At 44.6% G+C, this 288,358-nt stretch overlaps 1 protein-coding gene and 1 pseudogene across 2 annotated transcripts; one reads left to right on the plus strand and one right to left on the minus strand.

Annotated features, from left to right (window-relative positions):
* Window positions 1-533: 533 nt before the first annotated feature.
* CDYL2 (chromodomain Y like 2) lies at window positions 534-167,367 on the minus strand. Of its 2 annotated transcripts, none has more exons than XM_027977653.2 (7): window positions 167,276-167,367; window positions 59,090-59,678; window positions 26,986-27,203; window positions 17,650-17,822; window positions 11,621-11,831; window positions 9,723-9,866; window positions 534-7,160 (listed from the first exon to the last, which is right to left on the minus strand). In XM_027977653.2, the coding sequence occupies exons 1-7, from the start codon at window positions 167,297-167,299 to the stop codon at window positions 7,002-7,004; spliced, it is 1,518 nt and encodes a 505-aa protein (XP_027833454.1). In that variant the 5' UTR covers window positions 167,300-167,367; the 3' UTR covers window positions 534-7,001. The 2 variants fall into 2 exon arrangements, with proteins under 2 accessions (XP_027833454.1, XP_027833453.1); XM_027977652.3 differs by lacking the exon at window positions 167,276-167,367 and adding an exon at window positions 66,691-67,009.
* LOC121816355 (EEF1A lysine methyltransferase 2-like) lies at window positions 134,498-134,967 on the plus strand (annotated as a pseudogene).
* Window positions 167,368-288,358: the final 120,991 nt, after the last annotated feature.

Below are 288,358 nucleotides of genomic sequence, written 5' to 3' on the forward strand. Positions count from 1 at the left end.
TCTTTTCTGGGGCCTCCATGTCGTCTCCAGAGCCAGGGGTCCTCAGCAGCATGCTCCTCCTGGGAGCCACTACGTGACGACCAATGCGAAGAGGACAGACTTCGTGTAATTCCATAGCAACAAACATGCTCGTGAGCCACGTGTGCAGCTGGGACTGTGTAAAACCAAGCTCTGCAGGGGTTCATCTCCAGTGAGGAGGGATTGCTATGCAAAGAAACATGCTGGGTGGGCCAGGGAAGGGGTGGATGCTCCTACCAATTTCTGACAAATCCTACCTGCACCCCTCCCCATTTCCAGGTCCTCTGTTACCAACCCATTGCCCCCCCAGCGATCCACCAGCCTGAATTACTGAAGCTGGAGGTAAATGTGGGTGGGAGGTACTTTTGCTCCCTAGGAACCCAGACACAACCTAGAAGCTTCAGATGTTGCAACCCCCTGGAGACCTCAGAAACGTCTCTGTTTGGAAACCACAGAACTCATCTGTGAACTTCACCTGCCAGGCTGCCAAAGGGAGGACACGAGTGAACGCAGACCAAGTTTCAACCTTTTTATTCAAAGCAGCTTCTCACGATGTATAAATACTGCATATTAGCACACATGAAAAATACAACTTCTAAGGCACCCAGAAATGTGTTCATACACGTTACAGGACCATTCACAAAGAGAGTGTACAATTTGCTCTAGACAGTCAGCATTTGATAAATCAGAAGATTATTATCCCTCAGTACTGCACCCAGTCTCAGGTAATATTTACAGCATGGTGAGAAAGGGGCGGTGTACCTGCTTTATAAGTCTATGAAGTACTCATACTTACAGATATTCAGAACTAGTTAAAGACTTTCCCATGATCACCTGGCGAAAGAAAACGAGTAGCCTAATTTGCAAAGGTCTCCTTGGATTTCGGTGTGTGTGCTAGATCCAAGATCAAATCTGAACACTCCCAGGGTGGGCCGGAGACATTTTTTGGTAGCCTGCTTCATTATCAGAGGTTTGGTAATAAGCCTTACCACTAGAATCCCACTGCTTCAGTATCAGATCATTTCTCAGCCGGCTGACGGATGAATGGGTTCATTGAGGATGAGCGTGGAGCATCTACCTAGTATGAGAAGTGAAGAGATTTCTTCCAGGGCTAAACAGGAAGCGGAATGGGTTGATGGAGAACAAAAAGGAGGTGGAAATTTGGCAACTGTAGGATCTGGCTGCTCAGTGTAGACACGTCTGAAGAACACGCGCTGGAGGCGTCTACACAGATGGACAAATCCTGTACTGGTCAGGGACCCTGCAGAAGGCCAGACCTCCACTCTCTACGGTACTGACATGGACAAAGGCTGGGACCGCACAGCAGAAACACCCGCCTGGGACAGCGCGTTTCAATCTGAGAAACTCATCTTTCAGAGCCTTCGCAAGGGGACAACAAATCCCTCTGTAGGGCCAGCCAGGGGGAGCATGAGGCTGGTGGACGGGAGCAGCTTCTCTGCGCCATGAAGCATGCACACCTCTGCCTAAATGTGCCCACAATCTATGCAACTCGTGCTTTGCTGGAATAATGGAATTCTTTGGTCCTTGGTTTTATGAAAGGCAATATTTTCACAATCCTGTCAACATGGGCATCCGCAAATGACTTCAGGCTGGGACTAATGGCACAGGGACACATTAAATACTATATGGACAATTCCACACCCTCCAAACTGCCCAGTCACCTTAATGAGCTCCAGAGCGAGGCCAGGTGTTGGGCCAATGAGGGAGGGTCAACCCACAGAGAGGTCAGAGCAGAGGCTAAAAACTAGATGTCAGCTTTTCTGGTTGACACACACACACTGCAAATATCTGAAGCCAGTCTCCATCCTAGTGCGAGACAGGTTGGCTTTATGCACACATATTTTGAGATGAACCAAATAACTTGACCTTAGCCATTCTATGGCCCTGGTCTCAATATCATCTTTAAACCTTGATAAGGAGAACCAGGAGGTAACTACAGAAGCAGGGCCAATGAGAAAGAATCACTTTTTTAAGTTTAATTTTCAGAGTTCACTTGGTTTTATCAGACTCTGCCCGTCCAGTGAGCTCCACAACTTATGCACCGTTCAAACAGCCCAGAGTGGGCTGAGACCAGCTCAGCTGACGCGTACGTTGCACACCTAGGTTGCCTCTGCCCTGCTACACTCAGGTTCAGTATGGCTTAACACACCTACTTCACTGACAAGACATTCAGCTCATGTGGGAATGCAGATGATATAACTGAAATCGACTTCAGATTGTCTACACAGTAAGACTCACATGTAAACTTTGTTAACATCTCTCAAGGAGTGCTGACTGCAGCCAGACTGGACGTTCCCAGGTCACCTGCAAGGAACCTGGGGTCAACCACCAAGTTCAGCAGCAGGAAATGACATTGGTTCAGAGCAAGCGATGGACCAGCGGCCCTCCCTGTGGCCGTGTCTACACCGCGTGAACAGCACACAGGGGGCTCCAGAACGCCTGTCCAGGGCCCCTTCGTATGGCCAAAGACAATCACCACGGCATCTAACTGGTCCCTGCTGCCGCTGGCTCAACTGCACTCTCCATATTAGCCATGCTGTACAGACTGCACAGAGTCCATCCACATGGCTTACGCTGCTTAAAAAAAACAACCCGTATTACCTTTTTTTTTTTTTTTTTGCAACAAGCTTAAGGCTCTGTTCACAAACTCCATCAACTGCCACACAGTGAGAATTTATAGGGAGATCCTCAACTACATACATAGTTGCAAAGGTTGGAAATTTTTACTGATCCTAATGGTAAGGCTTATTCACAAATTCAATACATTTTTTCAAACTCAATTACTTTGAAAAAAAAAGAAAATTAACCGGCTCTCTAACAATTTAGGAGCACTCGATTCTAACGGAAAAAAAAAAAAAAATAGAAAACCATTGGCACCAAACCAGAATGCTATTTCTTGAAAGAACAAGTGATATTAATGGAAAAGATTGCCTAAAACGCAGATCCTAACTTACCACAGAAATATAAAAGTTTATATTCTGAAAATATATATACTGTATTAAAGTCTGTAAGCATTTCAACCAAAATTTGCAGAAATAACTAAGCAACACTTATCTACAACAAAAATATACATGCAAGACAACCCCCAAATGGTTTCCCTTAAATATCTACAAAAGCAAAGTGTAGATTGTTAAAGATCATACAAAACCATTTACAGAGAATAAAATAAAATACTTAAGAAATCTCATTTAGAGTCTTAAATACTGTGTATATTAGTGAGGATGTCTAAACTAATATATACAACAGATCTCAGTATCTGAATACAGAAACACAGAAGAGAAGCAATTCTGCATTTTAAATATTCACTTAGGAAGATCTGAAGGTGTTTCTATATTTTTCTTTGTTAAAAAAATTTCCACAGAAACTGGCTTGAAAAATTATATGAATGTGACTAAATTTCAAATTAAAAAAGTGTACAAAATTTTTTAAACCAACAGTTAATCATGGGAAATGCAATTCAGCATCCAGTGAAGGCTATTTTTCAACATGGATATCTGGAAATAGAGTTGCATTGGTCAAAGTCTAGTGTGATTATCATTTTTCCATCCTTATACTAAACTCCACATGGGAAAAACATATTTTCATGCTTCAGAGAGAACACTTCCCAGTTTACTTTATACCAAACAAGAGTAATATTTTAAATCAATTCTCTACTAGCTTCTTAGAGTTATCCAATTTCATTTCCTAGAGGGTCATTTTCTATGGTTTTCACCCACAGACATTATTTCAGAGCAGGAAGGGATATATGGGTATATCCGCCTTAGGCTGAGCCATTCCAAATGGTGAGGAGCTCTGACCATCTTTGCAAAGCTCTCCAAAAAGCCCTCCTGAACCACGCTGTTAACTCAGATGTTTCCACGGCAAGGCCCTGGATGCTAATCACCAGGGCCTGGAGGAGAGGGGAGTCCTTATGCATGCCTTACAGGATGGCACAGGGTGTACTGTCCAGAAGACTGCTTGACTAAAGAAGTACCCTCATCTTCCGCAAAGGCAACCCCAGGACGGGGCTGCCAAGACCAAGTACAATTCCTCTAAGAGCTGCCCAGGCTCTGGGTCATGACTGACTGGGTGGGGAGCGGGTGAGACAGAGTAGAGAGAGGGGAGAAAGAATCGTATGGATGGAGAGAAGGTTCTGGAGTAGAAGATAGGAAAGGAAAACCTGGGCCCCATCTCAAGAAGGCTATGGAGGACAAACTGTGACGGACACAGGTTTGGCGAAATTCAACCCATATCGGCCGTAAGTCGACAACCCATGTCCGTTGGCCGTAAGTTACCTGGATCTCATCTCTGCATTATCAACGTGACTATTCAGAAAGTGAAAAACTCAGTGGTTTGGTCTACCCTGTAGCCAACAGATTAAACTGGCTTTTGTCCAATTTGTGGAACATCCTTCTTGAACTGACTATACAGAAACAGCCGAAACACAGACTGTCGGGTAAAACATCTCCTCTTATACGTGGAACCTGCCCAGGCATTCCACCTGAGTGATGGTTTCACGTTCCTACCTTATCATCAGAGATACTGGAGGTATTTAGAAGTTTGGATTTGATGATCCAAAGCTATGTTTTAGTCCAAAGCTAAAACACTTCTGGTTTTTTCTGGCAGGGGACAAAGATAGGCACTGAGCCCAAGAAATTTCCAAACATTGTCTTCCATCTCCATCCAACAGGAATCCTAACTCTGCTTCTAGAGACGATGAAGTGGTTGTCCCTAGAAGGTGAACAGAAAGCACGGTGCTCTTTCTTTAGACAGCTTAGTGACGGGAGAGAGATTACCTGCCAAGTCCAGGGGCTTTGGCAGAGCACACGTTAGCTTTCTCAAGGGAGGAGACAAACCCAAATGGAGCTGTGACCACAGGCATCTGGGCAAAGGGAGGTGCTTCCCTATAGTAACAGTTCCTACAGGATCCCACGTGGACCACGGTGGTGGGCAGGGGGTGGGGCTGGTGTACACAGGACTTCAACCCATCTTCCTGTGGATGGATTCAGCCAAGGCAGCTGTCTCCCTGCCGAAGGAAGAAGCAAGTGAGACGTGTGCTCTTCCCTGACTCTCTTGAGGTCACAGGAAAAGGAGTGGGGCTTTCTGCAGAGGGAGCCAAGAGAACCCAGGTTCAAGTGCAGAGACTCCACCTGTCCTCTGAAACACAAAGCTCAGCACCATGAGTCCTCTCCACCTGCCCAGCCCAGGGTGTCCACCTGCCTCCAGAGGAGGGAAGAGGACCGGAGAGGGAGGGAGCTACAGCAATGGCCCTCCCTCAGCCGCGCTCCCCTCCCTCAGCTGAGCCCAGCTCTCGCCGCTCCCCTCCACTCTCCAAGCAGGGGCCAGGAGGGGCTGGGGACTGACAGAGGGCAGAGGAGAGGGGCAAGCGGCGGTCCTTGAGAACACTCGGGGGCTGGGGTGGAAATGGAAAGATCCTGCCACTCTAAGAACCAAACTTCCTCTGGTGTGACCCCCACGCAGAAGAACATGGCCCTGTAACCTCTCTGCTTGAACCCTGATGCTGACCTTCTCCTCTGCAACCAAAACCAAGGCCCCAAACCAAAACCTCTCCTCCCCTATGGCCAGTCTGGGGACTTCGGGCTGCCAGCCTGAACACAAACGCTGGGGCCCCTCTGTGGCCCACGGGCAGAGGCTTAATCCCTGCTACTGCTCCCTCATGGGAGGAAAGAGCCTGAAAACAGGACTTCTGGAGGCAGAAAGACTTAGCCCTGCTGCTGACATGCTCCAGGGCGGGGACTCTCCCCCACCTCTCTGGGAGGCCCCAACCAGATACCACTGCCCATGAGAAAGGGGCTCTGAAAGTCAAGCCCCCAAGGAAGAAGTGCCCCTCAGTAGTATGCAACCCCCAGGGGGCCCAGCCCCACCTGTTCCCGACATCCAGGGATTAGGGACTGGCTGTGTCTCAGGACCATTCAGGCGGGAGGCCCTTTTATCTCCTTAAGGGCAGCGGGGCAAAGAGAAGACCCTTCCATGATTTCTCCTAGAACAAGTGTTCAGTGACCACAGAGCTGTTTCATATGCAGAGAGTCTGATGCAGAGCCGTTCCTTCTAATCCTAGCAATCCCATTTCTATCTCTCTGAATTTTACATCTCCGTGGTTCATGGCTAGAATGCACCAAACAGCTCGAACCCTGTATGGGATTTGGTCTAGGGCAGTATGAAAATAGTATCTGTGTGAACAACAGATACCGTAACGTATAAACAAAAATAAATAAATTAAATAAGTCTGATTAAAGGGAAAAAAACCCACTTTCCTAGTAGTTTGTGTGTTTTGCAAAACTAGCTTTACATATAATATACATAAATTATCAGAATTTCCACTTACATTGTTTTAAAAAATATATATTTAACAAAACGCTCCTAAATGTACAATATCTGGGTTTTGTAAATCACTTGGTTGGGTTGTTAAGACCAAGCCCTAAAAGTCACACAGACATGCATCAGAGAGGAGACTGAGGCCGGCTCCACACAAGCGTTCTGCTCATTGCTCTGGAAAATCCCCTAAGACTGGCCGTCCCCCGGTCACTGGATCTGCCCTTAGCCACAGAGAGCCACGGCAGCTGAGTCTCCACGTCAGAGGCACTGTGCCAGACACAGCCTGAGTCAGAGGGACCGGTGGGGTGAGGGGACTGGTCTTCCTTCCTGGACAAGGATGGTGCATCTCAGCAAGTGGGGCAGGACAAGGGCGCCTGGCAAAGGCCTGGGAAGAGATAGCCCTCGATGGCCCCCCAGCCAGTTGGGGTTTGAGGTGTGGACACGGGGCAGGAGGCCAAGCACACTGCGTTTCCCATCATTACACAAAACCAAACCAATGAGGAGCAACCAAAGGACACAAGGAAATGGACACAACCCTAGGGACAGAGAGACACCTGGACAGACTCCTCGGCCGAGCATACACTGGGCTCCGATCTCTGAAACACAGGGGCGGAGCTGGAAGTCAGGGGCCCTGCAGTGCTGGGCCCTCAGACTTCATAAATTTTGTCCTGCAGGTAGCTGAAGAGGGAATCCAGGCCTTTGGAGGAGCTCCAGAGTTGCTTGAGCATGATGCATTCTTTCTCATTCACGTCTTCAAGCACCGACCTCAGGAAGCTCCGCACGAGGCATTTTGACTCCTCCAGCACCTGCAGGGAAATGCACGAGCCTCATCAGCCAGGCGCCAGGGACTCTGCTCCCAAGGGACGTACTTGGCCTGGGTAACCTTCTGATGTCCACAGCCAGAGGAGGCGCCTCCCGTGGTCCCAGGCTTCCCAGGCCGCCGCCCCTTGGCAACACCAGGAACAGGTTGCACATGTGCCCAGATGTCAAGCCCTCAGTCCCTGGGATGGATGAGTGGGACCTGTGTTAACCCCGACTGCAAGGACTTGGTCTTTCACCCACGGGTGACAGATACTCAGTATCACTTTCTATGGATGTCAGGAAAAAACTTGGGGAAATACTGCTTTAACCTCCGCGTGCTACCTAACTCAAGAATGGCTGGGATCACAGAGTAAGATAAGGAAATGAACTAACGGGTTGCCAGAGTACCCACAGGACCCACCTCGACAGCAATGTCCCTTGTTCAGGCTTAGCAGTAACAGCAGTGGTAATCAAAGTAGCGATCCTTGCAACAGCAAGTAATAACAATGGCAATAAATGGCAGCGACGAGCAATAATAGTGACAACAGTAATACTGTAGTATCATAGTTGTGATAACCGTAATGTTAGTGGTGGTAATAACGGTAACAGTAGTAACAGAACTATAGTATTACAGTAGCAATCATAGTATCGCCAGGGACAGTAATACAATAGTATTATACTGCAGCAGTATTAATGATTTGAATATTAGTAACACAGTAGCCAGCGTGGAAAAACTAGCGATAATAATCATGATCGTGAGTAAGAACCGTCGCAGCGATCACAGGACTGCAAAGCTGTCGGCTCTGTGACAGGCACTCTCCACGCAGTCATTCATTCCCACCTCAAGTTCACTCCACAGACAGGCAGTATGTTTATCTCCACACGACAGATGAAGGACCCGAGCTCAGGGAAGTGGACGTGCCCATGGCTGCCTGGTGGACATGCCCTGCAAACCCCTGGCTGATTCTGTAGTCCCCACGGCTGCCTCAGTCTGGCAGAGGCACGGCCGGCAGCAAAGAGTCCGAGCACCCTTCTACTCGCCTCCCCATTCTCTGCGGACGTGGGGACTTCAGTTCTCAGTCTCCCCAAGTGCTTTCAAACAGAAAACAGCAAGACAAGAGCTCCCTTGCTCAAGCAGGCTGGAAGTGGGCAGTGACCCTATCCTTCAGCTTGGGCTGGAGGCTCATGGGTGGTAAGGAGGGGCCGGCTGATGAAGGACACCTCTTCCCTCCCCCAAATTTCTCCAAAGACCACCATCTCCGGGGGCATGGGGGAGATTCCTATCTCAGGCGAATCACCCCGAAGCTCCTGAACTCCTGTCTGTGGACAGGAGAGTCTTCCTGGCAGGAATTCTTCAAAAGCCAGTTTTGTCTGAGCACCCCCAGAGGTCAGACTTCTCAGGGGAGCTTTGGGGTCTTTGTCCTCCTGCCTTTTCAGCCTCATGGCCGCCCAAAATGCTGTGCACCAGCTCACACCACCAGCAGCCACTGCCTGAACCCCCCGTGCCCTCACTCACACCGCTTACCCCACTGAGAGCATCTCCCCACCCCTGCAGGCAGCAGCCCCTATGGCACCAACCACCCCTGTCTGCCTGGGCTCATGCAGTTTCCTGGGACTTGAGATCTCTGGGGCTAAAACCACAGGAGAGAGTTCTGGGCAAAGAGCTGGCCGCCAGAGTCAACAGGAAGATTGAAAGAGAATCCACATAAAGAGCTGAGCAAAGGGCTTGGCCCATGACAAACGACCACCAAGATGGCAGGGCTGTCCCCACCCTGCCACCATCCCTGGGACCACAGGCTTCCTGCAGGCAGCGCTGACACAGTGGGTGTCTGTAAAGGCTGGCGGGGGCAATCAGGAGGTAAGTGACTGTGGGTGGGGACTCAGGGCAGATGGGGAGAAGGGGGAGGTGACCGCTCGGCCCCCACAGTCCAGCCCAGCTCCCCGTGACGCTAGAGCACAGAGAGCGTCCGGACCTTCTGCTCTGAGAGCGCCCTTTCTCCTGCCCTGCCCTTTTCCCCCCATCCCTGGGGTATTCCCACACAGCGCTCAGAGCGACTTTCATGAGACAAAACCGACAGTTAAAACCCGGTGCCTCCACGGAGGTGTTATTCACTTATCCAGTTTTCAAGGAGTCTTCAGAGTTGAACTGTAGACTTTAAATGCGCCGCGCGCTGGGCGGGCAGGAGAACTGAGGTTCCGGGGCGGCAGGAACTGTTGTTTCTCATCTCTCAGCTGGCTCGTACCCTGCCCTTATTCGCTCTTGCTTCCCCTTCTTTGAAAACCGTAGATGATTTGTGTGTCTGTGCAAGTTTGGGAGCTTTAAGGCACCACTTCTGCCCCAGGCTATAAATCTCTTCTGAGGTTTTCGCACTGCACCTGACATGGGAACACCTAATGGTGCTGACCGTCTCCCTCTGGATTTAAGCTCTCAGCACCGAGACTCGGTCTCTGTGAAATCACACAGGGCCTCCCATGTACTCCCTATGTGACCTCTGGCAAGTCGGATACTCCCTTCCGGTCTCGCTGCCCCCACCTTCGAGAATAGCGCGCAGAGACGCAGAACTCACCACCGCGCTACAGGAGGCCATCTCCTTGACCCGCAGCATGACCTCCTGGCTGAACGTGGTCGGCCAGAAGACCTGGGACACCAGGCCTCTGCTGCATGCCTCCTGGGCGGTGAGCTTCCGCCCACAGAAGAGCATCTCGTTGGCCTGAAAAAGCAAAGGCAGGAGAAAGCTGAGAGCCGGTATGCCTGTGAGCCTGTTAACAAGTCAGCATGCTGTGGATGATGGTCCCAGCTCTCAGAGGCGGCATCCTTAACTGGGGACCAAAGATGTGGTGGGACCTATTTGCCAACGCTTGTGTCTGTATGCATCTTTCTGAGCAGAGGGCCCCCAGCTTCCGTTAAATTCCCCAAAGAAGTCATGTACCTATAGGAGCTTCGTCTGCCCAATACCCCTCCCCATGTCTGGTGGCAGACCCCCAGGAGGGACTTGGGACAGTTCAGAGTTGACACCCCGTCCTTCATGGCTGATATGGGAATAAACAGAAGAGCCACCCCAGGCATTAAAGCTCTCTGTGAGGTCCCCAAGCTGGAGAGGATGGGGAAGAATCTTTCTCCTTCTCTGATGGCTTAAGCCACTCAGCCCAGGGCCACCCACTGTTGTGTCTGTCCCTGCTCCGTGGAGACGAGGAGCTGCAAAGACAGGACGGATGGAGAACAAGAGCCCTGCTGGTTCTGGGATGCTGGGGCCTGGCACCCCCAACAGGGACTCTGCTGCTGGGCCTGCCAGTTATGGGGACCGGTAAACTCTCTGTCCCCCCACACCATCCTTTAAGCCACCTCAGGGGTCTCCCTCACCGACTGCCCAAAAGGTCCTGAGTAACAACATGATCCCGACACAGAATGCATCCTTTCCAGGGGCCCAGGGCTGGCTGCAGGCGCTGCCCAGCAGCCAAGGGCAGAAACCCCTCCTGCCTTCCGCAGAGTCCTCTGCACTCTGCTCCCCAAAGAACTTCTCTCAGCTGTTATTCGTGTTCTGGGAGGAGCTACACGGATAAGGTCCTAAGCAAAGGCGGGGCACAGTGCAACCATCACTGACACCCACGAGTGGCTCTCCCACTGACAATCAGGGCAAAACGGCCATAGCCCCTCCCTCCTTCAGGACGAGTCCCTGCCTCCTTCCCACAGCGGACCATGCAAGCCCCTCCCTGACTGCTGTCGACCAGCCTCCCCTCCAGTCCCCTTCCTGTCATGCTTAGCTGCTCTTAGGCAGATGTTAAAATGCCAAGCTCTCCCAGCCTCTGGATTTGTGCGCCCACTTCCCCTCTGGGGGGGTCATGATGACCCAAAGGGCAATCTTTCATGCCCAAGGAGCGAAATTTGTCAGGTCAGTAACAGGCTAATGGATGCATCTGGTTGGAGATTTGAAGACAAACACACGCTGTATGTATTTAGAGACAAGAGACACCATCTCAGGAAGGAGAAATGCGAGGAAGAAACCCAGCGGAAGAAGCCAAATGGGACACAGTCAGTTGGCAAAAACAGGTCTCAATTGGGAACACTCTTGGAGTTTCAGAAATGATTGAAATGAAAGAGACAAGGCTCTGCAATGTTAATATGTTTGTGACCACCAAGGCCGGGAGGAATGGGGCAGAGCACGGAGACTGAGATCACAGGGGATGTGCCTGCCTCATCTGCCCGCCACTGCTGAGGCTGCGAGCCGCAAGAAAGTGGCCCCAGCTCCTGAGTCCAAACCACCTTGCAATCCCCCTGCTGGGCAGGCTGTGTGGACACCAGCGGGCGGCAACCCCAGGGAGGCAGAAGAAGCTGAGACAGCCTGCAGACTGCACGGGCGGGAGCAGCCCTGGGCCTCTGCCCACGTAAAGGGCTGCATCCTCAACACCAGGACAGAGGAGGGGTGCTCTGGCGCCCCAAATGTGCCACAGAGACGAGGAGGCTTACCAGGGCGACGCCCAGGATCTGGGGGAAGGTGTAGGAGGAGCAGCCGGCGGGCGTGAGGCGGATGGTGGCGTACGGGGTCTGGAACCAGGCCTTCTCGCTGGCCCACACGATGTCACAGAGGGGCAGAATGGAGGCGCCCAGGCCCAGAGCAGGCCCGTTGATCGCCACGACGATGGGCTTCTTGAACTGGATAAAGGCCTTCACAAAGTCCCTGGGGAAAAGAGAGGACCCTCTTTAGCAGGTGAATGGATTCGCCAAGACCCACAGACAAGCTTGATTCTGTCGAGGTGGGAATAAGCCTCCCCAGGTGCTGGGAAGCACCCACGGGTCATCAGGGGACCTCCCAGATGGCGAGCCCTGGAGCCACAGGCACAGGCATGGCACAGTGCTTGGCATCAGATTTTCAGGGGAAAACTCACGGGGTGACCACGGTTTGCCCAGAAGATCCCAGGTCGAGCCCATGGTCCCAGCACTGCACCTGGCTACCCTGCCCTCCCACCTCCAAGACGGGAATGAAGAGCAAACGTCCTTAAGGAAGACAGCCTGAATGTTAGCGTTCAGAACGGAGCTAAGAGGGTCTTATAAGGAGGGGTATTTGAACTCAAGGAGAGAAGGAATGTTCTAAGGGCAGGGGTGAGGTTGGAGTGGGCGCCTTTGGCGGCATGAACCTCTTGTTCCTGGAGGTACCCCAAGTCTGGCCTGATGATCACCCTGAGTGAGCTTTAGACCATGGGCACAGGTGGGGACTGATGACCTCTAAAGAGCTCTTTCAGTATCAAGACTATCTGATTCTGAATTACCTACAGGCATACCAGACTCACTGAATGTGGTTCTAAAATGTTGATGAAGGTCTGTATGTTTGAGTGGCTTTGGCCAAAATTGGGGAAAGATGCTGGGCTCCCCTGGGGGCATGAGGCATTGGTCTCCGTGGCTATGGATCAGGCAATGTCGCCTCCCTGTCCTGCACCGAGCAAGCTTACAACATGCATCTTGAATATTAAACACCTACAGGGCACCTGTAGGGGCACCTACAACGACCTTCAGTCCTCTGCCTTAGGACACTCTTCACCTTTCCCCTAGCTGCTTCATAAGGTCCATAAAACATTAATGTTCATCTGGACATGGAGGAAAAACCCAGGATGTCTAGTAAAGCCTGCAACCCTCATTATTTTCAGGTAGAAGATTGGAAACTAACAGGAACTTGCAAGAATAAAATCCAGACTCCAAACTGTGACCTTGGTCTGCCTCTGCTTCCCTCTCCAGACTCATCTCCTGTCTCTCTCACCTCTGCTCACTGTGCAGGGGCGGCCTGGGCCTTCTGAGAGTTCTTGGAAAACTCCGTGATCGGGATTTGCAATTATCCCAATTATCTGCTGCTTGCTTGAACATTCCTCCTCTTCCAGTTCCTTAAGGAAACTCACAGGTCTGCCTCATGCCCTGCTTGGTCTCCAAGCACATCGGGATGAACACTTGGTAAATCATCTCCCAGAAAGAGAGCAAGGCCGGTAGATGTGTGGTAGGAAGACACTGGCTGGTCATCAGACCTGCTTTCCCTTCCTTCCTCTTCCTGGGGTTACTGTTGGAACATGGTCTCCCTGGCAGCTGGCTATGCCCAAGTAACCAGGTGCCGGCCGACATGAGCAGAAACCAGATACACACTCTGGGCCTGGTACAAGAAAATCTCCCCCCACACAGCCCTCCCAGCTTGACAGGCTCAGCAATCTTGGAACACATTTGTTGAATCACAAAATGGCAGGTGTTCGGGTTCCTGACTCAGCCCTTGGGGGACAGCCACAGGTTGATCAGTAATATCTGCTCTGAGTTCACACACGCAAGAAGTAAATTTCTTTCACAGCTGAGCCATCATGTGTGTTGGGGGTTCATTTGTTACAGCAGCGAATACTTAACTTATACAAACATCAAGCTGATTTATCTCTTCTCAGCTGATACTATTCCCTCAAATTCATCTCAAAAAATCTGGGTATCACAGTGATATGCCAGGATTAGACTGAACCGTGAGGAGACAGCTTAACACTCCTGACGTGGGGGTTATCTTGGGACCTACATGTTGTCACAAAACATGCACCCAGGCTTGAGCCGTTGGATTTCCTGACTTCTGTGCGACTCTGTGAGTAGACTCTTTGGGACGCACCTCAGCCACTGTTGCCCAGCGCAGCTGACCCCAGAAGGACACTGCTGCACAGAGGGAGATGTGGCCCTATGGCCTTCTGAGTCCTGGGTCTCCAGTGGCCTGTTTCCTAGCTTGACTTCCTAACTTCATGGCCCCAGTCACTGGTTTTAACAGGAACTTTTTGCCAAATGCAATTTGGAATCTGCAGGGGGGGGGAGTGGGGCTTCTTTGCAGGGTCCTTGGAACCACAGGGTTTGGGTTTGGGATTTTCAACAGATGTCCCGTTCCTAAACCCCCTGGTACAACTCCAGGATCTTGGATCTCACAGTTGGGAAGGACGTTAAGAGAGAGGCAGGGAACCAGATCTTCCACTTGGCATAGAATCACCTCCTGAGGATGCATCACAGCCTCTGCTGCACACTCTCAGTAAAGGGGGCCCACCCCTATCGGGACACCCCCCCTGCTGCAGCCCCTCTGATACACCTATTCCCTCTGCTTCACCATCCACACGACAGTCCTTCCAGAAAGTCACTTGGGCACTCACAACTCTCCAGGAGCTTCCTCTTCCAGACCCCAGAAACTTTCATGCTGTTTTTTCCAACCTGAGCTCTGTGCACAGGCACCAAGGACCCCCGAGGAGGGCAGAGGGGCCCAAGCATGCTCAGCTCTGACCCTCTGACCCTTCGACCCACCCTCCCATTTCAGTCCAGCATGCTAAGTCCTGTTGCTTCGGTTGTGTCTGACTCTTTGCAAACCCACGGACTACAGTCCGCCAGGCTCCTCTGTCCATGGGACTTTCTAGGCAAGAGTTCTGAAATGGGTTGCCATTCCCGTCTCCATTCAATCCAGCAGACTTGCAAATTCATTTCCTTGATATAAAACATGGTGAGCAGACCACACTCCCCTTCCTTTTCTTCTCACCTCGAGCAGGAGATCTCTATCGCGAGGGCCTGCTGGACGTGGAAGCCAGACAGCATGCAGGATATTGCATTACAGACGCTACCGCTCAGATATCTGATGCTGGCCTGGCTGGCAGGGCAGCACTGGGGAGATGGCTGGTGTGTTCCCCCATGTCAGAGTCCCTCGGGCTCACACCAGCCTCCACTCAACCTGAGCCCACGCCGGGAGCTGCAGGCTGGGCTGATGTGGCAGGAGGATCAGGAACTTCGGGGGCTGGAGGACTTGGCCTCCAGCTTCAACACTGCCCCTAACGAGTGGGGAGACCTGGGACAAGTCGCCTAGTCTCTGGAGCCTCATTTGGCTTCTCATAAAACGGGAAAGCCAGAGACTTCAACGTGAGGGTCCACCCAGCACCAGCTCAGAGCCTGGCACATGCATCTCTGTCATCGCAGTCAGCACATCGGCCGGGGAGGGTGGACACAGCTTTCACGCTTTTCCCAGTGGTCCATGAGCTCCTCTCCTGGCCCACAGAAGACTCAGAGCGAACTCCTGCATCAGGGGTGTCCAGAGTCCACCCGGAGCACTTGGCAACTGTGACCCTGCTGCCCGTTCCCTATAATGGGAGCTGTGGGGTGCAGCCCCCCACTGCCAACCTGCAGAGCCAGGTCGGCCAAGACGGGGCCTGTGGGCACCAGGCACACACACAGTGACAGGCACCCTGGGCCCCCCACCAGAAGCCCGCTCCATCGTCAGATCCAGGCTTTTAGCTAGACCTCATGGCTGGAGGTAACGGGAAGAACAGTGAAAACTTTACACCAGTCCTAAGTACTCATTATGGGCCAGGAATGGACCGAGTACTGCATACAGGTAATCTGACTCCTTCTCGTCCCAGCATCCAGCCAGCAGGCCATGGTCTGCCCTGTGAGGGGTTCAGGTGAGGCCGGCCTCTCTGCCGGGATGGAGCACACAGCTTTGTTTGGGTCCTGGATAGAGGCTTCTGAGGAGTGAGTCATCCGAGCTCTTCCCACATCTGCTAGTTCATTCAGCGAACATCTGCAGAGGGCGGGCAGCTTCCCGGGCCAGGTGCAGGCGCGTTTTCTTTAGGAAACTATCAGGATGGGGAGGGACCATGGCTGGGGTACCACGGCCGGGTGTCTGGCCCGGATCCTGGGCTTAGCCCGGCCGACATCGTGCGTAAGAACTACAAGGGACGCCAGCAGCTTACGAGGTTCTGTGGCCAAAATACGTATCGGCCTTGGTAGATTCTGAATGAAGTTCTTTTACAAGAGACCTCTCAGACTATAAATTTCTTAACATGCCTGGAAAAGCCGCAGAAGAGGGGACAGACCTCATTTATCAGCAGGGTCCCTCATTCACGATGCTTCTCTGGAAAGCTGCAGAAAGTTTTCCGGGAAATGCTTGTCTAGAACACAGGTTCTAGAACTTCTGGTGCCTGTGTGTTAAGTCGCTTTCAGTCATGTCTGACTCTTTGTGACCCTATGGATTTATAGGCCACCAGGCTCCTCTGTCCATGGGATTCTCCAGGCAAGAATAATGGAGTGCGTTGCCATGCCCTCGTCCAGGGGATCTTCCCGATTGCTGGTGCACTCAGTCAATGTGGAGAAGCCTCTTGGTTGGCACGCGGCAGGGGTTCCTGATCTTGCTTTCATATTAGAATCACCAAAGAAATTTTGAAACCCAAGACATGCTGCCCCAGCACTCCCCTCACTCATTAAGCCCAAAGCTCCTAGAGATGCTGCCAAGCCGCTGGGTTTTGGAAAAGCTCCCTGGGCTGAGAACCAGTGGTCCAGGGGACGCGTGGTCCCCAGACAAGTCATGGTTCGGTGGTGTGGCCTGGTCCCTGGAGAAGGAGCGCTTAGGCCACGTAAGGTGTAGCCACGGGTGTGTGCCCTTCCCAGGGTGGAGGCGCCCTGAAGGGCAGCCTTGCTGGAAGTCACACTCACTTGCTTCTGACAAATCTGTAAAGAATGAGGTTGTAACCACATGTTGCTTTCCCAAAGGAGACACTGATCTATGGGAGTGGATGTCCTCCCCAGGATCCCAGCTTTTGCCCCAAAGACAACGCAAGAGGGGGAAATGCTCCCCACCCAAGGGTCTGCATACACAGAGCTGCCCACGTCCCTCCTCCTCCTCATGGCTGAGCCGTGTCAGCTCCATGAGGCTGGGATGCCCAGAAAAGCAAAGATTTCACCACCAGGCAGACGGTGGGATTAGTGTGTATAATTCTTGGGCATTACCAGAGGCTGGCTTTAACGTGAGGAGATAATATCTCTTTTTGATAAAAATAAATACATAAAGCGGGATATAACCTAGAGTGTAAAAGCATCTCTAATTTTGGCAGGAAAATATCGGATGTCCAATTAAACTCTGAATTTCAGATAAACATAAAACAATTTTCCAATAGTCATGTACAGATATGAGAATTGGACCATAGAGAAGGCTGAGCACCAAAGAACTGATGCTTTTGACTTGTGGTGCTGGAGAAGACTCTTAAGACACCCTTTGTACTGCTAGGAGATCGAGCCAGTCAATCCTAAAGGAGATCAATTCTGAATATTCATTGGAAGCACTGATGTTGAAGTGGAAGCTCCAATACTCTGGCCACCTGATGTGAAGAGCTGACTCAGTGGAAAAGACCTTGATGCTGGGAAAGATTGAAGACAAAAGGAGAAGAGGGTGGCAGAGGATGAGACAGTTGGAAGGCATCACTGACTCAGTGGACATGAGCTTGAGCAAACTCCAGGAGATAGAGGAGGACAGAGGAGGCTGGCGTGGTGTAGTCCATGGGGTCGCAAAGAATTGGACACGACTGAGCAACTGAACAATTTTTTAGTATAAGTGTATCCCAAGTGCTGCATAGGATGGGATATACTCATGCTTTAAAAAATATTTCCTTGTTTGAAATTCAAATTTAACTAAGCAGCCTGTATTTTCACATGCTAAACCTAGGCACGCCCCCCGGCGTGTGCAGACTCACCTGATGGCCTCTGCGATCCGGGTGCTCTCCTTCCTCCGGTCGCTGGACAACCTGCCAATCAGGTAGGAGTAATCCAGGCCGCTGCAGAACACGCTGCCCACAGCGCTGAGGAGAAGCAGTTTGCTGTCGTCCGTGGCTGCGTTGCAGAGCGCGCGCCGCACTTCCTTCATGATCTGCGGGCAGAGATGGGTTTGCAGGAATGCCGAGTGGTCCCTCTAAAAGCAGGGCGCCTCCAGGCCTGTGCAGAGCCCCGGGCGTAGAGGAGAGTGAACCTGCTCTGCCCATGCAGGGAGCCTCCCCTGCAGACACGCCACACCCAGACCAAAGAAAGAAACCCAAACCCAACTCCCTGTCCCGTCTCCGAAGCAGCACAGAGCACCAAGGAGGTGCCAGTGGGGTCAGCGGCTGCAGGCTCGGAAGCCGGGTGTGGAGCTGTCTAAGCCTGCTAAATCTCAGCACGTCCTCCGCCCGCATTGCTTATTTGGCCCTTTCCAAGGTGTGGGAAAATATTCCTGTGCACAGCGCAGGCAAGGTATGTCAGCTGTTGCCAGAAGTCCCAGTTTAACTATGCTCCTGCTTATCCTTTTTTTTCTTTTTCCATAGCAGCAGTCATTTATTTGAGTATATACATATATTGGGCTTCCCTTCTGGCTCAACTGGTAAAGAATCTGCCTGCAATGTGGGAGACCTAGGTTTGATCCCTGGGTTGGGAAGATCCCCTGGAGAAGGTAAAGGCTACCCACTCCAGTATTCTGGCCTGGAATATATAGTCCGTGGGGTAGCAAAGAGTCAGACACGACTGAGCGACTTTCAAATTCAAATTTCAAAAAAATACATATCAGTGCTGCTGAGGATACAAAGTGCTAATACCATAGCATATACCCCAAACCCACACGCATTTATGTAAACATTGCTACCTAGGATCAGGTTGCATCTTTTGGTCCCAAGATGCAATCCTGTCCATCACAGTTCTCTTTTCCAGTTTAATATGTATTGAATTGAGCAGTTCCATATATCCAGTAACAACAATGCTATCTTGTTTATCCTTAATTCCACTAAGATGCTCACATGGCTCAGAGGTCAAGTGGGAACTGGGCTTTGGCACCAGGCTGACCTGTAACATTTTCCAGGTGCCAAGGAAAATAACCATTAAACACAAGTTCTATATCCAGCTAAACCATCATTCAGAGGCAAGGGTAAAGATCAGGCATTTTCAAGCAGGGAAGGATGGGGAGAAAGGATGGTTAGGGAGTTTGGGATGGACATGTACACACTGCTGTATTTAAAATGGATAACGAACAAGGACCTACTACTGTATACCACGGGGGACTCTGCTCAATGTTATGTGGGAGCCTGGGTGGGAGAGGGGTCTGGGGGAGAATGGATACGTGTATATGTATGGCTGAGTCCCTTCACTGTTTACCTGAAACTATCACAACATTGTTAATTAGCTATGCTCCAATATAAACTAAAAAGGTTAAAAAAAAAAAAAAGATTAAGAATTTTCAGTAAAAGATTGCTTACTACCCTTAGGCCCTCACTGGAAGAACTAAAAAGGGATGCACTTCAAGAAAAAGAAAACTCTATTCACAAAGAAAAACTGACTTGCAAGGAAAAGCAGCCAGCACAGAACAGAGAAAATGTGTCAGTAAATCAATGTAAGAATTGACTATAAAATCATCATCAAACTGATAGAGGCCAACTGAAGGCTGGAGTTTGCACAAGGTAGAACCATAGCTTTAGGCAATAATACTGGGTGGGAAGGCCAGAGCTGGGGCATGCCGCGGCTCTGGAAATGGTGCAGAGGTCACTGTCACATTTAGGCTGATGCTTTTGAGCTGTGGTGTTGGAGAAGACTCTTCAGAGTCCCTTGGACTGCAAGGAGATGCAACCAGTCCACCCTAAAGGAGATCAGTCCTGGGTGTTCATTGGAAGGACTGATGCTGAAGCTGAAACTTCAATACTTTGTCCACCTCATGCGAAGAGTTGACACATTTGAAAAGACCCTGATGCTGGGAGGGATTGGGGGCAGGAGGAGAAGGGGATGGCAGAGGATGAGATGGCTGGATGGCATCACCAACTTGATGGACATGAGTTTGAGTGAACTCCTGGAGTTGGTGATGGACAGGGAGGCCTGGCGTGCTGCGATTCATGGGGTTGCAAAGAGTCGGACACGACTGAGCGACTGAACTGCACTGAACTGACGTGTACATAACGGGCTTCCCTGATAGCTCAGATGGTAAAGAATCTGCCTGCAATATAAGAGACCCAGGTTCAATCCCTGGGTTGGGAAGATCTCCTGGAGAAGGGAATGGCTACCCACTCTAGGGTTCTTGCCTGGAGAATTCCATGGATAAAGGAGCCTGGCGGGGTCACAAAGAGTCAGATATCACTGAGCAACTAACACTTTAACTTTTTCCCTTTCATGTGGATACAACTTAAGGAAAACGTCTCAAAAGTACATGAGTTACAAAGCATGGGTGGGGGAGGGTGTAAAATAAAAGAAGCTCACCCAATCCAACAGAAGTCAGGGAAGCAGGAAAAGTAAGTGCAGAAAGGGCATGAAAAGAGAAAACGAGGCGTGTGCTTGCCTGAGTGGAGCCGAGAGTCCAATAGGGGAGCCAGCAAAGGAACAGGCTTTTGAATGATTGTTATTAAACATTCAAAAGGCAGAATTGTAGGGTACAGTGGAGACACTTTACGAGACCACTGTTTTTTAGATTGTACTTTAAGTGACCATGCCCTTTTATTAAGCACAGAGGTGCCAGGATTGCATCCATGAATTTCCACATAATATTTGACCTGAAACGAAACTTCAGTGAGGGAGGGTGTGGTATCTCAATCTTGCAGATGAAGCAAGGAAGACTCAGAAAAACAAAGCCAAGGTCACCAGCAAGAGGCAGAACCAGGATACAAACCTCACCTCTCTTCTCTGCCCACTACCGCACACTGGAGGGTGACTTAAACAAATGGGTGAGTCTTTGTGGAGAAAAATAAAAACCACACACGCATGCTGAGACATCAGTCTGAATCAGAACTCTCGGGGCTTGAGCTTCATGAGAAGGGCGGGAGAAGTGCTTTCCATTCTAGCAGGGATAAGCCACAGACATTCATTTAAAACATCAGAAAAGCTAACAGGTCACTATCATGTGGGTCCTTTAACCCATCTGCCTCCAAAAATAGACAGGCTCTCACCTATACATGAGCTCTGCTTCTCCGAGAGGCAAAGGAAAGAAAAGCCTGCGCCGGGGACGTGAGTTGTAATTCTTCACGTGACTCCCCACCTGAGGGCCTGCGCGCTTGTCAACGAGCAGAACGGCCACCCACTCTGTGAGTTAAATGGAAAGCAGGTTCGTGTTTTGTTCATGTGATGAAAGAACAAACCAGTTTTAATTTTTAAAGTGTACATATCTTGGGGACTTCCCTGGTGGTCTACTGGTTAAGACTCTGCACTTTCAATGCAGGGGTGCGGGTTTGATCCCAGGGAAACTAAGCTCCCACCTGCCTTGAGGCGTGGCCAAAAAAATTAATGAAAATGTATGTATCTAGTTAGTGTACTTTTCCTTGGCCTTTCTCGTGTTGATAATCCAACTTGGATGGAAGGCTGAGGTTCCTGCTTCTTGAAGGACCCCCTACCGGTCATACACTGTAACTGAAGTGCGGTTCTAAAATTCCTACACACTCCTGTGTCTTCTAAAACAGAGCACTGCGCCTGTCACTGCCTCTCCGTGTCACGTGCTAGCCTGTGATGGAGCAGTCCCCTCAGAGGCTCCCGGGCGCACCTCTGCTAACAAACGGAGCCGGACCACTGTGCATGTGGAAACCCTGAGTCCCTTCTTGATGCCACTGCCCTGCTCTGCACTTGGTGGCCACCGCCTGCTCCTGTGTGAATGTCTGCTGGAAAAAACACACCCCTCCGCTGCTGCTTCTACCTTCTGAGCTGCCAAGGGCTGGAACCAGATAACCAAATCCATTAAAAGTGGGTATTAAAAGGGAGCAGACCAGGGTCCCTCTCTCTCCTTCATCTCTACTTGCTGAATCCAGTCACCCGGGGCCCATATCCACTGAGATCACCCTCATGAAGGCCTTCTCAAATATTCCCCATGAAATGCCACCTCCTTCTTCTCCTGACACCCCAAGAGCTTCTATCCCCTCCTATGACACTTCTACCAACTCCCTGGCAGAACGTGTGGGTCCTTACTTTATCCTGCCCTCTCCCTAAATTAAATCCCTGGGACAGGCAGCCTCTAAGGTAGCTGGTATTCACACCTGCGTGCAGTCTAGTGACTGCACTTCTAAGAAAATATGGTAAAGTCATGGGATGTTCCTTTCGAGAGGTGATTAAGACACAGGATGACTAAACTTGTCTCAGCTTTTCCCGGCCACAATCCAAGGCTTTCAGTATCTTAGTTCCCCAACCAGGGATCGAACCTGCGCCCTGGTAGTGAAAGCATCAAGTCCCTAAGCCAGGAAATCCCCTCAGTCGTCCTCTTTCGCTCTCTCTCTCTTCCTTGGAGCTCTCAGTCTGGGGGAAGCAAGCTGCCACACCGTAAGCAGCCCTATGGAGACGCTATGCCATAGTCCACGGTGGGAAGCCAATGGCAAGAAACGGATGCCTTTGGCCACCAGAGACCTAGGACCTGCCAACAGTCACTAGAAGGAGCGTGGAAGTGCAGCTTCCCCAACCGAGTCTCAGGTAAGACTGGAGGAGCCACTGATGTGTCTGAAGTATGTAAGGGTGTGTGAGGAGTGGCCTGATCATATTTGCTTTTCCAGCAGATCACTCTGCTTCTGACGAACAGCTAACGGGGCAGGAAACATGAATGTGGGCAGACTTGTTGGTGGGCTATGGCTGATACAATCGTGCAGACAAAACAGCTAGCAGTGTGGCCTCCCAGAGTTATGATGGAAATAGAAAGAAACATGACTGGCTTGAGGACGGTGTGGACACGGCAGATGCACCCCAGAGGGTGTGAAGATGCCTCCAGCGGGCCTGGGGGCCCCCATGGAAGGTGGTGGTCTGTGGACTGAGGCTGGGGGCTACAAAGAAAACCCCAGAAACACAGTGAGGGCCTGAGGTCCTCTCCTAAGGAGAAAGTGGATGAGTTTTTAATCCCCAAGACTTTGGACCATCTATTTTGCTGACTCTTTCCTGCAGGGGCATTTCCATTATTTCCCTGGCTCTTTGCTAGATTCCAGACAAGGAGAAATATGGCAACACTTGTGCTAGCCTCAGAATCCGGTTAATACGCCCAGTAATGTATGAATTTCTGCCCATGGGGCCGATCCCGCCAACGTCACATACACAGCTAGAAAAAGAATTCAGCTGTGATCCTGAAAGCGGCCTCCTTCCAGCCTCTCCCTGAACGAGCAGGGCTGGGCCTGCTAGCAGCCACTGTGACACCTCTGTTTCATCTTAACAACAATAGGAACAGTCACTGAATACTTCCTAGGTGTCAGGGGCTCTGAGAGCCTCTTTTGCAGACATTATCTCTAACCCCACAGGGAATACACTGTATGATTCCTATAAATGAGAACACTCAGAGAGGCAAGGTAATCCCAAGGTAGCAGAAGAGGAAAAGTGCTGGAGGCGGGATCTGATCCCAGTTCGGCCGGGAGGGGCAGGGCTCCCCTGCTAACTCTGTGCATGCTAAGTTGCTCAGCTGTGTCTGACTCACTGTGACCCCAGGGGCCGTAGCTCACCAGGCTCCTCTAACCATGGGATTCTCCAGGCAAGAATGCTGGAGGGGGTTGCCATGCCCTCCTCAGGGCACCTTCCCAACCCAGGAATCGAGCACACGGGTCTTCCGTTTCCTACGCTGGCAGGTGGGTTCCCCACCACTAGCGCCGCCTGGGGAGCTGTATTCCTTCACTAACATCACGTCACATACTGTCACAGCTACTCTTCCCAGTTAGCCAATTTATCCACGGCGTCAACCCCCTCTGGTTGCTGCAAGAGCTGAAGACACCAGATCAATAATTGTTTTTCCGTCTTCCTCCTGTTCTGTTACTGACAGACACCAATTAGGAGTAAACCTTGCTAACCAACCAAACCTGAGTCTCAGGAGGTGAGAACCCGGGCGCCTGAAATTAGTCAGATGCCACACGCTTCTGTGATGACAAGGCAAGAGTTAACACACAAAGCTGCTGCAAAGAGAGAGGAGGAACTGGCAGGCTCCACATCTATTCGGTTTATCAAAGGAAAATACCGTGCCTTTTTCAAGCACGCTTTTTAAAAGTAGTGAAGTAGAAAAAAATCTGAGAAGAATTGGTCTCTTGGGAATGTTTTGTGAGGAGCTTAAAATAACAAGGTTTCCAGGTGTATCAACATGTGAATGGTGGCCTTTGGGATAAACCACAGGCCCTGGGCTCTGAGATCCATGCAGAGGTCTACACAGCAGAGAACCTAGAGGTGGTTCCGCTGAAGGTGGAGGAGGGAGTGACCCCAACACCTGCACTTAGAAGAGGGGCGATGAGTCACCAGCAGGCCCCACGTCCACAGCCCTGGCCACCCTCTTCCCTCACAGGCTGACAAACATTCCTGCCCGTTACCCACACAGTCCCCAAAAAGAACCACAGTCTATGTAAATCATAGTGACAAGGGAAAAAAGGCAATAGAGAAAAAAAGATAAATTGGACTTCAAAGAATTTTGAATTGAATATCAAAGAGGGCTATCTAGAACAGAAAAAGACAACCCACAGAATGGCAGCATCTTCAAATGACAGCTCTGACAAGGATCCGGGACCCAGAGCATTGAGGGAATGCTGGTGATTATAATAAGCTCAAGGACGCAGCACTGCCCATCCCACCCACTTCCGGGCCCCCCGAGTCGCACTGGACACACCGGCAGTGCCAGGCCATCTGCACCGCCCCCGCTGGGTGGGTCACCAGTGAGCCGCCCCCTGACTGTGTCCCCCACCCCAAACCCATCCCGGGGTTCACCCTCCAGGTCTGCACTGCTGCTGTGGACCCGGAGTGCAGTACCACGGGAAAGGGAACGGGGGTCTGCACTGAACTGTCTGCACTGGCCAGGCGCTGGGCTGAGCGCCCTGCCCTCTGAAGCTGAGGGACCCCAGCCCTATTCCACTCTCTAGGCCCACGCTGTCTCATCTGGAAGACGTGAACTGTAATAACCCTACACCAGAAGGTGGGATGAAATGGGGTAAGAAGGATGTAGTGTGCAGAGCCCTGCGAGCTGCACCATGCTCGTCTTGGTCACTTACCACTCTATGCCCTGCCCGGGTTGGTCCAGCAGGAGAAGACTGCTCGGATGCAAGTCTTCTCACACTGGCACTACCAACAATCTCTTCGCTGCCATCTGCTAAGCACCCCCTCTTTTGAATGGTGTTGTCTATGTAAATGCATTATGTGTTCACTGCTTCCCTGTTCTGCTCATCTAGACATAAGCAGAATTAGCATTTTAAAAAGTGATAGAGATGGAATCCCCTGGCGGTCCAGGGCTGAGGGCTTGGTACTCTCACTGATGGGCCCTCAGGCTCAGTCCCTGCTTGGGGAACTAGGATCCCGCAAGCCACCATGAGCCACAGTCGAAAAGAAAAAAGAAAGTCAGAGAGAAAAAAGACAAACTGGAAGTCAAAAACATTTGAATTGAATGTCAAAGAATGCTATCTAGAAAGGAAAAAGACAACTCAGAATGGCAGTATTTTCAAATCATAGCTCTGACAAGGATGTGATATTCAGAACACACAGAGAATGCTTAAAACTCAACTATAAAAAAATCCCAATTTTAAAATTAGGCAAAGGATTTGGACAGACATCTCTCTGAAGAAGACAGACAAATGGCCAACAGGCACCAGAGGAGACGCCCAACATCATCCATCATTAGGAAAATGCAAACCAGAACCACAATGAGATAGCGCCTCACAGCCACTAAAACGGCTGTAATAAAAAAAGACAGACAATAACAAGTGCTGGCGAGGAAACAGAAAAATGGGGACCATCATACACCACAGTTGGGGATGCAAAATGGAGCAACCACCGGGGAAAATAGTTTGGCACTTCCTCATAAGGTCAAATATGCAGTTACCATTGTTACTGTCGCTCAGCCGCTCAGCTGTCTGACTCTTTGCAACCCCATGGCCTGCAGCACACCAGGCTCCCCTGTCCTTCACTGTCTCCCAGAATTTCCTCAAACTCATGTCCATTGAGTCGGTGATGCCATCCAACCATCTCACCCTCTGCCATCCCCTTCTCCTCCTGCCTTCAATCTTTCCCAGTAAGAGGGTCTGTTCCAATGAGTTGGCTCTTTATGACCCAGCAATTCCATAATTAGGAATATAACCAAGAAAACCTTATGTTCACACAAAAACACATACACAAATGTTCATAGCAGTATCATGCAAGATAGTCAAAAGTGGAAAGTGAAAGTGTTAGTCGATCAGTTGTGCCCAACTCTTTGCGACCCTGTGGGGTGTAGCCCCCCAGGCTCCTCCATCCATGGGATCCTCCAGCCAAGAATACTGGAGTGGGTTGCCATTTCCTGCTCCAGAGGATCTTCCCGACCCAGGGATTGAACCCAGGTCTCCTCCATTGCAGGCGGATTCTTTACCATGTGAGCCACCAGGGAAGTCTGCACCAAAAGAGGAGCCAACCCAAACGTCCCTCAGTGGAGAGCTAACAGGCAAAGTGTGGCCCACCCACACACGGAGGAGGGGCGAGGCACTGACCGCGCTGCCACGTGGACAGACCCCTCAAACACTGCCAGCCACGGAAGGCCACGCATTGCACGGTTCTGCATCTATGAGATGCCCAGAAGAGGCAAATCCGTAGAGACAGGAAGGCCGTTCGTGGTTGCCAGGGACGTGGGGAGGGAGAATGGGGGTGACTGCTAACGGGCACAGGGTTTCCTTTGGGGGTGATGGAAATGTCCCAGGATTAACGCTGATGGTCGCACAGCTTTGTGAATACACTAAATACCACCGAACTGTACATTTTAAAAGGATAAAGTTTATGGTATGTGAACTATATCTCAATCAATAAAACTGTAAGTGAGCTGAGTGAATATGATTCCATCTCTATTAGACATGCTAACTACCATTCAGTTTTGCTGGAGAAGCCCAAGATGTCATGTTTGGTTTCTGGGGTTAATACTGACTAATTCTGTGACCACGATCAGCTTATTGAATCTGTTTCCCAGGGTCTTCATTTTCAAAATGGGATACTGTAGTCATGGATCATAAAGATCAGACAGATGACGGATGTAGTGAGATCAGCAAATTGGGTCCCCAGGTCAAGTCTGCCTGGGTGTGGGTGGTCTCCACCGACTCCAGAGGGCTCAGAGAGCCAGCACCCACCCGCTGTCCCGTCCCTCTCACCTCGGGGGTCAGCGCGTTGTTGTCCGAGGTCTGGCTGGACAGCAGGATGTGCGTGAAGCCCTCTTCCTTCCGCACGACAATGTCCCGAAACCGACAGTTGCTTTCATTCTGGCGGACGCTGTACCTGAGCCTTTTGTCGAAGACGTAGTCCTTCTCAGCTTCCAGCTTCCTCTTCACCGGGCTGTGCAGGTTGAGGCCCCCGTTGGTCAGAGCAGAGCCTTCCAAAATCAGAACACAGAGTGAGAAGCTGACTGCAGAACAGCCACACAGGAGCGCGGCGGGAGAACACTCAGATTGTCGTGGGAAGGGTCGGGTGTGGCTGGGACCTCCGGGCAGCCTCTGTGCTGGGTGGTGAAAGGCTACATCTCCAAACATGGAAGAGCACAGATAGGACTCTCTGTGAAGGACCCCGCACGATCCTTGATTCCCTCTCCCACACATCCACCCGTGAGCGCCCAGGTTCTGCTTGGATGCCTTCAGCAACGACGGATCCAGGAACGGTCCCTAAATAAACCGCAAACCAAAAACACTGCAGCTCTACTCATAATCAAAAATTGGAAGCAGCCAATATGCCCTTGGGCTTTCCTGCGGCTCAGCTGGTAAAGAATCTGCCCGCAATGCAGGAGACCTTTTGATCCCTGGGTTGGGAAGATCCCCTGGAGAAGGAAAAGGCTACCCACTCCAGTATTCTGGCCTGGAGAATTCCATGGACTATATATGGGGTCACAAAAGGTCGGACACAACTGAGCGACTTTCATTTTCAACTCTGGTTAATGCACACAGTAGAATATTATTTTGCATAAAAAGGAGTCCACTATCAAGCCACAAGAACACAGAATGACTCTTCAATGCATATCACCAAGTGAAAGAAGCCCGTCTGAAAAAGCAACACATACCGCGTGATTCCAATCATACGACATCTCAGGAAAGGCGAAAGTGCAGGAAAAGTAAAGAGATCATTGGTGGCCAGGGGTTCAGGTGAAGTAAGAGGAGGGCAGAACTGGTGAAATGTAGGGGACTTTTCTAGGGCCGTGAAGCTACCCTGCAAGATATCACGATGGCGAATACGAGACACTGAACATTTGCCGAAACCTGAGGAACTTTACAGCGTGGATGCCTTTGTTGCCGTCGTTCGGTCGTTAAGTCATGTCTGACTCTTTGCAACCCCGTGAACTGCAGCATGCCAGGCTTCCCTGTCCTTCACTATCTCCCGGAGTTTGCTCAGATTCGTGTCCACCCAAGGATGGAACGCAGAATGTGATAAAAAGAATCTAACTGTATGACAAGCATATGAAACCATCTCCCTGAAGGAGGACGGGGAAAGGTCCTGACTGAAGCAACTTTAGGAATGAGCGGAGTCTGTAAAACTGAAAATAACCTGCATGGAAGCGCTGGAGTCCAGCTGATAAAGTTGACTCCTACAGGGGTAAGCTGTTGTTTAGGCACTAGGTCACGGCTGACTCTTTGCCACCCCATGGCCTGTAGCCCACAGCCTCCTCTGTCCACAGAACTTCCCAGGCAAGAATACTGGACTGGGTTGTCACTGCCTTCTCCAGGGGATCTTCCTGACCCAGGGATCGAACCCGCAACCTTCTGCACCGCAGGCAGATTCTTTACCACTAACCCACCTGGGCGTCCCTGGTGGCTCAGATGGTAAAGAATCTGCCTGCAATGGAGGAGACCTGGGTTTGACCCCTGAGTTGGGAAGATCCCCTGAGAAGGGAATGGCAATCCACTCCAGTATTCTAGCCTGAAGAATCCCATGGACAGAGGAGCCTGGTGGACTACAGTCCATGGGGTAGCAAAAAGCTGGACACAACTGACCCACTTTCACTTTCACCTTGGAAGTAAGTGGAGGTAAGTAGGAGTTAAGAATTTCAGCCCATGGAGGTAAGTGGAGGTAAGCAGGAGTTAAGAATTCTGACATCATACATGAATGCTGGAGTTGAACAATTATGTAAATATATAGCAAGTGGGAGCGGAAGGTTTCTCTGTTTGAGTGGGAGTTTATAGAGAAATAAAGGGAGGGAGCTAGAAGGATCCACGTGTTGATGGATGAACACTGAAGACATCAGTATGAACTTAACACAGGTACAGATGGTTACATACAGAAATATTTCTAGATAAGCGTGTCTATGCAGGTTCATATACACAGTGCATTTCCTCGCTCTGTCGGCTGAGAAGGCCCAGAGTCTGGCATCCCAATAGCAGTGGGCACCCCAAGAGACCAGGTCTTGTTTTCTGATAACCATTCTCAACAAAAGGAACAGGGGCTCTCTGGAGAAATAGGTGATTCCAGGCCTGGGGCAGGAAACAGGCGAGATAAGCTTGTAGAGACTGAAAGGGAGGGAGTAGCGAAACCAAAGCCAAAACAAATAACAACCTTCACAATGACAGCACATGTCAAAGGACACAGGCGGCGGCTGAAAGAGCGCTCAACGGCCAAAGACGCGAGAATTTGAGCAAGTAAAGTATTAAAAGTACATACTGTGTTATAATTGAAAGTAAAAAATAGATATCCGTGAGTCTAGACTGATATCATCAAATGACTGGACAATCGGGAGATAAGAGACACGAATCTGAGCAAACGCCAGGAGATAGTGAAGGACAGGGAAGCCTGCCGTGCTGCAGACCATGAGGTCGCAAAGAGTCGGACATGACTTAGTGACTCAACAACAAGAGACAAAGCTTCCGTGGACAAGAATCCCAAACAGTTCATGTAGACGCTCTGTTCTCAAAGAGGTAGAACATAGCTTCTTTAAGGGTGTGCTTCATACCCTCCAAACGGTGTAGAAAGTGGGGGAGGGGGCTTAGTGGGGGAAGAGGAACAGTGGAGAAACCTGACTGGGGCAGATGGAGAAGCCAAAGCCCCGTGATCAAGACCACCACCGACAGGGATGAGTCATGGCGTGGTGTGCTCTCCTGATACAGTGTGAGGGAGAAGGCGCTGGACCTCTGGGGTCTTCCTCTCAGAAACCTACAAGCCAAGTCTAATCATGAGAAACACACAGACAAATCCCAGTTGAGGGGCATTCTACAAAATACCTAATCACTGTACTGCAAGAATGTCAAGGTCATCAAAACACAGGAAAATCAGAGAAATTGTCTCAGGGCAGAGGATCCTAAGGAGACATGACAACGAAATCTGGTGTGGGATCCTGGATAAGATCGTAGGATAGATGGTAGGATAAGGTATGGACTTTAGTGATAGTACTGTATGGATTAGCAGTTCATTGATTGCAACACATGGACCCTGCTAGTTTAAGATGTCATAAAAACAGGAGAGGCTGACTACAGGGTACACACAGGAACTCTCTGTATTTTCTTTCCAAACCCTGGAACTCTAAAACTATTTAGAAAATAAAGTTAACTTTGAAAAAAAGAAAACTACACCCCAATTGATTCTGACATGCACGAGGGTTTGAGTCCCTAGACCAGTGGTTCTTACACTTGAGCAGACACCTAGATCACCTGGAGAAGGTTCAACCAGCCAGCTGGGTGCACCCCAGGCTGTTGCCCCTGCTCCAGGGACCGGACTGTGAGAACCAGGCTCAGGACAACTGTCAAGGTGACTCAGATTCTTAATGAGCATGGGGGTGGGGGTGGGCCTTGGAATCGCAAGAAGCAAGCCAAAGGTAGAGACCAGAAATGCTGCTCTGGAGCCCTCTCCTACCCCACCAAGATAAGCGCCCAGCCCCAAAAGGGCACAGAAACACCAGCCTCTGTGTCATCAGACAGCCTCTAAGAAGCCTCCTCATTTTGTCCCTTTCCATTACCCAAAGCGACAGGGCTTTGTCAAACACCACAATGCAGGTAAACGATTCAATGAACTCCGGAAAGCAAGCATGAGCATTTAATTAAAAGGCTCATGGAAAGGGAGCTATTTCTTCAGGGTCAAGCTCAAAACCTCCAGCTCCTGAGAAAGCCTTCCTAATTGGAGCCAGCAGATGCATGCTGGGGACCTCCTGGCAGAGGTTAGCTCATCACGGGAGCTGCTCTCAGCGGCGGCCACCCGGCTCACCCGTGAGAAGTCAAAAGCTCAGGGCTCCAGAACAGCAGTGTTTTCCCTGGGGCTGGGAGAGGTCTGACTTCACCTCTCCTGCCCTGCAACCAAGTCAAGGTGCTGGTTTACTTTTACATCAAGAAGGAGGACCTGAGGGTTACCTTTTCTGAGCAGCTCTGTAAGCTGCCTGTAAATTGCTCAACAGTCCTACAAAACTGCCCTTCTTGGTCCATTTTACAGATAGGAAAAGTGAGGCACTTGCGGGGAGCCAGAAAGGTTTTAAATGGCAGAGGCAGGATTAAAGGCAACTGCCCCTCCTCTTCATTCATTCAAAATCTAATGAGTTATCACCTCCTCTGGGTCAGCCATCACACTAGATGTTGGAGGTCCAACAAAAATCAGAGAAATAAGGCCCATGCCCTCCTGGAGCTTGCTTCATGCCCTCTCAGAGGGTGGGAGACAGAAAGAAAACAAATAAACTAATCATTAAAATAATGATAAATGGGAAAAGATAGGGTGACGTGATGAAGAATACTAGGGATTCTCGGTGAAGGAGCCCGTGGTCCTTCTGTTAAAGCATAAGAGGAAGCGGTCCCTAAGGGACCATCTGACCAAGTAATCCGTATGCCTATTATTTACCAGGACACAGGGCTCACGTCATGAGTGCTCACTTGGAGGACACGCCATCTCTGGGCCAAGGAAGGCAGGAAGCCCCCGTGAGGGCCTGGATTCACTCACATACAGTAGCGTTAAGTCACCTTGAGCCCCACTCCGCTCTCCCACAGAGCTGCTCTCAAAGCTGCTACCCTTCTGGGGCACCATGCCTCCAGAGAGACAGGGGAGGCTGGTGGGGAAGGCACCATGGGGAACAGAATACGCCGGAAGCAGGGAAGTTCAGGGCTTCATGGCCAGACAGCATGCGAATCCCAGCACTATGTCAGCTCATCGGGAGAAGCTGGAAGCCCACGAGCTCTCCAGCAGCATCTCCTTCGTTACAAGCTGGGGTCCGTGGTATGTGTTTTTGAGGGTTGTTCCATGTTAATTGAATTAAGGAACCGACATGGGATTAGCAAGGGCGTGGCTCGTTCTAGGCACTTTCAGAAATGTTAGCTGAAGGACACCAGGTCACTCCAAAGCTGAGGAATCAGTTGGTAAGTCTGTGTAGCCCCAGCTCTCTTGCTCCAAGCCCAGGACACGGGTCCAGGGGAGATGGGGTGCTCCAGGGGAAGAAGAACTGACCGCCTGATGAGGCAGAAGGCCAGAGTGAAACCCAGGGACGGACCAGCCTTCAAAGCCCACACCCCTCCTCTCAGGCTGGGGGCTCCCTACTCTCTCTGCACCCCCACTTTCCACACATGGAATGGGAGATGCCATCCCTGCCTCCCAGGATGATCAGGCTGGTTTCTTTCCTTCCACTCCCTTCAAGCCTTCTCATGTTTCTTCCTTCCAAGTACAAAGGAGTACTTCCCACTAAGAAGGCCCCACAGACTCTCACTCTCACACAGCCCCTCTGCTCCAGACATGCAGAAGTGAAGGACACAACGCCAGGCTCACAGACAAGATACGCATCTCTGTGTGACACAGGCAGAGCAGCAACACAAAGCTCGCCGTGGGGGTGGGCACCGGGAGCGGGGGCAGGAAGGGGGCGTGGGGGCAGCCGGACGCACATCTCCCACGTGAGGTGGGAGGGCGGGGCCGGGGGTGGAAACCAGGGGACGGCGTGATGTCCTCCACCAAGACAGGACAGCGACAACAAAGCCACATGCTGCCCACCGCCAAGGCGTTACTGGGACCTCTGGGCCGGCTAGAGGGAGAGAGAGGAAGCATAGAAAGACAAAGGCAACTTCCCTCTTGAAATGAGCCTGTCCGCCAAAATTCCAAAACAGGAAGATATCTAATGCTTAGGATTCTAGCTGATAAAATCAACGCTGGTGACATGGATGGCTCCAAATCAAATCAAATAAATATTATGAGACAGTATGACATGGACTTTAAAATAGGAATGCTTAGAATGCTCCAAGCAATAGATGTGAGGGAAACAGTCATTTAAAATAAATAAATTCTCAGACAAAAGCAGACAGAAAGGAAAAGAGCACAGGGGTAAGGTAAAGAACTAATTAAAAAGCAAATGACAAAAAGGAAAAAAAATTGCATGCCATGGATAAAAGATCCCCAGACTAAAGAAAAATTTAAACACTGAGGACGAAAAGACCAAAATTCCTCCAGGGGGAGAAAAACAGACTGAAGATATGGACAGATAATCCACAAATATCACATAAACACAGCTCTTATGTGTAAGAAGAGAATTCAACTTCATTTAAAAGAATAATAGAAACTAAAATTCAGAATGAAAGAAATGAACATTGAAACTACACTGAGAAACCATTTCTTACCCATTCACTCGGCAAAAGTTTAGAATCTTGACAATATACTCTTCTAGAGAATATGTGTGGAGAAGGCGATGGCACCCCACTCCAGTGTTCTTGCCTGGAAAATCCCATGGGCAGAAGAGCCTGGTGGGCTGCAGTCCATGGGGTTGCTAAGAGTCGGACACGATTGAGCGACTTCCCTTTCACTTTTCACTTTCACACATTGGAGAAGGAAATGGCAACCCACTCCAGTATTCTTGCCTGGAAAATCCCATGGATGGAGGAGCCTGGTGGGCTGCAGTCCATGGGGTCGCTATGAGTCGGACACGATTGAGCGACTTCCCTTTCACTTTTCACTTTCACACATCGGAGAAGGAAATGGCAACCCACTCCAGTGTTCTTGCCTGGAGAATCACAGGGATGGGGGAGCCTGGTGGGCTCCAGGCTTCAGTCTACGGGGTCGCACAGAGTCAGACATGACTGAAGCGACTTAGCAGCAGCAGCAGCAGCAGAGAAGATGTGGGGAGTCAGGCACTCCTTATTGGTGGGTGGAATGCAAACAGTAGAAGTGCTTTGGAAGAGAATTTGGCAATCTGTGAGAAAACTGTTCATGCACTTACTCTCAACACAGCAATCCCACTTCTGGAAATATAACATAAAATATACACCTATAAACATACATATACATGTATGTATAAGATGATTCCTTATAGCATTATTCACGATTGCAAAACACCACAGCTATCCAAACATCCAAGCACAGACTGGGGAGATTGAACTCTGGTGCATCCACACAATGGGATACTAACGCAACTGTGAAAAGAATGAAAACTATTTCTAGGAACTAATGAGTGATTTCCAAAGTGAAGACAGGCAAGGTATGAAAGTATTTTACCTCTAGTGTAAGAAAAAGGGGGAAATAGATAAACTTGCTTATTTTGCAAGAAGAGACAGAGGAAGGGAAAATCAGAAAATGATTAAACTGGTTGCCCACAATGGCTGGCAAAGAGAACAGAGCAGAAGGGATGGAGAAGGAGTATAGTCAAATACCTGAATCACTTTGCTGCACACCTAAACCTAAGACAACATTGTAAATTAACTATACTTCATTAAAAACAAACAAAACCCACAGAAAATATTACTGGGTAAAGAGGCATGCAATCTACACTTAAATGGTTCAGAAAAAGAAAAATAATTAGTATATAATCCGTATAATCATTTGTACATAAGTTCTAAGTGTGTATATATGTGTCAGTCTATGTAATTACCTATACATGTACATACACACAGATATATACACAAAGAGAGAGCAAGCATGGTAAAATGTTCAGTTCAGTTCAGTTGCTCAGTCGTGTCCGACCCTTTGCAACCCCATGAACTGCAGCACGCCAGGACTCCCTGTCCATCACCAACTCCCAGAGTTCACCCAAACCCATGTCCATTGAAAACTAAAAGTTATATATGCTAAATATATATATATATATGCGTGTGTGTGTGTGTGTATATATATATATAGCTATGTGTGTGTGTATATATATACACACACACACACACATATATACATTCTGAAAATAAGAATCAAATTAAAATTCCATACAAGGAATACCTCTAGGGAAGAAATATTTAAAGAAAAAATGGTTGAATGTTTTTAAGAACTTGAGAAAAAAGGCAAATTCTTAGTTTGAAAGAGCACTCTGAGTATGAAATAGGATAGTTCAGTTCAGTTCAGTTCAGTCGCTCAGTCGTGTCCGACTCTTTGCGATCCCATGAATCACAGCATGCCAGGCCTCCCTGTCCATCACCAACTCCCGGAGTTCACTCAGACTTGCGTCCATCGAGTCAGTGATGCCATCCAGCCATCTCATCCTCAGTTGTCCCCTTCTTCTCCTGCCCTCAATCCTTCCCAGCATCAAAGTCTTTTCCAAACAGACAAATAATAATGAAACTGCAGAATGTCTCAAAGAACAAATCTTAAAATATAGCATGGAGAGAAAAAAACACATTCTCAAAAAGGAATATCCGATTGATAGCAGAAGCAGTAACAGAGGCCTGAAAAAAAAAAGTTCCATCAAAATGCTGACAGAGAATAACTCTCAGCCAAGAATTTTATACCCAGCTAAAACCGCATTTAAAGGACCAGTTAAATGGGCATTTTTAGATATCCCAAAACTAAAAGAGTTTATCACAGACTCTAAAATAATTATAAATAGAAACTTCAGCAAATCAAAAAGTTAATTTGTAGGAAGACAAGAGACACGAGAAACACAGCTGCTGGGTTTTAATTTAGTAAATGTAATTCCTGGCTGCAAAAATAACAAAAGCAATTTTTGCTGTTTAACAACACCAAGTGAGTGAACAAAACAAAAACATGAGGCTCCTTGAGAAGTCAAGACCAAGTAAGGTCCTCCTTGCTGCACAATAGGAAGACAGCACATCTGTTAGAAAAAATGTGTAGTTGAATATGCATGCTAAAATTTAAGAGCACAAGTATGGCCTACGGCTAGCATCCAAATCAGCCCAGAGAGGAAATGCATACAATGTATCAGCTCAATTAGAAAGTACAAAAGGGGCCGTGGATGGTGATGAGAGAGGGAGCAGAGAGACAGAGTTACAAAGTGAAAATGCCAAATAAATTAGAAGAAAAGAGACAAATGATGTTAATAGTCACATTAATTTGTGAGCAGGTTAGGCTCATATATTAGAAGACAGAGATGATCTGACTGGAGAAAAGAATCCAAAATCCAGATGTGAGGAAGACTCCCTAAGGACAGACTCTTAAAGACAGAAAAAAAGCATCTTAACTCAGCTAGTGGGAGAAGGAAACCTGTCCAGTCAACTGAGAAATAGTGGAGATACTCAAAAAGTGTCAAGAAATGGTGCATAGTTGTCACTGTGCGGCAGGAAGAGATGTGTCAGGAAATGCACTGCCACTTGTAAGATACACAAAGGCAAATGGAAAGCTGGCGTGTGAAAGGTAAGGGAACAGCAGCCCTGGGACGAGTGAGGGGTAAGTTTTCAGGGAGGACGGAGGGTAAAGGTCTAGGGGAAGCCACAGAGGACTGAATGGATGAGGACAGACCGCAGGACATGACTGTGTGCAGCATCAGCCACTCTGGGCAGGGCTCGGCATCCATGTCCACGTTCTCCACCAGGAACATGGCAAACCCCAGCCCTGGAGAGCACCAAGCTCCCTCCAGAGAGCAAGAAGGGAAGGAGCTCAGATAGGACACCAGAGGATGCCATCCCCAGGTGAGGGGTGCGTCTTCTGTGCTGGCTTCACACTTATCTCTTACTTAGGGTCTAGGGCAGCTCTAGAGAGTCCCTTGACAGCAAGAAGATCAAACCTGTCAATCCTAAAGAAGATCAACCCTGAATATTCATTGGAAGGACTGATGCTGAAGCTGAAGCTCCAATACTGGCCCACCTGATGCGAAGAGTCGACTCACTGGAAAAGACCCTGATGCTGGGAAAGACTGAAGGTAGGAAGAGAAGGGGATGACAGAGGACAAGATGGTCGAATGGCATCCAACTCAATGGACATGAGTTTGAGCAAACTCTGAGAGACAGAAAAGGACAGGGAAGTCACATCCCTCCCTGTAGTCCAGGGATCACAGAGTCAGACACGACTTGGTGACTGAACAGCAACAATAAGGGCGGTCCTTTGATTATCATGGGCAACTGGGCTCAGAGCCACCTACATCTGCCCGGAACAGTCTGAGAAGGCTCCTTCCACCATCAGTCCAGCATCATCCTCAAAGTCCTTTCTCTCAATTGCCCACCATTAACACAATCAAGTGAAGAGGAACTAAAAAGCCTGTTGATGAAAGTGAAAGTGGAGAGTGAAAAAGTTGGCCGAAAGCTCAACATTCAGAAAACGAAGATCATGGCATCCAGTCCCATCACTTCATGGGAAATAGATGGAGAAACAGTGGAAACAGTGTCAGACTTTACTTTTTTGGGCTCCAAAATCACTGCAGGTGGTGATTGCAGCCATGAAATTAAAAAGACGTTTACTCCTTGGAAGAAAAAAGAGAGTTCCTGAAAAACATCTATTTCTGCTTTACTGACTATGCCAAAGCCTTTGACTGTGTGGATCACAATAAACTGTGGAAAATTCTGAAAGAGACGGGAATACCACACCACCTAACCTGCCTCTTGAGAAATCTGTATGCAGGCCAGGAAGCAACAGTTAGAACTGGACATGGAAAAACAGACTGGTTCCAAATAGGAAAAGGTGTACATCAAGGCTGTATATTGTCACCCTGCTTATTTAACTTCTATGCAGAGTACATCATGAGAAACGCTGGGCTGGAGGAAACAAGCTGGAATCAAGATTGCCGGGAGAAATCTCAATAACCTCAGATATGCAGATCACACCACCCTTATGGCAGAAGTGAAGAGGAACTAAAAAGCCTCTTGATGAAAGTAAAAGAGGAGAGTGAAAAAGTTGGCTTAAAGCTCAACATTCAGAAAATGAAGATCATGGCATCTGGTCCCATCACTCCATGGGAAATAGATGGAGAAACAGTGGAAACAGTGTGAGACTTTACTTTTTTGGGCTCCAAAATCACTGTAGATGGTGACTGCAGCCATGAAATTAAAAGACGCTTACTCCTTGGAAGAAAAGTTATGACCAACCTAGATAGCATATTCAAAAGCACAGACATTACTTTGCCGACTAAGGTCCGTCTAGTCAAGGCTATGGTTTTTCCAGTAGTCATGTATGGATGTGAGAGTTGGACTGTGAAGAAGGCTGAGCGCTGAAGAATTGATGCTTTTGAAGTGTGGTGCTGGAGAAGACTCTTGAGAGTCCCTTGGACTGCAAGGAGATCCAACGAGTCCATTCTGAAGGAGATCAGCCCTGGGATTTCTTTGGAAGGAATGATGCTAAAGCTGAAGCTCCAGTACTTTGGCCACCTCATGCGAAGAGTTGACTCATTGGAAAAGACTCTGATGCTGGGTGGGATTGGGGGCAGGAGAAGAAGGGGACGACAGAGGATGAGATGGCTGGATGGCATCACTGACTCGATGGACGTGAGTTTGAGTGAACTCCGGGAGTTGGTGATGGACAGGGAGGCCTGGCGTGCTGCGATTCATGGGGTCGCAAAGAGTCGGACACGACTGAACTGAACTGAACACAATCATCCTATTTTGTTGAATGCTTATTATGTGATCCACAGAGCTTATGTTGCTTGATCCTGTAAGGCATCATTTCATCCACATTTCACAGGGGAGAAAAGAAAATCCCAAGGTCGTGCCCCTGGGAAGGGCCAGAATACAGTTCAAATTTGGAACATTCTGACATCAAACATGATGCTTGACTCAAGCAATAAGACTCGGAAGCCTAAGACTGGTCCTGGGCCCTCCTGCTGGTGGCTGGCTCTCAGGGACCTTCTGCATCTGTTTCCCCCTGAGAGACCACTGCACAACATCAGAAGGAAAACCTGGGTGCTGCACCTGGCTCCAGTGTCCCATGGAGCTGTTTCCAAGCTGAGCTCATCTCGCTGCGTCCTCATCGTCTCTGCACCCACCTGATGCCTCCACCTGCCAGCAGGCTCTCCAGGGACAAGCCAGAGAGCCACTCCCTTGCTCTGTGTCCGCAGGATGAGGCATGGTGCCTGGAAGGCAGCCGTGGTCATCAAGCAAACGGAGGAGTGAAAAATAAACCACGGAAACTAACCAGAGCAGCCTCCTTGCACCACGTGCCAACCTCGTGTTCAATGCTCTCAGTTTTGAGACATGCTCCACATTCATTTCTCGACACGCCGGTCATACTTCCGAACCTTGGTATGAGTCTCATGCATGGAAAAAAACAATGGTTTCCTGAATCCAGGCTGCTGTCACACCTCGATGGCTAACTTGTACTCACATCACACTTGGCCCCTCTGCTTCACGGCAGCCGGGCGAGACCTCACCTCTCTGAGATGCCCGAGCAAAAGAATACGGTGTGAGTGCTATGAAGTTTCCTCCCCTTGCAAAGAAAATAGTAGCACCTTCTTGGGGTGCAAGCCATCAGGACGCAGCAGGAAGGTGTCTCCAGACCAGAGACACTGTTTCCTAGAACGCCCTTCCCCCTGTGCCCTCCTGGTAAAGGTCTCACCCTTCTCAACGTGGCTCTTCTGGGACCTGCTCTCTAATTCTTCCAGAGCAGTTCATCCCTCGTCTAGAGGCTGCTGGCACATCCTTTTCCTTTCTGTTTTTTTCTAACATTCTTTACTGCCCTTCCCTTCATTCAATCAGCATGCAATTAAGGAATGTTCAGGACAAACCTGGCTCCTGGGGTACACTGATGGGCAGAAACAGAGATGGAGCCTGCGCTCAGGAACTTACAGTCTGGGGACTTCCCTGGTGGCCTAGTGGATAAGACTTTGCGCTCCCAGTGTGGGGGGCCTGGTTCGAGCACTGGTCAGGGAACTAGATCCCACATGGCACAACTAAGAGTCTTCATGGTGCAACTACAGATCCCTCATGACGAGGCATAGCCAGATAAATAAATACACGTTAAATACGAACTCACAGTCCGACTCAACGCTGTCCAGAAGAACCCCCTGCAATGCTGGAAATGCTTGCTATCTGCACAGTCACGCACTGCCGCTGCTGCTAAGTTGCTTTAGTCGTGTTTGACTCTGGGTGACCCCAGAGACGGCAGCCCACCAGGTTCTGCCATCTCTGCGATTCTCCAGGCAGGAACATTGGAGTGGGTTGCCATTTCCTTCTCCAATACGTGAAAGTGAAAAGTGAAAGTGAAGTCGCTCAGTTGTGTCCGACTCTTCGCGACCCCATGGACTGCAGCCTACCAGGCTCCTCCATCCATGGGATTCTCCAGGCAAGAGTACTGGAGTGGGGTGCCATTGCCTTCTCTGGCACAGCCACATAGGGCTACTGAAACTTAAAAAAAAAAAACTGTCTAATTTTAATGAACTGAAATCTAATGTTAGCCACATGAGGCTGGTAGTGCCATGTTGGATAGCATAGGTAATCACGCTGCAGGAGAATCACCTTGTGTGCCTTGCAAACCCTGACAGAGCACAGGCGCATCCGACCCCCTCTTCACCCATACACAGATTCCCAAAGGCAAGGGCTGTGTCAGCTGTTCCTGTGTCTTTAGGCCACAGTGGTGAAGAATCCGCCTGCCGGTGAAGGAGATGCAAGAGGTGAGGGTTCGATCCCTGAGTCAGGAAGATCCCCTGGAGGAGGAGATGGCAACCTGCTCCAGTATGCTTGCCTGGAAAATCCCACGGACAGAGGAGCCTGGCGGGGCTACAGTCCATGGGGTGGGTCATAAAGAGTCGGACATGACTGAGCTTTAAAACCAGTGCAGCCGGCAGGCAGAAGTGGCTCAGTCATGCTGAACCAATGAAAGTGCATAAATGAGCACGTGCCACACACAGCGGAGGGCCTAGAGAAGCTTCTGTCTCCTGCCCCAAACCGAGAGAGCTAGAGGCTGGAGAGCAGGACGAGAACACGGTGAGGGACCTGCCCCGGCTTCCCACACCACCACCCCCATGCAGGCGCGAGTGTGAGGCCTTTCCCCTGGCTCCTTTCCTCCCAGCATCCCGCTCACAATCACCATCTCCCGGGAAGCAGACTCCACTCACAGAGGCGAGGGAGGCGTGCAAGCAGCCGGAGGGCGCTGCACCCCAGAGCGCCGTGGCCTGCAAGCTGTGGAGCGGGCTGGGCGAAGGGGAGGCTTGAAATAGGCAAGAGAGAAGACTCATCAGTTCCACAGTTGAGGGAAACCGTCCTGTGTTGACGGCGGGGTGAGGGCTTTCCAGCTGCAGTTCTTAGAAGAGAAAGTGATCGTTCTTACACTTGAGAACCGTTTCCTGGTCTGTGGTTGACGCACCAAAGATCCCCAAAGTGTGGCCGGGTCTGAGGGTGCTCTGGGAGGGGAAGTACAGGACGCAGAGCTGACACACCCGGTCCTCTCCTGTCTCCGCCGGGGAGGAAGGGCTGCTGCCCACAGACTCCGCAGTGGGGGCAGCAGCTTCTGTCAGCAGAAGCGGGGCTGGGGGTCAGGTGTTTGGAGCTGGGCGGGGTATGGGAGTTGGCGGTGGTGCTGAAGTTGAAAACACCCTCCAATCACCCCATCCTCTCATATCGAAGAGTTTGAAGAGCCCAACATGCAGTCAATACTTGTACAGCGTTTCACAGCTGGTCCTCGTCCAGCCCCTAACTGTCACCATGGACAGAATCCCTGATCTCAGGGCTGAATTCAACAGCAAAGCTCAAGTTTATAGGTATGTTCAAAAAAAAGAATCTTCCTTTAGGCAGTATGCTAAGTGACACAAGTCAAAGATAGATACTGTATGATGTTGTTTACCCTGTGAAAACTAAAAAAATAAAATAAAACAACAAAATAGAACAGACAACAACAACAAAAAACCCAGCAGACACACAGACATAAAGAGCAAATTAATGGTTACCAGTGCAGAGGGCAGAGGCAGTATGGGGTGGGGGTGAGAGAGGTATAAAAATTATTGCATATAAGACAGGCTCTAGGGTGTATGGTACAACACGGGGAAAATAGCCAATATTCTGTAATAATTGTAAATGGACTGTAACATTTAAAATTGCATTAACAAATAACCAAATTTTTAAAAAAATCTTCTTTAGCCTCGTTAGCCATCATCTGGCATGTTATAATCATGCCTGATAAAACAAATACACTAGGAATTTCAAGAAAGCTTAAGGCTCCCAAGTTACTTCAAACCATTGAGAGTGATGGGTGTATATCTTACGATATCTGTTGTCAGTTCTAAATGTTTTTAACAGCAGAGCATGAATTCAAAATGCAGAATAACCTGATGAAAACAAAATTGTTTCTAGAGGTGAAATCACATCTCCTGTGGCCATGGTGATGCTCAAATATTTGACCAGAGAAGGATACCCTATTCGGCTATACCCAACAGCTGAATTTGCTACCGAATTCAGCCCTATGGTCTCCAAAGCAGAAAATGACTCCACTGGAAAGCCACTTTCTCATCTGTTCTTGTCACCCCTCCACTCACAGACTCTACCTTCTGGCCTCACTCTAGTTTCCAACCTCAGTTCCCACCCCCGCCCCTCAAACACCCCAACCTCCAGGACGATGTCAAGTTTCCTGCTTCCGGGCCATCTTCAGCTGTCCCCCTGGCCCCGAATGCCACTTCCGTCCACCTTCACACCTGGAGTCACCTGAAACGCTTCCCTCCCAGGCAGCTGACTTCCTCCTAGAACAGCCACTCCCTGGGGGCCCCCATGGCGGCCTGTCTAGGCCCTTCCTGAACATTTGGCACACTCAGCTTTGTGGCTGGCCACTTGGGAGCATCTGATTCCTTAATTAATGAGTTCTTTGGAAGTCCAGGCTTGTCATCTCTAATCCCCAGCTCCCAGCACGCAGTGGGCATAAAATAAACGTCCCTTTAACTGGGTTGTAGAAAAAATGATGGTATCGGAAGGCTAAGGGGATGGCTTTTCGACAAAGAAGTATTATCTGTGCTCACAGACAACCCCACCCCTCAGGAAGTTGAAGAGCCGAAGTTAAGAACGTGGGTCTTAACAAGAAAAACTAAAATATAAAATTTTACAGTTTTTAAAATAAACAATAACACAAAATAACAAAAAGTGTTTTTTAAAGAAAACAACAAAAACTAAACTTAAAAAATTAAAAATAAAAAAAAGAACACGGGTCTGGAGCCTGACCCACTGGATCTGAATCTTGGGGCAGCCACCTTCTGACGGATCAGTGACTTCTCCACATACCTCAATTTCCTTATCTGTAAAGGATTCTTTACAAGCTGGGCCACCAGGGAAGCCCAATCTGTAAAAGGAGGAGAGAAACAGACCACCCCCCACCCCAGATTAAATCAGTCGCCACATATCATGCTGCTTAGAACCGAGCATGGTGCATGGCATGGGTTCAACAAATAAATATTAGGTATTTTTGGCATGGTATGGAAACTGACCCTGAACCTAGGAAAGACTGAGGCAAAAGGAGAACAGGGTGAGAAGGTTAGATAGCATCATCGACTCAATAGGCATGAACCTGAGCAAACTCTGGGAGACAGTGGAGGACAGGAAAGCCTGTCGTGCTACGGTCCAAGGGGTGGCAAAGAGTCGGACACGCTTTAGCGACTGAACAACAACGGAAACCGCCAATTTGTCTTTTCCCCATCAGGTTGCTTTCTTCCCTTAACTGTGAGCATCTTGCTCATCAATATACATGGAGAACAAGGCACGGAGTGACCCGCTCCTCGGTACACGTGAGGGCTCTCGGCAGTCACTAAATGCTGGATGAAGAAAGCATAGATGAAGTTGACCGATGATGTCGGAGGTCACTGTTACCTATCCCCTAGAAATCTTCTCAATAAAATGCAGCTCCTGCTTGTCCAGAACATTCGCCCTTCTCCCTTTTGCCTGACTCCACTCTACAGGTCCTTCAGGCCTCAGATTCCATGCTCTCCCACCTGGAAGACCCTCCTCTCGTCTCCTAACCCCGGCGGGCTCCTCACTCACTCAGAACACCCCCCTGTCCTGTGAGCTGGCTGCTGAGCTGCTTCCTTAGGTCTTCCCACGAGAACGCGAGCTGGGTGAAGACAGCAACCATCTCACACACAGCCGTGGCCTTGGCACCTGATCCCACACCTGGCACACGCGGCTGCCCCTGCAGTCAGATGTTTCTGTCTCGCCACCAAGTGATGCTAGGAGCTGCTGGTGGGAAGCCAGGGCGGTAGTAAGACGCCTTGCTTAGACTCTGGGGGCTCAGCATGGACCCACTTTCCCCCCACGTGCAGAAGCAGGCAGAGGGCGGGGAAACCGCAGAGCGCTAGTGTGCTAGAGAAGGAAGGGCCTGGGATCACTGTCACCATGAGGCAGGCGGGAGGGCTGATGCTGACTACCGACTACCAACTCTGAGGACACAAGGGGCGGGCCAGTCATCCCTCTCTCAGAAGTAGGGCCTCTTGAGTTTGCCTGCCGGCTGACATGAATGGAAGAGCCATGAAGATCCTAGCGTCAGTGGGCGAGCAGCAGGGCACGTGGCGGCAGGGAGGAAAGCGGGCCTCCGAGCAGAGGAAGAAACCCCATCAGAGGCCGTGCCGTCTGGGAAAGGGCAGAAGAGAAATCAACACCCACGGCGCTGAGCATGCGGCCCCATCAGGCTCCAAAGCTCCGAGCACCGGCCTAGAGTCACTGGCTCAACGAGAGGCAGTTTGCGCTTGAACTCATGGACCCTGTGCCTCCAAAGCCCCTGCTCACTCTTTCTAGTCTCTTCCTCACCACTGCTGCCTCCAGAATTCACGGCAAGTCTAAAGGAGAAATCCCAACGTCCTTTCTGGAAACAGGACTTCGACTAAGAAGTCTGCCTGCGTTTTCTCTGCCACAGCAAAGGACTTACACTGAACACAGAACCTCTGACCCAAATAACGCGCTCTGCCGTGAGAGACCGAGCCGAGCCCCTGACGGAGGACGGGCAGGGTCTGAACCCCGGGGCTTCAGTAAGAGCTGCGCGTCTGTGTGAACAGTAAGGGCGGAGAAAGAAGTGCAGCCAGTAGGGCTGTTGGCGGGTGCTGATGTGAACAACTGTCAGGCAAGATGCTGAAAGGGAACCCTTCAGCTGATGAAGAGAGCCCACATCAGCGGTCCTCTGGGCCACGCTGCGGGAGCGCGATGTTGAGAAACGGGAGACGGCCCAGGATGGGAAGTGCCGCTGAGACGAGGGATGGGGGAGCCTGACAGAGGATTCTACAGGGGCTTGGCCCATGGCTCCAAGCAGAAGAGGCTCCCTGCTTCTCTCTGCTCCGTTTGTCCACTCGCTCCCTCATTCGGCAGGCCTTTCTGAAGCGCCTCCTAGGTGCTGAGCAGTGCTAGGTGTTGGATCTACGAGTGGGAGCAAAGCCAGAGCCCATCGGTGCTCTCTGGAGCCGACAACCCAGGGAGGGAGGCAGAGGCTATCTGAGAATTCGGGCTGTGACTGCGACAAGCCGAGGTCCGTGCCATCCGTGAGGAAACGCGGGTCTAGGTGTGCAAGCAGATGGGAAGCTCACCTACCCAGGGAGTCAGGGGGAGCTTCTGCACGAGGGCTGCTGTTGAGCAGAGCCACGAAGCATGAGCAGGTGGGTTAAACGCCCACCTGAGGGCTGGCAGGGAGGGTGCCAAGGCATACATGGCACACAGAGACCGCGTGGGGAAGGAGGCAAGGTGGGCCTGACTGGGGAGGCTTTGCAGGCCTGCGGAGTGTGGGCTGCACAAAGGGATGCCTCAGTTCCTTTCAGAAAGTCTCCCAGATGCCCTCCCACTGCAGGCTCCAAGCCACCTGGTTCTTAAGCCAGCCCTGGAGCTTCAGCCTTCCCTGCAGGGTTGTCCAGAATTTTCTCTGTGATGTGGTGTGGTATACCCACACGCTGATCCTGGGCTTTATGCTTCTGGAGGTGCTGTCATCTTCTCCCACCAGCCCTCCCTTTTGCCTTGCTCATTCCACCTCATTCTATCAGACTCAGCTTGCGTGTCACCTTCTCCAAGAAGCCTTCTCCTAACTCCTTTCCCAGGCTGGCTTTGGCACCCCTGCTTGTAACTCCCTCAATATCTTCTGCGTCTGTCTCCATCAGGCTATGAGGGACTGCCACTCGACAGTTCCTGGTATACAGCAGTCACTCAGTGAGTACAGTTGAGTTAACAAATATAACGAGGGATTAGAGTATACAATATAAAAAATGCTCTAAAACAATAAAAGCTTCCCAGGTGGCTCAGTGGGTAAAGAATCCATCTGCAGTGCAAGAGACTTGGGTGCGATCCCTGGGTTGGGAAGATCCCCTGGAGGAAGGGCATGGCAACCCACTCCAGTGTTCTGGCCTGGAGAATCACACGGACAGAGGAGCCCGGAGGACTGCAGCCCATGGGGTTGCAAAGAGTCAGACAGACTGAAGCGATTTAGCATGCACACATGCAGGAGAAATGGGCAGAGGATTGAAACAACATAGCTAATATTTATCAAATGTCTACCACGTGCCACCTAATATTCTCAAGGCTTTCTATGAATGAATTCCCTTATTCTTTACACAACCCCATGAGGCATGATTACATCTACATTTTATGAATGAAGCCTCTGGCCCAGAGAAGCTGAGCGATTTGCCTGCAGCCACGTGGCCGAATGCCTGGTCCACCCACCCTACTGAGCATCATCCCCTGCTCTGCTTGGCATGACGAGGCTCAGGCCCCTCCCAGGGGAGGAAGCACAAGTGTTGGGAACGTGAGAAGATGCTCACCCTCATTTGTAGACTAAAATCAGAACCGCAGAGCTTGGAAAAGCGTGACGAAGACTGGCAACAGCCAGGGCTGGCGAGGGTGTGTGTCTCGGGAAGCCGCCTGGCCACCCATCAGAGAGGCCAGCTAAGTCCCTGCAAGCCGTGAAAGCCCGGGCAGCCAGAAAGGGGAGGCGCATCCACTCCCCTGACACAGATGGAGTTTCAGATTTAAAACACAGTGTTCTCACCACCTCCAGTCTCTACCCAGATGCCACCTTCTCAGTGAGGCCCCGGTTTCTTACATGTGCACACACCCACAGAGGTGGGACTATCCTCGTTCATCATGCCTTCAACAGATCTCTGAGCAAACAGAACGTCTTTACACACGCAACATATAATGTGTAATAAATATAAATAAATATATATACAAGTTGCATAAGCTGAAAGAGTAGTCCAGAATGATCCATAGGGAAATGTGAACATCAGTCACCTCTAAAGAGAATTCAGGGGGAAAAAAGGAGGGAACTTGAATGTTTAAAAAGCTTACACTTTCCATAGTGTTTCAATTTTTTGAACTAAGTTACTTTTTAACTTTAAGAAGGAAGGGAGGGAAGGAGGGAGGAAGGAAAGAAGTCTCGGGGTGGGAAAGGGAGGGGACATTTTGGGGACGGCAGTTAGACAGGCCTCCATTCCAGGCCTCCATTCAGGGTGAAAACCACCCTGAAACAGCAGTGAAGGAATCAATTTTCTGAAAGGTATAAATACCCACAAGAAAAAGAGCAAGAAGGGACAAGAGTAGATACTGCTTTCTACCATGTGGATGGGAAATCGGACGAGGCAGGGCCAAGGTCATGCCCTAAAGTTTCCGCCAAGTACCTGAGAGGGGATGGCCGAGATGGGGGCCACCGCCCCCCCTCCCACAAAGCCTTTGCAGCTCAGGACTGGCAGGTGCCAAGGACCATGGAGAGTGGCCCTGCCCAGCCGTGGACACCAGAAGGTAGGGGGAGCCCAGAACCAAGTCAGAACTGCAGGAGGCCACCTGAGACTGGGCATCTGGGCTAAGTGCACTGGGGAGGATGCTGGGCTGGGCAGCCAGAAGTGGACACGTGACCCCAGTGGAGGGTGGTCTGCTGACATATAAGCCAGGAGGAGATTTTGCTATTTCGGTCTTTTCTGACAGTTCATCCATAATACAGGATCAGAAAGTCATCAGGAACCCCTAAATCAGGAAAGTAGGATCCATTCATGACTGCCCCCGCAAAGCAACTGGTCCTGTAACTATAACTAGGGTTGGGTCCCCAAGTATCCTGGCATCTCCTGCCCTGGCCCCGCCAGCCTTCAGAAGTCTCCCTGAGTCTTCCCCTCAACACAAGCCCACCTCCTCCCCAGCCTACCACCCCTCTGTACCTTCTCCCCAGGTTCAAAGACAAGAGCAGACAAGCCCAAAGGCTCAATGAGCATGTGCAGAAAAGACTCAGCCTCAGTGATGAGTTAAGAAATGCAAATCAGAGAGACACTGAAGTTCCTCTTTTTGGTTCCCACAATAATGCTGACAGTTCAGTTCAGTCGCTCAGTCGTGTCCGACTCTGCGACCCCACGAATTGCAGCATGCCAGGCCTCCCTGTCCATCACCAACTCCCGGAGTTCACTCAGACTCACGTCCATTGAGTTGGTGATGCCATCCAGCCATCTCATCCTCTGTCGTCCCCTTCTCCTCCTGCCCCCAATCCCTCCCAGCATCAGAGTCTTTTCCAGTGAGTCAACTCTTTGCATGAGGTGGCCAAAGTACTGGAGTTTCAGCTTTAGCATCATTCCTTCCAAAGAACACCCAGGACCGATCTCCTTTAGAATGGACTGGTTGGATCATGGCAAAAGTAAAACTACCTCGCTGGTTACTTTGTTTGCTGGGGAGAAGGGCAAAATCACCAGTACAACCCCAGAATAAGTGCCTCTGGGAATTTATTCTAAGAACACAATTCAGAAATAAAGCAAGAGAAAACCAAATAAGTTTTCAGTTCAGTTGCTCAGTCATGTCTGACTCTTTGCAATTCCATGGACGTTTAGACCCAATCCGTGTCTAACGACAGAAGACTAGGTCAAATGTACATTTTCTCATATATATTAAATGGCATGACTACAATTATAAATGAAGACCTGCCCAATATGGAAATAGGTATACGCTATGCTGAGTAGAAAAATCAAGACGCAAATGCTGTCATACAAAATGCCTTCCAGACACACAGACACAAACATAGACACACAGGGGTGTGTGCCTGAATGCCCCCCACACACACGAGCAGAACAGGCTTTTTCCCACTGTGTGATTAGGGTCTGGGAAGAAAGTCAGATATCACACAGCAAGACAGTGTGACAGAGAAGTTTTCAAAAGCCCCAAATCTCAAAAGTAAAAAGCTGAGTCAGGGGACTTCCCTGGTAGTCCAGTGACCAAGATCACACACTCCAAGGCAGGGGTCCCCAGCTCAGTCCCCCATCAGGGAACTAGATCCCACATGCTGCAGCCAAGAGTTCACAGGCCACAGTTAAAAGACTCCGTGCAACACAGCTAAAATCCAAAGCAGCCAAATAAATGTTTTTTAAAAAACGCAGAAAGCGGGGGTCAGAATTCTGACTCTGGCATGTTACCCTCTGGGGAGTCCTAACTTCTTAAAGGCTCAGTTTCCTCACCTGTAAACTAGAGATGAAAAAGACAAGCTATTCCACAGAGTTATCAGGACTGGCTGAACTACTGCCTACAGTCCTTAGCGCCACACCCAACTCCAGAAAGGATGTCTTAAGTGTCTGTTACTGATGCCATTGCTGTTATCGTTATCACTAGTATCGTTATCACTAGTAAGGCTGCAGCCTGTGGAGGGCTTGGGTCAGCTCCTCTCCAGTAAACGCGGATGTGAGGTGTGCCACGTGGAGTTTGGAAAGTGCCTCCTATCCTGTGGGAGCCTCAGCTGGCCTTCCATCTCTAAAATCAACAAGGAAACTTGAGCCGAGTTCAATGCCCACCAGTTGTTCACAAGTCCACACCAAGCAGATGATTCCATTTGCACGTACTGTCTAACCCAGAGGACAAAAGTCATGCTTCCTTGTTACCAGCTGGCTTCTGCCCATGCAGGAATATAAACCCATGTGTCTCGACTGTCTTCCCTCCAGACTCTCCTACGTGCGAGTGGTCTGCTGGATAATGCACCCCCCCAAAGATGTCCCCATCCTCACGCCCAGAACCCCGGGATATGTGACCTGATGTCGCAAAAGGAGCTTTGTCAGAGGAGACCGCCCTAGATCACACAGGACAGACCCGATATCACCACAAGGGTCCTTATGAGAGAGAGGCGGGAGAGGCAGAGAAGGAGACGTGACGGCGGAAGCAGGGGAATGCGGGGCCAGGGGCCAAGGAGAGCGGGCGACCTCTGGAAACCAAAGAAGACAAGAAAACCGGTCCTCCTCGAGAGTCCCCTAGGAGCACAGCCCTGCCAGTTCACTGTAGACTTCGGACGTCCAGGACTCCAAGAGTGTAAATGTGCATTGCTTTAAACCACTCAGTGTGTTACAGCAGCCACAGGAAAATCAGATGGGCTGCTGCTCCACCAAGAGCACCTGCCTTTCATAGGTGGGACCTGGGCTCTGGCAGTCACGCTGTGGCTGCACTGCAGCTCACCTGGACGTGCCTGAGAAGTGTGCTTTAGCCCCAGTTTCCTGGGGCAGCAGAGGGGCATGTCTCTGCGGACAGCACTCAGGGCTCCCAGGCATGCGGTCAGCACTAGCCGTTTTGAGTCATCATTTACATACTATAAAATTCACCCGTCCACAGTATACAATTTAGTGATTCCTAAATTCACTTGCTGAGTTGTACAACCATCACTACAATCAAATTTGAGAACATGTGGATTGCCCCCAAAAGAAGCCCTGTACCCATCAGCAGGCATTTCCCCTGCCTTCCATTCCCTCAGCCTCTGGCAGCCACTGATTTGCTTTCTGTCTCTATAGATCTGCCTGTTCTGGGCCTACCAAAAAGAGAGTCCTACCGTAAGTCGCCTTCTGTGACTGGCTTCTCTCACTCAGTGTCGTGTTCTCAAGAGTCATCTACATTGTAGCCTGTGTCAGCGCTTCATTCCCTTTTATGACTAAATAACATTTCATTGTCTGAATATAAGAAGTTCTGTTTACCCTTTCATCAGCTGATGGACACTGTTAACTTTCATTTTCTGCCAGTTCTTCTGGCCCTGAAATGAACTTTGATAATTGAGGGAATTCCCTAGAAGAGCTGCGAATATGTATGCGTGTGTCTTTTCCTATAAAGAATAGAGGTTTAAAAAAAAAAAAAGACATAAATGAACTTATTTACAAAACAGAAACAGACTTATAGAGTTCAAAGACAAACTTACTGTTACCAAAGGGGAAATGTGGAGGGAAGGAATAAATCAAGAGCCTGGGATTAACAAACACACACTACTATATATAAAGCAGGGGTTCAGGATGGGGAACACCTGTACACCTGAGGCAGATTCATGTTGATGTATGGCAAAACCAATACAATATTGTAAAGTAACTAGCCTCCAATTAAAATAAATAAATTTGTATTAAAAAATAAAAGAAATAAGCCAGTCACAAAATAAATAAATAAATAAAACAGATAACCAACAAGGACCTACTGTATAGCACAGAGAACTCCATTCAATATTCTGTAACAACCTATATGGGAAAAGAGCCTGAAAAAGAATGAATATATGTGTAACTGAATCACTTTGCTGTGTACCTGATACTCACACAACACGGCAAATCAACTATACTCCAATAAATTTTTTTTTTTTTTAAATCAAGCCTAGTGGAAAATCCTCGTGCAGGACTGACAATTCCATCCCCCTGGAATGCTGAGCCAGCATCTTTGGAACCACTGAAGATGTCTCATAGGAAGGCCCAGGGATGCTGGCCAGAACACTGCCCTAGGACCCTGGGGAAGCCTGCTGGTTTGAACCTAAATCTCTGTAATGCCTTTTGGTAAAAACGGGTCACAGACCTCTGAGGGCTTCAGCATTGCCAGACCTGGTACTAAGGCCCCACCCAGGCCCTGCCATTGGCACTCCATGTCTCCACCCCTCCACGCCTCAGTTTCCCCATCTATAAGCAAGGCTGATCATAGCTAAGCTTGTTATGTTGCTATGTTGTCCAGTTGCTAAGTCAGGGAGCCAGTGAGGGGATTAAATGGCAGGCATTCATCAAACACAAACGGTAATGCTTCTACTGCCGTGGAGCCCAGGCCTGCATCATCAGGGTGGTCTTTGCAGGGCCAGCTGGGGGGGTGGGTGGAGCTGGAGCCCTGGTCCCTGGGGGTCTACCCAGGGAGGGGGAGACTAGCTTTTCAACGACGTCTGCAAGCCAGATTTTACCACGTGTAGACAAGGTACCCCTCACAGCTTGTGCCTGGCGGGGTGGCGGGGGACTTCCACTCCCCACCCCACCTCTGTAGTTCACCACTGATAAACAGGTCTTGGAAACAATTCCTAAGGACGCTTTTTTGAGGTGGTTGAGAGAGGAAAACAATATCTGAGCTGGCAGTGAAAGTGATTAGTCAATTTCCAAGTCTTGACAGTGGTCAAGATTCCATCGGTCTCCTCTGGATGCCAAAATCAAACCCGGGATTGGGGAGCCAACCAGGAGAGTTGATTTCCCCCTTGGATCTGCCGTGGGTCAAGCCGACAGTCAGATTTTCCACCACAGTCAGGCACTTTCCACTCAGAGGCAGTGGCCAAGTTGGACGGGTCTGCACACATTACCCATAAAAGGGTTTTACGTTCATTCATTCGCACAAGTCGCTCACTTGCCATGCTTTGGAAGACAAAACGTAAGAATCCCTTAGGCTCTGGTGGCTGCTATACGTCTGGAAAATGACCCACTTTTGTAAAAACAACAAGGCGGGTCAAAGTCTGCTGGCCTGGGAGTGGGTGTCTGAAGTGTGTTAAAGGAACAGCTGTGCCCAGGAAAACGGATACCTGCCTTCACAAGAGGCCCCGTGTGGACACCCTCTTCAGATTTCCTGTGATTCACCGAGATGGCTCGGGGCCACTGCCTCTGACACTCGGGACCTCTTCCGGAGACAAGCTGGGCACCTCCAGAAGTAGTGGTGATTCTAAAGGTCATGAACTGGGGTCAAATTCAGAGCATGGAGTGAGGACTTTCTGGAACAGTCAGTTTTGAGGAAGTATCAGGGAACCGTAACAAGCCCAGGGTGGGGGGCGTTATTCAGGACTTTTATCACTATATCCTTAAGTGAAACTGGCCTCTAATTTTCCTTGTTCCTCCCTTCCTTGTCTGGTTTGGAAATCCAGGTTATGCTGGCCTCATCAAAGGAGATGGGGTGTCTCCTCTTTTTCTGTTTTCTCTGCAACCATTTGGGTATGGGAGAGATGCTTCTGTTCTAGAATACTGGATAGGCTTGCCTGTAAAACCACCTGAGTCTGTGTGCCTTCTCTCTTTTTGTGAAGGATGTGGAACGACTGATTTAATAAATTTAAAAGCCAGGCCTGGTAGGCTGCAGTCCATGGGGTCGCTAAGAGTTGGACACGACTGAGTGACTTCACTTTCACTTTTCACTTTCATGCACTGGAGAAGGAAATGGAAACCCACTCCAGTGTTCTTGCCTGGAGAATCCCAGGGACGGGAGAGCCTGGTGGGCTGCCGTCTATAGGGTCGCACAGAGTTGGACACGACTGATGCAACTTAGCAGCGGCGGCAGCAGCCCTTATTCAGGTTTTCTGTTTGCTTAAGTTGTATCTGTTTTAAGAAATTGACCACTTGCTCCTGGGTTTGTAATTGAATGTTGTTGCTATTTAGTTGCTAAATTTGTCCAATTCTATGTGACACCATGCACTGTAGCCCATCAGGCTCCTCTGTCCACTGGCTTTCCCCGGCAAGAATACTAGAGTGGGTTGCCATTTCCTTCTCCAGGGGATCTTCTCGACTCAGCGATCAAACCCACGTCTCAGGCATTGGCCGGTGGACTCTTCACAACTGAACTACCAGGGAAGCTCTTCAAACTGAATGGCACATAGTTAACCTCAGTTTCTTAGGCTTAGAAGGATTATATCCATCCATCAATAAACAAGGATGAGTCCAAATGGCTTCTGCCCTACCAACATTCCAGGGCCCCCCAGTCAGGGCGTATTTTTATCAGTGATCAGGAACTGCCTTGCACTGCCTGGGAGCCAGTTGAGCGGTGATCTAGGGACTAGCTCTGGAGTCGGCCTGCTTGGATTTCTCTCCTAGTGCCAACCTGAGCACTTGTAGCCTCAGTCTCCTCCCACGAAAAATGGGTAGATTAACCACAGCTGCCACTCAGGGCTGCTGTAAGGACCACAGAAAGGACTTCGTACACTCCGAGGCCTGACAGGGAAGTCCCCACATGGTAAGACGTTCAACTCAACAACTTTGTTCCACAAACCTTTACCTTGTGAATTCTCACAAAGGCAAACTCAAGATCCAGAGCAAAAGTGCTTCCGCTCCCCAGCACCCCCAGCTGGCGTTCCTAATCGTCTCGGTGCTTACTCGTCCAGACCAGTGGTTCTGAAAGCAGGGTCCGTGAGCCAGCCACAGCATCTGTGAACTTGCTAGAAATGCAGAGTCTCAGGCTTTCTGCCACAGCGGCTGAGTCAGTAGGGGTAGGCGCCGTAATCATGTTTTAACATGCCCTCCAGTGGATCCTGATGCCAGCTCCACACCTGAGGGCCCAGGGTTCTTGAAAGTCACCGGGCACCTCCCCTGTCCGTGCTTAGTTCTGAAGTGCTTTTAAAGCACAGTTACTCCACGAGGATCAATAAAAGGAAAAACGATAATCGTGGTGACAGAGTGAGTAGGGAGAGATAAACAAACACGATAGAAGTGAAAGCTGAGATAATTTTACAAGATCAATGGAGAAGAGACGGCAAATGTTGTGCGTTTGTGTGGGATGACTCATTCAATGATGGGAACAGTTCTGAAAACACTGAATCAGGCGGCGTCTGAGACACAGCGCCTGTGCTCCAAAAGACAGTCATCAGGACATGAGGACGGTGATGCCCAAAATTCAGAGAAACGTGAACACGGGGCCACAGGGTCAGCGTCGACAGCGAAAACTCATCGGCTTCACGGAAACTGGGGGAACACCAGGCACCTGTGTGTTGTGTTTGGGGCTCAGAGTTGGCTCTGAGTCAGGGATGTGTCCACAGGTTAAAGGCTCATCTGAATCTGTCAAGTATTAATGCTTTGGGCTTCCCTGGTGGCTTAGGTGGTAAAGAATCTGCCTGCAATGCAGGAGACTGGGGTTCAATCCCTGGGTCAGGAAGATCCCCTGGAGAAGGGGATTGCTACCCACTCCAGTGTTCCTGCCTGGAAAAGCCTGGCAACGAGGAGGAGCCTGGTAGGCTACAGTCCATGGGGTCTCAAAGAATCAGACGCAATTGATGCTTTGGCGTATTTTGATGAAACTGTGCTAACCAATTCTGGACCAGACTACAGGGGGAGTTCACTAATCCAACAGCTCTTCCGTATGGATGAAACAGGTTTGTTTTAGAAAAAAAGAGAGAGCGAAAAAGAGAGAGATGCCTGGTAGAGAGTGTATGAGCAAGAAGGAGAAATTATTTCAGGTTTTAAACCTTTAAAGAACTAAATCACATTCCTACTTAAAATTCAAGCTTAAAATTCAAGGAGTAATTCTGAATCTACCAACAAAGGACGTGGACTATGAACCATTCATCACTACAACCAAACGCTTCCATGAGAACTGCTGTATACACCATGGCTGTGAAAATTCAGCGTTTAAAAGACACAATCCACACTCCGCCCCCTGAGATTCATTGATGGGCGTAGAGACCATTTTTAACAAGCTCCCAAAGGGACACTGAGGCAGATGGTATCTGGACCACAGAGCCATTTGTCATTACGGGAAAAGAATCAGAAGCAAAAGCCATCCTGGGCCCCTGCATGCACTTCCAAACATTGCCGGAGAAACTGCTGTCTGAAACCAAAGCACCACCCGCTAGAGCCCCAATTTAGCACTTGTTCCCACAGCTCAGATCGGGGAAGTCAGCAGTAAATGAGTAACGTGTTACATAAGTTGCTTTTCTGTATGCAGAACCTTAATTCACCAAAGAGAAGTTGAAATCATATAAAAAGCAACAGCCCTCCCCCAAAACAAATGCTGGGAAAGCGTGGCCAGGATCTCCCCATCTTCTGCCAGGCAAATATGAGGGCCCTCTGTGCTGAAAACCCTGTTGCCTCCTCTTTGTGCCCCTGGGGTTCTGGGTCAGTGGTGGATGTGGTCAGAGAAGGCGGGGCTGGGGAAAAGAGGGAAGAAGAACATTCAGGGTCCGTGCGGGCATGGACACTGGCTGTACCAAGGCTTCCCTCCGGCTGAAAACATAAGTGGAATCGTGTGTTGCTTGACTATACCTCTGACCCCCGGCTGGAAAGTTCTGGAACCACACAACCTCCTGTCTCGGGTCTTCTTCAAGAACTCCAAACCTCGCATTTTCTCTCTCTCTCTCTGGCGAGGATTCTGTATTTTCCTCTTCCCAGTTACTCCAAGACCTGGATATGATGCTATCTCTAACGAGAGTGTTAAAGGCTGACCAGGGCTTGGGCATTTATCGCCCCACTGACCACAGAAGACGTCAACCCAGGTGCAGAAAGGCACACCATCTCTAACAAGCACGCTATTCCTACCAGCGTGTCAGCCTCGGGAGTCTTCTCAACAACGACCTAGAGACACCCAGTTTCAACTCACTGGAGAGCAGCCTCTAAGTTTCAAAAGGCACAGCCCTAAGCTATGCTTTTATGCCTTACCTCCAAGCACCTAGCATAGTGACCAACTCTTGCGAAGAACAGAAAAAAAGTAAATGGACAGCCGATGCAAAAAGTAACTGCCACCCCATTTTACCACAGAGCAGGTCCCCAAAATGCAGGAGAGCCACCAGGAGGTGCTTGTTAAAAACCCACCTTCTGGGCTCCACCCCAGACTCAGGAAATCAGACTCTATGGGACCTGCCTTTTAAGAAAGTGCCAGGGAATCTTACACGCGACTTTGAGGACCACTGCCCTAGCCTTACGAGAACCTGAAGGACACCAATATTATAGGATGCGATTAAGCCAAACGACCTTTTGGGGACACTCAAAACCAAACAAGAGAAAGGCACTTCCTCCTCTCTACGCAGGCACGGGCCGAGTGGAGTACAGAATGTTCAACACTGGGAATAAATAAGGCCAAGAAGAAATCAGAAACAAGAAAGGTCTAGAGAGGCACTCAGTGTCAACAAGGCCTCCAGCAGGGCCGGCAGGCTTGTCCTCGTCTGTCTCCCCTGGTGGCGGGGAACCGTGCCCCATCCTGAATCAGGTGGTATCGACCAGACCTGGGATGGAGTGCACACAGCTGGTAGCCACGCCGCCTCTGGAAAGGGGTGCTGAAGGAGAAGCAAGCCTTTATCACAACCTCCACAGGCCTGGCGTCCCTCCACCCTGTGGTCTGGCGGCTGGAGTCAGCATATGGCCCTCCCTGACACTGACCCCCCACCCGCTCTTAGGGCGGCCCCCTCCTGAGCAGGGCGGGTGGGCGGGGTGCTGCTACCAGCCAGGGCGCCCGCAGTCACCGCCAAGCCCCTGGGCCTCCAGCATAGGAGCCGCCAAGGCTCCCCTGCCCCAGACGGGGAATCCCTCCACTGCTGGTGACTGTCACGGGAACGTCAAACACCGGTGTTTGTGCCAGGCCTCATTCACACGAGCCCACTCCTCCCTGAGAGATGGATTTTTTAAAACAAACAGTTTTTCCATATGCTAGCAGGCAGAGTCATGTCAGCATCAGGGATCCCCAGACGGAAACGTGAGTCAATCTGGGGCAGAGACTGCTAAATCAATCCCGTTTGGGTGAAATTCCTCTCTCTGGAGAAACAGGGACCTCAAAAGCGGATTGCTCGGATTCCCCCCACGGGGGAGTCCCTGAGGACGCTCTTCCCAGCCACGCACACCCTGAGTGCCCTGAACTCTGACATCACTATCCCCGTAACATGCCTTGTCACCCCATCCTCCTGGGAACTCTCCCAGCCCGCCCCACCTGCCTCTTGACACCCTCTGCCCACACACACTCCAGTTCCACCCGGGGCATCGGAAGGCCCTACTGTGTTGGGCATAGGCTGTCCACACCCATTGCAGGATTTCCTGACGTCCCAAGGCCTGGAGTCCTGGTGGCTAAAGAGAAAAATTCACCGCGTGGACACACAGGTATCTGAGAAATGAAGCAAGGCAGGTAACAGGTGCAGACTGCCCACCTGGAAGACGTGGCCGCTGAGGACTCAGTCAGGAAAGCATCTGACTACGGAGGGAAAGTCAGACTCGAGAGCTCGAAAAACCTGGGTCACTGTCTCCTCTTTCCCCTGCTGTGCCTGTGGGGCCTTGGTCAGAGGGACGGGGGATTCCAGTATCTTTGCTAGGTGACTTGCAAGAGCGGGCAAGAAGGCACCAAGCCAAAGGAGCCTGGGGGGCAGGTGTCCAGGCAGCCTCTGGGACCTAATACAGACCGGGGGCTGATCATGCGTGTTAGCGAGAGATGGGGGCAGGCAGCCTCTGGGACCTAATACAGACTGGGGGGCTGATCGTGCGTGTTAGCGAGAGATGGGGGCAGGCAGCCTCTGGGACCTAATACAGACCGGGGGGCTGATCGTGCGTGTTAGCGAGAGATGGGGGCAGGCAGCCTCTGGGACCTAATACAGACCGGGGGGCTGATCGTGCGTGTTAGCGAGAGATGGGGGCAGGCAGCCTCTGGGACCTAATACAGACCGGGGGGCTGATCGTGCGTGTTAGCGAGAGATGGGGGCAGGCAGCCTCTGGGACCTAATACAGACCGGGGGGCTGATCGTGCGTGTTAGCGAGAGATGGGGGCAGGCAGCCTCTGGGACCTAATACAGACCGGGGGGCTGATCGTGCATGTTAGCGAGAGATGGGGGCAGGCAGCCTCTGGGACCTAATGCAGACCGGGGGCTGATCATGCGTGTTAGAGAGAGATGGGGGCAGGCAGCTCCAACTGAAGGGCCAGCTTGGGGAATTCCAAGTCCAACCTGGGTCTGAGAAGGAGGAGCAGCCCCCGGCCCAGACTCCACCTCTCTGGGCTATGGTGCTGGGTTCACGAGATTGAAAGCAAGGGCCCTGGGAGGCGTGTGAGCCCCAGAGAGACACTGGCCCCCGGGGACACGAATCTCAGGTCCTGGGGGTTAGGGACTCTGAGCTGCCCTCAGGGCAGGGCCTCCAGAGCGGTTACCACGGCCTCGGGTATCCCCGAGGGCAGCTGGGGATGGTGGACCTGGGACCGGCCTTGGCCGGAGCGTCAGTGGCTTGGCCTCCCCCACCTACATAGGCGTCCGGGACCGGTGTGGGCAAGGGATTGAGCCCGCAGGGCCCCAGGTGAGAGAGCCAGGGCAGGGGCCCTGTGTTTCCCCAGGCTGCCCGCAAAGCCCCATCCGAGAGGAAGAGCAGCCACGTACCCAGCCCATTCTCCGCCAGCGCCGCAGGGCTCCCGTCGCAGTCGCCCAGGTCCTGCTCGCCCACGTCGTTCAGATCCAGGTCGGGCTGGTGGGACCCGTCTCCAAAGGGCCTCTCGTCCTTCTCGGAGCCGGCGTCCCCATTCTCCATGCCGTTCTGCGCCTTTTTCAGCGGCATGATTTGCAGGCCACTGGGGGTAGTCCTGTAAGACACCGTCTTGGCGGCCCGGTCCCCGCCTGCGGGGGGCTTGGCCGAATAGCCTTTCTTGGGCTTGGACAGGGAAGGGTTGACCCGCTTCCGTTTGTGGGAAGTCCCTTTGCTCTTGCTGGCGTCCGAGGGCCTGTGGGGGAGCTTCTCGACCGAGGGTCCTCGGCCGTCCCGCAGGAGCTTGGAGGCGCCGGGCTGCTTCCCCGACTTGAGCCTCTTGTCCTTAGCCAGGTGCAGCCCGTTGAACTCATCGATGAACTCCTCACAGTGCAGCAGGTGGTGCTCAGGCTCCCAAGTGTCCTCCGTGCTCCCGTAGCCTTTCCACCGGATCAGGTACTCCCATTTTCCCTTCTTGTTCTTCCTCTTGTCTACAATCCTTTCGACCTGGGATGCGGGAGGAGAATCAGGAAAGAGAGAGAGAAGGAAAAAATAAAAATCAAATCACTGCCAGGTCACAAGAACAACACAAGGACCGAGGTGTCTGTCCTGGCTACAGGGGCCAGGAGGCTGACCCTCCCAGGAGCCTTCGAGGCTGGTTTATTTCAGGAGATCGCTGAAGGGAACCAAAGGCACACACGCAGTCGTTTCCCATGACAACTGCATGACGCCACGCCTGGCTGGTTGCCTCTACCTGTTGGTCCCAGGCTTACTCTTTTTCTTTTTTAAAGATTGGGTGTGGACCATTTTTTAAATCTTCATTGAATTTGTTGCAATATTGCTTCTGTTTTATGTTTTCATTTTTTTTGGCCCTGAGACATGTGAGATCTCAACTCCCAGGCAGGGATCGAACCGGCACCCCCTGAATTGGAAAGCAAAGTCTTGACCACTGGACCACCCAGGAAGTCCCTAAGGCTTACCCTAGCTCAAAATCGCATTGTGAGCGTTCGCGGAAGGTCTTTATTCTTTCTGTGGCACAAAAGTGTAATCAGACTTTTAAAGACCAATTTGGTGTGGGTTTTCCACCCGCTCTGCTAACGTGTCCTTACTTATCATAATACTAATGATTAGTAATGTTTTCTGGGCATGTGTGAGGAGGCAGATGCTACTAACTGCTGGGCACGGATGCTTTCACTTCATTTTCTCCGGACAGTAACCCAATGCTGTGTTCCTCCTATCCCCACTTTACAGAGAGGAAAAGAGGCTGAGAGATTAAGTCAGTCAACTAAGTTCCAAACTGGTAAGAGCAGAACTGGGATATGAACCACTCTCAGCCCAGATTTATTTTCTCACTCACTGCAGCTACTGCTGCTAAGTCACTTCAGTTGTGTCTGACTCTGCGACCCCATAGACGGCAGCCCACCAGACTCCCCTGTCCCTGGGATTCTCCAGGCAAGAACACTGGAGTGGGTTGCCATTTCCTTCTCCAATGCATGAAAGTGAAAAGTGAAAGGGAAGTCGCTCAGTCGTGTCCGACCCTCAGTGACCCCATGGACTGCAGCCTTCCAGGCTCCTCAGTCCATGGATTTTCCAGGCAAGAGCACGGGAGTGGGGTGCCATTGCCTTCTTACTCACTAGGCCATACCAAATCTCTCAACTATAAAAATCTTCCATATTGACCAAAACTGCTTGGAATCAGTGACGCCCAATGTCCCCCTAGTTGGCTCCCCTAGCTGCAACGTTACAGGTACAACTGCCAAGCAAGGTGATGGTATATACCTTGCATAACCCCCGAGAATGTACATTTTTACTATCCATTTGATAAATGAGGAATTAAGTATGAGGCAACCGACCTACAATGCAGGGCTAGGGATGGTGGAGGTAAGATCCGAACAGAGATCTGGTTTTCAAGTCATGTACTACTATCTGCGTACCGTCAAAGGTAAGGGAATCTCTGTCTTCAAGTATTATCATGGGAAAGCACACTTAGAAAATGCCAGTCCCAAGGCTAATAACTGGTGAATGAGGTGAAGGGTATACAAGGGTTTATTTATTACTTTCTCAACTTTACTATAGGTTTGAAATTTTTTAACTAAAAAAAAAAGAAAGAAAATTTCCATTGCTCTACCAAAAAAAAAAAAAGAGCTAAATTTCAAAGGAAAAGTAAACTATTACATTCAAATGTTTATTACATTTCAGTGTCAACGTAATTTTCTAGGATGGAACTTTGACCCAATGAAAGTAATAAGTAAAGGATATGCTCTTGAAACTCATAGAAAAAAAAAAAAAATATATGAGAAGGGAAAAGTGGTTACACTTAGAGCTGGTAACTGTTAAAGATGGGTAATAGGTAAACGTGGGTTCATTTTCAACTGTTTATGTTTGTATATTAAAATCTTTATGTTTAAATTTTTCCATAATAAGAAGTGAAAATTTCTGAAAAGTGAAATTGTCTCCCAATATCTGGGTATAACAGAAGCTATGCAAAATAATTAAATGACTTTCATTGCTTTGCACTTAATAAATATCTTAATAGCTAGACCATATTGCCTTTTTATAATACTGCTTCTTCATAGACAATTTAAATTGTTTCCTTAATTGATTCATCTCAAATCAAATTGGCCTATTTCTATTAAAATTTGTTTCCTTCTAAAATGCGCTCTGAACATCTGTTTTGGATTGATTATATAATTTTTAGAAGTATCACACAAACTCTATAATAGCTTGAAAACGTAAAATCATGCCAAACTAATCAAACTTTCAATCTCTGAGTCAAGGAATGGGGTAGCTGGGTATTCATTTGTGATAATGTTGCAGAAAGTTTGGAGTGTTTGTGGAGGAGCCTGCAGCTTTGCACATTTGTAGGATTTTGAAGCAGAGAACGCGATGGCACCCCACTCCAGTACTCTTGCCTGGAAAATCCCATGGACAGAGGAGCCTGGTAGGCTGCAGTCCTTGGGTTCGCTAAGAGTAGGACACGACTGAGCGACTTCACTTTCACTTTTCACTTTCATGCATTGGAGAAGGAAATGGCAACCCACTCCAATGTTCCTGCCTGGAGAATCCCAGGGACGGGGGAGCCTGGTGGGCTGCAGTCTATGGGGTTGCACACAGTCGGACACAACTGACGCGACGCAGCAGCAGCAGCAGCAGCAGGACTTAGAAGGGGAAACCCTCTGCAAGTTTACAGAGGGAGGAAAGCACACAAGCAGAATGCCACTGCTGGAAAGAGCAGCATTTTGGAGAAGGCCAGCCTAGGAGTGTCAGGAGGAAGCCCAGACATGTCCAAGGGCTATGAGTTAAGGCCACAAATGTGTGGGCATGGAGGTCTCCAGCTTCAGAAAGCATGTGCTTGACCTCCAGGATGGAGAAACTTCTTCCCCAGGATGAAGCAGAAAAACTATGCTAGACAAACAGCCAATACAATCGTTGGTAGGTAGGTGGATGGGTGGATGGATGGATGGTTGATTGGATGAATGAACAGATGGGTGGATAATGGGATGGATGGATGGATGGATGGAAAAATGGATGCTTGAATGAATGAATGAACAGATGGGTGGATAGTGGGATGGATGAATAGATGGATGGATGGAGAGATAAACAGATGGGAGGATAGTGAGATGGGCAGGTGATGGAAAGACATATAAATGGACAAATTGCTAGATGGATGGGGGATGGGTGAAAAAGGCAGGCAGAGAGGTGAGTTTAGGAGTAAATGGGTGGATGAGTGGATGGCTCACACTCATCAAACGAGCTTAGTATAGTATTTAAGAATAAGGCTATGGAGCAAGACTTAAATCTTCTAAGGAGTTGTGTGTTCTTGATCAAGTTACTACATCTCTTTGGGCCTCAGATGACTTGCCTAGCAAGAGGGAAATACAGCACCTACCACCTAGGGCAACCGTAGAGAGTATACAAATAAGGTGTTTAGCATTCCAGGGTAAAGGTCACTTCACCTTGCATATCCTCCAGTGAATGCAAACCTGGGTAGTAGCTAAAGACAATGTGTCCCCACCCAGCAGAATAGACGTCCTGAGGGTAGTCAGCTCCTCCCTAGGAGAGTCCACCTGCTGAGCTAAGTCCTGAGTGGGGGAGATGCCATGCTGGGAGAGCGGCTCAAGAAGCCTTTAGTCAGCAAGGGTGCAGTGTCTACACGGCTACTTGGGGCCACACTGGGAGAGCAGCTGGTTTTCTTCCCTCCTGGTTACTGGTTACTGGAGGATTCAGTCACAGTTGGCTTTATGGGGGACAGAAAGGCCACTGCTTCCACCTCTGGTCCTATCCAGAAAGCTACTGGGTGACTTGACAGTCATTTCTACTCAAGTTAACCCAATGCCAACAATGAGCAGTATTAGCAGGATCATTACTAGCCTGACATGCTAGTCAGGAAAAAAACTATTGGCTCTTCCACTTTGTCTATACGTGACCCTGGGCAAGTTGCCTAACCTCTCTGTGCCTCCCTGTCCCCATCCGTTAAACAGAAATAGTAATGATAATAATAAGAGCTTCCCGCAAGGTTGTTGGGAGAATTAAGAGGAATGAGGTGTGATGAGAAAGGAAAGTGTCCTGAACATCAGTCACAAAGCACTGCAAGACGAGTGGAACTGCTCTGAGAAGTACAAAACTGCAGGTGACAAGAGTGCTTTTAAATACATTTTTTTCTTCCACAGTTTACGCACTTTGTAGAAAAGGTTTAGAGAAGCAACTGCTTTTTCTGAAACACCAAAATGCCCACGAGGCGCTCAGAGGAAATCTAGCCCCCAGACACCCCCTGAGACTTTGAATGCACCATCTCCTGGGACCTAATCTCCTTCTTTACATCCCCGTACAGGTTTTCTGACCCTCTTTCCCTCTTCTTCTCAGGAAAGCCTCACATAGAACCAGAAAGCTAATCTGTTCTGAGGATAACAAAAGCCCACATTATTTAGGACTTGAGTGTTAAATGACAGCAACATTCTCTCTGGAAAAGCTCTTTCCCTGAAGCTCCCCCAGCCTCCTCCACTGTCCCTGACTCCTTGCACCTGTTGAAAACAGAGACCTGGGCCCCCAGGTGCTGGCAGCTCAGCTTCTGAATCCCCACCCTACCTGCCCAGCCCTCCTCCAGTAGCTGAAACCTTCTAAATGGACACAGTTGTCAATTCCCTTAACCTGCAGTTACCGACCAATGCATGTTAAAGTCACTCAGTCGTGTCCGACTCTTTGTGACCCCCATGGACTATACAGTCGATGGAATTCTCCAGGCCAGAATACTGGAGTGGGTAGCCTTTCCCGTCTCAGGGGATCTTCCCAACCCAGGCATCGAACCCAGGGCTCCCACATTGCAGTCAGATTCTTTACCAGCTGAGCCACAGAGGAAGCCCAACCTATAAATGCATGAACACTATTGAAAAAGCGCGTACCCACACACCTGCCACCCTCTCTTTTCAAAGGTAAACAATCTGAGGCCCTGAACAATTCCTTGGAGTTCAACCAAATCATTAATGAACATTTCCCCTCTGTGATCCCTGCTGATACAGATGGTATTCTACTGCAGGTGGGGGCAGGGAAATTTTGAGGCAGTTATTACCAGAGCTGCAATGACAAGTGGACGGCTGCATCATTAGGAACAGGATGATGCCAGTCACCTTCAGTGGTACATGCTAAGTGAGCATGCCGGGAGCTGTACTAAGAACTTACAAGGAGTCAGACTTCACCTTCCCACCCGAGCTTTCCCCTGAGGAGCATTCTCACCACTGACAGCTGAGGAAGTTGAGGCTCAGAACAGGGAGATAACTTTCCCTCCATCACACGGTCAGCAGGCAGTCAGCCAAGAACGGAACCACAGTTCATCTGACTCCTCAGCAGGAGTTCTTGGCCACTGGCTACACCTCACTGGCGAGAGGCCACTGGAACCAAGCAAGCAAGTTGCCAAGCACGTGGACCAGCAAAGCAAAGCGACAGGCACTGAGGAAGAAGGCGGCTTCATGAAGTCGCTCACCCAACACTCTAATGAGTCCACACACAAGGCACCGCAGGCCCTGGCGAACCCGCAGACCACCAGGATGGTGCCCACAGGCTGCGGGAAGCAGAGTGCTTCAGCGAGGCGGCACAGAGTCGGGGGAATAACCACGAAACGTGCTCTGACGGTGGAGAGAAAGGGGCTGTGACAAGAACGGCTACTTCAAATCAGATGGGCAGGGAGGCTCCTCTGAGAAGGAACGGGACCTTCAGAGATGGAGAAAAGCTGGACCCTGAGAGGCCTCTCCAGGCAGCAGGACAGTCGCTGCCCACGGGGCAGGTGGGCCAGATCACAGCAGTGCCACCTTACACTCACTCAGCATCGACCAAGCGCACGCGATCGCTGCATAGCAGATTAACACTGTATATATTAACTCATTTCACCTTCAAAATAGCCAAATGACGTAGGTAACTTTATCCTCTTTCTTACAGAAGGCAAAACTGAGGCACCCAGAGGTTAAAGACTTTGACCAAGACCCCACCTCTGTCAAGCAGTGGAGAGCTAAGACTCGGTCAGGAGTGTCTGAGCTCCAGACCCCGCGCTTCCAGTGATGACACCATATCCACTCCCCACCCTTACTCAGCGAGCCCAGCCTGACTGAGGCTGATGGTGTATCTGCAGCTGCTGATGCTCCCCCAACTCCTGCCAGGTCCCAGAAAACTTACAGCAGCTTTACATGGCTTAAAAGTGGCCTTCTAAAGAGAACTCTAATTCGAAAAGATATAAGCACCACGTATTCATGGCTGCACTGTTGGCAACAGCCAAGACATGGAAACAAATGTCCATCAAGGGATTAATGGATAAAGTAGATGGAGACACTCACACACACACACACACACAATGGAATATTACTCATCCATAAAAAAGAAAGAATGTCATTTGCAGCAACATGGATGGACGTCGAGATTATCACCCTAAGAGAAGAAAGTCATACCAAGACAAATATCATATAATATCAATTATATGTGAAATCTAAAATTAATACAAATTAATTTATTTACAAAACAAAAACAGACTCACAGACATAAAAAACAAATTAATGGTTACCTAAGGGGAAAGGTTGGAGAAGGCAATGGCACCCCACTCCAGTACTCTTGCCTGGAAAATCCCATGGACGGAGGAGCCTAGTAGGCTGCAGTCCATGGGGTCGCTAACAGTCAGACACGACTGAGCGACTTCACTTTCACTTTTCACTTTCCTGCACTGGAGAAGGAAATGGCAACCCACTCCAGTGTTCTTGCCTGGAGAATCCCAGGGACGGGGGAGCCTGGTGGGCTGCCGTCTCTGGGGTCGCACAGGGTCGGACACGACTGAAGCGACTTAGCAGCAGCAGCAGCAAGCGGAAAGGTGGGGAGGAGGGATAAATTCAGAGTTTGGAATTAGCAGATACACACTGCTATAAATAAAACAGATAAACAACCAGGTCCTACTATATAACACAGAAAGACTATATTTAATATCTCATAATAACCCACAATGGAAAAGAATCTGAAAAAGAACATACACATATAAGTGAATCACCTTGCTGCACACCGGGAACTCACACATTGTAGATCAAGTGTACTTCAATAAAGAATAGTGGCCTCCTGAGTTTGTCTCTCCTGGGCTCCCCAGCACGCCATGTGGAACTCCCTCCCTTCCTGCTCCCATGCTCCGTCAGCTCAAAGGGAAACAGAACAATTATCAGTCATCTTCCCTCTCCCAGCTTCCCACCAAACCAAAAGAGTACGTAAAATGACAACTGCTCAGAAGTACAGGTTCAGATTGTCCAGACTCCTGAAAGAATGCCCCTCATACCAGAGGGGGTTGGATTGAGAAACTACGGGCTACTAGTACATCTTAACCTCTGAATGCAAAGAGCCAGGCCAAAAAGGAATAAAGGAAGGTGATGTCCACTTGGGCTCTCTGCCCACACCTGCACCAGAGCAGCCATCCCTGGACATTTCCAGAATCCTGGACCTCAGACCCAACAACCATGAGGGCCTCTCTATCTGCACCCTTTCAGTATCCTGGGACAACTGCTTTGGAGGTAGAATGGCACAGGCTCCCATCATCTGACATGGGGAATGAAGTCCTTGGGTTTCCCTGGTGGACCAGTGGTAAAGAATCTGCCTGCAATGCAGGAGACCAGGGTTCGATCCCTGGGTCAGGAGGATCCCCTGGAGGAGGGCATGGCAGCCCACTCCAGTGTTCTTGCCTGGAGAATCCCACAGACAGAGGAGCCTGGGGGGCTACAGTCCACGGGGTCACAGAGAGTCAGTCATGACGGACGTGACTGAGCAGGCAAGCACACATGAAGTCCTCGGGAAGAATTAAGATGGAGTAAGTTCTGCAGACAACTAGGTATGGACTGCGTCCGGGTTAGAAGACTGTGGTTGCTTCAGATTATCTCATCAGAGAATCAGGCAGTACCAACAGGCGGCATGTCCTGTTGGACTACACATGAACTACACTAAGGAAATAGAGGCAGAAATTCGGCTCAGAGCCATACGATTCAAGCTGGCTTCTGGGTGCGGGTCAGAATGGGGGGCTCAACAGCATCTAAGTGAGGAGAGGACCAAGACCAATTCCCACACCCACTCTGTTGGAAAACACTAAACCAGAGACTCCTCTTTGATAGAGAGCACACAGACAAAAGCTGGTAATGTATTTATAAAAACTTCTAAAACATACCAGAACATGATCATAACTAAAAATTCTCAGTCACACTACACTAGAAGTACTACTGTATATTTTTGGATACCATTTGTGTTGTGATTTCAGAGACTATAGAAAATACGACCTCTTTTATAAAAAGAGTGAGGAAAAAGGAAAAAAGATAAATGATGATGATGAAATCAATAGGTTGAGAAGGGAATTGAAATAAAGGAAGACTCATTTACATAAGAAAAAATGTAAGGAAGCTAAAGGAAAAAATGCCAGCAAAGAAATAAAATTCCCTCTGGAACCAGGAAAGGACAGAGGCAACAAGCAGAAAATCAAATCAGTGATGTAGACAACGTACTTGCAACAGTCTCCAAGAACGGAGAAGAAAAGGACACAGAGGCTTTTAAAGAAATGAGAGTAGACATATAGGAGGGTTAACAGAGATCCAAGAACTGTAAGCCTAGCAAAGAGAAAAAAATCAATGTAAGACAAGAACACTAACAAGGAATAACAAGAGAGGTCTCTGTATCTTGAGTCTGCACGTCAAGAAAAGATCTCTTTGGGGGGAAGCAAAGGTTGAGAATACATCAACTTAATTTCTATTTTTGCAAACTTTCTTGGTTTCAAAAAATTAAACTCCCCACCTCACACCCCAGCCTTCCTCCATCCAAAATACACAAGTTGAAAGCATAAATAATGTGAACTTAAGAAGTCTAAAACCAGTCAAGTGGACCATCAGCTGAGAAGGGAGGAGGAAGACATTTTGTTCGTTAGGGCACAAAATAAACAATAAACCGTGTTTTAAAAAAAGAGTCTGAAGGATCTCGTAATGCCAGAAAATAAGATAGGGTTTAATCAATCAATAAACCCCAGCTGATGAGGAAATGCCAAAGAAGCCATCTGAAACTGAAAGGGTGCCCAGTGGCTGGAACAATTTAAAAAAAGCAAATAGGGATAATACTACATTCATAACCTAAAAGAATGAAACAAATACCCATGAGGTCACCTGATATAAATAAATGAATTAATTATCAGAATTGGTCACAGGCCAAATCTGGTCCAGGGTCTGTTTTTAAGAATTAAGATTCATTAGAACACACCACACCCACTCATTTATGTATTAACTATGGCTGCTTCATGCTCTAAGAATACTTAGTTGTATAACAGAAACTGTGTGGCCCACAAAGACTAAAATAATTGCTATCTGGTCCACTGCACAAAATGTTTGCTGATTCTGAAATAAACAAGTGGAGGATAAGGGACAAACATTCCTCATAGAACAATTTGAAATAATAAATATAAAAGAATAGGGGAAATAATAGAAAAATCATCATTAGAGCACCACAGTAATAATTGCTACAAACAAGATGCACAGATGGATGCTAGAATTAGTGGGTAAATTTTTAAAGAGAAACAGAATATCTGCATAGCCTGAAAATATCGCCCCCAACTACCACAGCAGTTTTAACAGCCCTCCAATTAAACCCCCCAAAGAAAGTACACAAAGAAAAAAGAGTAACCATACAGCGCAGAAACCTGGCCCACATCAGTGATCAAGGGTACATCACCTGTGATAAATCGTGTTGATGTCACATATAGTCTGATCTGATTCACTGAGAAGAGCACTCATTCTCTGTGAAATAATCCCCTAAAACCCATAACCTATTGATTAAACATCAGACAAATCCAACCTGAGGGAACTCTACAACATACTTGACCAGTATCCTAGAAAAGTGTCAAGGTTACAAAATATAAAAAGACCAAAATATGGCCTTAGATCGGAGGTGACTGAGGAAGAGTGCTAACTAAGCGCAACGTGGTATCCTGGACTGGATCCTAAAACAGAAAAAGACACTCATGGAAAACACGGCTGTGCTGCGCTCAGTTGCTCAGTCGTCTCCGACTCTGCGACCTCATGGACTGTAGCCCTCTTGGCTCTTCTGTCCGTGGGGATTCTCCATGAAACAATACTGGAGTGGGTAACCATTCCCTCCTCCGGGGATCTTCTCAACCCAGGAATTGAACCCAGGTCTCCCGCTTTGCAGGTAGATTCTTTACCATCTTAGCCACCAGGGAAGCCCAAGAATACTGGAGTGGGTAACCTATCCCTAAACTAGTGAAATCCTAAGACGGTCTGAAGGTTAGTTTACAGTGTAACACCAATGCTCATTTCTTAGTTGTTATAAACGCACATGGTGTAAGATGTAAATAATTATGAAAACTGGTTAAGGGGTATATGGAAACTCTGTAGTATAGATTTGTGAAAATCTATAATTATTTTAAGCCCGTTTTTAAGTACAATTGCAGGTCACGCTAAAACTTAAAAAAGCATCCAATAATGGTAACAACAATCATAAAACCTAACAATTTCAAGTACTCCTTATATACACTTATTCACTTACTGGTAACAGTTAAAAGAAATAACAAAAATATATCAGGCAAGATCAAATTTTGTAAAGAATATCAAAGTAAAATGTGAGGAGCAAAAACACATTAAATAGGAAGGAAGAGTTTTTTCTAATTCAAAAATACTAAATACATAATAGTCATGAATTTTTCTGTGTCAATAGCAGATTAAAAACTAACTTTTAAAAATTCAGCAGAAAACTGGTAGAAATAATCTGAACTGAAAAACTTAAACTCAATACTTTCAGGCTAAAATAGATCAAGCTGATGAAAAACAGGGATGTAAAGAATCTGATGTATACATATGATGATACAAGTAAGTAAGTAAGTAAGTTGATCAAGTAAGTATTGCATGTATTTGAATGAACACAAACTTTTAACTGCATAACTTATAAACAAAATAAACTTGACAGAATTTCAGGAAAATCATCCATAGAACACATCAAAATCAATTAAATACTAAAATATCAGAGGGAAAAATCCTCTCAGTTCATCAGTTCAGTTCAGTCACTCAGTCATGTCCGACTCTTTGCGACTCCATGAATCTCAGCACGCCAGGCCTCCCTGTCCATCACCAACTCCCGGAGTTCTCTCAGATTCACTAATGAACGTCAAAAAAGAAGGTACTTTATGAAGTATGATCTCTAAATACACAAAATGCTAATATACTAGATAACACATTTAAAAAATTAGTCCCAATCACTTATAAATGAAATATTGGCCCTAAGTAACCATCAAATAAAAAGCTAAGAAAATAACTACAGTAACAATGTTTTAAAAAATAAAAAAAAATGGGGACACACAGAATCAACAGTTGGGCAGGAGAAGGAAAGACGAAAGGAGTTAGACATCTGCCCTGAGTAATCAGTGAGAGAAGCACACTCTCCTGGGAAGAAAGAGAACGGGATACATATCAAAGTAGAAATTAATAAACCAGAAAAGGCAAAAAAGCTGCACTCATTGACATTCAGAAACTGATTCTTGAAATAAAGAGCAAAAAATGGAAGAGTAGGCAGCCCTGGGGGCTTGTTTCTCCACAGAAACACTGAAAAATCAAGCAAACATCAGAGTCGATCTTTTTAGAATTCTGGAAAACAAGGTTTGTAACAACCAAACTGAACGCTGAATCAAGAAAAACCCAACTCAAAAATAGTAGGAAAGGTTGTTTTTTTTTTTTTGGTCATTTTTTTTACTTACCCTTGCCCCACCCATTCCCCAGCTCAGCAGCAGTCTTGAATAAAGCAGCCCACATTCCCAATATAGAACCATGGTCCTTGGTCCTGGAAGGAGCAGATCAAACCTTTTCTTCAAAGAATTGTGCTTGTTCTAACCTGTCTAGGGGCTACATGAAGAACTGACATAAGCACTTGTTTTTATTTTGCTTGAAACTTATTCAGGTTGGTAAAACATTTATGCAGACTAATTCTTTCAGAACAATGTAAGATTGCAAAATCAGCTGCCAACTGAGGCAAAAGAGTACAGTTGAGAAAAACAACAAAGTACAAAATCCTGGGAAGAAAAGATGGAGAGTTTTCTTGGGAAGTCAAGGCACTCAAAAAACCCTGACTGTACCAAGAAATTTAGAAGGCCACACACCTTCCCAAGGCAGGATGCATGCTCAGAAAAGACCAAGGATGGCCCTAAAACTTTCAGCTGTGGCTAATCTCCAGGGTTCATGCATGCAGGAAGTGAAGACTAAGGCAGAGCTGTGAATGGCCTGGCTGAGTACTGAAAGAATGTCCCAGTGCAGAGCCAATCTGAGGCTCCCCTTCTTCCTTCTTCCCTCCCTCCCTCCCTCCCTCAATTCCTCTCTTCTTTCATTTCTACTCCTTATTAACTTCTCCTGGCATGCAAGGAGATCTGTCACAACTAGCTTAACGCATGCTAAAGGCACAGAGATTTCATAGCTCACCCGTGATGAAGAATACAGACTTTATAGAACCTGTTTAGAAAGGCCTCTAAACAAGTGGCAATAGTCCACAGTGAGCAACAAAACAAATCCTTAAAGTGAGGAAAGCCTAATTTCCAGAGTTACCACACTATAATATTCAAACTGTCTATTCTTCAACAAAAATTGTGAAACATTCAAAGAAGCAAGAAATATGACCATTCACAAAATCAATTAACAGAAATTTTCCCTAAGGAAGGAAAGATATTGGACTCACTAGACAAAGGCTTTGCATCAACAGTCTTAAGTAGGCTCAAAGAGGTAGAGAAACCTATGGACAGAGAGTTAAACTAAGCTAGGACAGCAATGGCTTAACAAATAGAAAAATAAAAAAGACACAAAAATTATAAAAAAGAACCTAAGAAATCTGGGAGACAAAAAGCACAACATAAATGAAAAATTCATTAGAGAGTTTCAGTAGAGAATGGGCACAAGCAGAAGAAATAGTTGGCAAATTTGAAGATAATTCAATTTAAACTGTCCAGTCTGAGAAGCACAAATGAAAAAAATTAAGGAAAATAAACAGGGCCCAACAAACCTGTGGAACATAACCAAGAGTAACAACATACGTACATAATGGGAGTTCCATAAGGAAATTCCAGCTCACTGCTTTACAACAAGAAAAACAACAAAAATCCAGACAAACTCATGTTCATAACTTGCCTAGAACTCACCACAGAATAGACACTGAGGGCAAACAACTTAGCCCCAAATCTCAGATGTTTGTAGAAGGAGACTGAATTTGATACACCTCAAGTGATGCCACTAGTCACCAGCTCTAATGGAAAAGATGAACAATGCAAAATCAGAGAGAAAAACTCAGTGGAGAGAAGGAAATTACAAGAAATAATCAAGCAAAAGTGCTAGAAATCAACAAAAAAATGAGAGATCAGATAGACTGATCAGTAGATTTAACACAGCTGAGGGAGGAAATCAGAAAACTTGAAGGTAGGTCAATAGAAATTAACCAAATTGGAACACAAAGAAAAAAAGCAGGGGGAAAAAACCAGGGCATCCTAAGGGCTATAGAATGATACAAAATAGGCTGACACACACGTCAGTGGAATCTCAGAGGAAAAGAAAGGGTAAATAGGCAGAAGAAATATTTGAAAAGTGAATAGCCAATGTTTTTCAAACTTGTCGAGAGTGTCAAACCACTAATCCAACAGTTCAGAAAACACTGAACAACATAAATACTACCCTCTCCATACCCAAAAGAAAACAATATAATACGAGGCAATATACCAACTTGTATCATATTGAAACTGCAAAAAAAATGCAATCGGAAAATCTTGCAATCAGTACAAAAGAGACACATTTCATACCAAGGAACAAAAATAAGCATTACAGTGAAAAAAGTAAAGTGTTAGTTGCTCAGTTCGGAGAAGGTGATGGCACCCCACTCCAGTACTCTTGCCTGGAAAATCCCACGGACAGAGGAGCCTGGGAGGCTGCAGTCCATGGGGTCTTGAAGAGTCGGACACGACTGAGCGACTTCACTTTCACTTTCACTTTCATGCATTGGAGAAGGAAATGGCAACCCACTCCAGTGTTCTTGCCTGGAGAATCCCAGGGACGAGGGAGCCTGGTGGGCTGCCATCTATGGGGTCACACAGAGTCGGACATGACTGAAGCGACTTAACAGCAGTTGCTCAGTTATGTCCGACTCTTTGTGACCCCATGGACTGTAGCCCACCAGGCTCCTTTGTCCATGGGACTTTCCAGAATATTGGAGTAGGTTGCATTTCCTTCTCCAGGAAATCTTCCCGACTCAGGATCAAACCTGGGTCTCTTGCATTGCAGGCGAATTCTTTACCATCTGAGCCATTTCAGACTTCTTATCAAAAACCATGCATGATAGCACAGTAAAATAACATCTTAAAGGTGATGGGAAAAAAAGATGGTCAATCAAGAACTTGATACCCAGCCAAAGTATCTTTCAAAGATGAAAAAGGAAGAATTTATCAGAAAAAAAAACTAGGGAATGAATCTCCAGCAGACCTATTCTACAAAAAATGTTAAAGGAATGTCTCAGATAGAAGGAATATAATAACTAGACAGAAACTTGGATCTACACAAAGAAATACAGAGCCCTGGAAATAGGATACATGAAAGTAAATTCCTTACCTTGAATTGCTCTAGAGGTAAATGACTCTCTCAAGTAAAGAGAGCAGCAATGCATTGCGTGTTCACGGCATGTGTACGAGTAATACGTATGACAACGATGGGACGAAGGTAGAAGGAAAATGAGAATATCTTATTGTCAGGTCACTAAACTGCAATGAAGCAGTGTAAGTTATGTAAAAGTAAACTGAATAAAGACATGGAATGGAAGCTTTAGTGCAGTTAGTTTTATAAATAAACAAGAGTTACAAATAATTGCCAAAGAACTGATGGTTTTGAACTGCGGTGTGGGAGAAGACTCTTGAGAGTCCCTTGGACTGCAAGGAGATCCAACCAATTCATCCTAAAGGAAATCAGTCCTGAATATTCATTGGAAGGACTGATGCTGAAGCTGAAACTCCAATAATTTGGCCACCTGATGCAAAGAACTGACTCACTGGAAAAAACCCTGATGCTGAGAAAGATTGAAGGCAGGAGAAGAAGCAGACAACAGAGGATGAGATGGTTAAAATGGCATCCCCAACTCAATGGACATGAGTTTGAATAAACTCCAGGAGTTGGTGATGGACAGGGAGGCCTGGTGTGCTGCAGTCCATGGGGTCACAAAGAGTCGGACACGACTGAGCGACTGAACTGAACTGATAAATAATTGCAGAGATAAAAAGAATAATGAGAAATGCTAAAACTTTTTTGAAAATTTTAACCCAAAATAAGGCAGAAAAGTGAAACAATGGATTAGGTGAACATAAAATAACAATATTTTAATACAATTATATAAGTAATTACATTAATGCAAAGGGCATAAACATCAAATTAAAGGACAATATTGAATGTGATCTTAAAAATGAGACTCCACTATATGTTGTTTCTAAGTAATCTATTTTCAGTCCAAAAACATAGGTTAAAAGTTAAATGATAAGAATATGTATTATGAAAAAATTAACAAGGCTTGAGAGTTATATTAATATCAAACAAGTAGAGTTCCAAACAAAGAATATTACTAGAAACAAACAGGACTCTTATGGAACATCACATAAGAGTCAATTCTCCAAGAATATACAGCAATACAAAAGAATTATACACTTAACAACAGTTACAGATATGCAAAGCAAAAACAGAAAACTAGAAGAATTAGACAAATTCACAATTACTTCAATATTACTCTCAGGAATTAAAAGAACAAGAAAAGATGAAATCAATATGGATACCAAATTCCTTAAAAACACTATGAATCACTTTGACTTAATTGACATTTATAAAAAAAAAAAAACTCACACAAAATATACATTCCTTTCAAGGGCACATGGAACATTTACCATACTTTAGGCCATAAGGAAAATCTTAAAAAGTTCAAAAGAATAGAAATCATGCAAACTATGTCCTCATAACAAAATTAAACCACAAATTAACTAAAATATATCTGGAAAAATCTCACCCCTAATATTTGGAAATTAAAGCACCCACTTCTAAATTATTTCATGGGTCAAATAAGTCTCCTTGAGAAGTTATAAAATATTGCAAATTAAATAAACATGAAATTAATACAACATATCAAAATTTGTGGGAAGCAGGTAAAATCGTGTTCAAAAGGCAATTTATACCATTGCAAGCTGTCATAAGAAGAAAATAAAGATCTGAAATAAATAACCTAAGCTTACCCCTGAAGAAACTAGAAAGAAGAACAAATTAAACTCAAAGCTAACATAAGGAAAAATAATAATAAAGGTAGGAATAGAAATAAAGGAAATTAAAAACAGTAACAATACAGACAGTATTAATAAAATCAAAAGCTGATTCTTTTAGAGAATGATAAAATTGATAAACTTCAAGCCAGACATAACAGCAAAGAACACAAAAACTCAAGTAACCTATAATAGGAATGAAAGAGTGGACATACAGAGACCCTCAGATAAACATTTAGAACTGCCCCCAGGGCTCAGATGGTAAAGAATCTGCCGACAATCCAGGAGGTCCCAGGTCCGATCCCTAGGTCAGGAAGATACCCTGGAGGAGGGAATGGCTGGCTACCACACCACTCCAGCATCCTTGCATGGAGAAGTCCATGGACAGAGGAGCCTGGTGGGTACATGGGGTTGCAAAGAGTTGGACACGACTGAGCCACTCACTTTCACAACTTTCATGATGATCCATGGTTGCCAAGGGTTGGGGAGGGAAAACGGAACAGGTGGCACACAGAGAGCTCTCAGGGCAGTGAAACTCTGCGTGTGACGATGGATATGTGTCATCATACATGTCTCCAAGCTCAAAGAATGTACAGCGCCACAGTGTGTACAATGGGACAGTGATACATCAACGTCGGTCCATCAGTTAAAACAAAAGACAAAAGACAGAATGACAAGACAGTGACACTTATGACAAACGTGTTAATGTCCAAATCCTTTTTAAGAACTTTGAAACCAACAAAAAAAAAATTTTAAACAATAAAAATGGGTAAAGAATCAGAATAAAACATTCAAAGAAATAAAAATGGATATAGCATGCAAAAACATGATCAGTCTCATCGCTAATCAGGGAAAGTAGCAATGGAACAATGAAGAAAACGGACAGAAATAAGGTTGATAATATTCATTAGCAAGAGTGTGGGGAAATGAACACCCACGTATGCCTTTTATCAGAGTGTAACACTCTTTGTTGTTAGTTTCTAAGTCGTGTTCGACTCTTTCGCGACCCCAGGGACTGTAGCCCACCTGGCTCCTCTGTCCATGGGACTTCCCAAGCAATTTCCTTCTCCAGGGGATCTTCCCAACCCAGTAATTGAACCTGCATCTCCTGAATTGGCAGGTGGATTCTTTACCACTGAGCCACCAGGGAAGTTTTTGTAATACCCTTAAGAGTAATTTAATAGATACCTATACAAAGTTTAAATGCACAGATATCTTAAAATTTATTACCTGCACGCACACAGAGTATTTATATTTAGGGTCATATCCACTAGCTCAGGCCAATGAGCAGAACTGTGCGTCCCCTCTGAACAAAAACATTATTTCCCGCTTTGTCTACTCCATGCTAGTAACCATGGAAGTGTCAAATGTTTTTGGTACAGCTAGGATAGTTAAGACTCCATCATCAGCCTGGGCCCCCATGGGACTGGGTGGAGCCTATCCCCCCCCTACCAACCCGCCCTGCACTTGAAGCATGAATGAGAAATAACCCTTTATTGCATCAAACCACTGGGAATAAAAACTGCACAAACCCTTGGCCCAGCAGTTTGGCTTCTGGGTACCCATCCTGACTATACAACAATGATCAAATAAATTAAAATAGAGCTGTATGCTTTGATTTAATAGTATGATTCCATTCATGTCAAAATATGCATATGCAAATGAAGACAGGGCTAGGCTATTTCACTGTTAATTGTCTCTGACTATTGCCTAATCCTTAACACGCTTGGCTCTCAGGCTGGGAGTGGGATCAGGGAAGAGGCAGTAAGGGGTTCTTTCCCTTTTATTCAATAGTTTTCTGCACTGCTTAACTTTTTTTGACGCACGCTATTTATATAGTATCTATGCCACTGTTAAATCAATAAAAATATTTTTAAATTAATGCATTTCCTATACAATCTAAATCACCACTTAGAAGATATAATGGGAAAACAGCCCATTCCAAAAAGCAACCAGAAAGATTAAATAGCAGAGGTTAACTTTTACAAGAAATATTGAGAAGCCGTTAAGAGGAAAAACCACAAAATTCTGCTGAGATATTTTAAAGGGCTCAAATGAATGGAGCTGTATGTACAATGTTTCTGGATGGAAAGTCTTAATATATTAAAGATGTCAGATCATGACAAACTGATCGATAAAAATAATGCAGTTACAATCTAAATCCCAATAGGCCCATTTACAGAACTGTTTAAAGGATTCTCAAGTATCTCTGGGAGAATTAAACAAAAATAGTCAAGAGATTTTGAAAAAGAAGAATGAGGAGGTTCTTTCCACAATTATAAAATAAAACCCAATATAAAGTCACAATCACTGTGAGCCAAGTATTCAGGCAAGAAAAAAAAAAAAATCAAGTGAATAAGGGAGTAAGCCCAGAAACAATCCTTAGCATATTAGGAAATAGAACCTGAAGGGGGGAAAAAGTTGCATCAAAAATTAATGCCCAAAGAGGAACTTCCCCCGGTGGTCCAGTGGCTAAGACTCTCCACTCGCAATGCAAGAAGCTCAGGGTGGACCCCTGGCCAGGAACTAGATCCCACATGCCACGACTAAGCGTGCGCGCCACACCAAGACGGAAGACTCTGCATGCTGCAACGAAGACCCACTGCAGCCAGACAGACGCAGGAATACAGTGAGTGCCGGAACGAAGAATTCTTGGGTAAGTGGGACAATTAAACAGAAATGAGGTGAGAACAGATCCTCACTTCACAACAGAGGAATCAGAGTTTGGTGTTTCTTTAAAAACTAATTCCAGGCGGTTCCAAGAGCCAGAGAGCTGAAAAACACACACACACACACATACCACATACCTAGAATAAAATGGAGGTGGATAGCCATCTTAGTTTTAGTTGAAAGACACTGTATATTTTAAAAGAATAATTTTTTACTCTGAAACAAAAGCTGTTTATAAAACTAGAACAAAAATCAAAAGGTACACAATGAAATGGAAAAAACTCAAGAGACATGCAAGAAACATGTCAGATGAAAGCTTAAATAATTACCACATGAAAATCTCAGGAACATCATTAAGAAAGGTACATAAATAAGCCAAGGGCATGAAGAAACTATTCACGGATAGTATATACAAGTGGCTACTAAATACGTAAAAACACTTTAATGAATGAGCAAATAATGTAAACAAAAACAAGAGTGAGATTCTGGTTTTTAATCCATCAGATTAAAGCTTTTTTCTGAAAATCAATAATGCTTAATGCTGACAAGGGGATGGACTGTCGTGAAGTGTTACAACTTTCAGAAGGGATTTTTACAATATGTATTAAGAGCCTTAAAGCACCCACACTCTTTGACACAGCCATGCCTCTTCAAGGACTCCAAAAACCTGGCAAAGCATCACACTCGGAAGTATACATGAAGTTCGTATACATGAAGTATGTATACACGGAAGCAGACTAAAATCTAAATCTCTAACAAGCAGGTTAAAATGAAACATGGACTCTCTAAAACAAACAAACAAACAAAAACTTCATCTACAAATAGGTTTCAATGATGTGGGAAAGTGATGAACTATTAAATGGAAAACAAAGATTTTTCATAGCTTCAGGGAATCCTAGATTGTTCCAGTTATGGCCCTTAATAAATAACATCTTTCTGCTTCCACCCCACTTTGCAATGGGATTTCACCCCTCTTCTTACCAAAGGGTGGAGTGTATTTTCCAGCCCTGGAATCCAGAATAGGCTTGTAACTTGCTTTAACCATCAGAATGTGATAGAAACGATGTCATTCAACTCCAAACTCTAAATAAGCCTTAAGAGACACTGGAGCATCTAATTTCACCTCCTTGGTCCACTGCCCTGAGACCACCAGGTCCAGCCCACAGAGAGTGAAAAGACCAGACGTGCCCAGCCAGCTGCCAGCACCACGTGCCAGAAAGGTGGGTGAAGCCACCTTGGACCTTGCATCTCAGCTGCGTGAATGAGCCTAAGATACCAAGAGACCCACCCAACCCACCCACCGAATCATGAGAAACAATCAGCTGTCATTTTCAGCTACTAAGTCTGTAGCTGATGTACCATGATATAAAATTGTATTAGAGAATTAGCTCAATCATGTAGCATAGGACACACGGAAACTTAGACAAGAAGACAAGAAGGAAATATTAATAGGAAGAGAAAACCTGAACATGTAGAATACATACCCTTGGGCAAAAAGAAGAAAGGCTGTTAAGGCTACGTCCAGGGAGCAGGATTTGAATTTATACCCTTTATATTTATGAATTTCCTTTCATTCACAGGAAACCATATGTACATAGAACTGTGTCTTAAAAATTCATTTATTTCCCCAGACTAGATTGTGAACTCCTTGATGCTAAGTAAAGACTGTGTTTTTCAACTGTGAACCCCAAGGCTTGTCACAGAGCAGGTGAACCACAAATGTTTGAAACACGAAAACATGGAGCACCAGGGCTTCCCTGATTCAGGACTGCGGTGCAGTTCCAAATTGTCTTGCTCCTGAGTTGGCAACTGGACGGAGAAGGCAATGGCACCCCACTCCAGTACTCTTCCCAGGAAGGTCCCATGGATGGAGGAGCCAGGTAGGCTGCAGTCCATGGGATCGCTAGGAGCCGGACACGACTTCACTTTCACTTTTCACTTTCATGCATGGGAGAAGGAAATGGCAACCCACTCCAGTATTCTTGCCTGGAGAATCCCAGGGACGGGAGAGCCGGGTTGGCTGCCGTCTATGGGGTCGCACAGAGTCGGACACGACTGAAGTGACTTAGCAGTAGCAGCTAGATCACTCCTAATGTCCACTGGACCAGATCTGGTGCCCAGGGGTCAATGACCACCCGATCAAGTTGCCAGATGGCAAGTCTCCTGGTCACCCTGCCCTGGCTCAGGCCAAAGGGCCCTCTTGTGGGGTCCTCTAAGGACTGTTCTAGTTACCCTGTTTTATCACATCATTTACAGAATAACCATATAATAATTACCATTATTATTATTTCAGTGAAACACTCCAGGCAGCCACAGCTACTCTCTCAGAGATAATACTAAAGATGTAACTTGTTCACTCAACAAACACTTTATTGAGTGCTTATCACACGCCTTCCCTTATAGCTCAAGAATCTGCTGCAATGCAAGAGAACCCAGTTCGATTCCTGGGTTGGGAAGATCCACTGCAGAAGGGATAGGCTACCATCTTCAGTATTCCTGGGTTTCCCTTGTGGCTCAACTTGTAAAGAATCCACCTGCAATGCAGGAGACCTGGCTTCGATCCCTGGGTTGGGAAGATCCCCTGGAGAAGGCAAAGGCTACCCGCTCCAGTATTCTGGCCTGGAGAATTCCATGCACTGTACAGTCCATTGGGTCACAAAGAGTTGGACAGGACTGAGTGACCTTTGCTATCCCATGCCAGGCACTGTGGTAGACACCAGAGGTTCAGCAGTGAGTAAAGTCAAGTGTGGTCCTTTCCCTTGAGCCTGCAGTCTAGTGGGAGACAGCTACTAGTCAACACACAGTTAAGTGCACTAAATGTTTGGAAAGAAGTCACTGCTGATCCTAGCTTCCAGAAAACAATGAGCTGTCACTGAATTATCAACCTGGGAGCATGGGACAGCCCCATAGGAAACCTTCCCCATTCCACAAGTAATTAGCACGGTGACAAGAAAGCTTTGGGTCACAGAAAATATGGAGAAGAATGAGGCTGAGGTCTACAGTGTAGGCAGGGACCACCTGGAAAAAGGACGAGGAGGAATCAAGGGCTGAGGCTGCAGGGAGGAAAACACGCTCAGTCGTGTCCAACTCTTTGCAGCCCCATGGACTGTAGGCCACCAAGCGCCTCTGTCCATGGAATTCTCCAGGCAAGAATACTGGAGTGGGTAGCCACTCCCTTCTCAGGGGACCTTCCCGACCCAGAGATGGAACCCAGGTCTCCCACACTGCAGGTAGATTCTTTACCATCTGAATCACTAGGGAAGCCCCCTTAGTTCCCTGACCAGGGATCAAACCCACAACCCCTGCATTAAGAGGTGGATTCTTAACCACTGGACCGCCAGGGAAGTCCCCCTGGTTCTATGATTTTAAATCCTCTATCAAAGAAGTAGTCTCATAGAGGCCAGAACAGTTTCCCCAGGTTAGCTTCACCAAACTACAGATAATTTAGTGGTGTCAATCTAATGCCTAAACCTACACTGAAGTCATAATCTTTTCCTTGTTTTTATCAGCTTTTGTGTTTGTACAAAATAACCCATTTGCAACAGAACGGCCATACCTAGCCCTCCAGAGAGATAGCCCTGTTCAGCTAGGGGACGCAGCTCCTCTGAACCCTGGCACAGGTCAAGGGCTGGTACTTCAAGGGGGCTGTCATGCACGGCACAGTTGTTTCACTGCCCTTCCCTGGGGAAATTCCAGTGACAGACCACTGATGTCTCTTTCGCCACAAGTGTTTTCTATTCCAGTACAGTGTCAGGGTGCTGAGAGTGTCGAGGTCACCTTGCGATTATCCAGAAAGCAAGGCCAGTGGTTCCTCTTCTGCAGAAGGGCTCCTAAGACCAAATTCCTCATTGGTGGGGCAAAGATGGAGCCTTTCCCTCGCCATGTTCCTTAGGAAGGTGGTAGGGGATGTTAGGTCATCGGAAAAACCAACATGGGATGGAAGGATGGGGGGAAACGCTCCTTCACCCAATAGGAAATGGAAAAGACACATTTCCTATCTTGGTACAGCCTCATCACTCCCTGATGAGGACACCAACACCATCCCATTTTGAGGATGAGGCTCAGAGAAGATCTGCATCAAGAAGAAAACTCAACCTGTCCCTTGAGAATGCAAAGGGCATCACTGTACCCAGGAGGCAATCAATAAATATTAGCTGGTAGTCAGATCTCTTAAAAACGAACAGAAAATAAGAGGCATGGTCCTTTTTTCTAAACTTAGAAACGGAAAATACAAGACACTCATTTTGTAGTTAAATTGTTCCCAGCTCCAAAGTATGAAGACAGAGTAGAGAAGAATCTAGTAACGATGGAGTCTGTATTATAACATAAAATTGATGCAATCCTTATTTATTATAAAGCAAAATGAGGCAATTACCTATCTACTTTCCTATTTTTTAAATACAAAGATAAAACTCTCTTCAGGAAACACAGCGCCTGTTTGCAAATTGAACAGAAGCATAAGACGCCAGCCCAACAACAGGAAATACAAATAGAAAAAAGCACAGTGAGTTCTGCTTATAACTTGTTTTGAAAACACAAATTTGTTCCAATGTGACTAATTTGAAGGTACAATTTGAACAGAATGCAAATTTTGTGTTCGCATGTACACAATCTTTACCCATTGGAAACACACTAGACGAATGCAGAATCCCACGTAAAATATGTAGACATGAGCATGCGTGTGCACACACACACACACACCCCTCATGCATCTACCAGAAGCCTCGGCTCACCACGTGTGTTATGAGCCACAGTGATCCTCAAGCTTCCTCCATTCAGATGACCTTCCAAATTCACAACCCCTCTTCAGCTGCTGCTGCTGCTAAGTTGCTTCAGTCGTGTCCGACTCTGTGCGACCCCATAGACGGCAGCCCACCAGGCTCCGCCGTCCCTGGGATTCTCCAGGCAAGAATGCTGGAGTGGGTTGCCATTTCCTTCTCCAATGCATGAAAGTGAAAAGTGAAAGGGAAGTCGCTCAGTCGTGTCTGACTCTTTGCAACCCCATGGACTGCAGCCTACCAGGCTTCTCCACCCATGGGATTTTCCAGGCAAGAGCACTGGAGTGGGGTGCCATCGCCTTCTTCCTCTCAAACCCACTTCTGCAGGCCAACTTCCAATCACAGGCACTGTTGAAGGTACGAGTTTCTTAGGGCCCTCCAGGTGGCACAGTGGTAAAGAACCTGTCTGCCACTGCAGGAGCTGCAGGGTACAGGGGCTGGATCCCTGAGGTGGGAAGATCCCCTGGAGGAGGGCACGGCAGCCCGCTACAGTGCTCTTGCCTGGAGAATCCCATGGACAGAGGAGCCTGGCGGGCTGCAGTCCACGGGGCCGCACAGAGTCGGACGTGACTAAGTGACTATGCACGCGTGCACCGTGTGTTTCTTAACCATTTCACATGCGCAGAACTGTGCTGCCTTCTCTTTTGGACGGTGTCACTGACAAAGTTTTCAAGTCTTGTGCCCACTTCTATAAACCCTGTGAGTTTTTTATCGTGGGATTCTGGATAGCACAGTGATTTTTAGGGACACCAAAGTCACACTCTAACAGAACTTGCTGTACGTGGAAAAATGTTCTTCCACGGTTGACTTAATTTTTAAAGGAGATACGCAGCATTATTATTAATAAACTGGTCCAGCCCTTCTTGTGGTCATCTGGCAATATATACCGTTATGCCCATGTCTTTTGACCAGGTAATCCCACTCAAGGAAACATTAAGCACGTTCAATAGGAATTACAGGCATAATTTAATGTCTGTAAGAGACAAACGCATGCATTTAAGATGTTCATTGTGAAAGCAGCGTGTGTGTATGTGTGTGCTATGTCTGTGTGTGCCCACGTGTGTGAATGCAAAGCCCTGGAACATTAGAATTACAGACAGTATGTAACCAAATATTAATAGAAAATGACTTTAATATATTGTTTGTTAAATGAAAAAGGAAAACAAATGTATGTAAACTGATCAACAGGATCAAAACAAAGGCTGGGAAAACAATAATATTTGTTTACACAAGTATACACACAGGCAACACAGAGCTGTGTTTTACATTTTTAAAAAGCTAAGTCGCCAAGAAGGGTTTTCAATAGGCTAATTTTCAGTTCTGCTAAAAAAAATCAGAAATAGTTCTTCACTGCATATCACATACACAGCACCCTATTTATTTCAAGACGTGAAGGAAGTAATTTGAAATTTTAGTTTTGTGAACACATATTTTTGTACGAGCTCCAGTCTGAATCCTGAACTACAGCTGGTTATCTTCAGTCTGTCACTGAAGCTAATTTGCAGCCTGCTGCTTGATGTAAATACGGAAACAATGGCCCCTTCGCAACATGCAAACACTCAGGGCAAAGCATACCAACAGGAAGGAAAGGTTTTGTTGAAAGGCTGGCCGGTTGTATAAGGCTTTCAGGCCGACTGTGTTAATGGGAGAAGAAGAGGTGGGAGGGTTTGATCAAGCAGGGCCATTACCAAGAAGACAACTTTCTGGACACAGCAGATGGCACAACGGGAAGTGAGGGCTTCTCACGTTTAGCACAGAAGGAACCACTCAATGGGTTCCGCAAACTATAAAGTCTGTATCTTGAACCATTCATGTCAGAATCTCTGAATCAGTAAAAGTCTCATGCTGGGAACCAGACGCTGACGACGTGGAGGGAGGCGGGTCAACACACCTGTGTGGATACCTGGGACGGGCAGAGATGGGAATACTTTGCGTGTTTAACAGAAAGTTCCGTTTTTATTAACATTTCATGAGTTGGCTCTCCCATACCAAAAAGCTCGCTCCTCCTCTGACCACCTGGGATGCAGAGTAGAAGACAGCGCTCGAGCTTTGGATCCTAAGAGCTCTGGGGTTTAATTCCATCTGCTCGTTGTGTGACCCTCAGCAAACTGCTTGACTTCTCTGAGCCTCCCTTTCCTCTTCAGAAATGTAGGGATAACAGTTTCTCTCTCAGATGTTTGTTCTGAGGATTGAACGTTTTATAAAGCAACACCCCCTGGCTCTGAGAGGGCTTCCCAGGTGGATTGGTGGTAAAGAATCCGCCTGACAATGCAGGAGATTCGTGTTTGATCCCTTTGGTCAGGAAGAAGGAAACGGCAGATGGAGAAGGAAATGGCAACCCACTCCAGTGCTCTTGCCTGGAGAATCCCATGGACAGAGGAGCCTGGCGGGCTAGAGTCCACGGGGTCACAAGAGCTGGACAAAACTGAGCAGCTGAGCACACATCAGCACGCTGGCCCTAAGAGGAGCTTAGCCAATAGTCACTAAGCCTGAAACCTGACATTTCAAGAGACATTCAGACTGCCTCTACTCTTCAGCTTGACCCCACGCCTGATGTCCCCAGAAAGAACAAAATGCCCTGACCATATTCAATATGGCACCGAGAGACGGGCACCACAACAGGATCTTGAATTATCATTCATCCAACCAAAGCCGGATTGGATCAACCAGCTTCACTCACTCGATCACCCAAGCCAAGCGTGTGGGGAATGACGAGGCTGTAAGGTTAAGGGGAGACTGAGTGCAGAGAATTATTCTTCACACTTTAAAAAAAAAAGAAAGAAAGAAAATATCCAACCACTGTGATTCAACTGCATGCAAGTACGTTTGCATCTGCTTTAAAATAATGCCCCCAAAGTTCTTCCAAAATAACCACTTGGCCACCTGGCGACTGTGCACAAAACCACCGGTGTGAGCGATCGCTGCCTAGCGTCCTCTGTCTGCCCTTGAAATTCTCTCTGATTCATTCATCAGCATCACAGCGATGCAGGTTGCTGGCTCCTCCACGTGTCAGCTAGCCCCTCATGTGTCCCAATGCCTCACCACGGCGGCAAGAAACTGAATACTCGTGGACACGAATGCAGGGAAAATAATCCCATCCCAAGCAGCAGTGGTCCAGGGGCAGCTGTGTCTCCTCCCCACCGCATGGGAGAAGATGGGCGGCCAGGAGGAGCGGGGGAGGAGGACTCCTGAAGCCTGAGCAGGTGCTTGGAGTGGAAATGCGTAACACCCTCCTTGAAAGGTGCGTATGGTAAGGCAGCCCTGAGCCGCCGTGCCCAGCTCTGGGAGCAAAGGGAAACGGGCGGTGAAAAGAAAATGCAGTTGCTAGCAGACACATCTGTCGCCCTTCATCTGATTTATGTGGGATGCACAGCTGGCTCTGTCAGTCTGCTAGCCACCGGGTGCCACGAGCTCAGTGACTTCCAGCCCAGGGGCACTAGCCAGTGCCCCTCGGCAGAAAATGGCGACTTTCTGCCAATACCCAACCGAGGGACGAGCCCGGGAGGCCACTGGATATGGAAGCCGAGGGCACTGAGGTCCAGTGGGTGTGCCAGCCTTAATAAAGGGCTCAGCTACAGGCTAGAACCTCTCCACTGCCCCCAGCAGCCCTACTCACTACTGCAAGACTACCTCTTCCAGGCAGCCCGTTCCTTGCAATTTCCAGTGATCTGCTAGAGTCTGTCTTCTTTTCTTCTCCTCCTGCAGCTCGTAATGCCCTATGCAATTCACAGCACACAGTAGATGCTTAATAAGTGCTAGGAGGATGGGAGATGGTGCAAGGGTGGGCAGAAATGTGGATGGAAATATGGGTGGATGGAGAGCTGCCGGGCCGAGCTCAGTCATTTCAGTTGTGTTCGCCTCTTTGCAACACCACGAACTGTGGCCCGCCAGACTTCTCTGTCCATGGGCTTTTTCAGGCAAGAATACTGGAGTGGGTTGCCATGGCCTCCTCCAGAGGATCTTCCTGACTCAAGGATTGAACCCGAGTCTCCTGCGTCTCCTGCGTGGCAGGTAGATTCTTTTACTGCTGAGCCACCGGGGACAGGCTAGGGTTTTAAGAGAAGCCAGGAGGGGCTGTGAGTATACCACACTGGGGGGAAATTCTGAAATTGTTCGGGTGACTCAATCAGATCATCACTTGGAAACATACAGGAGATGGGCAGCATTTTTAATTAAATCAAATGACCATTCAGACGCACTGCGGCAGTCGCCATGGGTCACTATTTAAGATGTGAGGTTTAACCCAGAGCTCAAAAGATCCCTCTAAACCTCTGATTAGCTTCAGTCAGTCAGTGGAGGATGACCACGACCTTGACATTTGCTCCACCACCCTGCCTCTGTCAGTAAAATTTATGGAAGTGACCCTTCTACGCCTAGACCATAAGAGCGCCATTCATCTCCACCGTGCTCTCCTGGGACACGCATCCTTGGAACTCAGCAGCCACGTTGTGAGGAAGCCCGAGAGAGGCCATGTGGAGCAACCACACGTGAGTGTTCCAGGTGACAACACAGCTCAGGTCCCAGCCAACCAGACATGCAAGCAAGGATGCTTCCAGAGGATTCCAGCCCCTGGCCATCGAGTCACCCACACCCTCAGGTCTTCCCAGTGGACGCCCCAGACACTGTGGAGAGGAGACAAGCTGTTCCCAGTTTCCCTGTTTGAATTTCTGACTGCAGAATCCATGAGCATTTTTTAAATGCTTTATACCATGAATTTATGGGGTGGTTTCTTTTACAGCCATGTTAATTGAAACACTGGAACTGAAATACTATCCCCAAACCCAGACCACTTAGCTCAAGCCTTGACACTGAACCTCAATCCTGTGAGCCCCTAAACTGCAGGGGGGCCCTTTCCTCCTGTTGTCTTAGATACTTTTAGGGATCTCACTGCATATCATCAATAAACTAAATAAGCCAAGAGACTGCTGCCCATCTGGCTTGTCACCCACCATGTACACATCTGTTCTGTGGCTCATGCATCAGATCAGACTTCCTTGTACCTGCCATGGTTCTGGCTGCTCCAATAAAGCCTGTTACCCTATCTCTGACCCCAGCTCTCTCTGTTCACCCCACTGTTCTGCTTCATAAACCCCAGCATACCTCACACACACTCCAACCTGGGAACCCCAAGAAGAAATACCATCTCGCTTTCTACATTCAATCAACTAACCCTGAGGCTCACCCAGGGTTGCCCAGGGAAAGGTAAATTAGCCAAAAGTAGGTTACCACTGCCTTTCATCTAAGCTCCGACTTCGGAGATGAGATGAAAGGTGAGCACTTGTAACGTTCCTTCAGTGGACAGAGTCCACAGAGCGGCATGGATATGGCATGTCAATCAATCCCACCAGGTAGGAGGTAGCCAGAAGCTCAGAGCAGGCCTCAGGGCACTTGGGAGCAGAGACAAAACCCTGAGACAGAAACATCAGCAGACACAGAGTGGGTGGTTAAGCTCACGCAAATGAGTGATTACATCTGACTCACCTGGAGGACCAACGGAGGTGAGGCCAGAGTGAGCGTCACTGAAGCACAACACACAGACCCAAGCGGGACCTTGGTTCACGCCATGTGACACAGTGGTTGCAAAGAGCAGGCAGCAGAGAGGAGGTGCTGTGTCTGACCCAGGCCCTGAGGAAGGAGGGACTCACACACACCGCACCCCTGCATCTTGGCACTGGCTTGAGAACACAGGAATCCTTGCGGGACCCCAAATCACGACCTCTGCACAATCACCAGGGACCCCTGACTTGGGAAGACCACAACCACCCTTAACATCCCAACTAAGCAGCTACACAAGAGGAGTAGCTATTCCAACACTCAGAGCATCCACCATGGTCAGGGAAGCGACAAGTATTCAAGAGACCTGCTGGGGACAGGGAGTAGTGAAGTGCACAGACAAGGCCCTTGATCTGGAGGGTGGGCCAGGACACACAGAAGACAGACAGCAGGTAAGTATTTAAACTAAATGACTGATGATTGCAAGTGTGCAAAGAATAGGATGTGCAAGTATATTTGGCGGTGGGGGTGGGGTGCACAGCATATTCCCAAAATTCCCCGGCATGCAAACCACGGCTCTTGGAACAGTGCTTCCATGTGATCTGTGGAGACAAACGAGGCCTGTGCTGCGCAGATCCAATCCTAATAAGCTTCTCACTGGAAAGGCCAGCGGTGCAGGGTGGGACCCATAGAGATGCACAAGGTACCTGGCTCTGCACAAACAGAAGCGTCTGCTGTTTGGCGCCTGCTGGGTGCTTTCCCCACCTCTGCCGCTAAACCACTCAGACAAACCCACAACAGGCGATTATCTCCACTTCACAGATGCAGCAACTGAGGCTCAGAGGGGTGAGATGAGTTGGTCACAAAGCTGACACAAGAATGCACCCCAAGTCAATCTCACTGCTTTACTGGCCACGTGGAGAGTGAGTAGTGGGCTTTGCTTTGTCGTTGCATAAAACTAAGGGACCTAATTTAAAATAAAATGTGAATATATAGCACTCATTGTTAATATGACCTGCAAGGAAAACTCACAACTTGTTTAATGATAGATGGTAAATTCGCACAATCGATACAACAGTGATAACCTGTGGCTACCGCAACACTGAGCACCTCATACGCATGATTCCATTTAATCCTCACATCACCCCGTGGGAGAAACCATCATACCTGATTTACAGATGTGGAAACTGAGGCTTTCAGAGTTACAGTGCTTGCTTAAGGGTCGAGAGTTGAACTTGAATCTATCCTCTCCAGGGCCTAATATCACCTGACCATCTTGACCAGCACTGACTTACTGCTCCCAGGCAAGCTGGCCAGGATGGTAGCCAGACTCGGGAGTAGGACTGTTCACTATGGGGAAAGGACGCAGCAGCAGGAGCTGGACATCCAGTCTGGCCAACGAGACCTGACACCCCAGGCTCCAGTGGCAGGTGTGTGTGTGCCGGAGGTGGTCACAGGATGGAAAATCCAGAACAGGGGACTGGCAGGAGCCTCAGGAAAGCCTGCTCAGGTTAGAGGGTCCCAGCAGCCAGGCCTTGGTGGGAGACAGAAGCCTGGTCCCTAAGAAAGGGACTGACCAGAGGCACGGAAGGCCTGGGACCTAGACAAACAGGGAAGGATGAAGGACTCTGGCCAGGGCAGAAGGCAGCAGCCCAGCACACTGCTCTAGGGCCGGAGCTCTGGCCTTGACGCTGCAATGCTCCCCGGGAGCTGGGCAGGAGTCCCTGGGGCTCCCAAGGGGCTGCTTGGAAGAGAACAACACTCATCCATCCTTCTGATAAGCACTGATGGAGCACGTGATGTGTCTCTGGCCCAGGCCAGGCCCTAAAAATGGAGCCTTGAACAAGACAGACACAGCTCTTGCCTCCTATGAACTTGAAGTCTAGGCAGTGTTTCTCAAACTAGAGTCTGGAGACCCTCTGGGGTCTTTGGTTTAAAAAAATGTAGATTCCTTGGCCATGCCCCAGAAGGAGGTTAGAAGCAGGAGCCTGTGTGGCCTTGAGTAAGCCATCTAACTTCTTAGAGCCTCAGGTTGCCCATTGTAACTGGGGAATAAGCCTGGCTCACGGGTTGCTGTATTAAACATACTCGGCATACAGCAGGGATTTAACACAAGCCAGGATCACCAGGACCATCACTGACATCTTCGGCATCACCATCTCGGAATACAGTCTGCGAGACTTCCTTTGAACAAGACCATTTGTCACTGGCATGCACTGAATTTCAAGAATCTCCACATTGTTTTTAGCTCTGCAGGGAGTTCCCGCTTTTCCAACACGGGGACCAGCCAACAACCCAAAATTGAGACAAACAAGTATTTGCACTGGAGGAAAACAAGGTCACCTGGGGACCCCAGTTCTGAGCCCCTGCGTGCTGCTGTCTCCCCTAGGAGCCCAGACACCAACAGGAAGCCAGGGAGGCCATCACCGCCAGCTTCACGCTGCGCGGTCACGGGGACAGGAAGCACCTTGCTCTCAGCTTGCGTCTGTCTACGCAGAGACGATGACTTGGCCCAGGGGAACCCGAGGAGTCTCTGAGTCTGCCCTGGCCACCTCTTTCTGGCCCCAGCCTGCCTCCCCTGGCATCACTGCGGTGAAGCCCGTGAATTCAGGAGGCGTTTCAAGAGCATCATGGATATTCCCTGTGCTGGGTCATCTCCCAACAATGTCCCTGCTTCCCACACCCTGACATTCTAAAGGTATTACAGAGCAAAACAACATACAGGCAGAAACAGGAAGGTCACGAATGAAGGTGCAAAGAAAGGAGAATTCAGGTTTTCCCCAAGGGCTCTGAAACTATCCAATATTCCCACCAACTGAGGAGATATTCGCCCTGGAATATCTCCCCCAGCCTCCACTTCCACCTGCCACTTCCCCTCCCTGTGGACATACTGGATTCCATGTTGGACCCTGTAAACCATGGACAGTCACCTGAACTCTTAATGCCAGAGACCAAAGGAAGCAAGGAGACAGAAACAAGGAACAAGGCTTGCCCGTGCAGAGGTGATGCCATTCCCACCACGTTTATGAAAGACCCCACTGAGTGCCCAATGACCAGGCAGTGCAAATTTACCCATGCACAACACCCCCGGTGAGCCTTGTCATTTTTATCTGATCCCAACAACAGGAAGCACCCTGGCAATGAGTGTGCACTCTTCTGACAAAGCAAGGAGCGCGATGCTCTGCTGGCGGTCTTGAAACTCTGAGGGACTTTTCTTGGTGGGGACTTGACTCTTTACCCAAGCCTTCAACCTGGCTTCTGAGACAGTTGTTGCTGCGGGGAACACACTTCTGGCGTTTCTACCTGAGACTCAGGATGCATTTTCCTCCGGGACCAATGTATTATACAAATGTGGGAGGCCGACACGCTGCTCTGATGAGTAGAGTAACCCTGCAGCTTTAGCTAGAGGCAGACTTTGGTGGGCTGGCCTGGGCATCCAACTTGTGATATGGTTTCTGGTTTAAAATTAAATCCCAAGGGCCCAACCACTTCAGAAATTGAGTGTATGTGGTTGCTTAAAGGCTTTCTTTAGAGTCACCGGTGGGGTAACTTATCTTAAATAAAAGAATAGACTAAAATAGCCAGAGAGAACCCACATCACATCATTACGGGGAAGTGGCTACAGAGATGATGCTTCAGCCTGAAGAGACTCTAAACACGGTGAGCACACTTCCGCAGAGACCCCCAGGAAATGTCACCTCCTCCCAGGCGGTCTGGGGCTTCCTCTAAAGCCCACGCAGTGTCTCCCACGCGTGGCCAAGACAAGGAGGGACAGCACATGAACACGAGAAGAAGCCCCCAGGATAAGAGCTCCCGGACGACCAATTGCTGCTGTTCTCCGGCTGTCCCAAGTGCCTGCCAGGCCCCTGAGAAACACTGCACTTGTGACAACATATCAACTCCTTGCTGTTCCCATTTGTCAGGTGAGCAAACTGAGGCCCAGGAAAATCAAGGCATCTGCCCAAAGTCATAGAGCTAACACTTGCTGGAGCCTGGATTTGAACCCAAAATTATCTGAGCTCCTTCCCAGGACCCTGAGCAAGTCTGAGTGGAGAAAAGCTGCCCTGCAGGAGAGTCCTTCTGTCGGGGCTGCCGGGCTAGGTGGTGGTGAGGACTGGCCACACTGCTCCTACAGCGGTGAGCTCTTCCTTGTCCATGAGGCTCACACTCAGCCTGTGCATCTGTGGCCCCCTTCTGCTAGGCAGGTTTATCATCTAACATACAACCCACTTGGAGGAGGGCACGGCAACCCACTCCAGTATTCTTGCCTGGAGAATCTCATGGACAGAGGAGGCTGGCGGGCTACGGTCCATGAGGTCATAGAGAGGAGGCTGGCGGGCTACGGTCCATGAGGTCACAGAGAGTCAGACATGACTGAGCAACTAAGCACATACAAACCACTATATTTCACTGAGTCTAAAACACACACAATTTTTCATGCTATCGTTTCTGCAACCAGGATTAAAATCAAGGGTGCCGTGACCCCATCCTGCCACAAGGCGAGGACCTCTGACCAGCCAGGGTCAGCAGGAGCACTGAATATCCATTCTCTGGCCCTGTGCATCATGGTACCCGTTTCAGGCACCTGCTTAAACTTACTGTCTGCCTCAGCGCATTTAGGTGTGTGGCATGGGTCCAGGAATTCCTAGAGAGCGGAAAAGTGGCCTGGAGAGCCATCTCAGGCCATCTCCTCTTAAGAGCTGTTTCTCTCTACACAAAGGCTGCATTCCCTGCGCATGGCCAGACAGCAGGGAACTCTGCCCAGAAGGGTTGTATTAATTAATCCCTGGCCTGGTGTCAAGTCCAGCTTTGGTCTCACAGCCCCAAGAAACTAAGCCGAACATCCAGTTTACAGTTTGCATTCTGTGTGTGGCTGACTCTGAGGCTGGGAGATGAGACCTTAACTTCAACTGCTTCTGCAACCCAGACTCCCCACATGCAAACCCTGAGTGTAAGAATGCACTGTGGTCCCAGCAGAACTTCCTCAGAAGGGCCACCATGCTCCAGCTGCTCTGATCCCCCTGGAGGACCACGTGGGACAAGTATCATCCCCCACACTGACTTTATCTCAACAAATCCTCCTTCCTCACAAATCCCACAAGTCATTCACCTCCCTTCCTCGGGACAGGGGTCAGCAAGCCACAGCCTGCCAATCTGGCCCACTATTTGTTTTTATAAATAAAGTTTTATTGATAACACCACCACACCCATTTTTTACATATTGTCTTCCTGCGGCTACTTGCCAGTCTTGAGAGCTGACCTGAGTAATGGACAGAGATAAAATGGCCCCAAAAGCCAAAAATACTTTTCCTCTCGCCCTTTTTCCAACTCCTACCAAAACAAAAAGAAGAAAAGGAGGAGGAAACTTAAAGAAATTATTTATGTGCTCCTGTCATTAGACTCTTTTCTTGATTGTTATTTTCTATTATTATTAGGGTTATTTCTCCCAAAGAACGAATCTGTTCTAAAACTATGGTGAATTAAAAAACAAACAAACAAACAAACCTTGGTGATATCCCACTTCATACTGGATGAAGATCCAGATTTATTAATATGGCCCATAGAGCCCCAGAACACCCTCTCTCTGCCTATTTCAAACACACACACACACACCATGAAATATTGCAGTGTGCCTTAGCTATAGTAAAGACGTTGTTTTATGAAGCTTTTGTTCACATGTATATACATACACACGTCTATGAATTCACTCTCAGATCTCACTTCTCTGCGTCACCAGGTCACAAAACCTGCTCACCCAGACCTGCTCTGCAAACACCTGCTCCTCCTGCTTTCAGTCCTCACCCTCGCTGTGCATTCTGCACATGGTGGTCGGCTCTCAAAGGCCCCATTCTGAAACCCTAAGGTGGTTTCCCACTGCCTTAGGAATAACATCCAGGCTTCTCACCACAGCCCATAGACCAGCAGGGTCTGTGGCCAGCCTGCCCCTCTCCTGTACCCACCTCCAGTCTCACTGCCTCCTATGGGGTCCTTGGCCAGCTTCAGCTCTTTCTTCATCGCAGCGTCTCTTTGTGGGTATTATCCCCTTGGATACTGGGGTTGAATTAGGCTTAATTCAGTAAATGTTTTACCTTGAACATTCTTAATCCCCACACGCTCACCTTTAACACGCATGCATGCGTGTGCGCATACACACACACACACACACACACACACACGCCTTGCTTCACCTAGCTTAACAAGACTTCCTCAGAACATCTTCCCCGATACCCCAGACAAAATCAGGGATGTGTACTCTTAACATTCTTTTCCATCCTTCGCAACACATCACAACGTCACTGGTGACTTGTAGGATTCATGGTGACTGTGCCCTTATACTCCAAGATGGCAAGGCCCATGTACCAGGGTCTATGCATGTCCCACCCACCACTGTGTTCCCAGCACAACCTCTGGCCCACAGCAGGCACTCAGGAGACATTTGTTGAATGGCTGAGTCAACAAATCTCCTTCTACAGTCTACAGATCTCAACCCACAAACTTCTAATTCTCATGAATTTGAAATCTCTAGGAATTACACTCAGTCACTGGAGCCTAACCTAGATCTGAAGTTCCAGCAGTCCACAAGAAATTCTGGCAACGGGTGTGCTGGCCTGACCTGAGAAACCTGAACTCGGGCTGAACTGCAAAATGCTTGGCACATTTTGTTCCCAGAAGCCTGCCAGCCCCAGTGTGAGTGGCATGCTTTCGTGACAAGCACGTGCACGGCTATTTAAGAAGAGTGAGATCTGAGTTCTAGATGAGTGAGCCTTCATTTGTTCAAATTCTCACTTGTCCTGAACATTCTTGGTGTCACTCTACCCACAGGCTCCTAAGCTCTTTTATCTTCTAAGGTGGGATGACACGTAGTTACTCATTGGCTCTTAAAAGGCCAACTGTGAAATGTTCTTTAGCATATACTCAAGCTTCTTCCGTTATGTATCTGTGAGTCACAAAGAAGCAGTGGTATCTATTCCAAGTTCAAAATTATGTGCTAATCCAAAAAAAAAAAAAGTCAAGTTCAGATGAATTAAGATTGGCCATGAGTTCCAATTATTGAAGCTGATTGATGGGTCCTTGGAAGTTTAGGATATTGTTCTCTGTATTATCGTGTGTGTTTGAAATTTTCCACATGAACACTGAAAAATTATTTGATGAGCATTTAGAGACTCAAGTAAATATTCATCCACATATTTGCTCCCAATAATAAACACGTGGTTTTAAAACTGGCAATGGAATGAAGGCATTTGTAAAATAGACTGATTTTAGCACAACAAACAATAATTATATTATGACCCTATCTCCAATTTAATTATAACCCTTTACTAAAATAACAACAAATTATGAATGAATTTCCAATTAGTATGTGTAAAAATAAGTGAAATTCTATTTAAAGCAAGTTTTAAATAACTAAAAACATGACCACAAGTACAGAACTTGACATTCATTATGTATTTACTCAATAAAAGACCAGCTGAGGCATCTTTCTCAAAGAGTAACTATTTTTAGAGTAAGCACTAAAAGGATTAAGAATGACTAGGGTTCAGATCTTGGTTCCAATATCATCTCCAATAAAAAGTACAAGGACTCCTTGAAGAAACAGCTGATACTAGGGTTAGGACAGGAAATACACAAAATAAGCCTGGAGCATCTTGTGCTGCCAGAAAGTAAGGTAGTGATGAAAAAAAAAAATGGAGATATGTCAAAGCCATATCACAAGCCAACCTGAAAGAGCTTCCAGTGGCCGAAACTGGAACAACTGGAGTAAATAATGGCACCCCACTCCAGTACTCTTGCCTGGAAAATCCCATGGACGGAGGAGCCTGGTGGGCTGCAGTCCATGGGGTCACTGAGAGTTGGACACGACTCAGTGACTTCACTTTCACTTTTCACTTTCCCGCATTGGAGAAGGAAATGGCAACCCACTCCAGTGTTCTTGCCTAGAGAATCCCAGGGATGGGGGAGCCTGGTGGGCTGCTGTCTATGGGGTCGCACAGAGTCGGACACGACTGAAGCGACTTAGCAGCAGCAGCAGCAGCAGCAGTAGTGGATTATATCCCAAATTACAAAATAAATATTCACAAGTCCAATTATGTAAATTAGTACTTAAGTAATTAAACAAATTAGGGAGAAGAGACAAATCTACCACACAGAAGAACTCCAAATAATTCATGTGGATATGCTCCCGTCAAGAAAGTGACACTTAACTCCCCACCCTTAGGTGTGGGCTGAGCTTAGTGGTTTAATTCCAAAGAACAGAGGATAACAAGAGGAAGGGGTACCTTTACAGTGGAAAGACCAGACGCAACCTCAGTCCCATGATCAAGGCCAGCATCAGCAGTGGTAAGTCATATTGATGGCATGCATATTTGATAGGATGACAAAAGAACGGTACTTTCTCTCTAGGATCTTCCTGGTAAAAACCCATAACCCAAACTAATCATGAGAAAAACATCAAACAAACCCAAACTGAAGGACATTCAACAAAATACCTACCTGGTATTCCTCAAACCAATCAAGGGCATTAGAAATGAGAAGAACCTGAGAAACTCTCACAGATCAGAGGAGGCCAAGAAGACAAGACAATTAAACACGATGTGTTATTCTAGATAGGATCCTGTGTTATACAGATGAACCGCAGAGAATGAGTTCAGCCTGGTCATTAAATACATATGACCAAATACAAACAACAGGTGGTTGGGAGTGGAAGGAGAGAATCAGTATCTGGGTTTGCTACAATATATGATCTAAAATGCCTAGTTTTCAACAACAAGAAAGAATTACGAGGCTTGTGAAGAAATGTGAAAGTGTGATGAATAACAGGGCGGAAAAGCAAACAACAGAAACTGTCTTTGAAGGGGCCCAGATTTGGACATAGCAGACAAAGACTTTCAAACAACTGCTACAATGGTATTCAAAGAAGTAAAGGAAACCATGTTTATTTTAAGGGACGTTTGATAACTATAACACATCAAACAGAAAATATCAATTAAGAGATGAAAATCATTTCTTAACAAGAACCAAATTGAATTCTTGAAGTTGAAAAGTAAAATAGCCAAATGAAGATGTCATTAACAAGGCTCAAAAACAGATTTGTGTTAGTAGAAGAAAGAGTCCATAAACTTCAAGATAAATCAGTAGAGATCATGCCAACTGAAAACAGAAAGAAAAAAAAGAACAGAACTTTAGAGAAATATGAAATACCATTAAAAACAGATATACGCATAATGGAAGTAGAAGCAGAGGATGAGAAAATATTATTAAAATAAATAGTAGCTGAAAATATCTCAAATTTGATGAAGAACACTAGTCTACAAATCCAACAAGCTAAAAAAAACTCCAAGTAGAATAAGAACAAAGATATCACACCTGATACATTATAGTCAAATACTGTAAGCTGAAGACAAGGAGAAAGTCTTTAAGGCAGTAAGAAAAAATGACTCCTCACACACAAAGGAATTATAAAAAGATTAACAGCAAACTTCTCATCAGAAACAATGGAGACCAGAGGGCAGTGGGGTAACGTACTCAAAGTGCTAAAAGAAAAAACTGTCAACCAAGAATCCGATATCTAGAAGAGATAAAAAAAATCAAAGGCAGAGTAAGGACATTCCAAGACAAACAGAAACTGAAAATATATGTTGTAAAGATAAATAACTGAAATAGGAAAACATATATAAGATATATAGCTAACACTCCAATAAAAGAGATTTTGATTTTTAATTATACAATTAATACAAATGAAGGTGGAAGAAAGGAACCATGCACAAACACAACAAACAGAAAACAAGCATTAAGGTGATAGAAGTAAGCCTGCTCATACCAGTAACAACATTTCATACAAGTGATCTAAATACCCCAGGTAAAAGAGACGATCAAATCGGATTTCAAAAAAAAAAAAACAAGAACTAATTACATGCTGACTACGTGGAACATTTTAGTTTTAATAGAGACATACCAGGGAAAAGTCATCCCATAATGATAAAAAGGGTCACTTCTTCAAAAGCACGTACACTTGGCATTCAAACTTCAAAACACAGAAAATAAAAACCAGATAGAAGTGGAAGGACACATATCCACAATTACTGTTAAAAGCTTAAACAGACTTCTCTTAAAAGTTAATGGAACAAGTACACAGTAAATCACTACATACAGAAAATCAAAATTTAGAAAAATCTGAACACTACCATCAATCAATCTGACCTAGTTGGCACTCCATCATTACCTGTGACTCCTGACTAGTACACTCAGCCCTATAACACCATAATAAACATTCTTTCCAAATGTATACGGAACACTTGCCAATATGGCCCACAGACTGGGCCATAAAACAAGTCTCAAGTTAATAACACTAATGTCACACAAAGAATGATCTCTAATCAAAGTGGAATTAAATTATAAATTAATAACAGAAGGATCTCTGGAAAAATCTCTAAATATTTTTAAATTAAGAAATACACTTCTATATAATACATAGGTCAAGGAAGAAATCCAAAGGAAATTAGCATTTTAAAGCAAATAAAAATTAAAACAAAATATATCAAATTTGTGGTATGATGCTAAGAACTCTATTGGTAAAGACATAAGGTCTCAAGTTAACCTCATGTTCTTTCTCTAAAAATTAAAACAGAGAAAAAATTAAACCAAAAGAAGCAAAATAAAGGAAAGAAGAAGAAGTGAAATTAATGAAAGAAAACAGAAAAATAAGAGAAAAATCAGTGAAACAAAAAGATGGTTCAATGAGAAAAAAAAAAATTGATAAACCTCTATCCAGACTGATCAGGGGGAAAAAAAGAGGAGATACAAATTCACAACATCCATAACAAGGGAGGTGACATACTACAGATTCTGCAAAGACAAAACTCTTACATTTCTCATAACCCAAATAGCTCTATGTCTACTAAATAAATTGATTTTGTAGCCTAAGATCTTTTCAGAACAGAAAGTCCAGTTTTACCAATCATTTACTCCTACTAGCAACAGTACTTCAGTACAAACTCTCCAGAAACTGAAGCGGACAGAATAATTCCCATCTTGTTCTATCAGGGCAACCCTATCCTGCCACCAAAACTACACAGAGATAGTACAAGAAAGAAAAACTAAAATCAGCCTCCACTATGCACATAAACACAAAAGCTCAACAATTTTAGTAATATCATTCCATCAATTATATATCATGACCAATGAAATTTTATCCTCAGGATATAAGTTGATTTAGCATTCAAATAAATCAACATAATTCGCCGTATTTCCAAATAAAACAAACAAAAAACATACAAACAATTCAATGATCCAGAAAAAAACATTGGAAAAAGTCTAATATCCACTCTTGAATGTTAAATTTCAGCATATTAAGGACAGAAGGTTTCTTCAACTTGATGAAGTGCACCTACAAACAAACAAAAACAAAAAAAGCCTACATTTAGCTAGCATTACACCTAATAGTGAAAGAATAAATGCTTGCCCCCTTACATCATGAACAAGCAAGACAAAGATGTCTTCTCTCACTACTTCCACTTAACGTTTTTTGGAAGTTTTATTCAGAGAAAAAAAAAAAATGTCATCCAGGTGGGAAACAAAGAAGCAAAACTGGTTTTATTCCCAGAAGACACGATTATCTAGGAGATAACTGAATTGAGTCATCCAAAAAAGCTACTGGAATGAGTGAATTTATCAAAGCTGCATGATATAAGATGAATATACAAACATCAATCATATTTCTATATGCTGGCAATAAACAATCAGAAATTTAATCTTTTTGAAAAATACCATTCACAGCAGCATGAAAATATATGAAATACTTAGGAATCAATCTGATAAAAGATTGTTAGACTTATACACTAGAAACTGCATTACAGAGAAAAATTTAAGAGGACTCTCTTTTAGTCTTCTTAAGAGTCCAGAAATAGACCCACACACATATATCAACAACTGACTTTTGACAAAGCAGCATAAGCAACTGAGTAGAGAAATACATATATATATATATATATATATATATATATATATATACACACACACACACACACATATATATGTAGTCTTTTCAACATATAGCACTGAAACAATTGGAGAGCCGTATGATGGCTCACAGCTTCCCTGGTAGCTCAGCTGGTAAAGAATTCGCCTGCAATGTAGGAGACCCTGGTTCAATCCCTAGGTCAGGAATATCCCCTGCAGAAGGGACAGGCTACCCACTTCAGTCTTCTTGGGCTTCCCTGGTGGCTGAGAAGGTAAAGAATCCGGGTTAGATCCCTGGGTTGGGAAGATCCCCTGGAGGAGGACATGGCAACCCACTCTGGTATTCTTGCCTAGAGAATCCTCATGGACTGGCAGGCTACAGTCCATGGGGTCACAAAGAGTCAGCCACAACCGAGTGACTAAGCACCTCATGGTGGCTCAATCAGAAAAGAATCCACCTGCAACAGAGGAGACCCAGCTTCTGTCCCTGAGTCAGGAAGATCCCCTGGAGAAGGAAATGGCAACCTGCTCCAGTATGAACAGAGGAGCCTGGCAAGCTACAGTCCATTGGGTCCCAAGAGTCGGACATGAGTTAGCAACAAAACCACCATCAGTCCAAAAATGAACTTCAAATCACACTTCACACTACATATAGAAATTAACTCAAAATAGATCACAGACCTAAATGTAAAACCTAGAACTATAAAACTTACAGGAAAAAATCTCTGTGACCTTAGATTAGACAAAGATTTTGGTGTTCTTAAATAGAACACCAAAAGCACAGTCCATAAAAGGGAAAAAAAGGAAAACACTGGACTTTATCAAAGTTAAAACTTCTGCTCTTTGAAAGAAACCATTAAGAGATTGCAAAGACAAGTTATGGACTGAGAAAAAATATTTTGAAACGTATATCTGATAAAGGATTTGTGTCTAGAATAAAGAACTCATAAATATCAATAATAACAAAACAGTCCAATTTTTTTAATGGGTAAAAGACTTGAGTCATCAAAAAAAAAGTACGTAGATGGCAAATAAGCACATAAGACTCAACATCATTAGTCATTAAGAAAATGCAAATTATAACTATAATGAAATAGCATTCAGTTCAGTTCAGTCGCTCAGTCGTGTCCAACTCTTTGCGACCCCATGAACCATAGCACGCCAGGTCTCCCTGTCCATCACCAACTCCCTGAGTTCACTCAGACTCATGTCCATCGAGTCGGTGATGCCATCCAGCCATCTCATCCTCTGTCATCCCCTTCTCCTCCTGCCCCCAATCCCTCCCAGCATCAAGGTCCATGAGGTGGCCAAAGTACTGGAGTTTCAGCTTCAGCATCAGTCCTTCCAAAGAACACCCAGGACTTATCTCCTTTAGAATGGACTGGTTGGATTTCCTTGCAGTCCAAGGGACTCTCAAGAGTCTTCTCCAACACCACAGTTCAAAAGCATCAATTCTTCGGCGCTCAGCTTTCTTCACAGTCCAACTCTCACATCCATGCATGACTACTGGAAAAACCATAGCCTTGACTAGACGGACCTTAGTTGGCAAAGTAATGTCTCTGCTTTTGAATATGCTATCTAGGTTGGTCATAACTTTCCTTCCAAGGAGTAAGCGTCTTTTAATTTCATGGCTGCAGTCACCATCTGCAGTGATTTTGGAGCCCCCCCCCAAAAATAAAGTCTGACACTGTTTCCACTGTTTCCCCATCTATTTCCCATGAAATGATGGACCAGATGCCATGATCTTCATTTTCTGAATGTTGAGCTTTAAGCCAACTTTTTCACTCTCCTCTTTCACTTTCATCAAGAGGCTCTTTAGCTCCTCTCCACTTTCTGCCATAAGGGAAACACCATTACACATCCAAAACTGGCTAAAATATTTAGCATATCAAATGTTAGACATGGAGAAACTAGAACTCTCATACATCGCTGGTGGGAATATAAAATGGTAAAACCACTTTGGAAAAAAGTTTGGCGGTTTCTCAAGAACTTAAACATACATCTTCTATATGATTCCTCTGTTCCACTCCTACGCATTTAACCAAAAGAAATAAAAGCGTACGTCTTTAAAAGTCTTGTACGTGAATGTTCATAGCAGCTTTATTTGCAACAGCCAAAACCTGAAAGCAGTCCCCATGTCCAGCAATAACTGAATGGATGAATAAACTCTAGTGTATCTATTCAATTGGACATTACTTAGAAATAAAGGGAGTGAACCATCAGTACACTCAAGAACTTGGATGAATCTCAAAATAATTTTGAAATGAAAGAAGCCAGACAAAAGAGAGTACATACGGTATGATTCCATTTATATAAAACTGTGGAAACGAAAATACTCGGTAGTGACGGAAAATAGATCAGTAGTTGAGTGGGGTGGGGAGACAGTGAAAGAGGTAGGAGAACTTACAGGGAGGCAACAGGAAGCATCTGGAAGGAATAGGTATATTCACTAGATGGACTGAGGTGATAGTTTCACTGGTACCTACTATGTCAAAACGTACAAAAATTTTGCACTTTAAATATAAGACCCAGAGCAACCAAAAATAAATAAAAATTTAAAAAATATTTAGAAGTCTAAGAATCCAGGCCTTAGGGGTGATGAAACTGACTCTGAACTTCCAGACAGTGGTATAACGACTTCCTTTGGTTCCATTTGTTTTGGTCTGTGCACTTCCTTTGGACCTGTGATAGCCCTTCCTAAACAAGAGTCAAGTTGGGACCTTTGAGGAATGGGAAACACACCCACATGCACAGCCTAATTCTGTTGCCTGCATCAAGGTACCATGGTCTACTCAGCCTATGAAGAGACGTGACCAACACAGACTCAGAGGCACCTGCAGGGAAGGGTGAAGGCTGCAGCCAAACCAATGTATCCCAAATCTCTGCGTTCCCACAATCACCCCCAAAGCACCTGGCCTCTTGTCTGGGGGTACAGGTAGCTTACTGGGAGGAGTATGGAGCTAGAAGGAAACTGAGGAAGTAGGATTCATAAAAATCAGTTATCCAATAAAAAAAGTATTCTAGAATCTGCTGCATATTGTTTAAGATACCCTGAGAACCTCAAAAGGGCCATCGCTGCATCCTAGTTGGAGAATGGGCAGGGATGGAACAGGTAGGAAACCCACTTCTCTATCTGCTGGAAGCACAGTGAGTAGTTTCATAATGCCATCTTGGCTATGCAGTGGCCTCACCCTATTCCAAGATTCGGAAAACGTTGAAAATTCTGGACCTTCTCCAAGCCTCCCTGGACAGGTTGACTGCAGCTTCCTGGAAGGCATCTGTGACCTCGCTTCACAGCCAGTAGGACATGGCAGTGTCTCAGCTCCCATCCCTCTGGGGACATCACCACTATGCCAGGATGGAGAAGCGCCTGTCCAACAGCAAACAGAGGAACGTGGAGGTGCCTTTTCCCCGGTGCAGTGTCAATAAGCCCAAGTGAAGCCATCCTCACTACAAAGGAAACAGCCCTGAGGATACAGGGATGCAACAACGAGCGGGTCAAGGACTTTAGACGTCTGCATAACAGATCACATAACAGATCTGCATAACGACCACCTTGGATCAGAACTGTTCAGCGGCTCCTAACTGATTTCTGCTTCAGACTCCTTCCCCCAGTCTCCACTTAGACACCAAGTTGAGCTTTCTAATAGATAAATCTTACTGCCTTGTGTGTGCGTGTGTGTGCACGCTCAGGTGCTTCAGTCACGTCCGACTCTTTGCAACCTCATGGACCGTAGCCCACAAGGCTCCTCTGTCCATGGGATTTTTCTGGGCAAGAATACTGGAGTGGGTTGCCACTTCCTCCTCCAGGGGGTCTTCCTGACCCAAGGATGGAACCTGTGTCTTCTGCACTGCAGGCGGATTCTTTGCCACTTGCGCCATCAGAGAAGCCCCTTACTGCCTATCTCCATCTTAAAAATATGAATGGCTCCCCAATAGGACTAAGTCCCATCCTAAAGGTAACAGATATACGAAGTTCCCAAAATTAGAAAGGGAGACTGGCTTTACTAACTTGAAGTTCGTAAAAGTTTGTAGTAGATGGTCCATTTTAGTAAAAAGTTGGTGAAAGAAAGAAAGTCCATTTTATTCTTATTATCAAGAATAAAAGTAACAGATAAACTAGGATATACAAAAGGTTAGGCTCAATGAACTTATTAGCAAGCCACCATACCTCTTACAGACACCTGAGTGATACCGCTAACACAGTTGTGTTCTCATAGACTATATTAGGAAACACCATCACTCAAAGTTTGGTATTTCAAGAGTATAACTTTGAGACTTTACTTGGCCAATGTGTAAATCTTGCTGAATCTACTGGAGGTGGAAAAAAGCTTTCAAGTTAGACCAACAAGAACCAGGCTACGCAGAAGAGAACTTTGGGGACCCCTTATGTGTTTGTACCATGGAGCTTTAGAGGGGCATGCTAACTGGGCATGCTGCTGAGATGCTTGGGATGTGGTCGTGAAAACAAGAGGATGCTGGAGGTGTCCTGGGTAGGGGTGAGGGGTGAAGGAACAGTTAGAAGGCAGAGGCACTGTGGATCAAGAGGAACTGCGGCAGGATACTCAGATAGAAAGCAACTGCACAGAAACTCAGAAAAGAAAATTAGGCTTGGGAAGGAGAAAAGAGGAAGGCCTTCTCGTAAGAAGTCCATCTATTTGGCAATTAGAAGCACGGGGTTTGGACCTACTCATTTGATGAGGTTTACCGCATCAGCACTCACTATGTGAAAGACACGGTGTTGGGCCCTGGGGGTACAGATGTACCCCTTTAAGGATGTATTCTGGGAAATGGAGGTGTTAAGTGACTCACTGCCATCTGCACATTCACTACAGAGCTTGTCCTCAGTTTGCAACCCAGCAATATTATTCCTTCAACTGAAGGTGACGGAGGTGATGAAGGATCTCCCACCACAATGTGTTCTAACTACTGACAGTTACTGGAACTCCCAGGCTCTGGAGATACTGTTGATGTCCCTCCACTCACAGCCTTCCCGGGGATCCCCAAGTCTACTCTGTACCCTTTGCCCACGGGGCAAGGTGTGCCAGCCTCAAGTCACCACAAAATGAGCACTTACCACCCAGCTCAACCCTCTTTCTTGGCACTTGGTTGGTTCTTCCAGCCATGCACCTGGTTTACCTGCTCTCCACCATCAGGAGCAAGAAAAAGAGCCCCAGTGAAGTAAACAGACTGAGATGTTCCTCACAAGCAAGGGACGTGCTAGAACCTGCCAGCCAGGAAGACAAATGGTGCTCAAGCTACTGAACTTGCCAATAAGCCACAAAGAAGATGTATATATTAACTGTACTCTTCTGTATTATAATGGGTCTATACATAGATTGGTCTTCCCTCATAGCTCAGTCAGTAAAGAATCTGCCTGCAATGCAGAAGACCTGTGTTCAATTCCTGGGTCAGGAAAATCCCCTGGAGAAGGAAATGGCAATCCACTCCAGTGCTATTGCCTGGAAAATTCCATGGGCGGAGGAGCCTGGCGGGCTACAGTCCATGGGGTCGCAAGAGTCAGACACGACTTAGCAACTAAACCACAACCATACATAGATTACAAAGAGACAGGAGAGGAAGCGGTGCTGCTTAGAGCAGTTCTAAAGAAAGCACAGTCTGATCACATCTTTACAGGCTCTGGCAAGTTTCCCCATTTCTGTGCATCAGTGTTCTCATCCGTAAAATGGGGCTGATAATGACCACCTCATGATCAGAAAGAAACCCGCGAGCTCCTGTCAGCACTTAGCTCTGTGCCTGCCCAGAACAGGAACTCACTGAATGGCAGTGATCACCAGGCCTGATGTGACCAGGTGCCAAGGGGGTTCTCAGAGGCAGCCAGACCCCCAGAGGACTGCCCCCCACAGTCCAACTAGAGGCCCAGAAGAGCACCTGGAAATTTTGCTCCTGGACATTTTTCTCAGGGCCCTCCTAGAACTAATCACTGGACTCCCTGCAGAACGCTCTATGGGCCACGGTGCTGCCTTCAGACCACACCGTTCATGTGCACTGTCTCCAAAGGAATCTTAAGTCAGTTGAGGAGCTCTGATCAGCTCTGACTTTCAGACATTTGTCGTCTGCCAGCCTCAGACATGGCCTGTCCATGAGAGAAGGGACTTTGGGATCACCCAAGGTCTGGATCAGCACTTGCTGGCTCAGGGGTCTCGAGCAGGTCAACAATCACTCCCGACCTCAGTCAGCTCCAGCCTCTGGGCTAAGGGTCAGCTAGCTAGCTTGCCCTCAGTCACCAGCCCTTTAAGGCATGGGCTGATGACCTTGAGACTGTGGAACACCCAGCCAGTGACCTTGAGACTGTGGAAAACCCAGCTGTGACAGCTGGCCACAAGCCCAGGGCAGCATGTGCAAACCTCCATCTTGCAGGCCATTCATCAGCTCCTCAATCTAATTGCAAATGGTGACACATCCCCAACGTCAGTACATTTATAATTCACATTGTTTCAGAGCCCCTTTAATGGATATGTCTCATTCATCTGTTCTCATTTCTAATGGCAAAACATGACGTGTAACTGTCCCACACAGAACACTAAAATACGAATAACCCCTTGTGTAAGTTTAGTGTGCAAAACTGTCCAATACATAGCATTCGGGAAACTAAGCGCTTATTTTTAAATAGCTGATTTTGAATTTACCAAGCACTCACCATGTGCCACCATAGCAGTGTACAACAGAAGCCTGAAGCTAAATCTCCACCTTGTGATGAGAGGAGCTGGGAACACACAGCGAGTTACCGTGGGCCTGAGGCGCTAACTCATGCCTTAACTGGGTGAGCCTTGAAACCACTGTGCCGCGTGAAAGAAGCCCATCCCCAAAAGCCCAGACTATATGACTCCATCTGCAGGAAACGTCCAAAACCGGCGCATCCACAGAGAAGGAAAGTGGATCCACAGTTGCCAGGGGCTGGGGGAAAAAGGGATGTGAGAGTGACTGCTAGTGGGTACCGGTCGCCTTTCTGAGCTGACAAAAATGTTCTAAAATCGACTGTGGTCATGGTTGCACAGAGTGTGATGATGCACTAAAACCGCTAACTTGAATCTCTGAGTGGGGGAGCCACAAGGTAGGTGAATTATATCTCAGTAAAGCTGTTCTTTGTCTTTTTCGGCTGCCCTGGGTCTTCACTGTGGGGCTCGGGCTTTCTCTATTTACAGAGCACAGTCTCTAGAGTGTTTGGGCTTGCATTCCCCAAGGCATGTGAGGTCTTAGCTCCCCAAACAGAGATGGAATCCATGTCCCCCCACATTGGAAGGTGGATTCTTAAACACTGGACCACCAGGGAAGTCCAAATAAAGTTGTATTAAAAGAAAGCAAATCGGGGGAAATCAGGAGCTTCATTCACCAAGCTTCTGTTTCTTCCTCTGCAGAATGGAGATGAGAATAGTGGCAAACTTTAAATAACTGGAAAATTCAGAAGGATAACACTGTAAAAAGCACTCAGGTTGACCCACATTATTATCAGCTATAATCAGAGGATCAGTCACACCAGGCAGAAGGTGGAAGCAACCCAAGCGTCCATCAATGGATGAACGGATAAGCAAAATGAGGTACACACACACACACACAAGATGCTTAGAGGAGTCTGAATCACAGAGCCAGAAAGTAGAAGGTAGTTATCAACAGATGGGGGGAGCGGGGCTGGGAAGTCAGGATTTAATGAGACAACTCACACAATTCAGTCTTGCAAGACGAAGAGAGTTCTGGAGATGGGAGAGTGGTGATGGTCCTACAACCATGCCACAGAACTGTACACTTAAAAATGGCTAAGACAATAAATTTTATGTTATGTGTATGTGACCATAACTTTAAAAAAATTAAAAATGGGGGGATATAAGAGCTGGAGCAAGGAACACTGTGGGGAGGAGGGGAGAAATTTGGAGAAGACCTCATAGGACCAAAGACCTGGGAGCTAAGGCATTATCAGGGCAGACTGAAGGAGCATCTCGAGGGGAGGGATGAGGGCCAAGGAGAAATTATACAACACAGGAGAGTTTCTTATAGGTCTCCAACTCAGAAAAACAAAAAGGGAGAGACTAAACTAGGCAGGGTTGCACCCACATGACACGTTCATCTCTTTAGTGTCCCTTCTCAAACCTGGTGCAGCCTGTGGAATAAGCAAGTCTGGGAAGACACAGCAAAAACCAGGGTGCCTGAAACTTGCTACTTATGTTCCCTACTGCAACCCTCATCCTTCCAAGGCCCAAGACCCTACAGGTATACTTTTTCTATGCATCCTTTAAGTCTAAAGTGTTAGAGGCTGGGTGCCAGAAGGAAGGGCTGCAGAAGCAGCCAAATGTAAGCACGGGCAGAAGCATCTGGAAAGCCTGACCCAGAGGCACAACTATAACACCCACCCTTTGGAGCTTTGTAATGCATAAGTCTGCACCATCCAAAATGAAGCCTTGACTCCTAAAATCATTGTTTTAAATATTGTTTTAGAACTTCCAGCCAATGCAATAAGGCAGGAAACAAAAATAGAGAGGAAATCTATAGGAAAGAACCTAAAAAAAAACCATCTGCATAAATCATCATACATCTAAGTAGTTCAAGAGAGATATATTGAAAGAATTCAGAATAAGAAAATTCAGAAAGATGTCTGATTACAAAATAAAGATCTAATTAACATTTAGCAATAACTGGTTAGGAACTATAGTAAGAAAAAAAAAAGCCCATGCCATATTTATGGAGGCAGCAAAAATATAAAATGCCTAGAAATAAGCTTAGTAAAAATGTGCAGGATTAAATGAATAAATCCACAAAACAACTGTGATACATCAAAAAAAATGATTTTACCAAATGAAGACACTTCTAAATTTGTAGATGGGACGTTACATTACTATAAAAATGTCAATTTTCTCAAGATTAACTTTAAATTTAAAGCAATTTCAATCAAAATCCCATCTGGATTTTTTAAACCTGACAAATTTATTTCAAGTAAATAAGAAGCAGGAATAGCCCAGAAATTTTTGAAACAAGAAGAAAAATGAATTCAGGACTTATACTAACATTTATTAAAACACAAAGTTATAACAAAGAAGCAACTGATGTAAGCAGACATAAAAATTGAAATTGCATAAAAAGCTCAAAAATGGACCTGTATATATATATGTATGTGTGTGTGTGTGTGTGTGTACATACATATTTCTTAGAATTTTATATATAATAAAAATGTCATTTTAGATTCTAAATTCAGTAAAGAAAGTGAGTTTGTATAACTGGTTCAAAGAAAAAATTATGAGATATCTACCTCCAAACAACCAACATGAATACAGTTTAATTCAGTCACAGGTATAAATAAATACTTCACACACATACGTGATTTAGGGATAGAGAAGGTCTTTCTACGTTTACAGGAAAATTTTAAAGCTTTAATTACATAAACATTTAAAAATTCTTATATCAAAGAGTGTCACAATCTAAATTTGAAAAAACAGTGTGAGGGAAAGACTCTTGACATAAATGGTAGATAAACATTTATTATTTTATCATTATTATTTTTATCGAAATGATTCAGTAAGAAACAGATGAGCACATCAATGGAAAAGGTGAGGGGAAAAAGGTGTAGAAGGAAAAAAAAAAAGTGAAATGACCAGGAAATAAATAGAAGATATTTAAAGTCACCAGAAACATAAGCTTGAAAAATAAACCAATGAACTGACATTTTTCACAACACTGGCAAGAGTTAAAACAACTGACCATCATTGGCAGGTGTTCAGGTAAATGGGCACTGTTACACACTGCTGGCTAATTTACAACATTCCTGGAGGGCCATTTGGCAATGTGCATGAAAAACCTTTGTGAAATGGTCACAGCTTTTGATCAGTAATTCCACTTCCAGAAAACAGCCTAAGGGAATAACCAGAACTATGAGCACAGTTTCAGCATCGTCATATGTTTTGGGCACCATGTGTACTTACTTACTAGACACAGTTCTGTGCTTTCAGTGGGCTGTGTAACTTAATCCTCAGGAAGGTACTATCTAGATTCTGCTAAGATCTCCACTTTTACAGAGGAGGAAACTGATGCACAGAGAGACCAAGAAGTCATTCAGCATCATACAGCTAGTGTCTAATAGAGCCTGGACTGAAACCCAGGCAAGTGCGGCTGCCTTGACCCAGACGAGAAGCCATCGCGGGACATCGATGCCAACAGTGGAGTCTGACTATTACCTAATGTCCAGCGACAGGGACTGAGGGAAGCACATTCCAGCACATGCACTGACAGAATTAACAGGTAGACGGATGGATGGATGGAGAGATGCGGGGTGGGTGGGCGGACGGGCGGGCGAATGAACGAATGGCTGAAGTCACACAGCATCTGTTTCGAAAGCTATGCTTGTTTTTATTTCTGCTCACATGTATCGAACGTCAACTTCACGGCAGGCAAGTTTTTCAGGGACCATTTTAGCCCTCCCCAAAACAGGCATGCCACAATTAAACAAGACTTCTGCTCCCAGGAGTAAGCGGTGAGACAAAGAGAGTGTGAGGCTGCCCCCAAACCCGAAGATGTTCTCTTCCCAAAGTTCTTAAAAACTTCTTCGTTTCATTAAAAGAGAGAGAAGTCAAAAAGAATTCGCAGACTATGAAAGTCTTTCATTAAGATCTGGGTCTCCAAGAACCACAGACAACAGGCCTGAGAACTGTCTGCACTGATACAGTAGCTCTGACAGAAGGAGGCGGCACCCAGTGTACGCTCTGATATCTGGGACAGAGGACCACCAAGGACGCCGTGGAAGTGAGGACGAGAGAAGAGGAGCCTGAGCAAGTCGGGAGAGACGTTCCCCACGCGGCTGCGCGGGGACTGGGTCTCACCTCCATCCGGAGAGAAGGGCTTGGCAGTGAGCCCCAGAACCATGACACCTGAGCCTCGTGTTCCATTATTTGTTATTATCTTTAGCCAAGTAAGATTATTTCCTATAATAAACACATTCATTGGAAATTAAAAACAATTTTTTTTAACATTCAACCTCTTCATGTACAATTAAGGATGAAGAAGAGAGTGAAAAAGTTGGCTTAAAGCTCAACATTCAGAAAACGAAGATCATGGCATCCGGTCCCATCACTTCATGGGAAATAAATGGGGAAACAGTGGAAACAGTGTCAGACTTTATATTTCGGGGGCTCCAAAATCACTGCAGATGGTGACTGCAGCCATGAAATTAAAAGACGCTTAATCCTTGGCAGAAAAGTTATGACCAACCTAGATAGCATATTCAAAAGCAGAGACATTACTTTGCCAACAAAGGTCCGTCTAGTCAAGGCTATGGTTTTTCTGGTGGTCATGTATGGATGTGAGAGTTGGACTGTGAAGAAGGCTGAGCGCCGAAGGATTGATGCTTTTGAACTGTGGTGTTGGAGAAGACTCTGGAGAGTCCCTTGGACTGCAAGGAGATCCAACCAGTCCATTCTGAAGGAGATCAGCCCTGGGATTTCTTTGGAAGGAATGATGCTAAAGCTGAAGCTCCAGTACTTTGGCCACCTCATGCGAAGAGTTGACTCATTGGAAAAGACTGATGCTGGGAGGGATTGGGGGCAAGAGGAGAAGGGGACGACCGAGGATGAGATGGCTGGATGGCATCACCAACTCAATGGACGTGAGTCTGAGTGAACTCTGGGAGTTGGTGATGGACAGGGAGGCCTGGCGTGCTGCGATTCATGGGGTCGCAAAGAGTTGGACACGACTGAGCGACTGAACTGAACTGAACTGAACAAGTGACAACAGAAGGCGACAGACCTGGGAGAAGGATAAACAGGATAAACCAAAAGAAAGATGAGGTCTCTGAACACAGGAGTGGAACCTACCACATGCTTACGGGCTCAGAGGAAGTGGCTGGGGTGGTGGTGGATCACACTATGGATACGGCTCTGCTGGCCCCTAAATGAAAAGGGTACATCCCAGGTGACTGGGTCGCATAGATGTTTTACACCTGTGCACGCTCAGTCATGTCCGACTTTTTGTGACCCCACGGACTGTAGCCTGCCAGGCCCCTCCGTCCATGGGATTCTCCAGGCAAGAATACTGGAGTGGGTTGCCTTTTCTTCCTCCAGGGGATCTTCCTGACCCAGGGATCAAACCCAGGTCTCTTGTGTCTCCTGCACTGGCAGGCGGGTTCTTTACCACTAGCGCCACCAAGATCTACAGTCAAAGTCCACGTGGGGATCTAGAGCAAACTAAGCTTTGACAGCATGCATCAACACAGCCAAGGGACTTCTAGTTAACTGAGCTCCGGCAGGCTCCCTTCTTGGTGGACAGGGTAGCAAAGCAGTAACTCTGCCCTTGTGACAACAAGCAGCACATTCACACATAACCAGAGAGGTAACAGTCTTGGACCACTCCCCTCCTGCTGTGAGTTACAAGCTCAGCACGGAGGATACAGGAGCACTGAGCCACCTGCCTCTTCTGCTCTCCGGAAAGCTCTGCACCCAAGAGGCCTTTGGGTGCCACAGACATGCAAAACCCCTATCCTCTAGGGTGAGTGACAGGCATGGAGCAATAAAAATGTCATTGCTGGAGACCCTCTGGCGGACGAAGTACATTCACAACACTTGTTTCCTTCTCCTGCACAAGCACCTCGAAGAGCCAGGTATTACAGGCATCCTGCTCATTGAAACAACCAAGGTAAGAAGTTCAAACAACCTGCCCAAGGGTCCTGTGGCTAGAATGGGGTCTGGGATTTTTAACCAAGACTCTCTAATTCCAGTTCCCCTGATCTGTGCCCAACACCAGTCAACCTCTTTTGCACGAACTGAACATCTGGAAAGCCAGATGTCCACTCCCCAGGACATTAGTGACCCTGAAACCAGAAGCCCAAATGAAACCCTGTCACAGCTACTCAAACAGCCCAAGGCAAAAGGCAGTCAGAATGGAATAAAGAGCACCTGGGCTACATAATCCCAGCCCGACCACTTACTCGCCGGGTGACCTTAGGAAAGCCACCTAACCTCTCTGTGCTTCAAGTTTCTCATCGGCAGAAGAACAGTGCCTATCTCTAGGAGTCAGTAGGAAGATTATATGCGCTAATATCTCTACAACACTTCAGATGATGCCTGCTACTGTAAGGATGCAAAAAGTCAATACACTTTAGCAATTACTATTATTAGTATTATTAGTATTACTATTGTTACAAAGAGATGACCACGTATAGGTTTCCAGCTTGTAACATGAGATGCTTTTGCTCCTAGATTTGACTTTGAGAAGTAAAACTGTTAACATCACTCTCTGATGCCCATGGGGAATTTGAAAACAACCCTAAACAAGACCAGAGGTTTTTTTTAATACAAATTTATTTATTTTAGTTGGAGGCTAATTACTTTACAATATTGTACTGGTTTTGCCATACATCGACATGAATCCACCATGGGCGTACATGTGTTCACCATCCTGAAACCCCCTCCCACCTCCCTCCCCATACCATCCCTCTGGGTCATCCCAATGTACCAGCCCCAAGCATCCTGTATTATGCATCGAACCTGTACTGGCAATCTGTTTCACATATGATAATATACATGTTTCAATGCCATTCTCCCAAATCATCCCACCCTCTCCCTTTCCCACAGAGTCCAAAAGACTGTTCTATACATCTGTGTCTCTTTTGCTGTCTCGCATACAGGGTTATTGTTACCATCATTCTAAATTCCATATATATGCATTAGTATACTATATTGGTGTTTTTCTTTCTGGCTTACTTCACTCTGTATAATAGGCTCAAGTTTCATCCACCTCATTAGAACTGATTCAAATGTATTCTTTTTAATGGCTGAGTAATACTCCATTGTGTTTATGTACCACAGCTTTCTTATCCATTCATCTGCTGATGGACATCTAGGTTGCTTCCATGTCCTGGCTATTGTAAATAGCACTACACAACAAAGGAAACTATAAGCAAGGTGAAAAGACAGCCTTCAGAATGGGAGAAAATAATAGCAAATGAAGCAAGTGACAAACAACTAATCTCAAAAATAGACAAGCAACTCCTGCAGCTCAATTCCAGAAAAATAAACGGCCCAATCAAAAAGTGGGCCAAAGAACTAAATAGACATTTCTCCAAAGAAGACATACAGATGGCTAACAAACACATGAAAAGATGCTCAACATCACTCATTATCAGAGAAATGCAAATCAAAACCACAATGAGGTACCATTTCATGCCGGTCAGAATGGCTGCGATCCAAAAGTCTACAAGCAATAAATGCTGGAGAGGGTGTGGAGAAAAGGGAGCCCTCTTACACTGTTGGTGGGAATGCAGACTGGTACTGCCACAATGGAGAACAGTGTGGAGATTCCTTAAAAAACTGGAAATTGAACTGCCTTATGACCCAGAAATCCCACTGCTGGGCATACACACCGAGGAAATGGGAATTGAGAGACACGTGTACCCCAAGACCAGAGTTTTTAAGCAAACAGTAGGGTGTCCTTATTCACTTGGAAAGGTCTCGACCCTGACCTTCCCTTCTTCTGCGCCCCCTGCCTCAGAGGATGGGAGAAGGCAGGGAGGACCAATGACATCACCGCTCACCCAGAACAAGCTACACGTCACCACCACCTGATCCAGCTGCACCGTGGTCGTTAGCGCACCCCTTCTTCCTGCTGATCAGCACGCCTGCCGCTGACCTGCCCTGTCAGCATCACCCGCACCAGCTCCTTGAAATTGGAAGAGTAAAGTGGAAATGGAATGAAACTCACAAGACCAGACCTAACACCTAGACCCACCTTCCATCCTGGTCTCTGGTGAGCACCTCCCACCGGTACCGTAGCAGGGTACTGGGCTGCCCCTGGGTGAAGCTAGGGGCTATTATTCCCCACCCCCATGAAGACCCGCAAGTGACAAGAGGCTGAATTCCACTCAGTCTATCTGAGCCGAAGCATGGGCAGGGTGCATAATAAAAAGACAGGGGGTGAGCCGACCCCGTGGACCAGGGAGGGCTGACTTTATAATCCTGAGCACTAGGAGCTCATGAGTGCATTGTGCTACAGGAAGAAAAGGGCTTCTTTAAACGTGCTCGAAATGTTCCATTTGGCCATGACTCCAATCATGACCTCGTGCCTTCTTCTTACAGCCAGGGTTTTTTGAAGTGTGGATTCTAAGCAATTTTCCTTGCATTCCCTCAAATGTTCTGGAATCTTCTGAGTGCTCTGAATCGGTGTTGAAGACAGGAAAAGTAACCCGAAGAATGGAGGGCACAGGAAGTCGAGCGTGCTGAACAGACTGAGAAGGATTCCTGGCTCACCCGGAATCTTCCCTCGGCCACCAGGCAGGCCAGGAAAGAGCTACACCGTGTGAGTCAGCAGGGTCCCCCCGGGGCGTGAGGGGACCAGCCCGGCACAGAGACCACTCCCCGAGAGACTGCTCTCCCCACAGTCCTACTGTTGTTGGCTCAGCGTCGTTTAAAAACGGAGCTGCTTTTTATAAACGGGTAGACTTCACTTAGGGCTTCCCCGGGGGCTCAACGGTAAAGAATCTGCCTGCAGTGCAAGAGGCGCAAGAGGCGAGGGTTCAATCCTGGATTAGGAAGATCCCCTCAAAGAGGAAATGGCAACCCACTGTAGTATTCTTGCCTGGAGAATCCCATGGACAGAGGAGCCTGGTGGGCTACAGTCCACGGGGAGGCAAAGAGTCAGGCACGGCTGAGCGACTGAGCAGACACACACACAGAGACTCCACTTGAAATCCAGTTTATGAGGGACTCTTGTGGTTTTCACTATGTATACTTTTATCTTCCAAATTTTCTCCAGTAATCCCGTTTTATCTTCTGATTTAAAAAACTAAAACTCTATTGAGTGCTTCACTGTATTTTACTTAAGGCGAGTAATCCATTAAAAAATGCTGAAAAAGCAAATAAATTATTGAAAATTTATGAGGCAAATTAGTGCTTTGCCCACAGTGGTCTAAGTTTTTTCACAAAAAACAAAAGCAAAACACAGTCGTTTAAAATGTCCCTGAAACACTTACAAAAAATTGAATGAGTATTAGTCTTGTATTATTAGAAATAATTCATCAAGTATTATTAGAAATAATAAATATCAGTAGCCAGAAATTTACGGGCTATTTTCTCTGTCTGTAAAATAATGCAAAGCAAAATCAATAGCTAAAAGACAAACAAAACCTCGAAGCATCCCAATAATTAAGTCTTGGCTAAGGTAATCCAAACAAACCATGGGCTACAAGTAACGGTAACAGCTCCAATGCATTCCAAAATTTATAAAACTGAGCCGAAGCTGGGCTCAGGTGGGGAAAATTAGCCTTACATATAAACTTTTAGAGCTTCCCTGGTGGCTTAGTGGTAAAGAATCCGCCTGCCAGTGCAAGAGACACAGGTTCAGTCCCAGGGTCAGGAAGATCCCCTGGAGAAGGGAATGGCTACCCACTCCAGTACTCTTGCCTGGAGAATTCCATGGACAGAGGAGCCTGGCAGGCCACGGAGTCACAAAGAGCTGGACACGACTAAGTGAATAACACTGTCACTTTCACTTAATAAGCAAAAGAGAACCACACATATATGGGTGATCAATACATTTTAAAGGGAACACAGACGTAGGGAAAAAAATGGTCCTTTCAAGAAACAGAAGATTCCTAACTTTAAAAATAAAAAGAATCTAAAAAAGAACACATATATAACCAAATCACATTTTCTATTATAGGATATTACAAGATACTGAATATAGTTCCTTGTGCTATACAGTAGGTTGATGTTATTATCCTCTATATTTTATATATAGAGAGCTAGCTATTAACCACAAGTTCCTAATTTAAATTAGAAAATTTTAAAGCATTTTTATATTAATTTCAAAATATTAGCTTGAATACTACATGTGATGCTGTGCTGTGCTTACCACCCCATGGACTGCAGTCCACCAGGCTTCTCTGTCCATGGGATTTTCCAGGCAAGAATACTGAAGTGGGTTGCCAGGCCCTCCTCCAGAGGATCTTCCCAACCCAGGGATCGAACCCAGGTCTCCTGCATTGCAGGTGGATTCTCTACTGTCTGAGGCACCAGGGAAGCCCAAGAATAGCGGAGTGGGTAGCCTATCCCTTCTCCAGCAGATCTTTCCAAACCAGGAACCGAACCAGGGTCTCCTGCATTGCAGGTGGATTTTTTACCAGCTAAGCTACCAGGGAAGCCCCACTACCTGTGGTATGATATGCCTATTAGAACATCCTCTATAGTAACATTACAGTGTCATCTATTCCCAAAAAGCATTTGCATGCTTTATTTTTATTCTATAAGCCTCTTGCCACTATTTACCTATTTATTTTGGGGATACTGACTATTTAGTTACTATTAGAACAAAACACTGTTCTTCCATCACTCATGTCTTCACATATTTCCCTACTAGTAGAATATTTGAAGTAAAGCCTCCAACACTTAAGAAAATAAATTAAATTAAAAATAAAAAGAATCTTGATACCCTATGCTGAACCTCACACCATGTATAACAAAATCAACTCCAGAAGACCACCCATCTAAATGCAACAGGTCAAACAATGAATATTCTATAAATAACAAAGGAGAACATCTTCATGACCTTCAAGCAGAAAGTTTCTTAAAGAAAAGAAAGTGAAGTCACTTAGTCATGTCCAACTCTTTATGACCCCATGGAGTGTAGCCCACCAGGCTCCTCCATTCCTGGAATTTTCCAGGCAAGAGTACTGGAGTGGGTTGCCATTTCCTTCTCCAGGGGATCTTCTAGCCCCAGGATTGAACCCAGGTCTCCCGCATTGCAGGCAGACGCTTTACCGTCTGAGCCACCAGGGAAGCCCCAAGTTTCTTAAACTAAGGCCCAAACTGGACTTCCTTAAAATTATAGAACTTGCACTTATCAAAAGACACAATTAAGAAAATAAAAAGATAAGCCATAGAAGACATGTAGAATACATACATATTTCTGACAAAGAGTTTATTTCTAAAATAATCTGCTTTGTCAACACCCGAGGTATGTAACCAGGTTTCTGGGAAGAAAAGATGCAGGAGACACGGCGGGTTGAATTATAACTGGACGCTGATGAGGGAAGCATGCCTTATGCCACATCTTATTTGATCTTCACAGTAATCCTTTGAGGCAGGTGCAGTTTTTAATCGCTATCTGACAGGCTCAGCACAACCTTAGACTCCAACATGCTCCCAAGAGCCACCCCCATGCATGGTGAAGGGGATGGAGATGCTTCGCTAGACACAAACTGTAATTAATCTTTGCCAATCTGGGAAGCACCAGCAGGAGGTGGATGTATACGAAGTCCCTAGCAGGAGGGGCTGCAACCAATGTGTGGGCAGATTCACCACGAAACAGACGATATCACTTTCTGAGGGCTGCGTGAACAGCCATCCCCATTCAGGGAAACAATGGAGATTAAGTCAGGAGCAAAGGCCATCCCAATATCAGAAGTTAGGAGGTGCTGCCATTAGAGAATTTTTTGCAGAGAACTTAATGTAGTTTGCAAAGTACACCAGAATCTGAGAGCCATCACATCCACCATGATCCACAAAGGGTGGTCTCACGTGGCCAGGAAGAATACTGTAGAGGAGGGCAGTCCAGCGTCAGCCCACATGGCTCCTGGGCAAGCCGCTCAGCCTTTCTACTGAGACTCACTTCCCTTACCGCACACCGGAGAGGACAAGAGCCCTCCAGCAGGGAGACCAAGCACAATAAATTACATTGGTGAGATTTTAAAGTTCATTTGGGAGTGTGACAGGGTTTGGCCCTCTTTCTCCCAAATGCTAATCAACTGGGGAATCAACAGGCCCCCAGAAGACCCTCCTGCAGCAGGGCAGAACAGGGCCTCAGATGGGAAGGTGTACACTGCTGGGTAGGTGAGAAGCCCCTGTGACTTCCCAAGAGAGAAATCCTCAGAACTTGACTCCTGAACGTGGCAGTGGCCCAGCAACACAACGTGCATTTCTGGTGAGTGGAGGGGTTCGTAAGGGGCTCAGGCTTCTGCCCTCACCACTCAGAGTCTTGGTTCCCTCACCTGTACTCTATTTAATGCACAGAGGTATTTTAAGATGGCAAAATATAAAAGGCCTGACGTTTCCTGGTTGCTCAGAGAGCATCAGTACACTTCTGTGTGTTAGCTGGGATGTGTGGAGAGGCCTTACATTGACAGAACTGTGAATTCTCACCCCTTAATCTACCAAGGAGTCTGGGCATCTCTGATCTGTGTGAGGATGGACAGGAAGGGCTTCCTGGTTCCCTCAACCCAGAGCCCCCACATAGGAAGAGAAGATGTCACTGGGGGACCAGAGCCCACACACTACACTTAATTGTCTACAGAGAGCCAGCATCTGTGGAGGACGAGTTTTGATACCAACAACCCAGAAGAGGCAGAGCTGCCCTCAGTGGACAAAAGGGCCAGAAAAGAACCTGGCCATATCTATCAAAAGCCTAGAAAATAACTTTACTTTTGACCTGCTAATCCTGCTTCTATAAACCTATCCTATAATTTGAGATGCAGAGAAATACAAAATATTCATCACAGAGTTATAACATTACAAACATATAAACAAAAATCTCAGTCATTTAGGAAAAAAAACTTTTAAATAATTATTGGGTAAGGAAATAAAATTACAAATTAGTTCAAAATAGCAATGATGGTAATACTACATAGACTACTCTAGAAAAGACATGGCCAAAACTATAATCATAAGAAAAGTATTATTAAATAAGAAAGCATAAAATTTAACAAGAAGTTAGGGGAAAAAACAACAAAATAAAACCGAAGAAAAATAGAATCAAGGCATTAATAACATGAAAAGCAGAAATAAATTCATTAACAACTAAAAGGCAGTAGAATTCAAGAGCTAGTTCTCTAAAAAGCACTACTATAAACAAAAACTGCCACCAACAGACAAACCTCTATACAGTCTAATTGAAGAAAATGATGAGAAAATGAAAACAGACACGATATAGAATGAAACAGGGTAAAACCATGGTAGCATTTCAAAAATGACAAGAAATTATTTGCCTTAATAAATTTGAAAATTCTCAAGGAAATAGAAGGTTGTCTGGAAAAAATTAAGATGAACACAATTGACTTAATAAGAATTAAGAACATCAAATTAAGCAAAAGCTACAGATGATTTTGAAAATGTTCCTAAAGAATACTCTCTGAAGCTCTATAAAATGCTCCAGGTGCAATAGGGACGGAACATTTCCTCACTCATTTTTATGACATTTAATGACCTTGGCAGAAAAATCTAACACACACACACTAAAACTACAGCCAGTATTACTTCAGAATATAATTTTAAAATTCTAAATAAAATATTTTCGAACTTCACAAATATAATAAAATAAAATATACCTCTACCAGCAAGAATCTGTCCCCCCAAAAAATATAAAGGCACTAATATAATCATATCAATTAGTGGGAAAAAAATCAAATGATCTCAATAATTTTTAAAATTCATCTAATACGTCATTTCCTGTTTTTAAAATACAGCAAAAGTAGAGCCTTCCTAGTCTTAAACAACCAGCCAATATAAAACACAGAGTGAGGTAACACAGGCATTCCCATTAAAACCACGGATCAGGCTCCTATCACAACTAGCATTCAACACTGGGGAACAAAGCACGTCAAAGAAGTAAGAGCTTTTATTATCAGGAAGGAGAGAAACTGACCATTGCTGGCTTAAGATAAAACCGAACTCAAAAAGCCCAGGAGAATTAAGCAGGAGCCCATAATAACTAATAGAGAGTCAAAAGCACGGGCAGGTTATACGTATTCAATAACCAACCATTTTACCCTATAAAATTAACAACAAAAATATAATAGAGAATGATGTATTCTCAACAATAACAGAAACAAAACTGAACAGAACATAGCTGAGAAAAATGTACTGAGAAATATGTAAGATTCACACGAAGAAAAGAAATTACTGAAAGATACAAATTAGACCTGCACCTGTTAGAAAGATAAGCCAATTGGCCTCTAAATAAGAAAGTCCTCCCAAGCTCAGTAACAAATTAAATACCATTCCAATCCAAGCTACTGAGATTTTATTTGACTTGAAAACTGATTCTGTAAATTCATATGTAAAATAACTGGGCTAGTGTAGTCAATAAAATTTTGAAATACAAGAATAAAAACATTATATAATTATGTATAAATAAATAATTTTATCTATTTGATCACAAATAAATAACATAATATATAATTAATATATAATTAAATATATTATATAATTAAATAGTACAATAAATATTAAAAATCACTAAGGAAGCAAAGCAAGTTTAGTCCTAAATAATGTGATTTTCTGTGATTTTTCAAGCCCTTCAATATGAACTGGACTCAAATGTGTACTCACAGATTAATTGAATGTCTTTAATTGTTTAGAGTTATGATCCATATACCGATTGAGTACAACTTCATTTTAAAATAACATGCTAAAAGGATGGCCAGGAAGAAAATAATAAATCATTAACCATTACAAACAGTGGCATGCTTCTGTGATGATGGTTATGAGCGCAGCAATCAAATCACTCTATTTGGGTTTTAGACAGTGTTTGCTGCTTGGGTGGACAGGAAGAGAGCGCTACAGCCTGCCCTCCTCTTGAAGGTGGCAAAACAGGCCACACACCTGAGTGTGGGTTCTCGGAAGCAAATGCATAACCAGAAAGATGCAGTCACACCAGAGTAATTGCACTGAGGAAAAAAACAAACAAATTTAAAATGACAGCAAGTTCAGGAACTGCACAAACCACTTCGAGTCTAACCACACTTGCAAAAGTTTCCCTAAGCCCAGGAAACTATCAGGGGAATTCTAAGATTCCCTGAAACATGTGGAAAAATCTTGAACTACTTTTTTTTCCTTTGAAGTCGTGTCATAAATTCTACGAGAAATGACTCAGATGATTTGGAAATTACTAGAGTTACTAGAATTACTAGAAATTACTGTCTTCGGGTAAGTTGACCGTAGGGGCACAAAGACTGTTTAGAGATTTAGTGGTCCACCATGAAGGCATATTTCATGTTAAAGAAAAGGTGAAAATCTGGAATTATAAATCGGGTGTCACTGTTCACTTTACAAGGACTGCTTGCTACAGGGCTCCTTTAAAACTAGCAGGCTGCCCTTGTGCAATTACGTTATTATCCAACCTGCGAATGTGTTCATCTATTGTACAGACAAGGCACACACCTCAGCGAGGCAAGAACTTAATAGCATTCGCCCCTAAGAAAGCAGCCTGCTTTCTTAGAGGAAATGTATTGCCTCTAGTATGTTTGGGGAAAAAAAAAAAAAGAAGAAGTGTTAAAATAGTAGTATTCCTTGCAAGCATCTTCTCACCTAGGCTCCATTACTGGTGGAAGGATAAAAATCTTACAAGCTGCATGGATCACAAACTACAATTAACAAATGCAGGAAGAATGACAGCTGAGCAAGAAGACTCAGAGGGGACCAGTTATCTAAAGCCATATTCTCAAAAGCATGGAAACAAAGGGCTGGACTCAATCCGATGACAAGTTCTCTCTCGAAGGGTTAAAGGACTCACTGAGAACAAGTGCTTCTGTGGACTGAATGCACAGTGGGACAAAGGACACTAACTTGGCAGTTGGAAGGAATGGGAACCAGACAGACCATGCCATGTGGATCTGTCTCTCTCGTATTAAAGGTTATACTCCCTTCATAGTTATTGTAAAAATACTGGCTAATTCCCCAGTATTGCACAAAGTATCAATGTAGCTTACTTCACACCTGATCGATTTTAAAACTGAGACTGTTTAAAATTGAGACAGAAAATCAGTCATGTCTGACTCTTTGTGACCCCATGGACTGCAGCACAACAGGCTTCCCTGTCCTTCACCATCTCCCAAAGTTTGTTCAAACTCATGTAAAATTGAGGTGGCTCAGTCCAAAAAAAAAAAAAAGAGAGAGAGAGAGAGAACTCCCAGATGTTCAAGCTGGATTTAGAAAAGGCAGAGGAAACAGAGATCAAATTGTCAACATCCGTTGGATCATCAAAAAAGCAAGGGAATTCCAGAAAAACATCTACTTCTGCTTTACTGACTACGCTAAAGCCTTTGACTATGTGGATCAAAACAAACTGTGGAAAATTCTTTAAAAGATGGGAATACCAAACCACCTTACCTGCCTCCTGAGAAACCTGTATGCAGGTCAGGAAGCAACAGTTAGAACAGGACATAGAACAATGGACTGGTTCAAAACTGGGAAAGGAGTACGTCAAAGCTGTATATTGTCACCCTGCTTATTTAACTTATATGCAGAGTACATCATGAGAAACGCTGGGCTGGAAGAAGCACAAGCTGGAATCAAGATTGCCGGGAGAAATATCAATAACCTCAGATATGCAGATGACACCACCCTTATGGCAGAAAGTGAAGAGGAACTAAAGAGCCTCTTGACGAAGGTGAAAGAGGAGGGTGAAAAGTTGGCTTAAAGCTCAACATTCAGAAAACGAAGATCATGGCATCCAGTCCCATCACTTCATGGCAAATAGATGGGAAAACAATGGGAACAGTGACAAACTTTATTTTCTTGGGCTCCAAAATCATTGCAGATAGTGACTGAAGCCATGAAATTAAAAGGTGCTTGCTCCTTGCAAAAAAAGCTATGACAAACCTAGACAGCATATTAAAAAGCAGAGACATTGCTTTGCCAACAAAGGTCCATCTAGTCAAAGCTACAGTTTTTCCAGTACTTGTGTATGGATGTGAGAGTTGGACCATAAAGAAGGCTGAGCAACGAAGAATTGATGCTTTTGAACTGTGGTGTTGGAGAAGATTCTTGAGAGTCTCTTGGACTGCAAGGAGATCCAATCAGTCCATCCTAAAGGAAATCAGTCCCAAATATTTATTGGAAGGACTGATCCTGAAGCTAAAGCTCCAATACTTTGGCCACCTGATGCGAAGAGCCAACTCATCAGAAAAGACCCCGGCGCTGGGAAAGATTGAAGGCAGGAGGAGAAGGGGACAACAGAGGATGAGATGGTTGGACAGCATTACTGACTCAATGGACATGAGTTTGAGCAAGCTCCGGGTGATGATGGTGTCTCTGATAGCTCAGTTGGTAAAGAATCTGCCTGCAATGCAGGAGACCTCGCTTCTATTCCTGGGTTGGGAAGATCCGCTGGAGAAGGGATAGGCTACCCACTCCAGTATTCTTGGGCTGTCCTGGTGCTTCAGACAGTAAAGAATCCACCTGCAATACGGGAGACCTGGGTTCGATCCCTGGGTTGGGAAGATCCCCTGGAGAAGGGAAAGGCTACCCGCTTCAGTATTCTGGCCTGGAGAATCGCATGGACTCTGTAGTCCATGGGGTCACCAGGAGATGGTAAAGGACAGGGAAGCCAGGCAAGCTGCAGTCCATGGGGTGGCAAAGAGTGGAACACAACTGAGCAACTGAACAACAACAACAAAAGAAGGATATCATTGATATCAGCATCACAATGGAGCTTGTTAGAAATGCAGGCCCTCCAGGCCCCACTCCAAATCTACAGAATTAGGAATTCAGAGCGTGGGGCTGGTAATCTGCTTTAACAAGCCCCTCCAGCCAATTCCTGCACAAAAGCCAGGTGGAACCACTCCTGATTAGGTAGCTGCTGCTGCTGCTGCTGCTGCTAAGTCGCTTCAGTCGTGTCCGACTCTGTGCAACCCATAGACAGCAGCCTACCAGGCTCCCGTGTCCCAGGGATTCTATTGAGTTCCAATTCTTTGCCAAGGAGCTAAGACTTTGGAGAAGTCACTTGACCACTGTGAACATCTGTCTTCTCATTCATATTTGAGGTTTATCACATGTATGTTCTGGGCTTCCCTGGTAGCTCAGCTGGTAAAGAATCTGCTTGCAAAGCGGGAGACCTGGGTTCAATCCCTGGGTTGGGAAGATGCCCTGGAGGAGGGCATGGCAACCCACTCCAGTATTCTTGCCTGGAGAATCCCCATGGACCAAGGAGCCTGGCAGGCTACAGTTCATGGGGTCGCAAAGAGTTGGACAAGGCTGAGCAACTAAGCACAGCACAGCACAGAATATGTTCTGGAGAAGAGGGTGACAGAGGATAAGATGGTTGGATGGCATCAGCAACTCAACTGAGAGGACTTTGAGCAAACTCCAGGAGATGGTAAAGGACAGTGCAGCCTGGTGTGCTGCAGTCCATGGAGCTGCCAAGAGTCAGGCTCCTCCGTCTATGGGATTTCCCAGTTAAGAATACTGCAGTGAGCTGCTGAATGTTTTGTGACAGCTTGGATGGGAGGGGAGAATAGATACATGCATATGTATGGCTGAGTCCCTTCGCTGTTCACCGGAAACTATCACAACATTGTGTGTTAACTGGCTATACCCCAGTACAAAATTAAAAGCGGGAAAAGAGAGAGAGAGAGAGAATACAGAGTGCGTGGTCCTTTCTTACACCAGGGGATCTTCCTGACCCAGGAATTGAACCTGCAACTCCTGCCTTGACAGGCAGATTCTTTACCACTGAGCCACCAGGGAACTCCTCTTCATAGTATACATCTATGTCAAAGAGGTGTAAGATTAAAATACAAAGAGTTTATTAAGGAGCCCAGCGCTTATGGTTGTGGTTTTGACGGTTATCATTCCTAGTTGTTGTCTTCTTCACCAGAGCTCCTCACCTGCACAAATCTGACTCACCTGTGGAACATCTACCTTTTGCCACTGCTGACTCACAGGGGGTCTGGGGCAAGGCTGGGGGGACCTGAGTTTATAGCACCCCCCCCCCTCCAGGTTATGTAGGTGTGTGCCTCCATTTCAGAACTTCAGGAAAGTAGATTTAAAACGTTTTGAGTTTCAAAGGCTACATCTGTGGTCCAGGGATGCTAAGAAGGGCTGCTCAAATAAACTTCAAAAGAGTCCCCAGAGTGAAATTCTGAGTATGCAGGGGCAGAGGATCCCAGAAAAGAGAAACAATTTAGTACCTAAGGAAAAATGTGACCTCAGGGAGAGCCTGGACATCACGGGGACATGAAGCGAAGGCGGAAGGAGTAGAAGGTGGCTACGGTCCAAGATGCTGGGTGATGCTAAGACCCAGAGCTCATGACTGCAGAACTGCTGGCCACGGTCACCTCATTCAGACCGAAACCCGACTCAGGAGGGATGTTCCACCATTTAGAAAAGATGCTAAAGCCACACCACATGAAACTACACTGGATCCTCATTGTTCACTGACCCCATATTTGCGAATTCTACTCACTAAAATTTATTTCCAACCCCCGAAGTCCATCTTCAAGAGACTCTGTGGCCATTCACAAACATGCACGGAGCAGGGTCCACTGAGTCATCTGACTGGTATGACCCCAGCTGAGACTGAACAAGAGGACACTCGCCTTTTCTGTTTCAGCTCCCATGGTGCAAACAAGTGTGCCTTTCCAGGTCTATTTAGTGCCACACTTTTGCATTTTCGTGCTTTCTGTTGGTGATTTTGCTATTTAAAATAGCCCCAAGCTTAGTGCTGGAAGGCTGCCTGGCGGCCCTACACTGAGAAGGTTGTGCAGGGCCTTGTGCAGAAAATACATATGTTACATGAGCTTCCTTCCAGAGTGAGTTTATAGTGCTGCTAGCTGTGCAGTTCAACATTAATGCATCAATAATATGTATTAAATAAGGTGCCTTTGAACAGAAGAACACATAAAACGAGGTTATGTGCTGATCAGTTGACAAAAATGTGACAAGAGCCTCACAAGCTGAACCCTACGTTTCCCCTAAGGTAATGGTTCAGTACAGACCTCCCCTGATATCCTGGGTTGCAGAGCGGAGTGGGTTCCATGACCCCTGAGGATAACATCTGCTGATGCTCAAGTTTCCCTTATATAAAATGGCATAGTATTTGCATGTGACCTAGGCACATCCTCCTATGTACCTTGTCATCTCTAGGTTACCTCTAAAACCTAATACAATGTAAGTGCAATGCAAAGAGTTGTAAATATGATGTAAATCCTATATGAATAGTTGCTGGTACCTGGCAAACTCAAGTTTTGCTTTCTGAAACTTGCTGGAATTTCCCCTGCCCCCCCAACCCCCACCAATATTTTCCATTCACAGTTGGAATCTGTGGATGCAGAACCCATGGATATGGAGGGCCCAAGGATACTGGCAAATCCTGTGTTCACAGGGACTTTAGAAAGAACATAACTTGTGACTAACAATTGTGACCAATCATGAGAATCAACTGTAGCTATTCAAAAACTAATTTGTTTCCATCATCTCCAACAAAGAAAAGGTAAAAGAGAGAAGGGAAGCCAAGACACTTCAAAAGTTTCACATCTCTGAACTCAAATTAGCTACAATCTGGAGTTCCAAAATAATGAAACTTCATCCATACAACAAATATTTGTGGAGTCATGTGCCCTTCCTACAGATACAGTGGTAAAGATGAATAAAAATCCCTATCCTTAGGGAGCGTATATCCTACAGGGAAATCATGAATAAGTTGTTTTTCTTTAAAGGAAATATATAGTATGTCAAAGGCTGTTAAGAACCAGGAGGAAAGACAAAATAGAGGAGGAGGTATAAAATACGAGATGCATTGAAAATGAAATAGGGTACCCAGGAAAAGCAGTGGGGAAATCAGAGATGTAAAACACAATGAGCACTATAAATATTGAAAAGAACAAGACAAAAAAATATCTTTTTAAATATGGAATGATTTAACATGCTTAAAAGAGTCATGTGAAAGACAAGCATTTAATAAAGTGGCTAGGCATAAGATGAATAAGTAAAAATCACTTTTTTATATCCCAGCAATAACCGTTAATAGTGTAAAATGTGATTTTAAACATTTTATACATGGTGGCCTCAAAAGCTATAAAATACTTAAAAACAGCCGTAAGAAATGCACACGACCTGTATAAAGGCAGGACTTCCCAGGTGGCTCAGTGGTAAACAACCTGCCTGCCAATGCAGGGGACCCAGGAGAGGCAGGTTCAATCCCTGGGTGGAGAAGATCCCCTGGAAAAGGAAATGGTAACTTGCTCCAGCATTCTTGCCTGGAAAATTTCATGGACAGAGGAGCCTGATGGGCTGCAGTCCGTACAGTCGCAGAGGCGGACACAGCTGAGTGGACTGAGCACAATGCATATATAGAGACAATTGCGAAACTGTTCTGAGAGACTTGAAGAGAGATTTGCAACAATGGGGCTAAGAGCTTTATTCCAGAGAGGAAGACCAAAGAGATTCAAGGACCAAAATCTCCCCAAACTTAAGACTGATGCAATCCCAATCCCTATCCCAATGGGAGAAAAGGAAATAAAATCTTTTACTATGAGTAATTAAAACAGACCAGCATTGTCGATACTGAAATATTTATAATGAATAAAAGGGTATGTTACTGGAATAAGAACAGACAGATATATGGAAAAGAATATAGAGATTAAAAACTTCAATGGCACCCCACTCCAGTACTCTTGCCTGGAAAACCCCATGGATGGAGGAGCCTGGGAGGCTGCAGTCCATGGGGTCGCAAAGAGTCGGACACAACTGAGCGACCTCACTTTCACTTTTCACTTTTATGCATTGGAAAAGGAAATGGCAACCCACTCCAGTGTTCTTGCCTGGAGAATCCCAGGGATGGGGGAGCCTGGTGGGCTGCCGTCTATGGGGTCGCACAGAGCCGGGCACGACTGAAGCGACTTAGCAGCAGCAGCAGCAGCAGTGTACACTTACGTACTATGGGGAGGTACCAGCAAAAATGGTCTCCTTTTTTAAAGTAAAATTAGCTCAACTAAATATAACATTAGTTTCAGGTGTACAACAGTATAATTCGGTATTTGAACACACTAAAAAGTGATCATCAAATTAAGTCTAGTTATTAACCACCATCATACAACCAACCCCTTGTTCACCTTTCTTACCCACCAACCCCCTTTCCCTCTGATATTTACCAATCTCTCTCTGTTATATATGAGTTTGGTTTTTATTTTTTTATCTAATTTTTTAGATCTCACATATATGTAGAATCATATGGTATTTATCTTTGTTCTCTGACTTATTTCAGTTAGCATAATATCCTCTAGGGCCATCCACATTATTGCAAATGGCAGGATTTTATTCATTTTGAAGGCTGAATAATATTCCATTACACACACACACACACACACACACACACACACACACACAGATCACATGCTCTTTATCCATTCATCCATCAGTGGACATTCAGGTTGTTTCTATATTTTGTTTCCTGTAAAGAATGTTGCAACAATCATGGAGGTGCATATGTCTGTCTGAATTAATGTTTTCATTTTCTTGCAGTAAATACCCAGAACCTGGATACCTAGATCACATAGTAGTTCTATTTTTAATTGTTTTGAAGAAACTTCATAATGCTTTCCATAGTAACTACACTAATTCACATTCCCACCAACAGTGTATGAGACTTCTCTTTTCTCCACAGCCTCTCCAACACTTGCTATCTTTTGTCTTTTTGATAGATAATATGCATTCTTTTTGATTTGCATTTCCCTGATATTTAGAGGTCCTGAGCACTTTTTTACGTGCCTGTTGGCCATCAGTATATCTTCTTTGGGAAAATCTTTTCAGATCCCCTGTCCATTTTTCAATCAAATTGTGGTTTTTTGTTATTGAATTGTATGAGTTATTTTTATATTTTAGATATTAGCCCCCTATCAAACTTATGGGGCTTCCCTGATGGCTCAGTAGTGAAGAATCCACCTGCAGTGGAGAAGATACAGGAGACGTGGGTTCGATCCCTGGGTCAGGAAGATCCCCTGGAGGGGGAAATGGCAACCCACTCCAGTATTCTTGCCTGGAGAATCCCACGGACAGCGGAACCTGGGGGGACTACAGTCCATGGGGCCGCAGAGTCAGACAGGACTGAGTGCTCACATACACACATCAGATATATGATGTGCAAACACTTTTTCCCAATCATAGGCTGTTTCATTTTGTTGATGGTTTTCCATTCACTGTGCAAAAGCTTTTTAGTCTGATATAGTACCTTGTGTTTATTTTTGCTTTCTTTACCTTTGGAGTCAGATCCACAGAACAAGAGAAAAACCAATGCCAAGAGCAATGTCGACGAAGTTACACCTACGCTTTCATCTGGAAGTTTTATGGTTTCTGGTCTTACCTTCAAGCCTTTAATCTACTGTCAGTTAACTCTTGTGTGTGGGGTGAGATGTGGTCCAGTTTCATTCTTTTGCATGTGGTAGCATAAACGGGCTCTGACACCTAGTGTAGGAGTCATCTCCATCAGTGGGCAAAGAAGTTTAGTAAATAAATGGGGTTATGTCAACTTGTTATAAACATGAAATAGGATGCATTTAGATCCTCATATAATGTGTCCAAATTAATTCCATGCTGATTATATGCCAATAAAAACTAAATCAATTTTGCATAAATGATTTCTTATAATTCTGGTTTTTATCTCATTGGAGAAGGGGGAGCAAAAGGGCAGATTCATTCAGTCTGGTAACAGAGAACTGAGCACAAACTACTGTTATTGTTCTTTCCTCTCAGAAATAGAAAAATGAAAATAAAACAAAGCATGCTGTCTACCTTTATAATGGAAGAGTATGTTTCCATTTAAATGTACAATGAAGCAGAGATAATTCTGTCATAGTCACAAGGACATTTTGATTCCCCTGGAAACAAAATAAAGAAGTGGGATCAGCATTCTATGCTGACTTCAATTCTCTAAACTCACTTTGGGAAGTGAGGCAACGAGAAGCCAGCCCTGGATTCAGAGGGAAGAGGCTAGGGTAGGTGCCAGATGCTTTTGGGTAGAAGGCACACATGGGGGTCGGGACAGTGGGGGTAGCAGAAGGCACCGCTGAGAGAATAAACACCATGCCAGGAATGGGGGTGGCCTTAGCACCCACCTTGCTTGAGGGACACTCTGGGGACCAACTCTGATTGGGACAGAACTCTGGTGACTTCTCCCAACAAAATAAAACAACAAGTGGAAAGGAGATTCAGGGGCAAGACCCATGCCCAGCTGCTTCCATCCTGAGGCAGTCCCTGGCCTGGGAGAAGCTGGCCATGTGCTGAGCGTAGGGGAGGGGGGCGTGGAATGGGCAGTGGGTGTCACGTCTACATCCTTGGAGGAGGAAATGGCAACCTATTCCATGAAAAGGAAAGAGGGTTTAAGAATAAAACAATTGCAAAAGTATTTTTTAAAGTGTGTCTATCTTGTTTATATAATAAAGAACCAGGGTTTATAAAAATAAGGAAACTATCTCGCAAAACAAATGGAGTTAACAATGGCTAGCAGAAAACAATAGGTGAATTAGAAGTTTAGCTTAAAAGTTCTCTGAAAATTAGGAAGAACAAATGATGAGAAAAATGACAGAAATATTGAGTGTATACCCAAAAACGGACAATATACTCACCAATGTAATTTAAGGAAGAAACTAGTAACTAATAACATAACTTTGAAGGCTTCCACTACTGATCAAAAGACTTGGCACCAACCTATATTAATGAAAACGGAACACTAGATGTATATTTACTTCTGAAATGTATTAATGTAAAAGATAAAGAACAAATCTTATAAGAATCAGAAACAAAAGTTAGTAAGTTTTTAATCATCTTAGCATCAGACTTCTCCTCCACACCATGATTTTCAAAACAACAGTGTGCAATAAAATCTTCACAACCAGTCAAGCTATCTTTCATGCAGAAAGAATTTAAAAAAAAAACAAACATTTTCCATGTTCAGATATACAAGAGACCAGAAAGTATACCACCCACACATATGTTCTTCCTGAGCCAAAACAAAAAGTATACCACTGACCAAAAAGTGTATCAAAATGATACATTTATAAATGAGGCAGATGTGCCATCAGATAATTCATGATAAAGTATAACAGATAAAAGTAAAATGTAGATTTGATCTCTAATTTTTAACAATTAACTACATAAAGGCTATTAATCTTTCCTTAAACAGGACACAATATTTTAAAACCTATAAAAACAAATATAAATTCCTTAATTATTCCAACAAAAACTTTACACACACTAGATACCGCTAGAAATTTTGTTTCCTTTTTGACAAAGAGAAAACAGAGGAACAGGAGAACTGCAAAGGTATTGACCAACTACCCAGACAAAAAACGGGGAGTAACGGAAAGTCAAGGAATTAATCGACAATTAGAGCCGGGGGAGGGTATGTCCTGACCCAGAGCAGTCAGCTGAGAGGATCACAAAGGTTGGACCTACTGGGAATTCGTACTGGAACCCTGAAATTCTAATGAAAAAATTAAAATAATAGTATATAAAGGTTTCCCAGGTGGCTCAGTAGTAAAGAATCTGCCTCCCAATGCAAGAGACATGAGTTTGATCCCCGAGGCAGAAAGGCACTCTGGAGAAGGAAATGGCAACCTATTTCAGTATTCTTGCCTGGGAAATTCCACAGAAGAGCATGGCAGGCTATAGTCCATGGGGTCACAGAGTCGGACACAACTTAGCAACTAAACAACAAACCTAAAATAAAACCAGGAATCTTACACTGTATTAGATGTCAAGGAAGACTTTTTATAGAAAGAAACACTGAAAAAAAAAAAAATGAAAATGAATTGAGAGCAGGACAGCATTCCAAGCAAAAAACAGAAGAATATTTTGAATAGTTCATAAAATGAAACATGGTATAAAGTCAGTAGGAAGGCCAGAATGGACAAAGCACAAAAAAAATTAAGGTAAGAGTCAGTTGTTAGATAGGCAGGGGCCACAATAGGAAGAAGAAACACAGCAGCTGGCTGAATTTCTCAGAAAAAAATATAATCATCAGCAAGAAGGACTTATTCCAAAACACGGAGGGTTAACATTAAGAAATTTGTAAAGAAATTTATAAAACTGTGTCAACTGATCAAAAAAAGAAAGATTTCAGTAGAAAAAAAATACTTCAATAAATTAGAAAATTATAACATTTCAAGGAATCAGTTTTCTAAGTATGGTCCTTATCTGAATGAGCTACTTGAGGATACACTCCAGCATCACAGAACACAGTCCAAGAAAATTGTGGAATATATAAAAGTGCAACAAATTACGGCGTAAGTAAATTTACATTTAAATCTAAATAACTGTTGACAATTCATTACACTTTGGGAAAGAAATGTTAAAATTCAAGGCCTAACAAAGTAGGTTTAGTATAAACACAACAGTAACAAAAGTCTGTATATAAAATTTAAATAATTAAATTAAAAAACCGGAGAGGTGGCCAGGAGAGAGAAAAGAAAGAGCAGCTAAGTTGTTTCCCATGTTCAAGAGAGATGCTCTAACAATCGCTTAACTCAAGGCATTAGCAGAAAGAATAGTTTCAAATATGTCTATTAAAAAGTTAAGGACAACCCACTACAGAAAAAAAAAAAAAGAAGCAGCAGCATATATATAACTTCCAGGGGAAAAGAAAGTCACAAAATAAAACAATCAATCCCAAGAAAAGGAAAACAAGAACACACGATAAACGGGAGCAGATGAAGAAGATGGTGCCGGATGGCGCTGAGGCGTGGTTCCAGGGGGCAGTCCCGGAGGGTGTGGCTTCGCCCTGTCTGCGCTGGGAACTCCAGAACCCTGAGATGCTAAGAGATGTCTGTGACAGAGAACTGCAAACTTTCCAAGAATATGGAGATGCAGGAGAAATCTGGTTTGGAGAGGCGAGCATGGAGAGGTGGATGCAGAAACACAAGATTCCACTGGATGCTTCAGTGCTTGATATTGGAGCTGCAAACGGTGTTTTCCTGGTTGAACTTGGCAAAATTTGGTTTCTCTGATATTGTTGGAATTGATTACTCTCCTTTTGCAGTACAGCTTTCTGGAAGCATTACAGAGAAACAAGGTTTATCTAACATTAAGTTGAAGGGAGAATACTTCTTGAATCCTTCCACAAAGTTGTCTGGATTTTATAGTTGTATCGGTAAAGGAACTTCTGATCCCATAAGCTTTAATCCTGACAATGCAATTGGGAAGAGGAAGCAATATGTGAAATCTCTCTTCAGGGTGTTGAAAGTGAAAGGCTTTTTTCTAATAACCCTATGTGATTGGACCAAAGAAGAATGAATGACTTCAGTGCAGGATTTGAACTTTTCCAAGAGCTGCCAACACCCCAGTTCAGCTTTGGAGGTAGATCTGGAGACAGGGTAGCAGCACTGGTTTTCCAAAAGACATGAGACTTTTCACTGGACAGATGCAGTTAGCTTTTTAAGAAGCTCTGCCTCAAAGTAAACCTGACACAGAAAATGCAAGCGCAAACAAACATTTAGCAAGTACACAAGATGCACGTGTTGAACGCATATAGTTCAGTTCAGCTCAGTTCAGTCGCTCAGTCGTGTCCGACTCTTTGCGACCCCATGAATCGCGGCACGCCAGGCCTCCCTCTCCATCACCATCTCCCGGAGTTCACTCAGACTCATATCCATGGAGTCGGTGATGCCATCCAGTCATCTCATCCTCTGTCGTCCCCTTCTCCTCCTGCCCCCAATCCCTCCCAGCATCAGAATCTTTTCCAATGAGTCAACTCTTCGCATGAGGTGGCCAAAGTACTGGAGTTTCAGCTTCAGCATCATTCCCTCCAAAGAAATCCCAGGGTTGATCTCCTTTAGGACAGAATCGTTGGATCTCCTTGCAATCCAAGGGACTCTCAAGAGTCTTCTCCAACACCATAGTTCAAAAGCATCAATTCTTCGGCGCTCAGCTTTCTTCACAGTCCAACTCTCACATCCATACATGACCACAGGAAAAACCATAGCCTTCACTAGACGGACCTTTGCTGGCAAAGTAATGTCTCTGCTTTTGAATATGCTGTCTAGGTTGGTCATAACTTTCCTTCCAAGGAGTAAGCGTCTTTTAATTTCATGGCTGCAGGCACCATGAATAGATATAACAAGTTGGTAAAAACAAAACAGAAAAGAAAATCATGAGCATGTAAGTAGTTGGGCTTTAGAGATCAATCAAGAACGATTTAAAATTTTCTTTTGTATTTGAGATGCAAACATTTTTCTTTCTGATTTAAAAAAAAAATCCTGTAACTGTTGAACAGTTAAAACTTTAAAGCAGTAAATGAATTTATAGAAAGGATGTATTCTTCAGTTTTGGGCCTTGGTATAGGTGAATTGAATATAGCTATTTATGAAGATTTGACCAAGTTATTCCAGGGTCAGAATAATAAGCCAGAAGACTTTCTTAATGTTTGATTAGACTGTCACAAAACATAGTAAGTATGAGGATTTATAAATGAGGATTTAAAAATAAATGATTTCATACCTGAGAAATGATGATTTATATACCTTATGCATATAATTAAACATCAGGTAAATGTATCAGTTGATCAAAAGGAAGCATTATAAACAGAAAATATATGATTTCATAAATAATTTCAAATACACTAATATTCATAATAAATTTACCTATACACATTGACATGGAAATCTATCCACTACATCTACAAGAAGACCCTGAGACTTCAAACTAGCTCTCACTTTATGAAAAAATAGTAAGGATCTAAGGAATTTACTTGATATAATTAGTCAGCTTTATTTAATAGGTATATATCCTAATTGTCAATATATATTTACTCATAATATAGATACTACATTCTGTGCTCTCTAGAGACAATTCAGTCTTCAAATAATAAAATACTGATCATGCATTAAATCACAAAAAATTCAGTAACACTGCAAAAAAGAGTTAAATATACACTTTGATCTCTGGCCACAATGCATAAAGACTTAAAGCCAGAAACAATTAAAAAAAGAATAAAAATAATATTAACTTAATTATTTTAAAATAAAATTTTTTATTTAAATTAGAAGGCTCCATAATAAAACTGTAGATAAACCATGCTCTGAAACAAATTAATAACTATAAATCTTTTCCTTTTTATTTTCAAATATCAAATGTGAAATAAGTATTCAGCTCAAGTAACTGGAAAATTAAGAGTAAATTAAGCCTAAAGAGATAAATATTTTGGAAATAATTTGAGAAAATTGGTATGATCTAGTGAAGCTGAATATACGAGAACACAACAACACAGGAATTTCATATCTAAGTATTTAACATGGATAGTCTTTGGCATGGATGTACCAGTAGGTAGGTACAAAAAATATTCATAGCTGCACTGTTTGTAATAGCAAAGCATGAAAATACAATAAGCAACTTAAATAATTCCAAGTGTCTACCCACAATAGAACAGATGAATAAATCCCATAATTTGTATATCCTATTATTTGTAATTATATACTGTATATTTCAACATTTTGTATATTTATACGTGTAAATATTATACTCTTATAAAGAAATAGTATACTCCAGTAAAAATAGTATATTCCAGTATACATTAACATGGATAAATCTCAAAAGCATAACACTGAGCAAAAAACAAGATTGAAGAAGAATTCATACAATTCATTCATTCAATTCATACAATTCAATTCATACAATTCAATTCAATTCATTTCTTTAAATTTCAAAACCAGGAAAAGTCAAGCAACATGAACTTTAGGGACCCATAAGTGAAATTACACAGAAAGTGAAGGAAATGATTAACCAGAAATTCATAACAGTAACCTCTCAGAAAGAGGGATGGCTGGGCTTAGACTGAGACAGGGGCTCAAGAGAGCTAAAAACATGTTCTATTGTTTAAATTATGTGGTGACTGCACTTATTACTATTACTATTACATGTACATTTTTGCATTTCATATTTTATAATTTAAAGTTAAATAGTAAATAGATGAAGTAAAAAGTACATCAATGAAGAAATATTCATTTCTTCATGATAAATCAGGAACTTATTAATACGGAGAAGAAAACAGTGAAATGGGAAAATAAAGCCAAGAGCTGATTTTATGAAAAAAAATCAATATAAGAGACAAACTGCTGGCAACCTGAAAAACAGGTAAAAGAGGAGTATACAAGAGCATCATCAAATACAGAAAAGAGATATTCTGAAAACACAGGAGGAAACTTTGCACCTCTTCAAACAAATTTTAAAACAGGGATACTAGGAATGTTGTTCTTACTACATATAAATTACAAAAAATTACTTCAGAAGATGAAACATGAAAAAATCAACAGCCATTAGAAATGCTATCAAAAGTATCTAAAAAAATATTCTAGATGCAGAAAATATCACAACCAACTTATTTCTTTCAAAAGATATTCAAGAGAAAGCTTAAATGACATATTGCACAAACTTTCCCTAAAAACAGGGGGAAAAATAAAAGGTTAATCAGTTGCTTTCATGAAACCAACACTATTCTGAGATTAAAAATTGTACTAAATTAGTACACACAGAAGAAAACCAAAGACCAACAATATTCATGAATATCAATACAAAAATTCTAAACACACAGAGCAGTTGGCTGAACCTAGCAAAATATTAAAATAAAAAATTCATCATTACCAAGTGTGCTTATTTCACAATATGACAAGTTAGTCTTAAGAAATCAGTTACTAAATTATACCCAAGTTTATAATAAGGAGGAAGATTATATGATCATCTCAGGAACTATCAAAGAAGCGCCTAATAAAATACAACAGCATTCCTTATTAAAACCAAAAGGAAGACTATAGATACAGGAACTCTAATTAACAGGGACCAATAGCCCCTGCCTTAATTAATGATGAAATCAGAAGCAAGACAGGGCAAGACATGACTCCTGGCTGTCATGCTGTTAGTGAGTGCTTTTAAAAATCATGGCAAATAAAATAAGAGTAGAAAAATATATGTGTATAACTAAGAGAAAGGACAGGCAAGATAATACAATTTGAGGATGATGTGACCACCTAAAATTCCAAAAAGAACTGAACAAAATATATTTGATAAGAATTCAGAAGGTGAAGCATTAAAAACAAATATCAAAAATTATTCTTCTAATATATAACCAGTAATAAATTGTAAATAAAACCCTATTTACAAAAGAAACAAAAATTTAAACTGCCCAGTAACAAACTCAGAATCTGTATCAAGAAAGCTAGACAACTTTACTAACACACATGAAAGGAAGTTTTAATAAATGTAGAGAAATATGTTCTTGAATGAGAAGACTCAAAATCACAAAGATGCCAACTTTCCACAAAGTGATTTGTAAATTGAGTGCAATTAAAAGAAGAGTCTCTTATGGATTTTATTTTGGAACTTCATCAATAGAAATAATCAAAAACATTTTGAGAAAAGAATCAGGAAGGTGGACTCAAGTTATCAAACAATAATATGTTTTCTAAAAGTACAATAACTAACAATGAGCTATGGACACTCCCTAGAGTCCACTGAACTGCAAGAAGATCCAACCATTCCATCCTAAAGGAGATCAGTCCTGAATGTTCATTGGAAGGACTGAGGCTGAAGCTGAAACTCCAATACTTCGGCCACCTGACGCAAAGAGCTGACTCATTTGAAAAGACCCTGATGCTGGGAAAGATTGAGGGCAGGAGGAGAAGGGGACGACAGAGGATGAGAGGGTTGGATGGCATCACCGACTCAATGGACATAAGTTTGAGTAAACTCTGGGAGTTGGTGACGGACAGGGAGGCCTGGTGTGCTGCGGTTCATGGGGTCACAAACAGTCAGACACGACCGAGCAACTGAACTGAACTGAACTGAACAATAACGGAAACTGAAGAAGAGAGTAGAATGCTTGTAAACGAACTCATATCCCTATATGTAATAATTTCACCAGTGATAAATCTGACATTTCGAATCAGAGGGAAAATGATGAATTATTCAGTAAATAGTGTTAAAACCATAGGTTAACAGTGCCAGGGACCCTACCCCTACTTCACACTACACAGTAACACAAACCATAGCTGTAGTAAATGTGCATGGAAATATGTGTAAGTTTTGCCATAAAAGGAACAGAAGAGACCAAAGATCAGTGGTTATAAACTTCAGCACAAGGAAGGCTTTCTCCCTACTCCAAGGAAGGAAAGTAGGAAGAAAAGGAGGGAAGCAGAAAGAATAGAGAGATGGGAAGGAATCACAAATATGTTCAGTTCAGATGCTCAGTCGTGTCCGACTCTGCGACCCCATGGACTGCAGCACGCCAGGCTTCCCTGTCCATCACCAACTCCAGGAGCTTGCTCAGACTCATGTCCAACAAGTCGGTGATGCCACCCAACCATCTCATCCTCTGTCATCCCCTTCTCCTCTTGTCTTTAATCCTTCCCAGCATCAGGGTCCTTTCTGATCAGTCAGTTCTTCACATCGAGTGGCCAAAGTATTGGGTCTTCAGCTTCAGCATCAGTTCTTCCAATGAATATTCAGGACTGATTTCTTTAGGATGGACTGGTTGTATCTCCTTGTAGTCCAACGGACTCTCGAGTCAGATTCTCCGATACCACAGTTCAAAAGTATTACAAATATGTAATCTAGGATAAAAGTTACTCTCCTTATAAAAAAAAAATTACAACAGGTGAAATTTAAAACTAATCAGAAAAATAAATATTTTGGTTAATGTATGTGCTTAGACAAGGACTGTTGTTGTTGTTCATTGTTCAGTTGCTAAGTCATGACCGACTCTTTGGGACCCCATGGACTGCAGCACTCCAGGCTTCCCTGTCCTTCACTATCTCCTGGGGTTCACTCAAATTCATGTCCACTGAGTCAGTGGTGCCATCCAACCAGCTCATCCTCTGTTGCCCCCTTCTCCTTCTCTCAATCTTTCCCAGCATCAGGGTCTTTTCCAATGAGTCAGCTCTTCACATCAGGTGGCCAAAGTACTGGAGCTTCAGCTTCAGCCTCAGTCCTTGCAGTGATATTCAGGGTTGATTTCCTTTAGGATGGACTGGTTTGATCTCCTCGCCGTCCAAGGGACTCTCAAGAGTCTTCTCCAACATCACAGTTCAAAAGCATCAATTCTTTGGCACTCAGCCTTCTTTATGGTCCAACTCTCACATCCATACGTGACTACTGGAAAAACCATAGCCTTGACTATTTGGACCTTTGTCAGCAAAGTGATGGCTCTGCTTTTTAATGTGCTGTCTACGTTTGTCATAGCTTTCCTTCCAAGGAGCAAGTGTCTTTTAATTTCCTGCAGTCACCATCTGCAGTGATTTTGGAGCCCAAGAAAATAAAATCTGTCACTGTTTCCACTTTTCCCCCATCTATTTTCCATGAAGTGATGGAACCTGATGCCATGATCTTAATTTTTTTAATGTTGAGTTTCAAGCCAGCTTTTTCGCTCTCCTCTTTCACCCTCATCAAGAGGCTCTTTATATACTCTTTCCTTTCTGCCATTAGAGTGGCATCATTTGCATATATGAGGTTGTTGATATTTCTCCTAGCAATCTTGATTCCAGCTTGTGATTCATCTAGACAAGGATTAAAGTCATTAATAGTTTTTTTAATCTTTATATATAATATCAATAAGAGATGGAAAACACCTCGAAAAACACCTTGCATTTTTTAAGTTATACAAGTAGTGCTGAGAGCCCAGTGAAATAAATAAACAGGCTAGTTACTGCTGGCAGTATCTTTTCTGGATGGCAAGCACATCCTTTCTGGAGAGCAATCTGACAGCATTAGTAACAGTCTTTATAAAAGGTATATTCATTGAACCTCCATATCTAGAAATTTATCTTCAGGAAACATCACCAACATATACAAAGATTTCTAAAGAAAGCTTAGTTATATCACTATTTAAAATACTAAAATTTTTATTTTGCCATTTTCAACAGTATGGATGAACTTGGAATCTATTACCCTTAGTGAAATAATCAGATAAAGACAGATACTGTATGATATTACTTATGTGTGAAATCTAAAAAATAAAACAAACTAGTGGCTATAATGAATAAGAAACAGACCCACAGATATATAGAGCAAACTCGTGATTGGCAGTGAGGAAAAGTCAGGGGGCAAGGTAGCAGTAGGGATTAAGTGGTACAAACTATTGGGTAGAAAATAAATAAGCTACAAGGTATATTGCACAGCACAGGGAATATAGCCAACATTTTGTCACTGTAAGTGGAGTATAAAAATACTAGCAAACCAAATCCAGAAACTTATTAAAAAGATAACACATTGTGATCAGTGGGATTTATGCCAGTACTGCAAGGCTGATTCGACATATAAAAATCAATAAGTGTACTACATTAACAGAATGGAAAAAACGACATGATCATCTCAACTGACACAGAAAAGGCACTGACAATATTCCACACCCTTTCATAATGAAAATGTCAGAAAACCAGGACCAGGAAATTTTCTCAACATGGTAAAGAGTATTTATGAAAAATCCACAGCCAAAATCATTTCAGAGGTGAAACATTGAAACCGAGTCTCCTAAGATTAGGAATAAGACAACAATGCCCACTTTCTTCACTCCTTTTCAACACAGTACTGGAAGCTCTGCCCCAAACATGAGCCCGGAACCACAGGCAACAAAGGCAAAATAGATACTTCATTAAAATTATAACTTTTGTGCATCAAAGGACACTGACGGAGAGTGAAAGATAGAGCGAGAAAATATTTTCAAATTATATATCTGGTAAGGTTTTGATAATCAGAATTTAAAAGAGCTCCTACAACTCAACCAACAAAAACACAAACAACCCAATTCAAAAATGGGCAAAGGACTTAAGCAGATCTCTCTCCAAAAAAGATAAATAAACGCCACTAAGCACACAAAAATATGTTCAACATCATTAGTCATTTAAGGAAATACAAACCCAAACCACAATGAGATAACATTTCTTAACTACAAAGATGGCTACATTTTTTTTTTAAGTAAAGTAACAAGGATAAGTAAAGATGCAGAGAAACTGTGACCCTCAATACACTGCTGATGAGGATATAAGGTGGTGTATATGTAGTGGACAATAGCTTGGCAGTTTCTCAAGAGGTTAAATAAAGAATTACAGCCTAACCCAGCAATTCCACTCTTGAGTATACACCCAGAAGGACCGAGAAAAGAACTCAAGGTACTTGTAAGCCAAGCTCATAGCAGCATTACTCACAACAGCCAAAAGACAGGAAGTGTCCACAAACAGATGAATGAATAAACACCATGTGGTGTACATGAAATACTGCAGAATATTATTCAGCCATTAAAAAAAAAAAGGAATGAATCTGGAAGACACTACAGGAAGAAATAGAAAAACTCCAGAGAGAAAAGGCCATGCACTATAAAATTCCATTTATGTGAAATATCCAAAATAGGCAAATCCATGAAGACAACAGATGATTAAGTTGCCATTTGACGACTAAATGGGTAAAGGGCTTCCTCTTTGGGTAATAAAAAATGTCCATATGTTCTGGAATAAGACAGTGGTGCACGGCAGCGTGAAAATGCTAAAGCCAACACACACTGAAAATCACTAAAATGGCAAAGTTCACAGGCGACTATCGAACACAGGTTTGAACTGCACACGTCCACTCATACACAGACTTTCTTCAGTAGATCGAACCCAGGTCCCCTCACTGCAGGCAGACGCTTCACCATCTGAGCCACCAGGGCAGCCCAGCAAATGCTACAGTGCTGCCCAATCTGAGGCTGGTTGAACCCGCAGATGGGCAACTACACACACGGCGGGGGCGGAGCCATGGGGACAGAGGGCCAGCTCTAAGTTACATACGGATTTTCAGTTGCGTGGAGGGTCTGTGCCTCTAACCCTAGCATCATTCAGGCGTCAACTGTGCATATTTTACCACAATTAAAAACTGGTTATATATGTGTGTGTGTGTGTACCTACATATATATATGTATATAACTTTTACATCCAAAAAAAGCTAGTACAACCTTCAATGCACTTACTCTACTATTTTTCTCTTTTCTGCTTTATTAATTTTTGTCTTTACCCTTATCCATTCTTTATGACTTCCTTTCATTCGTTTTGCTGTCTTTTTTTAACTTTTTGAGATGAATGCTGAGTTCACTCTTTTTTGTTTTTAAGATTATGAATGTTCCTTTAAGTACCCGTTCACCCACTGCACAGAAGTTCTGGGACTTAGTATTTTCATTTATGCTATTTTGAAGTTTTTTCTTTAAAACAGGTTGACAACAAAAACAACAAAATATAATCTTAGAAAATAAAAACAGCAGGAAGAAAAGATAGAGGTGCTCACTCTGGAGGAGAAAATGGCCCTAACTTCCAGTAGCCCAGACCTTTCTGGAATACTTGAGAGACTTCCACAAGCTCCCCTCACGCTCTAGGTGCTGGAGATACATCCCTGAACCAGACGTGACCGTGCCTCCAAGAAGATAGTCCTTACATAAATAAGCACAAAAATAAAGACTGATTATGAAGAGCAACACTGTGGAAGAGAACCACAGGGTGCTCAGAGAATACATAACAGGGAGGTCTACCCTGGTCTGCGGGTCAGAGAAGGTGTTCTTGTAAACCAACTTTAGAGCTGCAAGGGGGTCGAAAAGGAGACCAGGCGGGATCAGGGGTTTCCCAGGCGCAAGAAACAGGATGAGCAAAGGTCCTGAGGCAAAAGACGGCCAGATGCCTATAAAGAGGCAGTGAGTGTAGTCCACAGAGAAGAAAAGGGAGAGTCATCTTAGCTGAGCCCGGAAAGGCAGGCAGGTCCAGATCCCGTGCAGTAGTTCAAACTTTTGTTCAAGAGCAACTGAAGACACTGGGAAGAAAGTGAGAAGAGAGAGCGGCAGAGGGGAAACGTTGGGAGTCCAGTCAAGAGGCTATTGTTTCCTCCAGAAAGGAGCGAGGGATGGCTCGGACTAGGATGCCAGGAGGGCATCCCAGGAACTAGGGCTACCTCGGAAATGAAACTGAAAGCTTCCTGGTCACTGAAGTCACAGCTCTTACCAACAGGCAGGAGTTGCACAAGAAGGGAGACTGGCTCACTATAGCAAGGCATTTTCCAGCAGTTAGCACACGACGCCAAAACGGACGAGGCTGTCCTTTAAGGCAGCGTGCCCTCTTTCCTTGGAAAGATTCTTAGAAGGAACGGGCTGACCACATATGAACGGTGTACATGCTGGTTGAGGAATCAGATTAGATGACATCTAAGACACCCCAACCTCTAAGACTCTTTGCTTTATTTTTTTGGCTGCACTGCTGAGTACATGGGACCTCACTTCTCCAACCAGGGATCGAACCTGGGCTCCCTCCAGTGGAAGCGTGGAGTCCTAACCACTGGACTGCCAGGAATTCCCGAAGACTCTTCGCTAAAATCAACAGAAATGTCAAGCCATCTGGACAACCCAATGCAAAACTCCTGGGAAAGATACAAATCACGTGTTTGTGCATGTGTACGTCTCATCTCATATCTCAGCTTTCCCATCTACGCAAACTGAGTTTTATCACAGAAAAGTACATGGGTAAATGGCTGTCAGCACTTTACAGCCTGTCACGTAGATGCTGAAAAACCTGTACTACATCTCTCTTCCTGGTTCTTTGTATTCAAGTACTGATCTAATACAGAAGCGCGGTGGCTCAATAGACCACGCAGAAGTGCGGCAGAGAGGAGCTACCCCACGCCAAGGTCAGGGGTGGCCACCGAGAGCACCAGGCGGCGATGGCACGGGAGTGGCCGAGAGGAACTATCCCATATCCGAGGTCACGGGGGCGGCAGAGAGGAGCTACCCCACGTCCAAGGAGCAGCTATGGGGGCGCAGGAGGCCAGAGAGGAGCTATTCCACATTCAAGGTGAAGGAGGGGCGACCTCGTACAAGGTAAGGAGCAGCGGCTGCACTTTGCTGGAGGAGCCGTAAAGAGTCACCCATCCAAGGGAAGAGAAGCCCAAGTAAGACGGTAGGTGTTGCAAGAGGGCATCAGAGGGCAGACACACTGAAACCATACTCACAGAAAACTAGCCAATCTGATCACAGTTACCACAGCCTTGTCTAACTCAATGAAACTAAGCCATGCCATGTGGGGCCACCCAAGATGGCTGGGTCATGGTGGAGAGGTCTGACAGAATGTGGTCCACTGGAGAAGGGAATGGCAAACCACTTCAGTATTCTTGCCTGGAGAACCCAACGAACAGCATGAAAAGGCATAAAAGATAGGACACTGAAAGATGAACTCCCCAGGTCGGTAGGTGCCCAATATGCTACTGGAGATCAGTGGAGAAATAACTCCAGAAAGAATGAAGGGATGGAGCCAAAGCAAAAACAATACCCAGGTGTGGATGTGACTGGTGATAGAAGCAAGGTCCGATGCTGTAAAGAGTAATATTGCATAGGAACCTGGAATGTTAGGTCCATGAATCAAGGCAAATTGGAAGTGGTCAAACAAGAGATGGCAAGGGTGAACTTCGACATTCTAGGAATCAGCGAACTAAAATGGACTGGAATGGGTGAATTTAACTCAGATGACCATTATATCTACTACTGTGGGCAGGAATCCCTTAGAAGAAATGCAGTAGCCATCATGGTCAACAAAAGAGTCCGAAATGCAGTACTTGGATGCAATCTCAAAAATGACAGAATGATCTCTGTTCGTTTCCAAGGCAAACCATTAAATATCATGGTGATCCAAGCCTATGCCCCAACCAGTATCATTGAAGAAGCTGAAGTTGAACGGTTCTATGAAGACCTACAAGATCTTTTAGAACGAACACCCCAAAAAGATGTCCTTTTCATTATAGGGGACTGGAATGCAAAAGCAGGAAGTCAAGAAACCCCTGGAGTAACAGGCAAATTTGGCCTTGGAGTACGGAATGAAGCAGGGCAAAGGCTAATAGAGTTTTGCCAAGAGAACGCACTGGTCATAGCAAATACCCTCTTCCAACAACACAAGAGAAGACTCTACACATGGACATCACCAGATGGTCAACACCAAAATCAGACTGATTATATTCTTTGCAGCCAAAGATGGAGAAGCTCTACACAGTCAGCTGATGTGGCTCAGATCATGAACTCCTTATTGCCAAATTCAGACTTAAATTGAAGAAAGTAGGGAAAACCTCTAGACCATTTAGGTATGACCTAAATCAAATCCCTTATGATTATACAGTGGAAGTGAGAAATAGATTTAAGGGCCTAGATCCGATAGACAGAGTGCCTGAAGAACTATGGATGGAGGTTCGTGACACTGAACAGGAGACAGGGATCAAGACCATCCCCATGGAAAAGAAATCCAAAAAAGCAAAATGGCTGTCTGGGGAGGCCTTACAAATAGCTCTGAAAAGAAGAGACGTGAAAAGCAAAGGAGAAAAGGAAAGATATAAGCATCTGAATGCAGAGTTCCAAAGTATAGCAAGAAGAGATGAGAAAGCCTTCCTCAGTGATCAATGCAAAGAAATAGAGGAAAACAACAGAATGGGAAAGACTAGAGATCTCTTCAAGAAAATTAGAGATACCAAGGGAACATTTCATGCAAAGATGGGCTCGATAAAGGACAGAAATGGATTGGACCTAACAGAAGCAGAAGATATTAAGGAGAGGTGGCAAGAATACACAGAAGAACTGTACAAAAAAGAGCTTCACGACCCAGATAATCACAATGATATGATCACTCACCTAGAGCCAGACATCCTGGAATGTGAAGTCAAATGGGGCTTAGCAAGCATCACTACGAACAAAGCTAGTGGAGGTGATGGGATTCCAGTTGAGCTATTTCAAATCCTGAAAGATGATGCTGTGAAAGTGCTGCACTCAATATGCCAGCTAATTTGGAAAACTCAGCAGTGGCTACAGGACTGGAGAAGGTCAGTTTTCATTCCAATCCCAAAGAAAGGCAATGCCAAAGAATGCTCAAACTACCACACAATTGCACTCATCTCACATGCTAGTAAAGTAATGCTCAAAATTCTCCAAGCCAGGCTTCAGCAATATGTGAACCGTGAAATTCCAGATGTTCAAGCTGGTCTTAGAAAAGGCAGAGGAACCAGAGATCAAATTGCCAACATCCACTGGATCATCGAAAAAGCTAGAGAGTTCCAGAAAAACATCTACTTCAGCTTTACTGACTATGCCAAAGCCTTTGACTGTGTGGATCACAACAAACTGGAAAATTCTTCAAGAGATGGGAATACCAGATCACCTGACCTGCCTCCTGAGAAATCTGTATGCAGATCAAGAAGCAATAGCTAGAGCTAGACATGGAACAACAGACTGGTTCCAAATAGGAAAAGGAGTACGTCAAGGCTGTATATTGTCACCCTGCTTATTTAACTTATATGCAGAGTATATCATGAGAAACTCTGGGCTGGATGAAGCACAAGCTGGAATCAAGATTGCTGGCAGAAATATCAATAACCTCAGATATACAGATGACACCACCCTTATGGCAGAAAGTGAAGAGGAACTATAAAGCCTCTTGATGAAAGTGCAAGTGGAGAGTGAAAAAGTTGGCTTAAAGCTCAACATTCGGAAAACAAAGATCATGGCATCTGGTCCCATCACTTCATGGCCAATGGATGGGGAAACAGTGGAAACAGTGTCAGACTTTAGTTTTGGGGGCTTCAAAATCACTGCAGATGGTGATTGCAGCCATGAAATTAAAAGACGTTTACTCCTTGGAAGGAAAGCTATGACCAACCTAGATAGTATATTCAAAAGCAGAGACATTACTTTCCCAACAAAGGTCCATATAGTCCAGGCTATGGTTTTTCCAGTGGTCATGTATGGATGTGAGAGTTGGACTGTGAAGAAAGCTGAGTGCCGAAGAATTGATGCTTTTGAACTGTGGTGTTGGAGAAGACTCTTGAGAGTCCCTTGGACTGCAAGGAGATCCAACCAGTCCATCCTAAAGGAGATCAGTCCTGGATGTTCACTGGAAGGACTGATGCTGAAGCTGAAACTCCAATACTTTGGCCATCTCATGCAAAGAGTTGACTCACTGGAAAAGACTCTGATGCTGGGAGGGATTGGGGGCAGGAGAAGAAGGGGACGACTGAGGATGAGATGGCTGGACGGCATCACCGACTCGATGGACATCAGTTTGGGTGAACTCCGGGAGTGGGTGATGGACAGGGAGGCCTGGCGTGCTGCAATTCATGGGGTCGCAAAGAGTCGGACACGACTGAGCAACTGAACTGAACTTAACTGACTGATATAAAGCTTCAACTTACTTGTACACATTATCTTAATTTTAATTAAGATTACAAACATGTGGAAAACAAAGTATGATTACCAAAGGGGAAAGGGGAGGGCAGGATAAATAAGGATTTGGGGATTAACAGATACAAACTACTCTATATAAAATAGATAACCAACAGGGACCTACTGCATAGCACAAAGAACTATACTCAACATTTTGTAATGACATATAAGAAAAAAGAATCTGAAAAATTATATATATACATACATGTATATAATTATATATACATGAATCTCTTTACCATATACTTGAAACTAACACATTATAAATCAACTATACGTCAATAAAAAATAACAGTTTTTTAAAGCATATGCTGTTAATTCTTTTCTGAGCCAAGTGTACAGAACTGTCTGCTAGAATCTGGGATTATGTGCCTCACCTATGAGAAGGCTACCTGTCTGGAGCACAAATCCACACAATCAAGGCGCCACTGTCCACCAGGCGCCAAAACTCTAAGTACAGAATATGGCAGTAAAGTAAGCATTTCAAACATAGCATCCTGCCAATTCCAATCATGACGGGGTGCAAACACCATGCCAAGAGAAATAAAACCGAAACAACAAAGAAAAAAGAACATGGAAAAATGCACTGAGGCTCATAAATATGCTGAAAGAAAGGACACCGACCAAAAAATGTTACCAACTGCCCTCAAAGCCAGTCTTCTCCTCAATGCTAAAGCTGAGTAGAGGCCAACCAGCTGAAGGCCACTGAAAACAGCCCCTCCATCAAAACTACTAGGTGGGCAGAGGCATCACAATTTCTGAAGCAGCAGGACTTTAGAACAGTGTTGAAAAACCTCTACTCAGACAAACTCAAAAGGAAGATTTCCCTTCCCGATTAACTCACTTCTCAGGAACTCCTTCACAAACCAACACACGAGCTAGCCAGCGTCATCCCCGTCTTGAACATATACAACCACGTTTTCATGCTATAAGCATGAAGAAGCAGAAGGGTTTTCTTGTTCCTCTTCTCGGTTTTGGTGAAACATCCACTGACCTATCCCATCTGGGATTCTGTATAAAAGCGCTGCAGCCGAATACCACTGAGTAACAAAAGGAGGGAGGCGAGAAGCAGTACTACAGGCATCTCATCACTTATCAAAGAGATGAGTGCCTCAGATGACCTCATGCGAATCTTGGGTTTAACCACCTGGGAGCTGATGAGCCTCAGTTTCTGAATCATAAAGTGAGGATAATACTAGTACGAATCCCATTGCTGTTGTTGCTCAGTTGCTAAGTCGTGTCCAACTCTTTGCGACCCCATGGACTGCAGCACGCCAGGCTCCTCTGTCCTCCACTACCTCCTGGAGTTTGCTCAAATTCATGTCCATTAAGTTGGTGATGCTATCTAATCATCTCATCCTCTGTTGCCCCCTTCTCCTCCTGCCCTCAATCTTTCCCAGAATCAGGATCTTTTCCAATGAGTCAGCTCTTCACTACAGGCGGCCAAAGTACTGAAGCTTCAGTTTCAGCAACAGCCCTTCCAATGAATATTCAGGGCTGATTTCCTTTAGGATGGACTGGTTTGAACTCCTGCTGTCCAAGGGACTCTTGAGACTCTTCTCTAGTGCTACAATTCAAAGCCTTCAGTTCTTCAGCACTCAGTCTTCTTCATGGTCCAATTCTCACATCCATATATGACTACTGGAAAAACCATAGCTTTGGCTATTCGGCCCTTTGTCAGCAAAGTGATGTCTCTGCTTTTTAATACACTGCCTAGGTTTGATCATACATTTCCTGCCAAGGAGCAAGTGTTTTGTTTTGTTTTGTTTAATTTCATGGCTACAATCACTGTCCACAGTGATTTTGGAGCCCAAGAAAATAAAATCCATCACTGCTTCCACTTTTTCCCTTTCTATTTGCCATGAAGTGATGGGACCAGATGCCAAGATCTTAGTTTTTTCAGTGTTGAGTTTCAAGTCGGTTTTTTCACTCTCCTCTTTCACCCTCATCAAGAGGCTCTTTAGTTCCTCTTCACTTTCTGCCATCAGAGAGGTATCATCTGTGTCTGAGGTTGATGCTATTTCTCTTGGCAATCTTGATTCCAGCTTGTGCTTCACCCAACTTGGCATTTAGCATGATGTACTCTCCATATAAGTTTAAAAAGCAGGGTAACAATATGCAGCCTTGACGTACTCCTTCCCCAATTTGGAACCAGTCTGTTGTTCCATGTCCAGTTCTAACTATTGCTTCTTGACCTGCATACAGGTAAGGTAGTCTGGTATTCCCGTTTCTTAAAAATTTTCCACTTTGTTGTGACCCACACAATCAAAGGCTTTAACATAGTCAATGAAGCAGAAGTGGATATTTTTCTGGAATTCCCTTGCTTTCTCCATGATGCAATGAATGTTACCAATTTGATCTCTGGTTCCATTACCTCTTTGAAATTGAGATATACATCTGAAAGTTCTCAGTTCATGTACTACTGAAGCCTAGCTTGAAGGATTGTGAGCATAACCTTGCTGGCATATTAAATGAGTGCAATTATACAGTAGACTGAACATTCATTGGCGTTGCCCTTCAGGCTTGTGGCCACTGTCCAAATTTGCTGACATATTGAGTGCAGCTCTTTAACAGCATCATCTTTTAGGATTTTAAATAGCTCAGTTGGAACTGTGTCCCCTCCACTAGCTTTGTTTGTAATCATGCTTCCTAAGTCCCACCTGACTTCACACTCCAGGATGTCTGGCTCTAGGTGAGTGAGCAATACCATTGCGGTTACTGGGAACATTAAGACCTTTTTTGCATAGTTCTTCTGTGTATTCTTGCCACCTCTTCTTAATCTCTTTTGCTTCTGTTAGGTCCTTACAGTTTCTGTCTTTTATCATGCCCATCCTTGCATGAAATGTTCCCTTGAGATCTCCCATTTTCTTGAAGAGATCGCTAGTCTTTCCCCTTCTATTGTTTCCCTCTAATTCTTTGCATTGTTCATTTAAGAATGAAAATTCTTCCCTCTCCTTGCCATTGTCTGGGTTATACACCCAACTGCATTCAGTTGGATATATCTGTCCCTTTCTCCCTGGCCTTTCACTTCTCTTCTTTCCTCAGCTATGTGTAAAGTCTCCTCAGACAACCACTTTGCGTTCTTGCACTTCTTTCTCTTTGGGATGGTTTTGGTCACCACCTCCTGTACAATGTTATGAACTTTCATCCATAATTCTTCAGGCATTCTGTTTACTAGATCTAATGTCTTGAATCTATTCATCAGCTCCACTGTATAATCATAAGGAATTTGATTTAGGTCATACCTAAATGGCCTAGTGGTTTTCCCTATTTTCTTCAATTTAAGCCTTAATTTTGCAATAAGGAGTTCATATCTGAGTCACAGTCAGCTCCAGGAAGGACCAAAGGAGAGACTGCATGTGAAAATTTACATAATGTCTGGTATACAGTAACACTCACTAAGCACTATTTTTACTAATTTTAATAAGACTATTTTATATAAGAATCATAGGAAGTTACAATTCTAAAACTTCTCTGTACCTCAACCAGGATCAAAGATTAGATTTCTTCAAAAAACATATCAGTTCATGAAGTCAAAAGTGAATATACCAGCTTCCCAAAAAGTCAATACCATAGACAGCCACAGAAGAGCGGGAGAGTGGAGGTAATAAAACGTAAAAAGTCTCAGGATATCAGAGAGTTTGGAATCACTGCCATGTCTGATAAACAGACGAGAAAACAATCTATGACAATCCTTTGTTGTTGTTGTTTAGTCACTAAGTCGTGTCTGACTCTTGCAACGCCATGGACTGCAGCCTGCCAGGCTCCTCTGTCTACCACTTTCTTCTCCAGGGGATCTTCCCAACCCAGGGACTGAACCCTCGTCTTCTGCTTTGGCAGGCAGATTCTTTACCATTGAGCCCTTGACAGTCCTACATGGTATTAAAATATACATCACTTTGGAAAGAAACTTAGGTATATAATTTGGAGAAAGTCCATATGTTTTTACACTCCAAAGGCAGCCATGGTGTGGTTCCCTTCCTCTTTTGGTTAATATTTAACTACAAGATGCTTACCAAAGTCTGTTTCACAAACCACCCTGTGTACCATATTTTTCTAAGTGAACATGGTTTTAAGGAAACACAAACAAATACGGCAACGTAAATATCAGGACACTAAAATGCTTCCATGAGTCGATCTGACTTCCAGCAGTTCATCATCGCGTCTGGATTTCCAGGAAAAGTTTAGACGTCAAGTACCTGCCATCATGTCAAGGCCTGTGATGTCAGCCGCCGAGGCACGTCTTAACCCCATTCTTCATCAACAGGAGAATTAAACAAGACCTGAGGCCGGGCTGAGCCTCACTGGCCTCCTTTACTAAGTCTTGTGCAAGAAAGCGATAATGACGTCAAGATTTCCAAGGCAGCTCTCCAGAAGAGTCTAGGAAGATACCATCTCTGCCCCACGGATGACACACTCAGACTCAGGGAAGGCAGACAGCCAGGTTTGACATCTCAAGCATTCCTCTCTTCTTCAGTAAAGTAAAAGAGTCCCTCACTTTTGTTCACGTGTTGGAGATGTTAGTGAAAGACAAGCAGAGGACTTCAAAACGCCCATCCATTCCAAGATTCAATAATCCCTTGAACACAAGACTGTATTAACTTTACTTATAACACAAAGTTGAATGCTGTGAGTTTAACTTATGAGAAACCAAAAAAATTATTATTAATTGACCAATAAAGACATAGAAAATAGACTCAAAACTTATATGCCCTCAGGAAAACTGAAAGATTAAAAATGCCTTCGAGCTTCCTACAAAACAGACTGTGCAAACATCTGAGACAATTTCAACTTTCATGTAAATGAAAGACCTAAATAAATTAATTCTTTCACTAGAGTGTTTTCTGAATCTTGCACTGTGTGAGGTGCTAAAGATGCAACAAGTCAGAGGGAATCCCTGCTCTCTCAAAACTTACAACCCAGTGGGAGATTTAGGAAATAAGATAATAAATTACAACCTATTAATGTGAGTGCTGTGATGAGAGACAAACAGGGTTCTACAGGAGCCTGAAGAAAACTCTTGATGAGCCGGGGAAGCTTTCCCAAGAACGATGTCTCAGCTGAGACGTAAAGGATGAGCAGGGATTAGGGAAGCAAAGACGTGGCAGCGATGATCCTGAAGAGTGCCCTGTCACTTAGGAGGGTGTGATTAAAGGAGGGAACATGGAATGTCCAAGAACTGAGAACAGATTTCTCTGGATGGAATATGTGCTGCGTGGAGAGCTAGTAGAAGATGAAAAGGGTCAAAACCCAAGGGCATCACTTAAAGATCCTTCATCGGGAGAGACATAGAAAAATGGGGATTTTAGAAAGACCTTTGTGAGTCCAGTATGGAAAAAAAAATTTGAACTAGATTCAGAGATACCAGCTGAGAGGTTTCAGAGTGTCTGAAACAGTGAGAGTTGTCTCTTGAATTAAAGCGGTGAGAGTGAGTATGAAGAGAAAAGGCCGGGTTCAAGAAATATTCAAGATGCAGATTCATCAGATACATGGGGTCTGGGCAAAACAAAGGAGGACATATTTCTAGCTACAGAGCAGGTGGATACAGATGCTTTTGAGGCTAGGAGCCCAGAAGGAAAAGCAAGTCTTATAATATGTTAAACATAAGTTCAGCTTTGGATGTTTTGAGTTTAAAGAGCCCAAGAGAGTTAGATGGCTAGCTCTGGAGCTCATGGGGGAAAAAAAACAAAACAAGAAAGTGTCAGAGACTTGGAAATCACCCTTGTGGTCACTGTAGTACAATGAGAGAACAGAAGAACCCCAGGTTAAAACTATAAGAAGCTTCAACGTTTACGGAATAAATGGCAGAAGATGACACAAAGGCAGTTTAAGAGTGGGAGAGCCAGTGGAAGAAACCATCTCAAGTAAAAGGGGTGGAGACGCAAAGGAAATGTCAGCTTCTGAAACACCTCCCCACCTGCGGATCTGTGCTGCGCGTGGTATGGACAGATAGGAATCACAAGCATGGGTTGCCACGGCCAGCGTGTCAGTACTCAAGACCTGGGCGGCCCTCAAGAAGCTGTCAAATGACAAATGATGTCTTTGGGAGGAACCAATAACCGGAAGGATGAGGACAGAGGATGAGACGGTTGGATGGCATCACCGACTCAATGGAAATGAGTTTGGGCAAACTCCGGGAGATAGTGAAGGACAGGGAAGCCTGGCATGCTGCAGTCTGTGGGGTCACAAAGAGTCAAGACGGGACTAAGAAACTGAACAACAACAATAACCTAAAATACAAGGGAGGTGGCAGACGTTCATTATGGAGGACCTAGAGCAGACACTCACCGATCAGTGACGAGCAGGAGCTGCTGACGGGGTGGATAATGTGATACCCCACCCCGATCCCCTTTCCAGGGTCCATGTGCCCATCCTCTCAGCTTCTAGGAATATCCGTGCTGCTCAGGACTCACAGATGTGAGCCTCAGGGAGCTGCCCTGCCCACGAACAATTCTCCCCAACCTCAAGGGCAGCCTACCAGCAACGGCTGGCTAATGGAGGGATATGAGGGGGCTGGTTCCCTGGCCTCAAGTTGAGACATTTCTGAAGGGTCATTCCAGCTCCCAAGTCTTCCTTGGGATCCACTGAAGCCTCAGTTGGAAACTCACTGCAGGTCTGCTCACCATCCAATCCTGCCTCACTTCCTTACAGGTCAAGCACCCAAGAGAATCCTTCAGTAAACCCTCTGGATACAATTCTCTAGTTCTAGGCAGCTTGACCTAAAATGGATGGTGCATACCAAACTGGGCCAAGACACTGAGGCCTGAGTAGAGAAAAACAGCAGCTGCAAACCACAGGGCGGTCTTTGTGTGTAAAGAGGTACAAGGGGCTCTGTCTCATGCAGCACTTAACAGAGAATGTTCTTGGTGTTGGTGTTCATCTGCACAGCCATGTCCGACTCTTTGTGACCCCATGCACTACAGCATGCCAGGCTTCCCGGTCCTTCACCATCTCCCAGAGTCTGCTCAAGTTCATGTTCATTGCACTGGTGATGCCATCCAGCCATCTTATCCTCTGATGCCCTCTTCTCCTAGAACAGCCGTTCTCAATCCAGTTGTCATCCATAATGAAGGACAATGATTTGGATGTTTGAATTCACCGTAAGGAACTTTTGTTACCTAGTAAGTCTATACAAGATCCAGTGGAAGGCAAAATGGAAACTTGAATTTCTAGGACAATCTGAAGGAATCTTCTTAGAAAGGGTAAAAAGTAATACTATATAGGGGAAAAATAAAGGACACTCACTCAAGAGAAACCCGAGGTAGCCTAGAAGCACAGGTTTTGAACATTTTCAATGACTCACTCAACAAATATTTATTGAAAGGTTACAGTGTCCCCAGCAAAGGGCCATGAGTTGAGAATACAATCATGGAAAACACACTAGACATGGCCTGTACTCTCATAGAGCTTAGAATCCAGCAGAAAGTTCTGGAGTTCAGCAATGGAACCCTCTTCCCCCACCAGAATGGTTCCAGGAAACCTAACACATAAAATGAGATACATGTGATAACCTCCCAGTGGAGATGTCTGGTGTAACTATAACTTACAGATACTTCCTTATCGCTGCGTTAACTCGAGAGCAATAAAGCCTATTGTGATTAAGAGCAAGGTTTTTAAGTGAGGTCTGAGAAAGTTACTCTTCCTATAACAGCCTTGGCAATTTATCTCATTTGGTTTGCTTGTCCATAAGAAAACAATCCCCGATTTGCAATGAAAAGTAGTTGTGAGTGCTAACCAGGCTTGGTTGGCTTCATCATCTTGTCTTGCAATTTCAAGGTGTCCTTCACTCCAACTGAAGTCTGATGCCTGTTTCATAGTTGAACCTTTAATATACAAGAGTTCACACTCTCTCTCCTAAATATAAAAGTCATGGTAGAAGGACCCAGAACTCTAAATAAACACCCACACTACCTTTTATACAATTTAAGGAGACAAAGTGTTAGACATTCAGTTACTACCAGACACTGATTATTACGCCAGGTCTAGAACATTCATCACCATACCACCTGAACCTTGAGTGGTTATTTAAATGGACTGGGGTGCATTGTGCTATAAAGTGTGTTTGCTTGTACACTTGCATGTGAGGAGCTATGAATAGGCCTAAAATTTTTAAAGAATGTTGCAGATTTATAAAGATGCTAAAACATTTACTGGAAGTTCACTTACACATCCAGAGATGGCAGGAAAACCTGTATGCTGAGGTCTGCTCACAGAAAGGGTTGACCTGACTGCCCCTTTTAACATACTAAAAACACTCCAATGTGTTAAAAATGTGGTATACAACCATATGTGGGCGTGAGGTTTTCATGATCACATTCTGAACAGCAGTTTAAAAGACATTCATGGCTGCAGCCCCAGCACTTAGCATAGTTCTAGGCACATAGTTAACATACAGTAAATATTTGATTGATGGATAACTGAACAAAAGTAACTATTTTTAAATAAAACTCACATCCAGGATATGTGATCCACGGTTTATTAGCAAGTGCCCTTGAGATATAAGTTTTAGAACACTGAACTCAGACAAGGAAATGAAAATCAAAGAGGAAAATTCCCTGATCAAGAATCTGAGAATAGGGTGGAGGCCCCTCGGCAGGGGAATTCCTGGTATGGCAGAATGTGGCCTGGGGCCCCAGTCCCACACGTGTGTCCCTCCAGTCTCCACACCAATGCTCCTATAAGTCATTTAGAAAGCAGTGTGGTGATGGAACGATGCTGGGGGGATTCCAGGAGAGATGGGATGACTGGAGCAAAGAAAGAACAAATTTTTTTAACATTTAACATTTTATTGATTAAAATATTTATGATTATAAATTTCATTCAGTTTTCTGTTATCAAACACACAATTAAGAGAAAACAGGACATAAAATGACAAAGTGATGGCCCTCCCAGGCTTCCCAGAACAGACCACAGCTGTCTATAGGCTTGATCAACTGACGGGCCTGTAACAGGAACTTTGGAGGCAGCAGCTTCCACCAAGTGACTCAGCCTAACTGGGCAATGTCAGAAGAGACACTCTGCTGAAAGAAGGGACAAGAAGGAGTGACTCAGGACCAAGAAAAGCTACTTCGCCATCCCTATCATTCACTCAACTACCAGAGAGAGCAGGGACTGACTCAGAGCAGGGGTGAATTTCAGACCCAGCTGAGGCCTGCCCCAGGGGTCCAGTACCACCTCTAACCTGCCATCCCAAACAGGGCTCCAGGGAACAGCTCCAAGAACAGAAGACCAAAACATAGCAGCATTCTTGGAGCTCTAGGCTTGCCTCTCTTCACACACAAGATGACGACGGCTACAAAGAAGTAAGGTGTTCATGTGAAAAGGCAAGACTCAATCAGGAGGAGGAGCGTTTTGAAAAACAGAAGGGCTCTCATTTTACAGTAGAAGCCATCGAGGTTCAAACAGACTGAAAGGCATGTCTGGCTTCACAGTGTTACGAATCGGTGGTGTGTCGATGGGGATGCTGACTGTGTCAATCAGGGCTCAGCCAGGGAAGCTGAACCACTAGATATACTGATATATACTAAGAGATTTAACAAAGAACGGCTTATGTGGTTATGGACCTGGCTAGGGAAGTCTGAAGTCCATAAGTCAGGTCACTAGGAAGGGGAAGCTGGAAATCTTCCAGGCTGAGGCTGCTCTCCACAGATGGCATTGCTTCTTCTTCAGGAAGGCCCCCATTCTATTCTTACGGCTTTTCAATAGACTGAATCAAGTTCACCCAGATTACCTAGAATAATCTCTCTTATTTAAAGTCAACTGATTATGGACCTTAATCACATCTACAAAATAACCTCGCAGCAACACCTGTTTTAGTGTTTGATTGAATAGCTGACACATGAAACACTACCACACTCATTTATCAGTAGCACCCCAGTGATCTGGTCGCTCAGAGAGCTGCTGGTGCAACAGACCCGTTAATGAAGAACTTTATCTCCTTGTCCTCAATACAGCAAGATCTCTTCCCCGAGCAAATTTTATTCAGAAAGGTTCTGGGTGACTACATTAGACATATTCGGCCTTTCTTCTCCAGCTGAATTACTGAAGATGTTGGACCCCACGGTCACCATTCAGCAGGAGAGGAGTTGGTAGGGTTCATAGAAAATCACTTCTTGGGTCCAATAAACCAAAGTCAGTATCACAATTTTTTGTTATCCACCAAAGCAGCAGAGCATGTGCAGAACTAGGGGAATGGAGAATGGGCTGATCTATTCTCCCACTTCACTCTGGATATCGCATTCACTCTCTCCTCACTATCAAACAATGTTTCTTTTTTTTAACTGAAGTATAGTTGACTTACAATGTTGTGTTAGTTTCTGATATACAGCAAAGTGATATATTCTTTTGCAGATTCTTTTCCATTATAGTTTATTATAAGATATTGTATATAGTTCCCTGTGCTATACAGCAGGACCCTGTTGTTTACCTATTTTATATAGTAATGTGTGTATCTAATGCAAAACTACTAATTTATCCCCTCTTATCCTCTTTGGTAACCATAAGCTTGGGTTTTTTTTGTTTTGGGGTTTTTTTTTTTTTTTGGTCTGTGAGTCTGTTTCCATTCTGTGAAAATGTTCATTTGTATTATTCTTTTAGATTCCACATATAAGTGATAACATATGATATTTGCTTTGTCTAACTTACTTCACTTAATGTGATAATCTCTAGGTCTATCCAAGCTGTTGCAAACAGCATTATTTCATTCTTTTCTTTACGGCTGTCTCACTCAAGCTTCTCAAGAGTGTTACCCATATGTCTGTACATCCACATCCCCCACATCCCCCTGCATGCATCACCACACTGCAGCCAAGCCCTCCCACCAACACACTCCACAGAAAACACGCCCCTTACGGCTTCCAGTGACTTACTGTTTATTACAGCCAAAGGACTCTGATGACCACACCACTCATGAAATACAATTTTCCATTACCTTCCATAACAGCAAAGTCTCTTGTTTTGCCGCCTACCTCTCTTGCTACTCCTTGTAAATCTGATCTTCTGTCTCTTCTTCCATCCTGAAAATGCCCACTTTCTCCAGACCTCCTCCCCTGGACCCCCCTCCTATTTACACACTGTCCTCTGCCTTTCATTCTAATCTATATGCCAATGATTTCCAATCTCTATCTCCATGGCAGATCATGCTTTTGAGTCTAATGCTCACATGACCTACTGCTATGAATATCTATACCCAGGTGTCCCACAAACACTCTGAACTCACTGTCCTTTCCACTGACCCCACTTCCTCCAACCAATGCTTCTTCCTCAATTCTCTATCTCCACTACTGGCTCCACCACCCACCTAATGGACCAAAACAGAAACCACCAAGTTATGCTTCAACTCCTGCCTTTCCCTCAGTCCTACATAATGTCAGTCAAGTCTTACTGGAGAGGGAATGGAGAGAGTGTAACTGAAAATCACATTTTCTAGCCTCCTTTGCAGCTAGCTGTGACAATATAATTATTCAGGCCAATAAGAGGAAAGCAAGATTGCATGGAACTTTCAGCAGCTGTTTATAGAAGATTACTCAACTTTTGCATCTTCTTTTCTGCCTATTTCTTCCACCCTCTCACACAAAAGATGGCTAGAGCTCCGTGGCCACCTTGGATCCAGCACTGACCTTAAAGGTAGAAGCCACAGCTGAAGATGAAAAAGACAAGAAGGAGCCTGATATCCTGAGAACTTTGGAGAGCATCACACCAATCTTGGACTGCCTAATCCGAGTTTACTTCATGTAAGAAAATAAACCTTGTTTAGGCCACTCTTATTGTACATTTCCTATTATAAGCATCCAGACATAATCTTGACTGGTATACCAAATTATGTTGATTCTTTTTTACTCTTTCAAATTCCATCCATTTCTCTTCATCTGTATTACCACTCCTTTGGTTCAAGTCACCAACTGACACTCCTTTCAATTACCAAAACAGTATATTAACTAGTCGCCATGGCTTCTAATCTTCCTCCAAACTAATCCACTGTCCATTTCTGAGGGGCAGTCTGAGATTATGTAACAAAAGTGTTAAAAATGTTAGCATTCTTCAACCTAGAAATTTCACTTCTCAGAATTTATCTTGAGGAAAATAATAAGACAGGAATACAAATAATTATGTTCATGGAGGTTAAAAGCAATATTTAAATTGTTTATAAATGGAAAAAATCGAGATGTCCAACAATAGAGGATCAGTTAGACACAAAATAGTGTATCAATTCAAGTGAAAATTAACCCATCATTAAAAATCATGATATAGAATAATATTTTAAGATATATAAGGAAATAATCATTATATATATGTATGAGGAAAATAAAACAATATATATCCTATGTTCTAATTTGATTTTTTAATTATATAGATACAGAAAATACTTTCATTCATATTTGCACCTATACCAAGGAAGCTAACATTTTAATTAGTTCAGATATCACATCAGTATTTAATAAACATCAAGTATATGCTAAATGTATAATATATGTATAACAATATTTATCTTAGATATATTAGATATGTATATCTATGCTGCTGCTGCTGCTAAGTTGCTTCAGTCGTGTCCGACTCTGTGCAACCCCACAGATGGCAGCCCACCAGGCTCCGCTGTCCCTGGGATTCTCCAGGCAAGAACACTGGAGTGGGTTGCCATTTCCTTCTCCAATGCGTGAAAGTGAAGTTGCTCAGTCGAGTCTGACTCTTAGCAACCCCATGGACTGCAGCCTACCAGGCTCCTCCATCCATGGGATTTTCCAGGCAAGAGTACTGGAGCGGAGTGCCATTGCCTTCTCCAATATATATCTATATATGAATATAATTTTATGCTTTTATTTTTCCAAGATGCAACAATAAACATAAATTGCTTTTAAAAATAGAAAAGATAAATATTCTCAATAAGTCCTGCAAACCTGATCATGCTCATTTCCTAGTTCAAACAGCTCTACAGTCATCACGTTCTCTGGAAGGCTTTCATTTATTCCCCCAAGGTAGATTCCCCTCATGATGGTAGAGAACTCCATCTTTCTCTGTACTAATGCTTTTCCTCCTGCACTGTAAACTGCCTATTTTCTTAACTACATCTTAGACCTTAAGCTCAGGCAGTACAATCTCATCAATTCCCTAGAGTAGTGGTTGGCATATATTTGGTGTTCTCTTAATGTGAGATGAGCAAATGAGTGATGGTGTTATGAATTTAGCCACATCTACAACTTTTTTTCACCATCCAAGAGATGTAGAGGGCCTCACATCTTTGCAATCTAAATGTGTGTCTCCAATACTTAAGATCTTTGATAATTACCATGCCTGAACCATTCCTTAGCAATTGCTCAGGTACAAGACACTGTATAAACTCATTTCAAGGATAGTTTAAGCCCCTGAGGAAATGATGTTATTCGATGAGGAATGATTTCACATAAAAGTCTATACTGCTTGAAAATAAGCTGCTCTCTATCCACAGGGAATAATTTAAAACAACTTTCAAAAGCTGGGAGAATCATATAGCCAGTCGATATTCTTCAGGTGTCTACCATGTGCCAAAAAATCAATTCAGCTCATCCAGTGTATTCTCTTTGACAATATTTGCCTCTTCAAATACTGGTACTGACACTCAAGAAGTTTTATCACTGACTGTTCATTCTGGAATTATACATGTTTCACCTTGGGTACAAGTGGTACATAGAGGACTATGTCAAATTAACAAGTTGTGTTGGTTCTTATGTGAGTTTCACAGTTTGTTAATGTTTTGAAGCAAATCACAAGAAAGAGCTCTGACAAGGAAAGAGAAAGACTTAACAATGCTTGAAGATCAAGAACAAAGCTGGAAACGCATTCAAGTACCTTCCTTTAATCTGAGTAGTGGCCCATGGTGGCTTCAAGAATTAATACCTTTCTAGTATGCTAACATGACTGACAAAGCTGCAAATTACAGATGAAGAAGGGACAAAATATTTCTTTCCATAGAGATGAATGCAGAGGGATACGTTCTGGGTTAGATTTCACTTCAGTGAAAACAGTCTCCATTAGAAGTGAATTGACCTCTGCGAGCTACAGAGAGAAGAAAGAAGTACCAGCCCAATCTGAAGGCTGTAAGGATGGCCTGACCTGGTAAGAGCAAACATCAGCCAGGTGGAGATTTAACTGAGGGGTATTTTCATTAGATTTGGTTTTGTTTTTGTTCACAGTTCCAATGTTTCTGCAGTCGGCCTCAATCCACTTTTTCCCATAAACCCTGTTATTTTCAGCGCGTAATTGTGCAGGACACAAGGTGCCTGTGTAGCGCTGTAGCGGAAAGGCCCATGTTCATCACTGTAGCAGCATCAACTTTTAACTAAAGTAGACTGCTTTCAACCAAACGAAAATCCTATTATTAGTTATTTTACTTGGAATGAAACAAAGGCAGTATTTTATATATATATACATACACATAATGGTATACATATTTATTAGATATGGATACATGAATACATAAGATAGAACTCTCTTACGGGAAGATACCCAGGAACTGCAAATAAACTGAACACTGACAAATGTCAGGAACTGCCACTGTTCAAAACGCCTCAATAAATTTCAACTTGGCCACTGACCTTCTGTGTAGACATACAGCACTCTTTGAATATTTCTGCCAACTGAGTGGAGCCTTCCTCCATACTGTCAGCTAATCACAAGGGAGAGGGTGTAAACCACCACCCAACCGCCACTTGGAAAGCCATGCGGTTGAAGCTTAAACGCATTCAATCCTTTTAATGAATAACATAGTCCGGCTCTCTGGAAGGGGACTCAGCCACACTTCCTTCCAGACAGAACTGGAAGGGACTCTCCTAAACAAGGTGTTACCACCACAGAGAGACCACAAGTCAAAGGAGAAAGGAGAACAGAGGGCAGCACTCCACACAAGTATAACAAAGGTCAGCCAAGGTACTTTATCTATACTTAAGTCAGTCTTAGGTTCACTGATTCAGTCAACAAGTATTTGAATGTTCGAGTACGCAGAGATGGACAAGGCAACTGGGCTCCTTGTTCCTACTGGTTACATCTTCCTGATATCCAAATATGTTAGCGAATGCTTGACTACCATCTGGGGGCTGCAAACTCTAATGCCTACTGGAGCCAGATATGTAATGTGAGAGTGAAGCAGAAAGGGTTTCTGCTAAGAGGGCACACTGAAACAATTATACACAAGAATCACATGCCCCATCTAAAGGTACTCAAGTCCATTTTTCTTATCTACCATCCAGGCAAGGCAAAACACATAGAGAGCCTAGACCGGGCTCTCAGACTACCATTTTATGACTCTTTTGTTTAGCAGAATGTTGACCAGAGCATCTGGATGAGAAATTTCATTTTGCATCTAGATGTATGACTTTAAAGTGCTCAGCCCATATTTACGATCACCTTCCTGTGGTGGATGCCTATAATACACCAGATGATGGAGAGAACTCTGCTATAGGAGAAACTGTCTATCAAGAGCCAAGATTTTGGTAACTGAGCTTGATTACATATTTCTTCACTATGACTGAAGAGTGCCGTTACATAAACAAAGTTTTTCTTTAAAATTAGCACCTATTCCTTGAAAGATGCTATTCAGGGAAGGCTTACTTTTTACAATTTAATTGTCTAAAGCACCAAAGAGAAGTTGAAGACTCTCTAGACTCCAAATCACATCTTCACCATAGAGGGTCAAGGAAAGTGTCAGCAGACACACAGGTGAAATAAACCAATCACAAACGTACTCAATAATAGTTCTTGCCCAGTCAAAATGTGGTTTCTTGGTCAGAGGTTACAAGAAGCCATTTTACATACCCTTGGGTATAGTATTTAATTAATGTAATATTTAAACTGAGAATGGTATCAGTTTTCTTCTTTTTTTTCTTTAAAGGTCAATAAGTGTACTGGATAATCCAAGACGTGTCCTTAAGTCAACAGCCTGCTTGTTACACACCCAATTTTACAGTTCGAAATGTACAGTTAGCACTTCTTAACTGTTTTTAAAACCAAATTTGAACAACAAATTAAATTCCTCAGTATGTGTTATGTAATGTAGACACTGGCTATAAAAATGCTGACAATGGTTATATTCTCGTAAGGCAATTTAGCCCTTTTTAGTAATAACTATGCAAATAGTCAGCCATGGGAAAACTATTTTACATCTAGTACAATTACCTACTATCACAGAAGTAGTTATTATTATTGTCTTGTTTACTGAACTTCAAGAAAACCTTGAGAGATGCTAAGATACTTCCAAGGCTGGTGTGAAAACTCCCCTTTTAACAGAGTCATCTGGCAACTATAATTACCAGTGTTAAGGAGGGCATTTCAGATGATCATTATCCCCAGAAGGTTCATAAGTTCCAAACTTTAAAAGAAAAGTATACTGACAGCTCCTAACATGTCCTCTCAATGCCTTCTCAATGCAACTCTTCTCCCAGGGAAAGTCGGAAGCTCTGAGATGACTCACTATCAACGGGTAGAAAAATCCATACTCCCAACGAGCTGACGAGCTGAGCTTTGCCCCTGAATGATGTCTATTTTTTTGCTGGTTATACTTTGGGAAACTCAATCAAACATCCCATTTGACTGTGCTTCAACTCTTTCGGTTTCAGAAATTGTTCCACCATCTTGAAATAGACAAAAGGGCTTGGGTGACCTATTGGACACAATCTTCCAAAGTTCTTCACCAGGTCTACCCAACTTCATCTTCTCTATCAGTGCAGGGATGAGGAAGGTGGTAGCCTAGAGAAGAGGTCAACCTACAACATTCTTTCAAGGATAACAGAAGCATTTTAGCTGGATGGTTCTGCACCAGAACATATCATGGCGATTCAGCCAACATGTTTGTTGGGGCTGTGGTCTTCTGAACGTTCGACTGGGGCTGGAGTTTCTGTTTGCCAGGTGGCTCACACACAAGCTTACTAAAGCAAGGTCTGGTTGTGGGCAGGAGGTCTCAACACTGACCTCTCCATAGGACTGGAGTGTCCTCCCCAGCCATGGGACCTGAGCCCTCTGGTGGTTCACGACTGAGCCTCACCAGGTCCAAGGCAAGGCATCCAGAAGACCCTGGTTGCACAGGAGGCTAAGATGCTACCTTGCCTGTTCGCTTCTCTTCTTCTCTCACACTGGCCAGCAAATCTACCAGCTGAAAAAGCTACATCTTTCCAGAAGGCCCAGAGGGGAAAAAAGCTCCTTGTGGGTGAATCACCCCTGTAGTCTCCCACCAAGAATTCCACCCCTTGAGGTGTTCATCTCAATTTAGCCAAAAGTCTTGAGAGCCAGGGCTACTGTTAATCGATTTCTGCGCAAGGGAGTCCAGGTCCACGCCGAGCTCTGATTCTGGTTTCCTAGAGGATCAGCAGGCCTTCAGGTTGAAGATGGGGCATCTTTTAGCTTCCTTAATCCTGAACGTTCTCTTGGGGCCAACAGCTCTTTGGGGGCATTCTCCCTAGGGAAAGGGAGTTGCTTCTTGTTTTGTCCACTTGTCCCAAATCCAAAAGCAGGACCTGTTCTGTTCGGAGATAGTAAAACCCAGCTCCCAGAGGCCATGGCCATTTCTCCATTGTTTCAAAGGCGCCAGACTAATGTCTTCCTTGACCATTTTTTGAGACGTTTTCAAAACAGCCATTTCTGGTCACTACCTGTTGTGGACCTGGAGACAGGCATCCCCTGAGGTCAGCGCCGTGGAGCTTTGGGAGCCGGGCTTCCATCCCCAGTACTCTAGCAACGTGTTACCACCCACCTCCGCCTTCCATGTGCTCCGGCTTCCACCGGAGTCCCTCTGCAGCGCCCCCTCTCGCCCCGAGTGAGCGCGACACCCGCAAGGACCGCCCCCACGCCCCGGCCCCGAGTCGGCGGCGGGGGCAGCAGGTGGGGGGAGGGGGGCGGGTGGCCCGGCGGCCCCGGGGAGCGGTTTGGCGGGGGTCTCCCGAACCCCCCACCGGCCGCCCCCTTTCAAGGCCGCCTCCCCCCAGGACCCCGCCTCGCCCCGGCCGGGCTCTGCTCCATCGCGGCCCGCCACCCCCCCCAGGTTCCCCTCCCGCGCCCCCGGCCCGGCCCCGGGGCAGCGCACCCCCGGCCACTCACCCGCGCCGGCCGCCCCGCGGCCTCCCGCATTCCCCGCACGTCCGGCGCCGACTTTTACCTGTACTTTCTGCACTCGAGGCGGCTCGTCGGGCGAGAAACACCTCCCCGGGACCGCTACCTCCCCCGCCCCGGCTCCGCCCGGCTTCCTCCTTCCCCTCCAAGGCCGCAAAGTAGATGGAGTAAGAGAGTGTGTGCGCGAGAGAAAGAGAAAGAGGGAGCGGGCGCGGGCGCCGCGGGAGGGCGGGCGGCGGGCGGGAGGCGCGCCCGGCCCCCGCCACCCTCCGGCCGCCGCCGCCGCCGCCACGGGCTCGGCAACTCCGGCTTGCGCCCGGCCCCGGCCCCGGCCCGGCCCCCGCCGCCCGCCGCCCGCCCGCGGGCTGGGGCCGGCCCGCGCCCCCGCGTCCCCGTACCTCGTAAAGGTCCCCAGAAGCCATGCCAGGCTGCGGAACTTGGCTCGCCGGCTGTGCGCGTCTGCTCGCTCGCGCCCTCCGTGCGTGTGCGCGAGGGGGGCCAGTGTGCGCGTGTGTGCGCGCGTGTGTGTGTGTGTGTGTGTGGTGTGTTGAGTAAACTGTGTTTTTGCAGAATGACAGGCTTGGGGGCTGCCTATGCGCAGAATCAGAGCGGGCGGCGGCGGCGGCGGGGCTGGCGTAACCGGCAGCGGCGGCGGCGGCGGCGGCGGCGGCGGCACGAGCGCGGGCAGCAGCGACGGCCGCGCAGCGCGCCCAGGAGGCACCGACGCGGCCCGAGCGCCGCGGCCCCCGCGACCCGGCGACCCGGCGGCGGTGTGGCTGCGGCGGGCAACGGCTCGCCCCGGCGCCGCCTGCAGGAAGCCGCCCCGCGCCCGCCGCCGGCCCGGACGCTGCTGCCACTGGGCGAGTCCCCGCCCCCCGGGAGCCCGGCCCGGCCCCCCGGGCGGGCGGGCGGGGGGGTAACGGGGGCGGCTGCCGGGCCGCGCCCCGGGGGACCGGTCCCGGAGCCGGGGAGCGCCCAGGCCCGCCCCGCCGCCCCGGGCCGGCCCCGGAGGCGACCGGCGGGGCTCCCCGGGGGGTGGCGGGCCAGGTGCCCGCCGGGCGCACCCGGCCCGGGACAGCGAAGGGGCGGCCGGGAAGCAGGTAGAGGGCTGCGGGGCCCGGCGGGGAAGGGGCTCCGGGCGGGCTCGGCCGGCTCCCGGGGGCCTCATCTCTTGCCCCGCGCCCCCGGGAGGGAGTGGGCGCCGCCCCCAGGAGACTTAGCCCCTGGGGACCGCGCGGCCCCTCCCCGGCCGCATAGCGCCTCCCTCCAGTCTGGGTGGTGAGATGTGGAGGCCACAGGAAGAACGAAAGGACCCCTCCAGAGACGCCGAGAGAGGCAGGACAGCACCCCAGCAAACCCTGAAAAGTCTTTGGAGCCGGGCGTGGCCTTCGCCCAACCTCCCCAGCCCCCATTCATCCACTCATCCATTATTCAACAAGCATCTTCCAAAGTCTACCCGACTGCACCGCGTCCCCGGGTAGGCGCGACTGGGACCCTGCCCTCAAGGGACTTTGACTCCAAGAGGAGCGAGGAACCACGCGCACGGGAGGAGGATTCAGTCGCTCAGCCAGAAGGCGCTCCTACTGTGTGCCAGGCTCGAGAGCCGGAGGAACTCTGAAACCCAAACTCGTTCTTAAGCCATCTCTTCCTGCTTCATCGTGGACACCAATTCTGTTTAAAGACAGTGAATTCAGGACCTGGGAAGGCAGGCTATTGAATCTGGAAGGAAGGTCTTCCTCATTCTAGCCCCAGAAATGCCCAGTTGGTCATTCTCCAGCTGTGGTGTGGACTTAACTCATATTCTCCCTCCGTCTTTTCCTATTTGAGAGACTTTGGACAAGTCACTTTACCTCATGAGGCTTGCTTTCTCCATCTCTAAATTGGAGATAGTAGGACACACCTAAGGTGATGTGAGAATCGAATAGAGGATCTCTGTATACACAAAGTGGCCTATTCCAGCAGAATTCCATAAGGTTACTTGTGTCTGAATTTGGACCCTGAACTGCCCTTGTGGAGAGGGAGATGGCAAAGGAGAATCATAACAAACAGAAAGGTTTGATTTGTAGATTATCAAAATTTTTTAAAGTCATCACATCTTTCTATTAAAAAAAAATCCCACAGAATCTGGAACACAGGGTTTTCATGTCTGGCTCATTCTAGGAATACATGGGCTTTCATATGCTGTCCCCTGTGCCTAGAATGTCCTTCCACGCTGGCTCCATCTGGGAAGCTCCTCCTGCCGAGGCTTGTTCGCCTGTGTATCACAAGCATGGCGATGTGATCGTTATCCCTATTGCTGGCAGAGAGTGGGTACACAATGACTGTCAGACTATACCAATACAACAGATTTTATACCAATGTCTAGTTAAAATCCCATATTCAAATGATGAAGGGGGAAAGGGGTGACTGGGTGGGAATAAACAAGAAAGTGTATTTGGTTTAGAAACTGGAAATTGCTATAGTAGTTTTCTTCCCTCATACTGATATTTTCCCCATGGTCATGGTTTTAAATAAGAATATTAATAATATGCAGTTCCCTATCTGTAGGTCAGAAAACAAATTTTAATGATCCTTAATTTGTACTTGGGAATAAATGCACCACGATAGCATGAGGTTGTAATTTGAAAGTAGAAGACAAGAAAGAAACTGGGTTTGGAAATAATACGCTCAGCCAAATTTGAATATATAATCAGTAGTTTTACAAAAACACCAAAAACTTCACTTGTGCTGGCCAAGTACTCCCTGGGAATGTGAGCACAGTTTGGAAAAAAAAAAAAAAACCTTAGTCTAGACAACAATTGTTTACAGAGTTCACAGAAGGAGATATTCACTGTGGATTGGCATGCTCAGGGAATATTTTATGGATGAGATAGTATTGTAATGGATCTTGAAGACTCACAGAAAAGGAGGGACTTTGGAGAAGATGACAAGGGTAGATGGTAGGCAGTGCTGCAATGAGATGGGCATGAGAAGACCAGAAGATTGATTTGTGGAAGTCACAGGACATTGGATAATGAATGTGTGTCTGTTCATGGAGTCTTGAACACCAAGCTAAGAAGATTGCAATTTAGCCAGTCAGCAGGGGAAAACTGGATGAAGATTTTTGAATCCATCAAAAGCATGTGGCAATCCAAAGTGTGTTAGAAGACAAATTCTAGAAGAAATATGAAGAACAGACTCCAGGGGTTGAGGTTAGAGGTAGGGAGACCAGTCGCAGTGGTCCAGTATGGTGGAGGTAGAAATGAAGAAGAAAAACTGGATTTGCAAGATGTTCAGAAGGAAGAACCTGGCGGCCACAGATTTTCATTATGGTTACTCCATCTACTTCCATAAAGTATTTGATCCACATCAACAGGACTTGATGACTAACAGGATGTGTGTGTGTGTGTGTGTGTGTGTGTGTGTGTGTGTGTGTGTGCATAACTGAGGGAGGGGGTGAGCAACTAAGGAAAGAAAGGATACAGAGATGACTAAGGTTTTACACTGAGTGACTAAACTCCCCATCCATCATAGCACCATTTTATTTTGAGCTTGCCCCCAGACCATCGCTGGCTTCCAGAAAGGCCAGATGCTTCCTAAAGGATGAAAAGGAAGTCCTTCACCCTCTGAGGAAAGGCCAACCAATGGACAGAACTGCTTCAGGTTCTTCGGATGACTCAGAACCACTGTTGCTCATGGAGAATGGAAGATACCTACCATCTTCCACAAAATGGGACAGACTCTTCATACTGGTCATAGTGAAGGGCAACTGATAGAAACTCAAACTAGTTTAAAACATAGTTTATTGACTCACATAGATTAGAAAAGGATGGAGTTGCTCTCCAGGTTGGCTGGATTCAAGGTCTCTAAGGATGTAAGATGTCCTCTCTCTCCATGCTAGACTCTTTCCTGTTGGAGATAGACTTCCCCAGGCGGCTAAGAATATGGCACCTGGCAACTCACATCCAGAGAAGGCAATGGCAACCCACTCCAGTACTCTTGCCTGGGAAATCCCATGGAGGGAGGGGCCTGGTAGACTGAAGTCCATGGGGTCGCGAAGAGTCCGGACACAACTAAGTGAGTTCCCTTTCACTTTTCACTCTCATGCATTGGAGAAGGAAATGGCAACCCACTCCAGTACTCTTGCCTGGAAAATCCCATGGACGGAGGAGCCTGGTGGGCTGCAGTCCATGGGGTCACAAAGAGTCGGACACGACTGAGCGACTTCACTTTCACTTTTCACTTCCATGCACTAGAGAAGGAAATGGCCACCCACTCCCGTATTCTTTCCTGGAGAATCCCAGGAATGGGAGCCTGGTGGGCTGCAGTCTATGGGGTCGCACAGAGTCGGACATGACTGATGTGACTTAGCAGCAGCAGCAGCAGCTCACATCATCTGAGCTTAGAGATCTCACTGAGTATTTCAAAATCCTAGGGAATGTTTCTGCTTGGCCAACGTACATCATGTGCTAGTATGTTGGACAGATTACTGTAGCCAGCCACTAATAATGCTCTATGATTGGCCAGTTTAAGTCACATCTCCACCTATCCCAGCAGGAAGAGTGCAATGATTGATTGCTTTGCCAGAATTACCTGATCCCAGTTGAGAATGAGCAGAAGCCCAAAGAAATGGGGGAATGAAAGGATGCCGGGAAGACAGAGGTTCACGATATGCTAAAAGAAGCTTGGGGAGGAAAGGGAGCTTAGAAACAAGGGAAGTGGCTGCGTGAAGCACGCTCTTGTGATAGAGCAAGAATGGACAGTTTAGTATCCAAGGATAGACTGTATCCTCCACCCCGACAGTGGCATTAGAAAGCCCCAGTCTTCTCCTTCTGGCATTGCTTGAGACCTGATCTTGACTTCCTATATAACACGGTTGAACATTTGGGTTCTAGATTCACTCTGCCTGGGTTCCAATTCTTGTACCATCACTGCTAGGTGTATGCTATGAGGCTCTTTACTTAACCTCTCTGTTCTTTCATTCCCCCAAATATTTATTGTTCCATAATTAGTTATCCCCAAAGCTTAGTAACTTAAAACAAAAGCCATTTCTTATCTCACCGTTTCTGTGCATTAGGGATCTGGAAGCAGCTAAGCTGAGTCCACACTCAAGGAGAGATGAATTAGCCTCCACCATCTTAAGGAAGGACCATCAAAGAATTTGTGGACGTATTTCAAAACCACCATACCACATTTGTAAATTGAGGTGATAGACAACCCATAGAGTTGTTTGGAGAATTAGATAAGATAATCCATGCAAGGCACCTGCCACTAACAACGGCTGAATAATGGTAGCTGTTATAATTAATATTACAACTGCTACTACTGGTTTTAAACTTGCACGTGTCATTAATATCTGTGAATGTTCAAGATCCTGTAGAAAGGCATTTTAAAAAAACCTTCAAACTATTGTTTTCATGCCATATAGAAACCCTTATTGCTAATTAAACCTTATTTTTAACATTAATTTTAAAACACATTTTATCTCAATGACGATGATGATGATGATGGCCATACAGTAGTAATTGAAGTAAATCATACTTATTCAGTGTCTACAGCATGTCAGTTGCTATTCTCACTGAACAAAACAAAAAATGCCCTGCCCTCTAGGAGCTTACAGTACAGTGGAGGAGACAGTGACTCAAACGAGAAAACAACACACATATGTGATATTATTGCATGGACTGATAAGAACTACAGAGGAAAATGAAACCAGGTAAAGAGGTAAAAAAAAAACTGAGATGGGTGTATGCTTGGGAGACGGTACTGGTTTAGATAAAGATAAGACCTCACTGAGGTCTTAACCCCAAAGAAAGTGAGAGAACATAAATCCAATCAGAAGGCAGAGAATGTCAGAGACCAAAAACGGCCAAGGCAAAGCCCTGGGGCTGAAGAAGCTGTGTGTGTTCAAGGTCCAGCCGTGAAGTAAAGTGGCTAAAGCCGAGTGAGCGAGAAAGAGCGCAGGTGGAGGTCAGTCTGAGACCTGACCAAGCACCAGGTATATGGAGGGCCTCGGAGGCCAGGTAAAGAATGGAGATTCCATGCTCAGTGATGTGAGAGGCCATTGGAGAAGCTTTGAACAGGGGATGATATGATTGGGTCACTTGGCTCCTGGGTAGAGACTGCAATGAAGGGACACAAGAGGGCTGCTGGATACCATCCTGGAAGTCCAGGTGTGAGATCCTCATGGTGTGGACCAAGGAAGAAGGTGTTGAGACAAAGAGAAGCGGTTGGATGGGGGTGTCTATGGGGATACGTGGGCTGTGAATAACATGGAAGAATCCTACCTTTTTTATAGTCTATATTTTATTTTGTATTTATTTTATTTATTTATTTCGGCTGCACCATGGGGCATGGATGATCTTAGTTCCCCAACCAGGGCCCAAACGCACATCCCCTGCATTGGAAGCATGAGTCTTAACCACTGGACGGCCAGGGAAGTCCAAAAATCCTAAGTTTTTGGTCTGAATGTCTGGGAGAATGGAGATGCCATTTACTGAGATGTGGAAGCCTGGGGAGAAGTGTATCTCGTAGGTTATTTGTATTTGCATTAGGTCCAGGTGAGGGGAAATCAATAATTCCATTTTAGAGCATGCTAACTTTGAGGTGAGTTTAGACATCCAAGTGGAGATGAGGGAAGCGTTGATATGTGAGTCAGAAACCCAGGTCAGGGACTTCCCTGGTGGTCCAGTGGCTACGACTCTGAACTTCCAAGGCATAGGGCCTGGGTTCAATCCCCCTTCAGGTAACTAGATCCCACATGCTGCAACTGAGTTCAATGATGTGCAGAAACTAGGACCCAACGCAGCCTAAAAAGTAAATTAAAAAAAAGAGGAGAAACCCAGGCTGAACACAGTGGCAGTGGTCAGCACACAGCTGGTAAAGACTAGGCAGAGACCTGGTGGGAAAGAGGGTGTCAGATAGAGGCCTAGAGTGGTTTAGCAGTTAGAGGTCAGGAAGACGGTGAGGAGTCAGCAAAGGTGTCTGAGAAGGGGTGATGGAAATAGGAAGTGAGGAAGAGGGTGTGGCATCCCAAAGCCAAGTTAGAGACAGGGGATGGCTCGTTAAACCTCAGGGGGAGAACGGGTGAGAAGGGGACTGATCGTAGGATCCAGCAGCGTGGAGAGGTTTGGTGACCCTGACAAAACCCATTTTGCTGGAGCAGTAAAGCTAGACTGATATGAGTTCTAGAGACTTGGGCAGAGAGGAAGTACAGACAGTGAGCACAGGTGACTCATTCGAGGCCTTTTGCTACAAAAGAGCAGAGAAGTGGGTCGGTAGACGGAGGCAGGCATCGGATGCAGGAAGGGTTTTTAATACAGATGATATGACCACATGTCTGACCAATGATAGGAATGACACAGTCATAAGGAGGAAATAGTCACACAGCAAAGAGAAGACAGATTTGCAGGAACAGAGTCTTTGAAAAGGTCACTGGTGAGGGGATACAGAAGGCCAAGGTGGAGGGCCCAGCCTTAGGAACACAGAGTCTGTCTATAACAGGTTGAATTGTGCCCCTCTAAAATTCGTGTCCACCTGGAACCCCAGAACGTGACCTTATTTGCAGATGTAATTAGTTAAGGTGAGGTCATACAGGATTCAGGTTGGCCCTGAACCAATAACTAGTGTCCTTAAAATAGAGACAGACAGGGGGAACGCCATGTGACAATGGAAACAGTGATGGGAGAAATGTGAGCAGAAGCCAAAGAATGCCAAGGATTGATCGCAATCACCAGAGGCCAGGAGGGAAGAATTCTTCCCCAGAGCCATCGGAGGTAATGTGGTCCTGCTGACACCTTGATTCCAGACCTCTAGACCCTAATCCTGGGAGAGAATAGATTGTTGCTGCTTTCAGCCATCAGGTTCCTGGTGAGCTCTTACGGCAGCCACAGGAAACTAATACGCCATTCTCTGCACACACAAGGCAGGCCAAGTGTGTGGCTGCAGATGAAGTCACTGGCAGGTTTGGAGCTCTCTTCTGTTATTTCTATATTCCCCATGAAATGAGCCATGAAGTCATCAAATGAAAGCAAGGGGAAAGGTATCAGATAGGGGAACTTGATTCGCCTGGAACAACACTTCTCCCAAAACTAATAACACCCCCCCTTTTCACTGTTCAGGCTATCTAGATCTAAAATGAACATGTGCAGTTCTTCTAGTGTTTGAAGACAGATTTTAAAATGTGAAAAAATGACTTGGGTGAATTCCCTGGCAGTCCAGTGGCTAGGATTCTCTGCCTCTACTACAGAGGTCACAGGTTCCAACCCTGCTCAGGGAACTAAGATTCCTGGCCAAGGAACTAAAATCTCTGGTTGAGGAACTAAGATCAGGCATGCCCTGTAGTGAGGTGGGGGGAAAAAAAGGTTGACTTGGGGAAGAGAGGAAATTGACTAGGAAAACAGGGTGGTGTTGCTGGGAGATACTGAAGGCCCACTGGATACGTGGTCATAATTTAATCAGACCCATAGGCTTGGTTATTCTTTATGCAATCACATTCCATTGTTCAGGGGCAAGCTGGGCATTGGGTTTAGGCAAGGGTGGGATTCACCGTGTGAGTTCAATGGAAGGAGAGAGAGGAAATGGAGTTAAGAATGTATTTAAGGAAGTAACTGTAAGGAAAGAATGATGGTAACCGAACCTAAGCTAGATAAGGAGGCCTGTGATATCATGTGGGCTGGGCAGAGGTGATATAAACGAAATTGTTGGTCAGTGAGTCGGAACAAAGATTGTTCAAGTGAGAAGGACGACACCAAGTAACAGGGCTCTTGAAATGGCGCAGTCAGTGTCGGCAGTGACCACTGTTGAACAACTCCCTTGAGTTGCATGCTTTCCTGTTTTTTCCCTGTTGTTTCGTTTTTCCTTTGGCATGCCACTGGGCTTGTGGGATTAGTTCCCCAACCAGGGATCAAACCCGTGCCCCTTGCAGTGGACGCTCGAGGTCCTAACCACGTACGTGCTCTCCATGTACGACCATCTTTTGTTTCCTTTGCCTCTTTCTTGTTACCCCTATTCACAATGAAAGACCTTGTTGTTGTCCCAGCAAGACAGAGGCAGGATCCATGCTCAGAAGCTTGATGACCTTAAGAACAAAGGGTGACTCCAAGGTAAGAACTGAGGGGCAGAAAAGACCACAGATACTGGGGCTAGAAGAGGGGCTGAGAAATGAGAGGAGAATGAAAACAAAAGACCCTCTAGGATCTCAGCCGAGGTAGCCTCTGAATCAGCTTAACTGAGAGGAAAAGTGAGTAAATGTGTTGAGCTGTTTACGGACTCCAGCGATTTTTGGTGGAGTGAGTCTGCCTTTCCTTCTAGGCATGGTGTACAGAACTCAACTATGACACGCAAGTTGTATCATTTTAATCATTTCAACAAGGTAAGAACCATTGGCCTGTTTTATAAATGTAAGAATCATGATGCTGATCATATGCTCCAGAAAGGGCAGATAAACCTTCTGTTGCCTGAAGTAGGATCAGATTCCCTGTAGGCTATATTCATGAGAAAAAGTTATTCTTGTAGAGGCCATGAGGCAAGAAAGAAAACCCAAGTGTTTAGCTTTAAGCCTTGACTAAGAACTGATCCTCTGACTTCGAAATCCTGCAGTAACAGATGCGTGAATACTGGGAAGCAAACAATATCAGTTTTTAGGGGTGTCTCTGTGTGTGTGTGTGTGTTGTAAGAAGAATGAACTTGGACTCCAATTTGTTGACCCAACAGTACTTTGTTGGGACTTCCCTGGTGGTCCAGAGGTTAAGGCTCTAAGCTCCCAATGCAGAGGGCCTGGGTTCTATCCCTGGTCAGGGAACTAAGATCACTCAGGCACCAACTAAGACCCGGCACAGCCAAATAAATATTGTTTAAAAACCACTGCTTCGTCTAAGAAGATCAAAATGCAATTTTTTGTATGTAGTAAATCAATGACATTACTGTGATATAGGTATGTCTCTCAGTGTCGTTTCAAGTGACTAAACTCTATCACAGGCTCTCAACTTTGGGTCTCAGGGTCTATTGGCACTCTTCAACAAGATTGGGAACGCCAGAAGGGCTTGCGCTCATGTGGATTATAGCTACTGCTATTTGCTGTTGGAAACTGAGTTGAAAAAATTTTTAGAACAGGAATTTATACACATAAGACACCAGCACACACTCCATTAGCCTCCAGAGGAACACAGTTATTTAGAATCATGAAACTTCTAGAAAAGTACTGCATACACTGGTGAGAGGGTGTGCGTGAAAAAGGCGATAGTTTCTTGGTGTTATTGTGAAGATAGTTTTGACCATGGGAGTCCCTGGAATGATTTCAGAGACCCTGAGAGACCTGGACCACTCTTTGAGAATTGCAGTTCTACAGAATCGGGTAAAAGGCTGTATCTGTTGTGGGGAAGGTCGCATCTTCAAAGGTTATATGGAAATGTTTCTTTTCTAAATAGACCTACCTATAGATGCCTCCTACATCTTAGGATGTGAGCATGCGTGTTCTCACTCACTCTTCTCCCCCTTTTCCTCCTCCTTCTCTCCTTCTCGTTCTCTTTTTAATCTTTTTCTTTAATGAAAAATTCCAAACGTATGCAAAAGTAGAGAGAAAAATGCAGTGAGCCTGCACAGACATACCCAGTACGAGGTATGTCTCACCATACCTCACCAGCCTGAGCTCAGTCTTATTTCATCTCTCCTGTCCCATTCCCTCATGCAATACATTAGATTATTTTCAAGCAAGTCTAAGGAGTTACATCACTCTATCTGAAATCGTGTCGATACGTGTCTCTAACACAGAAGGACTGGGATCATGCACCTGCATCTTCACCGTCGCACGTGGTTGTCGTTATTGTTGTTATTTAGTCACTAAGTCAGGTCTGACTCTTTGTGACCCCAGTAGACTGTAGCCCACCAGGTGCCTCTGTCCATGGGATCTTTCAGGCAAGCACGTAGATTAACACTCTTTTCTTTTTAATCGGAGTATAATTGCTTTACAATGCTGCGTTAGTTTCTGCTGTACAATGAAGCGAATCAGCTCTGTGTATACATGCATCTCCCGCTCTTGGACCTCCCTCCCACCCCCCTAGGTCCTCCCTCCCACCCCGCTAGGTCATTACCGAGCACGGAGCTGAGTTCCCCGTGCTATACAACAGATTCCCCACTAGCTATCTGTCTTACACATGGTAGGGTCTATGTCCATCTTAATCTCACTAATTCTTTGATATTATCAAAGTTCAGTTGATGTCCAAATTTCCCCAGTTGTCTCATAAATACCTAGTCACAGTTGGTTTGTACAGATCGCGGTCCCTGCCTTTTTTTCTTGCAATGTGTTTGTTGGAGGAACTAGATCATTCGTCAACAGTGTTGCTCAGCATGTGCTTCTGTGCCCAGTAGCCCCTCTGTGCTGGTCGTTAGATCTAGATTTGATTTTGTTTGGGGGAAAGAATACTACACTGCTAGTGCGCAGTCCCACCAGAAGCCACAGGGTGTCTGCTTGGCTTTTTCTGATTTTAGCAGCCACAGAGATACTGGTTTCTGCCTCAGTCCATATCATTAGGGGTTGCAGAATGAAGACCATCTATCACCTCTTCGTTATTTATCAGCTGGATACTTGTGTGAAATCTTCCCTGGTCAACTGTTTGATTGCCCTAAGGCACATCTGTACAGGAAAGGCTGGCTAAATGCTTTGTTTTTTCCTTTATTTATGTTGTCCAAATCATGAGTTGGTTCTCCAACAGCCTCCGAAAGAGCATAAGGTATTTGTTCTAGCGTCACGCTGAACTCATGAATTTTAACATATTTAATGTATCTTACCCCCTTCTTATTGTTCCTCTTCTTATTGCTCAAATGGCCCCTGTTTTTTGGCCAGCAGGAGCCTCTTGCAGTTGGTTCCTGAATCTTTCAATGCATCCTCAATTTCTGGTATAAAAAGACACTCAGGTGTCGTGACCACTTCCTGCACCAGATCTTGAACCCACCCTTTCACCAGTGATCCCTGGTTCTTCTCACTGAGAAAGGTCATCAGGGTGCCTTAAAATGAACACCAACTTGTAGCTGTGGGTTGGTCATCGCTTCTATACCTTTTCAAGGGATAAAGCTAGAAACTTTTTACAGTTCTTTTAGTCCTTAAGGTATATCCCGCAAAGAATGTCCAGTCACATTTCTTTGTTTTAAAATCACTTGGAATAAGTTCTCCATGATCGGTTAAGTCAACAACTCCCTACACGTTTAGAGTCATTTGTTTTTGTCTTGATTTTGATGTTTAGAAATTACATTTTTACATCATTCCAAAATTAAATCTGTAAACAAAGTATATTTAGGGGAAACTGCTGTTGTTGTTCAGTTGCCAAGTCATATCCAACTCTGCAACCCCACGGACTGCAGCACGCCAGGCTTCCCTGTCCTTCACCATCTCCTGGAGTTTGCTCAAACTCATGTCCATTGAGTCGATGAAGCCATCCAACCATCTCATCCTCGGTCGCCCTCTTCCTCTCCTGCCCTCAATCTTTCCTGGCAGCAGGGTCTTTTCCAATGAGTCGGCTCTAAGTCTAGCTTGTACCATTTTCCCTCCAGTCTGTTCCCTCCCTCCAGTTGCAGGTAACCATTTTATTTTATGGTTTATGGTTGAATTTTTTAACATAAATAAAGATGTACGTACATTCATATACTCCATATCTTAGATAAGCATTGGTATACTATGCACACTTTTCTCCACCTTGCTTTTCTCATCAGACATCATATCCTGAAGCTTATTCTTTAGCATTATCTACGATTGCTATTCTTACAGCTGCATAATACTCCATGATGTCGTAGTGACATTGTCAGTCAGCCGCCTTTTGCAGTTACAAATAGTACTGCAGTGATTAGCTTTATGCCCATATTCTTTTTGAATGTCTGCTTGCCTATAGCAGGATTTCAGTTTTTTGAAACTTGACTTCAGAAAATGTGAAAGTAAAGTTGCTCAGTTATGTCCGACTCTTTGTGACCCCGAGGGCTGTAGCCCACCAGGTTCCTCCATCCATGGGATTCTCCAGGCAAGAATACTGGAGTGGGTTGCTATTTCCTTCTCCAGGGGATCTTCCCGACCCAGGAATCGAACCCAGGTCTCCCGCATTGCAGGCAGATGCTTTAACCTCTGAGCTACCAGGGAAGTAGCTGCTCAGAAAAATGTACTGACCATTATAATCTGTTAGGAGAGAGGGTGCCCAAAAGCAAGCCCCACCCCTGTGGGCAGGGCGCTAGGTTTATTTTTACTTCTGAGAAGGGTAGTCACTGCAAGTGTCGATCATTATGGCAGGGAACTAACCTGCAGGTAACATACGGGTACCTGCAACAGGGAGGGAACCTGAGGCTCCACGAAAGAGAAAGCCAGTAGAGGAAGCCGTTGGAGAAAAGGTGAAATGCGGTGGGCCAGAATCACTCAGTCTAGGGAGCGGCCCTGGCAGTGCCAGCTGGGCACTCAGGGGGAGGAACCTGGATCCGTGGTCTCTGAGGATAGCAGAATAATGAGCTGGAACTTTCTCTGTGTTCAATGTCTCTTCTTTTATCCGAGTCTTCAGTTTTGTGAAATGTTGCACCGCTATCTTAGTTATGCTATGGGAAATTCAGAGTCAAGCCTGTATGTATGATTGGAATGCACTGATAAAGCAGAAAGTAGCCATCTCTCCTTATCCCCTGCCCCCAAGGCAGCAGAGTGGCAGCAGCGCAGCTAAGGGGAACACACTGGCTCATAATCCTGGAAAGTCGGTTCACGCTAACCCTGCAGAAATCCTTGGGGCACCAAGAGTGGGGTCGTGGAATTAAGAGACGGTCCAGGCTGGGGTCCTTGTCAACCTGCTGAGTGGAGTCAGACTTCCTGATGAAGGACGGCCACAGAAAAGGCACCCAGATGGATAGACACTCACTCCCAAGAGGTCTTCTCTTTTGAGCTGAAAAAGACCACTATGTGGTCACTGAGGAAATATTAATGATAGAGCCTTAAGTGATTAATAAGCAGTCTAGAAAACAAGGCATCTAGGGTACCATTTTTCTGATTAACCACTTCTAAAATGTAAAATATTGACTTCTGGTGTGTAGATAGACACATCAGAATGGAAATGATAGCAGTGGACTAGAGGGGGTGATGAGATCATGGGTAATTATTTTCTTTGTTTTCAAACTTTGTATATTAAAATGCTATTTCAAAATAATAAGAAATAAAAATACCTAACCAAAAAAATGGGCAAGGCAAGGGAATTAGTGGGCGATATAGAAATAAAGAAATATGAATGGGCAATTAAGTTAGGAAAAGACTATTCAAACATACTTCTTATAAAAGAAATTCAATGAAAAAGGGTGGCACGCTGGCATTTTAATTCATCAATTGATAATTTTTAAAAATTAGTCCAATAGTGACAGAGGAGCCTGGCAGGCTGCAGTCCATGGGGTCGCTGCTAGTCGGACACGACTGAGCGACTTCACTTTCATTTTTCACTTTCATGCACTGGAGAAGGAAATGGCAACCCACTCCAGTGTTCTTGCCTGGAGAATCCCAGGGACGGAGGAGCCTGGTGGGCCGCTGTCTATGGGATCGCACAGAGTCCAACACGACTGAAGCGACTTAGCAGCAGCAGCAGCAGCAGTCCAATAGTTAGGATTGCTAAGGATATAGAAGAAATGGTTTACATACAATGTAGGTAGGAAGCTATTAATAAATTGTTGCTATCTTTTCTGGAAGGAAATTAGACATTGTTTATCATTCTCCTTAAAATGGTCATACCCTAAGTAATTTAACGTCCACAAATTAATCTAAATTAAAAAACAGATATTTAAATAATGACATGTTTAGGAGTATTTATTATAGTCATTTATAATAACAAAAATAATTAAACTGTAAATGTCTAAAAGCATAATATTCTTTAAGTAATTAAAATCATGATCTTTAAGAATAGTTATGAACATGAGAAAAAGTTGACTGGAAAAGGCCGATTACAAATAGTATATCTAGTATGATTACACTTTTATTCATAAAATTGTCTGTGTAAATGTGCAATAGTGTGTGTACGTGGTAAAATGTTAATAGTGATTGAATACAGATGGATATTTGGGTTTTCTTCCATAGACATTGTTGGATTTTTTAATGTTCTATAATGAGCAAAAATACATATACACATAAACAGACACATTTATAGACTCAGGATATTTTGCTTAAGGAAATGTTATTTTAAAAATAAAGCAAGGTTCAAACTATTATATACAGAATGGATAAACAGTAAGACCCCACTGCAATAGCACAGGGAACTATGTTCAAGATCTTGTAACAAACCACAATAGAAAGTAACACGAAAAAGAATATATATGTATGTATAGCTGAATCACTTTGCTGTGTATCAGAAATTAATTCAATATTGTTAATCAACTACATTTAGATAAAATTTTTTAAAAAAAAACTAAAGCAAGCTTTGGGAGTGGGAGTTTACAGAAAAATACGAGAGAAAGCTAGAATTATTGATGTGGTAATGGGTTGGAGGTGGAGACATCAGTATGGACTCATGTTTAGCTTAACATAGATACAAGTAGCACCATATATAAACATTTGTATCCACGCGTTAGTATGCACACACGTGTATCTCCTTGCTCTGTCAGCTGAGAGGGCGTAGAAGGAAGGACTTGCCAGGGGCACTGAGCACACGTGATGCCCAGATCTTGGTCTCTAACACCATTCTACAGGAAAAAGAACCAGAGCTGTTCAGAGAAATGGCTGATTCTAGAACTAAGGCAGATATGTACAAAATGAGCCGAGACTATCGTAAAGTACCAGAAAATTAAAAAGTACTCACAATGAATAAATAAACCCACAAAGATGAGAGTATGTCAAAGAAGCCAAGTGAAAAAGCTTTCAAGAGCCAAAGCTGGAACAACTTGAGTGACAAAATAAATTTAGTAGTATTGGATTATATCCAAAGTATGAAATAAATATTCATGAGTCAAAAACTAATATAAATGAATGACTAAATAAATAAATGGGTTAGAAGAGACACGTTTTCCTGTGCAGAAGAATTCCAAATAGTTTATGCATCTGCATAAACCATTCCACACTCAAGGAGTTGAAGCATAACTCCCCACCATAGTGAGTTCTTTCCAAGAGTGTGGGAGGCAGGGGGAGAGCGGGGCGGCGGGGTGAGGAGAGTAATTTTAGAGTGGAGACACCTGACAGACACATTCTCAGCCAGGATCAAGACCAAGGTCAAATAGTGACAAGTCAAGCTGATAGTGGGCACCCTTGATATGATGTGGTGAAAATGGCACTCTTACGTCCGTAGCCTTCCTCTCAAAAACTGAAGATCCCAATTTAACCAAGAGAAAATTATCAGACAAACCCTCACTGAGGGACGTTCTATAAAATATCCAACCAGTACTTCTCAACGTGCGTGCAACATGTGGGCGTGCTCAGTCCTGTCCGACTCTTTGCAACCCTACAGACTGTTGCCCACCAGGCACCTCTGTTCATGGATTTTTCCAGGAATGGGTTGCCATTTCCTCCTCCAGCGGATCTTCCCCACCTAGGAATCAAACCCACGTCTCCTGCATCTCCTGAATTGGCAAGTGGATTTCTCAGGACTAAGCCACCTGGGAAGCCCCAGTACTTCTCAGAAGCTCATCAAAAACAAGGGGAGTCTAAGAAACCATCACAATGAAGAAACGTCTAAGGAGGTATGATGATTAAAAGATGATTAAATGTAATGTGGTAACTTGGATGGGATCTTAGGAAAAAAAATGACATTGGGTAAAAATTAACGTCATGTAAGTAAAGTATGGCCTTTAGTGAAGGCCGTCAGTGAAAAGTGGAAGTGTCTGCCGCTCAGTCATGTCCAACTCTTTGTGACCCAGTGGACTGTAGCCCTCCAGGCTCCTCTGTCCATGGGATTCTCCAGGCAAGAACACTGGAGTGGGCTGCCATTCCCTTCTCTAGGGGATCTTCCCAACTCAGGGACTGAACCTAGATTTCCTGCATTGCTGGCAGATTCTTTACTGTCTGAGCCACCAGGGAATCCCTATTAGTTGCTAATTGTGACAAATGTATCATACTAATGTAAAGCATTAATAATTACATTAGCTACTGTTCCTAAAATGTTAATAATAGGGGAAACTAGGTGAGTATGTGAGAAATCTTTGTACTATCTTACAATTTTTCTGTAAATGTAAAACTATTCTAAGAAAAAAAAAATTTTTTTTTTTAAGCAAAGTCCTATAACAGAATACAGTAAAAGCATTTTCAGAAATTATCTATTCAGGGCTCTGAAGGAGGCCATTAAAGACAAGGTTTTTTTCTGGAGAAAAACTTTATTATATTGATTTCAATTAACAGTTTTTCTTTTAAAAAAAGAAAGTACACTAAGAGGAGGAGTATTTTTCTTTTCATTAAAGAGTGAAATATTACATTTCCCCAAACATACAGATGTCCACAAAGTTATAATTTCACTCAACTTAATCACAAAGTAAAAGAGAAGACAGTGAATTCATCTGAGGAAAAGGCACATCTAAACAACAAGAAAACTGGAAAGAGGAAGAATCCAGGAAAGAACTCGCCTCGAAAGATGAGCTACTCCTAGACCGAGAAGAAAACTGGAGGTTTTCTGATTGGGATTCTCAAAGGACAAACAAATAATAAGTTCTATAGATAATGATCAGAGTGTCCTGAGGAAAGATAAAGACTGATAAGCAAAAGAAAAAAAGTAGAATTACGCAAAAGATTTCAAGGAAATTTAGCATGTTGTAGATGAATCAAAATCAACATCGTAGTACTCTTGCCTGGAAAATCCCATGGACGGAGGAGCATGGTAGGTCCATGGGGTTGCTAAGAGTCAGACTCGACTGAGCGACTTCACTTTCACTTTTCACTTTCATGCATTGGAGAAAGAAATGGCACCCCACTCCAGTGTTCCTGCCTGGAGAATCCCAGGGATGGGGGGAGCCTGGTGGGCTGCCGTCTATGGGGTTGCACAGAGTCGGACACGACTGAAGCGACGCAGCAGCAGCAGCAGCAGCAGCAGACAATAAGTGACAGTATGTCATAAGGACAGCAAACTTGAGAAGAGTTCTCAGGACTTAGAATGGAAGAACAGGGCTTGAGATGAAGAGAGAAAACGATAGTCATGTGAGATGGAGAAAACAGGTGATTTTTTTAAGTGCCACTAAACAAGCAAAAAACACAGAAGGAGAAAGATCTGAAGCTATAATAGAAGAAAGCAGGGATGAACAATAGACTTACCACTTCAAAGTAACTAAATGTTAACCACTTTATATTAAGAAAGTAGTCATTTTTATGTAAAGACAACACAATAACATTCTAATATGAACATGAACTCAGAAAATATATTTCTGGTGAAAAAAATCACCTAATTATATATTCCAATCCCCCCCCAAAAAAAGCCTCAGGAATGGACTTATCTAAAGAGACCAGCAATAAAACACTGAAACTTGTCAAAATAGTGAAGTTTAAATGTGTTTTCAGTCTATTTTTAATACTGAAAGTGAATGTAAAAATAACAGTGCAATAATATCGGGGACTGAGTTGTGTGAACAAGGGGGAAGTAAATAATTTTTCTTGAATGGGAGGTGGTGGGTTGGAAAGCCCAGATACCCCTTTGCTCCTGACCCTGCAATTAGAAAAAAAATCAGATGGCAAATTTGAAACAGTAAAGATAACTTCTACTAGAATTTACATGATGCATTAGCTTCCAAAATACAAATATAAAAGCAAAGTTAATATAGTCCACAAGCCACAAGATAGAATATAGAGATAGCAAGGAAGTATAAAAAATAGGCAACATAGGTGAAGATGACAGGGGTAATATTTATAATCGTGACAGAAGTAAATTGGATAAATGCCTCCAAAGAGAGGCAAAGACTCTTAAATTAGGCTGCAGAAGCAAGTTAGGCCAAAAACTACAGATGAGCCTTGAACAAACAATGTGGAGCTTAGGGGTGCCCACCCTCTGTATCCAGTGGAAAATCTCCCTTTGGCCTAAAGTTGGATCTCTATATCCATCATTTCTCTGAATCCGAGATACCTCCACATCTGAGATGCTGCATCCTTGAATTCAAACAAGGGATTCTCTAGTACCATAGTGTCTACTATTGAAAAAATCCACCTGTAAGTATATCCTACAGTTTAAACATGCATTTTTCAGAGGTCAACTGTATTTTTTTCACACATAAATATAAAAATAAATGATATTACATGTTTAAAAACCAAAGGACTACAAGAGAACATGGACTTCCCACGTGGTGCTCGTGGTAAAGAATCCACCCACCAATGCAGGAGAAGCAGGAGATGCAGGGTCAATCCCTGGGGTGGGGAGATCCCCGAGGGTAAGAAATGACAACCCACTCCAGTATGCTTGCCTGGAAAGCCCCATAAGCAGAAGAGCCTGGTGGACTACAAGTCCACGGGGTTACAAAAAGTTGGGCACAACTGAGTGACTGAACACACGTACATGCAAGACATGGTATAAATGAAAAATTAATATCAGATGAAAGAGAAATCTAGGGACTTCCCCGGTGGTACAGTGGCTAAGACTCCGTGCTCCCAATGCAGGGCGCCAGGGTTCACTCTCTGGCGGGGACTACTTGCTGCGACTAAAGATCCATGCCGCAAGGATCGAAGATCCTGTGGACCACAACTAAGGCCCAGCACAGTCAAAGAAATAAACGATAGTAATTTTAAAAGAAATCTAGGAAAAAACACAAAACGCAAAAAAAGTGGACATTGTATAGTGACATGGGACATAATTTGAAATGAAGATATGGTGCATTGTTCAGCAAATATTTATCAATTCCCACAGCTTTTTGGAACAAAAAATGCATGAAACATCTAATGTTAGCTACTACTACAATTTAAAATATGTGTAAAACTTTCTTGAGTTGCTCTGTTGTGTACAACATTTCATATCAAAAAAAAAAAATAAACCAATGCATGAGAAATACAAAACAAAACAAAAAAAAACGGACAGAACCGCTGTAATTTTGTGAAAGGTCAACATAACATTATTGCTTTTGGAAGGTAAATTAGACAAAAAAAATCAACAAAAATATAAAGGATTTAAGTCATAAAATTAGTAAATTTAATTTTTTAAATGGGGTGAGGAGAGAGTATATTTTCCTGAAAATTACAGAAAATTTGCAAACATAAAACACATAATAATAAAATTCACTAATAATATATATATAAATATATTGTATAATAATAATTCAATGATAAACACATAATAAATAAAATTCAAAAATGCAATACAATTACACATCGATCACAGGCATTCCTTGAGGATATCTGATCCTGAGAATAACCCTTTCAAAGTAAATCCCCTTAAAAGGAAGTTCAAATTCTCACAACAAGCATTGAAGGAAAGTTCATTTGTCTTGAAAAACAAAACAAAAAGTTATCAAGGTAAGTTTATTTTAGTACACATTTAATGAAATCAAAGAACAAAAAATATTGATTTTGGCATATTCGCACAAATCTGTGATCTCATGATGCAACACCCTTTATGTTTGAATAATATTACTAGAATGATTTTGCTGGAAAAAAATCAAAACTTTTATCAGTTTCCCAAGGATCTTTTCAATGCTTTTGTATTCAGATATCTGTTCCTCCTGGTGGCTCAGATGGTAAAGAATCTGCCCGCAATGCAGGAGACCTGGGTTTGGAAAAATCCCATGGAGAAGGGAATGGCTACCCACTCCAGTATTCTGGTCTGGAGACTTCCATGGACTACTACATGTAACCCTGGTGGGCTACAGATCATGCAGTCGCAAAGTCGTACACGACGGGGTCACTAACACTTTTTCTTTCCTCTGATACTACACACCATCATCTTGAAATTTTCCTCTTCTTTCACTTAAATTTGGGTGGTTCTAACAGTTCTCCAACATCACCTTCAACCTTATAAAATCTTCAGGCTCTCTTTTTCATCAAGTATAACATGCCTGCTTTGTTTTGTCAGCAAAATATCCAGTAATCGACTAAAGGAAAACAATCAACCGAAAGGCCAGGTAAGGATCCTTGTTTTACCAATGAAAGGACCTTTAAGATGAGATCAGTTTTATAAATGATTAATCCATCAGTGAATATTTCATGTGAATACAGTTTTGCCCCCCTACACAAGTTCATGGCAGGCTCCCTGAAGGCTCAGTGGTAGTATCTGCCAGCCAGTGCAGGAGACGCAGGAGACATGGGTTTGAGCCCTTGGTTGGGGAGGTGCCCTGGAGAACGAAATGACAACCTACTCCAGTATTTTTGCTAGGGAAATCCCATGGACAGAGGAGCCTGGTGGGCTACAGTCTGTGAGGTTGCAAAAAGTAGGACACGACTGAGCGACTGACTACACGCACACACATGTATTAATACAACTTCATAACTTCAGGGAGTTAGACATTGAAGTCTCCTCTGTTTGAATGTAAAACAAACTATCCTGCATAAGTATGTGTAAGATGTCAAAATTGTAGAAGTTAATTGCAATGAAAATATATAATATCAAAACTAACTGATCCTGCTGAGGTTTGACAGAAAAACAAAATTCTGTAAAGCAATTATCTTTCAATTAAAAAATAAATAAACTTTTTAAAACTAATTAAATACAGTCAAGGTGTCAAGCAGAGGTGGAAGTTACAGAGTTAAAGGCTTCCATTATTAAGTAATATTGAAGATAAATAAACTAAGCATTTACCTTTTAAAAAAAAACAGGGGAAAAGATATGGAATCTAAACATAAGGAATTAAAGATATAAATTCATCTAAACTCTGATTCATTGAAAAGAACAAGGCATTCCAAGGCGGCGCTAATGGTAAAGAACCCGCCTGCCAATGCAGATGTAAGATAGATGCAGGTCTATGCAGGTTGATCCCTGGGTCAAGAAGATCTGCTGGAGTCGGAAATGGCAACCCACTCCAGTATTCTTGTCTGGTAAATTCTATGGACAGAAGAGCCCGGCGAGGAGAGAAGTCTGGTGGGCTACAGTCCATGGGGTCGAAAAGAGTGGGACAAGACTGAGCACAAGGCTAAGAAAAGGAAGGAAGGGAGAGAGGGAGGGAGGAAGGGAAAGAGAAGGAGAGAGAAATGAAATGAGAAAGACCTAAGGGAAGCAGAGGGAAAATGGAATAAACAGGGCACAATTCTATAACGCTGCTGCTGCTGCTGCTGCTGCTGCTACTAAGTCGCTTCAGTCGTGTCCAACTCTGTGCGACCCCATAGACTGCAGCCCACCAGGCTCCGCCGTCCCTGGGATTCTCCAGGCAAGAACACTGGAGTGGGTTGCCATTTCCTTCTCCAATGCATGAAAGGGAAAAGTGAAAGTGAAGTCGCTCAGTCATGTCCAACTCTTAGCGACCCCATGGACTGCAGCCCTCCAGGCTCCTCCATCCATGGGACTTTCCAGGCAAGGAATGGTAAAAAGGTCTCCTTCAGTAGAGATTAGGTTCTGGAAGACTTTCAAAGGCCATTTGGTCTTAAAGTGAAATTAACAATACAAAGTGACTGCTATCGCCATCTGTTGGTGGCAGACAGAGTTGACATCCTTGCTCGGCTCTGTTTCCATCTAAGAAATATAAATCAAAGTTTCCAAGCTGTTTTAAATTTACAGCTTCTGAAATATGTTAAATGGAACAAGATACCTTAGATGCTATGACAGTTAATTTTTTTTCAGCTGTAAGGACATTCATTGTTTTATTTCTAATATTGCAAACAATACATGTTCATTGAAGACAATTAAAGATGCATAAAGGCATAAATTAAGAATTAACAATCACTCATAATCCCCACCCCCAGAGATAACCATCATTATCGTTTTGACTCACTGCCTCTCAATGTCTACATATTTTTAAATTGGGATATAATTAGTCTACTTCACTATGTTGGTTCCAGGTATATAACATCGTGATTCACTATTCCTACACATTATAAAATGATCACCATGGTAAGTCTAGCTCACCATGGTAAGTCTAGCTATCATCTGTCACCATACAAAGCTATTACAGTATGATTGGCTATATTCCCCTAGCTGTACATTTCAGCCCTGTGACTCCAGTACTCAGAGGCATCGGAGATTTGTATCTCTAAATCCTCTTCACCTATTTCACACATCCTCCCCAACTCCTTTCCCTCTGGTTCAGTTCAGTCGCTCAATCATGTCCGACTCTTTGCAACCCCATGGACTGCAGCACCCCCAGGCCTCCCTGTCCATCACCAACTCTCAGAGTTTATTCAAATTCATGTCCATTGAGTCAGTGATGGCATCCAACCATCTTGTCCTCTGTCCATCTCATCCCCTTCTCCATCCACCCTCAATCTTTCCCAGCATCAGGGTCTTTTCCAATGAGTCGGTTCTTTGCATCAGGTGGCCAAAGTATTGGAGTTTCAGCTCCAACATCAGTCCCTCCAGTGAATATTCAGGACCGATTTCCTTTAAGATGGACTGGTCGGATCTCCTTGCAGTCCAAGGGACGCTCGAGAGTCTTCTCCAACACCACAGTTCAAAAGCATCAGTTCTTCAGCTCTCAGCTTTCTTTACAGTCCAACTCTCACATCCATACATAACTACTGGAAAACCCATAGCCTTGACTAGACGGGTAACCACATTTATTCTCCGTATCCAAGAGTCTGTTCAGTTACATTTGTTTATTTGTTTTGTTTTCCAGCTTCCAAATATAAGTGAAGTGATATGGTGTATGTCTTTCTCAGTTATGTCACTGAGATGACAGTGCTCCAGGTCCATCCATACTGTTGCAGGTGGCAGAATTTCATTCTTTTCGTGACTGAGCAGCATTCCACTGTGTACATACACCACACTTACTGATGGACTTTGGCTGCCTCCATTATCTTGGCTATTGTAAATAAGGCTGCAATGTTTTCTTTGAGAAAATACTCAGATTACTGGATCATAGAGTAATTCTGTTTTTTAATTTTTTAAGGACTCTTCATACTGCTTTCCACTGTGGCTGCACCAATTCACATTACCATCAGCTATGTGCTAGGGTCCCCTTTTCTCTGCATCCTTGCCAGATCTTGTTATTCACTGTCTGTTTGACAGTCGCTTTTCTGACAGGTGTGAGGTGTCCTTGTGGCTTTGATTTGTATTTCTTTGATGATTGGTGATGTTGAGCATATTCTGATGCTTCTGTATGTATGTCTTCTTTTGAAAAATTTCTCTTCCGGTCCTTTGCCCATTTTATAATTGGGTTGTTATTGTTCTTAACATTGAATTGTATGATTTCTTTGTACATTTTAGTATTAACCCCCAAGAGACCTAGAGTTTGCAAAGATCTCTTACCGTTCAGTGAATGGCCTTTTCATTTTGCTGATAGTTTCTTTTTCTGTATAATCTATCTCAGTTAATCTTAAAATATTAATGGAAAAATAAAAATGTGTTGGAAATTATAAATCACTAAACTTGACTTGAGAAGTAGTGAATTCAAAAACACAAATGACTATGTAAGATATATTTAAAAAAAAAAAAGCTTTCCTCAACATATTTTAGGACCAGAGATTACAGGTGAAATTCTTTTAAGAAAGTACCTATACTCTTTAAACTGTTCCAAAATGTAAAAAAAGAGGGATACTGTCTAATTAATTTGTTTATTAATCTCTAATTAATTAACCAGCGTAACTACAACACCATTAAAAACTAACAAAAATACTCCCATAAAGAAAATTTAGAGATAAATTACAATATTTCATATGGATGAGAAAGTCAGAGTAAAAATTATAACAAGATAAATAAAATTATATAACCAAGAATATCACACTGTATCCAGTGACCATTATTTCCAGAAGTACAGGATAATTCAATATATGAAATCATCAATCTGATTCACCATGGTGATAAATCCAAAGAGAAGAACTCTACGAGGATCTTTAAGTATAAAAAGAAACCACTTTGAAAAATCCAACTGCATGTCTAATTAAACAATCCTAACAGTAGAGTTAGAAAAATAATTCATAAACATCAGTAAGATTTTCTCCCTAAAATAGCAGTAAGAAAATTATTCCTGAAATAACCACTATTATCCAGCATTGTTTTGGAGCTTTTGGTGAGTACAATTAAGTAAAAAAAAGAGATAGTATATAAATTACAAAAACATATGTAATTATTTGGTCCAAAAAAGAAAATTAATTAAAAACTATTAAATAAATTAGTTTAGAGTTCTAATTTTATTAGAAAATAAGTATAAACCAAGACAATGGCTTTCCCATATACTAGTTACAATCATTTGTAAAATATCATGGGGAGAATTATTTTATAAAAGTATCAAAAACTATGAAATTTCTTGAAACAAATGTCAAGTTTAAGACACACTTTGTCAAATCTACAAAACTCTAAGAAAACTTAAAACATAGCATGGACAAATAAAATTAACATACTATGTTCATGGATGAGAAGACTTAATATTGCAAACAAACAAGTTTCCCAAATAAATCCAAACATATAACACAACTCAACCAGTATTTCAATAGGATTTCTGTTTGAAAATAAATGGTGCAGGTTTTTAAAAATTCAACTAAAATAATGAACAGAGAGCATACTCAAGACATTTATTAAATAAAGGAAATAAAGTGAGCCCTTCCCTAGGTGACTTTAAAAGTACAACTGGTCCTTGTGCAGGAGGGGAAAAATAGATCAATGAAACCCAACAGAATGTCCAGGAACTAAAAAAAGGATATAAAAAGAAAGTAGCTTGTAATAAAATTAGCATCACAGAGCAGCATGGAAAATAAGACCACTAATACATGGTATCGAAACAGCTGGCTAACTACTTGGAAAAATAAGAAGTTAGACCCTCCAATAAACAAGTGGTATGTTACACTTAGTTTTTAATTGTAGGAAGCTGCCCTTCCTACGAGTCTATACTTCCGTGCACCATGATATAGACTTAGCCATGTGACTTGATGTGGCCAGTGACTATGCCACATCCTGGTATAAGTTCAATGAGCCATCGCGTGTTTCCTCCATGGCTCTTTGTCCCTCTGGCAGGAGACAGAGATAGAGGCTGCTTGTTCAGGTGGACTCCCAGAATGAGGCATATCTGGACCAGCACCAAAGCAAACCTGTAGCCCATACACAAGGTGAGTGAGAAATAAACATGCCTGATCAGAAGTCATTAAAATTTAGGGAGCATTCATTACCATGAGCAACCTAAAGAAAATCGGGGTGACAGAGAAATAGAAGGATGAAATGTAAGAAAGAAAGAATGAAAGAAAAAAATGAAAGAAAAGAAATTATGAAGTCTCTAGAGGAAAATATGGATGAATGTTTATATAATCTTAGGTCTATTTAAATATAACATGGAGAAACAATATTTAAATGAAACACAATTTAAAGCTTTGGCTACATAACAGGTAAAATTTCTTTTCTACAAAATATTCAGCCAGCTACACACTGGGAAAATTTATGTACAACACATATGTCAAAGGATTCATATGAAAAAGTTCTTATAAGTGAAAAAAGTAACATTTTAAGGGGCCAAGAATATGAATAAAAGTTCATTCTCAAAAGAAAGGATATAAATAATTAAAACATATGTCACAGCAGAATCACCAAATAAATGCTAACAAATATCGAGGCTCTTTTTTTTTCTTTTTTAAGTTTTTTTTTTTTTTTGATGTGGACCATTTTTAAAGTCTTTATTGAATTTGTTACAATGTTGCTTCTGTTTGATGATTTTTTGGCTATAAGGCAAGTTGGATCTCAGCTCTTTGACAAGGGATTGAACCCAGACTCCCTGCATTGGAAAGGGAAGTCTTAACCACTAGACCACCAGGGAAGTCCTTTGAGGTTCCTTTTTTAACAGTCTTATTAACAGACAAAAAAAAAGAATGATCTGTGCCCAGGGTCAGCAGGTGAATATAGAGAGAGGCACTTTCTTATACTGCTCTTAAGAGTGTAAAATTTTTGGAAAGTAATTGGGTAAAATATTAGAAGACTTAAAAAGTGACTCAGAAAGTCAACTTCTTATAGCTTGTCCTTAAAACTAATTGGCTAGATGGGCAAAAATATAGATATATATCATTGTAATTTATAATAAGAAAATATCTTTTAAAATCTTAAATGTTTAAATTTATGATACATTTATATAATGGAATTCCATATAATCATTAAGGATGATTATATAGACATATGTGATTTTAAAAGGCAAAATACAATTTACAAATGTTTGGTTATATCCAGTTATTTTATTCGAAGAATATATAGTATAAAAAATACGTATATATGTATATTTCCATTGTGTGTGCTTATTTATATCCATACATAGTTTTTAATATCTAAAGCTGGAGAAATAGCTAAATATGTAGTTTTGGTATATTTTTTTATTTCATTCATATGCATTTTCTAAAACTTCATATTATTTATGTATTAGATAATAAATTATTGAGGGTATTCTAAAAAGCTATGTTGCTTAAACCCCATTAGGGTGACAGATTTCTGAGACTATAAGAAGAGCTATTGATTGGCTGACCTTGAAAATGCACAGGTCCAGGGAGATATAGAATTTTGTTTGGATTTCTAGTGACTTCCATTCCTCTTGAATATAAATCCATGGACACCTAGATGAAGAACCCTTGAATAGTAAGTATTGTACACCTGATTTCTGTCTACTTCAGATTTCGTAAGTTGGGTCCACTTAGTCCAAGTATCTATAATGAACAAGCTCCAGCACTGTTTAACTTGGTGTTCTCTTAAGATGACAAAACATGTTTTGAGAATGAATGATTGCAAAGTTTGTCATGAAAATGGCATCATTAATCCTCTATCATTAGAACCATATAGGAAGTATATTCATTTGAAGGACTGAGGCTGAAGCTGAAGCTCCAATACTTTGGCCACTGGACGCAAAGAGCTGACTCCTTGGAAAAGACCCTGATGTTGGAAAAGATTGAAGGCAAGAGAAGGGGGCAATAGAGGATGAGACGGTTGGATGGTATCACGGACTCAGTGGAGATGAGTTTGAGCCAACTCTGGGAGATCCTGAAGGACAAGGAGACCTGGTGTGCTGCAGCCCACGAGGTGCAGAGGCGGACACAACTGAGTGCTGAGCAACTCCAGGAAGCATATCCGGGGTTCCTGACCCGACTGCCTGTCTTGCCAAAGCAACGTGTGAATTCCCTTAACCAGGACAACCAAGAGAAATACAGGAACACATACTGCTCTGGTCTGATCTTCTTTCTGAGTTTGAGGTTCCACATTTCCTATGCTAGGCTCTCTGTGTCTTTATCCAGGCTAAGTGATGCTTCAGCTTTCTCGCCTGAACTTGGCTCTGTATCTGTGTCTGCTTTGCCTGCTGTTCTCTCACTCTCTTATTCTCCTTAATGATGGAGTGAAGAAGAGTCTATGTTCCTCTCCTTGACCAAAGGGCACAAGGGCTTGAGACCCAAACAGAAAACCCATCACCTCCTTCCATGCCAAGACTATGGCACCCCGAACCCTGGGGAATCCTTATCTAGCCAGTTCATGCTTCGTAACATGGGACTCTGAGAGTGTGCCTTTCTCTCTCATGGACAAGATATTTGAACGTCCCTGAGATCACTCACTAAACCAGAACTGGTGCCACTTGAATTCTTCTAAGTGTGACACAAACTCTGAAGAGCTGAAAGATTAAATGAAGTTATAACACCCAACAGTTTCTACATGTGAAGATAAGTCAAATCAATAGACCTTTATCACCTGTCTCTCATGGTTTATTGCGGTAGGAAGTGTGAGCAGAGATATACATTAAGAATTTAGGATGATAATCTCTAAAAAACCCGTGACATGTCTAAGCAACAAGATAACCGGATGTATACCCGGATATTTAAAGTGAAATGTGTCAGATATGAGAAGCTTACTGTTTTCAAGCAAAAGTTTGGTTGGTTTTTTTTTTTTTTATGGAAATCTTTCAGAAGAAGCTAAAACATTTTCCTGCCTTAGGCAGAATATATGGAACATAGATTAACCTCTTCTATATGTCTCTGGATAATTAGGAATGTCAGCTTTCGTACTGTGCTGTGATATAGAGATCCCCCTGGGAATTTTCAAGTGTGCAGGCTGCCTGAAGCTATATGAAATGACTTAGAGCTATTACAATGCTCACTTCATACTTTTTATAGTGTTTTTGGTCCCCTATGTTATCACCATTTTTTTTGTTGCTGTTTTGAGCAGGCTCACAACCATTTAGCCAAGTTTTGATACAAACTGAGTCCAAAGTAAAAGTATACAAACTTACAAGTAAGATAAGAGGCTCTCTTCTTAGATTCTGCCTTTAGATAAATACTACCTTTAGAAAATGAGGTTTTTGACATCTAATTTTCTGCACAATTGCCACTGATTTTTCTCCCCGCCCCCCACCACCAGATTCTCAAGTATGTTGAAGAAAGATAGGTTTGGTTGATAGGTGACATTCAGTCAAATAAGATATTATTGAATAAAATTAAATATGTAATGAAGGTATGTGCCAAAGAGAGAAATGGAGTCCTTGGGAAATAATACAGGGAAAGCACAACTTAAACCAAACCAGAAGAGAGGCGTGAAGGGGAAGTTCTTGGCATTTACTGACACTCACTATTGCCAAGCACTGGTATGAGAGCATACTGTTTCACGTTTAAGATGACATTAAAGACTGTAGTTAGGACTTCATTCATCTGCAATATAAAACAGGAATTTATTTAACTTTTCTAACAAAAAGCCTAGGAGTTAGCGGTTGCTGCCTGTGATTCAGTTTCCTCAATGATACTGTCAGAGATCTGGGCTCTTTCTCCTCCTTCTCTGCCACTGTTCACAAATTGCCTATATCTTAGTGATTACAAAATGGTTGCTGCAGCCCCAGACTTCACATCCAATGTTCAAAGCAAAAGGAAGACAAAGGGACAAAGATTTTATCCCTGCGAGACTTTGTCTTTTTATTTGGAAGATTGTCCTTCTTTGGCAAACTTCCCCTTTCATCTCCTTACCCTGATCTAAGTCATACCGCCTCCCCACCCCCACCCCAGGCTGAGATAGGTTCTATTTTTTTTCTTTTTGGCTGTGCCACATGGTTTGCCAGACCTTAGTTCCCCCACCAGCGATTGAATCTGGGTCATGGCAGTGAAAGCACTGAGTCCTAACCATTGGACCACCAAGGAATTCCCGGAGATAGGGTTCTATTATCCTGCAATAAATTGGGATGTTGTTAGCAAGCAGGAAAAAAGTACAGAAAAAGTATGGGTGGGGAAGGCTACTGAGTCCTCCACAGACAATGTGCACCAGACAGGTATTTCCCCGTTTAACCCAACAGTAACTTGCTTTATTCTGATAGGGAACCTGAGCCTCTACTGTGTGACTTGCCCACACACACACAAGGCTAAATTTGAACCTCCTGTTCTTCCTCTCTCCATGATCACACAGTGGCAGTGGGAACACCACTCATATTTAGAAGATATATTCCAGCAGGAAGAATACAGCTATTTGCCAGATTTGTTGTTGTTCAGCCACTCAGTTGAGTCCAACTCTGTGCGACCCCGTGGACTGCAGCATGCCAGGCTTCCCTGTCCGTTATTATCTCCCAGAGCTTGCTCAAACTTATGGCCATTGACCACCACAGTTTGAAAGCATCAGTTCTTCGATACATAAAGAATATTTCGGGAAGCATTATCTTCATCTTTATCCAAATTTGTAAAGATGGAGTGGCCGCTGCCATTGAGCTGGAGGAGGCAAGGGCGCCTCTCAACGTGCTGCCCTATCTCCATGTCTCCAGGGTAGCATCACTCTCCTCTTGCCAGAACTGCTTGGTCACGGCCTCCAACTCCATCAGGCATCTGTCTCACCCCAGGTATCGCACTTTCAGCAGCAACCTCACCTCTGGCCCCAGAAATCACAGAATTAAACTCCTCCACCCACATCTCCCTCAGCTCTCTACCTGATTCCAGTGAATCGAGACAAAACGGCATTTACTCCAGGGTGTTCTTCATCATTTTGGAGCAAGCTGCAGAAATTAAAATCATTGCTCCTTTTTGTCTAATAAAAATCCTGCTTTGGGACACATGATAAGCAACCTTACTGATTTTTTTTTTGTATTTAAAATTTTCCAGAAGGAAAGAGTGAAGTATTTTGCAAACGTGAAAAGGGAAGTGACTTTCATATTTAAAATCTCCCTTGGTTCCTTCTCATCTCCACGTTGCTTCTGTGACTCCTGTTCTGAAACTCAGACCCAGTTGAGTTAATGGTGCATGAGCATGCACAATCTTGTCTGACTCTTTGCAACTTTTGGACTGGAGCCTGCCAAGATATTTTCCAGGCAAGAATACTGGAGGGGGTTGCCATTTTCTCCTTCAAGAGGTCTTCCCCACCCAGGGATTGAACCTGCATGTCTTGCACTGACAGGAGGATTCTTTACCCCAAGCGACCTGGGAAGCCCCAGCTGGATTAATGGTGCCCCATTTTCTAGAGGAAGGGTGCTTAACCTTGAGACCTACAGTTGAGCTCTAGCACACCCATTTAAAGTGATAGCAAAATTGTACTTGTGTGTGCATACGTATCTTTTTCTGGAGAAAAGATCCATAGATTTCATCAAATTCTCTAGAAGACTGGATTAGTTTTCTAAAGCAGTCAAAACCCTGCTGGCTTAAAACAACAGAAACTGCTCTCTCACAGTCTGGAGGCCAGAAGTCTAAGATCAAGACGTTCCTGGGACCACATTCCCTTCAAAGGCTCTAGGGGAGGGTCTGCCCTTGCCGCTTCCAGCTTCTGGGGACTCCTACTGTTCCTTTGCTTATGGTCACATCATTCGAATCTCTGTCTCCATCTTCCTGGGGCCTTCTTCCCTGTGTCTCTGTGTGTCCTTTTCTGTCTCTTATAGAGACACTTGGAGTTAGGCCTCACCCTAATCTGGCATGACTTCATTTTGATCCTTACCTTTGCTGTATCTGCAGAGACTCTTGTGTGCGCATGCTCAGTCATGTCCGACTCTTTGAGACTCCATGGACTGCAGCCCACCAGGCTCTTCTGTCCATGGGATTCTCCAGGCAAGAATGCTGGAGCGGATTGCTGTGCTCACCTTCAGGGGATCTTCCCGACCCAGATATCGAACCTGTGTCTCCTGCATTGCAGACAGATTCTTTACCACTGAGCCACTGGGAAACCTGAAAAGACTCTTACTTTCACACATAGTCACATTCTGAGGTTTGGGGTGGACATAGATTTTGGGAGGACACTGTTCAGTCCACTCAGGGATCTGTGATCCTCAATAGGTAAAGACAAAGGATGTCCTGGACTCCAGGGATGACATTCCAGGACCTCCAGACTCTACCCCCATCTTACATCTCTGATCTCGTCTTCTTCAGCCACTCTCCAGCCAGCCCTGCCTATTCCAGCTCCCCAAACCGCTGCCCTGATATGCTTCCCCTCCTTCTGAGGCCTTCTCTTTGAGCGTTTCTCATCTCACTGTGGACACAACGCACAGCTTGACCCTTGATCCTCCACGCCCTCTCTTCACACTCTTCCCTCTAGGGCACTCCCCTCCCTAGAGAACTCACCCACACCCAAGACCAACTTTTTATTTTCCTGAAAAACTGAAATCTGCAACCCTGACCCAATCCATGCTGTGTCCACAGGTCTCTTCATTGAGACTTCCTTAATTCTCTGAGCAAGTGGCCCCATGTATTTACCACATATGCTGCTGCTGCTGCTGCTGCTAAGACACTTCAGTTGTGTCCAACTCTGTGTGACCCCATAGATGACAGCCCACCAGGCTCCCTCATCCCTGGGATTCTCCAGGCAAGAACACTGGAGTGGGTTGCCATTTCCTTCTCCAATGCATGAAAGTGAAAAGTGAAAGTGAAGTCGCTCAGTCATGTCCAATTCTTTGTGACCCCATGGACTGCAGCCTACCAGGCTCCTCTGTCCATGGGATTTTCCAGCCAAGAGTACTAGAGTGGGGTGCCATTGCCTTCTCCATACACACATGAGGTAGGTGCTATCATTACTTGCACTTTATAAATGAGAGAAATGAAGGTTAGACAAGGGGAAGAATTTGCTCAGCATCACACAGCCAGCAACAAGCAGAGCTGAGGTTCCAACCAGATGTAGCCGAGGCCAGAGCCCATACTCTTGACCATCAAGAGTAAGCTTAGCTTGTTCAAATAAAGAAAAGAATGAGTGTGACTGGAGCAAAGCAAAAAGTGGAAAGAGACTGAAAGGTAAATAGACCAGCCCTTGATTAGGTAGGGCCTTGTATAAAGCTCAACATTCAGAAAACGAAGATCATGGCATCTGGTCCCATCACTTCATGGGAAATAGATGGGGAAACAGTGGAAACAGCATCAGACTTTATTTTTCAGGGCTCCAAAATCACTGCAGATGGTGACTGCAGCCATGAAATTAAAAGACGCTTACTCCTTGGAAGAAAAGTTATGACCAACCTAGATAGCATATTCAAAAGCACAGATATTACTTTGCCAACAAAGGTCCGTCTAGTCAAGAAGGCTATGGTTTTTCCAGTGGTCATGTATGGATGTGAGAGTTGGACTGTGAAGAAAGCTGAGCGCCGAAGAATTGATGCTTTTGAACTGTTGTGTTGGAGAAGACTCTTGAGAGTCCCTTGGACTGCAAGGAGGTCCAACCAGTCCATTCTGAAGGAGATCAGCCCTGGGATTTCTTTGGAAGGAATGATGCTAAAGCTGAAGCTCCAGTACTTTGGCCACCTCATGCGAAGCGTTGACTCACTGGAAAAGACTCTGATGCTGGGAGGGATTGGGGGCAGGAGGAGAAGGGCCCGACAGAGGATGAGATGGCTGGATGGCATCACTGACTCAATGGACGTGAGTCTGAGTGATCTCCAGGAGCTGGTGATGGACAGGGAGGCCTGGCATGCTGCGATTCACGGGGCCGCAAAGAGTCGGACACGACTGAGCGACTGAAATGAACTGAACTGTATACATGAAAAGTTAAGAAGTAATTCTGAGTGTGGTAGGAAAACCTACAGAGACTTTGAAGAGAACGAGATCTGGGACAAGACCACAAAGTAAGTTGTCATAAAGAGTAGTATCACTCATTCATTTGTCCATTTACCAAATAAATAGTTACTGAGAACCTCCTACGTTCAGGGCACAGTGTGAGTAATGTGCATAAAATGGCAAACATGTTAGATGAGACCCTGGTCTGCACGGAGCTTGTATTCTAGTGTGTGCTAGGTTAGGAAGTCGCATCTGACTCTTTGCGATCCCGTGGACTATAACCCTCCAGGCTCCGCTGTCCGTGGGATTCTCCAGGCAAGAATACTGGAGTGGGCTGCCACTTCCTCCTCCAGAGGATCTTCCCAACGCAGGGATTGAACCCGTGTTTCCTGCATTTCCTGCATTGGCAGGAGGATTCTTTACCCCTGAGTCACATGAGAAGCCCTGTATTTTAGTAGGAGAAAGGCAATAACCAAGAAGGGACTAAACAAAGCCAGGCAGTTAGTGATAAGTACCACTAAAACAAAACAAAACAAAAGCCACATAAGACAAAAAACTACTACAGAATGGCCGAGAGACAGAGGAGCAACACTCTAAATCGGGGGTCGGGGGAGAAGGGCACTGAAGGTCTCTCCAAAGCGCTAACATCTGAACGGACATAAAAGGGGATGTGGAACCAACCAAGCAAACATCTAGAAGCAAGCTTTAGTGGAAAGCCGAGACACACAGATGAAAGTTCGTTAGGGCTGATTTAGTGAGCAAAACTCCAGAAAGAACTTTATGGGACCTAGACCACAGCAGTAACACGCAAACGCTTTACAGTTCCTACAGCTGCATTTAAACAGTGTCAGTAGCACTAGGAAAATAGTGAATTATTGTCATTTGGACACCCTGACTACTCATTAGTATTCCTGACTAATGGAAGATGACAAATATTAGACAAGAAAAATTACTGCAGCAAATGCCTTGGCACCTCTAACTCTTCACCTTTGGCAAACGACTTCTTCGACAGCCTCTTATGTTGCGTCTGGCAGCTGGGAACTCCCAGAATTGCAGGGAGACAAAGCAGACATGATCTTTGCAATGCAACAAAACCAAGACATCTTGAGGGGACATGCTCTGAAAAACGACGTAGAGTTCAGCCATCTTCCAAAGCAAGCGATGTCGACAGAAAGCCTGGGCTCCGACTCATGCAACCAACCTCAGGCAAACCATCTTACAACCATCTCCTCCTATCTCATCTCCCTTCCTCTCCTTCACGTAGCCAGGTTGGGCAAAAAGAACTAGATTTCAGGCCTTTAGGAAAGCTGCGTGTGTCACCTAAAGGCCTTGAGAAAGCCACAGATACACAGATGTCTGTACAGGACACATGTCTCCAGTGTGACTCATGAAAAGATACCACGGCTTGACGGTTCCTCTCACTCACTCAGTTCTGTGAGCCAGATGCCTCCAGTACCGTCTGGCTAGCTGAGGGCACATCTTCTTATATCATTTGAATGACATGGCTCATGGCCCCATTCTAGTCCACGGGAAGTCCTGTTTCTTTTCTAGTGTCTGAGAGGATGGGAACCGGGAGGAGTGAATGGGCGTTCCGCTTCCTCTGATCGCCACTCATCTTCCTTCTTCCCCTCTCTCTCTCCAAGCGACACTATCCAAGTCTGCTGTGCATGGTCCACTTTCACTGAGGCTTTGAAGGACAACCAGTGTGGTTTCTTCACAATCACTTCCTAACAACCAGAGAAACTCAACCCCCAATTTAAAACAGCATCGTTTTTTCACAGGTCCCCATATTTACTCCCCCGCAGGAAATTTCCCACTGTCATGATTTGTCCAGAAATACTCTCTGCTGCCACAGGACTGAGTTTCTTCTGACGTGCTGGGTCCCTCAAACCTTCTTTCCTCGGCTGCCCATCAACACTCAAAATCCTTTCCTCATGGAAGAAGTTGAGCTCTTTCACCCTCAAAAATCTAGGCTTTGCCTGTAAGTTGGCAAAGAAAAAAAAAAAGCAAGACAGAGGCTCACCTTTCCCAACCACACAGCCCCATCGAAGTATTTTATCCATCAAAGAGCCCTTCATCTCTAATACTCATGCTGTTCTTTCCCTAAATGACAGAAACTTGACACTCGTTTTTTTCACTAAAGTGCATGTTTTTCTCTCTGCCTCATGATCCTATAAAGCTATATCAAGGCAAATGCCATCCGTGAATTCACTTCCTTCCATATTTAATTTTCCTCCTGCTTTAATTGCTGAGTCAGTTTTGTTTCTCTTTAAAGCATCGTGTCAACGTACAATGAAACACCAGTAGCACCTCTTCACAACCGTGACAACCAAAACCATCCCACAACATTGACAAACATCCCCTGAGAGCAAAACAGCCCAGGTGGACAACCACTGGTCTACTGAACATGATCTTCACTTGTCGTCTGGTTCTTTGAGCTCCTGGGAACCATGAAAAACCATTTCACAATAGTGTCAGATCTCGAAGAGGCCACTGTGGGTGAGGTGTTGGCTGCACCTCAGGACTCCTCCGATGGACTTGGGCGAAGACTGGCTGTCCTTGAGTGTTCCATCAACAAACCTCCTTGAAGAAGATCGCCAAGCAGTTCAAACATAGAAATTGGCTTCGTCTGTCTGGCCGAAGCCAAAACATCTGGTTGAACACTAATTTATCCTGTTTTCAGTAAGCCAGCAAGTCCCGATGATTGGATGAATTTTTTCAGCTTTCATTCTTTGAGGAGCTTATAACACAGCCCAGTCCCTGGGGAACACTTTGTGTCAAGAGGACATAGTTGAAGTGAGGTACAAATAGAAGGAACTAGCCTGTTTAACATCTACATTGAGTAGCTTTGCAGGTCACAAAATCTTATGAACTTCCCTATAAACTTGGTTCTAACAGGGATATAGAGGGTCAAATTCTTTTTTCCAGGGTCATGTTTAAAATTTGATATCCCATTACAATGCCACTGCTCCTAGAAGGAGGGTCACACCTTGACAACATCTCTGAATTGATCCCACCCTTTGTTAAAAAAAAAATAATAATAAGAGTAGCTAGAAAGGAAAATGGGAAGAATAATGCAGTCCAGCAAGTATTAGTAGAAAAGTGAAAGTGAAGTCCTTCAGTCGAGTCTGACACGTTGCGACCCTATGGACTGTAGCCCACCAGACTCCTCCATTGATGGGATTTTCCAGGCAAGAATACTGGAGTGGGTTGCCATTTTCTTCTCCAGGGGATCTTCCCAACCCAGAGATAAAACTCAGGTCTCCCACATTGCAGGCGGACTATTTATCCTCTGAGTCACCAGGGAATTCTGTGTTAGTAGGGACATCCCTTCTAATAAGGGCAAGGAAAACATTGGCCTCTTTCCACCCTTGGTCAAGAGCAGCCCTGCTTCTGTTTAGTCAGTTTCCTGGGCTGTTCCTTTTAACTCTCCACACTCATTCATTCATCTATTTCAAAAAAGTAGGCCAAGGAGGTACTTTCTTGGTTGCCCAGTGGTTAAGACTTTGCCTTCCAATGCAGGGGGTGCAAGTAGATATCACTTATATGTGTTATCTAAAAAACACAACAAACTAGCAAATATAACAAAAAGAAGCAGACTCACCGGTGTACAGAACAGACTAATTTACCAGTGGAGAGAAGGGGGAGGGACAGCATAGGGTTGGTGAATTAATGGGCACAAACTATTGGGTATAAAATAAGCTACAAGAATATATTGTACAACGTGGGGAATATAGCCAATACTTTATAATAACTACAAATGGTTCATAACCTTTAAAAACAGTGAATCACTATATTGTATACCTGTAACTTATGTAGTATTGGACAGCAACTATACTCCAATTCTTTAAAAGATTTTTTAAAAGAAAGAAAAGTATGGGAATAAAAGAGCTCAGTGCTACATGAAGCCAGAAGGCTCAGCTGCTACACTACAATTCTTATTTCCACTCTACTTCTACTTTAAGGTGGCCACACTTAAAAATGCTCACAGCCCAAGAGTGCAAAGACAAGGAAAAGAACACAAGAGGCTACTCTGTCTCCAGCAACCAGCGTGTTGCAGTTACATAGCTCCGAGTATTTCAAGTGCTCCGAGATTCCATAAGGGAAGGACGAGGGGTTCATAGACACTTCCCAGGTGGTGCTAATGATAGAGAGTCTGCTGCCAGTGCAGGAGATGCAAGAGATGGGGGTTCAGTCTTCGGGTTGGGAAGATCTCCTGGAGGAGAAAACGGCAACCCGCTCCAGTATTCTTGCCTGGAGAATTTCGTGGACAGAGGAGCCTGGCGAACTACAATCCATGGGGTTGCAAAGAGTCGAACACGACTGAGCAACTGAGCGTTCATGTGCACAGTTGGTGCTTTAAGGATTCTTCAGTCTCCAGAAATCAGAAAAATGCAAAGTTACCATAAGAAGCCCATTCCTTCTTATGATTTAGATATATTTCATTCTCGAGGTGGAGAATTTACAAATATAGACTTTTATTTAGGGAGCAAAACTCAAGGCACCACAGCTGCTCAAGAAGAGAATGAGAATATGGCACCTGAGTTACCACTAAAGTCGTCAGAACAAGGGGAAAGGTCAACAAAGAGATTGCTCAGCTATTTCCAGAGCATGAGTATTGCCTTGGGAAGAAATATTTGGCTCTTTTTTTTTTTTTTTAAGCATCTGCTTTGAAGATTTTCCTGTTTTGGAATCCTATCAGTTCTAGAAATCAAGATATTTCCTTCAGCTTATTTATGTAAGAAGCTTCCTTATTGATATTTCTCTCACAAAGGCAGAGTCCCCAGTTGAGAAGTTACTCATAAGCAGCCTGTTTTAGCATATGCTTTGCTATTTGCCTTTTTATTTCAAGTCCTCGAAAACGAACTTTAACACCACGTTCTGATTGCCAGGGTACACAGTTAAGTTGTCAATAGAAATGTAAAAGACTGCTCATGTTTTTTAACATCTTTAATATTTCTTGCATAATTATCAGTCATCATTTGAGAATGCCACCCCCGAACCAGCCATACACCCATCAGTCATTATTTGAGATTACGGCTAAGGTGTGTTTTTTCTTCTGCAGTGCTTTCTTCCCTGTGTATCCCACTTACATTAGCACATGCTATTCCTAACACAGCATAAACTTTCACAAAGAGACTGCTTCACGGAGAGGTTTAAGAACTTGTCCTCATTTCGAAGGGGTATGCTTAACATTAAAGATTTATACACGCTGAGCTTCCTGCCTCTTTGATAAGAAAAAAGAAAATGAATCGTGAAATGAGTTTTTTAAAACAAGTGACTAGTTCTTCCAGTTTCTGCTTTTGTTTTCCCTTAGCCTTAACTTGCCAAGTTATTTATGAGGCTGCAGTCCTTCCCAGACACTATCGTAAATCATGTGTAAAATCTGGTGACATGTGAAGGGTCAAAGGTGTAAATGTCAATGAAATATGCTTTTGTCTCTGGGGGTGGGCTGGGGGGGCAACCTCTCATTCCTCGAAGGAACAGCCCCACTTGATGCACACCTGTGATCACCAGGCTCTTAAACCTTTTGTGTCGATATCATCTTCCATTCAACTAACGCTTAGTGATGTCCTTTTATACCAAAGACACAGTGGTGAGCAAAGCCAGTCACGCTCCCTCCCCTCATGGAGCTTACAGTGGGGGAAGAAAACTGCAAGTCAAGAGAAACACGAGTGAAGTCTGACATAGAAAGTACAGTCTGCTGGGGGATCCCGAGAGGGCTTCCTGGAGCGACCATCCAGGCACCAGAACAGGCGTGGCTGCCCAGGACAGACTCCACAATCTGCTGTCCCGCCGGCTTATACAACAAGCGCCTTCACCTCCAGAATCACGGAGGAAAGGAATGAATCAGCTATCCTCAGTGAAGTCCACTCTAAAAGTAAGCACTCTCTCACAAAATAAAAAGTCCTTTACTTATTCTTTTTTCTGTAAAGAAAACAGACTCCACCTACCGTTCATTCTCCCCTTTTCCCCTGTCTTCTTCTGAATCATTTAATTGCTTCACTTCATACATAACAACTTATAACCATGGGAGAATCTAATTCTCCCATGACATTGGGAGACTAATGATTGCTTGAAAATTTTAGTCAGTGAAAACAGTATGCCATTAAACAATGTATATGTTAAATATATTAGATATGCACGTGCACACTGGTTAACCGATGCTTGTAATGGAAACATGAAGACTTTTCTGTGAGTTGTTGTTCAGTCGCTCAGTCATGTCTGACTCTTTGAGACCCCATAGACTGCAGCACCCCAGGCCTCCCTGTCCATCACCAACTCCCAGAGCTTGCTCAAACTCATGTTCATTGAGTTGGTGATGCCACCCAACCATCTCATCCTCTGTCATCCCCTTCTCCTCCTGCCTTCAGTCTTTCCCAGCATCAGGGTCTTTTCTAATGAGTCAGCTCTTCCCATCAGGTGGCCAAAGTATTGGAACTTCAGTTTCAGCATAAGTCCTTCTGATGAATACTCAGGAGTGCTTTCCTTTAGGATAGACTGGTTTGATCTCCTTACAGTCCAAGGGACTCTTAAGAGTCTTCTCTAACACCACAATTCAAAAGTATCAATCCTTTGGTGCTCAACTTTCTTTATAGTCCAACTCTCACATCCATACATGACCACTGGAAATATCATAGCTTTGACTAGACAGACCTGTGACTGGGTATCCCTGAAAGCGGTGCTGTACAGTGGAAATCTCTGTGATGCCAGTGTTCTATCCCTGTCCTAATGCAGTTATCAGCAGCCGTAGGGCTACAGCTATAACTCTGTGTAGTATCAGCCAGCACAGGGCATGACTCCTGCGTTATTTTTCCTGTATAAAGCACACCACATGCCTCCTCTCTGATTTTCAGTTCTTGATTTCCTTAAAATGGAGTGAGAATTTAAAGACAATTGTGACACATTCAGAGAGAAATATCCTTTTAGATTTTAATATTTTTTCCTAATTTTTTTACCGGTCTTCTGCTCACTTCTAATCTGATACTCATTTTCTGGAGCAGATTGAATGTTTCAGATCTTTTGGAGTGTTCCACACCTGTCTTCCTTTCCCACTCCTGCCTGCTTCCTCTCTGGAGATTGTCAGCTTCTCACATGGACGGACTGCAGGTGGGAGGGAATGGGCTCCAATAGGCAGAGACTCTGTTGAGTTTCCTCCCTCTGAGCTGAGCGAGACCCAAGGGGCCAGCGTCAGAGAACCTTGAGGCAGAGATAGTAAATGACAGGTCCCAGGGAGAGTGAGATGTCTCCCTTGGGGCTGAGACATGCCGGGAGCAGAACAGCGTGGTGGGGAGCAATATGCCTTTCTTGAGTAAAGAGTTGGAGTCTTATTTGCAAATCATAATATGTAGATGGCATGTGAACACAGAAAAAGGGACCAGAGTGAGACAGAAATTTTGGTAAAATACTCAAATGGACAAGGGGAAAAAAACAAAATAAAAAATGGAATGAATAGCAATCTAATGAAATCAGCAAAAAAAAAAGTTAAAAAATTAATAATCAAAATAAATGATTATAGAGTGATGACCATTTCCAGAACGTGCCCTGAACTTTACCCCTCCGTGCAGTTTACCCTCCTTGCCCTTCTCTGCCCCACGAGGCTCAATGGCTTTTTGTTGTTGAGCATTGTGCGTCCATCGCCACCATCAACAAGAGAGCATTTTTTTTCTCTGCTCCAAAGAGGAACCCTCTTCCCTCAGCCATCTCTCCCCTTCTGGGAAGCAGGGCCTCAGTCATCTCAAAATCAGTTTTTAAGAACCGATGGGTCTCACAGTTCTTCATTTCCTGAAACATAACTCTATTTACAAAAGCCTTTAATCTTGCCTAGACTGCTTGGAGTTGGAGGAAATTTTATTAAACATTTGCTGTGCACCAGTAACAGTGAGACACACTACACAAAGCCGCTGTCAGCCTCAGATACAGGAGATGGTATCAACCAGCAGCCACATCTCTGAAAGGATTAGGAACAACACTAATTGCTACCCAACACCAGATATCACTATGTGATATGCTACTGTACACTCAGGAAGGAGTAGACAGAAAATAAAAATCCACGTAGACTCATGGGTCATAAGGATCCAAACCGAAAAACAGTACCTTACAAACAAGACATTTGGGTCTGGCCACCTCATGCGAAGCGTTGACTCATTGGAAAAGACTCTGATGCTGGGAGGGATTGGGGGCAGGAGGAGAAGGGGACAACAGAGGATGAGATGGCTGGACGGCATCACTGACTCGATGGACGTGAGTTTGGGTGAACTCCGGGAGATGGTGATGGACAGGGAGGCCTGGCACGCTGCGATTCATGGAGTCGCAAAGAGTCAGACACGACTGAGCGACTGAACTGAACTGAACTGAAATATCACCCTTGGAAAGTAGACTTGGTATGACGTTCCATATACAGTGATGAAAGGATGGGGTTGTTTAGAACATAATGTTGCAATGACTGAGAAATAATTACTGAATCAGAATTAGAGAAACACTGCAGCTGTTTCTTTCTTTTTTTTTTTTAAATCAGGTCTCCATTAGTAAACACTTTGAGACTGTGGACCAGATAAAGAGTGTAAGCGCAAACAGAAGACAGAGGTGGGGGAGAGAGTGTGGTGCAAGTGGAGGGGAGCTTCTGCGGCTGGCAGATGGTGATGAACTCCTTTTGGGATGGCTGGAAGGGATATGTTGAGCCTATCTCCCTGAGAGCATCTTTATGTGGTTTCATCCTGCCATCTCTTTCCGTCTTGATAATTCCAGCTCTGCAAGCATGAAACCATCTATGTTGACTTGCCTCTCTTGCTTAAAAACTGTGCTGTGTGAAGAAAATATTGGATCTACAAGATGATGAAATTACTTGTCTGACAGTTGCAGAATGCTGACTAGTGCTGCCAGCTACAGTGGCAGCCAGCAATCTCTCTGCTGCGACTCAAACACGCTAAATGGTGAGTCCACCTGAGGGGCTATAAGAAATTAAGAGGGAGCAAGAGGTGCTCCGAAGTTCAAGAGAGAGGTGTAAAATTCTAAGTAAGGTTCAAAGAAGAGTTTCCTGTAAAAGACTTTTCCAAAGGAAGATCATTTCACCAGAATATCCAGGATTTGACCTCTTACAGAACAATGAGGTATATCCAGATTTCAGTATCTTAACTTCAAACAAGTACAAAGATTTTTTATTTCATTTTTTTAAATGTATTTATTTATTTTAATTGGAGGCTAATTATTTTACAATATTGTGGTGGCATTTGCCATGCATTGACATGAATCAGCCACGGGTATACATGTGTCCCCCCTCCCTCCCCCTCCCATCCCCCTGGGTTGTCTCAGGGCACCGGCTTAGAGTGCCCTGCTTCATCCATTGAACCTGGACTGGTCATCTGTTTCACATATGGTAATACACAGGTTTCAATGCTATTCTCTCAAACCATCCCACCCTCGCCTTCTCCCACAGAGTCCAAAGTCTGTTCTTTGCATCTGTGTCTCTTTCGCTGTCTCGCATATAGGCTCATCGTTAACCATCTTTCTAAATTCCATATATCTGCGTTAGCATACTGTGTTGCTGTTACTCTTTCTGACTTACTTCACTCTGTATAATAGGCTCCAGTTTCATCCACCTCATTAGAACTGATTCAAATGCGTTCTTTTTAATAGCTGAGTAACGTTCCATTGCGTGTATGTACCACAGCAGCAGTGGCATTGCTGGGTTGTATGGCAGTTTTATTTCCAGTTTTTAAGGAATCTCCACACTGCTCTCCATTGTGGCTGTACTAGTCTGCATTCCCACCAACAGTGTAAGAGGGTTCCCTTTTCTCCACACCCTCCCCAGCATTTATTTTTTGTAGAGTTTTTGATAGCAGACATTCTGACTGGACAAAGATTTTTTTTTAAAGGCATCCTAGAATCTTATGTGGCACCTATAGATAGAAAAACTAAATTGTTTTTTAAAGTTTTGTATATCCTAGGAGAGTATTATCGAATATAAATGTCTCGTGCAAAATAACGGAAGAATACTAAACATGAAGCCATCATTTTACACCCAAGAAAAACATCTGAATTAACTTGAAAATGGAAAAATAACATATAACTAATATCTAATAATGGGAACACAGCAACCATATTTTACTTATCAATTCAAACACAAAGAGAATTTGCTTTACACTCATTTCCTTTGAAAAACGACAGACTTATAAAAATGATAAATTACTCTCTGAAATGAAGTTTTTATTTCCCAGGAAATCCTCCTTGATCTGAAGAGGGGGATGTGGCTAGAATCTCTTATCAACAGGGTTTGATGTCACCACAGCACAAAAACTGAGAATGGAGCCGTGCCACAGTGCTGATGAAAAGACCCATCATCTGCTTTTCCTTCCTCTGCTGTTTGTATTCAGATTTCTCTCTCAGCCTCTACATCTGAGCCATCTTTTGCTCAGGAATAAATTACATTTGTCCCACGAAACTTATGAGTTTTTCACAGTATGAAATGGCATCAGATAAAGGCATTCTTCATCCACCCATTTCAAATCTCACCATCACAGATCCAGCCCAGTAGAACCTAGGGTTACCATGGATCATTCACTTCAGGAAATCATTCTTCAGTTACTATAATAAATGGTTTTTTTTTTAAGTGGGCAATTTTTTTTCTTTAAAAAAAATAAGGATATAACAAGTATGTAATAATTTCATCATATATTCATGTTTAGACTCTTGGATAAATGATATTCTATTATACCAAAATTCGTGAAGTAAAAGGATGATTCATTAAAAGATTCACCTCTTATGTTCAGTAGGATACAAGGGAAATATTTTCTATTAAACAAGAACAAAATGATATAAACCACCAACTGATATAAGAAATTTTAATTAAAAGTGCAGCTGTATTGGACATGGAAAACAAACAAACAATGCTGCCCAAACTTGATTAAACGATGGATAGAACACATTTGAGAAACACTAAGCAGACTTTTTAAAAAATCAACTATTCAAGCAATATTGAATGAAAATGAAAATATTAGAGGAGCTGGCAGATAAATTGGACACATTACAAAGATTTCACTAATGAGGGGATCTTTTGCAGAAAAAGAGCAAATATAGCAAAGCAATACTCAAAAGTATAATAAGAGAAAATTTGTACAAGCTAAGCATCGTTAAACTTTTGAGAAAGAGATAGGCGCCTCAAATCTGGCTTCCTAGCAACCCACCTTGCATCCCATCTAAATTCATTCACCATTCTGCAACCAGAGAGGTCTTTCTAAAATAGAAAAATGATCATGTTGCCTATGTCAACACCTACAACTGTTTAAACTTTTCACTTTGGCTCTGCTTTTAGGAAAACATATCAAATCTCAAGTAATCTTATATAACCTATGATCCTGCATACTTTAGGGAAGCATTCTCCCCCTGCTTGATTCTCCTCCAGTCTTCCTCAGATATGACACCTATTTCTTAATTCATGTTGTCATATAATTTTCCCTTTGTTTATAATTTTTTTCCTTCCTACTTCCTATATCTCAACCTATCCAACTCTGACTCATTATTCAAGCTTCTTCTTTTGTGTCATCACTTTTTTAAGGAAGAAAGTGACTCTCCTTACTTGGGTTAAATTCGTTTAGCCAGAAAACAAATTTGTGTTCAGTCACTCAGTCATGTCCGACTCTTTGTGACCCCATGGACTGCACGGTCCTTCACAATCTCCCTGAGTTTGCTCAAACTCATGTCCATTCAGTCAGTGATGCCATCCAACCATCTCATTTTCTGTCATTGCCTTCTCCTCCTGCCTTCAGTCTTTCCCAACATCAAGATCTTTTCCAATGAGTCAGCCCTTTGCATCAGGTGGCCAAAGTACTTGAGCTTCAGCTTCAGCATCAGTCCTTCCAATGATTGCTCAGGAATGATTTCCTTCAAGATTGACTGGTTTGACTTCCTTGCTGTCCAAGGAACTCTCAAGAGTCTTGTCCAAAAAAAAAAAAAAAAAAAGGCATCTTCTCTAGCACCACAACTCAGAAGCATTAACTCTTTGGCGCTCAGCCTTCTTCAAGGTCCAACTCTCACATCCGCATATGACAACTGAAAAAAACCATAGCTTTGACCATATAGACCTTTGTTGGCAAAGTGAAGTCTCTGCTTTTTAATATGCTGTCTAGGTTTGTCATAGCTTTCCTATCAAGGAGCAAGCATCTTTTAATTTCATGACTTCAGTGACTGTCCACAGTGATTTTGGAGCCCATGAAAATAAAATCTGTCATTGCTTCCACTTTTTCCCCTTCTATTTGCTATGAAGTGATGGGACCAGATGCCATTATCTTACTTTTTTGAAAGCAGAGTTCCAAGCAAGTTTTTTCATTCTCCTCTTTCACCTTCATCAAGAGGCTCTTTAACTCTTCTTCACTTTCTGCCATTAGAGTGGTATTATCTGCATATCTGAGGTTGTTGATATTTCTCCCAGCAATCTTTATTCCAGCTTGTGATTCACTCAGCCCAGCATTTTGCATTATGTACTCTGCATGTCAGTTAAATAAACAAGGTGACAACATAGCCTTGCAATACTCCTTTCCTAATTTTGAACCAGTTAGTTGTTCCATGTCTGGTTCTAACATTGCTGCTAACATAACATCTGCACAGAGGTTTCCCAGGAGACAGGTATGGTCATCTGGTATTCCCATCTCCTTAAGACTTTTCCATAGTTTCTTATGATCCACACAAAGACTTTAGCGTAGTCAATGAAGTAGACGTTTTTCTGGAATCCCCTTGCTTTCTGTATGTTGGCAATTTGACCTCAGGTTTCTCTGCCTTTTTAAAGCCCAGTTGTATATCTGGAAGTTCTCAGTTCACATACTGTTGAAGTCTAGCTTGAAGGATTTTGAGCATAATCTTACTATAATAGTATGTGAAATGAATGCAGTTGTAGAGTAGTTTGAACATTCTTTGGCATTGCCCTTCTTTGGGACTGGAATGAAAACTGACATTTTCCAGTCCTGTGGTCACTGCTGAATTTTCCAAATTTGCTGGCATATTGAGTGAAGCACTTTTAACAGCAACATCTTTTAGGATTTCAAATAGCTCAGCTGGAATTCTATCACCTCCACTAGCTTTGTTGGTTGTAATGCTTCCTAAGACCCACTTGACTTCACACTCCAGGATGTCCAACTCTACATGAGTAACCACACAAGCATAGTCATACAGGTCATTAAGACATTTTTTGTATAGTTCTTTTGTGTGTTCTTGCCACCTATTCTTAATCTCTTCTGCTTCTGTTAGATCCTAACCATTTCTGTCCTTTATTGTTCCCATCCTTGCATATAATCCAACCCTTGATATATTCCATTTTCATAGAGATGTCTAGTCTTTCCCATTCTATTCTTTTCCTGTATTTCTTTGCATTGTTCATTTAAGAACGCCTTCTCATCTCTCCTTGTTATTCTGTGGAACCCTGCATTCAGTTGGGTGTATCTTTCCCTTTTCCCTTGCTTTTCACTTCTCTTCTTTCCTCAGCTATTTGTAAAGCCTCCTCAGACAACCACTTTGGCCTCTTGAATTTCTTTTTCTTTGGGATGGTTTCAGTCACTGCCTCCTGGACAACGTTATGAACCTCTGTCCATAGTTCTTCAGGCACTCTGTCTACCAGATCTTGAACTTTAATTCAATTTAATCCCTTGAATCTACTCATCACCTCCACTGTATAATCATAAGGGATTTGATTTAGGTCATATCTGAGTGGCCTAATGGTTTTCCCTACTTTCTTCAATTTAAGCTTGAATTTTGCAATAAAGAGCTGATGATCTGAGCCACAGTCAGCTCCAGGCCTTGTTTTAGCTAACTATATAGAGCTTTTCCATCTTTGGCTCTAAAGAAAATAATCAATCTGATTTCGGTATTGACCATTTGGTGATGTTCTTGTGTGTAACTGTCCCTTGGATTGTTGGAAAAGGGTGTTTGCTATGACCAGCAGGCTCTCTTGACAAAACTTTGCTAGTCTTTCCTCTGCTTCATTCTGTACTCCAAGGCCAAATTTGCCTGTAACTCCAGGTATCTCTTGACTTTCTACTTTTGCATTCCAACCCCCTATGATGAAAAGGACATCTTTTTTTGGTGTTAGTTCTAGAAGGTCTTGTGGGTCTTCATAGAACCGATCAGCTTCTTCAGCATCAGTGGTTGCGGCATAGATTTGGATTACTGTGATGTTGATTTGTTTGCCTTGGAAATGAACAAAAATCATTCTGTCATTTTTGAGGTTATATCCAAATACTGCACTTCAGACTCTTTTGTTGATTATGAGGGCTACTCCATTTCTTCTAAGGGATTCTTGCCCACAATAGTAGATATAATGGTCATTTGAATTAAATTCTCCCATTCCTGTCCATTTTAGTTCACTGATACTTAAGATGTCAATGTTCACTCTTGCAGTCTCCTGCTCAGCCATGTCCAATTTACCTCAATTCATGGAGGTTCCTATGCGATATTATTCTTTACAGCATTGGACGTTACTTTCCACACCAGACACATCCACAATTGAGCTTTATTTCTGCTTTGGCCCAGCCACTTCTTTCTTTCTGGAGTATTAGTAATTGTCCTCTGCTCTTTCCCAGTAGCATACTGGGCACCTTCCAACCTGGGAGGCTCATATTCCATTGTCATATATTTTTGCCTTTTCATATTGTGCTAGAAGAAGCACAAGCTGGAATCAAGATTACCAGGAGAAATATCAATAACCTCAGATATGCAGATGACACCACCCTTATGGCAGAAAGTGAAGAGGAACTAAAAAGCCTCTTGATGAAAAAGAAAGAGGAGAGTGAACAAGTTGGCTTAAAGTTCAACATTCAGAAAACGAAGATCATGGCATCTGGTCCCATCACTTCATGGGAAATAGGTGGAGAAACAGTGGAAACACTGTTTATTTTGGGGGGGCTCCAAAATCACTGCAGATGGTGACTGCAGCCATGAAATTAAAAGACGCTTACTCCTTGGAAGAAAAGTTATGACCAACCTAGAGAGCATATTGAAAACCAGAGACATTACTTTGCCAACAAAGGTCCATCTAGTCAAGGCTATGGTTTTCCAGTGGTCATGTATGGATGGGAGAGTTGGACTGTGAAGAAAGCTGAGCACTGAAGAATTGATGCTTTTGAACTGTGGTGTTGGAGAAGACTCTTGAGAGTCCCTTGGACAGCAAGGAGATCCAACCAGTCCATTCTGAAGGAGATCAGCCCTGGGTGTTCTTTGGAAGGAATGATGCTAAAGCTGAAACTCCAGTACTTTGGCTACCTCATGCAAAGAGCTGACTCATTGGAAAAGACTCTGATGCTGGGAGGGATTGGGGGCAGGAGGAGAAGGGGACGACAGAGGATGAGATGGCTGGATGGCATCACCAACTCAACGAACGTGAGTTTTAGTGAACTCTGGGAGACGGTGATGGACAGGGAGGCCTGAAGTGCTGTGATTCATGGGGTCACAAAGAGCCGGACATGACTGAGCGACTGAACTGAACTGAACTGAAGGGGTTCTCCAGGCAAGAATACCAGAGTGAGTTGCCATTTCTTTCTCCAGTGGGCCACATTTTTTCAGAACTCTTCACTGGGACCAAAATGTCTTGGGTGGCCCTGCAAGGTATGGCTCAGAGCTTCATTAATTTATGCAGTCCCTTTCACCATTAAAAGGCTGTGATCCATTACATATATATGTAATGGAATATTACTCGGCCATAAAAAAGAAGGAAATGTTGCCATTTGCAGCAACATTTATGGATCTAGAGATCATCATACTAAGTAAAGTGGGATAAAGACAAATATATAATATCACTTATATGTGTAACCTGAAAATAATACAAATGAACTTATTTACAAGACAGAAACAGACTCACAGGCACAGAAAACAAACTGATTGTTGCCAAAGGGGAAAGAAGGGAGAGGGACAAATTAGGAATTTAGGATTAACAGACACACACTACTATATATATAATAGATGAAAAGGATTTACTGTATAGCACAGGGAACTATATTCAGTACCTTGTAATAAAAAACCTATAATGGAAAATAATCTGAAAATAGGTATACATATATAACTGAATCACCTTGCTGTACACTTGAAACTAATGTAATATTGTAAATCAACTTATACTTCATTTTTTAAAAAAGCAAGGGGGAAAAAGGGTACCTTTCGATAAAAAGAGATGGAAAGAATTTAGCACTAACAAGCCCTCACTGCAAGAGTTACTGAAGGTTATAGTACTTTCAGGAAGTAGGAAGTTGAACTCAGAAGGAAGTAGAGTCGTGCAAGAAACAGTAAGTAGAGACACTGGTAAACACACCAATAAATCTGAGTAATGGCAATAATAATGACATTTGTGGAGGGAATAAAAACAAAACAGTGGTGATAACAGTGACCCGACTTAGCAATAAAAAGGAACAAAGTATTGATACACTCAACAGCCTGGATAGATCTCAAGGACATTATGCTGTGTGAAAAGACCCAGCTCAAAAGGTCACATACTGTACAATTCCATTTCTATGACATTTCTGAAGTGATACTATTATGGAGATGGAGCCCAGATTAGTAATTGCCAGGGGTTGGAGACAGTGGGAGAGCAAAAGAGGGTGAGACCGTAAAGGAATATCACAGGGAGAGCTTTATGGTGGCTGATCAGCTCTACGTCTTGATTACAGTAGTTGTCATACAAACCTACCCGTGATAAAGGGACATAGAACTATAAATAAACATTGTGCCAATGTCAACTTCCTGGTTTTGACATTGTGCTTTACTTGTCTAAGATGCAACTTTTTAAATAATTTCACTCATTTATTTATAGCTGTCCTGGGTCTTTGCTGCTGCAAGGGCTTTTATCTGGTTGCAGAGAGTGGCGGCTACACTCCAGTTGTGCTGCACAGGCTTCTAATTGTGGCAGCTTCTCTTGTTACGGAGCACAGACTCTAGGGCACACAGGCTTTCAGGAGTTGCAACACCCAGGCTCAGTAGCGGAGGCTCCCAGGCTCTAGAGCACAGGCTCAATAGTTGTGGTGCACAGACTTAGCTGCTCTGTGGCACGTGGGATCTTCCCCCATCAGAGATCGAGCTCGTGTCTCCTGCATTGGCAGGTGAACTCTTTACCACTGAACCATCGGGGAAGCCCTAACTTTTAGAAGGTACTGGGTGGAATACAGAGACTGCTCTGTACCATCTTTGTAACTTCCTATGAATCTATAATTACTTCAAAAGAAAATGTTTTAAAAAAACAGATGAAACCACTAAATAATAAAAAATATGGAAGATGGCAGGAAAGATCAGAGTTAAATCATTTTGAGGTCTTCATATATTCGGAAAGAGGACAAAGATATTGATTAAACCTTAAGCCAACTATGTCATTAAAAATTTAAAGAAGATAATAAAAGAATAGAAAAACTGTTCAGTTTCTAAGTCAGAGAAGGAGAGGGGAAACATAATAAGGAAAGCTTGATTAATTCAATAGAAGTTACAGAAGGAAAAACCAGTAAACTGGCTTGCTAAAACATATATATTCAAAAAGTCATAACTTTCCTACAGCATCAGTAAGAATGAATTAGGAAAAAGGAATCCAGTGCATAATAATAACAAAAGAATTATAATATCTATTAAAGACCTAGGGCTTCCCTGGTGGCTCAGATGGTAAAGAATCCATCTACAGTGTGGGAAACCTGGGTTCAGTCTCTGGGTTGGGAAGATCCCCTGGAAGACAGCATGGCAACCCACTCCAGTATTCTTGCCCCATGGAGAATCCCCATGGACAAAGGAGCCTGGCGGGCTACAGTTTCATGCAGTTGCAAAGTATGGAGGGGACACGGCTGAGCAACTAAGCATACTTAAAGATCTAAATGAAAACTATGTGTGCGGCATATGAAGAAAACTACAAAATATTTGTGGAATAAGTTTTGTTTATACGTAGCTACTTAGCCTTGGGAGATAAGGAGAGGAGAGTGAGTTTCGAATTTGTTTGTGAAAAGCGCGTCCTTGATAAGAAAGCAAAAGTAACCACGTTGCGCTGGTCTGCAAGGACTGACTGCAAGAAAGCTACAGTTTCTAACCCATCAAGCTTTGACCAACTGAGTAACATAAAGGATATGAGTCCCTTCAGAATTCCTAATAAGGGGATGCCAGAAGTAAAACATCTGCACAAGTTTATCCCTGTTTCTGAGGCAAAAGCTTGCAGAGGACTGGGAAGGTGAGAGTTCCTGCATCTCTCTAGAGCAGGTGTGTAGCTCTAAACGCAGTCTGTGGGAAGGCGGAGGTGCTCAACCCTTGACCTTCTCAGCAACAGGCTGTTGGTAGTATCCAGGTCACATCGTTATTGCAGCCAGCCACATTTCACCCCAGAAAGAACATCCTAACCAAAGAAGGTCTTGCCTTAGGGTTAAGACTTCTCTTATCAGGGAGAGGAATGGCCGAGGCTACTTCTATCCTCTTTATCAACCACATGCAATAAATGGGTCTTATCCATTTAAGAGACTGCTGGGAAATACTGAGTTTAATGGTCTCATTTCGGGGTAAGGAGGGGGTGATGATCCAAATCCCCCCTCCACCCGGATCTTAAATTCTCTAGTTAACTAATAATCCAACCAGAACACTATATGTGGGTAAAATAACAAATGCTCGTTGATAAAATAGGGGTTTCCCAGGTGGCACAGTGGTATAAAACCCACCTGCCAATGCCGGAGATGTGGATTTGATCCCTGAGTTGGGAAGATCCCCTGGAATAGGAAATGGCAACCTGCTCCAGTATTCTTGCCTGGAAAATTCCATGGACAGAGGAGCCTGGTGGGCTACAGGCCATGAGGTCACAAACTGTCAGACACAACTGAGCAGGCATGGACGCGTTGACAAAATATTCAGCATGACTTGAATAAAGCAGGCGAAGAAGGAGTTATCATTCCAAACCAATGCTTAGGTTTCACTTACTATGATCTCCATCAATATCCCAAATGGGTGAGTTTTGAACTTGACAAAATCATGATTATCACTAGTATTATTTAGAACTTCAGTTCAGTTCAGTTCAGTCGCTCAGTCGTGTCCGACTCTTTGCGACCCCATGAATCGCAGCATGCCAGGCCTCCCTGTCCATCACCATCTCCCAGAGTTCACTCAGACTCACGTCCATCGAGTCAGTGATGCCATCCAGCCATCTCATCCTCTGTCGTCCCCTTCTCCTCCTGCCCCCAATCCCTCCCAGCATCAGAGTCTTTTCCAATGAGTCAACTCTTCGCATGAGGTGGCCAAAGTACTGGAGTTTCAGCTTTAGCATCATTCCTTCCAAAGAAATCCCAGGGCTGATCTCCTTCAGAATGGACTGGTTGGATCTCCTTGCAGTCCAAGGGACTCTCAAGAGTCTTCTCCAACACCACAGTTCAAAAGCATCAATTCTTCGGCACTCAGCCTTCTTCACAGTCCAACTCTCACATCCATACATGATCACTGGAAAACCATAGCCTTGACTAGATGGACATTTGTTGGCAAAGTAATGTCTCTGCTTTTGAATATGCTCTCTAGGTTGGTCATAACTTTCCTTCCAAGGAGTAAGCGTCTTTTAATTTCATGGCTGCAGTCACCATTTGCAGTGATTTTGGACTTTAATAAAGTCTGACACTGTTTCCACTGTTTCCCCATCTATTTCCCATGAAGTGATGGGACCAGATGCCATGATCTTCGTTTTCCGAATGTTGACCTTTAAGCCAACTTTTTCACTCTCCTCTTTCACTTTCATCAAGAGGCTTTTTAGTTCCTCTCCCCTTTCTGCCATAAGGGTGGTGTCATCTGCATATCTGAGGTTATTGATATTTCTCCCAGCAATCTTGATTCCAGCTTCTTCCAGCCCAACGTTTCTCATGATGTACTCTGCATAGAGGTTAAATAGGCAGGGTGACAATATACAGCCTTGACGTACTCCTTTTCCTATTTGGAACCAGTCTGTTGTTCCATGTCCAGTTCTAACTGTTGCTTCCTGACGTGCATATAGGTTTCTCAAGAGGCAGATCAGGTGGTCTGATATTCCCATCTCTTCCAGCATTTTCCAGTTTATTGTGATCCACACAGTCTATATGCCATATGAGTTTTAATTCCATTTATCTTCACCACGGTCCCATGCAGAAGATGATACTATTGTCCTTATAGAAGATAGTACTATTGTTCTCATGGGAGATACTACTATTATTCTCAAATGAGGAAGCTGAGGCAACCTGCTTAAAGTTATAAAGCTGGCAGATGCCAATACAGGATTTGAATTTGAACAGAAATCCACCTGAAGTTCCTATGTTCTAAATGCCATTGCAACTTGTCTTTTAAAATAAAACCTGGGAAAATAAATAGATAAGGCTATCAAAGAAAAACACGAATGGAGGCAGACTAGCCCCAACAGCTATCTCTGGGGTGGGGTGTAATACACAGTGTGATATTATATGAAAACAGATAAAGGGAATCAGGGGAACAAAACCAATCACTGAGAAACAGAATCTATTGCGTACATTTTTGTGTACATTAATTTAATTATAGGTGTATTCAAAATCAGAGAGATATTTTAATAAGTTGTTTTAGCACAACAGGCTAAGAACTGCAAGGGGAGGGTAAAGATTCACTTTGAATTAATAATTTCTCCTTTCACCATACACAAACAGAAATCCTAACTGGAATAAAGAGTTAAATAAAACCAAATTGTATCATAAAAATAGAATGTGTATTATTAAATATTTATCAACTCTCAATGGAGAAGAAAAACTTCTGTAGTAAATTACGAAGGAAAACAGCAACTGACTTGATAACATAAAAAAGTAAATTCTCTATTAACTAAATAAAAACTTAGTTCAGAGGCAAGGCAAGCAGAAAAGTTTCAGCAAATATAACTTAAAATCATACAAGGTTTGACCTGAGACCAAACTGTGGTGGAGGTGGTGAGGATAATGGCGACCTCCTTCAAAAGGCCTCCTGCACACACTGCAGCATTCAGCGCCCCCAACCTGCAGCAGGCCCCTGGCAACTCACCCCTCCGCTAGAGACTCCTGGATACTCACAGGTATGAACCCCTCCAGGAGGGAGCAGCTAACAGTGAACTGTGGCATGCTGCCCTCAAGCACGTAGACCCCAGACCAGTTGGAACTTGAAGGCTGATGGTGCTGACTCCCACCTACCTCATGACCAACCCCTCAGAAGAATGTCCACAAGCTGATCACACCCTCTTTGAACCATTACTATAAAGCTTCTCACTATCTTTTCCAAGTGGGGACATGTAGATTTTCAAGGCAGGAGCCCATTGTGTCCCCCTTTGCCTGGCAAAGCAATAAGGCTCTTCTTTTCTACTTCAACATAAAAAACAAAATCATACAAAACACAACTGCACTGTTTGGTCAAGTTGCTTTAAACTTCAAGAACTAGTTGGTTTCCTTAAAATAGAAAGAATTTTCAGAAATCAAAGAGCAAAATACTAAAACCCCAGATGAAAAACTGACATGAGCAAAAATCAACAGAAGAGACACTAAAGCTCAAAAGTTCATTTTTAATCCAATAAAAGATGCAAATTAAAACAACTCATCATTTTACATTTTTCTTTGTTGATAAAGATTTCTTTTAAATTATGGTAGTAAGATTGTAATACAGATGTAAATGCATGCAAACTTTCCGTAATGCGATCTAGCAAAATAGTGGGGTTGCATTTTGTATCATTTTGAATTAAGTAAATTAAGTAGTGGGATATAAGTATCTTAAGAACATTGTAATTTGTGTGCAATATTTGTGCAATATTTGAGATAATGCAAAGCCCAGCATCCTTAAAATTTGAAAAACATAGCAAAATTATTGAGCTCTCCAATGAAGTAAATTGTATAGCAATAATAACCACTTTACATGTTATAACTATTAAATGAGATAATATATTTAAAGTATTTAGAACACAGCCTTGCATATGTAAGTATTACATGGTGTTTATTATGAAATGATGATCTTGGTGGTGATCATTCTGATCATGATGATGATGATAATGGTTGAAGTTGCCACATGATGGCACCATGTTAGCAGAAAATAAATATACACCATTATCCTGTGTCATTACTTTGAGACCCATACTGCGCTAAATGTTAGACACTCTATAGATGATTTTGTTAGGTATTTATTATTTTGCTAAAGTATTCAGTAAAAATAATAATTTGTAGGAAACAATAATTTTTTAAATATAAATTTTCAACTATTTTTATATTTTAAGAATGTTTGTCAAATTCTAATACAATCACCATTGCTGACACGGTAACCCTGAATCAATAACTGTAAAATAGAAGTTAGATATATTACACTACACAGGGAGTTTTTTAGAACTCGTGATATGTGACGCTCTTCGGAAAAAAACTATCAAAAGAATGCTGAAAAATAAAGAATCATTAAAGCAAAAATATATTGATATATTGTAGTAGGTGAAGATTTATACACCCAAGGAATATCCTCTCATACCAATTTTACACTCATTCCAATTAGAAAGTCAGCGTTAGATTTTCAAAGTCTTTGGGAACGCTTCCCTCACGTAGAATGCAACCACCTGGTAAAGGCAAAGCCAGTGAACCAGCAACAGTCAAGACCCTTTATGGATTGGTACCCAAATACATAAGACTTTCTAGAAAAGTCTTCAGAAAGAACTGAGCAAAAAGTTAGACTAAAACACTTGTTTAAGATAAAATAAGTAGGAAAGTCTATATATCAAGATATATACTCAGTATCTATATGTTTCCAAAGAAAATCTCTAGATTTTTTTCAAAACTAGAGTTTATACAGGCCATGTGTGCTCACCATTTTATCACCAGCAGAATTCTAAACTCTATAAAGTAGCTCTTGATTCAGTTTGGAAATAAAATCTGTATTTCAAGACAGTTTAGAACATTTCTGTCAAAACAACAAATAGCACTTTTTATAGGATGCAGTCAAAGCTGTATTCAGAAGGATATTCGTAGCCCTAAATGCTTTTGTTACTGAATAAGAAATAATAAAAAACAAACAGCCAACACAGGAAGCTATAAACCTCCAGAGAATGGAGTAAGAAATTATAATAAAGGAGAAATTGGAACACTAGGAAATAAAGCAGAACTGACACATACGAGAATGAGTTCTTTGAAATGGCCAGTTAAGCAAGTTTTCACAAGTTTGATAAGATATTTGTACATACATATATATACATACATGGGCTTCCCAGGTGGCCCCAGTGGTAAGAACCCACCTGCCAGTGCAGCAGATTAAGAGACACGGTTTGATCCCTGGGTTGGGAAGATCCCTTGGAGGAGGGCATGGCAACCCACTCCAGTATTCTTGCCTGGAGAATCCCCATGGACAGAGGAGCCTGGCGGGCTACAGTTCAAGGGGTCACACAGAGTCAGACATGACTGAAGCAACTTAGTATGCACACACACATCACTACCAACTGGCAAGTCAGGAAGTAACAGCACATTGCTCATTAAAACGAACAAACAAACAAAAAGCCACTAAAGGCATTCTCAGTAAGACAACAAAACAATAATTCCCATAATCACTTCTGATATTTTAGATTATGGTGGAAGTTCTATATACCATTGCAATATTCTTTATTTGCATACAACACAAATATGTATCTCTCAAAAACAACAAATCAATTGTAAAGCTATTGAAACTAACAGGAAAGTTTTCAAAAGTGTCTGTTTACACTGGTTACTGTGGCCTCGTAGTTTTAGTTTGGGATGATGCATGTTGGACAACAATGTCAATGTACTTAATTCCACTAAACTTTATACTTCAAAATGCTTTAAATGGTAAATGTTAGTGTTGTTTATCTTTTACCATGATAAAAGAAAAACGCCAATGGCTTCAGTCACTTGGAGCAAGCCTGGCCCTATACAAATGCTTGATAACTTTTTTAAATAAATTGTCCTTTTGTTGTTTAGTTGCTAAGTTATGTCCAATGCTTTGCAACGCCATGGACTCTAGCCTGCCAGGCTCCTCTGTCCATGGGATTCTCCAGGCAAGAATACTGGAGTGGGTTGCCACTTCCTCCTCCAGGGGATCTTCCCAACCTAACTAGTTTTTTAAAGTTAATGGGTAAAAAACAAGCATTCACAACAGATGAGGGAGAGAGAGACGGAAGGAAAGAAGGGAGGGAGGGAGAGAGGTAGGAGGGTGGAAGGGGAAAGGAGAAGAAGTGAAGGAAAGAAGGAGCAAAGGATGGAGGGTGGAAAGGAGGAATATGCAGGACTCTTAGGAAGCTAAAAATGTTTGTTAAGGGATATCAAAGACAACTGAGCTTTTTTCAAAAGGCATCATATTCCAGGACGAATGCATTCAATATTACAAAAATCTAAAAATTCTCCAAGCCAATCTTTAGAGGTAATTCAGTTCTAGTCAAAATATCAGGAGGATTTCCCTTTCAGAATTTGACACAATAATTATAAGGTTTATCTGGAATAATATATGAGTGAAAATAGCCAAGAAGATTTTGAAAATTAGTAATGAGGAAGGAGGAGCCATTCCAGAAATGCGTAATGTGCTCTATAATTTCTTTTACTCCCTTTCAGAAGACTAGAAATTCAGCTTATCCCAGCTCACTCACAATCATCCAGAGAAAGAGAAAATATTACCTCAAGTTGCTAAGTTACTTTAACCTAGTAAACAAGCACCTTCAGTAGAATTTGCTTTTAATACATTCTCTATTTTTTATTTTTTTATTTTTAAAATAGAACATTACAATTGGAAATAAACTGATTAGTTGTGCTGTATAAATTAACCAAAGTGCATTACAGAATACCTTAATATTCTGTGGTTTTGGGCTCTAAGTTTTAAAGATATTCAAGTGTTGTCTTCTTGTACAATTTATGAAAGTAAAATCTTTCTATAAAAATAAGTAAATATTTTACTGGTCCTTGAAAAACAATAATCAAGAACAATTGCTTAGAGAGTGGTTATGAGATCAAATAGACAAACAGAGTAATAAACAACAGAAAGCATAGAAATAGCACCAAGTATATACATGATTCCCATATACAGTAAGTACAGTGTTTCAAGTCAATAGGAAAAAGATAAATTATTTGCCATTTGCCATTGAAGTTACAGACTGATCGTTTGTGGGGGAAAAATAAAGTTAGTGACTTCCCTGGTGGCTCAGTGGTAAACAATCTGCCTGCCGATGCAGGACACACAAGTTCAACCCCTGGTCCGGGAAGAGCCCACATGACTCGCAGCAACTAAGCCCGTGCACCACACCTACAGAGCCTATGCTCTGGAGTCCGGGAGCCAAAACTACTGAGCCCCTGTGCCGCAGTTACTGAAACCCAAGCACCCCAGAGCCTGTGCACCACAATAAGAGAGGCCATTGCAATGAGAAGCCCGAGCACCCCAGCTAGAGAGTAGCCCCTACTCGCCACAACGAGAGAAGAGGGCATACAGCAACAAAGACCCAGCCTAGCCAAATAAATAATTAAATATTTTTTAAAAATAAGTTCTCTAAATCATAATTTACGCTAAACTGAAGTCTAAACGGACTGAAGAGTTTAATTCTTCCATACATTTGACAAATGTTTACCAAGTACAAATTTATGAGCTAGATTTCTTTTTAGTCCTGAAACACTGATTTTAAGTATTTTTATTGGAATATAATTGCTTTACAGTGTGTTAGTTTCTGCTATACAACAAAATGAGTCAGCTATATATGTATGTGTGTGTGTGTGAGTATGTGTGTGTGTGTGTGTATTCAGCTCAGTTCAGTTCAGTTGCTCAGTCGTGTCCGACTCTATGACCCCACGGACTGCAGCATGCCAGGCCTCCCGATCCATCACCAACTCCTGGGGTTTACTCAAACTCATGTCCATTGAGTTGGTGATGTCATTCAACCATCTCATCCCCTGTCGTCCCCTTCTCTTCCTGCCTTTTTCCCAGCATCAGGGTCTTTTCAAATGAGTCAGTTCTTCACATCAGGTGGCCAAAGTATTGGAGTTTCAGCTTCAGCATCAGTCCTTCCAATGAATATCCAAGACTGATTTCCTTTAGGATGGACTGGTTGGATCCCCTTGCAGTCCAAGGGACTCTCAAGGGTCTTCTCTAACACCACAGTTCAAAAGCATCAATTCTGGAGAACAGTGTGGAGATTCCTTAAAAATTGCAAATAGAACTACCTTATGACCCAGCAATCCCACTGCTGGGCATACACACCGAGGAAACCAGAACTGAAAGAGACACATGTACCCCAATGTTCATCACAGCACTGTTTATAATAGCCAGGACATGGAAACAACCTAGATGTCCATCAGCAGATGAATGGATAAGAAAGCTGTGGTACATATACACAATGGAGTATTACTCAGCCGTTAAAAAGAATTCATTTGAATCAGTTCTGATGAGATGGATGAAACTGGAGCCAATTACACAGAGTGAAGTAAGCCAGAAAGAAAACACCAATACAGTATACTAACACATATATATGGAATTTAGGAAGATGGCAATGACGACCCTGTATGCAAGACAGGAAAAAAGACACAGATGTGTATAACGGACTTTTGGACTCAGAGGGAGAGGGAGAGGGTGGGATGATTTGGGAGAATGGCATTCTAACATGTATACTATCATGTAAGAATTGAATCGCCAGTCTATGTCTGACGCAGGGTGCAGCATGCTTGGGGCTGGTGCATGGGGATGAGGGAGATTCATGTTTGGGAACGCATGTAAGAATTAAATATTTTAAAATTTAAAAATAAATAAATTAATTAATTAATTTAAAAAAAAAATCATCAATTCTTTGGCACGCAGCTTTCTTTGTAGCCCAATTCACATATCCATACATGACTACTGGAAAAACCATAGCTTTGACTAGAGGGAACTTTGTTGGCAAAGTAATGTCTCTGCTTTTCAATATGCTGTCTAGGTTGGTCATAACCTTTCTCCCGAGGAGCAAGTGTTTTTTAATTTCATGGCTGCAGTCACCATCTGCAGTGATTTTGGAGCCCCCAAAACTAAAATCTGTCACTGTTTCCACTGTTTCCCCATCCATTTCCCATGAAGTGATGAGACCAGATGCCATGATCTTAGTTTTCTGAATGTTGAGTTTTAAGCCAACTTTTTCACTCTCTTCTTTCACTTTCATCAAGAGGCTCTTTAGTTCTTGGCTTTCTGCCATAAGTGTGGTGTCACCTGCATATCTGAGGTTATCGATTTTTCTCCCAGCAATCTTGATTCCAGCTTGTGCTTCATCCAGCCCAGTGTTTCTTTTGATGTACTCTGCATATAAGTTAAATAAGCAGGGTGACAATATACAGCCTTGACATACTCTTTTCCCAATTTAGAACTAGTCTGTTGTTCCATGCCCAGTTCAAAATGTTGCTTCTTGACCTGCATACAGATTTCTCAGAAGGCAGATCAGGTAGTCTGGTATTCCCATCTCTTTCAGGATTTTCCACAGTTTATTGTGATCCACATAGTCAAAGGCTTTGGCATAGTCAATAAAGCAGAAGTAGATGTTTTTCTGGAACTCTCTTGCTTTTTTGATGATCCAGCAGATGTTGGCAATTTGATCTCTGGTTCCTCTGCCTTTTCTAAATCCAGCTTGGACATCTGGAAGTTCAAGGTTCACGGACTGTTGAAGCCTGGCTTGGAGAATTTTGAGCACTACTTTGCTAGCGTGTGAGATGAATGCAATTGTGTGGTAGTTTGAGCATTCTTTGGCATTGCCTCTCTTTGGGATTGGAATGAAAACGGACCTTTTCCAGCCCTGTGGCCACTGCTAGTTTTCCAAATTTGCTGGCATGTTGACTGCAGCACTTTCACAGCATCACCTTTTAGGATTTGAAATAGTTCAACTGGAATTCCATCACCTCCACTAGCTTTGTTGGTAGTGATTCTTCCTAAGGCCCACTTGACTTCACATTCCAGGATGTCTGGCTCTAGGTGAGTGATCACACCATGATTACCTGGGTCGTGAAGATCTTTTTTGTATAGTACTTCTGTGTATTCTTGGCACCTCTTCTTATTATCATCTGTTTCTGTTAGGTCCATACCATTTCTGTCCTTTATTGTGCTCATCTTCGCATGAAAAGTTCCCTTGGTATCTCTAATTTTCTTGAAGAGATCTCTAGTCTTTCCCATTCTATTATATAATATATATATAGCTATATATATAAAACCCTCCATCTTTAGCCTCCAACCTCCCATCTCACCTCTATGAGCTAGATTATTGTGCCATAGCAAGGACAGAGTAGTCAACAAGACCTCCCAGGAATTCCCCACACTCATGGGGCTGACCACCTAGCTGTTACCTAATGGTAAGTGCTGGTAACTTCAGTGGAATTGAGGAAACATTTGGTATCAGGGGTCCAGCCATAGCAACTCCAGGATTAGATAAGAATGTTTCACTTCCCACCTTGCATTTCTTTTATCTAGTGAACAGATCTACCCAGTGATAATCCTTTGGCTTTTCACCTTTCCCTTGATGACAGTAAACTTCAGTTGTTTCCCGCTTACCTTTCGGAATCGTGGGTGGGGAGGTAATCAAGGTCTGTATGCTAAGTCGCTTCAGTTGTGTCCAACACTTTGTGACCCCATGGACTGTAGCCTACCAGGCTCCTCTGTCCATGGGATTCTCCAGGAATCCCCATGTCTTTTATGTCTCCTGCATTGGCAGGCAGGTTCTTTATCACTAGCACCACCTGGGAAGCCAAATCAAGGGCTGTTGTTCAGTTGCTCAGTCATGTCCAACTCTTTATGACCCCATGGACCGCAGCACACCAGGCTTCACTGTCCTTCACCATCTCCTGGAGCTTGTTCAAACTCACATCCATTGAGTCAGTGATGCCATCCAACCATCTCATCCTCCGTTATCCCCTTCTCCTCCTGCCCTCAATCTTTCCCAGCAACAGGGCCTTTTCTAAAGAGTCGGCTCTTCACATCAGGTGGCCAAAGTATTGGAGCTTCCATTTCAGCATCAGTTCTTCTAATGAATATTCAGGATTGATTTATTTTAAGATTGTCTGGTTTGATCTCCTTGCAGTCCAAGGGACTCTCAAGAGTCTTCTGCAGTACCACAGTTCAAAAGCATCAGTTCTTCAGTGCTCAGCCTTCTTTGTGGTCCAACTCTCATATTCATACATGACTACTGGAAAAGCCATAGCTTTGACTAGACAGACCTTTGTTGGCAAAGTAATGTCTCTGCTTTTTAATACGCTAAGTTTGTCATAGCTTTTCTTCCAAGGAGCAAGTGTCTTCTAATTTCATGGCTGCAGTCACCATCTGCAGTGATTTTGGAGCCAAAGAAAATAAAGTCTCTCACTGTTTCCATTGTTTCCCCATCTATTTGCCATAAAGTGGTGGAACCGGATGCCATGATCTTCATTTTTTAGATGTTGAATTTTAAGCCAGCTAGTTCACTTTCATCAAGAGGCTCTTTAGCTCCTCTTCACTTTTTACCATAAGGGTGGTATCATCTGCATATTTGAGATTATTGATATTTCTCCTGGCAAGCTTGATTCCAGCTTGTGCTTCATCCAGCCTGGTATTTCACATGATGTCCTCTGCATATAAGTTAAATAAGCAGGGTGACAATATACTTGTCACCTGGACATACTCCTTTCTCAATTTTGAACCAGTCCATTGTTCCACGTCTGGTTCTAACTGTTGCTTCTTGACCTGCATATAGATTTCTCAGGAGGCAGGTAAGGTGGTCTGGTATTCCCATCTCTTTAAGAATTTTCTGTCTCAGGACTTCCCTCATGGTCCAGTGGCTAAGACTCCAGGCTCCCAAGGCAAGGGGCCTGAGTTCAATCCCTAGTCAGGGAACTAGATCCCACATGCTGCAACTAAGACCTGGTGTAGTCAAATGAATAAAAAAAAAAAAAAAGAATTTTCTGTCTCAAAAACAACAGAATGATCTCTGTTCATTTCCAAGGCAAACCATTTGCTATCACAGTAGTCCAAGTCTATGCCCCAACCACCAATGCTGAAGAAGCTGAAGTTGAACAGTTCTATGAAGACCTACAAGACCTGCTAGAACTAACACCAAAAAAAAAAAAAAGATGTCCTTTTCATCATAGGGGACTGGAATGTAAAAGTGGAAAGTCAAGAGATACCTGGAGCAATGGGCAAATTTGGCCTTAGAGTAAAAAATGACGCAGGGCAAAGGCCAATCGAGTTTTGCCAAGAGAACACACTGATAATAGCAAACACCCTCTTTCAACAACACAAGAGATGACTTTACGCATGAACATCACCATATGGTCAATACCAAAATCATATTGATTATATTCTTTATAGTCAAAGATGGAGACGCTCTATACAGTCAGCAAAAACAAGACCAGGAGTTGACTGTGGCTCAGCTCATGAACCCCTTATTGCCAAATTCAGACTTAAATTGAAGAAAGTATGGAAAACCACTAGGCCATTCAGGTATGACCTAAATCAAATCCCTTACGATTATACAGTGGAAGGGACAAATAGATCCAAGGGATTAGATCTGATAGATAGAGTGCCTGAAGAACTATGGATGGAGGTTCATGACATTATACAAGAGACAGTGATCAAAACCGTCTCCAAGAAAAAGAAAACAAAGACTAGGATGTTTAAAACTCAGCTTCCTCAACAAGTCAGAGCACATGCTGAGGACAGAGAGCCATAAGCTCACAAGGAGGTGGAAGGGATCTTCCAGAACAAAGGGCAAAGGTAGCAATCACAAGATAATATATCCTGCCAGCCTTGATAATATTTTCACTATCAGGGGCAGAATTAATGACAAGGGAGAAGAAAAAAATCAGCTTCAAAATAAGTATATACGTAAGTGTCTCTCCCTCTCCGCCCTCCGTGCTTGGATTGGGATGTCATCTGACAGGCATAACGTGAGGTGTGGCTTGTGGTCAATAAAACAGCTCTGATTCTGCCTCCCAGTAGTTTCTACCTTAATTGACATGGCAACCATAATACAGATATCAAAGGTTGAATTGCACAACCAGTTATTTAATTACCTTTGCGATGAGGCCAGAAAAGCCCAGGGTCGAGGGATTCACAGAATATGAGTTCTGGCCTAACCTCAGGGGTCAGGTGAGGCCTCCCTGAGGATGTTCGAGAATTCTGAAGCAAGAGCAGCATTTAAACACGCAGAGAGACTAAGGTAGAGACATGTAAAGTGAGCACATGTGAGGTGAGCACATGTGAAGCAGACAGCCCTCCCCAGGGCAGGTGGGCATCATTCAATTCATTGAGGATCGGAATAGATTCCCCCCAGAAAAGCGGAGGAAAGTGAATTAGCCCTCTGCCTGACTACTTGAGCTAGAACATCGATCTTCTCCAGCCCTTGGCCCTCCTGGTTCTCAGGCCTTCAGACCTGGACTGGAATCTATACCACTGGCCCTCTGGTTCTTAGGCCTTTGAACTTACCCCACCAGCTTTCCTGGGTCTCCAGTTTGCAGATGACAGACTGTGGGACTTCTCAGCCTCCATAATTGTGTGAGCTAATATAATAAATCCCTTCCTTAGCTTTTGGTTTTTTTACAAGCTATGTAATATATATGATTGGACCTGACAAATATGGATTTCTATCTTAGTTTGAGTTGCTATAACAGGATGGCTTAAACAACAAAACTTTACTTCATACAGTTCTGGAGGTTAAGAAGTCCAAGATCAAGATATAGGCAGGGAAATTCCCTGGTGGTTAGGACTCTGTACCTTCATTGCCAAGGGCCTGGATTCAATCCCTGTTTGAGGAACTAAGATCCCACAAGCCATGCGGCACAGCCAAAAAAAAAAAAAAAAAAAAGGATGTGGGCAGATTCACTGTCTGGCAAGGGAATTCTTCCTTCTTTGCAGAATTTCATCTAGAGTCCTCACACAGTGGAGGGCAGAGACATCATCTCTTATGAAGTGAAGTTGCTCAGTCGTGTGCGACTCTTTGCAATCCCATGGACTGTAGCCTACCAGGCTCCTCCATCCATCAAATTTTTTAGGCAAGAGTACTGGAGTGGGTTGCCATTTCCTTCTCCAAGGGTCTTCCCAACCCAGGGGTTGAATCCAGGTCTCCTGCACTGCAGGCAGACTCTTTACCCTTTGAGCCACCAGAGAAGCCCCAAGAAGTGGCAAGCCACCTGATTCATGAGAAGTGAAGTTGCTCATCTCTCTCATATCTCTTCTTAAAAGAACACTAAGAGCATTCAGGAAAGTCCATCCTCGTGACCTGATCGTCTCCCAGAAGTCCCACTTCCAAAGCCCAACACGTTGGCAAGTTAGGCTTACACATTCACAAACCTTCAATCCATAGCACACATCGAGTTTCTTTTATTATACCTAGCTTCATTTTCCCTTTCTGTTTATACCACACTGTTTCTCTCTCACACTTACATCTTTGCCTGTACATTTTCAAAGAGTGTTTTTTAGCACTTGAAAAAATAATATTATTTTATCAAATTGAGAATAATAATGCATACAGAATAAAACACAGGCTTGGCTTCCTAGGAGAGTTCTGTGGAAATTCTGCTTTTCTTGACCATGACCTCATTTCAATTCAAAGTCTGGCATCTGGGAAGGAAAATAAAAAACTGATTTTTTAATCTCTCTTCAAAACTCCATTTAAATTATGTTCAAAATGTCCTATTATCATCAATTCAGGGAGAAAATGCAAATGAGTAATAAATATGAAGAAATGTTCAGCACTCAACTAATCAAAGAAATGTAAATTAAAATAACAAGGCAATATTTTTTACCTATCAAACTTGCAAATGTTGTTTTTTTTTAAATTATTATTACTTTTTTTGCAAATGTTTTTTAAATGCCAGTACTGGATGCTGGCAAAGGTGGGATACAACTCATCAAATAGTGTTCATGGTGGCACAAACTGATAAATGTTTTGGCAAAACAGAGCAAGAGACTTCAAAACAGGTATAACATTTGACCTCATAAATTCTCTGTTAGAAATCTAGTATAGAAAAGTAGAAAATCAAAGATTTATGTACAAAAAAAATTCAAAGCAGTGGCATAATAAAGAAAAACTGTCAATATCGTACAACTGAAAGATTTGGTCATGGTTTTCAGGTTGCTTCCAGTAGAGCCCTAGAGTTAAATACAGGGGAAACCAGTGGGACCAGAAAGTGGTTAAGTTGATGGGACTCTGAGTTCTCTATTTCTAAGTTGAACAGTTCAGCTTTTGCCTATTTACATACCGAGTTTCAATTAAGATTCATTTTTGTGGAGAGGAGGGTGGAGGAGTTAATCTTCTGTGAGTAATTCCCAAAGCTAACCACAGTGCTTGGCTCATAATAAGTATTCAACAAATAGATGATGTTTGTTATAGATTTAAGTACTTTTTCCTGATTAAAAACAAGTTTGAAAAGTACTGAACATTATAATCAGGAAATTAAGTACCAGAGGTTGGCAAACTGTAGCCTATGAACCAAGCCTGGCCCACCACCTGTTTTTATGAAGTTTTATTAGGACATAACCATCCATACTCACTCACTTCCATGTTGTCCATGGCTGCCTTGGTGTTGCAGCTGCAGAGTTGAGTAGTTGCAATAGGGACTGTTTGACCTTCAACACTGAAGATATTTACTCTCCTGAGTCTCTTGCATTGCAGGCAGATTTTTTACCGCTGAGACACTGGGGAAGCCCTATATTTATACTAATCACCCTCAAAATTAAGGAAATATTCTTCCAGGATTCAAAAGATATTTGTTTTACCTTCTTTTCCTTTATTTTTAATTGGAGGATAATTGCTTTACAATATTGTTAGCTTCTGCCATACATCAACATGAATCAGTCATAGGTATACACATGTCTCTTGACCCTCCCTCCCAGCTCCCACCCGATCCCACCCCTCTAGGTTGTCACAGAGCACTGGGTTTGAGCTTCCTGCATCACACAGCAAATTCCCACTGGCTACGTATTTTATATATGGTAATATATATGTTTCAATGTTACTCTTTCAACTCATCCCTACCTCTCCTTCCCCCATTGTGTCCACAAGTCTGTTCTCTGTGTCTGCATCTCCACTGTTGCTCAGCAAATAGGTTTATCAGTACCACCTTTCTAGATTCATATATATGCATTCATATATGACATTTGTTTTTCTGAGTCATTTCACTCTGTATAATAGGCTCTAGGTTCATCCACCTCATTAGAACTGACTCAGATGCATTCTTTTTACAGCTGAGTAATATTCCATTCATCTTCTTTATTCATCCACAACTTTATCCATTCATCTGTTGATGGACGTCTAGGTTGCTTCCATGTCCTGCTGCTGCTGCTGTGTTGCTTCAGTCGTGTCTAACTCTGTGCAACTCCATAGGCAGCAGCCCACCAGGCTCCAGAGTCCCTGGGATTCTCCAGGCAAGAACACTGGAGTGGGTTGCCATTTCCTTCTCCAATGCATGAAAGTGAAAAGTGAAAGTGAAGTCGTTCAGTCGTGTCTGACTCTTCACGACCGCATGGACTGCAGCCTACCAGGCTCCTCTGTCCATGGGATTTTCCAGGCAAGAGTGCTGGAGTGGGGTGCCATTGCCTTCTCCAGCTATTGTAAATAGCGCTGCAATGAACAGTGGAGTACATGCGTCTTTTTCAATTATGGTTTCCTCAGTGTATAGAACCAATAGTGGGATTGCTAGATCATATGGTAATTTTTTTATTCCTAGCTTTGTAAGGAATTTCCGTACTGTTCTCTATAGTGGCTGTATCAATTTACATTCCCACCAACAATGCAAGAGGGTCCCCTTTTCTCCACACTCTTTCCAGCATTAATTGTTTGTAGATTTGTTGCTGATGGCCATTCTGACAGGTGTGAAGTGATAGCTCATTGTAGTTTTGATTTGCATTTCTCTAACAGGAGATGTTCAGAGAAGGCAATGGCACCCGACTCCAGTACTCTTGCCTGGAAAATCGCATGGACAGGGGAGCCTGGTAGGCTGCAGTCCATAGGGTCGTGAAGAGTCAGACACAACTGAAAGACTTCACTTTCATTTTTCACTTTCATGCATTGGAGAAGGAAATGGCAACCCACTCCAGTGTTCTTGCCTGGAGAATCCCAGGGACGGGGGATCCTGGTGGGCTGCCGTCTATGGGGTTGCACAGAGTTGGACACGACTGAAGCGACTTAGCAGCAGCAGCAGCAACAAGAAATGTTGAGCTTCTTTGCATGTGTTTATTAGCCCAGGACTCAAAAGCTATTATCCAATCCAGCAAAGAAGTTGCTCATATCATGGACCAACATCCCTACATATGTCTTTGGTTATTTCACTTCCATCTTACTAGTTAACAGAAAGGAAAACATCAACCAACATTTACTACACTTGCTGATCAGTAGCAACCATAATTTGGCTACGGATACAAGCATTCAGCAGAGATCAGCAAAAACACCGTGTGAAAATCAATCAGCTCTATGGAATTTATAAGAGTATTGCTTATTTTATCTTTATTTGTAAACTGTATGCTATACTTCCTTTATGCCAGTAATAGTAATAATGTTCAAACTTATATGCGTCCATTTTCCCAGGGAGCCAGTTGTTAAGTATTTATCAGCAGACCACTGCCTAAAAGCAGTGGTAGAAAGAAGTTACTAGCATAAACATGATTTGCAAACATAGTTAGTGTTAATCACTCAGTCGTGAGTGACTCTTTACAACCCCATGGACCATAGCCTGCCAGGCTCCTTTGTCCACGGAATTCTCCAGGCAAGAATACTGAAGTAGGTTGCCATCCCCTTCTCCAGGGAATCTTCCCAACCTAGGCATCGAACCCAGGTCTCCTGCATTGCAGGCAGATTCTTTACACCCTAAATACATCCACAGCTGAAGAACCCAAAGAACTGATGGGGGAGAGCGCTAAAGCGAAAAGGTGAAGGTAAAAAACCCCTTTTCTAACTTGGGCTAAAGAAGAGTCAACAACTTCCTCAGTGGCTCGGCGGTGAAGAATCTGCCTGCAGTGCAGGAGACGCGAGTTCAACCCCTCTGTCAGAAAGATCCCCTGGAGGAGGAAATGGCAACCCACTCCAGTATTCTTGCTGGGAAAATCCCATGGACTGAGGAGCCTGGTGGGCTACGGTCAGGGAGGTCACAGTATCAGATGCAACTGAGAACCCACAAGGAAGAGTAAACAGCCAACATTTTGTGTCCCACGTTTTGTGCCCCACGTGGAGGGAATCAACAGGGAGGTTAGTTCCCATCTTTCAGGCTCAGCCACAGGTAAAGAAAGACAATAAGAAATCTGAGAGCAAGAAAGTTAAAAGGTCTTCTCTGTAATTAACTTAACAGGTAAATTAAGGTGCATAGATTCCCAGGGGCTCAGAGAGAAAGGGGGTCCTCCAGCCTCTACCTAATTCTGTGTACCCTTTGCTATTCATCCAGTAAACTGTACTTTCTCCTCTAATGAGATTGTAACTTAATGTGGGAAACCTGATCTCCTTTGCATTTAAGCATTACTTTATAATTTTCAAATACAATTATATTAATTATCTCATTTGATTCTCCTAACAAGTTTTTGTAAAGCAGAAATGGCTAAATTTTAAGGGAAAGAAATCCCAAGAAAAATGTAATATTTTTTGTGTGCTTAATTTAATCATGGTTTTAAAACCAGACCCAAGAAAAAAATGCTGTATTTCTTTTAAATGTATTCATATCTGGTTCCTTAAAAGATTTTTGTATGATTTTGTTTCTCAAGCACTCACCCTTTATCATTCTTCCTGACACAGAAGACAAAACCCACCTGATTACAATTAACTAAAGGGCAACCATTAATTTTTTAAACCCTGGCCTCTGCCTTTATCATGAAATCTTCTAAGAGGTAGACAGGCAATCTCTCTCTTTTTTTTTTTAAGTCCTTGATCTTAATTTTCTTCATTAGTATATAAGCTTGAACACAGTATGTGCTCAAGTAAATTAAGTAAGAATGGTTTTCCCAGCCTGCCTTGCATGAATTATAAGACAAACACCATACTGGAGGGAGACACATAATCAGTCGTTGAAGGCTCTGAAAGTCCCAAGCAGCCTTGTGAAGGAAGGCAATTCAGAGGCAGTGAGACAGTAAGTATGGATAGTTCCTGTTCAGAGAGAAGGGATAGGGAGAGAGAATAGAAGGAGGGAGAGAGGGATGGAGGGAGAGAAAGAAGTGTCCATTTATAGAAGCCCTATAACATATTTCAGGAACTTTCACAGACGTCATGTTCTGAACCTTCAGACAACCTGACTTGGTTATCATGAGCCCCACTTGACAGATGAAGAAACTGAGATTCAGAGAGAGCTTAATGGCTTGTCAGATAATAAAGCAAAGTTATATCTGCGTGGCTCATCCTAAAGGCAAGGTCACCAGTTAGACAAAGATTTCCTTCTGAAAAAGGGAACCCTCTTGCACTGTTTGTGGGAATGCAAACTGGTACAGCCACTACGGAGAACAGTTTGGAGATTCCCAAAACACCTGGGAAAAGAACTGCCATATGACTCAGCAATCCCACAGCTGGGCATACACCCCGAGGAAACCAGAATTGAAAGAGACACATGTACCTCAATGTTCACTGCAGCGCTGTTTACAATAGCCAGGACGTGGTGTCTATTGGCAGATGAATGGATAAGGAAGCGGTGGTACATGCACACAATGGAATATTACTCACCTATAAAAATGAACGCATTTGAGCCAGTTCTAATGGGGTGGATGAACCTGGAGCCTATTATACAGTGAAGTAAGTCAGAAAGAGAAAGACAAATACTGTTTATTATGCATATATATGGAATTTAGAAAGATGGTACTGATGATCCTACATGGGATATTTTCTGTCTGGTCTTTTACAGAAAGCAAATTTTGTTGCTTTCTGAGGGCCTGGTTAACACACAGATTATGGACCCCCACCCCTGTAATTTCTGACTCAGAAAGTCTGAGGTGGGTCCTGAGAATCTGCATTTCTATCAAGTTCCAGCAAAGGCACCTCCGTGATATGCTGAGACACACTAAGATTTGAGGACATCTGACCTAGAGCAAAAGTCAGTAAATGCTTTCTGTGAAGGACCAGACAGAAAATATTCCAGGCTTTTCAGGCCAGATGGTCTGTGTTGCAACTACTTGGTTCTGTTGCTGTGGCTCAGAAGCAGTCACAGATAATACTCAAGCAAATGAGTGTGGCTGTGCTCCAATCAAACTTTAATTATGGACAATGAAATCTGAATTTTATGTCATTTTTATGTGTCACAAAATAGTATTCGTCTTTTGACTTTTTTTTTCAACCAATTAAAATTATGAAAACCATCCTTACCTCAAGGGTTGTACAAAAACAGGCTGTGAGCCATCACTTGCGACCTCTGCTCTACAGCTGTACTCTGCCACCTACTAAGAGAGAACTCTCTAACTAGAACAACACAAAGACGGGCAGCTCTCATCCAAGGTGTGTACATGCTCAGTCGCTGAGTCATGTCCGTCTCTTTACGACCCCATGGACTGTGTAGCCTTCCAGACTCCTTTGTCATGGAATTTCCAGGCAAGACTACTCGAGTGGGTTGCCATTTCCTTTTCCAGGGGATCTTCCTGACCCAGGGATCAAACCCACATCTCCCACATTGACAGGCGGATTCTTTACCACTGAGCCACCTGGGAAGCCCCTCATAAAAGGTAAAATGTTGCAAAACTCTCGATAGTCCAATGAAGGCAGACAGCCTCTATGGCAGTTAGGAAGGCTTCTGTGAGGTGGCTATCCCTGTGTGTCTTATGTGATGAGTAGGTGTTCAACAAGTACAGACAATGAAGTTATGCAAAGAGAACGGCTTGGGCAAAGGGGAGAGGACTGGCAGATGCAAGACACCACCTTCTAAAATGCCCACTTCCACCCCAGATATTTCAGTCTCTTGAACTAAAATGCTTTGGGAAAGTGTAACATGTAAAAAGTGTTTCAATGCTTCTGTGAGCACCAACTAAACTGAAGCATTGAGAAAGGGACAAATTCCAAGAACGGAAATAGCAGCTTGATGTGCAAAAGCCATCCTCAGTGATACATTCTTCTGCTCTCCCTACAGGTCACCAGTTGCGGGGGAGGCTATCTTATCTCCTACAACAAATTACTTCTGGGTGCAAGTTCAACTGTATGAAATATGCTCCGAGTATCATGCAATGCAAGAAATAATTCTCTCGAGATAGTTTCTAGTTATACAAATTCAATCTCTTGAGATTTGTTTTGTTTTCCTAATTCATTACATACCATCCAAGTTGTTGGTTATTTTCAAACATATGACATCCCTTTGTGATCATAAATTAGTACCATTTCAGAGTTTGTTTTTTTTTTTTCAGGTTACACTTTTTCATTAGATTTCCTTTGATACTAGCTATTAAAAGGAAATGCTATCCAGTCTGGTAATATTTCCTAGAATAAGAAAGAAGGCAAAATTGTGAAGTTGTTAAGGAGTAGTAATTTCCTCTCCTGATAGATTTCCAACTTCAGATAGCAGAGCCGTTAAGAGACCAAGTTCTTACTTCACACTTTCTGGGCCCAAACCCCTGATCTTGTACTTACCAAGCTCTCTGCCTTTGACACAAATTATTTCTTTCTCAGAGCCTCAGCTTCTCTGATAATAAAATAGGAAAATATCATTGTAGCCCCTCTGGTTATATACGTTTGCACAGTACAGAAAAAGAGGCCCAGATAGTGTTAACAATCATTATTTCCCAGGGACCCCTTTCCTCCAAAACTAATCTACCTCTCTCTCTCTCTTTTTTTTTTTTCTTTTTTTTTTTTCTTTTTTTTTTTTCTTTTTTTTTTTTGAGCTAAAATATTCCCTTCATTTGACATTTTGATGTGGCCTCAAGTTCAAGGTGGGAGAAGGTGACGGCTCCCCACTCCAGTATTCTTGCCTGGAAAATCCCAGACAGAGGAGCCTGGTAGGCTGCAGTCCATGGGGTCACTAAGAGTCGGACACGACTGAAGCGACTTAGCAGCAGCAGCAGTAAGTTCAAGACGGGACCTGGCAGGTAAGACTTTTCGGGACCCCTTCTCCTTCCTTCCTCCGTTACTTGGACCCAGGAGAGACAAGAAACTGCTCACCCAGCGGAGCAAGGCAAAGGCAGAGAAACGGAGCAAAGCTGACCACACAGCCTCTCCCACCACCCGCTCCCAGGACTGAAGTTTCACTGTTAGGGGACCTGGAGTTTGGCCCCTTCCCCTGGATTGAACACATCCCTTACTGAGATGAGAATCTTGGACATAAAGTGAGCTGGGTGTTTTGTATTAATATTTGCGAATGGCTAGAAAGGCTAGCGGGCCCATCTGAGCTTCCACCATGGGCACGAGAAAGCTGGTCCCATGACGTGGGTTGACTGGGCAGAGGGGAGAAAGAGATAAAGCTGCTTGAGGTCCTATTCTAAAAGGCCAGTTACAATCACATGAACTTAGACTGTCCATCATTCTGTCTGCTGTGGCTGAGGTGGGGACAGTAGACACGACTCAGACATAAAGACCTGAAGCTTTGCTGCCTGTTAACTCCCATGAAGTGCCATTTTCTCAGCTAAACACAGGATGAGAATAAGCGGGGTTTAAATGAGATGAGGGGTGCAGAGTTCTTTGCACAGAGCCTGCCATTCAGAATGAACAGACGACAGCTCCGGGTGTTCTGATCATTAGTACACGTGTTCTCACGCCCACTCAGCGGTCCCCTGCGAAGTCATGTGCATAGTCACTAACAGCCACACCACCCTGCAGCCAGTGTCTCATCCGTGACAGCAGAGCCTGCTACTGAGGGCTCTGTCCCCACACACACAGTAACACTGACATCAACACTTCTTTACTTGGTACCATTCTCCTCTCCTGACTTGTTGGTCAGGAATGACAAGTTCCCAGGCTGGTATGAGTAAGGGACAGGCTTGGGGAAAGGACGAAGAGCTGGCCACTCAGATCCTCTCTGGTTTGCTTCCCTCTCCCCTGCTCTGTCCCACCTGGTTACTTCTTTTTTCACCCAAATGACACTTTGTGGCAATTATCTCTCCAATTAAACACTTTCTCCACTCTCCGTGAACTCTGTCAGAACGCGCTGGAGCTTTCATCCCTGGATCTTCACCGTCTACCTCCTAGATTTCTTAACTGATTTAACGCTATGATTATTTTTTATTGGTGTATAATTGCTTTACAGTGCCGTGTTAGTTTCTGCTGTACACCACAGTGAACCAGCTGTTGTTGTTTTTCAGTCATTAAGTCATATCCGACTCTTTTGGAACCCCATGCACTGTAGCCCACCAGGTTTCTCTGTACTTTTTGAGATTTCCCCAGCAAGAATACTGGAGTGGGTTGCCATTTCCTTCTCTAGGGTTCGCACCCACGTCTCTTGTGTCTCCTGCATTGGCAGGCGGATTCTTTACCACTGAGCCACATAAACATATATCCTCTCCCTCTTGAGCCATCCCATCCCTTAAATGATTTAATGATATTATTTACTAAGGGGTGAGAATACGCATCGCATTCAAAAGTACATCAGCGCTGCGCAGGTTCAATCCCCGGTCGGGAAACTAAGATCCCACAAGTCATGCAGTGAGGCCAAAAATTTAAAAAGTGTATCAGCACATGCTCTATATAAATCTGTATTTATACTTATAAGCTTCCCCACAGACCATTACTCTAACCAAGTTTTTTCTCACTGAATCATTTCGTTTGCCCAGGAAGGAATTCCCTAAAACCTCTTTTCCCCAAAATACAATGTGGCTGCTAACATTCCATTATGTAAAGCAAATTTAGGGTGCTCCCTGAGATGCCTTAAATTGTGTCCACTGGTGGCCAGAAGCAGTAGCTGCTTCCTGTGAAAGAGATCTCACTGACGGGAGGAAGTGGTGCCATTCTTTAGAGGGCAGAAAATAAGGTTCCAAGAGCACATCTACACAGCCAGGTGGCCTTCTTTCCCAGATTCGCCTCCACATGAGCACTGCACGACGTCCTTGAGACCTCGCTGCACCTTGCTGTCCACTGTGGTCCACGCGTATGTACAGAGTCAAGAGAAGGCACTAGTGCCCGAGAGCCTCCAACTCCCTGAGAGCATCAGAGCTGCACGGCCATGTCACAGTCTGCCACGCCCCATGGTCCCCGGCTGTGCCAGGGCAAGAATGCTGTTTCCAAAGCAACTGCAACGCTGTGCCTTACAGATGCTGCAGGCAGAGAGCCCCACATGAACATGTGCAAACACAGTCACACACCAGTTCAGGGACACACTTAGGCAGGCACAGCTGAAAAACACGCATGCACGCATCCAGACACCGATCTCCTGTACTATAAAGCTGTGGTGCTGGAGAAGACTCTTGAGAGTCCCTTGGACTGCAAGGAGGTCAAACCAGTCAATCCTAGAGGAAACCAGCCCTGAATATTCATTGGAAGGACAGATGCTGAAGCTGAAGCTCCAATACTTTGGACTCCTGATACAAAGAACTGACTCGTTTGAAAAGACCCTGATGCTGGGAAAGATTGAAGGTGGGAGAAGGGGACGACAGAGGATGAGATGGTTGGATGGCATTACCAATGACACTGGACATGAGTTTGAGCAAGCTCCAGAAGTTGGTGATGGACAGGGAAGTCTGGTGTGCTGCAGTCCATCGAGTTGCAAAGAGTTGAACATGACTGAGCAACTGAACAACCAAAATGAATCTTTTAAAAAGAAACAGACATTGTATTTCTTATTCTGGCCAGAGAAGTTAGGTTTCCAAGGATATACTTAGCTGGTTTCATATTTGCCCTTTAATATTTCTTACAAGTAAACAGGGGGAGATTAAAACCCAATAAATGCTCTGTATGTATTTGCAATTGTCTGCTGATCCCATTCATCCAACTCAGCCCCCTTGTTAGCTAGGAAGGGGTATGAGAGGGTTAGGGATTATACCTGGCCTTGATGTGGGGGGTCCTGCTCTCCTAAGGCTTCAGTTAGTGGCCTCAAATGAGTAATCCATCATCCCTGCTATTTCTTCCCCTCTCTCATTCTCTTTCCGTTTTTCTTCCTTAAGACCCTGCTCTTGTTGGAATTGCCCTCCCAGGAAAGTCAGAAACCTGAATCCACCTCCTGGTGTTAGATTCTGGCTGCTGAGTGAGCCTGGGCAGAATCATGTTGGTCTTACAAAGTCTTCTGTCTACACGGGGCAGGCCCAGAGGCCAAAGATGTCCTCCAAAGAGCCGCATCTGGGAGCAAGGGGGAGCCGGCACCTTTGAGAAACTGGAGAAGGGCATCCCCTTTGGGCTTAACGAGGGAAGCGGTGCTGGATTTCGGCTCCCAAGCACCCACCCACTCCTGGTGGCCCTGAGCTCACTGCAGACTCTGTAAGAAGGGGGTCCGCAGCTTCGCCCACAGGACAAGGCAGCCATGGAGTGCCACCTCACACACACTCTCTCTCCATGCTCTTTTCTCTTGCTCAGATTCCCGGACCAAACATCCTCTCAACCTGAAGAATCAAAACCCTCGAAGGGAGCTCTGTTCTGTGCATGGGAAACCATGAGAGTCAGCGTGGTCAGGAGCCCCGGCTCCAAAGCAAGGAGCCCTGAGTTCTCACCCCTGCCCGTGAGACATGAAGCCGATTACTCAGCCTGGCTGTGTGTTTTCCTGTCTCTACCCTGGAGCGCTAATGGTTCCTGCTTCCCCGGCTGGTTATGAGGATGAAAGGAGGGCACACAAATCAAACTTTTAGAACCTGACACGTAGTAAGTGAAAGTCTCTCAGTCGTGTCCTATTCTTTGCGACCCCGTGGACTGTATAACAGAACTCTCCAGGCCAGAATTCTGGAGTGGGTAGCCTTTCCCTTCTCAAGGGGATCTTCCCAACCCAAGGATCAAACCCAGGTCTCCGGCATTGCAGGCGGATTCTTTACCAGCTGAGCCACCAGGGAAGTGACACATAGTAAGCACTCAATAAATATCACCTGTTATTAGCTACCTGAATTAGCTCCAGATTTTACTAAATTTTCCAAAGTTACTGGCTGCTTTGGTTGCGTGTCTGTGTGTGTGTAAAATAATAGGTGCCCTTTCCCTGTCTGCCTGCCTTCAGCACATATATTTACAGTGCTCATTCTATGGGAACTTTATGGTCAGTATCCAGAAAGTGGGGCTTCAAGATGAGGCTGAACTTGGTAGGGTGGATGGCATTGCCACTGGAGCTCTACCATAGGGTAATATGTCTATCTGTTAGGACAATGAACAAGTCTTGACTCTACAAAGCACAGATTCTGCAGGTGAAAAGGGGACAAGCAATAAACTGCAATGACACTTTTAGAGGCTGCCAATGAAGATATTTTGAACCAAGAAATGGAAAAACCATTGAGTGGATGTCTTACCCTGTTTCTTTGTGTGTGGTGCTATTATGGAATTTTTCAGCATGAGAGATGCACAGCATGGCTTAGGGCCACCATCGATGCCAACATCAGCCAGCTGTCCCTGCCCAACGCCAACATTTCATAGGTCCATGCATATGGCAGTTCTTCCTAAAACTGTCTCTGAATTTCCAAGGCTGGCTTAGGTGTGCTCCCCATCTTCTCCTCTTAAGTCAGTGGACTGAATTGTTGGATCATCTGTGTCTCCCACTAGACTCCAAGTGCCAGGATGGCAGAGCCATCGCTTTGTTTTGGCATTGTGCCCTCAGCACCTAGCACAGCCCCTGGCACCCAGTGGGTTTCAATATTCTTGTAAGTGAACAAATGATGGTGATAGAGGGGATGAGTCAGCGTTTTTGAGATGACTGAGGATGGGTGTGGGCACTGAGTGGTGTGTGTGAAAGGGGATTCTTGGCCCAGCTCCCAGCCACGTCCGGGCAACCAGACAAGTAATCATTTCCGTTCAAAGACAAGGAAAAGAGGACTCTAGAATGTCCTGAAGTGTGGAGGGCTGCACTCATGAATGGATCAAACAAAAGAAAAATGAACTTACAGATAACATTTCCAGAGTTCACAGCCACAAAGCTCAGGATGCATGTACTGACACAAATCCCAGGTGTCAGTGTGTGATTTGGACCAAGAAACTCTGCACACACGCCTTGGCCAGAGCAGGGAGAGAAGTCAGCACAGGAAGACCAGACTGGACCCGCTGCAGGCAGGAGGGAGGCCAGTGTGGATTTAAGCCTGATGCCAACATTCATGGCTGCCATTGGCTGCGGTCCAGCTGCAGGCCTGCATCTGATAGGATGAGGGTTCCAAGCAGGGATCTGGCTGGAGGAGGGGTGCAGGAAAGGCCTACAAAGGCTGCTGGGAAGCCCAAGTGCTTAGGGGTAGTGGGAAGGGGAGGGGAGGCCAGGAAACAGGAGGAAGTTTAGACAGCATCATTCCCTGGGGGCACTGGCCGCTTCTAGGTCACAAGCAAGAACTGCTAGCAGAACAGAAACTTGGCTGGGGAAAAAAAAATTTTTTTTTTTGAAGCTGCAGAGTGAACCTCACCTCTTTAAGTGCAGCCAGTTCCCTTACTGTGTGATCTCAGAGTGGCAGTGGGAAACTTCTGTGCTCTCTTTGGAGCAGCATTCTCCAGGCCAGACCACTGGACGGAACTGGGAGGTGGGTCATTCAGAGGCTTCTTACTGGAGAACCTTTTGGAGGCAACAAGTGCTTGCCACGGACCTCCATTGTGCAGTGGAACCCAGCAGTCTAGAAGAAGGTTTCAGGCCCAGCTGGTGAGGTCAGGTTTGAGGCAGATAACAAACAGTAATAAGTGAAACCCAGCTGTCAACTGAGCCCCCCTACTACCCCCAGCGCATGTGTCCTATGACATTGCAGATGCTCTTGCTTTTCTGAAAGTATCCACACTCACACCCTTCCTCAATCTCTTTTTAAAAGCAAAACTAAAGAAATGTGTGTGCTTAGAGGAAATGAAAGTTTAGGTGGGTGGAGCAAAGCAGAGAGCTTAAAATTAAATGTTGAATATCTTTTAAGATTCCTTTGCCTAAGTCAGTAACTTGACTCCACCAGGACCCCCATGCTGAGACAGATCTCTGGTTCTTCTTCTGCCTTCTTCTTTCCATTTTCTCTCTCACCTCCTCACTTCTTGATTCCTCTTGGGAACTTCAAATTCTCTTCCTTCTATCTTGGAAAATCATGAACCCTCTCTGGTTTCCACTCCCTAACATATCACTGGATTCACTATTGAAAATCATGTTCATCTGAACCTGGCAATTGCCACGATCCTTGGGCAGAAGTGGTTAGTTAATGACATCACTTCTCTTCTCATATTAGGATCAATTATCATCTCTTGCTGGGTCTCTCAATCTCAAGACTCCTATTAGTCCAAAACCAGCCATCCTGAAACATCACTTTTATCCGCTCACTTCTCAGGCACTGAAAGTCAAAGTTCATCACCTTTTCCCAAATTTTATTTTCTGCACATATTCATCCAGATGACCAAACCACAGTATCGGTATCTTCTACTCTCTGCATATCCAGTTGGCCACCAAGACCGTTAGATTCTCCCTCAGAAATGTTTGGTCAAGAATAATGTTCCAGGGACTTCCCTGGTGGTCCAGTGGTTAAGACTCTGACTTCCACTGCAGGGGACATGGGTTCAATCCCTGGTCAGAGAACTAAGATCCTGCATGCTCTGGAGTCAAAAAGCAAATAAATAAATAAAAATAAATTTTAAAAATATACTATTTAAAAAAAGGATGGTCCAGATGGTGTTCAATGGAGAGAAGGTAGATGAACAGTTCTACTAGAAATACATGGAATGAGAGGAGGGAGTTTTCCCAAAAGAAGTACGACGGGCAAGCAAAACCCACAATAGCATCTCAGTGAGGAATTCAGGAGCTGTGATATTCACAAGCCTTGAGAGCTGGCTTCAGAAAAGTGTATGTAGAGAATCAAGCAACAATCAAATGACACCAGCCCCTGAGAAAGAGGAACTGGAAAGATCAGACTAGGGTAAGCATTGGGAGATGGGGGTATGCCCTAGAGAAAGAGATTGAGATACCCATCCACTATCAGAAGTAGGGCAGCCATAACAAAGTACCAGACTGGGTGGCTTAAACCGCAGCAATTGATTTTCTCACAGCTTTAGAGGCTGGAGATCCAAAATCAAGGGGTCAGCAAGCTTAGTGTCTTTTCTTTTTTTTAAGCTCACTGAGCTTTCAAACTCCTTGTACCATTTTTAAAAAATATTTATTTATGTGGCTGCATTGGGTCTTAGTTGCAAGATGTGGGATCTTTCGCTGTGGTGTGTAGGCCTAATTGCCCCATGGCATGTGGGATCTTAGTTCCCCAACCAAGGATAGAACCTATTTTGAAATAAATTTAGCCAATGGTGCACTGGGATGACCCTGAGGGATAGGATGGGGAGGGAGGTGGGAGGGGGATTTAGGATGGGGAACACATGTACACCCAAGGCTGAGTCATGTCAATGTATGACAAAAAACCACTACAATATTATAAAGTAATTAGCCTCCAATTAAAATAAATAAATAAAGCTGTCCAGGGAAAGTTAAAAAAAAAAAAAAAAAAGACTTTGTATGGCAGAAAATAAATAAATAAATAAATTGAGCCAAGATATTTTTTTTAATACTATTAAAAAAAAAAAAAAAAAAAGATGGTCCAGATGGCTGGTTCAACGAAGGGAACGCAATGAAACCTGCATGGAAGGTGGATTCATAACCACTGGACCACCAAGGACGTCCCAGGGTTAGCATCTTCTGAGGCCTCTCTCCTTGGATTGTAGTTGGCCATCCTTGCCCCAAGTCTTCACATGGCCTTCCCTCTGTGTATATCTGAGTCTCAGCTCCTCTTCTTACAGGGGCATCAGTCATATTGGACTAGGACCCACCCTAGTGGCCTCATCTTAATTACCTCTTTAAAGACCTGTCTCCAAATACAGGCACATTCTGAAGTGCTGAGGGTTAGGACTTTTGAATTGGGGGGCGGGGTTGGGGCGGGGGGCGGACACAATCCAGCCCATAACAAGGGACCACAATCAGAACCAAACTGTCAGCAGCCAGATGACTTGATGATGAATCTCAGAGAGAAGAGGTCAGAGCTGCTCAGGAGCATCCAGTGGCCTCGAGCCAAATACGCTCCCAGGCCCTTCTCATTTATGACACTTGTGCTTTATTGACCGACTTCTGAGATGGAATTGGTTAAGGGCTTTGAAGCATCATCAATCATTAAGGCAGAATTAACTCAGTCACAGCAAACTGCATTCCATCCACATTTTAAAGACTGAAAAACCCCAGATCATCTAGAAAGCAGAAAGGTGGGTTGCTTTGGCCACGTTAGCAATTTACCAGGAACTGAAAGCTTGGTTTTTATATCATGAAACTCCAAACCTGGGTAAGATACAGTATTTCTCCCTAAGACACAGAAAAGTATAACTGAAAAAGGCAGGTGGCTTTTTCAGGCCCTTCATGATTCTATAACACAGAATTAAGTCTGGTGGAAGAACAAAAATGAAGAACCATCATGTAAGCCTCTTTGCTTTCATGGGTAGCGCAAACAGGGCCACACTCACTGAAGGCTCTAGGGGTAGAATCTGCTCCAGGCCTCTACTCATCTGCAACCTGACATTTACACGTGAATTGCTTTTCACGTGGGATGTAGGTACATTTTATTATGATGGATGGGATGTAAGAAGCTGCATCACAAAGTGGGAGTGTCTAGGGCTTCCTGCGCACATCGGGATTTTAAAACAGCCAGCCTTTGCAGCGTGGCCTCCAGGTCAAGAGAATCTAACCGCAACACCCCACCTTGTAGAGCTTTTGCATTCCGTGGATTTCAAGGCCTCTATAAAACTGTGCCTTCCGTGGGCTGCCGGCAGACAGGGGGCCCTAATTCACCTTGCCTTTGGAGGCCTTACCATGGATTTCCTGCAAAAATGCGTCCCATTGGAGCACCCCCAGGCTAGCAGCCAGCAGCCTCACAGGGGCAGAGGAAAGCGGGCTGTAACCGGGTAAATGCCTCTGCCGGGAGCAGCCTGTGGCCCTTGAAGTCACAGCTCCTATACACCTCCGGGAGGGAGGGAACAGGGAGCCTGGGATGCTACGTTCCCCTGTCAGTCACGGGGAAGCAATTCTTTAGGTCATCAGTCAAGAGTCTCCTTGGAAATGAGAAACGAGCCTGAACACCAGGCCGTTTAAAAAGATATTTATTGTGAAATGTGGAGCCAGCAGCACCTTCCCAGAGTGGAGACAGACGCTCAGCATGAATTACGCTGGCTAAGTCTGCAGAAGCAGGCAGCAGGTACCTGGGCAGAAATCAGATATGACCTCTAAACCATCATGACAAACAAAGGCCTGAGAGGAAAGAGCACACGTGTGGGGGGCTCAGGACATCAGGCCTTCCCCAGGCCTGTGGGACGGGACCATGGAGACCCCATAGCCCAGGGCAGATGGCGGCAGTCCTGGTGGCACTCCCCAGAGGGTCTGCAGCCCTGGGTGAAGAGTGAGGCTAAATTCACTCCAGTGTGAATGGAAGATGATGGCTGAAATGACTTGTTGTCTGGAATCTGCTTTGAAATACTCCAGAAAGAAAAATATTGGGGGGTGGATAGATAAAACAAGATTTTTCTCCCCATGAACTTTTTTTTTAGATATTGTTTTGGATGAAGCAAGATATTGATGATGGCTGAAGCTAGGTGGTGAGTATTTGTGCTGTGTGCTCAGTGGCTCAGTTGTGTCTGACTTTTGCGACCTCACCCACCAGGGACTCTTTGGGATCATAGCCCACCAGGCTCCTCTGTCTATGAGATTTCCCAGGCAAAAATACTGAAGTGGGTTTGCCATTTCCTTCTCTAGAGGATCTTCCCAAACCAGGAATCAAACCCATGTTTCCTATGTTTCTTGCATTGGTAGGCAAATTCTTCAGCACTGAGCCACCTGGGAAGGCTGGTGAATATTTGGGGTTCATTCATTTTTCTACTTCTGTATAGACTTTGAAAATGTCAATATTGAAAGGAAATTGGAAGCAAATGTGTCCTTATCCTACATTCATGGATCTTATCTTTCTGCAGATCATTTTTGGATCATAACTTGGCCACATCACATATCCTCGGTGCTACAAGAACTTGCAAACTGCAAAATTATATTTTGGAATACACACACACACATATTACTATACAATTACTCTATCTGTAGTATACAGCAAACCAGGCAAAATCACCATTCTGTGTGAATGTTATTTAATTTTCATGACAATCACATGAGGCAAGGGACTGAGTAGGTAATCCCAGGTCAAAGAACTAGTAAATGCCAACATTTCGAGTCAAACTCTGTCTGCCTTTAAAGTCTGGAATGTTCCTTACCCACCCTGCTGTACTAACCCAACTAACCCATGCTCAACTGTGGGTAGGAAAAGCCTCAGGGTACAATCACAAGGCCAACAGAAACAAGCGGCTTATGTCAGTGAGGTCAGGTCAAAGGAAACTCAGCCTGCCTGAATGCTTCTACTTCCCCTTTGCACTCCTTGCTTCAACCCCGCCTTCAGTCCTTTAGGCAAATCTGTGCGCACCCACCCAAAGAGGTCCACGGCGCTGGCAGCTTCTGCGTGAACTGCTGCTCAGCTTTAGGGTGGCCACTGGCCCTCATGAATCTGCATTTGGCTGTGCAGCAGGACCCCTGAGTTGAGTTAAGGGGCCAGAAATGGGGAGAAGAATGAAGTTATCTTTAAATATTAATAAAACTGGCCATGTTTGATTTTCTAAAGATAACTGGGTTCCACTGGAAGCAGAACTTAACTTAAGAACTTGAGGGCAACCAGTTTGGGAAATGTCATCATTGGCTGAATGCTCCTCCTGGTGTGAGAAACTCCACCCACATTGGCTGAATCCTACTCTTGGCAGAGGTAACTGTGTGGCACTGCTAGCCCCTCCCTTGAGCTTGGGGCTCTACTGACATTTTAAACTGCATGATTCTGTGTGAGGGGGCTGCCCTGGGGAACTGTAAGCTCTTCATCAGCATGCTGGGTCTCTAGCCACTAGAAATAAAACAACAGCTCCCCCACCTTACTGTGTCCACCAAACATGTCTCCAGACATTGCCAAGTGTTCCTGGGGGCTGGGGAGGAGAGCGGGGAAACGGGTAGCAAAATCACCCCACTGTTGAGAACCACTGACTTATGGTGGTCAACCATCCAGGTATGCCCAGGACTCTCTGATTTTAGCACTAAAAGACACCACTCAAGTCAGTTGCCCACCCCAAATATATTCTCTTTGAGAGCTAAGAATAGCTTATGCGCCACTGAAAAGCCTTGTGTTTTTCCACCAAGCCCAGACCCAGACAGTGTAGGGAATCTTGGAATGGAGCCATGGATAAAACGGTTTTTGAGACATCCCACCCAAGGGATCCGGGGAGGTCTGAGCACACACCCCACTAGACTGACAGCTCCATGAGGGCAGAAGACCAACTGTCTCTTTCCCCAGTGACACCCTTAGTGCCCTAAAGCACATGAAACATGATCAGTAAGTATTGTTGTTGATCAAGTGGTGGATGGATGGAGAGATGGATGGATGAGTGGATGATGGATAGATGGATGAGTAGATGGTTAGATGAATTGGTGGATGGATGGACAGATGTACAGACAGATGTATAACTCTAACTAAGAGATGACAATTAGGTTGTCCAGTCTTTCTAAACCTCAGTGAGCCTCCACCCATCAAATGTAAAAACTAACACCTTCTGTGTAGAATTGCTGGGAAGCTTGAATGAGAAACTGAACTGCTGTGTGTGGCTTCCAGCATCAACATGCTTAATGTAGTGCCTAGCACATAGTAAATGCTGGCTCACTTCTTCCTTTTCTGGCTTCCAGAGAACTAGTTAAATTTAATTAAATGATCTGAAACATGAGGAGAGATAGGAGAGGCCTCCGCAATGCTCACAACACAGACAGGCAGGGGCAAGGATGATTACAGATGCTCTTATCTTTTATTTTTATCTCATGGTCATCATTTCAAATTGCTCCTAATTCAGATAATGGATCCAATAAATGAGATCCTACAGTGTCCTGCCAAGTGCACTCTGTCTTGCCTGTGCTGGCATCTGGGAACCCTTCATAACCAGCCCTCTACGCATCAGGCCAGTTCTGCCTCTGAGTCATTCAGTCCCTCTCATCGCTTGGATCACAAGGAGTTAATCCTCCCACCCACCTTGCAGTCCAGAGAAAGAAGAGCGCAGAAAGCAATAGCTCAGACTGTACTCAGCATTTTGAACCTGGGGATTTTGCCTCAGTTCAGCCAGAGACCCCAAACCTATGTCCTTCTCAAGATCAGCAGGTGACCTTGGACTAAAGACCTCTTTGAACTCTACCATCCCCCAAAATGGGTGGGGGCATGAAGGAGAGAGAGGAGAAGAAAAAAGAGAGAGTGAGATTTGTATGAACTGATTCCGAGTCCATCACTAGGCTGCCGCCCACTCTAGAGCCTTCTCTGGTTTGTGGAACACCCCTGGCTCCTTCCCACCTCTGGCTTTCCTATCTGCTGTTGCCCAGGACAGAGCAAGTGAAACGAGTCATCTCCACAAGAGAGCCCTTTCTGATTCCCACCTGAGCCCAGACTAGAGACCCAAGTACTTTTCCATTGTAGATTTTGTTGTATTATAATTTCAAATGTTTGTGGAATTACATGCTTGATGCCTGCTATGGGCTAAATTGTGTCCCTCACAGCCCCACAAATTTCTATATTGAAATTCCTAGCCCCCAGTGTGATAGTATTTGCAGATAGGGCCTTCAGGAGGTGATTAGGTTTAGAAGAGGTCATGAGGGTAGCGCCCCAAGATGTCCTTATAACAAGAGGGAGACTAGAGCTGGTGGTCTCACACGTGCTTTCTGCCGTATGAAGACACAGTGAGAAGGTGGCTGTCTGCAAACTGGGAAGAGAGCTCTCACCAGGAAATGAATCTTGATCTTGGATGTTCAGCTCCCAAGAATGTGAGAAATAAAGATCTGTTGTTTAAGTCACCCAGTCTACGGTATGTTGTTTGGGCAGCCAGAGCTGATTAAGACAATGTGTCCTGATCTCAGAGACACCAAGTCTGTCTTGTGACTGTCCCTTGATCACTCCTGGGCCTCCGGGAGACCAATGGCACACCTGAACTTGATAAGCATAGGAGGGTTTATTTACCCAAAGGGGTGAGTGCAGGGGATGTAACCCAGAACTTACCACCCTAAGCCTAAAGGGAGGAAGGGAGGGACCACTGGGGATGCCATGGATGCAAGAGCTATGGCAAATCAGCCTCCTAGAGAGCAGCAGCGATCGCCAGTCGTGGAGCTGAACGGGGGCCCAGAGAGGGAGCCAAAGGAGGAAGTGGCCGGCTGCTCCCTCTCTCCTACCCCCAGTCTCGTGCCAGGACACCCTGTCGTCCAAACCCAAACAGAAGCCAGGGGACACTGGAGCCCGGTGCCTCCCACCTAGGTCCTCCTTCCAGGGCTGGAGCAAGGTGGGGACAAGTAGAGCACAGGTCTGAAGGGGCAAGCGGAGACTACCTGGAGCAGTCCCCTCGCACTTGGCACAGTCATGAGCACAAGTGTGAAATCAGTGTTGTGAATGAGCGACCATCTGACCCCAGTCTTCTCTCCTGTGCCTGGAGTCTGCCAGTAAAGGCAGGTCTTATGGTTTCGTGTACCTTCCTCCTTCGCTTTAAAGGAAAAGTGCAGAACTGATTCCCATACTCCAGTCTTGCTACCCTGTGCCTTTTGACAATCAACGCCGTTTTGGTGAAAAACCACAGGAACTGCCACCTGCTCCAAAGCCATCTGGTTAGTGTTCCCGATTTAGACGAAGATAGACACGTTTTCTTGGGTACCTGTCTCTGAGGCAAGGTCTCCCATATGTCTGCTCCACATGAATGTCATCTAAAGAGGCCAAACTCTCTCCTTGGAGAGATCTGATTTCTTCCCCTCCCCAACCACCTATTATCTAAATACATTTCTCTATTCAGGGCATAGTGGGTGAGGGCCCAGCTGGGCTTGATGGCCCAGCTTGATGGCTTGATGGGCAAGCTGGTACGATGGCCATGGAGACTCACTGCTCAGACCTTCTGCTGTGGAGGCACGGTTGCCCGGCAGCTCCAGCAGCCTCCTGTGGGGATGCACTATGTTCATCTTGAGGCTACACTTCTCCCAGGCTGTGCCACCCAGTGACTGGGCGCAGCACAGCACCAGCCCTTTCCCACAGAACATGCACTTTATCGGAGGATTCCTTACTGGCCTGGCCTAAATGTTCTTAGACTTCTACTGTGGTCTAGGGCTCTTCCTCCTAATTCTCCTCTCAAAGCTGTCAGACTTAGGCATCTACCCTCTTCCCGCTGTGTCACACTCTCCACAGGCAAGTCCCCAGTGAATCTTCTGCTTGTCTAATCCCATCTTAATATCTGCTTCTTGGAGATATTGGGTTGGCCAAAGAGTTCGTTTGGGTTTTTCCATAGCATCTTACAGAAAAACCCAAATGAACTTTTCAGCCAGTCCAACACAATTCATCACATAAGGTCTGGCAGTTTGCCATATTGAATAGGCTACTGATGCCCACAGGCAGATGTTTGCGTGGGTTTCCAAGCCTGTCAATGTAAGGATGCTTTCATTTATTTTAATTATTTTTAAGAAAGAGGATGAATGGGCTTGGGGCTTGGGAACTGAAGAGAGCAGGCTGATAGAGGAAATGACATGAGTACTGTCTCTTTACCCAGCCTCAGCAGCTGCTTTGAGCCTGCTTGGAAGGAGGGGAAATGGCCAAAAGTTGAAGGAGCTTCATCGAAGAAAGACTGAGAAGCTGAGCATAAGCATGATCAAATGTGGGGAAAATGACAGTCTCACACACACGGTGGGTCACTGACCACAAGGCACTGGCAGAAATGGCTACATCCAGTGGGGCAGTGTTTTCATAGAGGACTGTATCAGTTAGCTATTCCTGTATAACAAACAACCCCAGCATGCTCAAATTATTAATTTGTCCTTTTTTTTAAGTTTTTTTTTTAATGTGGACCATTTTTAAAGTCTTTATTGAATCTTTTACAATATTTCTTCTGTTTTATGTTTTCTTTGGCCATGAGGCATGCATGACCTTAGCTCCCCAACCAGGGATACAACCCACACCCTCTCCACTGGAAACTAAAGTCTTAACCACTGGACTGCCAGGGAAGTCCCTCATTATTTATTATCTTAAAATGACAATCGTTTATTATCTCTCGTGTGTTTACAGGTCAGGTTGACTGCGGCTGATTTAGGCTAGGCTCCGCCGATGTACCTCAGAAGCTGAGAGAGGTCCAATGTGGCTGGAGTTCAGAAATCAGGGAAAGAAGTGAGTTAAAGGGCTAGGGGAGTCAGGCCAGACCATGCATGGCCTCCAAAGCCTTTGTAAGATGTTTGATTTTTATCCCAAGAGAAGATGGACTCACTGAAAGGTCTTTAGTAGAGAGGAGACACAGTCTGACTTGTGTTTTCTTCCTTCTCAAGCGCTTTGGAGAATGGGTTGGAGCTGGTAAGAGTAGAAATGGCAGGCCTGTGAGGAGGCAATAGCTGTGTTTCCAGCAAACGAAATGGGGACCTGGAGAAGAAATGGAAGGGACAGATCTGAGGGTTGTTTGAGAAATAAAACCAACAGGACTAGGTAGAAGATGAGAGGCTAAGATCAGGGTGGTGACCTCTTAACTCCAGAAGCTGCTTTCCATTCAAGACATTCTAATTTTTCTACAACCCTTATCCAATAGTCCAAGGAAGTCATGGAAGACTGTCTCGGCAGCAAAGAAAATAAAACAGACTCCAAGCTAAAATCCACCCAACACTGACACACACTTTTTCATTCTGCCAGCTCAGTGTGGGGTGAACTACAAAGGTTTGTGAAATCACAAAGACCAGGGTTCTGATTCCACCTCTGACCCTCATTAGCTGGAGAATGCGGGTGACCTATTTTAATTTTGTTGAGCTTCAATATCTACATCCATAAAATGGGAATTAAAATTCCCCCTTCTTGGGGTAGCTTTAACCTGGGGTGATTGGGTCAGATGATAAATATAAAAATGTTTACAAAGCACTATACGTAAATAAAATACTAGTTAATTTGGTACAATTGTAAGAAAAATCATTCTCTTGAGAGAGTACATTTATCTAGAACACTGGTTTCTGGCAATGGCTAGTTCTATATTTACTCATTCCCCCAAAAAAGAAATATTGCTCCTTGGGTCTTTGTTGTAATGTTACATACTTAAAATGTAGGGAACAAAACCTCCCTCTGTGACTTGATGGTAAAGCCATTTCAAATGGAAGAGCACAAAGTATCCTATTTTGAGGACAGTCTTCTCTACTCAGAAAACCTGTCACTGGTGACCTGTCGCCTCGTCTACAGTCCTCTTTGATAAATTACACAGGTGTTGGAGCCACAGGAGAGCACATGTTCAATGCAAAATGGGATCAAAAGAGGCCAAGCAAGGGGCAGGGTTGGTCCTGAGTGTAGGCATGGTATCAGGAAGAGAGCACTTCACTTAGAGATGACTCATAACAGTTAGGTAAAAAAGGGAAATTCATTGACATGAAATAGCAAAGACAGGCACTGCTGAATTCTGGGATTTGAACAATATCACCAGCTTCTCTCTATCCTTTACTTCTGCGGCACTGGCTACAGCTCAGATAAGACTTTGCTCTCCCAGGGACAAGCCCAGCAGAAAAGAAAGAAATTCTCTTCTAAGGGACTTCGGGGCGAATCCTGGGCTTCACTCTGACTGAACCGACTTGAGTGTGAATTGTACGTTGGTGAGGCTAGAAGATGCCTCGAGCCGTGATGGCCCGCTTCCCCGTGTGCAGGCAGGGGTCCTCATTAGAGGTGACCCAGTGGATCTCCCTTTCAACACACTTGTAGGCAAGGGCCTGCCTTTAGACTCCCAAACCAAGTACCACAGCCCGTGGGCCACACCACATGCTGCCCTCTGCTTCCTGAGACTGCCCGCCTGCCAAGTATCTCAAATGATTCTAGAGTTAGAGAGATGAGTGCACTTATGGCTTTGTTTTTCCAGCACCCTTCACACTTCTTGGGGGTAAAGACAACCTCAGTTTCCGTTCAGAAGGAGGCATCTTTCTGATTCTCAATCCAGGGGCTTGGGAGAGGTGGACCTCTGCCACCCTCATCCCACTGCTCATTCCCAGAAATGAGCACATGACACTGGTCTGATTAGTTATTGTAATACCTGCCCCAAGCTGCAGTGATTAAGTCAAGGATGGGTATGAACCACGTCAGTCAAGGGAGCGTCAGCTGAAGACCTTCCATGAGATTATGGAACAAGAGTTTCTTTCTGCGGAGCCTGCTGCTGCTGCTGCTGCTAGGTCACTTCAGTCATGTCCGACTCTGTGCAACCCCAGAGATGGCAGCCCACCAGGCTCCGCTGTCTCTGGGATTCTCCAGGCAAGAACATTGGAGTGGGTTGCCATTTCCTTCTCCAATGCATGAAAGTGAAAAGTGAAAGTGAAGTCGCTACTATGGGGTATTAGAGGACTGTCCTCAGCTTTTCATCCCCTCCTCTCATATGATTTTGTAGTGTATGAGTGACTGGAGTTTGATTCTTCACCTCCAGGTGACTTGTTTTGGTCAAAGGGAAGTGGTCAGATGTAACAATGTGTTTGCTCCAGGCCAAAGCCTTGAGAGGTATCACATATTTCCACTTGCACTCTTGGGCTCCCACCCTTTGCCATGAGCAGAACATTTCATGGATAGATGCAGATCCAGAGAGAATATGAAGACATATGGAGTAGACCTGAGCCCAGGAAAAATCCCCAAAGGGCAGAGCTGTCTCAGTCAACCAGCAGAAAGCTGTGAGCCAGAAAAATAAATGCTTGTTGTAGAAAGCCACTGAGTCTTTGGACATCCTGTTATGTAGCACTGCTGTGGGAATAGCTGACTGAGATTCTTATCAAGCTGGTAAGATATAAACCTAGAGTTGTTAGTGGTCATTGCCCGCAAAATAAGAGAAGAACCTACCTAAAAATGAAGTCAACAGAAAGAAAAAGTCAGTAGATAGAAATGAACAGTGTTTGTATATAAGTTTAAATAGGGACTTCCCTGGTGGTCCAGGGGCTGGGACTCCCTGCTCCCAATGCAGGGGGCTTGGGTTTGATCCCTGGTCAGGGAGTTAGGTCCCACATGCCACAACTAAAAGATCCCATGTGCCCCAACTGAGACCTGGTGCAATCGAATAAATAAATATTTTAAAAAATAAACTCAAATAACAAATTCTAGGTACTTCCCTGGAAGTCCAGTAGTTAAGACTCCATACTTCCAAAGCAGGGAGCATGGGTTCAGTTCCTGGTCTGGGAACTAGATTCCACATGGCAATCAATCAATCAATAAATAAAAATTTTAAAAAATAAAATTCAATAATCAAACGAGTCCACTCTTAGACAATTCAGTTCATTAATTCAAAAATTTTCCAACAGTTTTATTGGGCACCGTTTATGTTCCAGGCACTGTTTTGAGTACTGGGAAGAGAAGAGTGAACAAAACATACCAAAAATCCTGCCTTCATGGAGCTTACACTCTACTGGTATATATAAACAAAGAAAACAATAAAATATATAGTATGTTAGAAAGCGATAAATGCTAAAGAAGAAAATATAAAGCTGAAGGGGGGAATATGAAATCCAGTGGGAGGAGTTAGGTTTTTGGAGAGGATGGCCAAGAAAGGTCTCACTGAGAAAGTAACATTTTAGAAAAGACTTGAGTAAGTCAGCAGTCCACACAAAGGGAAGAGAAAATGCAAAGACCGAAGTGAGAACAAGCCTGGCATGATCAAGGAGCATGAGGAGGACAGTGCGGATGAAGCTGAAAGGAGGTGAGAAAGAGGACGAGGGTGAATAGCGCCTCCCTCCAAATTTCACAATCACCCAGAACCTCAGCAGGTGACCATATTTAGAAATGTATTCAGTTAAGATAGGCCACGCTGGATTAGGGTGGATCCTAGATCCAATGAGTGGGTATTTAGAAATGTATTCTGTTAAGATAGGCCACACTGGGTTAGGGCGGATCCTAGATCCAATGAGTGGGGTCCTTATAAAAAAAGAAGAGACACACAGGGAGACAGTATCAGGATGGAGGCAGAGATTAGCATAATGCAGCCACAAGCCACGGAACACCAAGAACTGCTGGAACCACCAAAAGCTAGGAGAGAGGCGTGGGACAGTGCCTCCCCCAGAAACTTCAGATGGAGCTTGGCCCTGCTGACACCTTAAGTTTGCACTTCTGGCCTCCAGAGCTGTGAGAGAACAAGTTTCTATTGTTTCCAGCCACCCAGTTTGTGGCACCTTGTTATGGCAGCTCTAGAACAATAATCCAGAGAGGCAAGAGGAGACACATGTTTGGGAAGATTTGGGACGCGGGAGTTACACAGCCTGATTGACATGTTAACAAGATTTCTCTGATCATTGTGTGGAAATTACCTGCAGGGGAAGCAAGCATAAGCATTTAGAAGGCCACTGCAAAAATCCAAGCAACAGAGAGATGACAGCGACCTACAGGGAGTGCTGAGAATTGGACTCTGGATAGATCCAGAAAGCCAGCCAAGAGGACTTGCTGCCAGTTGGACGTGGGACATAAGAGAAGGAGAGGCATCAAGAATGAAGCCAGGGTTTTAAGCCTGAGTTACAGGATTGATGGCACTGCCATTAATCAAGATGGGAAAATTGTGTCAGAGAGTGAGTTGATGTACAACGGGGGGCAGGTGGACTGGGGCTCTGCTGGGACTTGCTGTGTTTAAGAAACCTGTTCAGCTTCTAAGTGGAGATAATGAGGAAGCCAGTGGGTACTCCAGAGTGGAATTCAGGGAGAGGCCCAGGATGGGGATACAAATTCAGAAGTCAGCAGAAGCATGTGGGTGGGATTAGAACTGTGAAGTTGGATGAGATCACATAGGAACAGAGTATGAATAGAAAAGAGAAGGGGCCCAAGGCATGAGTTCTGGAGAACTTCAACCTTTAGAGAGCAAACGAGTACGGACACTCAGCAGAGAAGACTGCTCTCTGGCAATGGGAGGAGGATCAGGAGAGGAGGCTTCCCAAGAACAATGTCAAGGACAAGGGGATCAACCGTGTCAAGTACTACTGATGGAGCACATCAGATAAGGACCTGGATTTAGCCTCAAGGAGGTCACTGCAGACTTGGAGAAGGGCAGATTCAGTGAACAGAAGTAGAAAAACCTGATGAGGGTGGGTTCAAGAACTGAGTGGAATTGGAAGACAGCAAGTATGGATGCATCTTGAAGGAATTCTTGAAGCCATCAAGTTTTTCTTTTTCATTACTGTGAATTGCTTATCCAGGCAAAGGGAGGAGGGATGCAGGAGGCAAAGGAAGGTATGGAATACTTCCTATGTGCCAGGAACTACATATGCATTGTCTTACTTAATTTTAATTTAATAAATGCCCAGAATAAGGATGATTATTAACAGAGTTGTTTATCCATTCATTAGACAAAGTATTTATTGAGCACATACTATGTTCCAGGCCTTGTGCTGGGAGCTGGGGATACAGCAGTGAAGAAAGCAAACAAAAATTCCTGCCCTCTTACAGCTTAAATTTTGGTGGGAGAAATCAATTAGTGAAAACAATAATTATTATTACACTGTGTGGATCACAATAAACTGTGGAAAATTCTGAAAGAGATGGGAATACCAGACCACCGGACCTGCCTCTTGAGAAATCTGTATGCAAGTCAGGAAGCAACAGTTAGAACTGGACATGGAACAACAGACTGGTTCCAAATAGGAAAAGGAGTGTGTCAAGGCTGTATATTGTCACCCTGCTTATTTAACTTATATGCAGAATACATCATGAGAAACGCTGGACTGGAAGAAACACAAGCTGGAATCAAGATTGCCGGGAGAAATATCAATAACCTCAGATATGCAGATGATACCACCCTTATGGCAGAAAGTGAAGAGGAACTAAAAAGCCTCTTGATGAAAGTGAAAGAGGAGAGTGAAAAAGTTGGCTTAAAGCTCAACATTCAGAAAACAAAGATCATGGCATCTGGTCCCATCACTTCATGGCAAATAGATGGGGAAACAGTGGAAACAGTGTCAGACTTTATTTTTTTGGGCTCTAAAATCACTGCTGATGGTGACTGCAGCCATGAAATTAAAAGACGCTTACTCCTTGGAAGAAAAGTTATGACCAACCTAGACAGCATATTCAAAAGCAGAGACATTACTTTGCTGACTAAGGTCCGTCTAGTCAAGGCTATGGTTTTCCAGTAGTCGTGTATGGATGTGAGAGTTGGACTGTGAAGAAAGCTGAGCACCGAAGAATTGATGCTTTTGAACTGTGGTGTTGGAGAAGACTCTTGGGAGTCCCTTGGACTGCAAGGAGATCCAACCAGTCCATTCTGAAGGAGATCAGCCCTGGGTGTTCTTTGGAAGGAATGATGCTAAAGCTGAAACTCCAGCACTTTGGCCACCTCATGCGAAGAGTTGACTCATTGGAAAAGACCCTGATGCTGGGAGGGATTGGGGGCAGGAGGAGAAAGGGACAACAGAGGATGAGATGGCTGGATGGCATCACTGACTCGATGGACGTGAATCTGAGTGAACTCCGGGAGTTGGTGATGGACAGGGAGGCCTGGCGTGCTGCGATTCATGGGGTCGCAGAGTCGGACACGACTGAGCGAGTGAACTGAACTGACACTAAAAAGAGCTCAGTTTGTTGGGCAGGAGCCAGGAGGTTGCAATTTTCAAGAGAATGTTCAGGCAATGGTCTCCTGGAGGAAATGTTCTTTGGGTAAAGACTGGAAGGAGATAAAGAGGTGAATCATGAAAACCCTTGGGCCAAGAGTACATGAGGCAGAGAGAACAATGAGCACAGAGGCCCTGAAATTGGGGCTTTCTCCCTGGTTTGAAGCCTAGCCAAGAGGCCACTGGACCAGTGCAGAGTGAATGAAGGGGAAAGGATTAACAATGGGGTTAATTACGTGTTTTTTTTGAATTAATGGAAGTTACATGCCAACGGTAACTCGCAGCCGCTTTGTCAGCTCACCTGGTGGAAGGAAGCTCACCTAAAAGACATTTTTAAAATAATTGCAATATTTTACACATGACACAAAAGCCCTTTGTAAGCACATTTAAGGGATTGAGTCTTTCTCTTTATTGCCAACCGTTATCAAAAGCGACTTCCAGTAATACCAGTAAAACCCTAGTGGAACTGGAAATGAATCTCGGTGCATTGTCACATGGGAAGGAGGGGCTGGATCTCCAGTTGCAACAGACCAGCCTTCCTTTGGCGGTCTGTCCCAGCCTCCAACATGCTGGCTGCTAGGGTGCGTTGCTTCCACTTAATGTCCTCCTGGTCTTAGCAGTCGCAGGGCTCCTCGAAGGTGCCTTAGCACAGAAGTCAAGGCCTTTGCAAAGGCGCGAAGGCAGAGCAAAGGGGAGATGAAACATAGCGGACTTGTTGGAAATGTGCTCATGTGGGGCTCAGGGCCAGCCCTAAAATCCAGCTCTCAGCCAGCCTATCTGAGGTAGGCAGCTTGCAGGGTGTATGTACTGACCCAACACATCTCTACTGGGTGAAGACCGCGTGCCAGGCACTGTGCTAGGCGGTGGGGATATATTTTTAATAAAAGAGGCATAGATCTTACACTTGATGAAGAAATCAATACGTAATCCCAAAGTGGAATAGGCCAGATGAAGGGAATGGAGTGGTGTGGAGACAGAGAACTTCGGAGCTTGTGTCCGGCGGCCAGGGAAGACCTCTCTCAAGGGGTCTTCAACCTGAGACTTGAGGAGGAGCGGCCAGCCTTGCAAGGAAGGAAGCAGGCAGGTGGGGAGCCGGTGTCAAGACGCTGACGTGATGGAGAACCAGAAAGACCAGAGGGGCGAGGCAGGGCGCCAGGTTCTCTGTCTGACATAGGAATCTGGGTTTCGACCTAAAAGTGCGTTAGGGCGTGCGTGCTCAGTCGCGTGGAGAAGGCAATGGCGACCCACTCCAGTACTCTTCCCTGGAAAATCCCATGGAGGGAAGGGCCTGGTAGACTGCAGTCCATGGGGTCGCGAAGAGTTGAACACGACTAAGTGAGTTCCCTTTCACTTTTCACTCTCATGCATTGGAGAAGGAAATGGCAACCCACTCCAGCGTTCTTGCCTGGAGAATCCCAGGGACGGGGGGCCTGGTGGGCTGCCGTCTGTGGGGTCACACAGAGTCGGACACGACTGAAACGACTTAGCAGCAGCAGCAGCAGCAGCTCAGTCGCGACCCTTTGGCCAGTGGAATCCTAAAGAAGGTCTTTAAGCAGGGAGGGTGCCTCAGTGGCCCCCAGACCTCCATCCCTCATGCCGCCCCACCGAGAGGCGGGGTCCACGTTCCCAGCGCACCCCAGCTCCGAGGCCGGGCAGGGCCTGGGACCGCTCTCTCCCGCGCCATGAGGGCGGGGCCCTGTGCGACTCTCCAGGACAAGCGGCCGAGAGCACACAGCTCCCGCCTGGCCCCCAGCCACTCTGGCGCCTGCTCTGGGGAAGACACACGACACGCTGCGACGCCGCGCAGAGGGGCCCAGGTAGGAGCCCGCGTGGACGGATCCACGTGGAGGGGGGCCGGGGACCCCCAGTCAATAGCCGACGACAGCCGCCAGACGGATGAGTCACGACGCCTGCAGAGGACTCGGGCCGCCAGCCTTAGGAAGCCGCTGGAATTCCTCCCGCACAGAATCCATCAATTCAAAACAAACAAAAAAATGCTTGTTTGACACCACTAAGTTGCGGAGGAGAATGCATTTACATAGCTTTAGGGAACCAGAACAAAGGTCTGTGTAGAGCGTAAACTGGCCGGAGGCATAAGCACTTCGACTAGACGTTTCCATTTCCTTTAAGTCTAGAGCCAAAGAACAGGACCCCGAGATAATGCAGAATGCGCTTTCTCCCCGGCCTGAGAGAAAACTTTCCCGTCCGAGGAGCCCCCAGCCCTCACACTCGGGCGACGGACGGGCGGAAGAACCTCTCCGGGCCGTCGGGAGCCGCCCCGCCTCCGCTGGGGTGGGCGGGCCTCGCGGCGAAAACCCAGGCTCTCCGAGAACTGCGCCGGCTGCCGGGTGGCCCTGCACTGCGCGTGCGCCGGACGGGAGTCTTTCACTCGAGCGCTTTTGGCTTATTCGTCCAAGGACGCGTCCACCTCAATTTCATATAGGTAGCAAGGCATTTTTCAAAAGTAATTCTTTTTTCCATGATGTGTCGCTGTTCGTCCCTTCAGTGTTTTTGCTTCCTTTTAAATGTCGTTTGCTATTTTGCCTGCTTTTAGCATTTTAAAGACTTTTTAAACGCCTTTTCATCCAAATACATCCATCTTAATGGGCTGAAAATCCTTGAAAGACTGTGTAGCTAAGCAATACAAAAATACAACCAACATAGAAGGCTGTTGCAGGCCTTCAAGGAGCAGCACCCGGCTTCAATGTCTTATCTCTGGGCCAGAAAATTCAAAACCCAGAATGCAAAATTCATTCCTGGTGGTGATAAGACAAATTAGTCATTTTTTTTTATTCTATTATTACAAAAAATGCATGTTGATTGTAAAAGCTGTAGAGAACACATAAGCTAAAAGATAAAGGAGGAAGAGGAGAAGGGCAGCAAAAAGAGAGAGAGAGCGAGCACGGGGGGGAGACTAGCCAGAAAGATATTAATACCCAAAAAGATATAATTTCTCAGTAATACATCTTGGTAACCTATCAGGTCTTAACATGCTCATCTGGTGCCAAGCCAATCTCTCTTGTTTTTGTTCAGCCAGCTGCTGTATAAATACTGATTAACCATCTACTAGACACCAGGCTCTGTATTAGGCAATGAAGCCACCACAGCAAACAGGCAATTATGATACAGCCTGATACCTGCCACGGGGTGGGGGGTGGGCACAGGGCACAGTAGGGACACAGGGGAAGGCCCCCGACTCTGCCAGGTTAGGGGGTCAAGGAGAGACATCCATCTAGACTTCTGAGATGGAGAGGAATCAGCCAGCAATGTGAAAGGCAGAGGTGTGGGGGCTGCGTTGGAGGGGAAGTGCAGCAGGTGGCCCCCACACTGGAGGAACTGAAGGGGGATCAAACGGCCGGAGCCTACAGGAAGGGAAAGCTGGGCACATGGCCGGGGAGACACACAAAGGTGAGATCATGAAGGCCCTTCATGCCAAGAGAATGCAGACCTATGGTAAGACTGGTGTAGTGAAGGCAGCAAGAGAAGTCAGGAGGACTCTTCAGTCACCACCCCGGCCAGAGATGCTGGAGGTCCATGGAGAGAAGGGAAGAAGGAGCAGACTGGAGAGACATTAAGGAGGCAGAATCATCAGGACTTGGTGAGCGACTGGGTGTGACTGGGGGTGAAGGGAAGAAGGAAGTCGAAAGCGACATGTGGGTTTCCATACAGAAAGTGAAAGTGAAGGTAGCTCAGTCGTGTCCAACTCTTTGTGACCCTGTGGACTGTACAGTCCATGGAATTCTCCAGGCCAAAATACTGGAGTGGGTAGCTTTCCCCTTCTCCAGGGGATCTTCCCCATCCAGGGATCGAACCCAGGTCTCCCGTCATTGTAGGTGGGTTCTTTACCAGCTGAGCCACAAGGGAAGCCCATAGAGACATGTACATACGTGTCCATACAGACACATAGATATATATTCATGGTCTTAGTCACTAAGATAACAGACGCCAAGGAATGGGGTGGGGGAGATTTTGAATACTGGGGGCTCCAAGTCTCTGTGGGATTCCAGCTGGAGCTTCACAGTGGGGAGGTGAAGGTAGTTTGAGTTTTTGTGCTTTATGGATGGTTTTCAGGCCCCCTGCATAGCATCTGTCAACTTCTCCACCTGGGTAACTAGCTGTTTCTCTGTTTGGATACTGAGTTTGGACTCTCACCTAATTCTGAAGCACATGGGTGCAGAGGTAAAGATTAACAACTTCCTGTTTTATCCGTACAGTATCGACATTCAACACAAACAGAATCTAAGTGCTGGATTCACATAGGTATTGATATTACAGACCCTCCACGCAAAGCATCTGCCACCCCAAGGACAGGTCCCTCTCCCCTTATTCAAGGAACCCGGGACCAAGGGATCCACATCACTAAGTCGGCAACACGCTGGGGCTCAGAAAGCCCCACTGCTTAGTGTCATTCAGGTTAGGCTGAGAATAACAGTCCATGAGGACAATACCCATGTTGTACAGCTGGCTGAAGACTCAACTCCCAGTGGCTACAGGCATCTTACAAAGAAGAAAGGAAGATGAAGGATGTGAAAAAGAGGCTGTCAGGACTCAATAGGCTCTGATGATTTGACAGCGTTTTACTCAAATAATAGCCTGGGAATGGCACCTGGGAATGCCAAGAAGCTGTCCTATGCCTGCTGTTTTGTTTCTTCCCTCCCCACCCAGGTGTAGGAGAGACCAGAGAAGATTCATGTTCAGCTCTTTTTGACCCCAGGGACTGTAGCCCACCAGGTTGCTCCATCCATGGAATTCTCCAGGCAAGAACACTGGAGTGGATAGCCGTTCGCTTCTCCAGGGGATCTTCCCGACACAGGCCTGTTGCATTGCAGGCAGATTCTTTACCATCTGAGCCACCAGGGAAGCCCCAAATATGTCAAACCCTGAGTAATTCAGATTTTGTGGGCACTTTTAGGATCCTATAGAGAGATAATATAAATAGACAATTTATATGGGCCAATACAAGTGGTAAAAAAGCCTATGAAAAAAATCCATACTATTAAATTTTAATGCAGGCTAAAGCAACCTTGACACATTATTTTAAACCTGCCAAATTTGGCAAAATTTCACAATACAAACAAGATGTAATTCGGGCCAAGCTGGAATGAAAGTAGAGCCTCATTCACTAAGAGTGCCATTATAAATTACAATGACCTCTTTGGAAAGCACTATTATAAGACATTCCTGATCATTTCATTCCTGGAAACTTAATCTAAGCAAAGAATTCAACAAAAGCAAAAAGCTATATGTCACAAATATGTGTATTACTTTTTCAGCTATTACAGGAAAATAACAGCACCTAAACCATCTAAATGTCCAATGTTAGAGAACTGCATTGTAAATTGTGACATATCCACCAAAAATGACATCTGAAAAGCTGAGGAGAATTTTTAAATGCTAATGATGTATAGTCTTGGGGGAAAAAAAATGGGATACAAAATTATATGTACCATGCTTTCTCACCATAAGCAAGAACTAAATTTTATTCCCTATGAACAAAAGTGTCCCATATATTTCAAGACAGCAGGAACCAATAATATCTGGGAAACAAGTAGAGGTTTGTATTGAATTCCATTTCTCTGCTACTTTTTCTCCCTTGCCAGCCATGTAAGACAGTCACACCTTCTAAATCTTGGTTCCTTCCTTAGCAAATTGAAGGAAAAAATGAGTGGAAGGAAGGAAGGAAAGAAAGAGGGGGAAAAAAAAAAGAGAGAGAGAGAGACAATAAGGAAAACACTTTCCAAACTATGAAGTACCATACAAACAAAATGTTCCAATGACATGGAAATAGCAGAAAGCTAAGGGATGGTACAACAGGAAGTTGGAAGACTAGTAAATAGCAGGGCTGAAGACCTAAACAACTTCAGGGTGTGTGCATGTGTTTATGAGCTAGTTTTGAAGTGAACTTTGTTGGCAGAGTTTTTAAAATTGAAAGGCTACATTTACAACTTAATCTATCCCCTCCAAGCTATCTTTTAACCATGTGAAAAAAGTTTCTTTAATTTTCCATGTTTTGGGTAGTTCTTACATGGTGGCACAATATTCTCAATCAGTTAAACTGTCTGAATAAATCTGATTTAGGAATGTGCAGAATGTGCAGTTTGAAAGTGAGAGTGAAGAAATAGTATAATTATCACAGTGTCTTAACACAAATGTTGTTGAATGAATGAGTGAATGAAGGAGCAAATAAATAAATTATGCATGAGGGCCAGAAAGGATTTTTTTTCCTTCAAACTCTTACCTGTGGCATGTGGAATTTAGTTGCCTGACAAGGGGTTGAACCCAAGTCCCCTGCATTGGGAATGTGGAGTCTTAGCCCTAGACTACCAGGGAAGTCCCCCAGGGAGGATTTTTTTAATCACAGTGGTGGGCTTATGGATAACCGGGTGTCACGGACAGAGCACAACTTCAGAAATTCCAAGTTAAGATGGTGATTGAAATTGCATCTCAAAACTTCCCAGCCCTGACAATAAGCAAAAAAATAAAATAAAAATTCCCAGCCCTGACATCTAAAACAATGAGTAAAAGAGTTAAGCAAAAAAAGAGAGAGTCATCAGTAGTATTCAGATAAGACCAAAGGAGTAAACCGATGAAAGATAAATTAAGAAAAGAAACAAAAATTATGGAGCAAAGCAGAAAGGACAACATGGCATGGCTCTCAGGCCACCATCGCCCAGAAGTTCTACCTGTAAATCAACAAAATCCAGGGAAGTTTTACTGAATCCCCTAATTCTTACTTTTTTCTCTTCTGATACAGAAGTAGGGGAAAGAGTTGCTGGGAAGAAATAGGAAGATGGTAGGAAACAACAGAGAAAAGTGAACAAAGAAAGGACGACTCTAAATCTATATGCTGAATCGGAAAACAAAACCAAGGATATTCCAACCCCTGGAGAAATGGCTGTACACCACCACCATCACCACCATCCCCACTGAGAGGAGTGAATCTTGATCCAGGATGTTTGGCATAATTTAGAAGAGAGAATAGAGTCCAGACAACTCTAACAGACAGCATGTTTGCTGATCTCTCTCCCTCACCCCCCCCAGGCCACAGGTAAGTGGATAGAACACAAAATACCTTGCCCTCAAAATACAACTTGGAGAAGAAACAATCTGGTTTCAGATAGGGTAGGGAGAAAGTCAAAATGTCATCTATGCTTTATAACTGCAAACAGAATGTCTGATTAGTGCTGTCCAAACATAAATAAAGGCTTCCCTGACAGCTCAGTTGGTAAAGAATTTGCCTGCAATGCAGGATTCCCTGATTTGATTCCTGCGTCAGGAAGATCCACTGGAGAAGGGATAGGCTACCCACTCCAGTATTCTTGGGCTTCCCTTGTGGCTCAGCTGGTAAAGAATCCACCTGCAATGCAGGAGACCTGGGTTCACTTCCTGGGTTGGGAAGATCCCCTGGTGAAGGGAAAGGCTACCCACTCCAGTATTCTGGCTTGGAGAATTCCATGGACTGTATAGTCTGTGGGGTCGCATAGAGTCAGACACGATTGAGCGACTTTCACTTTCATTTTCAAGCATAAATAAAATGAAAAGAAATGTGGTAGAAAGTGTGCAGACTTACTGCAAAAAAAGAAAAGAAGGAAGAAAGGAAAGAAGGGAGGGAAGGAGGAAGGACAGAAGAGAGGCAGGGAGGGGAAGGAAGGAGGAAGGGGAGGGAGAGGAAGGGAGGTGGGGAGGGAGGGAGAAGGAGGCAGGAATAAGGAAAGGTGGGGGAAGGGACATGCAAATATAAAATAAAAAACTCAGCCAAGAAGAAAGCATTATTCAAAAAGAGAAGGAAATCCGTTACAACTACTTCATTCTATATAGCAACAAATAAGAAAATGAATGTCAATAAAACAAGAACGCCAAACAAGAAAATAAAACAAGTGAGATGCTCTCGATGGAGACTGAAGAACTAAGGAAACAAATTGAGGACCCAAACAACAATATTATGGAAATAACACATAATTCTGAGTTAAATTCACCCATTCCAGTCCATTTTAGTTCGCTGATTCCTAGAATGTCGACGTTCACTCTTGCCATCTCTTGTTTGACCACTTCCAATTTGCCTTGATTCATGGACCTGACATTCCAAGTTCCTATGCTACTGCTACTGCGGGCAGGAATCCCTTAGAAGAAATGGAGTAGCCATCATGGTCAACAAAACAGTCCGAAATGCAGTACTTGGATGCAATCTCAAAAACAACAGAATGATCTCTGTTCGTTTCCAAGGCAAACCACTCAATATCACAGTAATCCAAGTCTATGCCGCAACCAGTAACGCTGAAGAAGCTGAAGCTGAACGGTTCTATGAAGACCTACAAGACCTTTTAGAACTAACACCCAAAAAAGATATCCTTTTCATTATAGGGGACTGGAATGCAAAAGTAGGAAGTCAAGAAACACCTGGAGTAACAGGCAAATTTGGCCTTGGAATACGAAATGAAGCAGGGCAAAGGCTGATAGAGTTTTGCCAAGAAAATGCACTGGTCATAGCAAACACCCTCTTCCAACAACACAAGAGAAGACTCTACACATGGACATCACCGGATGGTCAACACCTAAATCAGACTGATAATATTCTTTGCAGCCAAAGATGGAGAAGCTCTATACAATCAACAAAAGTAAGACCAGGAGCTGACTGTGGCTCAGATCATGAACTCCGTCTAGTCAAGGCTATGGTTTTTCCGGTGGTCATGTATGGATGTGAGAGTTGGACTGTGAAGAAAGCTGAGTGCTGAAGAATTGATGCTTTTGAACTGTGGTGTTGGAGAAGACTCTTGAGAGTCCCTTGGACTGCAAGGAGATCCAAACAGTCCATTCTGAAGGAGATCAGCCCTGGGATTTCTTTGGAAGGAATGATGCTAAAGCTGAAACTCCAGTACTTTGGCCACCTCATGCGAAGCGTTGACTCATTGGAAAAGACTCTGATGCTGGGAGGGATTGGGGGCAGGAGGAAAGGGGGACGACAGAGGATGAGATGACTGGATGGCATCACTGACTTGATGGATGTGAGTCTGAGTGAACTCCGGGAGTTGGTGATGGACAGGGAGGCCTGGTGTGCTGCGATTCATGGGGTCGAAAAGAGTCGGACATGACTGAGCAATTGAACTGAACTGAGCTGAACACATAATTCAGGACAGCAAAGAAAAAGCAGATCTTGTGCTGAAAATTGAATTAATGAAATAAAAGATGTGCTACAATTAAAATGACAAATATCTTAAAACTTTTATGGAGAAACTAACAGATATGGAAGACAAAAAATATCCAACATATGGATGTTTGATTCCTTAAATTGATACCCCAACATTTAAGATATACTTAAAGACCACAGGCTACAAATAATTTTCCTGTGATAGAGGAATGATTTTTTAATCTCTAAGAGCACAATCCATGGCAGGAAAATTTTATTCAGAATGCTCATATATGTTCCAGTTAAACGGGAATTATATAGAATCAGAAAGAATTGTTCCAATAATTAACGAAGTAAACTACCCACAATGAAGAAAAAAAAAATTCTAGCTATCCTCAAAAAATTCCATAGCAGCACTCAATGCCAGAACACAATAGGATCCTGTCTATAAAGTTTTAAATGAGAGAGAGTGTCTTAAGAAGGTTGCACCCAGTCCATGATGTTGTTCAAGCAATACAGAACCCATAAGTCATTCTTGAAACAGTGACTTCAAAATGAAATTTAGACAACTAAGATGACTGTAAATAAATGATTGAGGAATGCAAAAGACATAGGAAAGGGGCTAGTCATAAGCATTGAATCTATTTAAATATAGAACCAACAGCAAATGTGCTTTACTATGGTTACTATTTACTATGGTTTTACTACATCCTGCTTCTTTAACTTACATGTAGAGTAAATGCCAGGCTGGATGAATCACAAGCTGGAATCAAGACTGCCAGGAGAAACAGCATCAACCTCTGATACAGATGATACCTCTCTAATGACAGAAAGTGAAGAGAAACTAAAGAGCCTCTCGTTGAGGGTGAAAGAGGAGAGTGAAAAGTTAGCTTAAAACTCAACATTCAAAAACTAAGATCATGGCATCTGGTCTCATAACTGCATAGCAAATAGAAAGGGAAAAAGTGGAAGCAGTGACAGATTTTATTTTCTTGGGCTTCAAAATCACTGCAGACAGTGACTGCAGCTATGTAATTAAGACACTTGCTCCTTGGAAGGAAAGCTAGGACAAACCTAGACATAGCTAGGTCTGTCATTAAAAAGCAGAGACACCACTTGGGAACAAAGGTCTGAATAGTCAAGGCTATGGCTTTTCTAGTAGTCATGTATGAATGTGAGAGTTGGACTATAAAGAAGGCTGAGCTCCAAAGAATTGATGTTTTTGAACTGTGGTGTTGGAAAAGAGTCTTGAGACAGCAAGGAGATCAAACCAGTCAATCCTAAAAGAAATCAATCCTGAATATTCACTGGAAAGACTGAAGCTGAACCGAAGCTCAGATACTTTGGCCACCTGAAACGAAGAGCCGACTTACTGGAAAAGACCCTGATGCTGGGAAAAACTGAAAGTGAAAAGAGAAGGAGGTGGCAGACGAAGATGGTTAGATAGCATCACGGACTCACCGGACATGAATCTGAGCAAACTGCAAGAGATAGTGGAGCCTGGCTGCAGTCTATGAGATCACAAAGAATCAGATATGACTTAGCACTCAACAACAATGGTTACTATGAGAAATAGATTTTTATATAAGTGAATATGTAATATATAAATACATATATTTACTGAGTGTGAAGCTCAGAAAATTAAAAACAATCATAGTGTAACTTGTTAAAAATCAGGAAGCAGGGGACTTTCCTGGTGGTCCAATGGCTAAGACTCTGCACTCCCAATGGAGGGGGCCTGGGTTCAATCCCTGGTCAGGGAACTAGATCCCACACACAACTAAAGATATAGCATGCCAAATGCTACAGTTAAGAACTGGTGTGATCAAACAAATTAATTAAATAAGTAAATAATAAATATTAAGAAAAAAATCTGAGGGCAAAAGAAGTGATAGGAGAAAATGCACAAATATCAATGCTCCCATCTTTCTTGATAAGGATTAATTATATTAGTTACAATAAAAACCAAAACATGTAGTTTTACAAATCCCCAACCACTTAGTTTACATTTCTTTTCTCTCTTTCTCTCCCTCCTTTCCTCCCTTTTTAAAGGAATATTTTATTCTATCTCTTGTAGTAAAGACACGTTTATTTAAAATTCAACAGTTCTTTCCATTTACAGTAATCTTTTCTTGCATTGAATTTAAAGGTAAACTATCAAATTGAATATTCTCAATAAAAATAGTATATCATTGTAATAAACTGTATATATGCTCTACTATATACGTATACATAATACACAAAAATATGTGCATATATTCACTCCGTGTTCACTAAGGTTAATCCTGAGTGGTAGGATTTTGCGTTTTTTTCTGCGACCTTTGATCCCTTTAAAATAAGCACGTTATCTGTTTTGAAAGACAACAGATTGATTGTATTCTTGTACTAATACCTGAAGTGTCAGAGGCGGAGAGAGGAAGGAGGAGAGGATGTCGGTGGAGAGAGAACAGAGAGAAAGGGGCAGGGGGCCAGAAGGAGGAGAGGGCAGGAAGGAGGGATGAGAGAAGGGGAGCCGCAGGGAGCTCAGACCGAGGAAGAGCGGAGTGCGGAGCAGTGGGGAGGGCGCGGAGCGGGGCGCCGGAGACCAGCAGGAAGTGCCGCTTGGCCGCAAGCTGACCTACTTTTCTTGGGCCGATTTGTTTGCCGCCAAAGCTACTGCGGAGACAGCCCGGTGCTCGGTGAGACTCGCAGGAAGCCAAGCCGGATGCCGGCCTCGGCCTCCTCCTCCCTCGGCGCGGAGGGCTGTCAGTTTCATCCACTCTAGTTTCCCGGGAATCCCTTCGCAGAGCTGAGGCCAGGCTTCTCTTAGAGATCACGGGGCTTCGTCTATAAACGTGAGACCCTGCATGGCCAGAGAGCAGACTCCCTTCTCCCTGGCGCAGGACTAGACCCTTGTGTTCTGGGACCCTCCCCTGAGGTCCCCTCCAGGCCCATGTGAGGCCCACGTGGTGAAACGTGTAGACACACACACACACACACACACACACACTCTTCCTCCTGGTCCAGCCACACACACACACACACACACACACACTTCCTCCTGGTCCAGCCACACACACACACACACACACACACACACACACACACACACACTCTTCCTCCTGGTCCAGCCACACACACACACACACACACACACACACACACACACACACACACACACACTTCCTCCTGGTCCAGCCAGACACACACACACCACACACTTCCTCCTGGTCCAGCCAGCCTCCCAGCATCTGCTGGAGACCTGTAGATGAACAAGTTCAGGTTGTCAGCTCAGCTATGCCGTCTTGCATCTGTGTCCTTGGGCAAGTCACTTGACGCCTTGGAGTCTCATCTTTCTTGGTTTCTTTATTTATTTAGCTGCACCAGGTCTTAGTTTCGGCATGCAGGATCTTTAGTCGTGGCTTGTGGGATCCAGTTCCCCGACCAGGAGCTGAACCCTGGCGCCCTGCCTTCTGAGGACTGAGTCTTAGCGGCTGGACCAGGAGGGAAGTTCCTATTTAGAGACTCTTAGAATAAGCAACTCCTGTGATGCAGACGAGATGATGGGTGCCAGAGCTTTAGGTGAAATACCTCTCTTAGCTTCTCAGCAGCAGTCGCCAGGAGGAAAATTGAGACAGATGTAAGCAGCACAGCTATGAGTAGACATTTGTCATTTGGGGGTCATACAAGGCGGGGGGTTCCATGCCTCCTTTTATGGTTAATATTTTCATTTCTTCTGGGGAAATTACCTCTCCTGCACTGTGCTGTCTTGGGTGACTGAAAAAGTCTCTCACCCTCCCCAGGCCAAGGAGTGCCCATGACCCCACTGGCCAATTGGACTTTCGTCCCCCAGGACTTGGAATCTTGAAGGGAACATGCAAGGACAGAAGAAAGCAATGATACCAATAATAGTAACAGTAATAACAACAGTGGGGCTTTTTTCTTTCTGGCAGTGGTACCCTATCTAGGTTATCATTGTGTCCACCACTAGCACCACCATCTGGGTTAACGGGTGTTAGAGTTTCCTTAGCAAGATTCCCTATCTAGCGCAAGGGCTCTGAACCTGGGGTCCCAGGGCTGGGTTTCCTGAAACTTTGTGGCCCTCCGAAATTGTCTGTGCAACTGTGCATCTTTCAGAGAAGAGTGGTCTATAGTTTTCATCAGACTCTGAGGGGTTGATTACATCAAGTAGGTTAAGATTTGCTAACGTAGCAAGTGAAAGTATTTCAGGCGTCCTAGTGGAGAAACGCTTGTGAAGACTACCCAAGTTCTTTTGTATATTCCAGTCTCATTCTCAGGACACCACCCTCTGTTAATCAGCTTTCCCGTGTGGCTTGCCTCCAGGGAGAGAACACAGTGAGCAACTGATGGGGGGTCCCTTGGCTCCACTTGAGATCTGTGTTACTCACCACAAAGTAAAAAACAGGGACATGAGGAAAGGAGGGAAAGAATTCTCCCAGGCAGTCCCAGGTGCACAGATCACAGAACATGGGGGATAATAACTATTAGTATTTGTTGAGCCTGTGTTCCAGATGCTTTCATATGTTATCTTATTTAATCATAACAAACCAGGGAGAAGGAAATTATTACCCTCATTTTTATATGAGGATACAAAGGTTTACAGAACTTTAAAAATTTCCTCGGGTTCACACAGCTGCATGGCTTCCAAAACCATGTGTTTTTATGCTGCCCAAAACCACCACAAACCACAGCCAAAGAAGGGTAATCACGTGTTGGTCGTGTGGTAACTCTGGTTATGGTGCTGCTGTCTTGATCCCCCTTTCACGTTTCTAGCAGTGGGTTCAGGACTGTGAACCCAGGCGTGGCTGTCTGGTATTCACCCCCAGACAGAGAGATTGATTGATGGGTGAGAACATGACCCATGTCGGAACCATCAGAGTTCTTCCCTGGATTGTGTAAGTGGGGACAGCCCTTTGCTTCTTGGGACTTGGAAAAAACTAATCTTCAAGAAGAGAGAATAGAGTCAGTCAGAAACCAGAAGAGATGAGAGATGGGCAGCAGGACTCCAGTAGCTCTGGGCCTCCAGGTCCAGCTCTACAAGTTCTCCTTGGCATTCTATGAATGTCTCTCCTAAAAGCCTGGACAGATGAGTCAGTCAGTGGAAGCACAATAACCATAAACTCCATAGTGACCTGTCACCACATTTATTCTTGGCATCAAAACTCTAAGGTAAGTGCTATTCTTTTACAAAAAGGAGAGAAATAAGGGACAAAGTGGTTAAGCACATTTACCCAGGGTCACACATAGGCGAGTGGCAGGGCTCCAACTTAATCTCCATGTCACACTGCTTTCCTTCAACATCATGGAGGTACGCGCCAGTGTCTGAGTCCTACCTGTGAAGCAAGGACTGTTATGCCTCAGTTCGGGGAGGGAGCTGGAAGTAGCTGAGATACCTCCACTGTGGAAGGTTTGTCCCAGAAGAGGGACTCCTCCTTGCTCTCCTAGAGAACCAATGTACTACTCAGTATTCTGCTGGAACAAACCACTCCAAAAATTTCAGGGGTTTACAACAACAGAGTCCTTCTTGCATCAGGTTCACAGCTCCACTCAGCTCTGATCCATGTCTTCTCACTCCAGGACCCAGGCTGAAGGAGCGGCCAGCATTTGGAATGTGATTTGATGGCAAGAGGGCAAGCCAAATTGGGCAAGACCATTGAAAGCTTCTACTTGGACACAGCCTGGATCATGTCCACTCACATTCCACTGGCCAAAGCAGGTCACATGGCCAAGTCTGACAATACATTCCATGCACTGGAGTAACTCTTGGAAGAAATAAGTTCCACTCACGGGCATCACTCCTGGGAGTCATGTGGCAAAGGGTGTGGATGTATAATACTCTCCTGGGGAGGAGGAAGATGGTTACAAACAATAACAGAATCAGTTATACCAAGAAATGAGCATGTGGTGGAACGACAGAAAACCTGACTAATCCACCTTCCATCACAGGGAGCCCTCCAGCAGGGCTGATGAGGGGAGGCTCAAAGCTCCCAGACTTCCGAATTGAGCAAAGACAGAGTCTCAGCTGCAGATAGACCATATTTCAGTGGCAGAAACAAACAGTTCCTGAAAGCTAAACTTTCGACATCTGGAGCCCAAATAGAGGCCTCACAAAATGCCAGAGCACAATGGCCCAAGGCATGCCTGATGGATGCGTCATAAGAATAATCATTGTCTCAAGGCCTTGGGTTATGAGTAATTTCCCCTTCTGTTTTCTATTGTGTTATTATGCTACTTTCTTAATTATAAAAATGAGCATTTCTTTTTAAAGACACGTACCCTTGCTGAAATCGAAAACAGCATGGGCAACAGAGGCAACTGCTTTTCAACACCAAACCTTACCGTGTTGAGGAAGGTTTGCCTGTCAGATGACGCACAAGGGTGTGTAAATTCAATCCTGTGGGGCAAATGCTCCTGCTGTCCACAGGAGCAACTGACAAATAGAAAGGTGATGATCAGGATAATCTTGTTCCTTGGGTTCTGTGTGTATACAAACTAGAGTTCATTTGCAAACCTAGATGTTCCAGATGCAAAGAACTGACTCATTGGAAAATACCTTGATGCTGGGAAAGACTGAAGGCAGGAGAAGGGGACAACAGAGGATGAGATGGTTGGCTGGCATCACTGATTAAATGGACATGAGTTTCAGCAAGCTCTGGGAGTTGGTGATGGACAGGGAAGCCTGGCGTGCTGCAGTCCATGGAGTCGCAAAGAGTAGGCCATGACTGAGCGACTGAAATGAACTGAACTGAACTGAGATGTTCCAGGAATTTTCCACTGAGATTCTATCTATGGTTGAAGAAAGAGAATGATCACCTGTTTTGTAGTAGTTGGAGATCCTGGATTTCTTTCTGGCCCAAGAAGGGAGATTAGGCAACAAGGGCATTAAAAGGTCTTGTTGTTGTTGTCGCTAAGTTGTGTCCAACTCTTTGTGATCCCAAGAACTGCAGTGCATCAGCCTCCTCTGTCCTTCACTATCTCAGGAGTTTGCTCAAACTCATATCCATTGAGTCAGTGTTGCTCTCCAACCATCTCATCCTCTGTTGCCCCCTTCTCCTCTTGCCCTCAATCTTTCCCAACATTAGGGTATTTTCTAATGAGCTGGCTCTTCACATCAGGTGGCCAAAGTATTGGAACTTCAGAATCAGTCCTTCCAATGAGTATTCAGGGTTGGTTTCCTTTAGGATTCACTGGTTGGCTCTCCTTGAAGTCCAAGGGACTCTCAACGGTCTTCTCCAGCACCACCACCAAGTATCAATTCTTTGGCACTCAGGCTTCTTTATGACCCATCTCTCACATCTGTACATGACAACTGGAAAAACCATAGCTTTGACTAGAACTGAATCTGTGAGAAGTCAGCCTTGTGGTTTTATAAAAGTTAAATCTGAGTTTGAACCAATGTCAGCCCAATTTGGTACAATATGCATATCAACATCAGCCATGGGCTTTTGAGTTATTTTTAAACCTTGATCGTGTTGCTTGACAGCTCTTTGAGTGTGGTTAAGTAATTTCTCTGTGCTTCAATTTTCTTCTTGAAAAAATAGGATAATAGTATCTACCTCATTGGGATGTGTTTTTAGGATTAAATACACACATTTAAAGCTACTAACACCTTACCTGACATATATAACAAATTGTGGTTTTAAACACTAATGTAATAGGGACAAAAATGATTGATAATGTGTGTGAGGGGCTTCCCTGGTGGCCCAGTGGTAAAAGACTCTGCCTGCCAACGGAGGAGACACAAGAGATTCGGGTTCAATCCCTGGGCCGGGATGATTCCCTGGAGGAGGAAATGGCAACCCACTCCAGTATTCTTGCCTGGACAGAAAGGAGCCTGGAGGGCTGCAGTCCATGGGGACTCAAACAGTCAGACCTGTGCTCCTAGCTTTCCCTGTTCTACTGAAGAAAAACTTGGTTAACATTTGCTCCTCTGCCCCTCCCCACACTCTCTTCCATTCTGGGGGCTTACTAGGGAAATCTGGCTCATCAGTGTGAAAAGAACCAGAAAAATGCAGGTGAGAATTTACAGTGGAAAATGGCTAAACAGAACAAAACCAAAATCAAGTAAACAATAAAGAAGAAAGAGAGAGAGAGGGAGGGAAAGGGAGAGAGGTGGGGGAGGGGAGAGGAGGGGAGAATTGGGCTTGGACAGTTAAAGAGTATTTGTTAAAATTTTGAAAAGTATATACTCAGCCATTAAAAAGTATAATTTGAATCAGTTCTAATGAGGTGGATGAAACTGGAGCCTATTATACAGAGTGAAGTAAGCCAGAAAGAAAAACACCAATACAGTATACTAACGCGTATATATGGAATTTAGAAAGATGGTAACGATAACCCTGTATGTGAGACAGCAAAAGAGACACAGATGTATAGAACAGTCTTTTGGACTCTGTGGGAGAGGGAGAGGGTGGGATGATTAGGGAGAATGGCACTGAAACATGTATAATATCATATAAGAAATGAATCGCCAGTCCAGGTTCGATGCAGCATACAGGATGCTTGGGGCTGGTGAACTGGGATGACCCAGAGGGATGGTATGGGGAGGGAGGTGGGAGGGGGGTTCAGGATGGGAAACACGTGTACACCCGTGGTGGATTCATGTTGATGTATGGCAAAGCCAATACAATATTGTAAAGTAAGAAAAAAAAAATTTTTTTTGAAAAGTATAGAAAATAAGAAATAGAGTGAGAGATTTTGGAGTTGCTGTATAGTGTGAGAGAGGTGGCAACTGAGATCCATCAAGGAAGGGATTGAATTTTATCAACTGGTACATAATTGGTGGTGGTGGTTTAGTCGCTAAGTCGGATCTGACTCTTGCAACTCCATGGACTGTGGCCTGCCAGGCTCTTCGGTCCATGGGATTCTCCAGGCAAGAATACTGGAGTGGGTTGCCATCTCCTTCTCCAGAGGATCTTCCAGACCCTAGGATTGAATCCGGGTCTCCTGCATTGCAGGCAGATTCTTTACCAACTGAGCTATGAGGGCAGCCCTGGTATATAATTAATTATCTCAAAATTTGGCAGCACAAAACAAAAATCTTTTATCATCTCGCTATTTCTATGGCAGATGCTTAGCTGGGCTATTCTGACTCAAGGTCTCCAGTGAGGATGCTGTGAAGATGTGAGCCAGGGCTGAAGCCTCTGAAGGCTTTTTATTTCATTTGGCTGCTCCAGGACTCAGCTGCGGCATGCAGGATCTAGTTCTCTGACAGGGAATCGGACCTGGGTCCCCTGCATTCAGAGCATGAAGTCTTAACCATTGGACCACCATGGAAGCTCCTCCTCTGAAGGCTTGATGGACTGGAAGGCCCTGTTTCAAGACGGCTCACTCATATCACTGTGGGTGGGAGGTCAGTTCCTCACAAGGGCTCTCCCAAGGGCTGCCCGAGCATCTTCACAACAGGGCAGCTGGCCTCCCCAGGGTAGGCCAGGAGAGAGCAAGCTGGAGTCTGTAAGGCCTTTTACAACCCAGCCTTGGAAATCAGGCACCATCCCTCCACCATAATCCAATCATTAGAAGTGAGTCATGGAGGCCAGCTCACACTCAAGGAGGAGAGACCTGACCTCCATCTTTTGAAAGAAGAATCAAAGAATTTATGGACATATTTTAAAGCCACCAAAAGGATTTAAGAGAGTGTCACTGTGGACTGTGATTTTAATTCCCCTGAATACTATTGGGGGACTTCTTTTTTTTCCTCCCTCTGACTACACAAGTTTTGTTGTCTTGGTTGCTTTAATATGACATTGGTTTCATTTTCTTTATGCCTGAATGACATGCCTTGTCATTTTTTGTAATACAAGTCTGCTGGAGGTGAACCCTCTCAGCCTCTTCCTTCTGGGACTCTAATTGCACATAGATAAGATTATTTGATATTGTCCCAAAAGTCCCTGAGGCTCAGTTCATTTTTGAAAATCTCTTCACTCTCTTTTCTCTTCAGCTTTAAAAAAATCTCTGCAATAATGATTGAATCATTATTACTCATCTGTCTTCAAGTTTCCTGACTGTGTCTTCTGCTATCTCAAATCTGCTGTTAAATACATTCAGGTATTATTCATTCCAGTTTTTACTTTCACTTGTAGAATTTCCATTTGTTCTTTTTTATAGTCTTTATTTCTTTGCCAAGATTATCAGTTTACTCTAATTTTCTGATATTTGTAATAGCTGCTTTAAAGCTTTCATTTTCCAAGTCCAATATCTGGGCTACCTTGGGTTTAGATTTTAGTGCCTGCTTTTTTTTTTTTTTCTAGACTAGAAATCACATTTTTCTATTTCCTTGTATGTCTAGTATTTCTTGACCAAAAATCAGACATTGTGACTAATACATAGTAGGGTGTATACTGTAGATTTTTTTATTATCTCTGAAACGTATGGCTTCTGCTGTTCAGTTACTGGCAAACCGTCTTGAACTAGTGCGGGTTTAATTTTACAATGTTAGTGTGGATCTGTGGAAAGCCCAGCCCCTCCAACTTGGTAGGACTCAAACTTACACACTCTGCCTTCCAAACTGCAAATCTTGTCAGGACATTATTTTGGGTTTTGTTACTGCTGCTGCTGCTGCTGCTAAGTCGCTTCAGTTGTGTCCAACTCTATGTGATCCCACAGACGGCAGCCTACCAGGCTCCCATCCCTGGGATTCTCCAGGCAAGAACACTGGAGTGGGGTGCCATTTCCTTCTCCAGTGCAGGAAAGCGAAAAGTGAAAGGGAAGTCGCTCAGTTGTGTCCGACTCTTCACGACCCCATGGACTGCAGCCCACCAAGCTCCTCTGTCCATGGGATTTTTCAGGCAAGAGTACTGGAATGGGGTGCCATTGCCTTCTCCGAAAAGTACAAATTAGATCTTACCCTAGGGCAGTGTTCTCAACTACGATTCTGCCTCAGGGGACACTTGGCAACCTCTGGAGACATTTTTGGTTCTTACCAGGTGGTGGAGCACTCCTGGCACCTACTGGGTAGAAGCCAGGGATGATGCTTATACACCCGACATGCACTGGATAGCCCCACACAAGAAAGAACTAAGGTCAATAATGCCAGCGTTGAGAAACGCTGCTCTAAGTCTTTACTCCTAAGGCCTGACCTTTCTCACATCTCAGCTGAATGCCAGGGTATTCACAAGCCATTAATGAAATCTCTCTGTTCTGGCAGGACTAATAGTCAATGATCCCCAGCACTCTTTATCCTCTAGCACCTATATTCTTCTCTAAACCCTGTGGCTGCCGTTCTCCGTGAGCAACAGGTGGACTTGTTTGCACATGTGTCTTTCAACCACAGATTCAAAGGGGACATCCCCCACACTCAGCTCTCCCTGTATGGCGCCCTCCTCTGCAACATGCTGCCCCGTGGATTCCACTCCTTCAGTTGCCCTGAACTCTGACCTCTGCTTCCTTAAGTCAGTGGGACCCCTGTGCTCTGGTCAAATTCCAGTTCTTCATGCCACAGTCAGAATATTGTCCCCAGGCAGAGTGCTAGATGATTATGGGACTCAATCCTCGAGTTTCCCGCCTCTCAGGGATCACGTGACTGCTATATTTGTTGCCCACTGTCTGACAGAGGTTCTCAACATTTTTATATTTGTGTGTGGTGGCAGGTTTAATCCACACCAGTTACTCTGTGATGGCTAGAAACTGAAGTCCAGTCTGTTTACCTTGGCCTTTCTATTTCCACTTGAAGCCTTGTAGAAACTGATGAGTCTGAAGAACTATGGTAACACACCCACGCTGAAGGTGTTCTTCATCGGCCACTCACCGAAGACATCTATAGTTCAGATTCTCATGCAACAGACATGTCCTGAGCCCTGACTATGGGCAAAGCTCTCTTGCAGAGGACAAATCAATTTATCCTCATAACAACCCTGAAAAGTGAAAGTCGCTCAGTTGTGTCTGACTCTTTGCGACTCCATGGACCACACAGTCCATGGAATTCTCCAGGCCAGAATACTGGAGTGGGTAGCCTTTCCCTTTTCCAGAGGATCTTCCCAACCCAGGGATCGAACCCAGGTCTCCCACATTACAGGCAGATTCTTTGCCAGCTGAGCCACAAGGGAAGCCCAAGAATACTGGAGTGGGTAGCCTATCCCTTCTCCAGCGGAGGGATAGGCTATCCCTTCTCCAAACAATTCCTGGTCAATTCCTGACCCAGGAATTGAACCGGGGTCTCCTGCGTTGCAGATGGATTTTTTTTTACCAACTGAGCTATCAGGGAAGCCCAAACCCTGAGAGGTATGCATCATCATCCCCATTTTTTATAAAATAAAATTGTATTGGGAAGTGCAACTTTCCTAAGATTAAGGGGGAGATGAAACAGATCCAGGGACAGGATATTACTTCCGCAAGATCATATGGAAACATGTCAGTAGTGCAAATCGGGTCTGTCTGATTCCAAGTTCAAGGTCCTTTCCTTCCTTTCCAACATCCACAGCTGTCTTTCAGAGACTTATCATCTCTCGGAGGAGATCAAATGGTCTCAAAACGTGACTAGCTTGTCCCTTCTCACGCTCATCTGTGATCTACTAATTTTATTCACACTTTTCCTTTCTGGCTAACCTGTGTGTGGTGCTGGGTTTCTTTGTTCACATTTGTCCTGGGACGTTATCTGAGGCGGGACACCATTTGTCTCCCAGGGAGCCAGGAATTTACAGTGTCAAGAACATGTTGTCCAACACATATATCACGCAACTTCATTTCCTCTGTTAAAATCTTTAAAACAAAAACACAAAAACCCAACTCTCAAATGTTAACTAAGCAGTTACCCAACTTGGATGAGAGAAGATTTAATACTTTCTATAGAGCACCAGTAACTACTGATCTATTTATTCCTATTTTTTATGAATCAGGAACCACTTTTTAGGTTGCAGATAAAACCGTGTCATCTGTTTGCTCTGTAAAATCCCAAGAAACAGGGTTGAATGTTGGCACCAAAAAAAAAAAATTTATGCCTATGTCCTTACTCCCCAAACCTGTGGGTGTAATTTTATCTGGGAAATGTGTCTTTGCAGATGTAATTCAGTTAAAGATCGCAAGATGAGACCATCCTGAATATCCAGGGGCCCCAAACCCAGTGACAAGTGTCCTCATGGGAAACAGAAGAGGAGAGACACAGAAACCCCAGGAGGAGACTGTGAAGAGAGAGGCACAGGCCAGAACGATGCCAGCAGCCGCCAGAAGCGGGGAGAGCCAAGGAACGGAGCCTCCCCCTAGAGCCTTTGGAAGGAGCGCAGCCCTGCCAGCATTTTTATTTCAGATATCTGGCCCCCCAAAGTGAGAGAGAATAAATTCTGTTGTTGTAAGACACCAAGTTTGTAGCAATTTGTTACAGCAGACACAGGGAACTAATACTCCTGTTCTCAAAAAAAAAAAAAAAAAGAGAGAGAGAGAGACGATCACGATCACACCGGACTCTTCAAAGATCTTTTTCCATTAATATTTGGTTTCCTTCTTGTCGTGGGTTTCCTCAGTGGCTAACCTCGCTACTACTACAAATGTTTATAGTACAAATAGGAGAAAAGCTTAAAACCGAGTAAATTAAGAAACACTTAACTTTCCTGATCAGGGAATGATTGCCGTGGGCTTCCATAGCAACCTTCGTGGCACAGAGAGAATGCTTTCAGTGCAGCTCAAACCTCAAGAACATTTACTGGCTCCCGTTCTGGAAAAGCAGAGGTGGGACGGGCTTCAGAGCCAGTGTGATAGTCAAAGGATTTAATCATCTCTGCACTCTGCCGTTTACAGAGGTGGTTGCTTTTTAAGGCTGTTCCCCTCACTGTTGGAGGAGGGCCGCCCTGGCAAGTAGGACTGTGTGCTTCCTCTTTGGGGTCCAGGAAGAGAGTCAGAGAATGACAGAGAGGCTTCCTGTAGCCCTCTCCTTAGAGAGCATGCTCCCCAGAAGACTTCAGGAAACCTTGCCGAGTTTAACTGAACACAGCTGGACCACATGCCCTTTTCTAAACCAACTGGTAGTTAAGAGTGATGAGTCCTTAAACTGATGAGTCCGTGCCCCACAAGCCTGAGGGTGGGTCAGCTTCCCGGAGGCCCCCATAGGATGTATAAAGGGCGAGTAGATCCCTAAATAAAGCGGAGGTTTTGTCAGGAAGGACAGAAGGGAACAGAAGATGGCTGGGCATTGAAGATAAATAACAACAGAATACCAAAGTGGGCACCATCCCATCCGCCTTAAAATAGAAAATACAGCCACGGGTGAAGATCCCTGCAGTCTCATGCACAATTACATTCCCTTTTTCCTCCTTACAATTACCTGCTAATATAAATTTAGGGCTTATAATTCCCATTTATTTCATTCTATTTTTACTATCTACGCTTGCATGTCTAACCAATATGTTGCATTCTTTTGCGTGTTTTCAAACTTAATACAGGGAATTCCCTCGAGGTCCAGTGGTTAGGACTCTGCACTTTCTGTGCCGGGGGCAGGGGTTCCATCCCTGGTCGGGGAACTAAGATCCCGGTGTGGCCAATAATAAAATAAACTTAATACAAACGGGACCATACTGTACATACTATTCTGTAACGTGCTTTTATTGTTCATGATCAGATTAGTGAGATGCATCCACAGGCATGTGTGAAGTTTCAGGTCACACATTTTCACAGATGTACCCTGACATATGATGAACGTATTCCTTCATCCTCCTGTTCAGCACTTCTGATGCTTTTTTTTTCCTTCCACTACTGCAGAGAAACCTGCTGAAAGGTGCCGTCGGTACCTGACTGGGTGTCTTCCTAGTTGGGTTTCTTTGGGTTGCATGAGCAGGAGTGGCGTCACTGAGTCATAAGGTACGTGCATCTTCAGCTTTCGCTGTTCTCAGCAGAGGTCTCACCGAGCTGTATCTCCACCAACTGTGCACAACGATTCGGTCCCTCCACACTCTTGCCAACCACACGTCGGGTCCAACTTTGAAATGAGTTGGTCCTATAAATCTTTTTTCAGTGGCCTGTCGCTCCTGCTGGTCTCCAAACTCCGTGCAGGCCAAGGAGTCATTCACTCCCAGCCTCCAGACAACGCATGGCACTTGGTAGGTTTCATGAGGGAGAGCTGGGCCAGATGCTGAGTTTTTGGAGGGCAGGGTCCCGGCCTTCTTCTTCTTCGCAGTGTAAATCCTTTGCTATACTGTTCACAGAAGGGGGAGGCTGGGAGGGTACAGTCTGGTGGCCAGGATAGTCTTGCTGTGGGCTGCATCAATCCACACTCCAGGGATCTGGAGGATGGGGACAGGATGTCTTTACATGGGCCCCCAGGCTGCTCATCAGCCTTATGGAGGAGTCCTCCTACCTGCCCCCCGTCCACGGTGCTCCGGGTCACCTAGCCCCTCACTGTGCCTCTTCAGGCTCCCCCTCTGCCTCTGGCTTAGGCTCAGTCACTCAGGCCCATCAGGTGTCCCCTTTGATGGAGACAGGGAACAGGGTAGTTGGTGGGAGACTGTGGAGAGGAGGTGAAGGAAAAGGAAGAAAGTGGCTCCCTGGTCCCCGCCTCAGCAGCAGCTTCTAAGGCGGCAACTTCTCAGATAAAGGGATTTGGTTTTCCCTCTGCTTTTTAAATTCCACCCTCTACTGTCCTAACTTACAATGGGCCAAACTCCTAGAAAAAGAGACAAGTGTGCACCACACCCAAGACACGCACATCTAAACTTTCTCTGCTTTGTTCCAAATCCATCTTCCTTGCAGTGGTTCTCAACCAGGGGCAGCAGCGCCCTCTGGAGGCAAATGGAAACGTGCCGTGGAATTTTTAGCTGTCTCCCTGCTAGGAATTTAGTGGGTTAGGGCCAGGGATGCTGAAGGCTCTTTGTGAGCAGCACAGACCCGCAGAGAGGAACTATCTGGCCTAAAATGCCCCGTAGCACTCTCGTTGAAAACTCTGTGGGCTCTGGGAGGCTGAGGATGAGCGTGTTCCCAACACTTAGCCCGGGGCCTGGCCTCGCAGGAGCCCCATAAAGGCCTGTTTAGAAGGCACGTTGTGAACCCAGCATTCTACGGCACCGGTCCACAGAGCTCACGTGCCTGCCATGAGCACACTTGGGAAATCAGGGTGTTAACTCATCAGTCAGAGCCAGACAGGAATCTGAAGGAAAAATGCCCTCCGTCAGGAAGCCGGAAGTCAGTGAGATTTTCTTTAGAGGTGGGGAAAAGACTGTGTTCCCTGTCCTTGGGAAGCTATTGATACTAGCCCTACTATAGGCCAACATGAGGACTAAATGAGATAATTCAAGTAAAGCATGCTGCCTGATACTTAAGAAATACCTCATCATTACTGGTGAATGGGACGTGATAAAGCCACTGGCCATCTGAGGGAGCAGAACAGATGCTTGTCCACTGATTTAATCCAAGGACTTAAGCAAACCAAAAGAACTCTGTGTTCTTGAGAGACAAATGAAGTGATTTTATTCTGCCTCTAAGTCATCTTGTTCCTTTTTGAATAACACAATGTTGTGACTCATGCTAAATGATAATTGTGTTTCTCTCTCTCTGTGATGATAAATATTTCACTTTTAGGCCTCTTATGCAAAAGAAAGAAAGAAAATGAAGGTCTTTCAGTCAACTTATTCTCCCTTCGAACTTTACAAGTTCATTTTTCTTCCTCTGTTCTCCATCTTTTCCCCCACCCCAGGCCATTGTTGGCATCTTGCTATTTCAAGGAGTATATCTGTGGTTTATTTCAATAACTTTGAACATTGATAATACTAAAAAACACTTGGCATCTGTTCTTTGTTGAAATGTGAAAGCTTCAGAGCAATATTTACAAAACCTACTTCCCCAACCACTGCTCTCAGATTTGATTAAGTAACAGTAAAACATGATGTTCCAAATCAGTTACAAGCTGTTCCTGGGCTGTGTTAGGGCCAATCCTTTCTATTTTCAAATTTATGAGTATGCAGCTAGAGAAACATCACTTACCCAGCTGATCCAACAAACGCTCTCTTCTCTCACCCCATACAAT

This window comes from Ovis aries, chromosome 14 (assembly GCF_016772045.2).
Source record: "Ovis aries strain OAR_USU_Benz2616 breed Rambouillet chromosome 14, ARS-UI_Ramb_v3.0, whole genome shotgun sequence".
NCBI lineage: Eukaryota > Metazoa > Chordata > Mammalia > Artiodactyla > Bovidae > Ovis > Ovis aries.

What these genes read in the sequence shown, in the direction of transcription:
- CDYL2 (XM_027977652.3), bottom strand. Translation starts at nt 66,717, where the DNA reads ATGTGTGAGTTCCCGGTGTGCAGCAAG. An exon ending in GCTGGCGGAGAATGGGCTGG is followed by an intron (nt 27,204 to 59,089) that starts GTACGTGGCTGC and finishes TGATTTTGGAAG; the next exon opens with GCTCTGCTCTGACCAACGGG. An exon ending in AGATCCTGGGCGTCGCCCTG is followed by an intron (nt 9,867 to 11,620) that starts GTAAGCCTCCTC and finishes TTGCTTTTTCAG; the next exon opens with GCCAACGAGATGCTCTTCTG.